Source organism: Teleopsis dalmanni, chromosome 1 (assembly GCF_002237135.1).
Source record: "Teleopsis dalmanni isolate 2A chromosome 1, ASM223713v2, whole genome shotgun sequence".
Classification (NCBI taxonomy): domain Eukaryota; kingdom Metazoa; phylum Arthropoda; class Insecta; order Diptera; family Diopsidae; genus Teleopsis; species Teleopsis dalmanni.
This window is the reverse complement of record NC_051846.1, coordinates 13,162,416-13,450,773: the sequence shown is the minus strand read 5'-3', so window position 1 is coordinate 13,450,773 and position 288,358 is coordinate 13,162,416. Positions and strand designations below refer to the sequence as shown.

Here is a 288,358-nt window from a genome sequence, read left to right as displayed (position 1 = left end):
GACTCTATTGAAAATATCTAAACTCCATATTGTGTTTTCCGTCATAGAACATTTACTATTACACGTTTTGTAAAAACCGAAATAGTAAAAAAATGAAACATTGAGTAGATGTCCAAGTACCTCAAATATCATCCATTTAATTCATATCGATAAGAAAGTGAAAACCGCACTCTTAAGCACTGTTTTCATCAGAATAAAACGTGAAATTATTTAAAATCGAAGAAACCTTAGTTGATTAAAGTTATTCTAACAGATGAAACCTCCTCTATTCGACTGAAAGACACTTCAATGCTTCAACAATCAAAAAAGTTGTGGTTGCCATGATTGTTTAGTTGGTTAGCTACAGTAGCTAATCGACAGATAGTGTTTAGCTGCATATAGCAATTAATTATTTGTCATTTTAATAACATATTTTTTTTAAGAAATTCATATATTCAAACTATATCAATTCAGTTGAGTTAGTGTAGTTAGCAGATCTTTAATTTTTACAAATGACCAGTCCAAAGCTATGCAGTAACAGACCGGTCCAAAGCTATCCTTCAACTTGCCGCAACTTTTACAATTTGTGGTGCGAAACTAATATTTTAAAACATTTATCTGGTCTGATCTTCTCCTAGCTAAAGCAGTGTACTGACACATTAAATGGAGCACGATCCTCATCTTCAGAGCTATATCCTCGACAAAAGTCATTGTAGGGGAGACCCAGTCTCATAGCATACCTTCCTATTTCGCAGTGGCCCGTCAGCACAGATCAGCCGTAGTGGCTATGTAATTAACTAAAGAATTGAAATCAGAGTATAGTTGTTATAATTCTATGAATAAGCTTAGATTAAAATATCTAATGTCTTGAAAGATGTAGTTTGTTAAATGTAGTACGCTTTGGAAATTTGAAAATTTGTTCCCTAAATTAAAACAAAGTCTAGGCTTATATATTTTTTTTCATTCAGATAACTAACAAAATTTTTCAATAAAATGAAAATTGATATTCAACGATTAAAAATTATGTAGAAAAAATTTAACTAAATAAAAAATAAATTTTCGATAACTAAACCTCAGATTCCAAATTAAATATATGGCTTATTTAGATAACTATGTAGATGATTTTTATATCCCGGTGAGTTGTCGATCGAAAAACTAACTATCAATTAATCCGTTTTTTTTTTACACAGAACTCTCCACCAAAAAGCATATCAGAAGATGAAGAAACTGCAAATGTAGCTGACCAGCAGTTTACAAGCCATGCTGTAGATTTTGATCCAACTCTCTTAAGCAATTATAATCCAAATGTTACTTCGGTTAGCTCATCAGACTTAATTAACTATTAAGTAGTTAATTATGTATTTACTCAATTTTTTAATTAATAATTCTTTCTTATTATATAAAGCACTCTACAGAAAATAGCATTTCGGAATATCGTGAACAGATGAATACTACCCTTACAGAGCTTACAAAACCTGACATTGCCAATAGCCCAACATCGCTTGAGATCAATGATTTATTGCAAAAGTACTCAAGTCCAAAGGAAGAATTTTTTGGTATATTCGAACCGCGTTTAAAAGTAAGTTTGATGTTCTTTATTTATCTATCATTAAGTGAAATGTTTTATATTGATTAAGAACTTAAATTTATATACTTGATTGACATTCATAACATTTAGGCAGTAGACGTTGACAAGTTAATGTCAAGCTACGGTAATCCTTCGAACTTGCCAACACCTAAAGAAAACTTAAAAAAATATCCCGAGATACCGAGAAAAAAAGAAAATACTGTAACATATGAAAAATTATGTGCATATATCAACCAACATGTTCATACCACTACGGACGGCCGTGGTACTAAACATGCATATCACTCCTTGAAAAATAAGCCAAATGTAGTCAACTCTATCAATTATGCAAAAGGAGTTCGACATCGTAACAATATTCCACCTCAAACAAATACTTTAAGCTATAACAATGCAGTTCCAACAAGGAAAGAATCCAAACACATGTATGGAGAATTAAGAGCAAACATTCATGAACGTGATGTTGGAGGAAAGGAGCATGAAAATAGAAATTCGTACAATTCATTAAAAAATAGACCAGTTGATACAAAATGTTTCACTTATGCAAAACAGGCAATATATCTAACAACATTTGATAACAACACTCCATCTCAATCTAATATGTTCAACTATAACAGTACAGTTCCGACCAGGAAAGAATCTAAACATATGTTTGGAAAATTCGGTCCAAATTTCAATCAACATGATGTTGAAGGAAACGAGCGTATTGATACAAATTCTTTCAATTACCCGAAAAAAATAGAACAGCATAACAACACTCCATCTCAATCGAATATGTTTAACTATAACAACACAAATCTGAGCAGGAAAGAATCTAAAGATATCTACGAAAAATTTGGTGCCTGTATTAATGAACTCAATTTTATACAAAAAACACGAGATACTACAAATTCTTTTCATTACCCTAAAAAACTGGAAAAATATAACAACAATCCACCTAAATTTAATATGTCTAAATGTAATAACAAAATTCTGAATAGAAAAGAATCTAACGATATTTACGAAAAATTTGGTGCCTGTATTAATGAACTCAATTTAAAACAAAACGCACGAGATACTACAAATTCTTTCCATTACCCAAAAAAATTCGAAAACTATAACTCTCCACCTAAATTTAATATGTTTGACCATGGGAATGTGAAACCGATCAAGAAAGAATATAAAGATACATATAGCAATGAACTTAATTATAAAGGAAATGAGTGCGATTCTACGAATTTTCACAACTCCTTCAATAACGGATATGACATAAAGAATCCGTTTAAACGTCATAAAGAACAAGAACAACTAACGAACGATCCATCAAGATTTGATGCTCTCGATTGCAATAATGCTAATCCAATGAAAAAAGAATCTGGAGATAAATATCAAGAGTTAAATGTCTTCACGAATCAACATAATAATGAAGGCAAAAATAACCTAAATACTACTTCAACCATTTCTTTGAGAAATATGAGGTTTATAAAAAATTCCTTCAAATATTTAAAACAATTTGAAGAGCAAAACAGCAATCTTTTTAAATCTCATACTCCGGATTACACTGATAGAGATATGAAGAACGAAGAACCTACGAAAATATACGATCAATTATGTACTTATAGTAATGAACGTATTGTTGGTGGAAAAGAACCGCATATTTCGATGTTGCATAACTCAAGAAATGATTGTCTCTACAATTATCTGAAAAAAATAGAGCAACTAAGCTATCAGGCAGTCAGCTTTGAAATGTTGGATTACTGTAGACGTTTTGTTGCGCCAAATATTTATGATCGTTTATTGATTAAATACAATCTGATGAAAATTTTTTCCAGGCATAGTTTAAAAAATTAGTTATGAAAGCATTAATCTAATGTTAGCCAATTTGAAAATTAAAAATATATCCTAAGTAACAACACTCCGAAAATATTACTATATGTTCAAATCATTAAATAAATCACTATTGTCATAATATATTATGTATATTGTCTTTATTCAAATTCCAATATATTTGCAGTTAAGAGAGTTAATAATGATTTTATAATAATTTAATAATGACAATAAAATAACTATAATATTACACATGATACTAAATCTATTTATCCAAACAAAATTGATCAAATAACTATTTGGAATTGGAATTAGCTCAAATCAAAATATATGAGAATATATTCGCTAAGCTAAGTTATCTATAAGTTTTGGCAAATAAAAAATAAAAGAAGCAAATGCACACATCTTGGTACTATTATTATTAAATATTAGATACGAGTATATAAAAGTATTAGGTTGCGAATGTTAGTGAAATACGGAAATAGTTTGAAACATTTAATGAAAGCTGAAATGAATGAATGCTTTACTAACGTAAAAATATTTTAGCAAGAGCATAAAAACCTTGAGAATCCATCAAGGCAGGAAAGCAATTAAATGTGATGGGCTTAACTCACATAAGCCTATGAGAACACCTCGGTATTTATTCGCTTGCATACTGAGTACAATAGGCATACATACTCGTGCATGCAAATAAGCCAGCATACGGGCATGTAGCATATGAACATTCGCCTGGAGAGTTCACTTCACAGGTATAATGAAACTAAAAAAAAAGATTTGAAAAATAAAAATAAAACCTGACTGACTGACAATAGTCAGTGTTTCTGTATCCTTGTTTACAAAAAGTCAGCAAAACAAATGCGGTTTTGTTACATGACTTGGAATATTTTTTTATTTTCCATTGAAACAATACAAAGAGCACACCACGTTAAAGCCTAAGAAAACAAGTATCTCATACACAACCCCTTCCATGCTTATTGTTTACTTGAATCGTCATGGAAATCAAAGAAAACTTTAACTTTTGTTGGCAACATTGTTGCGAAACTATTTCATAGCAACATTAGAGATTGTGTGAATGTTGTATATACAACCAGAAAGTGGTTTCATTTGCTGTTGGAATCTCTGCAAATTCTACAACAGAAACTGAATCAAAAGTTGGATTTTAATAAAAGTCAAAACTAATCTTTGTTGAAAAAGTTTCTATTATTGGTTTTCCTTTTATTATTTATTCAGGGCCACTTCCGTTGCTTGTATTTTGGCACAAAAGCGTCCCAATAAAGAATATCGAGTTTCTTAAGGTTATTTCTCTAAATCAATAAGATAAACATTTTGTATGTTACTAAAATTAATGATTTTGAGTCACCAAATAAAGGCATATACTATTAGAATAACTCTTAACAGAATAGACATTTATCTACAATATTCTGTAACGGATACAAATCCAAAAAACAAACACAAAATAAAACTTATCTGGGCGGATATACGCTGTTTGCATAAAACGCCTTCGGTCCGAAACAATTGTAGGTTCCTTTTGAGACGACAATTACTATGAAATGTCACGTTTATATTAAGAGCAATACGGACATAAACCTTTTAACGTTATTGATAACTCTGATATTTGACTAAAAACAGCGAAAAAATATGATAAGCAAAGATATTTTTAATTGCAACGACACAAGATACGTTTATACAAATAAGTACTATATACAAATATAAAATTTTTAGCTATGATTTGGGAAGAAAATTAACTATTTAACAAAATACATTTTAGTTATTAAGTTAATTGATTAGTTTATTGAAAGAATGAAAAATAATCAAAAATTTTGGTTTTTCAACAAAATTATATTGTGTGGAAATAAACTCTTCACAGAAGCAAGCGATCCTAAATCTGATATATCGTACATCCCTTTTTTATAATCAAAGCTAGTCATATAGTGACAAACTCAACTGCTAACAAAACTTAATCAGTATCCAATTTCATTGGCTTGAGTCCTAGCGCATCTCATTTATATCCACATTCTACAATCGTTCGGAGTCCTTCTTAGGTAGAACTACTATTGAGGATGTAAACCTTAAAATGGTGTAGGTTGATCACTAGCTAATATATACCTATTTCGAAAACTTACGCAATATTTTATTATACCAATAACAATTATAAGTTGTGACAAAAACAAAAACGAAATAGTCGAAAATCTTTTTCAAAAAAACTTCTTTTTCCAATTAAAGTTCAATAACCCAACAATTTTTCTATGCGAAATTCTCTTCGAAAATGAAAAAAAAATATCGTTTCATATCAAATGTGCAAATACAAATTCGAAATTAATTATATATCATCAGTTTCTTAATGGAACACGGCCTATGCTAAGCTTTGTGCGACCTCTTCTACTAAACATGCTCGACGAGAACTTAGCCTAATACAAAGCCGCTGATCAAAATTTCTACAGTTTTATTAACTCTCTTGACTAGATTTAAATCTATAATCTTTCAAATTAAAATCGCAGCATTAGTAAAATTCATGATCTCATGATCTTGAGAATTATTAATTACAAGTGTTGAGATGGTGATGATAAATTCTTTAATTTTTTTATCCTAGTAGTAGCAAATTTAAGTCTAACTTTCTTTAAATTAATATCCGATGATTAGTATGGGTGTCGGGTCACATTGGTAACGAAATTATAGTCAAACTTGCCAGGAAAGAAAACTTATGGAGCTGGACCACGTAGCTTGTAGGCTCAGAAGCGTTCTGTGGTTTAAGCTAGAAACCTTTTTTCCCCCATTTATAAAAAATAAGAGGAACGAAGAAAACTACACTGGGATCATCTGACAAAGCGATCATAATTGAAATCGCTTATGGATATTTTCAACCTAGAACGAATTAAAAACTATAAAGTCTAAGTAAGAAAAATTATTATTATTAGAATACTTTAAGAATTATTGAAGGATCATTACCTACAGCACACTATAAATTACTCTTCCACTTAATAAAATAATAAAACAGGGAACTTACTCTTATGGACTTGAGACCTCAACTCACACGGTGGAAATATTTCTGGCACTGACAGATAAATGAAAGAAGTGCCTAGAAGTGAAAATTGGATTTGGAAAAATACTCCAAGTTCATGAAGGGTGCATAATAGACGTCATATCCTAAACATAATAATTAGCAGTATTCTTAATCTGGAATAACCAGCTGTGATCTAGAACACACTAAATTGAATACTATTTTATTTATTTTAATTTTACCACTTTGTACTGTCACTACGTTATCAGGTTACCGAGATCTTTGCTCTATTTCACGAATATCACTATTGTTTTTTCTCACATGTAAATCTGTGATAAGAATTTCTCGAGCTCTGCAGTTAAGTAAAAAATTCATAAACAATTAAATATTACAGCTATGTAACATAATAAATATTCTTTTAACAAAATGCAGTGCAAAAGATTCAATATATTCCAAAAAACTCTAAAGGATTTTTTGATTCGTTATGATGAAAACTTGGAGTACCACATATAACTAAATTGAATAGATATAAATTAGTTCAAAAATGTTTCTTCTTTAGATGCATTTAAATTAAATAACCATACTTAAAATAAATTTAATCCTCAGTTGGTTGACCATTTAATCAACTGACGTCATGTAACCTTTCATCTTAATCCTTGTACAAAATATTATTAAAAGGTGTCTACCATGTTAACTTTTTTGTTGAAGTGTTATCCTTTAGCAGCATTAGTAAAAAACAGAGGAATCCAAAAAGGGTATTACATATATCAATGACAACAATTTAGCATTACAAATATACGAATTCCAAAATAGCAACCGTTCGAAAAAAATCTCTGCAAATGTTGGCAATGAAATGCTTGGAATTTTGTTATCTATTTCTGTAGAACTACCAGGAAAAATATCAAGAGGTAAGGCAACGAAAAAAACCTATCCCATTCTAATCCAGTAAATTGTATAAAAACACAATCAACAAAGCATAAAAATGATATGCTAATAAAAAAATAAGGAAGAAGAATAAAAATAAAAATAAAAATACCTGAAATCGCAGACATAACAGAAGTATTTGAACCTTAAATGTAGGTGGATGAGAAGATCCGTGTTGTGAAAGTGAAGCTTTTATTTGGAAAATATTTACACAAGCCAGCAAAGTAAAGCAATAAATTTATTTGACATTTTGCGATACAAATTGTAATAAATTATGTGAGTTGTTGGTTTTACGAGTATTATTCGAAGCTATTAGAATCGCAACTGAAATATTTATTAGCAATCATTACCAGAAGAAGAAGAATGAAATTGGTACCAATTCGTTTACGAGCTCCAATAAGCTCCAATAACCTGGCAAAGGAATTATATATGCACACGTAGTTACTTTATGAGATATCAATTTAATTTAACACAAATCAATTTTTGTTTGTCATAAAAATCAGTTATGTACACTTTTCACTCTATTAACATCCATTCTGATATCAAAGGAAGCCACAAACGTAATTTAAACATTTTTTTATGTGCTGTCAACCACAGACGCAAGTCAAAGGCATTTCTTCTGCAGCAAAGCAAGGAATGCAAAGTAACCGTACGAGCAACTAAGAAAGGCAGAAATGCCAACTAGCAAATGGCAAGTGAAGCCAACACGGAACCAAACATGGAACCCCACCAGAACAGACAGCAACAAATTTCCGTTGAAAAATGCAATAAGGAAGCATAGCAGCCACGACGTTTTGTCCTTCTTGCCTTCGCACATGTTTGTGTTGCTAAGAGGGCAAGGCATGCCAACCCATGAAATATTGCAGTGTCACCGAGGCGCATGCAGTGGAGCCAATTTCAGTGCGAAAAGTTTACATTATGTCAGCTTATGGCTCCTCGTTGTTCTTTTTGCGGGTGTCAGCGTCGTTTTAATGCATTTTTCATGTTGAAGTTGCTTTTTTTTCTATAAAATGGCTCGGAAATTGTGCTGAAGAAACTAACAGAAGTTGCTTAACATTTGTTTGGTATTGGCAACACTCCACGGTTTACTTTTATGGAAGCAAATATGCACAAGTCATAACCTATATAAGCTCTGTAAGTATATCTATGAGTTGGGATTTGCATGTGCAATTGACTCACAAATCCTGGTCAAACTGCGCACTTATGCACAACTTAGAATATTGAAATAAATGGCATTTGTTTATGGAATAGCTTCGACAACAAATCTGAAAGCAAATGCTATATCTATGTACACGACCAGTGTACCCATTGACAGAATTAGGGTAAGTATTATTTTTGTTTAAAATGTAGTAACTATACATATCATATACATATGTAGTTACATATCTCTGGAATTTCCTATAGCAATGAACATTTAATCTATACAAATAAATATATGGAGTGTAAACTTTTCTCTCTAAGTCAATGTATATATATCACCCTATATACCTATGTGTATCATTTAATATAATATATCATTTTCATAATCGTATCCTTCAGTGTGCTGCGATATTCACAGTAAAAACCTTAGTTGTGATTCTAATTAAATCTTGTTTGCTAAATTATTGATGTACTCTTATGACACTTAGGCAGTGTATCTTTATTTTATAGAAAATAAATATTTGGAATGTAAACAATGTCGATATATATCACCTGTTTTCACAATTATATCTTTAAGTGTTCTGCGAAACTCACAATAGAAAAATTAGTTAATAAAGTTTTTATCTTAAATTTTAGGTTTCTTACAAAAGAAGTTATACGCGGGATCATACATATCCTAAAAGATTGGAGTTAAAATGGTACAAAGTATTTTAAAGAGGCTAAGTAATGGTAGTTGTTTTGATTGGTTCGAAAATCACCAACAAAATTAGGTAGCTCTGTTTACAAATCATCGTATTAGTCGTAAAGAGTTAATTTAAGAAATAAATATGTTATTTAAGTGCAATCATAACATTATAATTGATTATGGGGTATGAAATTTATCACAACACTTCTATTAGTTGATTTGATTCTTTCAATGATTAAGAGCTTCAAATATATCAACAAACTTAGGTGGAACTAACCATAAAATTTCATATGAGTCTTAAATAGTTAGCTCAAGAGGTGAATAAGTCTTTTAAATATGGTATATTTATAACATTACGACTGATTTTTAAAAATTACTTATATCGCAGAACAACTGTTAGTTGCTATAACACGATTAAAGATTCGGAACGGCAAAAATATCAACATAATCAGATAGCAACTAATCTTATAAAATGATTGTACAAATCTTACATGGTTACTTGAAGATGAATTTTTAAACATGAAATGGATCACAGCACTACTGATGTCGAAAACAAATTGCTACAGACATCATTTTTAAAGTTTCTTTTGTCCCCACCTTCACGAAACATATTATAACTGATTTCACCTATAATTAATTTACGAGATCGACATATAATCAAGCCAGTGAGGAAAAACAAGAGAAAGACAGATAAAGCCCAAAAAATTGTATTGAAGTCCTTCGAAGACAAATCTGATACTAACGTACACCAGTGCGTCCGTATTGCTGCTGCGCACTCCGAGTGCCTTCTAGACAGACACTTAACAGATGTGATTGTTTAAACAAAGTATTCACCTAATACGACACTTTAAGAACTTATTTTATTTCCGAAACTAAAATTATAAGTTCGAGAAAAATATCTTTAAATTGTTAACGATCACAAACAAATTCTACTACGGAGTTGAGGGTTATGTCTCAATCAGACCAAAACAAACTACATAGATGTTGGGTCAAGATGTTTGGGATATAGTTTCGGTGAGGTCCATTTTCAAAGCAAAAAGAAATGTTTTGACTGATTAATAATGTTTTGTGGTTTATTTAATAATTGCGTATAATTTTTATACAGAAATTTTTCGGGACAGTGTTTCAATAAATCATATCGAATATCATATTAAGTTTGTCACTTTCTGTACAGTGTTTCAATATATCACATCGAGTATCATATTAAATTTGTCACAATTTCTTCAACACTCACTTTTTGATTTTGTTTTAGTCAGATACTGTTAATAATTTCAAATTCAATGTGGTCTATGAAATACATAAAGCCATAAATCAACTGACTTCATCAACATTATTATATTGAGTTTATATAAATAATTAGTATATATTTTGCGACATAACATACTTAATTTAAACAACAAAATTCTAATTTCCGTTTAAATTTCATTTTTCATTTATTTATTAATTATTTAAAGGAAGTTTAATTATTTTTTTTTTAATTTTCATATGAAAATGAGAATCAGAAAGGATGTGATATATATATGTAATTCATAAGAATTATAACTCCTATCGTGTCTTTTTTAATAGCGTTACCAAGATTTCATAAAAAATTTATCTAAATTTTTTTATCAAAATTTATTCGAAATTCCATAATTTTTTCCGAGAATGTCTTGTTTATATATGGCATATTATTTTAATTGGAAAAATGTTCAGCAGAAGCCACACCAATTGAAACTGTCAACCTGCCATTTATGTATCTTGTTTATGTATCTGTCGTTCAGCTTGTGAACATATTTGGACGTATTTATCTGCAACAGATGTGCAAAAATAAATTTATTTGCTTAAGATATTCTATTTATGCCAAAATCGAACAAACCAGTAGACATATTTATTAATTCCGAATTATATGGTTTGTTGTAAACAAATTTTGTAAACTGAAAATTCAACAAAAAATCATTAAATAATAATGAAATATATTTAGCTTAAAATTATTTTCATATTTCATATGTATCTATTCACTTACTAAACAAAATTAGTTGTTAAATATTTAGAAATATTTATTTATTAAAATAAATTATATATTTTCATTCAATTAAATATTATATTTGAACACCTCTATAATTACACATTAAAAGGATAGATATGATTAAAGGAAGAAAAAATCGTATCAATACTATTAACTAAAAGTTATTATAGATACTAAACTAAAAATATAATAATCCGAGAAAAGTAATTTGGATTATACAGACACAAATCAGGTATGGCTACTTTCCCTCTATGGGTTGTTGTGTACAATTGTCGCCGTTAATAATATACATTCCTTCCGAATTCGACAACACCCTTTGATATACACTACCTCGTATATTCTGTGTGTCATTTAACATTTCATTTGGAAGTCCTGCATCTCATTTTACATTTATTTTATATTTGCTTGTCATATCCTTTATGCTGAGTCAGCGATGTTTAATCTTTGATATCCACTGAGCGGAAATTGTTAATTAAAGCTTAAATAAAAATTTTATACGCTGAAGTGAAAACTTCATTCGTATTCTTGACATTTCTCTTATTAATATTACCAACAGATTTTTATATTAAAATATTCAAAAAAATATATATTTATATATATTGTATGATTTTCTTTTTTAAATCAATCTTTACTCACATTTCCTTCACATTTTTATTACTTTCTGATGAAAAGTATTATTAACTTCACCTTTGGGATGTTACTTCGACCTTATTTCGTCCTTCTAATTCGTATTAAATTACATATACTTTTTGCAATCGAGTCAATATAGATTTCATATCCCAGTTACATTAAAATTATTTTTTTTATTATTCATATTTTCCCTTCAAGGATTGTATTCATAAACTCAATTCTAGGATTTTTTTTTGTGGCTGCTTAATTTATTTTTTCACATACTCGCCCCACCTGCGAGTGATTATTGTCAGAATCCAATTTCCGAGTATTCATTTCGGTTTATTTTGGTTACGTAAAACTTGTAGAAATTTTTTGGTATCTTTATTTGGTAAAGTCATTGCAGTTGTTCTTAAAATATTTATATACATTAGGTCCTCGTTACTTTGAATTTCAAAAGAATTATTTAAACTTATGCTATATGTTTTTTATTTTCATAATTACGGCTTTATTTTAAAACATCTTATTACTTTTTTTACAAAAATATTTGAAAGAAATGATAATATATAGATCCATAACAAGTAAAGTCTAACAACTTACTTCTAACTGAATGGATTTTAAAATTATGTTAACACTTTTTAAGGTAGATTTTTTTTGTCTAATGTGACGCGTCTATGACAAAAAAGAAAACTAATAGGGTTCAAACAGTAATGAAGAAACAACAACTACAAAAACTTATTTAATTTATTAAAATTTGGCTGACCATATAACGCTAATTCGAGTATTGCCCAGTACTCATCATCAGTGATGTTAGGAAATATTCAAATTATTTATTTAATTAGTTTAAAGTTCGCTAATAATATATTAGACTGCAAGTGCCAGGCTTAGAACTCGTACTTGTTAAATTAGAAATGATGACTAATCGTGGTTTTCCACAAATAGCCAAAGCTGCACAATCTTTCAATACTTAAGTTCCAAGTTTTTTGTCACTTTTTATTTAATTTGTGACACTAACCAAAGATCTAGCCATGGACGAGCATATAAACTACAGCTTTATTTGGAAACACAACTACAACGAATTGAAGTTATTTTTTTTTCACTTTAACATTTTTTCGTTGCTGTTTGAAGAAGCTGTCGATAAGTCCAAATTTTCAAATAATTTACCCAAAGTTAGGAAGACACAATCCAATTGGAAGAAGTTGAAAGTTAATGTAAAGAATTTCATTATTTAATACATATTTAATTAACTTAATGTATATTTAAGATTTAATAAATTGTTGTAAATTTCCAATAGAATTATTAAATAAATTTATGTGATGTAATGAAAAATATATATATATTAATATATACAATAATATATTGATATAAGTGGTCTGCATACTAAATTTATACAGAGATGCATAAAATAATGATGCATTGAAAACAATTTTTCTTAGTTTTTCACATTTTTAATATAGTTTGTGAGAAATTCACATATTTTGCTTGTTTTTTACATTTTTGGTGCTTTAAGCAGGCACTTTGAATTTACTAAGCAGTGTTGACTTAATACAACTTTAGAGGTTGTTACTTAATGTTGATAGCTCACCAGAGGTGTCTAAAAGTGAGAATAATCGTCCCAAAGTATTACAAAGAAATTCTAACTTGCATGAGATTTGCTTTTCTAAGAAGTGCTATAACGTTGAATGCACGCGAGGTAAGTTGAGCATTGACTGCCTGCATGAATGGAGGCAGCAAGATTTATTAATTAATTAACTTCGATCATATGAATTAAAACAGTAAAACCTTTTCAATGTATAACATAATTAGTTAAGTAAGTAATGTTGTAGATAGTAAAGTAATAAAAGCTTATGAATTTAATATTAAAAATACAAGATATATATTTTATATATATAGTACCGCATTCTATATTTGTTTATAAAATATTGTAAAATGAAATACAATTTTTAAACTTAATTGCACTGTTCAAGTACAATATGTAATCGTAATCTGGCAAAAGGTATAACGACTATTAGAGATAAGAAGCAATATCAAACTATAAATCTTACATTAAAACTATAAGAAAAAATTTGATTGAAGAAGAGCAAAGGTTAACTACATTAAAAACTAATAATCAATCATAGTTTATAGTACAATTTTGTACCAGATGTTAATATAAAAATATGGAAAGTTTTTAAAAAAGATTAAAGTATATAAATAATTGATTAGCAGTTCATGATAATCACGTTTTCATCACACGGATGAATTACAAGTCACTCAGTACTATTTCTGAAATTTACTAAAATCACATGTCTAAGATTCATTTAAAATATTTGAAATATTTAATTTTGTTCTTTAACCTTTGATAAATGAGTAAATATTAATAAATATAAATTTCCATTTTGTTAAAATAAAGGTCTAGACATGGAAATTAATTGTAAAATAAACAACACATATATTTTAATTATTTTTGCGAAGATTACATTGTTGTATTGAAAATTATTTCAAAATTATTATTTTGTATTTAATTTATTTATATTAATTATTAGGTTTCCGCAGGTCACAATAAAATTTTTTCATGTAATAAAAAATTAAATAAAACAAAAATCAATAAATAATAAAAAATGCTGTTTAATAAGAACTTGTAATAATTCATATTTTTATTAAAAAATTATTATAAATGATCAAGCAACTGACATTCAGACTATTAGTCATTCTATCACTAACTTTAATATTTGAAAATGAGTGCGCTTTACCCTATACAATAAGTTAAATAAAATTATTAAGTATAGATTTTAAGAATATATTCTAGTTTAATAAAAGCATTAACTAGTTTCATATATGTAGGTCCTATATATTCTAGTTTAATAAAAGCATTAACTAGTTTCATATAACATATGTAGGTCCTAAGCATTTTCACAGAGAGGCAGACTTCTAGTCTATTTTTCACCATACTTGAAAATTAAGAATTCCTTCTATTCTTAAGTTATTATAATTTTCAGTTAACAATAGTAAACTTTTAACATATTCCAACCTGATTTTATATTATATATGTTTTGAAGCTATAATATAAAATATTAGGTTAGGACCAGAGTGTGCGTGGCAATAGAAGAAGTAGAAGTATAAACATTTGCACTTGGTACTATGTATTACTCATTATGACTCATTATACAAAATAAAATAATAATAATAAAAAATAAAAAATTTAATTTATTATATATACAAAATACTTATATATATATATGTAATTTAATCATTTTAAATAAAAAGTATTTACAATTAAAAATAATTATTTTGAAAAATTTTATTATAAAAGAAAACTAGAAAAAATAATTAAATAGATATAATTTAAAAGGTCTCAATAACTTTTTACTGACATTATTTATATTTTTATCCATATTTTGTTTTATTTTTTAAAATTTATAAAAATAATTATTTAGCTATTGTTTTTATTAAAGAGGTTCAATAACTGTTTATTAATATTGTTTATATTACTATTAACTTTTAATTTTTGTTTATTTTTATATAAATAAGATTTTCAGTACTTTTCTATAAAAATAAAAATTTCATTTTTATGATAATGATTTCTTCATTATTTTTATTATTCACTTTTTTTTTTTGTTTTTTTTTTTTGATTTTTATAAAAATAATGATTTTATTACTTTTATTATATTTATCATTATATTACTTTTACTTTATAGAAGGAGTAAAAACAACATAATTTATTATTAAGATTTTCTTATCATTTTACTAATAGTAATTATAATAAAATGTATAATAATAAAATATAGTAAAATAAAATAATAAATTATAATAAATGTATATATTTTATAATAGTAATAAAAAAATACATTATTTATTTTTATGGTTTTCTTATCATTTTACGAATATTAATTACTTCGTTATTAAATTTATAATAACATAAAATTTTTATAATAGCCAAATCCATGAAAATCCATATTCTATTTAACTGCAAAGTTAGAAATTAAATAAAAATGTTTCAATTGATATATATTTTAATTTCAGAATTTTAATTTAAACATATTTAATATCTAAAATATGCATGATTTCATTAGATAAAATGTCCATATAGGAGTGAAAAATCAGTTTTTAAAGAAAAATTAAATATTTTTCTTTGTTATTATAAGAAATTTAAAAAACCGTAGCAAATGCTTTAAATTTTTTTTATAAAATAATATTAAAGAAATTTAAAATTACTTACTTTATTTTATATTGTATTGCCTAATTTTCTGCTTATGTTTGCAAAAAATATTTTTTATTTAAAAATAATTTTTTATATAATATAAATTTGCATTTATTTGAAGAGTATTTGAAATATTTTTTTTTATTTTTTTTTTTTTATTGAATATTAATTTTCTACTTATTTTTTTTTTTGTTAACAGAAATTTTTTTTATTTTCTTAATAGAATTTAACAATATAAACTCTTATAATAAATGTGAATTTTGTAAAATCTTTTCAAATTGAATTAAATATTTCAATAATTTTAGTTTTTCTTAATTTTTTTTTTAATATTTCTACATTATTAATTTCTGTATAAGGACTGTTATTTAATTCACTTAAAAACTTATTAAAATTTTGTTCAATTTTATTCAATTCAATTAATTATCAAATCATTTTTTTTTAATTATAAACCACAACTTTCAGTAATTATTTAAAATACAAAAATTTAAAAATCACAGTAAAAATTATTTATTTTCTATATTTAATTTTTTTCACTTTTAATATTTTTTTTATTAAAATTCAATTTTTTTTTTATTACAAGTAAATATTTACTGACGAATACGTAAATGTTTTCGAATCAAAAATTTTTTTAATATCATTCACCGCTTCTACCGTGTGTACGCCGCCAAGTCACAAATTCAACTGCTCGACGCTCGATACACAACAAAAAGCGTCCCTAAGCGCCTGCAAAATTTTTAAAGTGAAATAAAAACAAGGAGCCACCAACAACAAACAAATGCAAAACAAAATATCAAAATTTCGTTGAAATATTTTTGTGTTTTGCACAATTTTACATATTTTCACGCGTACTTCCGCCCACAGAGCCTCCGTTTCCCATATCAAATCCAGAAAATTAACTCGGGTGTGTGAGTTTGTCGTAGCCAAACAACGAATGCATTCCACAAAAACAGCGCAAATCTCATACGAAGCAGCGTTGGCACTTGTTATCAAAAGTGGAATGTAAGAAAATCAAAACAAAACAAAATATTACTCACACACACTTACTCCATAGACCGACCAACCTATATTAGAATTTGTGCCAATATTTAACAACACCGGCTAGCAGCAAATATTGGCCAAAATAAAAACACATATGTTGCTTCCTTCCTTCAAAGTGAAACTGTCAACAAATTTTTGCAAAATTCTCTTAAGTTTACTCTTAACAAGTGGAGCGCATGTGCCGCTCTAAAATCTCTCGTTGGTGTTGATATGTGAATAATTTACTTTTTTATTTGTGGATTCTCAGTGCACAAAAAACACGTGCTTATTCTGAAACTGTTGATGTTGCTAGGTTTTTGGGTGTTGCGGAGTAGCGGAGTAGCGGAGTAGCAATTTGAAGTGTGTGGAGAAAGTCCTTTTTATGAATGAAAACCCATTTCCCTTTGTTCGATTGGCTGCCAAACAACAAATGCTGCCTTTTATCTTGAGTGTTTTCATTTATTTTTTTTTGGATTTTCACTTTTTATCTGCTGATGCTTGTTCTTGTTCTTGTTTTTGTTTTTGCGTGCGGGCGTAGTAGTTACATTATGTGCGGCCATTATTTCACAATAAAAAGGTAATGGCTTCATTCATCAGCTTTTATTAGAAATCATCAATTTGACATTGAAGCTGAAATAGATAAATCCTTTGGAGCATTGGCTGGATGGTTTAATATTAAGGAAAGACGAGCCAAAGTTCTTAGGATGTTTACTGTATGTAAATACAAATTATTAACTAACTTTTAATAGTAGTTATTCTCCAGTGAAAAAAATTGAAAATGAGTTCTTTGCCTGAAAATTTTCCGTTTAAATTAATTATTAAAGCAAAATCACATTACTAATCATAAAGCTCGGAAGTAAATCGGAAGTATCTGGATTAGTATCTTTCCTATCGGTGCACTGAACTATAGGACGCAGGGAGCCAGACCCGACCTGCCCTGCCCTGCCCTGCCGTATCTGTTGCAGTACACGGCTACCGGCACTCGAAGAAAGGCTATGTTGTGGCTATGTCTAGGTTTGTCTAGAACTAGGCTTAAGATATTGGACGCCATATTCTTTAACACACCTGTCGATATTTCCAACATTGGTATTGGCGAGATACTTACTTTCATCAATGCATTCGGCTTGTTCTAATATGCGAATTCTTTCACCAACTATTACGAGGAATGTGGCATCACATCGATTGTCTCAGCCAATTAAGGAGTATTTGTTTCACCTATATAATCTTGAAATTTGAAATATAGTTAGCAACCACACTCAAAGTAACTATTGAGACTAAATTATATCCGTACCCCAATTTTGGGTCACAACTACAATTCCTTATTTAGATAAATTCACATTCCAATTGGATATAACGTATGTACAATATTTGACTATTTAATATATATAATATTATAGAATGTAGAGCAACGATTTTGATTCACCTTAGAAATGAAGAATTTATAAAAGTTAAATATACGTGTTTTTAGTTAAGTCAGAAAAGATATTGTTGACCTATTAAGTATTTTTTCTTCCTAAAACTCAATTGGACAAGGTTATTGAGAACTGAATTACAATAAACAAACGATTTTGCAATGATGCATTAGTATGAAGAACTAAACACCCTTTCGGTAGTCTTTATCATAAATGGCTCATCATTTGAGGACGTATCGACATCGAAGTAACGACAAACGACAGATAAAGGACCTTAATGCACTATTTCAATATCTATTCGTGTGATAAGTGAAGATTAATTCCTTAACTACAACTGATTCTATTCCTTTGCCTGAAGTATCTCAGATTCTACATTTAGATAATAGATGTCAGTTTCTAATTAATTAATACTCCGGGTCAAATAAGACTAAAGTAATCTGTGAGAGGAAACCTGTGAGAGGTAACCTGTGAGTGCTTACCTGTGAGAGGTAACCTGTGAGAGGTAACCTGTGAGAGGTAACCTGTGAGTGCTTACCTGTAAGAGGTAGCCTGTGAGAGGTAACCTGTGAGTGCTTACCTGTGAGTGGTAACTTGCAAGATGCTACTTCCGTCAAAATAAATCCGAAGTATTAAATAATTCGAAACACACATCCATCACCTATATTGCTCCAGAATATTAATTATTAAGTCTATCATCTAGATGCGGAATTTAATACGGACTAATACAGGCGGGAGTTACTAATCTTTTTAAATTATGAGTTCACTTTACACAATGCATACTTTCACATATTTCTCATGTATATATAAAATAAGCTCAATTGTATCTATTTTTATCTGTTCACAACATAAATTATTAAATACCAAAAATTTGAATAAAATGAACATAAAAATGAAGCTGTAAGAAAGGAGGTTAATTTATTTTTGTCTGCAACATGGAAGCTATATTAAAATTTCGTCTTCCTAAATCAAGTAAATAATGAAGGACTAAATCCTTTTCAAATGAATTATAAGTTAAATAAATGCAACGGATTTTAAATGGAAGTTTTTGTATAAGAAGACTTTAAGATTTAAAATAGAAAATTAATGAAAATTGTTGTAAAATATATTATTCTAAAACACAGTATATATTTTATTTATTATAATTTCTTTTACTGAAAATTTTTGTTCATTCGTTTCTCAAATAGTAGAAGAATATATCAACTGATACAACGGATATAAACATCAAAACAGTTGGATGATCAGTTTGGGAAAATGTTTCCAGATACACACATCAAAGATCTCGCCGATTAGATATTTTGTTTGTCTCTTACAACAAACGTGTAATTTGCACTAATATCGTCTTAGGTTTAAACCCTCTGAATCAAAATATATGCTAATAACAACCGTTATATGATCTGTAGAATTGACGCTCGATCAATGAGATCCTGGTACAAATTGCCTACATTTCGTGAAAAAAAGAAACTTTATATAATACTAGAATATACCGTAGAGCAGTCGCTTATGCATCTTAAGATTGAAAGCATATTATTACCAACAACAGAAGCATAAAAGCATATTTCCGATTGCAACCTTTAAACACCCTTACGAATGGCCACACTATAAAAGTAGCAGTGGAGCAACATTTCTTGATCCCGATAAGACCTTATTTGCGGTGATCCTTTACACTATATTTCATTTCATTTTCATTTCAGATGTTCAATGTTATAAAAAAATCGAACTTTGTTCGTTTCGCAATTAAACATAAATAAATACGAAGGAATACATCAATAAAGCAGACACTAAGGGTCAGCTAATACATTTGATTTGTATGTATGTAGTAATGTAAAGTTATCAATTTGGCCCAAATTTCCTTGACGGCAATAAAATTCCACTATAGCGATCCTGTAGTGTGTTTTCTCCTTTTTATTCATCAGAAATATATAGCAGAATGCATATTGAATCTTTACTCCCTTAAACTCTTATATGTCTCTTATCTCTTATCAAACTTACCGCTTAAAACCACTGACTCGTATAGAATGTTAAATCGAATAATGTTTCCATTAGATGCTGGTGTATATCATTTTCATTGTTGACATTTCTTAACATTGTTGTTTCTTTCTCACGGAAGAAGAGATTATGTATAATATCACCACTGATGATACCAAACGTTAGAGCTTTAGCTTGTATGTGCGTCTAAGGATTAAAAAATACGAAATATATTTAAAAAACTAAATAATTCAGCATTATTTGTATTTCTACCTTTTGAATATACGTTCGCAAAGTACTTAAATTACGAGCATTTTTCCAATTATAACCTCTGAGTGTCCAAAATATTGGCCACACAAGGCAACTAGCCAGTAGCAATGGGGCAGCATTTTCTATTCTCTGTTCCCAAATACCTTTTGGCGGTGGTAGTTTATGTTCATTCGTGATTCCAGCTACTTCCACTAAAAATATAATTCTTTTAATTATAATTAGTTTACTTATATGGTTTTTTAATTAAACCTGTTTTCTCTTCAGCACCTCCCCACATTTTTTTGGACGCAGCTTTCACAAATGAAGTAACCGATTCCATTGATGTGGGATTTCTCTATAAAACTAATAGATTTAAAGGAAAAATTTTGGAGCGTCGAAATGTTAATGAAATAGAATTTATATCAACGTGAAGGTTTTGAAACTTTGACACAAAGTTGAATGATGCGGAAAAGTAAGTGAAAGGTTTACATTATTACAACAATTACAAACAAACTGTTGAGAAACGAACTACATTCTAAAATTATTTCATATGAGTTTAGTAAAAAATAACTTTGGAATATAAAGTATATGAATAAATTTATGATTACTACGATTATAAACTTATTCTGCATATAATACGTATATAATTAGTTAAAATAGACAGTAATTTCGTCTATTGTGCCTCTGAGATAGACAGTTTTCATTGAAAGTAGTTGATAACAGTAAAAGTAGGTTTGTAAGATATAAAAACTGGATTATCTTTCCTATATAGTAGACAACACATTGTACATACTATCAATTCTTAGGAAACCATCGTTTACAGATCTTAAAAAATGAAAGAAGTAAGAACAGAAAATGGTTACCAAGCTGTCTGAATTGATACGTAGACGTCAGGATCAACTTTTTTTTAAAATCTACACATCAAGGATATATTAATGTTGCAGAAATAAAGGATTTTATGGATAATATGCAGAGGTAATATCATTTCTACCAAGCATCAAGCGTATTGCCTCTAATAACACAATAAGGCATGAGGCAAATTTTGTATGTATTTATTTTGTATTTGTGTTCTTATAGAAAGAATAGAAATAATATTTATGATGATATTCTTAATTATTTTAAATAATTACCTTCAATAACATGAGTGACGGCATATATCCACATATTCACACTGCCAATTTCTCACATGCTGATATAAGCTGGTTCCTGTTTTTTGATATACGAAATTGTTTAGAAGTCCAAACGATAATATTAATACCTGTATTCCTTTAGCTTGTATATGTGTCTAAAAACATTACACCAGCGTTATTTATATTAAGTGTCAATAAGATACTTACTTTTTGAATATATAAACATAAGTCAACTTTATCACGATAATAACTCCAAAGAAAACCTTTAAATAACCAAAAAACTGGCCACGAGACTATAGCAGTTCCAAAATATGGTGCGGCGAATTCCCACTTATCATCGATTTCATCATTCTTCTCGATTTCGTTCTCCAACCTAGGAACTTTAATTATTAAAAATATTAAAAAACAAATTTTAAAAATATATTTTAAAAGAGTTATAGAAGTAATTAAATTAAATTACTGATTAAGATTAATTTATATTATTTCATTAAAATGAACCCACCAGACGATAAACCAATAGTCATAGATAGTTCTATGAATCTCATTAAAATAACCAAGAATATATTTATACATAAACATTTTGGATGATAAAAAATTTTCGTAATTTTTTATCACAAGATGGTATTAGTACCCATAAACCTGGCAAAAACAAATCCGATTATATTAAATAAGTTCTTTGCTATGAATGAACGCCAAACCTAAAAATAGCTTAGTCTATTCCGTACTAGAAATTTGGATGTCCAACATAAAAATCGGTCTTATTGGACACTAAAAAATCAATGAAATTTTGCGACTAGTGAAATAAGGTCATTGCAGACCACAAGCAGAGCGGAAATAACGGAATCCCTAAACATAAGCCACATGACAATTTGGAATCATTTAAGATTAATGTAACATAATCAAAGATGCTCTATGTTTGGGTACACTTCGAATCAATGGAAATAAATTTGATTGACAATATTACCGTCATAATAATTAAGAGTTATAAAAATGTATCACATGTGATCATTTTCAACAAAAACGATCGTGATCTCAAAATCTGGATTGATAACAAAAAAGGATGTATTACATTTTTGGCGGAATTGAAAGGGAGCGGTAAATTCAATCGAATCATCGTTGATGACTCGGTTGATAAATTGACTCATTTTGGTTTGTAAGTTCACATATATTAATAGACCGGCTCTCATCTGACTGTGATTTGTTTCGGTCTCTGCAAAGCTCATTCAAGAGAAAAAATCCATGACTGACAGTCAAAACTGCAAGTCTGCGCCTTTGAATGACACTCAACCAACATGTTGGCGTACTCACGAAAATTGGTTGGTGAGCACAACAATCAGCTTCTCGCCAACATGTTGTAAATAATAGTCCGTCACCCAAAAGCTTGCGTTCCTTCAATAGTATATTTTTGTGTGATTACACAAACACACTTATAACGTGCGCAAACACACTTATTCTTCAAAAATTTTGCTTGAATTACACATCTTTACTGTGAGCGCGTTCAAGTTCGATGACTAGAATAAATTTGAGCGAGAGATAGCGCAAAATTGGCCGACCGAATAGCCGCTAAACTCACTTGACCAAATTGTTCGCGAATAAATCACAGAAGTTCTACACTGATATATTTATGAAACTACCCGAAAAATGACATATATTGGTTATAAATAATATAGCCAATATATAATTAACAAAAATTGATATTCAATATATATTTAAGCAATTATATTCTTTATATATACGATCATCAATCCCTTTTCACTTCTTTTCGAGAATTTTATATATATATACATAATCTGTTCTGTCAAATGTTTTCTGTTCTGTTTTGAAAAATTACTTGATTCTTGTTCAATCTTATACTTCCATAAATTAATTGCATTATTCCATATTTTAGACCAAATAGATTCTGTCATTCTTATTCTTATTCTTATGGCACAGATTTTTGGTTATAATTTGGAAAACTACAGAACATTTAATATTAACATTGCACAATAAATTTATATAGGTAAAAATGATATATATATATATATATATATATACAACAACAAAAAAACTTTGTTAATTTATTTTATTTTTATAACATATTTGAATAAACTAACGGATTACTACTTTATTTTAAACAAGATTTTGTTTAATATAAAATTTTAGGAAAAAAACAAATACAATAGTTGTACAATAGCTCTAGCAAAATTAGAGCCTTCAAATAAGGGGAAACTTAAAAACCTGGTCACCATACATGACTCAAAACGTGGATTGATAACCAAAAAGGATATGTTAAATTTTTGGCGGAATTGAAAAGGGAGTGGTAAATTCAATCTTCTACTGCTCACAACTCAACTGCTTGAATAGAGCCTTCAAATAAGCGGAAACTTAAAAAGACTCCTCATGTAATAATATTTTCTTTATATAAATAATTTAAAAAACTATTATTAAATGTTTTCCAATTTATTTTTTTTATTAGGCGCATTGCTAAGTTTATCTTAGCAAACTTCCGTCGTCTTAGGGAGAAGAGGCAATACAAAGCGGAATGTTACATACCGAGAGGTAAAGGCGTCCTTAGTAGCAGTAGTAGAGAATGCCTCCAATTTTACATGTACGTTTAACTGTCAGAAAGATTTGTTCACGTTGGATTTAATCACTTTGGATTTAAGCAGGTGTTGATCGGTTCAAGAAGATGCTGAAAAAATACTACTGAGGTAACTCAAAACACGGCTACGACATTGTGACAAGTGACAAGTCATAAATTTGTGCATGTGAACCCTAATGATAACAGCAATCCACTGTTTGGGTCTTCCAAAGTGAAAAGAACCTGATAAAAGTTTTCCGCGGATGGAGCAAATTCAAGCAAGATGCCTGTTTTTTTAGAAAAACTGATTATGTCAGAACTGTACCACTTGAACAACGAAGAACGGTCAATTGTGAATGGTATATAACCATTTGTTTGCCCGAGGTCTCCGTAGAATGAAGGAAACCAACCGTCGAAAGAAGATCATCATTGAATTTTACGTTTTTGAATTTTAAAACGTCGAATTGATGTGTTATCCGACTTCTTCTTAAAGTCGGTTTTGTTTTTTCAGAATTTTAACTTTTATTTCGAAATTTATTTTTAATACATTTCTATACGTATTTTGGGAAATTCGCTTTTGTCTTCATCAGGAAAATTCCTAATATTCTTCTTGTTTCAAAATATTAAGAAAAAATGTGTGGCTAGCTTTACGCCCAAACAGGTGGTTAAGACATTCAAAACCCTGGTTTTGCAGATACCAACTTCAGAGTTGCAAAACTGAGAATATTTCGAAGAACAATAAAAGCATTTTCACTGGCTAACCACTGCATTTTCATTGTTAGGCGCAAGACTTAAAAGGCAGTCCTCGTATTCACATTATATATATTACAGAAATATACAAATAAAAAATTCACTAACGGGTCTATTACTTAATATAATATTGCGAATCTTTAGATTTAAATTAAGTTTGCTATTTATTATATATATACATATAATATTTGTTCTATCAAATACTTTAAAAACTTACGCGTACTCAAGTTTTATTTAATCAAGAAACGGGTATATGACATGTGTGGCGATTGACCCAAATCACATCGAAATTGACGTAATTCTGCAAATAAGGACATCAACAACATCAACAAGGAAAAAGGAAATACTAATAAAAAACAAACTTATTTGAAGTGTCAATCAGCAAATTCGACATCTTTTGTTGCAGTGCACAATTGCGATTTGTGCACTTTTGAATGCACATAAATACGATTTTGTGTTCAAATTTGTGTTCCTTCAGAAGCAAAATTAACTTTTATCTTTTGTGAAAATTGGCATGAAATGACATGAAGAAAAATTTCCTTCAAGTCAACGATTTGAGGCGCTTTAAAAAGCAATTTTTTAGAATTCACAGATGACAGCCCCAAGTAAAAGATATACAATCGATGTTTCGAATAGGAGAATGGAAGCGGTAGCCTTTGATAGCATGCGAGTATGCAAATTAGTTTTCTTCTATGAAAATTCAAAATTATTTGCATAAGATGTCCCTCTGGCTTTAAATTTATGAAGTAATTTTTCTTAATCGAATTATTTGTATGCAAACAAATTTCCATTGACTTCCTACATGGTAGACTTATTTAATTTACATATTCTTAATTTATATTTTAATAGGCAGAGAAATTTATTCTGAAATATTTATTATGTGCAAAAGGACTAAAGTGTCATCTTGTGATATCTGATGTTAAGTATGAGTGATAGATAGTTATAACTAAGAAGTGTTGAAATGTAACTAAAAGAAATTGCAAAAAAAAAACAATTTAAAATTCACTAAAAAAAATGCATTAAAATAATGAACCCATGATCACATGAAGCTGTAGAGAGAAAATCACTTTTTCAGATATTTTGCCAAAAATTCTTTGATCGTATTAACTAATTATAACTTTTTTGAAACATTTCTGAGATAAAAATAACCCTAAATAATATCTGCCAAACACCGAACACTCCGTAAGTGAGATGTTTTAAGACAAACTGTATTAGAACTGAGTTTAAATTTTGGGTTTGCAGATATCTGATTACAATTACATACTCCTACTCGATTAGAAGCCGAATACGCTGAATAAAAGCCTCCGAAAATACATAAAAATTTGAGATGAACATAATAGATAGAAGAAAGAAGAGGAATATTGATTTTAGATGACCCAATTTACGGGCCGCGTCCTGGTGGAAAACAGAGCAATGCGAACGAGGGACACACAGGTTGCTCATGGATGGATATCGTAACATATATTTATAACAGTCATATAGGACTACGAAACTACATACATGTTTGCATTAATTACTACCTAATACCCCGTCAACTTATTTAATCCGATATAACTAAAATAATCTGTATGCAATAAATAGTAATAAATTTAGTTTTGTTGTTATACTAGGACAAGCCGATTATCTAATGCAAGATGCACTATGGGTGTGTGATTTCATTAGACTAATGTTACTTTTTGTTCTGTAGAATCTTTCAGTTGCAAGTTTAAAGCAAATTGTACCACCTCATTTTATTTTTGTGGACTATATAATTAATGAATCTTTCTGTATTTTAAGAAACGGTGAGTAAGAAGTTTCTTGGAATTTTAAAATCAACTGAAACCGGAGCCGTATTGAATAATGTTCTTTCTATAATTCACCAATATTCACGCGGATATACATAATTGAATGAAAAAAATAAAATATGATCGTATATATAATATACCGTATCCACGGTATTATTTAGACTATAATTATGAGAGAAATGATATGAATAGTATATGCAACTGATCATTTTCAAGCATTTTAGAATATTATATAGATAATCGAAGAAGACTATAAGAAGTCTATATTGATATCTAACTATCTGTCTATTTATCTGTATTTTGGTAAATAAATGTTTTAGTTCTAAATCAATGTTGCATAGTGACTTATTCAGAATGTAGGTAGATCGAGTAAAAATACTGAACTATTTAAAGTAACAATTACAGAAAATAGTTGCCAAATTAAATATTAATTTTTGAATATGTACACAATTAGATATTAACTGAGAGATATTTTTACATTGTATTACAAAATAAATTCTGTGAGTGATTTAGAGTATTGTGTACACACAAAATTGCGTATTGTATCTGATAATGTCTGTACTGTAATCATCAACTTTTAATTAGAGATTTAACTAACTTTTCATCCAACCCGAAATAGTAAACATTTTCCAACAAAACAAATTTAAAGTCCATTCCCATACAAATTTTCAATCAAAAATTTATTTAACATCCTACTCCACATCCAATCCGAAGCCCACCAACTCCAGTAGGTGGGCTTCAGAGTGTTTGCGAAGTCCTGTTAGTATGCTTTTGTGCGTGCTCATACGATTTTGCATATTTTCTTTCAGTGCTTGACATATTTTGACATTTTCCAACTTGTTTATTTCTCCTTGAAGTCCTTTTAAGTCCTTAGGAATCGTTTTTTTTTTTGTTTTTTTTTTTGTGAATATGCATTGAAAGCATGTGTGTGCAAAAACAAAACGATAAACTGTGCTATTGACAACTCCTGTTTTCATGAAGTCCCTTTTTTATTCGTATTCCTTTATGTTCTTTTTTATTTTTGTTTATTTTGCTGTTTATTTTAAAGTCAACACAAAACAAACGACATGAGTTTCCATTCTGTACTTCCGGCGTCCGTAGGAAATATAGGGATATTATACTTAGAAATATTTTAACAAGCTTAGCTGCGTTTCACTTCCTTTGGAATCCTCGATTTTTTCCTCTTTTTTTATTTTTGATTGTGGTTAATGGACTTATCTTCCAACAAATGATAAAAGGCGAAGATTCGCAGAAAGAAGAAGGATTGCAAATGATTTGTTGAAATCCAAATGGAATGTGCCATCCACTTATGTCAAATTTTATTTACTTTTATCTAATTTAATGTTATATTCCTAAATTGTGCTTTAAACTAATTTATAAATTTGTTAAATCATTATTTTTTTATTTAAGTGAATTTTATTCAAATTCATTATTTTAAATACTATTTTTAACAAATTTTATTTAAATATCCATCTAAAACATCAATTAATGAAGAAAGTAGTCAATGGAACAAGAATTCTATTATTATATTAGCCTAAAGGTAGTATCTAATTCTAGAATCTTCATTGTTAGACTACCTTTTCGATTACAAACTGAACCATAAAGTGCATTTCATGGTTTGATAAAGTTTTTTTGATTAGTGGGAAGCGGCCATTTAATTATATGGGTTCATAATGGACCTTCTCACTATCTCAGTCGCATAACTTATTTCGTACAACCTAATTCAACAAAAATATCAATACAGTGTAATATGTAAAGAACATTTAAAAAGATTTATCAAATACTAAATATACATTTTTTATGCAATAAAGAAGTCACTGTATTTAGCGAAAATGTCTATATAGATCTACCCATGTCACCTTCAGAATGATTTTTTTTTGGCAGTAGGTAAGTGGAAGCATCGAAAGCCACCGTGTGAGATTTCAACCCACTAAAAAAAAATCTCGAATATAAATTTAACAATATAACGATTCCGTAATCAAAAACCGAAAAATACCTAGAATTGCATTTGGAGAGACGTCTTACATAGAAAATGCACATTTTTAACAAAAGATAATACATTAGGGACCAATGCTGTAACATGTTTAGCTTACTACACAAAAGATTTTTGATTTATTTATATCTCTCTATATATAAAAGTTGGCTAAAACCAATAGGTCCACATTATCTATGGCGTACAGCCAAAACATCCAGCATCAACATTTTTTAAAGATCTCAGTCTAAAATTCTACAAAAAATGTTAAACACTCTGTCGTGTGTAACGGAAATCTGTACGTGAAAGATGCAACTTATGTTATTATGCTAAAGATGCACTACTTCTTACAAGTATTTTCCCATGTTATTTATGGACATTAAACACTAGATCATATTGCTAGGTCAGCTGCAGCTTAACATATTTTGTGAACAGATCATATAACTATAGTGAAAAAACCACTAACAATAACAATAATTTTAACAACTCTCCCTAATTAAGTAATTAATGTAACACCCATGACGAATATCTTACTTGCGAAATGCCACCCTCAAAACTTCTCTCAATTCATTAATTAATTAATCTATCGTCTCATAAACAAACTCTTACTTGAGAAACCAAGACCCTTAACTTAATTCGTGATTTACAAGTCAACAAAGTTTCTATAGGGAAAGCTTCTGTACTTTCAGAACCACCATCAATTTAGTTTTTATTGTTAATTGTAGAAGAATTATTACTTCTGATATCACTACTCAGAACTGAATAAAAACCTGTACTATGCCATGTACACGCCTTCCATGAGTAGAGCTCACCACAGTTAAATTAGGAATGCGCCAAAAAGTATACTTACAATTTTTTTTAAAAATAAAGATTAACTATTCTTATGTGCTGGTATTCCCCCGACTTTTAATAAGTTTTATTATCTTCATTATTTTCAAAAGTCTCAACTCCTTGTGCACTGAACCTAACGTATGTCAACATTGTTGTATTTTAATGTCCTTAAACGAAGGAAGAAAAATTATTATTGCGGTCATAAAGGCTTTATTTTTTAACTTTTGCTTCGCCAAATGATTCCATTGAATGAATCATATGCAAATCAAAGAATAAAATCAATTTTTATTTAAATCTGTTGTAAAAAAGTTTCTTCACGAGCTGATTAACTTCTGAGACTTGAACTCAGATATTTTATTATATTCCAATAATGTTAATACTATTGGATACTGTCATAAAAGTTTATCAACTTTTATTATTAATATAAATCAGAAAGTATAATAAAGACATTTTTTCATTAATAATAGAATTTTACAAGGCCGGCAGAAAAGTTTTATACCCACTTCGATTTCTGTAGTAGTAGATTTTGTTAGCATTGACCTTGTAAAATTCATAAACAAAAATAAAAATGAAATAAAAAAAAATTGTATATTCAAAATATTTAAATGATTTCTAGTAAATATATTATAAATATTATTTGTCAATAAAAACACTGCTTGAGTATAAAAGAAAACATTTTGTTGATTAGGAATCGTAAAGTATAGTTTATAGATGACCGTCCGATGACCGTAGATGATGGTTAAAGGGACAGTCAACTCTTGTCATTGAGGTAACTAATCACATAAAATTATTATCATGCATATGCCGTTTTTCGCTTGGTAAATATATTAATAAACAAATTATTCACATGTCCTATAATAAAAACCTAAAAATACCTATCAAAAAAACCATTGCATCGACTAGAAATCGTTGTATGGATTGATATTTAGTCAAGAAGTGTGATAAGCCCGTAATTTTAAAAAATGTCTTAATTGTAACACAAACCGTTAACTCTACCCGTTACAATCGTCGTATTGCCATTCTTTTCTATAAGTTAAACTTATGACATGAATGCGGAATAGATGTGGTGTGTGTGAAGAGGATGGTACCACAATCCACACATTTTATTTCGACTTTATTATGGCAAAAATTTCATAGAAATTTCAGTTTTTTAAGAATATGGATTGGGTATAAAGATAATGCGACACATCACTAATAGTAAATCGGAGTATTCTCGAACTCTTAACACCTTAAAACATCTTGGTCAAAGCATTGTCATCTATGTAACGAATAGTCTTCGAACACTTTCTCAAAAGGATGCAGTACTGTTAGAACACTCCCGATGAGAACATTTGAATGATATTATATTTTACACCTAATGGCAAGGTGTATTTGAAATAATAAATAAAAGTTTGAATAAAATCTCTTGCATTTACTTTTGCAATCTCAAAATAAAGAACCCTGTATAAAATTATTATATTAGAAAAATATACCAACACCGATATTCTATGTTATATTTTTAAATTACCATAGAAAATTATAACATTACACTATTAATATTATAATTTATAATTTATGAATTATAATTTATAATATATTATCATCAAAATTTTTCAAACATTCAATTTTACGAGTAAATTTGAACACATCTGAAAACTAACATCTGAATCCATCGAGAGCTCAGAACACTTCCTGTGAAAATACAAACGATTACAAATTCATCCCAACAATATTATATCAAGCTTCATTTCGCCCTTTAAAAGTTTTCAAAGATTCAAATCTAAGCGTCTACAAGATGTGCAAAACGCTCTATGGTATGTAACTAACATCCAAATCCATCCTGACCTCAGGATGCTTCCGGTAAATATACAACCGAATACAGATTAATTCCAACAATATTGCATCGAGCTTAATGTCGCCCTCTAAAATTTTTCAAAGAGTTAGGTCTAAGCCTTTACTTGAAATGAAAAACGCTCTATGGTATGTAACTAACATCCAAATCCATCCTGACCTCAGGATGCTTCCGGTAAATATACAACCGAATACAGATTAATTCCAACAATATTGCATCGAGCTTAATGTCGCCCTCTAAAATTTTTCAAAGAGTTAGGTCTAAGCCTTTACTTGAAATGAAAAACGCTCTATGGTATGTAACTAACATCCAAATCCATCCTGACCTCAGGATGCTTCCGGTAAATATACAACCGAATACAGATTTATTCCAACAATATTGCATCGAGCTTAATGTCGTCCTCAAAAGGTTTTGCAAAGCTAAAAAAAATTGTCAAATTTCAAATTATAGAAATTTAAAGTCTGTTTTTATAAATTTCCTTAAATGTATTTATTTATTCATTTGTTTATTTTAATAATTATTCAAGAAATAATTCTGTTCTTCGTTTTTGTCGTCTCTTTTGCTATTTGCAAATATTTTAATGCATTTTTTTAGCTTAGAACAAATAAGCTTAGGTTGATTATTGTAAATAACTGTCAGTTAACAAAACGTGATCGAAAGTCCCTAAAAAATGAACATTAAAATATAAATCTCATAAAAGCTTCATGGCAGACATTATGAAGGCAAACCACTCAATCAAAAGTTTTTCCAAATCAAATAAATCCCTTCAAATATGCTTAACAATTTATGTGCCTTTTTGTGGAGAAGACAAGACAACAAAGACAAACTCAGCATAAGGAGTACGTTGAGCAGATTAGAACTCCTCAAAAAATATGCTGCCAAGCACTCCCATATATATAAAATGGTAAAATAATAAATATTTCAATGAAATATAAAATTATATCCTTTGACTATAGACATGCAAAGAGGACTGATAATAATGAGAAGAATGAAAACGAAAAATGAAATGAAAATAAGGACATTTCGTACAAAACACAGTAAAAAAAATTGATGATAATAATGAGATAAGTGAATGGCTTTCATTTTCGTCTTTATTAGTCGGTCGTATGACTTTAACCAACCATCTTAGTCCTACCCTTAAATGTATTTTGAAATCAATATTGATAATGTAAAAATTTGACAGTAATAATGTGTGATTTTATCGGGCCCATGGCTTGCATTTTGAAGTTAACAAATCAAAAAATTTTTATTCGCATACGTAAAAGAATTTTAACAATAAAATCATATTTCCCTTTATTCGTTTCCGTTTCCTTTGTTGGTTTTACACTAAAGCCGTTACAGTACTCCATACATGTGTGTATGGAGGCATATAGCCTCCTTTTTAACAATTTGAAACATTTTCGACTTATTTTTGGCATATGCTCGTTCACTCATAAGCATAAAAATACCAAAACAATTTGATTGGAGTAATAAATTTAAATCCCAACAGTTACTCCACACCACACAACAGGATGTGCCCATTTCCCATTTTCCACTTCCCAGTTCCCATTCCCATTCTCTTGACAATAAGTTTGGTGTGGTTTGGTGTGGTTTGGTGGGCAATTCATTTCAATACGAGTATGAAATGATTTTTCCTTTTTGCGATTTGCGCTTTGCGATTCTAAGTGTCACATTTATGCAAAATTTTGGAGTGCGCTTAACCTATATTTTCCAGATATTTGCATAAATTTACTATTGAATTGAAATTTTCAACATTTAATGCTTTTAGTAGTAGGCGTCCCTTTAAAAGTTTCAATATCTGAAGTCGATGCTCGCTTTTATTGTCATTGGTCACGGTTCCTTTCTGTTTATGAACAAAATAAATTGAAAATGTGTAAAAAATGGCAAAAAGGAAATGAATTTTTGAAGTTTTTAGCACGAAAACGCTGACATGACAGCGACTGTCATATGCAATATTACGGTAGCTATACAATCTGTACAAAACCATACAATGCCATTATTAAGCGCGCCTTCAGCCATACAAAAATATATTCAATGGCTTTCATTCATTCTCGTGCCGTTGTGCATACATTTCAGTTAATCCTTTCAAGAATTTATGCGTAATCCTGTAAACTAACTGAACACCGAAAGCGAATATTTATGTTACTCTTACAAGGTGTTTCACTGGAGTCTCAACCAACCGCAAAATGCTTCCAAGTAATGTTTACAAAGTTAGAGAATGTGAAGATGAAAAGCCTTACATTTCATAAAAAATATAGTGCATCTATAGTAGCTATCACCTACGCGCATTACTAGGTCTCACATAATGATTTCGTTTAAAAATTTATAAAACTTCTGTTCTTCCCATTCAAGACATAATATATAATATAGGTATATATAGGTAAATAGTGGAATTCCGTGATATCAAAACAACATCTCTTAACGATTCAGAAGATCGAGTCTATATATTTATCTATCTATTTATCTAAATATTTAAAATTCCTATTTCAATAATGGATTGCGCAGTTTACGTATATTAATATTTCGTAAAACAATGATTTGTAATCTCACCTTAATTGAAAATTTGTGCAACGACACTCCAGAAATATAAAAAAAAATTGTCAATCCTACTTTAAGTAAAAATTTGAAATATCTTATGAATCAATTGTATAATCTTCAATATCTAATTTAACCCCACTTTTCCTAGAAACTCCCACAGCAAAATATGGTGAAAACATCACCAGACGGATTCGGATCGTTTAGAGTGTATTGAACTATAAAATTTTTTGTGTGGTGACATTCTCAAATGACTATAAATAAAAATTACATATTTAGATTATATTACGTTCATTTATGTAGATATTACAAGCTACAAATCATGCAGATCGATTCATCAACTTAGGAAGAAACTCTATTAAAATAATTATTTTCTATGGTGGCAATCTTAAAAATGATCTCTAACTCTATGTTCTATGTTCTCTATGATCTCTAATTATCGCTATGTTTTATATATTGTATATTGAATAACATTTAAATATAAACGTTGAGATTACAAATGCAATACATATAAACTTTGCCTATAATGTATACCATATATGTGGTAGGTTATATGTAGCATTCACTTAGACAATAGAAATATAATTCTCAATATGTTTGTTTTGTTATTTCAATAATTATTGATTCCATCACATACAGTGTTTTAATTTGCATGTTAATATAATTTATAAAAAGTCCATAACATAATAAGATAATGTTTATACCAATTTTTGTTAAATTTTACCTAAATAAATATTTTTTTTTTTGTGTATAAATAATGAAGTTTGACATAATTGGAACTTGTATGCAACTATTTAAATGTTTGTATACATGTACAAGGATAACACCTGACCCATGCCACCATGTAAACTCTCAATGTTTACCTACCATACATGAAACCATTTAAAGCGTATCTTGTAATAAAACTTTCCTAATGTTTTATTTTAAAATGGCTGTAAATTCAAATTGCAAGATCTAACTGACATTATATGGATTTCTAAACATCAGCTGTACTACCGATTTAGCAGCTGAGTACCATTATTTCCTTACAGTCGATCAAAACCAACAGTGTTTATGATTCTGAATGCTTTCCAAATATATATACAAACTATATGGAACTATAGCCAAATCACATCTCCATCACTATACTCCAAAGATATTCAGCTGAGTATACCAGTTCAACAATTGATAAAAGTCCATCGAAGCGTCCAAAAATGCAACAGTCAACCGAAATGATTATAGTATATGTGTAGTGTTATAAGGTAGTGTATATAATCCTATATAGAAAAGTAATTTGAAAGATGATAGTGAAACATGTCATTTGCTAATAATAATGATATCCCAATTAAATGAATTGATTTAGCTAGCTCTACCACATAATGACGTCTTCAGATCAGATTTCAAAACAAAAATTCCAGAAAAAAGAATTTGATTCAAATGAGGTAGTCTACATCAAATGTACTACTAATTGTTTTAGAGAGAAGATGTAAACAGTTAAGAGGGGTCCAAATTAATGCAAAAAATTTGAGGAAGTATATATTGATCAATAACTTAGTAGTCTACTCAAAATAATGTGACTCAATATGTTTGCCATGAAGTAACATTTTTTTTTAAATTTATTCATTCAGCGCAACAGAAGTCTATTTCGGAGGACTTGACAAAATAGTTTATGGGAAAGGAGTAGGCATGTTAGGCATATTTGAGAAGAAAAGATTTTTGTAGAATAAATTAAATTTTTGCCTGAATTGTTGGGAAGTGTCAAAGTCTTTTAACAACGACATTATTGATGAAAAGTAGAGACGTTTATGTTTATGTTAATATCTAAATTCAAACTTAATAATGTGTTATAAAAACATTTTAATAAATTTATAAATTAAATGCATAGTAATTTACTGTAATTTGCAAAGTACATTTAATCAAAATTCGTTAAATACCGAATAAAAGCACATAAACTTTGTAAATATTTACATGACTAGGGAAGGAGCAGTCATTCGAATTGCTTTAATTTGTGAAGAATAAATTTTTAATGCAAAACTACTATATTAAGAGATTACAAATTTAATTTTCATTTTAAATTGATTTAACTAAAAAGTGAATTTATTTACATCTTTAATTTAAAGAGCTTCATACAACATAGTAATTAAATGAATAATGAAAACTTTAAGGATAAGTCTAATAATTGAACCAAATTAAATAAATTTAAAATCTTTTGCGGTACTACGAAAACAGTTTCCTAAGCTTAATTAAATTTAATTTATTTAATGACCACAATAATTCTTTTATCCTCTGCTAAGTAGTCAACCATTAAGCAATTCAGTATGAACTCGTACTCATTCGAAAGTAATTACAGTGTAGTAATTGATTCAATTAAATTCATTTGCCAACTAATTTAATAAAATATTTATATGACTTGAGGCAGACCTTTCCAAGTTTTTCTTGCTTGCATTGAAAGTTGAGCATTCGGTCTGAGATCAGAAAAGTTGACAAGTGTAATTGAGACAAAACGACCAAGTATGCATTATTCATACATAAAGTTTCTTAATGAGTTTTGCAATCAGTTTCGGGGCTCTTCCCAAAAATATCTTATGCACACATTAAATAGGAAAATCATTCATTCCTTCGCAGTTGAATGGTTGGCTCAGGACACAAAATTTCGCAGTGATTTACCTCTTCGGTTAGCTGAAAAAAACTTATGCAGAAGCTCGAGGCGTACTTAGTTTCTCGTTTAAGATTTTTTATTTAAAATTTCAAAATTTATCTTGGATTTCGTTTTTGTGCTTAAAAAATGTTAGCTTTTGACAGCAGAAAATCTCTGCAGAAGCCGCCATAAAAAGATTCGGTCGTAGCTCGAAGGAAACGCTTTGTCCAAGTGAAGTGAGTTAAGCCAACCATGGAACTAAAAAGAGTGCCACAGGGAATTTTTTCAATATCGCTTTGCACAATAACGTTATTTTTTTAAATTAAAAGAAAATATTATTTAATATATTTTTTGTATAAAATAAAATTATATAAAGTAGCAATCAAAGTAATATAACAGAGAATTCGAAATTTGATTAAAAAAAAAAACTTAATTGAAATCCAGAACTTTGTCATATTCATTTCGAAAATATAAAGAAAACAATGGATATTATATTGAACTCTTTGAAGAAGTTCTTTAATATGAAATTTTTTTTTAATATCTAAAATATTTTTAAAAATAATAGAAGGGTATATTTAGATTTCAAATTTAAAATGAAACAGAAAATATTTATAACCGTAAAAGTAATGTATACTATTACTACTTATGGTACCCATACTACTAACTTGTATATATGTCAACAAAATGTTTAAGTAATTAATGCAACTAAGAGGTTTTTCTAAAATCTAGAACCCAATTTCTTCAAAAGACTATTAACTTTGCCCGGAATAATAACTTCAGTAACCGCTAAAGCGATGCCTAGAGAATACTCCATACTAACTAAGCTACAAAATTTTGAGTTTCCATAATGTACAACAATATTTGGTGATTAACTTCAAGGAACCAGCAACACAACAACTACCCATGAAGTGAGAACTGCTTTTGCCAAAAAGGGAAAACTTAAGAGACTTGAAATAGACATGATGCCAATAAATATTTTCCATATACTGAACAAAAAATACATTATTTAGCTAACATCATTCATCAAAAAAATTGGTTAAAGAGAGTATCTCGAAGTGTAGCATGATTTCCTTCAGCAAAGGCAATGTTAGATTTTACAACAACTTGAAGATCTGGGTAATAGCACTTATTGGTTGCATTAGAAACCACCATCTTCCGTAAACAATTTGAATTTGTAGCCTGCGCATCAAATGTCTCATTTCAGAAACTCAGGTCATCGACATCTGTCATCAAGTCACTAAGCAAGTAATGTTTATGAGAGTATTGCCAGAACATATAAATATAAATATTGGATTCCATCACGGAATCCAATTTGATTCAAGTCGCTTGTAAAACGTATGGCCATACTATCGTAGAAGATTAGAAGACCATATGATGTAACAGTTACATATGAAAAAAAAAACAAAAGGACATGTGATACACGAGCTTAAACGATTACAAATCTTAGAATCATGCTTCCTAGATATACCTCACAGGGAGAACTGATATACGATAAAGCATGAAAGAATAGAAAAGAAGCCATCATATAACTTTCCAGGTACCTCAATTTGCGATTTTTCGCCGTTTTGCTGCCACATTCCTTGCTAGAATTCTTTAGATAGAAGTATAAACTAAATCCCTAAATCCATCCCATAAAATTTAAATAATTTAATAGGTCTCTCGTTTTTATCAATAATTACCCGATCTAATATCGTATACATTTCATCTCCAAAACTGTCTTCAGCAAATGTATACATCATAATGTGTGACTATTCTGTGTGTGTCAAACGAATGCTCGATTCTAGCACTATCGTTGTAACGGATAGTTTGTGGAGCTGTCATAGATTTGGTAACGGGTTCTAATCTACTAGTGGCACATACATACAAGGTACGAACTACTATTAGTGACATGCTATATGCAGGAAAGACAGAGTATTATAAACGAAGTAATCTGTGAAACATCTCTTACATGTATGTGTCGAATTAAAAATACTTAGGGACCTCACAGTTGGGAAAATTGTAAAACGTTTTATGAATTAAGATTCCTTAGATTCAGAAAAAACCTTGATGTGCTTTATAATGTTTACTACATATAACATTAATTTTGTATGGTATCGCTGGACACCAGTAGGTCTATGTGTGGCCTATGTCCAATCTGGTTAACTTTACCTAATCTAATGCGCCACTGAACAATCTATAAGTTTATTACTATGTGTACGTGAATATAATACTATTATATTAGTATATTCTAAGAAAGTTTGAATGCTTTTTAAAGATTTAAAAGTTATTAAATTTTTTCCAATTGATATTAAAAGTTATTTTTTAATGTTGATTTCAAATCAACATTAAATATTTTTTTTAATAATAACTTATTTTCACAAGAACAACACTAATACTTGAATAACTACCACTAAATTCTTCCGCTTCAACAAGGTTGAAGTAAATCTGTAAATCTATTGATGGTGCTACGCTTCCTTAATCCGGAAAGTGCAGAAAAGTAATAAATAATTTGAAATGCTTATAGAAGTGCAACGCCCAATCAACAAAACTTGCAACTGCAATAAAGCAGCACTTAACTTTTGCAACTGCAACTGAAAGATATAATGAACTGCAATCCTGCAGCTCTTTTGATAAAATATCTCAACGAACAATTTTTATTTAATTAATCCGTTATCCCGCGGCAATGCACTATGCACTCACTTCGAGTTGCACTTGAAATTCGAAAGCCGAGGAAGACGAAGCATGAAATTAAACTTACTTGGCTTCAAGTCATTTTTTTCCTAATAAAGTTTAAATGCGAGCTAATAAAACTTGTATCAAATAAAGTTGCTTGAGATTTTTATTCTCCTGCCATAAGGAGCAGGACCTTTCGTCAGAGAATATTCAAAGTTCAATGTCAGCAATAATATAAAAAAAACGTAAAATGTGTGCATGATTTCTGCTGGTGAGATTGTCAGGGAAATTGGTATAGTTTCCATAAATGTTAACAATTCATTTTAATAAACCCGAAATAGAATAGAAGCGCCCAGATAAAAATTTCACAAACGTCAAAGATTAGCGTGGCCGTCGTGGGACAATTCCGACCAGAAAAAATATGTTCAGGCAGATAACCGGCAAAAATGGGAAATTGTTATTATAAGTCAACTGTTGTAAATTATTTGTTTTCCCAAATATTTTCATTTTCACTTTCATTTCATCCAGAAGTTGATAATAGCCTGTCTCGTTGTTGTTGTAGTTATAACTCTTTTTACAGTGTACTATATTCGTATTCATATTCATATTCATATTTTTGGAAATTTTGCTTTTTGTTGCCAAAAATTACAAATTGCTCATAAATCATGTGGTATAAGTTTCTATCTTTTTATCGGATGTTCTCCACTTTGGTTTTAGTATTTTTATTAACACGTGCTGACACACTACACCATAGAAATGTGGGTGGGCGTAGGACACATTTTACTGCACAGTTGTAAAATTTTATATCGAATGATTGTTGCATCTGTGCCACAATTTTATTATTTTAGTTTGTTTCCAGAAATATGATTTATGCTTGGATCAATGCTATTCCAAGTTATAAAATTTTATTTAGAACTTTGTAAAATTCATAATGTATTTTTGAGTTTTTATGCTGTCTGCATTGGTTACGATATCATAAATTAATATGTTATACTACTGCATAATATTAGACTATCTTATGCTATATCACACAGAATTTTATAACTACGAACTGATTTATAAGGAATAATTACTCTAATAATAATCTTGAGTTGACCATGATTTTGGTTTTCCTAAAATCACAGATAAGGTGAGGGCACACTCTGAATAGAAAGCGTAAGGATTTATTCATTTCGTAGTCTTGATTAGGCAGCTCTTTCTTAGTAAAATATATCAAACAGAATCTATCATCCAATACAGCAAGTACTTAGTTTTGTGATGTTTAGCTTAACAATCAGAATGCAATCTCTAATTTTCCGGAAAACAAGAGACAGAGATTTTTTTAATAAGAAAATGTGCTTAATATTTTGCTATATTAACAAAATAGACTTGCAATTCAAACCGTAGTGTTATGATGTTACCTTTTGGTATAAAAGATAGCGTAATATTTACCACTTAGTTTCATTTTATAATATGAGAACTGTATGGAATTTATTTAGTGAGGAACCTCACATGATTCGTTTGTTGCATATGCCCACAGACATCATTAACACACGTTGAGCGTTTAATGCACATAAATTATTATCAAAAGATCACCGTCTTCATAAAAAGTCACTCTGAAGTGTGACTCTGAAGTGTGACTTTTCATCTGGAAGTGTAATAGACACGTACTTTTTAAACAAAAGAAGAAAGTTGCGCAAACGAACCATCATTTGATGGTTCAACTGGATTATACCTCAAGTATCACAGCAGCGTCCTGTTGTTTATATTTTGTTGAGGCAGAAATTTTCTAGACTTTTTAACGACATAATTTGATCATCCATATCATACATTTTTATGAGATTATTCAAAGGATATTTGACACATCAATTGAACTATGGTCGAGCTATTTACAGCTATGTAGCGATACCTAATCAAAAAATAGTTCAAAAGGATTTAATATTGTAAGACATCCCATGAATATTTTTTGAATAAGATCCAAGCTTATATAGCTTGTTTGTTTGAAATCTCAATAACAAGTGTGTTTTATAATAGGATAACCCTGTGTTTTACTATAAACAAGAGAGACCGTTTCAAAAACCAGTTTACATGTAAACCAGTCTATATATCTCACATTAAGGGGGAGGACTCCCCGTTTTTTCTGAAATATATGAGTATCATGGTCACACTAAGACAGTTTTATTATTTTTGAGTACTATTACCATTATATTGCTATAATAGTTTTGAGGTAAGTTATCGTCTTAGTAGCTATTAAAAAATCAATTTTTCTTAACATTGTAAAAACCTGGGTCTTGTTAGCCTCTTCGTGTCTGAAAAAAAATTTTTCCAGCACGCATTGCTTTCGTGTTTTGCTTTTGAAACATATAGTGAACATACTCCATAGATTGAAACATGGTTTCCATTTAAAATTGATGATTTCTATATCAATGGTGGTGAGCGCTCTGGTAGAGCACAAAAGTGCGAAGACAGGCAATTGCAGCAGGATGATGGCCAAACTATAACTCAGCATTAATTAGCAAAAGCACTAAATGTGTTACAAGAAACACATTTACGAGCAATGGGAATGACAAACTGGGTAAATGGGTCACGTATGGTTCAAATGAACGTCAAATGGGGAATCACACAATCACTTATAAAATGTTTCTGTAATGTCGCGAAAGAAAATCATTTTTGAATCGAATCGTGACGGATGATAAAAAATGGATTTATTTTGAAAACCCAAGCGAAAACTATTGAAGCAATCATCTGGCGAAGCCGGTCCTTCAACAGCAAGGCCGGATCGGTGTTGTTGCTTCGGTGATTTTGTCACACGACTACGCGCTGTTTCACAGAACAAAACCAGTAAAAGACACGATTTCAACAAGAATAGCTAGATGAGAGATAGAACAACTGGTTAAGCCGGTTCTTCAACACCAACGCCGAATCACAACCAGTAAAAGACACCTTGAAATCAAGCGATTTCATCATGAAAAGCTAGGTAAGGGATAGAAATGCTAATACATAGCAACAAAAGTATTTAAATTCTGTATATAATTTCTTCTACTCTTACCTTGTTTAATGAACGCAAGTAAGTGCCCAAAGCACATTTACTGAATAGTGTCTCTGACCACTTGGATGATCGACTACAATAAGAGGTCAATTAAATTCTGATATGAAGTCATTCAGTTGATTTTATTAAAGTATACTTCGAAGCCCAACATATCTTCCAGACAAAATATATATTGCATTTGGTTTGAGATAGTGCAATTCTAATTTAAAAAATCTAAATAAATTAAGCTTTTATAAAAAAAAAAATTATTTATTTTATCATTTTATTCAATTTATATATAAAATCAATTATAAATTATAGTAAAAAAATTAAATTTCATGAGTTTGTTCATAAATATCAAACTCGTTATAAATAAACTTAATAATATATTAGTAAAAAAAAGTATAAAATTTTATGAAATTTACAATTGAGTAAAGAATTGAGTTAAATTTCTTAAAATAGTTTCTGTGAGATGGTGGAAAAATTTGTTATTAAACTTAATTTGCCGACATGACCCAATTGTGTCATAACCACTTTCAAATTAAAGGAAAACACATTTTCATTTTAAACGAAATTGCAAAAGAACAGCGAAAACATTGTCAATACGGCGTCAATATCATATCAATTTGCCACCGTCGCTTCTCCTTACAGACCTAGAACTGCGTTCGCTGTAATTTACTGCATGCGTTCGGAGCGACGCGTTGGGAACTTAAATTGAAAATGGTTGAAGTGGTTCGCGCTTTGAGCAACTTTAAAAAAATTATAAAATAAATTACTGCAACGTCATGTTAACCTAGCGGAATTTGTGCCAAGTCCCCATTCGAGCTGTTCTACCAGCAACCCTGCATTACGGCTAACTGCTGTATGGCACCGCAGCCGACGCGGTTTTGCATAAAATCGGGAAAATTGCTCTGCAGTACGCGCATCGTGTTGCGTTTGTAGTCGGGCACGGCATGCGTTGCCAGTTGACACGTTGGGCTGCGATAGACCGGCTTGAAGTTAGTTTCTGTGAAGGTGGAATTGGTGTCCCAGCGAAATACTTCAGCGTCACCCTCGTTGCGGAAGAATATTGCTGAGCCATTGTCAGTGCCAATAATAACCATACGAGCGGGCTTTTTACCCAAATCTAAGCAGTAGAAAAGAAATTAGTTATTTTTTAATAAAATTTTGAAATTAAATTACTTAGAAATTAATTTTTAATTAAAATTGCTTTTTAGTTGTATATATGATACAATAGACAGCGAAAACTGATATAAAGTAGTATATTCCATATACACATACATATGTATGTACACATCTATAATGTTTTTAAATAAACATTTATAAGGTTAAAAAGTTCACTCTGAGTCCCTCCGATTCACTCATTGTCCCGTATAGCATATCACACACACAAAAGCATCGGAGATGTTCCTTGAAGAATCAATTAAGACAACTGGCACGAATAAAATATACCACTTTGTTGCCAGTGAAAAGTATTCCTCACGTAAAAATAAAAATAATAAACTCTAGACATTCCCATATATAATATTTGCTAACTAGATTTTAGTTAAACTTCACCATGAGTATACTACAGCCTATTTATAAATTGTACACAAAAAACGCAACTTACCCATAATACGTCCGTCAGCCACACCACTTCTTAAATCCTCAGAACGTATAGAGAATAGTTTATTTGTACTCAAGTAACTGAAGTATAGTTCCGTTGTACCACAATCACGTCTTATAAGCGCAATATAAAGTACGTCACGCGTACGACAGCCTGCTGTTATTGCCTTCGGCAATACAACACGGAAACCACGATCGGCTTGTAGGTTATATACGATTATAGCACGATTTGCTGCATCGCTTACATAAACAAAACAACTGCCATCTGGAGCGTAATCCACCACCAAATATTGCAAACGAGAACTGCTTGAAGTAAGTCCTTCCAGTGAAATAGTTTTCAACACCTTTCCAGTTTTCACAGACATAGCTACCACTTTAGGGGGACACTTACGTATAGGTGTCTCCAATGTGTTAACAATACCAGTATCCAACACCCATAGAACTTTATTTTGATCCACTACCAAGTCCACAACGGACTGTAATGCCTTGCATGTGCCTTCCTCCTGCATATCCCAACATGGATATGGTGTAAATGTGGTGGTACAAGTACCTGGTTGTACATTAGTTTTAACCAAAGTGGCAGGCACACCGTGTCTATAACGTGGCAAGCCCAGATAAAGCACATCACCCACAATTTGCGCACGTGTAGCTATAACATTTTTGGAAATAAATTTACCGGAACTTTTGAACAGCGATTTAGTGGATGAACATGGAAATTCAAATTGTCCTCCGGTCCATTGTACTATAGCTGTAGACTCACCGCAACTCTTTTCCGGTGGCCATAAACCATACTTGTTGTTTTGCCCACTTACTAATATCGATAGACTGCAAAGAATAAATAAGTTAACGAAAATTCGCATTTTGTTGCAAATTTTCAATGTCCGTCAGTATTTTTCGGATGTGCTTTTATTTTCTATTTGTTGGTAACTCGGAAATCTGCTGATTTCAACAGTTTGACGTGATCGATGCAGAATTATGCAAGCCGCTAATTTTGGGTCAGTGCTTTTATAACGTTCGATTCGTTTTGTTGAGCACATTCTTTGATGACGGCAACGTGCTTAATTCCGCTCCAAGTATAATTTCCCCACTTTCAAGGGCTAATACCGCTCGAGCTTACAAATTTTTTTGATCGCTGAACATGTGCTGTTTATGTCATTTACAGCTACCAACAACCTTGGCATTGTGTGTTAATAAGAAATTTCTGGTTTCGTAGTTCTTTTATGCTTTACCGCACTTTAATTGCCGGGGTTTTTTACTCACGATCGCAATTGAGTTCCACTAAGTTTCGTAAATCTTCGAATCAGCATTTTTGCAAGTAAGAAATTTGATTCATTTTATCGTCAAAGTTTTTTTCGATCAAGTATAAATAAATAAAAAAAATAAACATATTAATTATACGATTATTTATTATAAATCATTCATAATTTTCAAATCTCTGATATTTTGAGTTCTCATGTGATGAATAATGATACAGGGCTTTTATCATTACATATAATGGTTTGAAATTACAATTAAAGAATATAGTTCTTCCACAAAAAAGTACAAGTTTATAAAATGCAATTGTATTTGTAACTAATATATAAACCTAATGTACATAAAGTTATTTCTTTATCTAGATCTTCCGAAATATAGGTCTGCATGTGACGACTTCAGTAGACATAGCTTAATGGTGAGAGGAATAAAAATTTATTTTTTGACTGCCTCGTTTATATATAACCTAATACAAATTCTCAATTCTTTCCAGTTTTATGCATATACCATATTGTCTCTCTGTTCCTTAAGTTTTAAAGTAAACAAAAATGGAATGATTGATTTACGCTGACAATTTATTTCTTAGTCTGCAGATAACAATTTATTATGGCAAGAATATGAACCAAGATGGTTCGTAAGACCTCAAAAACCATCTTAAAGTTAGTACTCCTAAACATCTAGTGCACGGGAAGTATTCCGTATAGAATGCGCAACTCACCTATGGTATTTGAGTAAAGACGAACCTACCTTATATGTCTACAAACTTATCTATGTCCATGATTGTAAAGCATAACAACTTTACCAGATCAGTTTAGATCAGTCTGCTTTAATATAACCTTCACCAAAAACAATTGGAGGATAGGCTAAGTTTTCTAAATAATCAGTGACCTGTAAACATCAATACCACAGAGTTGATTTGGTTCGGCTTTAATTAAATAAGCTGAATGGTAGAAATTTCGTCTAATATCTGACAAGAACCTTCATATACTCTGGTTTTTCTTGGCAAACTCTACTTAGTACTTATGTTTAATTGTAAGAAGAATACAGACGTCAGGAAAGTGAATTTCAGGAAGTAGTGTGTCTGCTTTGGCAAGTTCATCTGCTTGCCCATTACAACTGAGTCCAAACACTCATGTGAGTTAGGCACTGATAAACTTAAACAATTCATTAAGAGAAGCAGGATTTCTTTGAATTGTAAGAGAAGGGACAGTAACACCTATTAAAGATTTAATTGAAGCTTGACCTTCCGAGAAAATTGCGACAAATTAAACACTTGCGTTGTTCCTACCAAGCGTTTAGCAAATATAAGAATGATTTTGTTTGATTGTTGTAAGTTGATAGAAACCTCATATGTTGCCAACATGCCTTTGAAAAGACTCTTACCACATAACTTGTGACATTAACTAAATGAACTTAATTTTGATGAAACATTATACTAGAATCATGCAATATCACAATGGGAAAATTTAATATAAGTACATCTTTATACAAATACTTACTTACTTATAATTCACTAATTGATTACTAATTGACTAATTGATTAATTGACTAATTGATTAATATAATTATTAATTGAGTGCAGTATGCCAGGTCTAGATTTAAATTTCTTTATTATTTCAACTAAAATAAAGCTTTAAAAAATCTCAAAAAAATGCTTAGTGACTCCAATTCAGAAAAGAGCCTTAAACATTCTTTAGTTTCACAAAAATGCTTATTATAAATCTACATAGATAATATCGGGTTTATACAAACGCGTAAACATAGTTATCAGGGCTGTCCAAAGTACGGTCGGCGGCTTTTGTTTGTGCGGCCCGTGACATATTTTTAATCTACTACAATAACGTAAATTTTCTTTTGGTGTACTCGTAAACCTACATTATTTTATTTTTATAGTATATGTAACAAATATATGAATTTAAATTGATAAATTAAAAATACTAAATTTAAAATTATAACTGTATTTTTATTTTTCTCGTAAACAACTATGAACGTATTTATTTCTGCGACCCTCCCATTTATACAGTGATTTATATTGGCCCACGATTGCATCTGGTCTGGACAGCACTGTTCTATATTAATCTAACCTAGATTGTAGTTAGTACATTAATGAAATAATAATTTCTGTTTAACTTTACTTAAATACAATAAATTATTTTTCATAATTTTACATTTAAATTTGTATTATTTCAACTAAATAAATAAACATAAAGATATTAAATATAATTCAATTGTATTATGTTTAATATGTATAAACAAAATTACCACGGTTGCAAATTACCACACATTAGTATAATAAATACGAATCAAATTTATGAATTAATTTCTCTTAATCAAACTAATAGCAATCAAATAATTATCACCGAATAATAAAACAATAAATCGCTGAATTATATTAATTTTATGTAGCCAAATATTATGCCAAGTTGTGCTTCAATAACTTTCACGCCGCATACAATCAGCGGGAATACGAGTTTTGTTTCTTATTACCATGACCAATTTACCTCATAAATAACACATTAAATAAATATAGAAGTTCACTATTTATAGATTACAATGACGTCGGATAGCATAGATATAACAGATATAAAACATAAACTGGCGCCCATTTTATGTATCCTGAGAACGCGCTATGCCAACAAGATGAAAAAGTCCATAATGCTTTTTCCATAAACACTCGTACCAGCGCAACAACAATGGACCACAGCAGCATGAATGGCTCTAAAAGTCGAAAACTGTGTTTTCAGATTTTCATAAATTAACGAAGGACAAATTTTGCTCATGTTGTGGCACAGCCAGAAGCAGTTTGTGCCCAAACAATATCAATAATAATAATAAACGTCAACCACTTGCTCAATACGTACAGGCCATAATAGGTACAGGGCTCCAGCTGTGCCATAAAGGAACCATTTTTGCTTTTTCACAACATTTTTGCTTCATGGAATTTTATGCTTTACCAGTGAAGTGCAGCTTTTATTCTGCAATGGATGTATAATTAAAATATAAGCTGTAAGCTGTGATTATTTTATCAAACATGAAATTGTTAAATCAATTTTTGCGGCAAGTATCTGACAGCATTTGTCATGTTCCTTAAATATTCATAAAAATGTTAAGTACAAGGACGTCGTTCATCAATAATACTATTAAATGGTTCTGAGCAGAGGAATTATTTAAACCAACAGAGTAGTGTCCTTATTATGAGGCACTACTCGTAGTTCTTTTATTGCGAAAAATATTAAAAATTTAAATTTAAATGACTTGCAACTCAGATACCCGAAAAAGAAAATAGTTTTCAAATTGGTAATATTCCAGACTGAATCCATGTAAATTTGATAGATTACTTATTACTGAAATTGTACACTTCTGCATTTTGAGTACGTAGTAAATTAATATTTTGTCCGAATTAACAATATCAAAGATCGACAAAACAGTAACAGTAAACATCACACTTCCAGGAGGAGTTTAAGTTCACAAACTCATTGACCCAACAAAGGAATTCTGCAAAACTGCCGAATATTGTTCCTGGCACTATAGGTGTGCCAACACGACCTTTATTGACTAAGTTATCAGCCAATTCTTTACCTGCGACACCATAGTGACCAGAACTTGATATTAGATATACTTCTTTACATTTCGCAATACTGTTTCTCTTTAACTTAACTTAACTTACTCACTGATCGTCTTTGAAGAACCTATGGGGGTTGACAAGAGTTTTAAGTGAAGCTATTCACAACTTTTCGCATTCGAACGAAAATATTCAACAAGACAATTTATTGAAAATAAAAAAGGGATATTTATTTGTATATTTTAACTTTTTACCTACTCTAACCTCCACGTGGTGTATCCTGGACCCCTCAGCAAACATGATAAATACACGGTAACCAACCGATGTGGGGTTCTTGGTCAGGGTCAACAAGAGAGAGATAGAGCTCTTTTAAGGTTATTCCAACATCTTTATTATAAGGGCTTAAAAGATTGCTTATGGAAAGGCGGAAGAGGTGGCACTTCACATGTATGTTGAGCAACGACGATTTATAAGCATTTGTAGCATCTGTTAGCGTCTAAATGGCTCGCTTTATAAACATGTCAAGCGTACTGTCCTTGGACTCATCACCCCCTGACAATAACACCCAACCGATATTCAAGCACGAAGATAAACGAATGGTTAATGGTATTTGGGGGTTTTTCGATTAGGCTAAGGCCTATGCGACCAGTTTAATCTATTGTACACCCCTTTCAAGATAAACGAAAATTGATGTACAACTACTCCAAGAGGTAATCGCTTCACTGTGAGAAATTCTCCTCCTGTAGCAGTTGGCACAAGGACTTTGGAGGTGCCAAATCCAAGCGAAAATGTCACGATGAATGAAACCAATATCGTTAGTGGTCCTACGCTCCACTAGAAGATGAGGATGAGAAAGGAAGATATATTGTTAACGAGATGCTAATTTGAGTACATTGAACGCATAGAAAGAATAAAAGTTTTTGAAGTCAATAGACCTATTTACACTATCATGAACGTGAGATGAACTTGACGACAATATGAACGGTCAGTTCAGTTTACACTATCATAAACTCTCATGAGCGTGAAATTTTGTTTGTGTGTAGTAGTGCAGAGCACAGGAATTGAGAGTATTCAGCATTAAAAGATAAACATAAACATAACATTGCATATGTATGCGTGTCAAGCTGAAGAAACGCAGCAAATTTCATTGCGTGAAATTCATGAACTCACATCACACTCTCTTCTTTCTCTCATCTATCGGTAACTGGTTTTCAAGTTCATGTTCATTTTACGTTCATGATAGTGTAATTAGGCCCAATAATAATAATATCTTTATTTAGGTATAGCTGAGTAAGGAAAAATAGTACTTCCGCATCTTAATGCTCCCACTTGACATGAACAAATAAAGTTTCAAATTTTTATTTTTTAACTAACGAACGTGGTTTCAGGATATTAAATATAATTGGTCTTCTTGAAGCCACTTCGGTTATAAAAAAACAAATTATTTATTTTTTTTTGATTTCAACTTATGTTATTTTAAGTTCTTGGAATTCCTTCATAAGTCACTGCACTCAACAAGCGGAAATAAAATCTTGAAGTCAAGTCAATCATACATCCTTTGCAGACACTTCTAGTTTACATTCAATCATCGCCACCGGAAGTTTTGATTTCATAAATTTTAATTTTTCCGGTAATACATTTTCTTTGTTTTTAAACAAAGAAGTGAAAACTTAAATTAAAAAAATAAATAAAATCAGTTTACCTTTCCGCCGAAAAGTAAAAAGTTCAGACCAAAATGAGAAATGAACGCAGTGATTCTCTTGAAATGGAAGTTTATTTATGAAAAAATAATACATTTTATGTACAAATTGAATCGAAAACAAATACATAAATTAAAAATAATATTTTGTAAAGTTGAAAAATTGGAGCCAACGGCAACAATGCAGAGGAAAAATGCGGAAAATTTAAATGAAAATTGAGTTCCTGATGAGCTCGTCATCGTGCAAGCGTCGTTAAGTAAATGCAAATAAAACTGTCAATTCCAGTTGATTTTATTTGGAAATTGGCTGATAGTGAAATTTTAATTGGATTTTATGTGAATTCCAAAAGGATGTAAGGATATTCAGCATAATACCGAGATGATTTATTGACATGGATATATCGAATTTCTAATTGTTAAGGAGTGAATGGACGATATGCTCAAAATTAATGCAGAAATTTTCAAGTGGTCATTAAATAAGGACTTGTTTTGCAAATAAATTGATATGTTAATGATATTAAGAATAATAATCACTGGTATGAAACACTAGCATGTGGATTAATGTTCACAATTTATTACATATAAACCTTTAAAAGTATTAATTTTTCTATTAAATTAATCATTCTTCATAGAAATATTAAATCTGAGAAATTTAGTAGAAGTATATTATGATTTGAGTTGAATTTCTAATGGTAACTACCACCCGCATAAATTAAACATCATTAAATCCAATGAATGCTGATATTGTTGTTCAAAGGAAGAAAATGTGGTTTTCTATATTGCCAAGTATTTAACCCAATACTGAGCTCGGCAATTGATAATTGAAAAATGAAAACTAATAGAAACGGACTTCAAATAAATTAAGTTCCAGAACCTAATCCATTTCCATAGTAAAGTAAAAGGTCAATAAACTTTACAAGAGCGCAATAAGCCCACTTGTGGACGCAGTTTACAAAGGTGTTTAAGATTTATTCCTTATTATAATCAGTTTTAAGAAAGTACAAAGGAATAACTTTAATCCAAAACGAAAAGGACAGAAAATATCAAAGGAAAGTACAAAGAATAGCTATAATTCAATACGAAAAGAGAACAGAAAATATCACTCTCTCTTTAACATGAAATAGACTGGGTGATTAAAAATTGTCTTAATACTGGTCTGAATATATATCAATGTTATGAAAAGATCGAAAAAGAATATTATGAACTAAACTATATACTAATTATAACTAATTATAAAATTATCTATCTTAACTAATTATAAAATACCAAAGGAAAGTACAAAGAATAGCTATAATTCAATACGAAAAGAGAACAGAAAATATCACTGTCTCTTCAACATGAAATAGACTGGGAGAGTAAAAATTGTCTTAATAATGGTCTTAATATATATCAATTATATTTTATATGTTATGAAAATATCAATAAAAAAATATTATGAACTAAACTATATACTAATTATAAAATTATCGAAAATATACTTAACATGCTAATATTATAGTTATAATACATGTGTTGTTATAAAGATTCAATTATAAAAAAACCAAAACATCAAAAATATTTTCCATTTTTGGTATATAATAGATATTATCTACTAAAATGTAAATTAAAATAAATATTTAAAACATATCAGAAACATCCAATCAGATTGCTTTGTATGCTTATAAATAACCAATAAGATATTTAATGTATGTTACAATATATTAAGATACAAATTTCTAGATATTCATATGCATAAAAATGTGAAAACTATTCAGTTGATATGTCATCATATTTCCTTTTCATTTCTAGCATACATTTTTCGGTCTACATGTATCTAATAGGATTACAAAGTCAAATATTGAGATAGGTAAAATATAAATACAAAGGAAATATGCTTAGATTTTGTCATTTTGTTGCTTTATAACGGGTGATTCGTTTCACCCAGTTGCATTTGTGAAAAAAAAATAATTAATATAAATAAATAATTTAGTTACATTTATTTATTACACATAGTAAGTAAGCATGTTAACAGAACCAGAAAGGCAGGCCACGATTATAACAGAGCACAATAAATCCAGTAAAATCAATCAGTCAGTCAGACCATTATTTCCGGCCTTAATAACGGAAGAAATTATAGGTAACATTAATCTTACTTTATTTTATTATATATAGTTTAAATAAATTACTTTATGATATGTAACATAATTATATATAATTAAATGCGTTATAAAAATAACATTCAGCTCTACAGCGTCTGAAGAAGAACAAGGTTTTTCCATAAATTGCTGTATATCCTACTTTAAAACAGATATAATTGACATCAGCTTAATGTAGTCAAGAAAAAATCAGTTTACAATAGTTATTTAGTGAGTTGAATTCCGAAGGGACTTTCGCAACATACAATATATATTTCCTGTAACATATAATATTTTTTATATAAAATTTTCGCGAACCCTTTTTTTGATAATATTTGTTTCACGATTCGAACACCCCAAAACAGTTAAGGATGAAGAAATGTTTATAAGTAAGGTGGAGTAAAGTAAATACTCATTAAGTAGCCAGAAAGAGGTTTGAGGTTGATTCTACATTTAGGTAAACTTTTGAAGTCGATTTGGATATCTTACAACCACCCGGGCACATTGATCAACACATATAATAGTGTTATTCCTATATTGTATACGTTGTAAAGTGAGTTGAACAAAATGCGTATATCTGGATCTAAAATAGCCTGAATAAAGACAAAACAAATATTCCAGGGTCTCTTCTTCATGCATTGGCAAACACTATTTACTATAGTCTTAAAAAGACTAGCACAACCCAGATCCATGTCATTCCATTGCCCATTGCCATATCCTGTGAGAAACGATATTATTTTACATACTACTACTTTGTTCTTATGAATTAAGCCAAGTATGTATTCTAAATGTAGACTATGTAGGCTAGGTCGGCTTTGTTCTGGACTCTATGGTAATTCTAAACCAATTTCAACTTTCCTATTGTAAGAAGCGATAAATTAATATTTTACGTTGTATAAATTAATAAAAAAAACCATTTTGAATTATAATGAAATATAATATTAATATAATGAAACATTTATTTATACTTTATTTAAATATGATCTGTCTTTTTACTTATGACGTTTTCGCTTGGTAAATCTGAAAAATCTAGATTTACTCTCGATCTTTAACATTCAAATATTTTCAGAGCAATCTAACATTTAGGTATTAGTGTTAGTAGACATTTATGTTTTCTATAAATACAAATATCAAATCAAATCACACTCTAACTGTCAAATCATATAAAACAGCTGTTAATTTGAGGGTGTTCTAACTACTCTGGCAAAATATCTAGAGTATAACACTCTATTAATCTCAAGTGTTATACATTTTGCACGAGATTTACCAGTGAAAAATCAAATTACACTAAAAGTGCATTAAAACAGCATCTTAATTGAAAAAATTACCCTAGATTTACTAATCGAAAAAACAACTAGAATAAACTATTACGCCTAAATCTTAAACGAGGTCTATTCAATGTCAATAACTCGAAGAGGAATTAATTTCTATAATATATTCCAATAACAACAATTACGCTTTTAATTAAAGAAATAATAATAGTTTGTTTGCATGGATATCCCTGTATATTTATATTTTTAACAATGGACTTTTGGCATTTCTTGCCTAAAGTCCTGTCGAATAACTTCCGGTTGTGATTTTTATTGCTGACCAAAGCACAAAATACCACAAATAAGCCTCCGTCAATTTGTGATTTTTCATTTCCATATTGTAACATTACCGCAGTTTAATTTAATTTTGCTTAAATTATTTTGTGACATTTAAGTTTATTTCAGTAAATATAATAAATAAAAATAAATATTTAAATGTCCTCAAATTTATACACATTCAGCATTACCACACCAAAACGAACGTTTATAAATTTTTATTTAATTTTTTAAAATTGTTTTTAGTTTATTTAGTGCTGTTAGCTGGTACTTTTTATTTTGTTCATGTTCTGAAGTAAACATACATATGTAAGCTAAGTTGAGTGCTTGCGCGGGTGGTGTGAAAGAGGTTTACTTACAAATTGATATGCATACAAATTAGGAAAGGAATTCATATGCAAAGTAATAATTTGAATACATGACTTTAGTAAGCTATATTGAGAATTTTTTATTTATTATAGCCTTAAACAGAAACAGATAAAATACTTAGAAAATATTGCTCCTTTAAGCAAATTTTTTGATTTTCCATTTGTTTATCATAGTGATAAATAACTTCTATGCTTTACAAATTGACTTCTTCCATTTGCTTTCCATATATGGTATATAAGGTGTAGAAGTATGCAAATATTATTTTGTGTATCTAAGTAAGTACTTTAAGCAACTCATCAAATGTTAAATAGTTCAAAATATTTTGAACAACAAACTCATTTCTTTTCCAATCCAATTTACATAAACGGAAATTAAAGAAAATAAATTGCATTTGACGCCAAATAACAAGCCCGAAACATTGATCAACATTGACATCAATAAATAATGTCTTGATAAAATAAATTTGAAAACTAAATTCGATTTATTTTCACTAAATTTATATACAATTTTGGTGCGATGCAGTGAAACTTTGCATTGACATCCTTTGCAATATGAACTTTACAGCAACAAGGACGTGACTTCAGTGGGTGACTCCGGTAAATTGGTCAATCCGAGTTAGAATTAAATGAACTTTAGAGTAAGTAATAAATTATATTTACAAACTAATAGTTGTTTGTGTCATATACATAACTAAATATATAAAAACTTTATATGTTTTATATACCCGTAATACTATGTTTGTATTTGATTAATAGCTGACATCAATTAGATAGAAATTGACAAGTGTTTACACTATCGCAATGCAATTAGCGAACAACGAAAGAAATTTTATATTAAGAAAAAAACTAAATATAGAAAAAATACAAATTTAAAATTAATTTAGTTAAATTGTTAAAATATTATCACAAAAAAAATTGTGTGCTATATAATTCGAAAATAATAAGTACTTGCATTCGAACATAAATATCTCGCCAAACACTATTCAGTGTAAATACTGAATTATGCACTTGACTGATTGTAAATTCTAATAAAGATTGAGAAAATTAATTTGTAATTTAACGTCAATTTTTCAGACGGATGTCATTATTATATTTAATAGAAAATATTGGTCTCAGTATTACGTTCCTAGATTAGATTCTATCCGTAAGAAAGAATATATAAATCATGCAATAAATGATGCCTCTACAAACAGAATAGTATTGAAATTTAATAATTAAAAATATAAAAATATAATTAATTAATTTAATTATTCTACAGCTGGTTTATGATTTCCTTCTTATATAAATATAGGAAGTGAATTTGTTAATAAAACTTTCATAGCAAATTAACAAAACTCCAGAAAAATGTGCGAACATAAAAAAGTCAAGTACGCCTTTGGGTCAGTTAGTTAAGTAGCGCTGACTCTGAGCTTCAAATTTGGTAGGGCACGAGCTCAATCACTGGTACTTGCAGTCTTAAAAAGATTATTTACGAATAATTAAATACAAGAATTATTTCCAAGACCACAGATGATGGGTATTTGGCAATACTCGAAGCAGCTGGTCAGCCAAAAAATTAATTAATTAAAATAATATAAAATAGAATTTTTGTTGTTATAGTTCATTACTTTTTGTAAAAAACTTTTTATGAAAAGTAATTTAGTTAAACCAAAGAACACTACATATATTATTTAATTTCGTTGAAAATGCCAATACTCTTTTACTTTACTAAAAGATTTTCCATTTCTGACTACATCACATATTAATAGTGATTAATTAGTGATTCGACATTCCATGAAAGTAAGATGCTAAGATATTTATGTGTCTTATATGCCGTTTGCATCTATAAAATTATTCAAGAAAGTCATTTTTCATTATGAGGCCAACATGAAATACACTTGTCATGAAATAAACACGACATCAAAATTATTGACATCATTTTCAAATATCGAAAATTTTGTATTATTTTAAAATATTCGTGTTATTGCTTAACGTTGCACAATTCCATTTTAAATTGGGTTTCAGTTTCTTTTTCTAACCCAACCCATCACTTTTCTGTTTTCATCGTTTATTGCAACCTCAAATTCATCAGTTCGAAATGCAGGTTATCGCCTTCTTCTTATCATTAAAACATAAAATTTCATTTATTTCTACTGGAAGTAACATTTTCTTAAAATGCTTTATTATGAAAATGTATTGTTTTGCATTTCTAATATCTAACACTAATGATTTTTTTGATGCTTTTGGCAGTGTCAAAAACCCTTTAAATATCTAGAATAGAATATGCCAGAATAACTAGAATCTATTTTTCGATCCTAATGCAAATATTATTAATCATATTCTGTAATGGAATAGATGGAGTTTTTCAAATAATATTATTTGGAAATTTTAAACTGAAGAATCAATCGGCCTAATAAGCGTCTTATACATTATTTATACTTTTATAAAAACTACGGTATAAACTCATAGTTTCTTAAATTTTATAAAACTGTTCTAACTTCAAAATACATATTGCTATGAAACTGGTTCATTATATTGAACAAACACCTATCCAGCGCAAGGAAGACGAAGCAATCAGATACTATTAATAACTGATGTAGTCTGAGCTCAAATTTTCAAAGACTGAGCCTGTCTTAAATAACTAATTGACATCGGTTATTCTCTATTATTCAGAGAAAAACATTTCAGAGAATCAGAAAAAGACATTTTATACCACAATATTTATATCTATCCAGTTTTATTCTGACGAGGGGGAAGGGTACTTTGAGAAGTGTTCTTGCCACACGCAATAACAAATCGACAACTTAATGCCTGTTATTTGGTTTTAAGTATATTTTAAACCTAAAAGATATGTCAGGATTCTAATATATCTATTTATATCCGTAACTCTTATTTATTTATTTATTTAATAAAATGTATAACAATATAGTAATGAATAGTGTAACATTTTCAATTTTCATTATTCGAACGTTAAAAAAAGTACACATAAGTCTCAACATTTTCCTTCTTCAAATATAGTAATTATCAGCACCCATAACTGAAGACGATTTTGTTAAATATTTAACGCTGTAACCCATTCATATAACGATATTATCACAAAATGGAGTAGGAACAATTAGGAACTCTAAAAAAATTTTATATAATCTTAATGAGCGATACACTATTTTTATTTCTGCCTCAGACTACTCGCACATACGCATACCATTGGTCTACTGCGTTCAAAGACCCATCACCATACGGCTTATTAACATTATAAATTATAACTTTGACAACGCTTACAGGATAAAGCATCGCCCCATATATCTCGTCTTGTCTAAGTTCATGGACCTACATAGACCAAAAAATGGTGAACAAGTTTATTATGCATTTGATAGAGCATAAAGACAGTTTAAATGAAGAATAAAGTGTTGATTTGAATTAAAAAGGCTTACCATTTAGAAAATCAAATCTATCAAAGACAAAGCACGGATGCGATGTTGATACCAGACCCAGGTGAAATATATACAAAGTAGTCTCGATTTTAATATACAAATACAATATTAAACCATTAAACCTAATTGCAATAAACACTTTGATAACTTGAACAATAGGTTTATGAAACTTTATTGCTAAATACTGCAAAATGTCTTCAAAAAATTTAAATAATATCTAAAAAATATATTAAATTTGACCTTGACTAGATTCAATACTATTAGTTCAAGAACATTCTCAATCAAGCATTCTCAAGTTCATCACCGAAAAACGCGTTACTCATAGTCTTTAACACTAACAAAAAAAATGGCGCATATCATGGAAAGAATGTGTTTGCCGTGCAAGATCACTCTTATAGTAAAAAACGTTAAGGTTCTAGATATATTGAGTAAGATGTTAAGATACAAATAATAATAGCTAATAGTTATAAATACATATGTTTATGTGTTTTAATATTACTTAATAGAGTTATTAGCTTGTACTTTTGTTATAGCTAAAGAATAGGAAACTTCATTCGACTTAGATCTGCGATAACAGATTTTTGTTTCTGTTTATTATTCATCGGATACAATTACAGAGTGTCCATAAATCTAATAACAATGCCATAGGTTTCAATTTATACCGTCGGACAATCAGGAAATGACTGAGACTAGAACCGGATAAGTTGTGCGCTCGACCTTACTTTACTTCAATGTTGTGACTGCAAAACTAGTGTCGAATTACATCAAAAAATGCACAAATTTGTTAACTCCGAAGATGCGTGATTTTGAAGTGAATATGTGAAAATCTCGTATGTGCCTAAATGAAGATAAAAATTAAAATTACAAAGAATTATAAAAAATTAAAGAATAAAAAGCTGCTGAAACAGAAGTCGCTGGAGCAAAAAATCAAATCTTATAAATAGAAATGCAAAAACTTTCAAAGCCATTTTGCGGTATCAACAGATAAAGTGTGCACGATTATACTGAATATATTTAAAAATATTTTCAAAATATATATATAATAATAAAGCTAATAAGATCATTATTAAAAGTGTTAATAAAAATGTATCGGTTTTTAATTGTTATATGCATTTTGCTGCATGCGAACCACAACTTCGGCGCTTACGTGTCGGAGCAAAAGATAAGCAAATGTGACAAGAATCCTTTGGTGGATTTGACATTCCAGTTGAGTGGCAGTAATTTACGCTGGCCTTGTGATTCTACTAAAAATATATTCGTGCAATCCGGGCGCTATGTGCCGCGTAATGTGATTGTGACACGGGCACAATTACTGAAGGATTCAGCTTTCGTAGCTGTGCCACGCTATAAACAAGGTGTACCCTTTACTTTGGGTAGAGTCAGCCTGAAGAAGGGACAATGCTTGACCAAAATTTCACCCTATCCCTGCTGGGCCATACAAGAAGAGGGCAACTGTCAAGCTTTACAATCAGTTGTGGATATTGCGGTTGATAAAAATGTAAGTAGTGGCGAACAAAAATACTGAACTAAAAATTTCAAGTTTTTAATTTTTATAATAACAATGATGTATCACACTTTGTTGTCTAAAAATTAAATAAAAAAATTCTTATAATTTAAACAAATTTCCATACATAAACCTACCAGTTAAGTCCACAACTTGTGACCTATAATTTCATATGTCAAAAGTGCCAATTAAGTTTAATAGTCAAGTAGCCAAGTTTCCATATGTAGGCGTACGTACATTTTTTGCAGTGTTTCGCTTGCATTTACTGTGTCGGTGCAGTACTGAACCAAAAATTAAGCAAAGCAAAAAAATACTGCATTTAATGTCTGTCTGAAAAATTGACCCAAAAAACATTTAATGAAGTATTGTGGTATTCAGCTCACATGGACTCGAAACCTAAATTTCAAACAAAGAAGTAATTATGCATTCTCATATGCACATTCTTTATTAAAATTTTGCTTACCAAAGGCAAAAGGCGAATCAAAAACTTTAGCAACTTTTTGCCATTATTTTTTCAATTTTTATATTAAATTACACCACAATTTTTATTTTGAATTACAAAATAAGCAATTCTTTTTACCACAAATTGACATAATTTAATATAATCTGTACTGTTTAATTCAATATTATATAATTTACTTATATGTCCAGTTTTGTATAAAAGTGAAGATACTTCAAGTAAACCGGTCAAAGTAGTCACATATTGTCTATAATATATGACTATTATAAATCTAAAACTTGGATCCATAAACCTTATTTTATTAACCTTTTATTCGATATATTTGTGACTCTTGGATTGTGTAGTTCTAAGCTAGTTGTCTTCATTAGTGGACATGTGCACGTGGAGTACTGGACATGTGACTCCATGTCCAGTACTCATATCATTTTTTTTCTATAGGTTTCTTTAATATGTAGACATTGATATTTGTATCATTCAGACATTTCCATACTACTAATTGTTTTATCTAAAAGTTCATCTAATGTAAAATGTAGTCCTGTAGTTAATACTTATTACCAACAATTAAGTTTATTTTACTTCAAATCAAAAGATTTATAATACATCAAAAAATATATATGCGAAACACAATAAAATATATAAATATTTCTGATTAGATTGGCAATATTATTTGATTTATCTATATCTACTGGTTTATCAATGCCTTATAGTTTTTAAAATGAACTTACGACTTTGATAAAAATTTTTTGGTTTTGAGTACTTGTCCTAATGACCAAATCTGTTTACTATATTTCGTATCTTATATTTTTCCTATATTAGCAATTAGCATTAGCAAACTATATTTGATATAGCCATTCCTATATTATTAATCAATTAATCCAGAAACAAGTCCTGCAATCAATAATTGCCTTCAACTATTGGACTTAGTTAAATAACGAAATCAAAAGGTTTATAATATTAAATTGATATATATGAAATAGTATAGAATACATACTTCTAATGAGATTGATGATGTCAATTAATTTATCTATATCTGTCAGTTTGTCAGGCATTAACATAGTGTTTAAAATAAAGTTTTTATTTTGATACAAGAGCTTTCTGCTTTTAGTTTTTGTGGTAATGATTAAAATCTATTGACTACATTTATATATATTATAGTAATAATTGTATAGTTGAGATATATTTCTTCCAAGCAGAAATATACTATTTCTTCGCTGTCCATTATTGTGTGTCTTGCAATTGTGCAAATAATAAACATGATTATATTATATCTACTCTCATAAGTTAAATTTAGGTGAACAAATCTCAGATATGGTGAGGTTTAGTCCTTTCCTTTTTGCATTACTTTACCTAAAAGGGAGTTTTCGACTGATCTTGTTGATCGATTACTAGTCAACTGTAGCTTGGCAATAAAAGTCATTGCTTCCTTTGTGACAAGTGGGTGAAGTAGTTGAAGTCCCAATGCAATCTCAAGGGCTACTGTCGAGGTGGTTCTCATCGCTTCACTTATCATTAAGCAGACTTTTCTCTACAGGTTTCTTAACTTATCTATCACAGTCTTTTGCTAATCGTTCTTATACTAAATGGATGATCTATAAGTAACAATTTTTAGTTATTACTGCTATAGCAATAGAAACAGATAATGCCCAGATTATGGGCATTAGTTGCGTTAGCATAATTTATTCCCCTGAAATAAGTTTATTTTATTTCTTTCTTCTTGTAGAGCAAAAGAAAAGCCAATGGTATGTGAATTCTGTTTAGAGTCCGACTTGCCAACATATGAGCTTGATTCTAGCAGTGTGTGATCAACCCAATGCTGTTTGACGAGACAAAATTTTTCTTTTTCACTTTCTTTCTCCGTGTAGAGTGACCAGCATAGAAAACTTCTCTTAGTAGTGTTCTGTCTGTTCTGAGCTGAAGAGCACTACCGTTCTTTATATAATACTCTGATGTAAGTTCGTGTTCAATTGTACTTGCTTATATTTTTGTTTGATTCACAAATAAACATTTGTTATGTGGACTCTGTTTGCCAATGTATGAGGTTGGTTCTAGCAGTATGAGATCAACCCAATGTCTTTTGCTCAAGTTAAGCTTCTTCTTGTCCTTTTTCTCCTGGTAGAGTAAATTGCAGTGTCGCCATAAAAAGTTCCTTTATACATATAGTGTTCTGTTCTGAGCTAAAGCGCAGTGTTGATCCACAGATTGAGAATTGTTATACAAATTCTGTTCAAGGACATACTTATATGATGAACTTAAGGCCGTTTGATTTCACAATTGTATTTATACTAAAATAATATTTGTACCTATTTATGCGATAGAACTATTTTCGAGAGTTGAATATAACGTCAGTTGGTTTCCTCTGTTTTCATTTCATTTTTTATTGCTGGATATAAATACATAGCAAAATATGTAGATTGTATTGATTTTAGACTGTCATTAAAAAATATTTTAAATATAGCAGCACCAAACAGAAACTTACAGTAATTGATTACCAAAACTACAGTATTTGAATAATAATGCAGATTTATGATAATTCAAAATCTAACTATCAGTCAATGGCAATAATGTAAATTCCTTTCAAGTACCTTCTTATATGTGACCAACACAATACCATTTGTAGTTTTGGTTTCAGAATCAAAACATAAATTTATGATAATTATTTATTTCTCCGTTTGCTTAAAATATTCGTCAAAAATTTAAAATTTATGTATATAATTAATTATTATGTACTATGTTGAAGCTGTTTTGAGCTAGTGCACTTAAGCACTTATACTCTACACCTTGACTAGATTATTGTTTATCACTTCATCAGACTAGGCAATAATTTACCTCAGATCTGCATACCTCCCCTAGGAGCCTGTAACCATTTTGAGATTTGATAACGCGGTGTTGGTAAGTCTGTTAGTTTTCGCAAATAATTTCATGGCTCTATCCTTTATATATTTTTGATGGGATCAATCTTGATGTCCCTGAGGATATCATTCGTCCTAATGTACCATGGAACTTTGAACAGTCTTCTCAGAGCCTGGCGTGTGCAATTTCTAGCTGGTGAATAGTAATGTTTGAAACTTTGCTAAACGCTACACAACCATATAGAAGTGACGGACTAATTATTTGGTTATATATCAGTTTCCGGTTCTTAGCATTGAGATTTTCATTTCTGAATAGTGGTTGGAGGTAATGAAGAATTTTGGCACAGCTAATTCTTTTCAGTTAAACATGTTTAAGCCGTGTGAATCGTTTGTCCAACGTGATGCCAAGATATTTAACGCTATCCTCCCAGTTTATCACCATATCAATATAATTAATATTATTCATAATAATAATTTAATTCATACTATAATAACTAGATACTTCTGCAGTGCAATTTGGTTAGTATTTTATCTATATTCTAAATTCTTATAATCATAAAAATTATATAAGAAATTCTTATATTCTTATAATCATAGAATGCGTAATTACTTTAGGAGTTGCTTCTTGTTTTTTAATAAAAACAAGTTTTATAAAAACGATTATTTTATTAAAAATAGGCTCCTTCTGATTCAAAACTGTGACTTCCATGATCTAAAACCTTAAACTTTTTATCCTCTATCGCCTGTGAAAATGTTCTCCCAAATGTTATTAAAACCCTTTTGTGTGGCTTCTGGATCTACGAAACACTTTCTTTTAACTGATAATAACATTTCTTAGAAAAGTTTAAAGTTGCAGATAGGTACAGTATATCGTTGTGAATTGATAGTGATGTTTAAAACAAGCAACGCATTTTTTCATCAATAGATGGCCTCACTGCAAACACCTCTGTTTAAAAACTGCTCTCGTGATATGAAATTTACTTTTTATTCACTGCTCATAATACTAGGTACTAAATTTAGTTTTTGATTAAAAAAAATGTTTATCTTTAGCGTATCGTGTAATGTTTTTTATGAAAACAGCGTTGATATGAATGAATATTCACTTATTATCTCTGCTAGACTATGGAACGTAAACACGTGTATATTTTCCATAACAAAAATCGTTTGCTTAACAAATTCTATAAAATGAAATCAAATATTTGTATTAATAATATATGAAGGCTCTTCATACATACATACTTGCCTCCACGAAATCCAGCTTAATGGCCATATACCAACATTTCCGTACAACCCAAATCATAATAACCAAAAATGTATGAATATTAAATCTATTTTCCGCCTCAAACGGAAATTCTCCTATAAATATTTTTATAAATTTTTACCAAATTTTGCCAAATTTATCTCTAACAACAACAATAACTACCAATCTGAAATTTTACATGCTAAGCAAGTTTGTTTAACAAAATATTTACGATAATTATTAGCGAAATAAATTATTTTGTTAATATGAGCATTTATTATGATAATTTTATATGTTAAATATTTACGCATGTGTGGGTCCATATATGGTACTCGTACTATCGTATATTCATATGTTGTACCAACCGTAATGTGCCCGACTCCAGTATCTATACGAGTAAATGTATCTAATGCCGTCATGTATCTTTTTAACTGCGAGCGTCAAAACTTTTGTCAAAGTTTATCGAACTGAACTGGAATTAAGCGCAAATATTTGTAGAATTTTTTAATAAATTTTAATTATTTGCTTTTTATATCAAGAATTTTTTTCAGTAATAAATTTCAATTAATGTTGTTTGCTTGCTTTCACTTGACGCAGGGTCTCCTTTGGGTTTTGGATGTGGGCATTGTTAATACTTTACAGCAGCCGATACGCCGTTGTGGACCGAAAATCGTTGCCATCAACACAGCCGATAACAAAGTGGTTAAAAGCATCGACATGAGTGATTTGGTAACAGCTGATTCCCGTCTGCAATTCATTGTCGTGGATTACTCAAAGGATGGAAAACCGTTTGTGTAAGTGATTAATTAAAAATCCATTATGATTTCAGTGAGTTCCTAGAAATAATTAAGGCAATACAAGAACTTACCTGTAGGATAAAATCAACTTAGAGAAGTTAATAATTAAATAAAATTATGTTTATAAAAGTATATAGTGTATTAAGTAAAATACTTTTAAGTAAGAGCATTCAAGTGCACTCCTTACTACAATACTACTTAAGATATTTTGCAATCAATGAAAAACTTCTGCGATTGACTTATACTCCACAAAAATTCATTATGTGTGGAATGGTTTAAGGTCATCCGTAATCGCTAAACTGAGACCTCTAACTTTTATTTTCCTTTTGAAAATAAAAAATCAACTCTTTTTATCCCAGACTTAATTTTGTTAAAATTTTGAGATTCACTTTAATATGTGTATTTGTTTGATTTTCTAAAACCCGACAGAAAAATCTTCTAATGTATCTCAAACAAATACAGATTGAAAACTTTGTGGTTGTTGTTTTTTTTTAAGTAATGAATTGGATTTAAATTTGATTGAGCAAAAGGGACTTTGACTAGAACACAAAACTCACTACGACACTATGACAACTTGAATACATTTGAGTGCAGAATTTTCCATGTAACGAAAATTAAGAGGAAAATTAAGAGGTAGATTTAAGATTTTCCAGGGAATAAGTATACCAATGTTAACTTAACAGCTGCTACATACGACTATAACAAAATTTATAACGAAAACAAGTATTCGTATATATACAATATATGAAAACAAGACAGACAAAAAATAAATAAAATACAAGTATCTGAAAACCTCAAACAGACGCCCCATGTGATGCCTCATGATGAAAATAAAAATAAGCCAGATTGTTGTTTCCCATGGAGTTTAAAGTTTTTCCAAACATTTCTATTTGATGTTTCATAAGCATGAATTTCCCATGGGAAACGGAAGCGTCAATAAACACAATATGATTGCCTCAATGGCACCAGCGCTAGCAGTGACATAGGCACAAGCACTCTTCCTGCTAGTCTGTGTTTTCCTACTGGCTATGAGAAATTGATTTCATATTGAAAATATTTTTGACATTGTAAAAGCATTCGATTTGGGAAATCATTAATGGACAGAAAACAAATAAGAAACATAATTCACTGTGCTATATAATATAAATAATAGAATAAATAAAAAATTGTTATTGCTTTAAGAAAATCTATAAAATACTTAAACATTTCACAACAGTTACGTAGCTGATGCCGGCGCACGTTCTATACTCGTCTATGATATTACCGGTTCTAAATCCTATCGTATTGTTTTACCCAAAGCAACAGCGCCAACACAAGATGTGCTCTACATGGCATTAACGGTTAGGCCCGACGATACTTCAACACTATTCTTCACCTACTTAAGCTCACCACGTTTATACTCAATCAAAGGTAAAGTTCAAGACACCAATATTTGCCTACAATGCAAATAACTTTTTGTTTAACGAATAATTATAGGTCATCATTTACGTGTTGGCCAAGGTGCTGGTGCTATTATTGATGTTGGTCCCAAGCCATTTGGGAAACAAATGGTTTTATTAGGTGCTGATGGTGGCACCTCATTATTCTTCCGTTATAAGGGCGAAAATGACATTTATATGTGGGACTCGGAAACATGCTTTAAAGTAGCCAACTTACAGGAAGTTCAACGCGGTGGTGACTGCCGTTTATCAACACAGGTAAATTTAAATATTAAATATTAAATATAATTTAAATTAACATCTCATATTTTACAGGTTTTACCAGGTTACAAGCGTTTCATGTGGGCCTTAGAAAGTAATTTCCACGATTTTATTTCGGAGCGCACTGGCTGTAATGGTGCCTCAATAGTACTACACCCGGTTGTGCGAGACTGTGATGACTGAATTTAGAATTGTAACTCTATTCTTAGTTATACTATAGTAGTATAATTAATATAATCTATCAAAAATACTAGGCATTGGTTACTCCTATCATTGTTAAAAACTTTAATTGCTTAATTATTGTCTTAATATTGTTGGACCGTTGAGACCTTCTCTATTTTAAAATATTTTAAATTTATTTGCGCATCACATGTATCTTAACATCTTATAGATTTATCTTTCCTTCTTTAATTAAAGATCTTAGAAACCCTACAATAGAGATAAAATCAAGCTCGTATATTTTTAAAAGAATATATCCTTTATAATACTCGCTTATTTAATCTAATTAACTTTAAATAAAATTTAATTGTGTTCTTCCTAATCCTATACTATCTATGTAAAAATTTTTTGTTGTTGTTAGAACAGAAAGATGTACTAAAATATAGATTTAAAATAATAAAATATTTATAAAATTTTAATTATTAATTCTTTTTTTATATATGCACACCCACTATAAAAATAAAAGCATTTCTTCAGAGTTTTAGAATAAGAGAGTTTCTTTAAAAATTCTCAACTATATCAATGAAGGTTTAGATATTCAACACTCCTTGTGTAAACATCGATATCATTATATCTATAATTTAAAATATTTAGTACCTATACTGAACATCGTTTGATAGATAGATACTACAGAAAGAAGCCTTGAGATCTGCTGGAATGGATCAAAAATGGGCAATAGGGTGCATAGGGTGAATAATAATATATGTAAGTACAGAAAGTACATATTGTATATTTTAGTTTAATTTAGTTAAGAAATAGTTTCATTCTTATTTAAGAAAGAGGCCATAACTAACCAGCAAGCTATAATGAATATGAACGCGGTAAATATTTCCTAGAGTATCATAATCATTTAATTGAAAAGTTTTCACATCAATTCCAGCAGATATATTCAGTAAACATCTGAGTTGATATAAACTATCGACGACATTTTTAACGACATGTCATCACAGTCAAAAAATTTTTCTATTTTCAGAGTTAACAAGCATAGAGACACCGGTATATTCATAAATCTGAGGATTGTAATATAACGTATGTTCTTTTAATTATAATATTGCCAATTTATTTCTAAAGACAAATCTATAGCTGAACAATTACATCATACTATGTAAGTTACTAAAAGAATTGTGCTATTTATATTATATATATAATATGATATCTCGTACAAATCTTATATAATAATAATGGAGAATACTCGTAATTCGTTCCATATTCTAAAATCCTTTCGGGTTAAACTTCCACTATTATCATTTTAATAATATTTTTCTGAATATAATCCATCAAATATATTTATTAATAATCCATTTAATATCGAACCCGACATTAGTCGAATTATTAGCGCAGTATATAAAATGAACTTAGTTGCTAAGAACTTCTATTTTATTGTTAGTAATTTAATAATTAGTAAATTGTAATACAAAAAATGTAAGTCCTAATGGAGTACTACAATTTTGTATAGTTTTCTGTAGCAACGCCGATTAACAATTACCCTTTACACATGTCAGTTTAGTGCTATCAAAATATGAACCATTGGGACAATCATATGGTTTAAGTTCTCCATTTTTGCAGGAATAATAACCATGACAATTTGTTGGATTCGCAATCAGCTGATTTGCAATGCAACTGGTGTTCACTGTGGTTTTTTCAGCCTGGGTTGGTGTTGTTACTTTAGACTCTGAAATTACACATTTGCCGTTTGTGAAAATATATCCATCATCACAACGATACAATAGTGGATATGTTAACTTTGTGTTCTTCAAATGTTTAGTAACACAAATGTAGTAAATATTTGGATCTTCGGGCCAGGCACCCATGTCTCCACTATGTTCACACTTAAACTGTATATTTTTGCAATCCTGTTGATTGGATCTAACAACACAAGATTTTGCAGTTACCGAGTAACCATAATTGTTGGGGCACACATGACGTATGTGTTCATTTGAAGTGTTGCATTCGTGGTAGTATTTACAGTTATATGGATCTGGATATAGGCCAGGATTTTGACATTGAAAAGAAGTAGTTGGCACTCCACATGTCTTCTGTCTAGTACAATGCCTTGCTTCTTCATCACAATAAAGCTGTCTGTCGCCGTCACATTGTTGAACTGTCATTGTATGCCACTGATCGTCTTCATGTAAGCACACCGCCAAAGTTTCACAATCAACACAGATGAACTGACCGTTTTTTATTTTAGCACAAGGATTATCGGCAAATGCCACTGCCAGCAGACCAACTGTACACAATAACTATTGAAAAAGTCTTTAGAGGCTCCCATATTAATTATATAAATATGTGTTTATACCTTTGTAAGGAGGTTTGAAACTCTCATGTTGATCATATAAACGCTTCTTCAATTAAACTGTCGCGAATTTTCGGTAATGAAGATTTTTATAGCTTCTTGAATTGTAATTTGTTTTTTAAATAGATGTACCTTAAACTTGTATTTTTACGTTAAGATAAGACAATCAAAATATTGTTCTTTTTATTACCGAAGAAACTAATTAAGATAATGAAGTTTTAAAGATACTGTGAGTATAACTAAAAATATTTCAAAAATACCAATGACATTATGCACAACTCTTAAAATATCGAGAGACAGAGACATTTTCCAGAACTTCTCTCAGTTTAATATACTACACATAAATAATAATTTTTTTGATTTTTTCTTTATTAACTTTTAACAATTATTTAAAAAATGAATGAGTTGTATCTTATGCTATTGACTAATACAATATACTAAGAATAAGATAATTGAAGAAGTCCTTATTTAGTACTGTAGTCAAGCATGTAAGCAAATCAAAGAAAAGAATTGTAATTAATGTTCTTTAAACATTTACATGAAGATTATATACCCCCACTTTTCGGGTTCTCTTGATAGCTTCTCTTGAGAATAGAAGTCTCTGCTGGAGCAACCAATTCAATCGCATATGTGATTATCAAATAATGATTGGATTTGTGGAATGTAAATAATGTTCTAAGTATGGTCAAGCCTGGTTCTAGACAAGCCTGGACATAGACATAGCCTGGTTTTACAATTGGAGTAAAGTGATCATGTAGTTCTTGACCTAACTACTTGAGAAGTATGAACCCACTTCCTATTTGCCTCTCGTAAAAAATTAACATAAATAAACTTTCGGCTGTAACTAGCAGAAGCAAAGACTGAAACAGGAGTTTTCATACAAGAAGCGCCCAGTCCAAATAGCTCATTTGCACATCCGTTACATTATATTGGAATGTCCTGGAGTATATAAACTTACAAACTAGAGTATATAAACTTCCTTTTTGTGGAAATCCATGTGGCAAAAATTTCTGCCTGAAATATTGTGATAAAGTAGGAGAGGAGGTACGATTTTAAAAAAATCTTTGTTCTTTTATAACAATTTTTTGGACAGCAACGATAAGTAGAAACGCCATTAAAAAACCTACTTAAAATAACTTTCAACTGCTGGCTTACACTTTACCGTGTGAAGAGAGTATAAGGCAGGCAGAAATTTATTGAAATTTATTTCTATTTATTTCATTTTACATTAACTTACTTTTTATAAAACTGAGACAAAAATAAATAAAAAATTATTTATATTTCAAAATTCCTTTTGTAATAGCTTTAAAAGGTTAAATTGATATGAAGTACCACAAAATCGGAATTGCAAACAAAATATCTTAATTCTGTTTGAAAATTGAAAATAAAAGCAATAATGATGACAAAATCAATTTAAGTTGTTTATTTAAAAAAAAAACTCGATATTTGGCAATAGAATACATTAAAAATACCTCTTTCTATTTATCAATATTTACTCAAAACTATTCCCACAATCTTCGAATGGTAAATACCCAAAGCTGTTATCTTGTATCGAAAATATCTTACATATATTACTTGTATCTAACAGTGGCAGATTCGATATGAAGTTTGGTAAAAATTTCAAAAAAATGGGTAATAATTTTAAACTTTTTTATTACTTGCATGTTTATGAAGATAATATAAGATAAAGATAAAAAAGACTTTAAGAATGACATTGATGAATGTCTGATGATTCATATGCCCATGCCATAACTTGCTTATTATAGCTATTTACATTGAAGGTATCTTAACTGAAAAGCAATCGTTTCATCCATTTCATGATACTGATTTGGTAGCACTGTTTTAGTGGCATGTATTTAACAGAACTATCATATTTCATTTAGGGATAGCCAATTTAGAGACAATCACAGATCCTGTTTAAACTGTAAGAACTTACTACAATATGTAGACGACTTTTTGTACCAAACGATTTAGCATCATCATCATCATCATTTTGGCATCACAGTTCAGGATGGAGCATTGCCTCCTCTACAATACGCCTCCATTCTTCTCTGATGTAGCATAATATCTAGAATTAAAATAGGTGTTTATTGAAAATAGACTGAGAAATAGCGCAAGTGTGACACAAACTCTCAATGCTGATCACTACAACCATGTGATTACCAATTTATATTTTTTTGGGCCGAAATTAAAGATGTGGATGTGGAAGATATGTGATTTCAACAGAATGATATTACAATCTATATAATATGGCCAATTTAGGTTCAGCAAATAGCAAATACCGAATAATTCTAATACATCTTCTTACCCATCATACTTTTCCGTCACAGCAGTTGCAATTACAGAGTGTATTAGTAACTCACCAGTAACGCATCCACAATATCCCCACCGCTCTTATTTACCTACCTTTTTTCTAAAGTATCGTCCTCACATTCTAATTTAGATCAACTCTAATTTATAAGAAGTAAGTTTATTTACCTCTACATAGTCCCTTGATTATTTCAATATTTCCTTGATTGATTTCTGTAGGTTAAGGTCTCACGAAGTGACTTTTGATGCTTTCCCTATACTCGAAAAAAAGCAAACACTCTCTTCTTTAACAACATCTGTTGTTAGTTTACTTGAACACGTTGTTAGACAAACATAGGTTTATATATATAAATATAAATAAAGGCGCGAGTATTTTTATTAATATAAGTTCTAAATAGTGTAAAATAAAAATAGTCTTTTGAAATATGAATAAAAAAAAATATATTTACACATATGTATTTTTTAGTGCTATTATGATCTGAATGCGATCAAAATAAAAAATCAATCTATATACGCCACTATGGTCCCACCAGGAACTGATTTCTGTGCATTCTTTGTGGATTAAAATGACTGAAATACCAAAAAATGGAAAGAATTGTCTCTATTATTGTTAGTTACAATAATATCTTCAACTTTTTCACAAGTAGCATTACTTCAGAGAGAATACAATAGAGTTTATAGAGCGTTGTGTATTACTGTACCATCCATAATAAAAATAATAAAATCTTTCAAGAATAGACCGTTAAACCTTTTCAGATACAAACTAATAATTGAAAGTATAAATAAATTGATTTCAATTGTTTATTTTTATTAATATATTTTGGACATTTTGTTTGTGGATTACATGAGCTCAACAATTTCCTATCGTACAAGAAACCAATTGCGGATTGTAATACGTGCCGCGTGGACATTCCATGTGCCGTTTCTCACCATTTACAGCAGAACAATAAAAATATTTATGACAATCATCTGGATCTGCAGTTAATCCAACATTTGTGCAGGTTCTAGGCAATGTACTTGGAGTTGTCACTGTGGTACTAACACCGCTAGTTGAAATAGTTGAAGTAGTTGTTGTAGTTGTTGTAGTTGTAGGTTCAATCGGTCGCATAACTCTACAGTAGTATCCATCAAATATTTCACCATCAGCACACCGATACAAAGTGGGATAAAATAGCTGTTCTGAGTTTTGGTTTGATGTGGCCTTACAAATATAAAAAATATTAGGATTACTTGGCCAGGCATGTGCGTCTCCTGACTTTTCACACTCAAATTGTTCCTTTTGACAAATTTCATCTTGAATTGTTAATGAGCACTGTCCAGTAGCAGCGTTGAAAGCTTTATCACCACCACATTCTACATTAGCGGCTACTAAAGCTGACTCCACGAAGTAACACATATGAAATTTTTGACAATCATACGGATCTGGGAATATACCTTGCGTTGTACAAGGGAAATTATTCTGAGAACCGAAAGGATGGCAAGGACCAGTAATATTGGAACACATTGAAAGTCGCGCATTGCAGTAGAAGCCATTCTGCGTGTCGCATGATTCGACAGGTATATTAACCCACCCACTCGAGTGATTGACGCAAGTAGACAATAACTCACAAGATTCGCATATCGGTCCAGGGGTTTGACGACTTTCACAGCTTTTCGTTTCACGTGTCGTGATGCGTTGAGAACTGGAAGAAAGCATACGTGCACTGAAAACTTGATTGCTGAATAGCTGCAATGAATATGCAAAAATTAAGATTATATTATAGTAAATGCTTTAAAATTGCTTTCGACGTTGAGGAATCTGTTAATTCTTATTCTATACCAAAAAGAAAACTTACCAAAGTTATCAAAAATAAACTCCACATTATTTTTTTTTTTTTTTGTTCAAAATTTCTTTATTTATTTGCAAAACTTTTTAAATAGACCAAGAAATAAATAAATTCCCAAACACTTCGTGTTACAGCTTCGAAAGGTTAGAGTGATCTGAAGTGCCACAACCGCTTAATTACAGACAAAACCTCTTCTTTCCAAAATGTTTGGTTGTTTTGGAAAACACAAAAATCCATAAGAATGACAAAATCAATTTGAGTTGTTTGCTCAGAAAAGAAATTTAATATTTGACAACGGAATACATCAGAGAGCCCCATTTACTATTTATCAATATTTACTTATACATATATATATGGGTATGTCCACAATCTTCAAATGGTAAATACTTACTGCTATCTTGTATCTTTTGAGTCTAAATACACAGTGGCGGATCTGCGCTGCAAACATTAAACATTTTAAAAAAAATATTGAATACAGTTAAAAGTGTGTTATTGTTAAAATATAAAGAAGTACCTTAGCACATACTTATAACACTATATGTTATGTATAATAAAATAAAATAATTTTATATTTTATATATGGTAAATGACATTACCTGCAACTTCAGATTGGATAATAGATTATTATGAACCACTCAAATCATCACTTTCTATTATCACTGCTCTTTATTTTTGAAGTACATTCTTCTGTCATTCCCCAACTCATCTCATTTTTTGCGACACTTTTGCGCGTTTCGTGAATCTCGCTTTTATAAGGTTAGTGAAAATAATCGAAAACCACCATGTGGAATTTAAATTCACAAGAATAATCTATGCTTCGGAACAGCAAAAAATTTCTGGAATTGAACTATTAAGATTTAGACCCTAAAAATCCCATTTCAATAGTCAAGTGTAAAATCTTGATGTTTAGAGGATTGAGATTTATACCACGTTTCCACTTGTCTCATTTAGACAGTTTTGCTCATTAAGACCGCTAATGTGAATGTATATAATATATATAATAAAGAACTTTTATATAAATGTACTCATTATAAATGAATAAACTGATTTAAAGCGAAAAAAATCAAATGCAACTTTTAAAAATAAATTTCCTACAAGGGAAATTAAAATGCAAACAAACAAGCTATTTTACATGCATAAATCTGCTTATACCAATGAAAGCGAATAAATCTTAATTTCATTAATATAAGTAGTTTTAACTGCAATGGAAATATGATGTTAGAATAAGAGTCTATATCAGACAGAGAGCCTAAATAATTGTAAAGTATGAAGCTGAAACTGTATAACGAAGCGAGATAGTAGAGAGTATCAAAACATGGGATAGTAGTAACGGGGAAAAGACTCAAAAGAAGTAAATATACTACCACATTCATTGAGAACTTTGTTGTCAATTGGAAGGAATTTTAACGGAACGTGTATAAAACAATATCAAAGAAGATTAACTGAGTAATTAGACTGATTATGACTAAGAAGAACATTTTTGGGTTCGATATCCCTGAGACTAGCATTATCAAAAGCATGTCAAATGTGGAGGTTTTTCTACCCAGATACACATTGTTTGGTGTTGTTTACGAGATATACTACCAGGCGTATCAAAATGAGCTTTGGAATACAAAAAGCCTATATAATCTTGTTCAATATTGCCACCAATTTTATTATATCGCATGCAGTCAGGAAAGATCAAGAGAGCAACCACAGCAAGGTCAGCAATTTTGACGGTACAGATGATATTGGATAACTTTAAGTGTAATAAAAATTCATATGCAAATTGTTGCTAAGTTATTGTTGTGCTGAAGTTTTTAATAAAAGATTGGAAGACTCAACGATATGAAGGCATCTGTATGCAAATTGATCAGGTTTTATTAAAAGGAAATTCATTACTTTTATTGAAATGCCCCGTAGAGATATCAGTCCTGTGGTGAGTTTACTCACTGGTCACAACAGATAAGGTAACCATAGTAGAATATTGAATCTTTCTTTCTATTATTTCTATTGCAGTTCTGGAAAGGACGATAAGAGTTTCCCCTATCAGTTTTTACCAAGTAGAGGCCTGATAGTAGAAATGCCTCATCTAAGTGTTTCAGGTAGGCTAACTAAGATCATTGGCAGCTTTCTGCATGAAAGGTCCTTTAGCACGAAAATCAACAGCGCTCTCTCGTCAGCTCGAACTATAAAACCAGCGGTTCCTCAGGGATCGCCACTTTCCCCCACTCTCTACAATATTTATGCGTCCGTTATCCCAATGTTAGGTCCCTCGACACTGGCGTTATACGCTGACGACACGTGTATGCTATACTCGAATAACCATGCTCTCAATATAATCAGTACACTTCAATAGCATTAAAACCTCATTCTGAAGTATTTCCAGAAATGGAAAATAAAAATCAATAATGAAAAAACGAAGAATCTGTTCATTATGCGTAGGAAGAAACAGAACCCATCGAGAGTGAGAGTGGGAGATATGGTGATTTGGGAGGATAGCATTACATATCTAAATATCACGGTGAACATGTTTAACTGAAAGAAATTAGCTGTGACAAAATTGTTCATCACCTTCAACCGCTATTCGAAAATGAAAATCTTAATGCTAGGAAGAGAAAGCTGATATATAACCAAATAATTCAACCATCACTTCTATATGGGTGTATAGCGCTCAGAAGGCCTCAAACAGTACTATTCGCCAGCTGGAAATCGCATAAAACCAGGTTCTGAGAAGACTTTTTAAGTTGCCATGGTACATTACGACAAATGCCATCCTCATGGACCTCAAGATTAGATTAGATTGAAGATTAGATTGATTAGAATGATAACAGTTATTGGTTAGTCTGATGAAGTGATAAATAATAATCCAGTCAAGGAGAGGGGCAATGAAGAAACCTCGCAGTTAATAGAGATTAAAAGTGCTCAAGTGCACTGACTCAACTAGCCTCAACATAATAATATATACATACATAATATATATAACAACAACTTTAAAATATAAATTTCTTAACATTAAAAATATATTTTAGCTAGTAAATAGTACAAAATAATACGTCTACAAAAATAAATGAGTTATTTTTGTTAATAAAAAAATGTTTCCGTTTCAAACTGAAAATTGAAAAAACCTATTAAATTCCAACTGATAAAATTATGAGCTACAAAAAAGTTTTGGCAAAGTTCTGTACTCGTTGAGAACAACTGTCTCTATTCACCATAGAAAGCAAAATCTAAATGAAAATACACTGTTTCGTATTTTCTATTTTAGTTTCTACTTTGATTTTGACAACAATTTATGCACGGTCGCATACATACTGCATGTACGGCAAAAACAAAGCGCGGCATATGTATTCGTATATATTCTTGTGTAGTATATCAAATAGTAAAATTAATACAAATTATTTCTGAATATACCTGCACTTTATAATACAGATTAAAAAAGTAATTTTTGATTAACTGCTTGATTTTACTGTTAGAATATTTTTTTCATAATTATTTGTTGGAAATAAAAATTACACGTAATTCCAAATTATTATAGCACTATCTGCTGTACTCCCCACCTGTATTTATTTGAACTATTGGTAACACTCCTTTGAGAAGAAGAAGCACGAAACATCTTTTGAATTCGTTGAAAATATTTATATGAAATGCTCAAATCAGCTGTGCTCTTGAAAATTTAGGAAGACTTTGTAGGGGATGATCGTTTTAAAAACTTGCAAATTACTTTTAAAACTAGAATTAAAGCAGTACCAAAGTTAAGCGAAATAAAATGGATTTTATTAACGAGGGAATCGCGCTTGGATTGGACTTATTAATACTCGGCTTATGTGCCAGAGAATATGTGGCCTACAAGCAAAATATTAAACTACTTAAGGTAATTGCATGAGTTATGTATTTTAGAAATATTTAACATATATACAATTTGTTCACAGAATGCTGAAACGGTCTCGATAAACAAAGATCTTAAGGACTATGTGGCAAAACAAGAGGACAAAAAAATTCCTTATGCTGTCATACGCGGCACTGTACGTCCACTTGGCGTGCCGCTACGAAGTGTTATGGCACCTGCAGTCACGGGTGTTGTACAAATTATGAAACTGAAGTAAAAATCTTATTACATAACACACTAACAATAGCTCAAGTGAATTTTTTTAAACAGTGAACATCGTGTAGCTCGTGGATTTGCTGGATTTTGGACCGAGCAAAGAAAATTAATACATGTTTCATCAAACGAAATGCCTTTCGAGCTTGTTAATAATGATGCAGCAGTTGAAGTAGTTGATGCACTTACAGCTCCAATATTGGATATGGATATTATTTATGATAATTACGAAGCATCAAAATTATCCTTTTTTGATCATATATTGGGCTTTTTTACTGGTGTACGGGAAAAGGGCATGCAAACAACTGAGGAAGTATTACGGGAGGGCAGCTTTATAACAGCAATTGGTGAAATGGAATTAGAAGGCAACACGTTGCGCATACAACCATCAAGCACAGGTCCACTATTGCTAACTACAGCTTCTAAGGGTACATTGATTAAAAAATTCGAAGATGCCAAGAATTCTGTTCTGTAGGTTTGAACATAAAATATTTTATCATTACATTGCCATTGTTTTGAGTCTATTTATTTATATTTAATTACAGAGTCAAAGTTATTATTTGTGGTACGATATCAGTAGTTTTGGTTGGTTATATGTTACGCAAATTTTATTTGAGAAAAAAACAGGAACGCGACGAGCGCAAAATTAGAGAACAACTTGAAAGTGAACGACGTCTACGCCGTGCGAAATATCGACCAACAGAAGTTGCCACTGATCAGTTATGTGTTGTATGCTCCATGAATCCAAAGGAGGTAAAATATTGTTAAATAGCTATAAACTAATTAATTTATATTTTTATATTTTGTTATAATTAGTATTTAATGGTGTGAAGAAATATTTACAGTGGGGTTTGAAAACCATCCACGGTTTTTTTGTTTCTTTAACAAATTACAAAAACAATATGTACCTGCCCACGAAATTTTATTTTATAAATCATTTTTAAAGTTAAACAAATTTACTAAATCAAACATTATTTAATTTGACAATTAAAAATACAAATGTAATTAATGCAATTATTCTACAGCTGGTTTATGATTTCGTATTAATATAACAGCAAGTACATTTGTTAATGAACTTTTACAACAGATTAGTTAAACTTCAAGTTCGAACATACAAGTCAAGTACGGCTTTGGGTCATTTGACTAATGAACGCTGACTCTGAGCTTCAATTTTGGCAGAGTACGAGTTCAATATTTGGTACTTGCTGTCTTAAAAAATTATTTACGAATAATTAAGTGTGTTTAATAAATACTTCCAAGACCACTGATGATGGCTATGTGGCAATTCTCGAAACAGCTGTATGGTCAGCCAAACAGTGAATAAAGTGAATTTTCAAGATACATAAATGTCCTGTCTATAATTAGCAATAATAAAATATAATATTATATATTATTAATAATATTATATATATAATATTAATAAAAATTAGCAAGGTATTAATATAATAATATTAAGAAAGTAATGTCAATATTAGGAGTCGCTTTCATTATTGTTCCAATTGCACCTACTTTTATATTTTTTCTTTTAATTTATAACGATTAAATCTTAATCAGTATCTTTGCATAAAAAACAAATTAAAAACACATTTAATCTCCACATAATTTTAAAAATACCTAAAGTAATTTATAAAAAATAAGTAGACATTAGAAAGATAATCTTATTTATACTACTTTTATTTAATTTTAACATTTAATTTTCAGATAATCATTCTACCGTGCGGCCATGTGTGCATTTGTGAAGATTGTTCGGAGAAAATTCGGGAAACTTGTCCTGTGTGCCGCTCCCAAATTGGCAGCAAATCTGCCGCATTTATAGTTTAAATGTTAAGTGTGAGTTTCAATTAACTTAAATTAACTTAAATTTTGTTTAAAATTGAAAAGAGTAAGAGTAGAACACAATTGTTATGTTTTGAAAATATTTTTATTGAAATTTTAAGTGTACTTTGTATCAATATACATCCGAGAGTAAATATATGGTGACTAAAAATGTGATCCAATAAAACGAAAATCTCAACCCATCATCAAGCTTTCATATTTTCTCTGATCCTTGACCATTTCTTTAAACACGGCATATTTACGATCGTGGTACTCGTATGTTAAACTATTAGAATCCGTTACTTGTCCAGAGCCGCCCATGAATTTCGATGCCTCCTACAACACATATTAGGAATGATTTTTCACATAATTGATTAATTAATTTTTTGGCTTACCTCTAAGTTGTTAAAAACCTTCGCTGCGCATGCGCCTAATATAGCAGTACCTACGAGCACCATTTCTTGCTCATATGGAATGACGATTGGCAGTTTGCATATATCGGCATGAGATTGCAAATAAACTAAATTCTTAGCTACGCCACCACAAAAAATCATTGAACTAAATTCGTGTCGACCATGGATTTCCATATGTTCAATAATGGCTCGTGTGCCATACTGTAGAAAAAACAAGAGCATGCATAAAGTCTAATAATAAAAAAATATGATTTTTTCAGACATACCGCAAGAGATTGAACAAATGCTAAATATAAAATTGCTAACGATTCCTCATCGCCATTTATATCCGCGCCAGATATCTACAATGGATATGATAAATATATACAATTCTGTTTTATTTTGTTTCAATACTAAAATATTTTATGTTGCCATACCATGCCTTTTAAATTAGGATCTGCAATTGGAGAACGATTTCCACGAAAATCAGGCCAAACATGCACATCCTTTGTCAAATAACATGGATCATCCATCCCACGGTTGAAGGCTGCTTTATCCAAAACATTATTAAGATATGTATATATATTCCTAAGAAAAAACTACATATAATACATAAATTGTAAAAAATTGATTTGCATACTCATTTTCATTTAATTTTCCATTTATAATTTCATATTGTGGATGTGATTTAATAATATAATCCAATAGCATTCCAGTCGCACTTTGTCCAGCTTCGGTTAAAAAATAACCAGGTATTATGACATTTTTATATGGGCCCCAAATTCCACGTGCTACACATGGCATGGCTGTGAGACTCATGTGACACGTAGAAGTACCACATATTATGGCTAATTTGTATTCTATATCACGCATCTGCGGGGAGCAATCATTTAACTCTGGATGACAACCGAACAAGCCCAAAGCTCCTGCGTGGGCATCTATTAATGGTGTAGCGACCACAGTTCCTATCTTTACACCCAATTCTGGAGCTGTTTCGCTTTTTACACCATTAGAAAGAGCTTGACCTGGTAAAAGGATATCCGTTCCTAATATATCTAAGTTTGCCGTTAGGTCATTTAATCCTATAGAATCTAAAAAATCTTCGCTCCAACGCATATTCATTGCATCATAATTCCATTTGCATGTAACAGAACATAAAGAACGTGACTCACAGCCAGTACAGCGCCATGTTAAATAATCTGCCAAGTCAAAAACACGCCATATTTTCGTCCATGTAGATAAGTATGCATTTTTCTTTAACCATAACAACTTAGGCATTTCCATCTCTACAGACACTTTACCTCCAGTAAAATTCAGCATACGATGATTTGTTTCATTTATGCTTTCTGCCTCTTTCTGTGCACGATGATCCATCCAAAGCATTACATTTTGCTCAGGATTCTGTGTTGTGCTCACAGATAGGGGCTTTCCATCTTCACCAAGTACGACTAGCGAGCACGTCGCGTCAAATGATATGGCAGCTATTTCATCAAAAAGTGTTCCTTTGACTACATTCTGCAGAAAAGTTTTATTTATATTATAAGTTATAACCAATTATAGTTTATTATAACTACGATAAATAATAATATAGGAGTATTTACTAATAATTATAATTATATTATTAAAATGGATAAAATAATATAATAAATACATATAAAATTGTACTCTTCTAAATTTCACTAATTCATTCCTCACGTTATCTTTATATTCTGTATTAAACCCTTATAGCTTACTGTTACTTACGCTTCACAGGAACGTGAAGATATAATACTAATATATATTATACGTATATTGTTCATATACTTTATACTAATAACCCTAATGCAGGTCGCATTTTTAGATTGATCTGAAGATAATTGTATAAAAATTTTCAATCTAATTACATTGTATGATAAGCTTAATATGCCAACAATGATGGTAATATCGAACAATTATGAGCACAGGCTGTTCTCAGTAACCCTTAAATGAATTCATTGAGGATGAGTAGATAATAATAATGTTAAATTTATATATAAACGAGAGTCTTCCATACTCGAATGAATATGATGGAGGATAACAACATTATGTAAACACTTTTTGTAGAATAATTGTTCTCATTGGGGAAGAGTAAGATTAAGTCTCTAAATATATAAAGACAATTTTTACTTTCACCTACACCTACTTAATTACATACATGTTCTATAACTTGTAAATAGAAATACTTCTAGCTACATTGTATCTGTATCCTGAGTGTCTGTAGTATAGTTTTTGTTAAGGTAATCTAAAGCAAGATTTTTCAACCACCGAACCGGACCAGCAATCATATTGTAATATTATACATCCGTCTTTAACGATATTAATTTTCGAGAAAATATTAGTACCTATCTTATCAAAATACCTTAGATATATTTCGCCTCCGCAACACGTTTTGGCTTGTCAAATAGTGGTTTAATGTTAATATTTCAGCATCTTGCTTACACATATTATATATATCTGCAAATTGCTACCAATAATCATTGGAATAAAAATATAGCTCTTTACGTACTGACTGATGAGCACTATCTTTAATTTCTAATCAATAAAATTATTTTCAGATAATTGAAGAAAACTACTGCTGAAGGTCAAATAGTGTATTCAGCTTATCAGCGTAATAATAGAATAATGCAATATAACGTTCTCACCTTTACACAATAGCAAACTGCCTCCCAAATGTTGTCTGTAGATTGCTCGTAATGATCCGGTAGAGGATTCCAGGTTTGAATTTCCTTCACCATTTGTTTAAGCACTCTGCCATCGGAAGTTACTAAGCCTGCTCGAACACTGCCAGTGCCCACGTCAACGGCAACAAAGTAAAGTCTTGGCATGATTTCAAAGTTTCTATGTTTCTACTGTGGAGGAATAATAATATAAATTTTTTATATACGAGTATTACGAATTGTTTTTAAATTTAAAAAAAATCGATTAAGTGAAAATCAAAGGTAACCTGAATGTCGGGTCAGCAAATAGCTCTTATCACGATCAATTTAGAACTGCAATAGTGAAATGCGCGCTTTCGATACAGACACGAACTGAATGAAGTTGAGTGACTCTTACAGAACTTGTGCTCATTAGTTACGTTATCTCTGACATGTACTCTTGTATCAACGAATCTAACAAATACAAGTAAAAAGCAAACTTTTAAAACAAATGCAGATCAGTAAGTCAATTAATTTCACATCTAAATATTGTCATATTTTATATGCTAATTCCAATGGAAACACATACTCGTATTAGACACTGTAAGAGGAGCTTGATTTACATAAAGGCAGTGATCACTCAAGCTCAGAGCAAGTATCGCATGCAGGTAAAGTCCAGCCAGCTTTTAATGTTGTTTACGTACGAGTCACAACATTTGGTAGTTGTGGAGGTGTGTCTGGTTTAAAAAAAACAAACAATTTGAACGTGGCACTATAATTCCAAGTAAACAATATAGAATATGCATGCTACAATCGGTATTAATACATGCAATAATATTACTCGTAAAGTACAAATCCTAGTCTATGTATGCTACTATGTAATATAAATACAATTTGTAAGGATTAATAATTTCAAAAAGTCCACCTATTATAATATATAATTATTATTATATACTCGTAAAATTTGGGTTCAAATGAAACACGATTTTTTTGATCGTATTCGATTAGCCAACCTGTTGGAGTAGAATTTTTATACTAACTTTCTTCAATACACCAGATCAACTATTAATTATTTTTTTTTAAATAAAGAAGAAGCATCGCCCTTATAGTATGGTCTTGATTTAAATCGCTAATGTAATATAAAAATATGTGTTGAAAAAATCATTAAAAAGTGGCATCGACTTAGTGACATCGGTTCTGAAACACAGTTTCACACACTACTTAGACTCGCAAAATGCTTCATCTGTTATTGTTAGGGAATCTATGCGTAGATTACAGTTATGTGTGACTTTACCCCATTAAAATCACCCCTTGAAATGATTGAAGAATATTTCAATCTTGTAGGAAACTACTTACCAGTAACTAGGGGGAGAGTTAAAATCAAGAGCTGAGACTTCTAAACTACATAGAAGTTACAGTTTATCTAAGCCAAAAAACATCTAGCCAAATTCATCTAATTTATTATTATTATTATTATTTAGAAAAGGGATAGTGCATTGCAACCTAAAAGATCAATTTTGACCCTTAGTCGGATTAGAGTATTTCTCCAAGTCCGATTTCTTTAATGAAAGACAGTAAAGACCCAATTTTTCCTAGTCGTGAATACTTATGATCCATAATATACCCACCTAAGTGTTTTTTCTGCTTGTGCATCAGTGCCGGGCACTCCCAAAGCACATGGTTTACAGTTTCTTTCTCTTCTCTACAGTATATGCAGTCTGAGTTGGATTGTTATTTTATTGTTAGGTCATTATTTTATCTAAACTGACCGTTCAATAATCCCGTAATAATTCTTAGGTTGTTTTTTATTGTACTCTGCAATCTTTGAAGCGTTTTAGCTTGTAAGTTTAGATTATAATAACCTTTCCCAATAGAGTTCTCTTTCATTTTCCTTTTGCGCTGTTCATTGGAATGGAAAGAGTTTCTTTGCCACAGAAAGGTTCTGGGCCTATCATCATTGAGGCCGCGCCTTTTCTTGCAAATTTGTCTGCCATATCATTGCCTTAGATACCAGCATGCTCTGGAATCCATATTAAGTGCAACTGATTCTAACAGCCGAGTATGTCAATGCATTCCCATACCAGTTTGGATATTACCTGCTGGGCTGTCAGTCAGTATTGTAATAATTTAACGTATACTAGAAATGAGGGGGTTAATTTTATATTTATGCACACTACTTACGGTACTGTTGGATTGAGCGATTAAAAATTGAACTACATTCATACAATGATTTTTTTTATGAAGAGAAGAGAAACCAATATGTATGTGACAGTTCTTAAATTTATTCTCAGTAAAATAGAAGAACTAAGAGGTATTACTTAATAACATTGTACAAAAAACCAAAAAATGTCCAAGACTCAATATCACAGTCGTAAATTAAGTCTTAAGTAATCAACTTTCCTGACTGAATTCATATTTAAATCAGTTTTGAGACTTAAGTTGCAATTGGAAAATCAGTCCTAAATGCTGAATTAGTTTCGTAGATGTAGTGTTTTTGAGAATACTTCAATATTTATTCCTCTGTGCTAAAGTGCGAATTAACACAATTTTTAAGAACAGCAAGAAAAAGCTTTTTTGCATTAGTGAAAAGCATTGAAAGCCACAGCGTAAAACTTGAACCCATTAATACCACCTCTTATGAATGAATAGAGAAAATTTCCACAGCAGTGTGGAAACTTCATTCCAGTAATCATGGTAGAGAGATGGAAGCAGATAAGCTTAATAACTAGTGGGTTAGGTTCATCTAAACCAGAAAGTAAGGACATAATTTAGGGAGATTGGCTGATAATAAAGGAAGTGGGGTTATAACGCAAGCGTAGGAATGAGAAAAATATATAGCAAGAAAAAGTTATATTAAAGAATAGCTTATAAATAAACTTGTAAATATAAGTTGTGAATATAAATTATAAATATTAAATGTAAATAGTAATTGTAAGTTATTTGTAAATAGTTCTTAAGATAGCAATAAGATAGGTATAAGATCAGCAAAAGATTAATGAAATATCGTTTAAAAACTTAAGCAAGTATATATTATAAAAGCTAACTTTGTATGAAGTAACAGTTATTTATTAAGAGACTCTTAAGAAAATACAGTTGTATGCTAGGAATGCTTTAAGTCATTAATTTATATTTTAAGAAAAAAACTTTGTGATCTGAGCTTCACATTTGGCAGGACCCGAGTTCGATTCCTGATACTTGCAGTCTCAAATATAATTATTTAAAAATAATTAAATACAAGAATTATTTCCAAGACCACTGATGATGGGTATTTCATAATACTCGAAACAGCTGTATGGTCAGCCAAAAATTCAATTAAGTAAAATAATATAAAAAATAAAATTTTTGTTGTTGTAGTTCACTACTGTTCGAAAAAACCTATTTAAGAAAAAAATTTTGTAATATCAATAAAAATAATACGCAAATAAACCAATTTTCTTAAAAAGCGCATGCGTCCTGATCTTTTTTTTTTACTACCATAAATTCAACCAATAAGCCGATTATTTTAGGAGTGCAATCAAATATATCCAAGAAATTCAAAATCTGTTAAAGCAGTTTATACAAGTTAATATTGTTTATAAAACTTTATATATACACTGCCTTCATGGATAGACTATTCCGCATATAAAAAAAAATGAAATAAATATAATAATGAATTATATAAAAATGAAATATATTTGGGGCAAAAAACTTAGATAAAGAAATTATGTCTGAATTCAAGTCAAAGCAGTTTTCTACCTCTGAACTGAAACCAGCTGATCACATAGAGCAGAATACTTATTAATAAGCGCTCCAATAACAACATATGTTTTAATTACTTGCTTTAATAAAACATTAATGACGAGTTTATAGTTAATATTGAAATCTTAGATGCTACGCAAACAGAGGTTATCTTTTCATTATTAAAACAATGCTTTACAGAAATTTCATTAATTTCTTGAACAGCAGTTACCTTTGATTTATAGCTATGAAAATAATTTCACAGGTTGGCGAGCTCTATTGTTGAAGCTGAAATTGAGCAAAAGTGTTTATTATATTGTTCAGAATCCGTAGTTCATAAAGAGATCGACTGTTAGTGCCTGAGATATAACTGATTCTTTAAAAATGTGTAATTTATGGATAATCTTTGTCAATGATCAGTAAAAGTGTGATTATGATTGATAAAGTGCAGTGGGCAATGATATTGACGTGTTTTTAATTTTGAGATCCACTGTGGCATCACTGTCTTTGTGAACAGCTGATGTTTGTTTACGCACGTGTCGCAACATAAACAATATCTGTTGGTTTTATTATTTTTGACTCTAACAAAATAAAATTTCAAATAAAGCACAAGAACTAATAATAATTTATACTAAATAGTAATAATCAATAATAAATAGAAAGACTTCTGTGCCTAAATATAAATAAAACCGTATTAAAAACATTAAGTAAATTGAATTAAAGATCCTGGTTTGAAAAATTAATAGAATAGAATTAAATAGAATTTTAATTTTGAAGTAAATAATAATGGTACGCACGAAGAACCGGTAAGTGTAGCAATTAATTAAATAATTTTTAACTGGTACTTAAATTAATATACTTCAGTTACATAGTTGTTCAGATACGACCTGCTACCGCAATGAAAGCCTTACACATGAAAGATCATGTGATTACCAAATGTGTTCTACATAATGTTAAAAAGTATTACGGTGATTATGGACTTGGCATAATAGAGAAGGGATTTCGAATAAAATATTGCAATGACAGTACAAAAATTGCTATTATTCGCTGTGCACATCGGTCACACAAATATGTACAGAGTACACTCCCTTTTATAACTATGGTATGGTTAATTGTAATATATGTATATCAGTGATATCAATTAGTAAATCTTTTCCATTACAGATCGGAGATGTACGTGCAAAGTTTTGTACAATATATACGGGAGCAACGATAATGCAATGTAACAAATTTATAATCAAACATCAACAACAGGTCCTTGATCGAATGGTAGGCAATATAGCCTCAGCCAAAGAGAGAAATGACTTTATAAAACGTGTTATGGAATTTGAAATAGAATAATCTTTTATTAAAGTAAACATAAAACATTTATTTATTTACATACATGATTTATTTAATTTTTTATATAGTTTCAATTTTTACCGTCATCCTCATCATAAGAAACTAAATCTAAAATTTAACATAATTATATTTCAGTATAGGTTTACTGAATGATTTAATACATTGCTTTAATATAATATTAATAACAATTAAATAAAATTCACTTGTCATGTCAATTTAAAAAAATTTGTACAATCTGATTTGAATGTGTTACGAATTTTGTTATTTTTTTACGACAAATTCTTGAAGCATTGCAAAGTTTGTCATTAACGCTAAAAAATAAAATTAAAGTTGATACATATAATCATACGTATATATATAACAAATATAGCTAATGGCTTAAGTAACTAAGCTATATGTATGTTTGTATGTTTAGTTACTTAAATATTCAATGCAATTGTAAGAAAATACTTTTATGTATATTGCATACGCATTTCGTGTCGATAACAAATGGTGAAAACCTTCAAGATCTCTTTACAATGTTGTTAATAGTATCTTACATACATATATTTGGTACGTGTGCCTGTTATTTGTGTATATTTTTAAAAACACTTAAATAAGAAGAAAAACTAAATTATATACTTTAAGGTTAATTTTTGTTGCCGATAATGGCGTGTCTTTTTGACGAAAGAAACTATTTAAACTAAGAAACTATTCGAATAGCAAAGAAAGGACAAAGACAACAATTTTTTTATTTAATTTATTGAAATTTGGCTGACCATACAAGACACGCCATTATCGGCAAAAAAATTTAACCTTAAAAATTAGAATTATTGGACATATGAACAATAATATTGTTCAGCTTTTCCTTAACGCGATTATCGAACTTGTAGAGAAACATTTGCATAGCTTCTTTGTAAAATTGCACCCAAAAAAGGGCTTTACATTTAGTAAGTTAAAAAATATGCATAACAGATGTCTCTACAAAAAGAATAGCTTTGAAACAAAAATAGGCAAGCTCAAAGATTAACTTTCAATTCGTTGAACTTGTGTTTCCAAATAAAGCTGTAGTTTATAAGCTCGTTCTAATTTAAAGCACGGCAAGTGCTTTGGTTGATGTCACTAATTAAATAAAAATAACTGACAAAACCTGGAATTTGAGCATTGAAAGTTTGTGCAGCCTTGGCTATTTGTGGATAAACACGATTAGTCATCGCTTCTAATTTGACAGGCACGAATTCTAAGCCTGGCACTTGCAGTTCAAACAAATTATATACGGACTATAAACTAATTAAATAAAAATTCGATTATTTCCAAAAACCACTGATAAAGAGTACTTGGCAATACTCGAAACAGCGTTGTATGATCAGCCAAATTTCAATAAATTAAATAAAAAATTTTTGTCTTTGTCCTTTCTTTGATATTCGAATCGGTCGAAATTATATACTATTTACTTTAAAGTAAAATCTATACTTCGACTAAAAATTTTCGATTTGCAGATTTTCCTACATTTTTGCACAAACACAAAACTCTTTTGCACATGTACACAACTTTTCTAGACCTGTGTTCTAACTCTTGGAAAGTCAATTTATTCTTTTTACTATATACATTTAAATATATACCAAACACTACTATCAGCCCAGCCCAAAGATACCTGTAAGGAATAATAAACGGACGATATAATTTTTGAACTTAAAATATTTAAAATAATCGATACTTACTGCATCGTAAATGGTTTGCTGAAAAATAAAAACGATATCAGAATGGTCACTGCTTTTCGCGCTGTTGTGACTGTAGCTGCCAATGGAGCACCAGACGACCGCACGAGTGCTAAAACGAATTGAATACCCAGGTAACCGGAAAGGCTAAATAAAAATCCATAACCAAATGTTTCACGCGGATGCTGAGTGATAAAAATTATATATTTAATAAAAAAAAAACCACCATCAATATTTTTATAACTTACTTCAAGGCAAAAATTTAAGCCATTGAAAAAATGTCCAGTTAATATCATAATCACAAATAAGTATACAAATCCCAGACCATACGAGTAAAGCACAACTTCACTACTTGGTGCACTGTGCTCTCGCATAGCCTTCTCCTGCACATTTCCTATTATTGCGTCACAAAGTAATGCTGTTGATATCATCGCCACTCCAACTGTATTAAAATTAGGAGATAACTGTGAGTCTGCTAATGTGAACCATGTTAAGCCAATGCACATGGAAATTGCAGCAAGAAAGTCAAGTGGTCCATAACGTTTCCCTTGTATTAAAATACTACCCAGAAGTACTGGTATAAGTTTACAGCACTTAAATATCACTTGCGTTGGATAATTTAGATAACCTAAACTAGAATTTGATAGTCCCATGGTACCAAGCGTCAATGCTGCTAACAAAAAATATGTTCTCATGGGTATGCACCGTGCAGTTGTTACATTTTCATGCCGACGTTCTTCAATTTTGCGTTCTATTAATCCAAAAACGATATAATATCCAAATTGTACTAACGTTAAAAACCATCCAAATGGCTTAAAACCATCTACTGTGAAAATAAGCTCTTGTAAATACCCATAAAGTAAATATAACACAAAAACCCCGGCACAACTTAACAGAAACTGTGAAGTTTTATTATAGTAACTTAAGTCAAAGCATAAAATCCGCACTTCCGGCACTGGCAATGAACTTCTGTGACTTGGACTGCTCATTTTCGCGGACACTTGATTACTTATTCATGACAAATGCACTTGTAATAGAAGTGCTTAGCAATTACACACATAGATTGTAAACGTAAACAAACATTCTCAGCAATGATAACGACTACTGAATGCTTACTCTTATTCACTGTTCATTCACAATATTCAGACGATTACGCAAATTTTCTGCTGAAATTATTCTGCTGAATAATTTGTCCTTGTAACTTTAATGATAACCTTCACTACAAGTTCATGTAAAAATTCTTGTATTAGTACCCAAATATAAGATATATCGAATTAACAAAAATTGTTAATAAATCAATATATCTCAATTTTTTATAAACCAGTTAGTTATGTTTAGCGATATATTTCATAAATAATATTGGAATTACAAAATGTCTGATTAAAAGGAGAAAAACTGCTAGTAATTAGTATTGTAAGTTTAACAATATTTAAGATATTGTCTGTCATTTATGAAAATTCTTATATATTGACAAAATATTAATTTTTAGACATAACAAATTAACTTGACCTTTTGCATATTAATTTGCTAAAATGTCAAATTTTGACGTTACACTTATTTTCCAACAATTTGCAAAAAATTTTATACTTTAACATAAGACCTATTTAATGCTCAATAAAAATAATACGAAGGTCTATGTTCTAATTTTTATATGTTTTGCTTTTATACCATGTTTCCACTGTCTCATATAGACAATTTTTCTCATTAAGGCCACTAATGAATATAATTAACAATATAAAAAGCTTTCATATAAATGAGCTCATTATAAATAAATCAACACCACTTAAGGCGAAAAATGTCGAATTCAATTATTAGAAATAAAGTTTAATTTTTTAAAATTAACAAAATTTACAAGATTTGTCAAATGTTTTATATGTAAAATGTAAACAAACAAACTATTTCGCATGCATAAATCAACCTAAGTGAATAGGAACGTCGAAAACCTAATTTCATTAACATAAGTAGTTTTAGCTGCAGTGGAAACATAATATTACATACAACTACAACAAATGTCATTATTCAAACAAAATCTACACAAAAATTTGCTTATGCAATTCGTTAATTGTAAGTTTAAATGGCATGTAAGGATTCAATTTATGCATACATCTTACACAAGGAAGTAAGAGCACCCTGTAAGTAGAGTATGTAGTAAAACTATTGTGATCTTCACTGCAATGACGTTAAACATATGTTTTAACCGGCAAACATATGATCTGATATGTATTTACATAAATACATTATATTGAACACATTATAAGACATTATCTTAATAACACATAAAAGTGAATAACGAATATGATTATAGTAAAGAAAATCATCAGAGATATTTTAAACAATAAACCATACAGAAACTTGACACATTTGCGGAACTTTTGTGCTGTTAAAGATCAATCCCTTGAGAGTAATCCACAGCCAGAACAAGACAATGACGAATCGAAACGAAATACACTTTTGAAGGAATTCGAAAATGAACTACCACGGCGTCCAGGCGTTGATCCGAAAGATACATCCATTATATTATTTCCTGGTCAAGGTACACAATATGTTGGCATGGGTAAAGAATTACTACGCTTTCCACGTGCACTCTCTCTTTTCAAATTTGCAAATGAGATATTGAAATATGATTTGTTAAAAATATGTCTGGAAGGGCCAGTTGAAAAATTAAATCGTACAGAATATGCACAGTTAGCCGTTATGGTTTCATCATTAGCAGCACTTGAACAACTTCGTGAAGAAAGGCCGCGTGCTATAGAAAACTGTGTAGCTACCGCGGGCTTCAGTCTTGGGGAAATCACAGCCCTAGTGTTTGCTGGTGCTTTACAGTTTGACAAAGCGTTAAAACTTGTACAAGTACGTGCTAATGCAATGCAAGCAGCATGTGATAAAGCATCCGGAGCAATGGCAATGGTAATCAGTTAATATTATTTAAAGCATTCAATTTTGATATATAACATATTTACTAAAGGTACTCTACGCCCCAGATGCACAGCTGGGAAAGGCATGCCTTCAAGCCAAACAATGGTGCATTGACCGTGGTGTAGAATCACCTTATTGTGGCATCGCAAATTACATGTATCCTCAGTGTAAAATTATAGCAGGAAATACAGAAGCAGTGGAATTTCTTGAAAAAAATGCCAAAGCACTTAAAATTAAGCGCATGAGAAGATTGCCAGTGAGTGGAGCTTTTCACACACCCCTTATGGAATCTGCTGTAGAACCATTCGCAAAAGCACTTAAAAGTATGTATATTGAAGAACCCGCCGTACGTGTGTATTCAAACATTGATGGTAAACCTTATAAAAACCACACACATATATTAAAATTATTACCAAAACAGGTAAGCTTCATCGTAACTACTAACCACTCGGTTTTGAGACAAATCTTTTACTTTACAGATTGTTAAGCCAGTCAAATGGGAACAGACACTTCTTTATTTGTATGACCGCAAACTGGGTACAAATTTCCCACGAACATTTGAATGCGGCCCTGGCAAAGGACTAGTACAAGTGTTAGAGAAAGTTAATGCTAAAGCGGCTGCAACAGCATTTAATATACCTGCGTAGCCACGTTTAAATTCTCTTAACATTTAATCAATTTTGTTTTCCACTTTCAGTTCTCTAATAAACAAACTTATTGGTACGCTTAATGTCCTGAACTTATGTTGAAGTTTCTTTAAAATTTGTTGTCAAACGCAATTTAAAACATGTTTGAATCATATTTTATTAATACCTATTAAATTTTGAATTCCACAATGTTTAACATATAAACTATTTAACTCTTATCATCTCGCGTACGCATACGATGTACAAAAGCAGCTCCTTTATTTTTTCGGAAATTTTCAAATGGATCATTCAAACTGACACCAAGTCCCTATAGAAGAAGATGCAAAGTATTAATGTATTAAAGTTGCTATATTATAACAAATATTTACTTTATACAAATCCTTCCGATCTCTAACTTCACCAGCAGATATCGGTTGTTCAATTCCTTGATTATTTGTTCCTAAACCTGTTCCCGCCCAACCCATTTTCATTAGCATTTGATGTCCCTTATTTGACTCTTCAATGAACTCATTTGATTTGGCGACACTGCTATTGGCACTAGAATTTTGAAATTGGTACATATATATTATATAACAACAGAATAAATACAAAACTTACAAGCTTGGAGGAGTGACCGATCTCTCTCGCTCTTTTCTAGTACTATTATTACGTTCACGCGACGTGGGTGATCGGCGTGGTGAGCGGTTTCTGTTGTAACGATTATTTCGATTTCCTGAACGACCTTCACGATCTCTGTCCCTCTCTCTTTCTCGATCTCTATCCCTGTCCCGCTCCCTATCTCTTTCTCTGTCTTTTTCTTTCTCCCGCTCTCTTTCTCTAAATCGAGCAGGAGGTGATTTAGAACGTGAAAGCGATCGAGATCGACTACGGCTCTTAGAACTAATAAATATAAAGAAAATAATAATAATATTAGGAATTTTTCTAATAAAGGCAAAAGCGAATTTGCCGAAATACGTATAGAAATATATAAAAAATCAACGCTCAAAATAAACGTTAACATAATATTCTTAAAAAAAAACCATTTTTAAAATAATTCCGACGTATGAGCTCAAAAATTAAAAACAAAATTTTATATTAAATTATATATTGTTAAAATTATAATTTAAGGCACACGCCTTAAATCATCACTTACCGATAGCAACGTTTATTAACTTTTTTGGGTTTCGGTCGTTCAATTAAAATGGGAGTGGGTGAACGAGATTTTTCACGTTGACCATTTTTAATTTCTTCTTCTTTTAGCTTTTTGGCTGCATTCTTAACTTTGTAATATTCGTAGAGGCCTAATTTTTCCCAACCTTCACTGTAATCAAATGTAATTTAAATTTAATAAAGACTGGAAATATTATAATTTTTTCTCTTACGTGTCTCTGGGTCGATCGTGCGTTGGGGGTGCATAAAACGCTGCCATGGCATTCAGTAGTCGTTCATTAGTTGGTTGTGGTGTTGGTACACGAATTTCAGATGGATCGAGAGATTTGTAATTATAATCCTCGAGCCGTATAAGTGGGACCAATAAGCCAGCTGGTAAATCATAATATGCGGCTGTAGGATTTTGACTATCTTCCATTGGTATTTGAGGTGGTGGTGGTGGTATGAGTTCATTGCCTATAAGGTCCTGATTATCATTGCTTACTATTTGGTCCTCTGATGATTGTTGATTCTGCAAGTGTTGTTGCTGTTGAACAATTTGTAGTGCTGCATTTAAAGTCATAATATCAATATTTAAATTCTGCGCCACCATTGAACCTTCATTCGAGCCAGAATTTAAATTTTCTGTACTTTGAGGAATGTTCGACATTTTTGCAAATTGTTGGAGAATCGGCGGCAGTGATCCACTTTTGCCTCCCATAAAACCAGGCGGCGGTTTTGATAGATCGGGAATGAAGAAATTGTTTGTTGCTTGTGGCATCGTTTCAGTATTAAAATTATTATTGTGCTGTCCAGTTGGCGTGGATTGCTGTTGCGAATTATGCATTTGTTGCTGAGGATAACAGTTATTTGTATTAAACATATTTTGTTGCTGTTGATGCGAAAACATTGAATTGTTCCCCATAAAATTATTCTCATCAACACCAGGTGGTTGCATATGGTCGGAATCATTTATATCGGGCATTGTAATTTTTTGCGACATCAGTGAAGGAATTTTACTGCTTTGTATTTGTTGCTGTTGTGGTGGTGGTGGTTGCTGTTGCTGCTGTTGTTGTTGTTGCTGTTGTTGTTGTTGTTGTTGTTGCTGCTGCTGTTGCTGCTGATGATGATGTTGGTGATTTTGTGGAATTTGACTTGGTTGTGGTGGTAATACCGATGTGTTCGGTAAAATATTTCCAGTTGGGTGCACAGAAGACAGCATTTGTTGCTCCAATTGTTGTTTCTGTTGCTCAAGTTGTGTTATTTGTTGTGTAGCATGCTGTATGAAAATTTGATGTTGTTGCTGATAGCTACAAATGAGAGATATGTTGTATATACTAATGTGCATAAACTGAAAAGGAGTGCTTGGAGAACATGTCCTCTCATAATTTTTTTATATTGATTTCATACTTATCAAGTGTAGATTTTGTTGTCTTTGTATATTTATACACTGTATCGTGATGTAAATTCTGTAGATTGGTCTTATATTCCTGCATAGATGAGTCCGGAGACTGCAGCTTAGATATTACGCATGCATCAAAGAATTTTGCTTTGGACTCCCAGAGTGATAGCAGTTTGGTTAGCTTTGAACGCTGCTCAGGACTTGCAACTAAATTGTATGGTAAAAAAAAAACAATGTTTAACAAAATTTCCTTACAAATTACAAATTAATTTCTACTTACTTAAATCAGCGCTACAAAACATTGGAATAACCACATTCTCCAGGCAATTCTTCAGGTCGTTTGCATTCTTTCTTACACTGAAAATATTTTTGTTAATTTCATTTTTTTTCACATTTTTTTTTTAAGAAATCTTTATAATATAAATTTATCTATATACAATCATATATGTGTGTTGGTTGGCTAAGATGTTGTTGTTTTGATTGATCGATTAAAGAAGCAATACTGATCATAATTTTTTAAAATTTTTCTACCTTAAAAATATTACTTTAGACCAGTGTTTCTTAAACAAAAACGTATTGTTCACCAATACGTTTATATTTGAAGTGTTTTTCTAAAATACGATTGAAATTTAATAATTAAGAAAAAATAACTACAAATAATTAATTTAATTATTCTATTGCTGGTTTATAATTTTGTTCTAATATAACAAAATTTAAATTAACAAAATTCCAAGTCAAGTACGGCTTTGAATCAGTTGGCTAATGAATTCTGACTCTGAGCTTCAAATTTGGCAGGGTACGCGATCAACCCTTAGTACTTGCAGTCTCAAAAAAATTATTTATGAATAATTAAACAGAAAAATTAATTCCAAGACCACTCACTGATGATGAGACCCCGGCTGGATATTTGAGAAACACTGCTCTACAGTTTTATTGAAAAGGATCTTTAGAAATTTAACTGTTCAATCATTTTTTTTCTAACTAAGAGATTATGTTTTAACTCTCTTCGCTCATCAGCCCAGTCAGTTCATAATCTCATGATTGTAATAAAAACAACAATTACAGTAATCCCTCCTATAACACGGTAGATTGGTTCCGCATTATAGGAAAACGCGTTATAAAGGTATTCCGTATACCCCGTATACACACGTGCAAAGGTACGCGAAGCTAATTATGAACTGTGCAAATCCCCGCGTTATATGGGAGATTCCCGGTGTTATACGGTGGATTGAAATCGTGTAATATGAAAACTCGTTATAAGGGTACTGCGTTATAGGGGGGATTACTGTACATCAATAAAAAATTTTTAAATGCAGTAATTTGTATATTTACTATATAATATAAATTTTATAATGGAATTTCCTTACTTACCAGTGATGTAAAATATCATTTATTAAATATATAAGGTGCAATTTTTGTTGAAACGTTGAACCATTAAGCAATGCCCTAAAAATAAATAACCAAACGATATTTGTTTTGTTTTGTTTTGATGTCCTTTGCGTATGGTCATAAACTTGATATGTTTTACTTATTTTTTTTTTAAATTATTTATATTAATTTAGTACATAAAATATATCAGCTCATGTTGGCTTATTTACTACCATCACGCACTGACAGTTTTCAAAAATTAGTCTATGGGTAAGGACAGAGTCAACCTTTAGTCAACACAACTTCTTTCTATGAACGACATTTAGTGTTTTCATCTCAGTGTCAGTGAAAGAGAAGCAAATTTGTTAATACATTTTACAAAAAAAAATTGTTTTATTTGTCAATAAAGAAATATTAGTTAACTCTCATACTTTTTTAAAAGATATTGTAAAACGACATTGTTTTTAGCGTTGTCGGATGAGTGCTGTAAAATCCAGTTTTTGCCTAAAATTGCAATACCAATACATTACTGTTTATATCTCTGAAGAGGGTATTAGTATTAAATCAAAAAATAAATTATAAGTAAATCATATTTAAAAAATTATTAATAAAGAAATAAAACTACGGTGTGTACACTTAACTTACATTTTAATCTTAATTGATAAACGATAATAAATGTTTATAGTAATTCTATTTTTATTTACCTGCTGAGATGCTATCCTTGGTGCAGGATTCGATGATTGGTTGAAGTATACTATCAAAATCTCGCAGAGAAATTCCGTTCTCATCAGCCTGCATTTCCAATTGAGTATTTTGTGCCGCCTCAATGGCTTCTTCAATTTGTTTTTTCTGTTGACTCATCAAAGCCTAAAATGTTCGATTATCGATGGAACAAGTGCAAATTGGTATCGTAACATAAGCAATGCGAAGTAGGAAATTTTTTGGATCAATCATATGTAGTTTTAAAAATATACAAGTAAAGCAAAAATTTATATGTAGACAAAAGAACACTTCATTTAATATCAATATAGTTATATAAAATTTTTTTAACAAATTATAAGAGTAAAATTGGTAAATAACTGTGGATTAGAGAGACTTAAAGAGAAAATATGGATGAATCAAAGAATATAACATACATTTAAGCGAAGTAGGCAGGTATATCAACTTAACAGAATTAAGAATATAAAAATTCATTATATTTCCCTTAGTATATTTACGCTTTTGAGTATACAAAATTTGATAGTCCAACCCTGCATAAATCTATGGATTATTTGATCCATTAGACTAGTAGACTAGTACGCATATTAGTTGTTACCAAGATTAATGAACTAGTTCACTTCACACCAGGTCACACACTAGTAACATGTAATGTACTATATAATTAGTTTACCCAGAACATACAGAACATACAGTTACTATAAGCACAGAAAGATAAAAATGGAATTGCATCATAAAGAATATAAAAAACACTTCATGGACTAGTCAAATGTAATGCAGTAGTGGATTAATTCATCCCCTTAAATGACGCAGCTGTGTAAATATAGCTACAAGCTTTACATAACTGGCGACTACACTCGATATAATGTAACACTGGTTCCATTAGAATCAGTTATTGGATTTATGCAGGAGCATTAACCATACGTTGTTTGAATTTTTTTAAACAACTCATTGTACACTCGAACAACAAAATGCTGAAACCATTTTCTTCTATTACTCATAAAACTTATATTAAACTCAACCATAAATGAATTTAATTTTAAAACATATAGATACAGCAGAAATACAGGACAGTGTTAGAGTGTGGAATATAGGAGTGATTTAAATATTATTAAATAATTCTTAAGTATGCCGCACAATGAATCACAACATTCATTGTGATTTTCTTGAAAAAACTAAATAATCACAAAACCCGTCGGTTCTAAGTTTAAGAACCACTTATCATTGATGAGCGCTCACAACTCCCGCCTGAGTTTAAACGTTCAAAATAGAGTGAACAGAAGAATCAGAGCAACTACCCGTTCTACAACAAACAACCATAAGAGAGAAAAAAAATAAATTAATGTTGCCATAAAAAATTTATTGCAATAAAACGAGTGTTTATAATTATGGCTCTATCAATAAAAATTTGTGAAAATAAAATTAAATTATGACTTAAAAATTCTAAAAGTAACAAACACGACCCAAAAGATATTATAATTAAAATGTATATATAGATTACAAATTCACAAATCAACCCATCGATGTCACTGATGATTAAAAAAACTGTACTTATACAATATTTTATACAATTTTTTATAATATTATTGGTAATATTGAAAATGTTTATACAAAATTTATCCACAAAAAATGTTTGTGGAATTTATTTTATATAATTTTCTACAGATTTATTTATTTATTTATTTTTTGATGCCGTTAACTAGCACTTTTCAGCGTTTTTTAATGTATAAATTTGGGTTCAGTTGTGTATAGACTGCGTGTTGGAGTGGATTAGAAGTATTTGCTACGTAATTGATATCAATTGAATTAACATGGCAGTTAATATGCAATGATACATTATTATTGTATGACTTAATTACTTTAATAAATAATTTTGAGGATTTTAATTGGATTTTTTTAAATAAGAGAGTGTCCGTGCAAACAAAAAACGCGATTAACAATGATATTTAATTACAGAGAAATAACAATTACACCAGCATTTTGTTCCACGCTTGGAAAGTCTATGATCCGACGTCGCTTGTCAATATCAATAAATAATAATTTACCATTTCCAAGAATTTGCTTTGTATCATAGAAACAAATAGTACGTAGCTGTAAAGGACGGTTTTTAAAGAGCTTCAAAAATCATTAAAAAGCACCGATATTTATAATTATTTTAGGGTATAATAGAAAACGTATTTTTGTATAATTTATTGAAACTTAATACGATTTAAGTATTGAAAAATATACCTTAATATACGTTAAGCACAATTTCAATTTTATAAAAGATCTATTACATCTTTATTAGAGGAACAAGAACTGTAAGTCAAATTGTTGAAGAATATTGTTTAATATCTCAAATTAAAAATTTAACATTCAGCATCGTTCCTTATCAATTTCAGGGAATTTCAATTTCAATTATGAATCTCTTTATTGCTGTATGAACGATAAATCTTAACATTGAAAGATTGTTTAATATAAGAAAACGCCGAAAAATATATAAATTTATTCAAATTTTAACGCAGCAGAAGAAAATCAATATGAATTAATCAGTGAAGTGAAAAAGTAAAACTTTCAAGCCAATAAATCAGAATTTAACATTCCAAAATCCATGTGCTAAAAAACCTTTCTTATAAAAATATTAAATAGAAACATACAAATTTATTTACATATATTAATTGAATGCAATTTACCGAATGTTGAGCTGATAGATTTGACTCCGATTGATGAATCTGATCGCGCAATGTACTTTGTTGCATATTTATTGACTCAATTTGTGATTGCAAACCCATTGCCATATTATTTCCATTCGACTGTGGTATTGTGGGATTATTGCCGGAATTATTCCATAAATGATTAGGCGGTGGTTGATTTATGTAAGAGTTGTCATGCAGGTTAGGAGCAGGTTGTTGTTGATGATGAACAGGGGGCGGACCTTGTGTAAAATGCATTGATGACTGTGCACTGGCGTGTTGTACCTGATTTGCAATACCTTGAGAATTTCCTCCTTGTTGTTTAAGATCTATAAGCAATAATTGATATATGTTTAACATATTAATGAAATTTATTGAAGAGCTATGTTGTAGCATCTTACAAGATTGTTCCGTGGCGACTCTGTACTGATAATAACCAGCAAATTCCCCACCATATAGAAATTCAAATTTTGGATTGTTTTGCTGTTTTTGTTTAGTAATCATTTCAAATTCTGGTCCATTTCGTGCAACGAACTCTGCTAGTTTATCTATTATATTTCGAAGACTTGCGTCTAAAATTAAAAATACAGTTTTCACAGCAGTTTTTCACATTGGATATGCAAGGTTTTGCAAATCTTCTTATATTGTAATTCATTGTTAGATTACCTCGAGGAGGCTGTGGGACATCCATTTTAAATATATTTTAACACTTAGTTTTGTTTTACAAATGCATAAAGAATTTTTTGGTATCACAATATAACTTAGCTGTCAATTAGAACCGACGCCATATTGCTTTTTGCGCCGGTCAACTTTAGTGTTGTGAACTTAGTTGCGATTTGTAATTATTTGCAAATAAATTTGCCAATGAAACGTCTTTTTAAATACCAAATGATAAATGACTGACTTATTAATAAATTTAAAAGAAAAATTATTCTTACCCGTATTCATAAAAAAAATTTATTAAATTTTTTCCTTAATTAATTCAATATATATTTTATGATATATGTTTTTCATGTTCAGTTTGTATTTCGTTTTACTGAAACTTAATTTCCCACAAGGGAAATTACCAAAGGCTAAAATATTTGACATATATTTCATATGTAAAGTGTAAACAAACAACAACTGAGCTATAAACAAAGGCACTGAGGAAGTAAGTATATAATAAAATCTTTATTTTTATTAATTAAATATGTAATTGATGTATAAAATGTTTTGATATATCAATTATATATATAATTTTTTTGTGTGATATATTATTAAGTGACGTTTAGAAAAGTTTTTAAAATTCTATCAGCTGCAGAAATAAGCTCATTATAATGCGAACGTTTCCTCGTTTATATAAATGCGCAAGTACCTAAATGAGACAATGTGGATGTACGATTACTCAGTAGTTTGTAAAAATATGTTGTTTATGGAATGCCTACACTTCATTTTTATTTTATGGGAGTCAGCATGGGAGAACTTTTACAACCGACTCAAGTTGTGCTGCAATCAACGATTTTGCTGTCATAATTCATACTTAAATGAGTTTTGACTTGTAAAATCTGACTTAAAAATAGAACTTTAAAGTGCACTACAGATTATCAAAATATTCAATCATACAAGAAAGAATACTGGATGTTTACGTACACATAAAGCATATCTAATTTTCATGCTTTCATTCGTTTGCGTTTTCTAAATTATCACTCGTGATAATTTGTGTGACTCTATTCACACAAATACTTGATTATGTTAATTAATTAATCTATTACTGCTTGCTTAAAGAAAAAAACTGTTTTGATTTGTCAGCCATTTCACACAAAGCCCTATTTCATGTACATAAATATTTAACTGATACACAAATAAATAAATAAAAATTTTGTTTATTATTGTATACTGGAGATGATCTATTTAATCTGAAGATGAATATTTAACATAAATTTAAAAGTATAATATTTTATTTTTATTTAAAAAATCATTTTAAATTATTATTTGTTAAATTGATGAGTTAAGTCCAGTAATAATAAAAAAACGTATTGAAAATTGGTTGTAATAACAATTTATTGTAAAAAAAAAAATAAATTTAAAATGCTTTAAAGTAAAAAATTAAAAACAGGTTATATTTGCGCTCAAATCTTTATGTTCAGATTTTATTTGAATTTAATAAATAAAATCGCAAACACATTCGTTTTTGTGTTTTTGTTTAAATTTTTTGGCTTTATTTTGATCTATAGCTTTATTTTTTAAGTTTTCTTTATGAAATCTTACTTTCATCTTCGTTTCAGCGAAATTAAATTATTTTTTCCATACAAAATTCAGTTTTAAGATTAGAACGAAATCAAGAAAAATGGCCTTAATTTCATTGTAACTTCGTTGTAAATCTGAAATTAAGGGAAATTTCAAATACAACTATGCGTAAGATAAGTTTTAAGCTAAAGATAAAGTTGGGATAACGAAAAATTGACATTTTTTTAAAATAAATGTCAGCGACAGTTGACTTTATAACCGGGAATAAAACCGGGAAAATATTTTGAAAGTAAAGCAAATTTTTAAACTTAAATATAGAGAAAAGACTGTAACTGTTATTAATTTAAAGTAGAATGAAAAATTATATATCACATATCTGAAATCCACTAAAGCTAATAAAACTACTTTTAAAATTACCCAGGTACAATTGGTGTTTGGAGCATGTAATTTTTAACATTCAAATTGTAAAGAAAAAACACATGATTTCCTTAATTTGGGACAGTATGAACGCTTTCGAAATTAACTTAATTTCATTTTTACGAAATTAAGCAAATTTGACTGTCTGAACATAGTATTACTTTACTTATCAACACAAATGTGAAATTGAATAAAATGCGCTGACGTTAATAAATTCGCATATAGTATAAAATTTAAACACATGTATTTACGTGTTATTCGCAAAGAGATTTTGCAGAGAAATTTAAAACTATTCTTTTCAATTTCCACAACAAACTATTACTAAACCAAGTCGCGCTAGTATGGTTTGAGACTTCAACTTAGTGTATCAGAATTAATGAACAAATATTTAGTTGCTTAGCAATAATAAAAAATTCGTTCACTGCGAATTTAAATAACTACGTAATCGCCATAAATAAACATAGAAAAATCAATTTGTATTATTTGTAATCTAGTAATTAAAGTATTTACATAACAAACGAAAATAATTCCTTAAACTAAGTGTCTTATTTAGGGCTGTGGTTATTATTTTAAAATACAAATTTAAAATAATAAAGTAACGTATCGAACTTCTACAAATTAAGTGATAACAAAGCAATTATTATTTGAAAATTTTTAAAGGAATAAATGCTACATCTATTTGAAGAATTGTGGGAATATCTATTGATATAAATTGTGTTGAAACACGGCAAAAACATTAAAAATGTAGGGTAATCATACTCATGTTGCTGGCGCCTAAACATTTTTCTGTCAACATTTCCAAACACGAACCGAGTTCGAATTGCGGTCCGAAAAGATTCGCATCAAGTATGGACGCATACACATATATGTAGGAACATTCAAAAAGGGAATTTACCGATATTTTGTCGTACTGCGTAATTTTAGTTTTTATTAATTTTATTTATTGTTAAGTTTTATTTGTCTTGTTTAAAATGTCCAGTGTTTGTACAGTTAAAGAATTGCAACAGGATTTTGCATTGAGCAGTGGCTTGAGATCTGAAATAATTTGGGACATGTAAGTAATATTGAAATATTTTCCCCAAGTAGTCTCTAGTATTTATTATTGCAGACTATCTCCTGATCAGGCTGTTATATTAAAACAGAAGTTAATCCAATTGTTTCCTGATGTTGATAATAAGAAATATGATAGACTACGTGAAACCGTATTTGCAAGTGTATGGCAACAGCGTGAGTATAATACAAAAATGTATTCCCCAAATGGTACAATGAGAGCAAACCTATACAATATTATATCAGTAAATGCTGTAAATATGTATGAATTTAAGAAACTAATGGTGACAACATAAAGAACGCTTCTTACTGGGAAAACCCGCTGTTGATATCAGCATCAACAAGCGCTTGCACTGGCATAAAGGCAGCTTGCTAAAACTATTAGTAGAATCAACCCAAGTTAACGCCGGATATGCAACTGCCGACACAATAGAAGCTAGCATATAAACAATCTTTGTGTTGGCACTTGCTAGCCGGCGCCGATAACAGGGTTTCTTTTAGTTTTCCCCCTTTTTGTAAGACTTATGATTAGATATGTTATTTTTGTAGTGGTGCGATTTCTGGTTCAATAAGTAAATAAAAACAAAGAAATATATTCTACTAATTAAAGTAAATATTCTATTATTTAAGGTAAATACACTAACATGAACTTGTTTTCTGCCATCATATACGTTTTGGTAACCAATGCAGTCGATAGTGATGCGTTGGTTTCAACAAAATACTCCATTCATCCAGTGCTTCGTACAAAAAAATGCATGGGTCTGTATTTGATAAATGTTTGCCTAATATAACAAAACACATAACTGTTTGCATAATTTTTTCAGGTAACGACAACAACAGCAGAAATTGTTGTATGATTTTTATCGATGAACATGGTCGTGTTTATCAAAACTGGAATCATTATTTGACACAGAATATGTTGCCAAGCGGCGTAATGGTAGCACCTGCAAAAGGAATATACTCTTTCAATAATAACGATGAAGTATAGAATTAAAAAAGAATAATATGTATATATAAATTATTGTGTTTTTTAAAAGGTTATACTTGAAAAACATTACACTCCTCTTTCCGCCACATCGTCAAAATTGGCACGCGCTGCTGATGTCGGCGCTACATTAATCGGAGTAGCTGCCGGTGTTCCGTTAGTGGCTTCAGCGGCAATAACAGTGGCAGGGCCCTTACTTGTTGCATCAACTGCTGCTACTATAGCAACTGCAGCTTATAGCTCGTTGCGCTCTCTAATGTCATTAAGAGATCGCAGTTACCATGAACAATCTATCGCAGTCACGGATCGAGATGCACGAAAGGAATGGCTGGGGGTAGCTGTTGGAGCAGTTGGAATAGGCGCGACTTGTTCAACACAAGTGTTAAGATTAGCATCTGTTAAAAAGAATGTGAATGTTGTAAGTTTCTTTACTTTCTTTCCGTTTAATATATGCATGTGGACTTATTAATTGGAGTTTTTGTTTATTTTTTTATAAAGGCAAAAACTATTGTAAATGGGATCAATATGACATCGGTCGTAGTATCAGGAACTGGAGCCGTATGCGGAGTATTTGATATTTTTACGGTAAATGAACGTAATTAGTATTTATTCTATAAATCGGTTAACATTGTTAATAGGGAGTATAACATACCAAAACATTATAGTTATGTTCATATGATTTTTTGCATGTTATAAAATCAACATACTAGAAGATTGCTAGTTCTTTCTTTCTTTATTGATTCAAATAAATATTACACTTATATTAAGTTAAAGAGTACAATTGACTTAGATATGAAAAACATGGCATTATGAAGATGACAGAGCTGTTATCCTCATAAGTTTATACTACCCAAGTTTATAGACTTGTCAGTCGTGCCTTTCGGCATTTGTCGTACGCTTTCCTTTTGTTAATTCGTATTGTCTTAAATGGCCATTATTTAATCTCTAGTGCACTTTGGGCAAAACGTCGGCACCCCAACTTAACCTAAACTAACGTTCCCAGAACGCCCGGATGCAGTCGTTAATTTTGACAACCAAGTGCCATTCAGCAGTTCCAAAAGGACTACATAGTCCCCGCGGGCTACAACAACAACAACCAATAATTAATATATTCTAAAAATCGTGTTTTATGTGAGCATACTTAATGCAGTAAGCTTGATTCTTCAATATAGGATTTTTCCAGTTAGTTATCTGACAAAAATTGACTTAAATTCTATTCTAAATTAACTTAGAAAGGATATTGATCTCTGAGAAGCTATTTGCATCTTGAATTGTCTATTGCCTTCCGTCAGGTAGATAATCTATGTGAACCACTCTACAAATAAACACGACATAAATAAATATTAAAATGATATCAAACCATGAAAAGCATCTTATTTAATATTAATGTATAAAAAACTTCACTTAGCTCTTCATTTTATTATTTATAAATTAATACAAATAAATTTGAAAAAACAAATTAAACTAAATATAAATCGAATATATTATATAATTAATATAATATTAATAATTAGTAATAGATTACGAAACTTATTACAAGATTTCCAAGCTTGCAATCTGACAGGCTTACCAACACCGCGTTATCCAATCTCAGAATTGCTACAAGCTCCTCGAGGAGGTGGTATGCAGATCTCTGAGGTCAGTTATTGCTTGGTCTGTGAAGTGATAAACAATAATCCAGTCAAGGTGTAGAGAGGTGTTATGAACAAACCTAGCAGTTAATAGAGAGTAAAAGTGTTCAAGTGCACTGACTCAACTAGCCTCAACATAATAATAATAAATCGAAAAAATAAATATTTAATTATAAAATAATTTATTTTTTAAGATTTTGATAAATTTGTGACTGAAAAAGTTATTCTCTTTTTTCGATTCATAGAAAATAAACGATAATGAAGAAATAACTTCTTTGGACCTACTTAATTTGAGCTCATCTTTACTTATATTTACTCATTCAGTTAATAATTTCAAACTTGTGTCCAAAATATCCACAGGGACAAGATCAACCATACGCAGATCCATAACTAAACAATTAAGGTATATTCATCTAAAATTTTATTACTGCAACGAGAAATTAAATAAATTAAGAAATATTAAATTAAGAAATAATTTATTTTTAGGCGAAATTACCAGCACATATCAAATGGACGCAATACTCGTTTGGATATCTTACGAATAGCTAATGAAATACCCGAAAGGGCTATACTTTTAAATTTACATGAATTATTCCCAAATCTTTCACTTCGATCAGCGATTAGCACTGCTGGTGCAATGCTATTGCATCGTTTGAATGCAGACGCAAAAGAATTAAATCTTTTGTTGATGGCAGAGGAATTTGGTAACAATTTTGTGCAACATATACATAGTTTCCTTAGTTTCGTAGATATTCTAAATGCTATAGGACAGTACTTTTGTGCACGCACTTGTCAGTTTCTAATGAATCTGGCTAAAACATTTATTGATGAACTTTCCAACAATATACAAATTATTCTAAACACCGTTATATCAACAGAGCATATTCTTTACAAAATAGTAATTCATTGCATCACCAACTTCCGTAATATCTCATATGAGTTTCTGGAAAAAAGAACGGCTGAAATATTAAACTATATTGAAAATTATTTCCGTTCGTACAATCCTGTTCATTTTAACGGTGCACGGCTCAAATGTAAGCAATGCACCGGACATTATTATATTACCAAATAACAGAATTTTATGGAAACTATTCAAAGGATATTTTTATATTAGTAATTAACTCGAATTTGTAGAAACTATAAAATACGAATATTTTTTTGTTACTTTTTACACAAAAACGTGCACAATTTTTTTTAATTATATTGATATTGTATGTTTGCTTTTCATTTGACTTATACTAGAAACTGAAAGCAGTTTAACTGACATTTTATTCTCTTTATATATCTTAATATTTTAATTGTTAATAAGACAAATAACATGTATTAACTTTTGTAAGCAAAGAAATGCGCACAAATATATTTTTAATATTGTTTTATATATTCCAAAAAAAGTTTTTTAATTAATTTTACAATTGCGATTTAAAGGCAGTCATAAATTATATAAAAAATGGTTTCTTTAAACCAATGAAATCTATTTAGTATATGCTAGAGATAGAAATAGAGATGGTACGCGAAAACCCAGTTTTCATTGATTTATTCAAATATACAACTACACCTGTTGTGCTCTTGAATCCCGTACAGATCGTTTTCGTACACGTTGCGTTGATTTTTCAAAGTCCATTTCATTGTACGTTTGTTCAGTGGCACGCCAAACCATTTCTTGCCTCTGCACTAACTCGGGATTGCGCTGTTCGAATTCTCTATCTGGCGGCAATAACAATTCCCATTTTTTGTGCGAATTTAAACGCGCTACTGACTTTAAGACTTCAAAAGCTTCGTCAGCAGGTAATTGAGTGGCAGAAATCACTTGCCGGCGATATATATAAGGTGTACGGGAAAACTGAAAAAGCTGTGAAAATAAAATTTTAAAATTACGTTACGTTGTCTTAACATGTTTAGCTACAATATCTTACAATATAATCTCTAGCACGTATCATAAGATCTGCAGTGACACCATTGGAATTTGAGAGACTTTCGGGCGGGTATAATATTTCAGATTGAGCCACCCAATTGCCATGTATTAATATGCCAACTTGTGGTAATGTGCGTAACACTTTATCAGCAGTTATAGTATTGTCAATATTCTCCTGCATAAAATTAACAACATCTGGATAAGACAACATTCTACCTGAAAATACAAAATAAGCATTTATTTGTATTTTATATTTACTCTTGAACTTACCATCTCTGAGCAAGATTCGAAGTTGTTCCACTAATGACATAGATTTCAATCTTGCCTTACTAACTATTCGATTTGGTAGTACGGCATCAATTCCTTGGTCTTGACCACTGCTCGATATAAGCTTTTTCATATATTTATAAGGTTCTTGTGTGAAGAATAGATTTGTTTGCTGATTAGTAGCGAAAAGCTTTTGTTTTTGTAATTCCGCTGTTGATGAAAGTCGCGGATGCCAAAATGTTTCACACCATGGTTCATCAGAGCTTTTTTTCACAAAATTGTCATAACCTGGCTTTTCCTTAACTTTTTTGCCACCAGTTCTTGCAAATTTAACAGTAACATGTTGCAACTCTTCCTCATCATCTTCTTCATTGAGTGCTTTTTGCTCAGCTTTTTTGCGTCTGTCTTCTTTATCGAAATGTGAAAACGCAGGACGAAGTTGCAGAATACTACTTAACGGTGAAATGTGAATTTCGTTGTCTGCATATATAGCTACTGTATATTTGCTTGGATCATCCAGTGGTCGTTGACTTAGGAATGTTTGTTTGTCCATCAAGCCACGCTTATACGTTGGTCGTTCGTTCTTTTGTTGTGTTTTGCCATCTGCAGATATTGCAAACTGTTCACCTTTGAATGAATCGTAAAATTTTGACTCTACGTTTAATGCAAAATCAACTTTTACTTCTTGATTAACAGGCTTAACGCAACAATTGATAACTTCTGCATTATCGAAATTGCCTATTTGCGACTTCGTTGGATATTGAAAAACAAATAAGCTATCCTCGAGATTCTTGGAGAGATAAACCGGTATCTATGAAATCACTTTAAATATAATATCAATATATTGTATTATTTACAGTAAATAACTACCTCTTCCACAATTTCATCATCGTCCACATCCATTACTTCTATTGACGCTGTTTCCAAAAAAACTAAGTGAATCTAAAAGTTGTTTATTAATTTTTACCTGAAGAAACGTCAAAAACATGTGAGAACATCGCGTCAAAGAATGCACATTCACAATAGTTCGCTAAAACTAAGTGCATACGAGGGTCGTACTAAAAGATTTTATTTAAATCATGTAATGATTAATAATTTCTTTTATATGCCTATTCACACAGCATAAGTTATTTTTGTTATAATAATTTAACTTTTAAGATTTACACTGTATACCAAGATCATGAACTGCACAAGTTTCTAAAGTGTTTCGGTATTTTGATTTATTCTATGGTTCAAAATTATCGTTAAATGGTTTATTTCTACATTAGCAACGCAAGGTAGAATTTACATGGATCAGTTTAATTGTACTAAAAAGTTATTGGTTCCTATTCAAATTCTTCTTTCAGTCTTAATATAAACAGCACAAATACAAAAATTTCTTGTTCATCAGTTATAATAAATTTTATACATATTACAGTTGATTGTAAGTATATCTAGCCACTTCTCCGAAATCATCTTAGGCTGTTTTCTAAAACTCTAAATAATCATATATGTTTTTAGTACATAATTATTTATTTAACATGTGATTAAAATAATGATTAACTTATTAAAACATATACTATGTTAAATAACCCTTTTACTGAGATATAACCCATATTTTTATTAAAATATGTCAAAATAAAATTCTTTAAAATAGTTATTTCGTTATATATATTATTATATCTCACATGGTGTAACGGTAACATAATTTTTGGTTAATAAAAAATGAGTTAAATAGAGAAAAGAGAAATGATAGTCGAGAATGTATTTTTAAAATTTAGTTATTAGGGTTTCATAATAAATCAATCAATATTTATAAATCAATATACAATTAGAATACTTGTTAGTAATAGATGTGCTTATGTTCAATATATCTGAACGCTGAATTTGTATTTCTTCTTAATAAACATTAAGTTGGGAGGTCTGAATAGAACTGAGTTCTAATCCATACTGTGTTTTAAAGACAACACTGCCTCAATATGAAAGGTTGTGAAGCATCGAGAAAGGTGTGATTGGTCTTCTTGTAGGAACGTTCTGATTGACGTTTCGCAGCTACTCGTCAAGATCGATGACAGATAGTGGCTTCACCACTTTTTTAAAGATTTAACATTTACGGTGGCGTAACTCTATTTTTTTATAATGAAACGTTACAAAAGGATCTGTGAATGTGATGTTTTTTTTTATATAGAGGTTTATCTTGAATAGTTATCAATATACGTATACTTGTCAGAAGACAAGTTTTCGACAAATCTATTACTTGCTATATTGGACAAATTATATATTTTTCTTATACTACATATGTATATATACATATTTACAAAACTGTTGGATTGTTTCCTGAAAATCCGGATATTTACTCACTCTAACGTGTGATTATTCTATACATGCTTACATAAAAAAGATATACTAACATTATAATAATAAATTCATAATTTATGATTATTTTTTTTCAACTTTATTTCTGTTGATATACACAACAATGTTAAAAAATAACATACATACATACAAATATATAAGTTTTAAAAAATGTTTGTAGTCTGAGTTTGGCAAATTCGTTAAAAATAATTTATGTTTTGTTAATAGATAAAATATATTACAAAAGCGATACAACGATTTAATATTAATGCAGTTAGTCACAAATTACAAAGTATATATATCTTAAATAAGTTTATTAGATTTAATTTTTAAAACGAAACCTAATTCTTTCCTTCACTACAACCAACTCCATTCTCCAAATGGTGTGCGCATCGTTACATCCTGAACATTAAAAAATAGATTAAAAGCAGTTACACTAGACATTGTTAGGCACATTGGCATTATCGATTCATTAATTAATTGTTTGGAAACATTAACTACGTTTAGTTTACGTATATTATTTTGTTTTATGTTAAAGGCAACGAACTATTCGATTTGTTTAGTCCAAATATCTGTACAGCATCGTTAGAAATGATTTGTTCTACAATAAACGTGTAATAATTAAATTTGTTGTGCTTAGCACTACTACTCCTTAAAACGTGTTATATTAACTGATTTACTGCTTCTGCTTCTGCTATGATCAAACCCAACCACCTGTCAGCTTATGGAACATTTCATCGTTAAGTGTTTGGTTGTTTTCCTTGGAACGCATAGACATAAAAATATAACCACCGATAAATTCATGCACCACTTTGCAATCAGCTGACTGGCACGAAAAAACGACATTCTCGTCGTGGAACTGAATCATCATGCATTTAATACCCCAATTGACATTCCACGCTTTCATTGTGTTATATCTCCATGTTTTTATGTGATCACCGGTATTCAGGTCCATACGCATAATGCGATTGTTTGCAACTCCAAGTAATTCTTCCTTTTTATGACCATCAAATTTAATGACGAAGAACGTTACACCAAAATCTGGCAACGATTGCCAAGCTTCAATGTATTTTAGTTTGGCTTCCATCAACGAAAGTTTTCGCACATTGGCATGAGCTTCCAGCATTCTTTGTACTGCTTTGCTTGACAATTTACGTAAGATTTTTGATGACAAATAATCGTTAGCATCCACCGAACGTGGATCAATATTCACAGAGGCACCTTGTGCTGGTTTTTGCATGTTGAGTAATGTTCGAATACTAGCTACTTCACTTTCATATGAACTGTCAGCTAGTGAGCGACCCTTAGCAGCTAATCGGCATGCGGCCATCCATTTTGCGTACTGTTCCTCATTGTCGCATCTAACCCATACTTCTGTGTTTGGACCACTTCTGCCATCTGGTGGTACCTCTAAACGTATTGCAAACTTAGATTGTGCCAAATTGACATCAGGTGTAACCTCACAACCTCTTAAATTTATTGTAAATGCTGGGGCTCCTCGACGTGACTCTTCAGCGCTTTTGTAAAGGTGCAAATGCAAATCACGGTAAGTGAAAAAGAAACGCTTGTAGCCTTTTAAAGTGAACTTGCGTGGTTTAAGGAAGCGTAAGTAATCTGACAACTCAGGTATTTTAGTAATATTTCCGCCATCACCAGCTGAATTTGGACCCTCAAGTGTAATTTGCAATTCATTGAGTGCAGAGTCTATATCGTCGTCAGTGCCATTACCAACATTGGAAGTATTAGCATCAGAAAATAGTGCTGGTGGGTTGATTTCAGTTTGACGGTTTACTTGAAACTGCAGTGCGCCGAACATTAACGATTCTTCTTCGGTACAATCTAATTCTTCGTTTAGTATTGACCACTTAGCCTGTTCGTATAATTGATTAATGCGGACTTGATCGTATTTTGGATTTAGATCGAAGAAGGTATAATATTTGAAACGTAAGCATAAGGTGTCATATTCACGGATACCTTGCTCCATAATTGACAACGAAGAATCAAGCCATCCCACATTCATACGTGCTTTTTCAAGAAGTGAGCGTGGGCGTACTAAGCGTGCGCGCACATCCGGACTTGGTGAACGTGGGGAGATAGCTAGATTTTCTTGGAAATCTCCTAAACTAGATGAAGAATCAAATGTTGCATATCCATTGCTGCTTTGCTTCCAAGTACCTGTAGGTGAGCCAATAGGAGTACCTGGGGCTGTACCATTTCCGGTGCGTCGGGGCGTTGTTGCATATGGTGAAACCGGCGCACATAGAAAATTGTCATTATGCGATTTATCTAAGCTTCCATTACTACCATTATATGCTGAATTGATTGGTATAAATGAATTTGTGTCAGGAGCAGGATGCAAGTATGTAGTTCCGTTCGGCTCAGCTATTGGGATTTTCTTTTGTGGATAATTCGAAAAATTCTTTTTAATGTGTTCTTGTTCAAGTGGCTTGCAAAGAGACATTTCTTCTGGATGACGAATATCTAAATTTTTACATAGATTAACAACAGCACCAAATGTTTTAATGGAGAAGTCGACACGGCAATCTAAATAGCGTAAATCTGGTAATTGCACACGTAAAACTTTGTGCATTGGCGTAAAGTGTAGCAAGCAGTCAGCGTGAACACCCACTTGATCCAGTGTTGAACGTGTGCGTGTAAGCCAAATGTTTTTAGCAGGCCACCAAAGGGCGTGGTCGGACCAATCTTTCGGATGTTCTGGATCAACGAGTTGAAGCATGATGCCACCTATGTGTTGATCGCCTCGCACCCTTAAGGTTTTCTCAACCTGCAGATCTGTTATAAAGATCCTTAGGTTCCAACTGTTCTCGCCTACGTGAATCATTTTTGTCTTCCACTATGTAATATTTTCCTCCACCTTAGAGAAACTATAAAATTGAAATGCAGATGTTTTTACGTCTTTAATGTTATATGATGACGTAATTTACTTACTGAAATTAGCTCCAATAATTCGCAGAAATTCTTTTCGCAATATTATACAGCGCTTATCTTTTTTAGGGCATATGTTTTTTTACTAACTTCACTTTTGATAGCAATTTAAAAATGTAAAAGAAAGAAATCATAAAATGGGTGCTCCAAATCAAATTTAACTAAACTGCAAATGAATGAGCGATGCTTTATTATTTTGTTCATAAAAAAAAAACACCAAGGTTACTCGCTTATTCACGAATGCGAAAAACAAACGCGAACGAAACAAGAGCACAAACAAACTAAAAACGAATTAATCTCGTTGCTTCTGTTTTCTAATATTTTATATTAATTATAATTACACGATGACGCAGCCATAGAAAATTTATAAAAATATTTGTTCTTATGTCTTCTGTGGTTTCTATTTTTAGAAGAGAAACTCCTAAAGAGAAAATGCTTGGCATAAGCAACACAAAGAGGAAACCGATTGACGATAACATAAATTTGTAAATTTTTACTATATTGTTTAATAACAAATTAAAGTATATAAATTGCAAAAGCTACACATAATAAAAATTTCATATTAACATTTTTTTATATTTTTCATAATTAAGTTCATTTATTTATTTAAATGGTACATTTTAATTAATAGATTTCTAAGTTCAAGAAATTAAATTCGTAAAAAACTGAACTGGCAATACTGTTACTCTCAATTGTCAAACACTGTAGCGTAAATTTTATTTATCAATGTTAATTTCAAAAACAGAACCACTAAATGGTGATCATTCAAATGATTCAAATAAATATATTTTATATGAATTCATATTTCCAATTAAAGTAAATTTTCTCTGCTAATACATAAATTTGTTTTATAAAGCAAATCAAAAACATTTGCTGCAAAGAAAGGTTTGTAATGGTTCGCGTGGGCGAAGCTGTTATGAATTTTTCGTTACTGATTTGGTGATCATATGTACTTTGGGTTATATGAATTAACTTACGTTAGCCAGATTATTACAATTTAGAAACATAAGTTCGAACTCCATACTCTCGTCAATTCTATGAAGAGTAATTAACTGGCTAATAACTAGAATAGATTATGTCTTCGATGAAGAGCAAACTTTTTCTGTATACTTCAGTTTTACTGCACACTGGAACTATATCTTAGCAATTTGTTAATATTCAATTAATTAGGTAATTCATTAGCACATTCTTATAAGTATTTTGCAAGAAAAATGGAAATGGAGTTATGATCAGGAATGAGGTTGCTGTGTTAAATGTTTATTTATTTTGAGAAATAAGTAGAACTATTTAGTTTTCACCAAGTAGTAGATTTTTGAATATATTACTGAATTCACACGAGAGTTTTGTTTGTAATTTTGACTGTCAATTGTTATTGCTTTCAATGCAAAATGAAAATTTTCGACAGCTAAAATTATAAACAAAACTCTGGTGTGACCCCGGTATATGACTTAAAAAATATCTTGTGAGAAGCCCTTATATGTTTATGAAAATCGTTTGTCTTTTAAGTAATAGATTTTCTTAAAATAAATTCCAAACTTATATCAGATATGAACTAAAATGGCTTATAATAGATTACGCTTTGTTATTAATAAGCGTTTATTTGTTCTGTAACATTTTGTAATCAAATCAACAGCTGACAAATATAATACATTTCCATTTCTTTTGATTTATGATCCATACTGTTTGAGCAAAGCAGATCCAAATCATTGTTTGACAATTCGTTGCTATCGTTTATTATAAGCTATTTCTTTGTTTATAAATGATTGCTTCCATGTGTGCTTATGAATCCATGTTTTCATTTATTGTCGCCATTTATTTCATATTTGCATTATCAATCGCATTGATAATGGCATTTTTCATAATTACATTTCACTTTTATTTTGCATTTATATTCACATTGAACCCAATCAATTGTTTGTTCATCGTAATTATCTACCTAATACACAATAAAGTTACAGTCGGAATAAAGTCGTATTCCATACAATTGAAATATACTGAGAGTCGTCAACTGCTTGCTACAACAAGAGAATATAGTTTAGTCGTGCATTAAGCATTATTATATCCTGGGTAAATTGATCAGACTATCGTTTGCTGAAACACAATTTTTGTTAATTAAAGATATTCCACTGCAAATATAGGTAGAGGGTTGCTGCGTTTATATGAGCGTGTTTCCAACAGTCACTATAGGATCATTTTCATTTACTATAATAAATTGTTTTCTTTCTTTCCCTTATTAAAAGATACTCCATCCAAACTCATGGCTCCTCTACACTACCCTAAGCCCTTAAATCGTGATACAGTCGCTATACTTTCATTTCACTTAAAACAATAAGTTTACATTTTTTCTATGATTCTACTCTAGAATTGACAACATTACGATATAGATCGTAGAGTCTATAAGATTTAGAATCTTATTACAGTTTTGAACCTACCCCAATCCCTTTACTAACTACAATCTTCTTATTTTTTTCTGGCAAATATTATTTCGTTTGCCCTTAATTATAGAAATAGGTTTCAGTTATTGTCCATTTTTATTGATTTAAATTAATTAAATGTAATTCTTAACTTTAAACAATTTTGTGATATTTGCTATTCTTTTTTATTTCTAGTTTCGCTTCATTATGAAGTGTAGACGTACTATAATTCTGCTGGTACTGTTCACAATAGACTGTCAAATACAACATCTGTGTGAATACATTGATCAGCTGCTGTAAAAACGTTTCTGCTCTTTAAACGACTTGTTTAACTTGTTTAACTGGAGTTATTTGCGAATTCAAATTGTTTTCATATTTTAAAATTGTTTATAGAAAATAATAATGTATTAATGATTAAGTGGTTTTAATATGTCATCGAAAAATAATGGAACTTTTAATAGGAAAATATTACCAAAGTCTTTCCAAGTATGTTTTTCATTCAACAAAAAAGTTTGTTAAATTCTTTTTCTTTTTTAAATTAGCGTAAACCTTGGCGTAAAAATTTATATGAGAATACGGACTATGAAGACAATTATACCGATCCTAGTTTTCTGAAGGATTTACGAACAAATTTAAATGTACGATTTTTTACATTTCAAGAAGCAATATGTGGAATAACAATAGTAAACAACCAAATTTCCTCCATAACTGGATTTCTTATAATATTTTATATACTAAACAATGACGCTGCTGCACCGACAACATTATTTGTACCAAGTGTCATAGCAACAACGATTGGATATTTGCTATACCGTGGTAAAACGCTCAGTGTAGATATGATTATTGAAGATTCAAAAACCCTATTAACTGTATTATTATTTGGTTATATTTTTGCACCCTTACTGCACACACTTACTGAAGCTATTAGTACCGATACTATTTTTATAACTACAACTTTTGTGATGATGTTAAATTTGGTATTTTACGATTATGGACTCTCTGTTGCGATGGTATCTAAAGCTATATCAGTGAATGCAGCAATATTTGGTGCAATCTGTTTAGCTTCTCGGCTGTCTACTTCATACCATGCATTTGTGTTATTAGTCGAAGCCGCAATTATATTCGTTTTATATCCTATGCTAACAACACGCTGCTGGCGTTGGTACTTTTTTCTGCCAATATTTCTTAATTGTTGTTACTTTCTGTATTATATTTCTAAAGTAATATTTTATACTTATCTAATAATAAGCTTATTTATTAATTTCATTTGTCCTTCGATATTTGTCACACTACAACGCTATAAAAATAATATACATGGACCTTGGGATGAAGCGATTGTGGAAGAAAATGTTGAGTGTACTATTGAACAAAGATTATAGTCTAACTATAAAATAATAATATTGTCGATAATTTTGTATTACTTTTTAAATATATTAAATTAGTTTTACTTTATTCCGTCAATATTTTGTTGTAAATTTTAAATAATTTTTTATTTGCAAATGAGATAGCAATTTGTACAATTTAGTGCGGTGAATGAGATAAAAAGTTTAAAATCGTAACTAAATAAGAGGAATATGTGTAGTAGTTTTATTCTTTAATTATGTTTTTAGTTATGATATAAAACAGTAAAAGTATTAAGATGACTATGATGATTTCGGCAGAAGGCACAAATTGCTTATGTCGTCAGTTTTTAGGTATATAAGTACAATGTATTAGGCGAAATAATTAATTAAATAAAGAAGTAACTGTTATTCCTTTATTATCTTCACTTTGAGTATAATAATATATTATTTTTTTTAAATACAAAACACAAAACGTGATTAAACAACACAACAAAGGCCAGTTAACACACACCATAAACAGTGCCAATTCATTTTAAATTAAAATATTCAGTTATTTAATGTGTGAAAAATGTTATAAAAATTTATTATATTTTAAATAAAATAACTAAATTAATAAAAATCTTACAGTGTACTTTTTTGCGATTTGCCTCAAGAGTTACAAGTATATAAAAGTTAGTTTGGTAACATCCCCTGGCAGCCATGAGTTATCCCAGTTATCAACGGGATGAATAGGTTCATTACAAGTAAAATGATCATTCCTCATATTCATGATAAGGATAATGATATTTATAAAATGATTTTGAATACTTTAGTGATATTAATGTAATGAGAAAATTCAATACTGTTACTAAAACTACTCGAGAAGTTTTATAAAATAATAAACAGTACATAATTTTGCTTAAGTAAACAATTTTATTTTATGTTTCATTTTAAGGTTAACAATGTATTTATGCTTTTTTTCGATTGCATTTCTATAAATTTGCTATATGAATATTATCTTTCATTTTATTCCATTTTTTTGGATAATGATAATGTATGAGGTATTTTATACAATTATATTAAAAAATTTATTTCTAAACTTAACGCTACTAAAGTAAATAAATTTTTTTAGACGTCTTTATTATTTAATCAAAATACTTATCTACATGTATACTTAAATACATTTGTATATATATATAAATTAAGCATTTGAATACAATATACAACATTTGCTAAACTTATTTTAAATTGATATTAAATATATTTCTTTTCTTCTACAATATAAAAGTTAAACAGTAAACTCTTATGAACTTAATTTAAGTTTTCATATATGAAAAATTACCATATCTTAAGTCACTAGTCTATTAATAAAGACATAAAAAATGCAATTAATTTGCATGAATACAAAATTTTTTATTTAATTTATTAAATTTTTACTAATTAAACTTTAATTCTATTATTTAAGTGGAATTTTTCAATTAATTTTTTCTATTTTATTTTTATATAATATACTTCATATATAACATATTTGGTCTTATACTCAAAACTTAACCAAAAATATAAAAAGAAATATTCCTTGTAATAAACATTTTTGATCATCATCGGTAACCGATACAAATATAGTTTGTATATAGCATTTCAAAGTCAATAGCTCTTTGTTCTCTTTAATTAATTTAAAAAAAATTAGTTAAATCAGTTAAATATGCTTTAAATGATGTACAATATTAAAATAAAATTTATTTACTAAAAAGCATTACATATTAAATTAAATGGGTTTTACTTATCAATTTCAATCTAACTTTAACATAAAACAACACAACAAGCGTAGTTAAAAACAATTTTAAAGCGCCACTTCATCACCATTTCGAGTACAATCATCCAACTCTACTTTATCTTGCGCTTGCTGTTCAGATAGTAATATATTACGCCTATGAGCAGTGATAGATAAATTTCTATTATCATTGGGTGAATCACATCTTGGAATCCGATTAAAATTAATTGGGCAGCTTGTAGCTATTTTAGAATTGTTATTTGTTACATTTGTTGCTGATTTCGTTGATTTTTGCTCATATATGTTGTTTGTTGATTTGGGTGAAAGTACTGCTCGTGGTGGGGAAAAATTTACTTTTTGTTCTTGATATTGGGTTGGTGTATCTGCCTGTTGTTGATATTGTACTTCTGTTGGATGTTGTCAGACTACTTCACTATTGGTATTCACAACTGACATGGTTGTAGCTGTATTATTACTAATCGAATTTGTTCCAGTAGTTACAGATTCCAACAGTGAGCCTTTAACAATTTTTCACAGATTAATGTAGTTCTATGAATTTATGGTTAATAATATTATTTGCTTACCAGCTTCTACATCATTTGCAGCGTTATTTCTAGTAGAGTTTCTTTGGCGACACATGTATGGTGAACTAGTTGGCGATGGCAATTGGTTCTATTAATCGTTAAATCAGATTAGTATATATAATCGTTTAAAAAGAAGAAGTTTTATTTATACTTACCAATTTATTATTGTTTTGACAACACGTAGCTTTTACGCAACCCTCTTCAGTAGTAGGGCAATCTAATGCACAACAATCGGAACCACTCATATTAAGACTCGATGTACCATCAGACATGTTACATCCTTCTATTTCAACAAACTCTGGCTGTATAGTAGTTGAATGTATCCCTTCATTATGGAAGAATTCTTTGACCTTTTCTGCAATTTTCATATATTCTGATAGGTTACGACATCTGAAAATAAAAAGGAATTCCATTATTTTTTTTAATAATAAATGTTATGAGAATTTTGCATGAGTCTATTTTCACCATTATATAAATTGAATCGATCTTATTTAAATAGGTAATTACAATACAATGCATTGCACTTTATTTATGTATGATTACAATCTAAATTTTACTCTCCACACTGTCTCCGTAATGCCACGTACTGAATAGTAAATTGCTTCCTATAAACCTATTTACCACAAATTTTTTAAAAAATTTCTGGTTTCACCAAATCAAAATATGATAATATCTACGCCTGAACTCAGCTTAGTTTTCAATTATATATCTACACCCTATATATCTACGCCTTTATGTATTGAGAAGTCCACACTAACTTCAGCCTAGTCGATATTTGGCTTCATCTAATAGATAAACTTTAAACTTTGTTTAAATATAGATGTTAAATTGCAAACTAATTGCACTAAAAAAGTGAAAAAAATATAAAAAATAGTAATAAAAAAGTGGTAGATAACTGCACTAAAAACACACATATATTATTATTTGCTGCAGAAAACTTTTATATACACATTTTAAATGTTAAAATAATAATTATTATAGTAGTTTTTACCTTATATGCGCAGAAGCAATGATACGATCACCGGCTAATTGCCACACATGAAATTCATGTACTGCCAAGACACCATCCACTTTTTCTAAGAGTCGTTTTTGGATGGCATCAACCTTGAAATTTGGGGTAGAAACAAACATTTATATATTTATACTAAAAAATCTATTGTAATAACGTACTTGTATATGTGTTGGCACCGTTTGTAATAGAATAAGAGCAGACTCACGTAAAAGTGGCCATACAGAATGTAAAATTAATGCAACTAATACAATTGATAAAGCTGGATCCATATAATAACGATATTTCCACTCTGTTTTCCACACAATCTATTTAAGAAAATGAATAGACATTTTTAATTGTTTTTATTCATTTATACTATAATTATAGAATGTTATAGAAAACATACCAAAGCGCTAATAACAACTATAATACTGCCTAAGGCATCACTTAAAACATGTAAAAAGGCTCCACGCATATTCATTTGGCCAGGGTCGTGACTATGCCCGTGTCCAGCTTTTTTCACTGGTTTCTCTTTCTGTTCACAACAAAAAAAAGAATAAAAAACAATTATATACATTTCAGTTTAATACAATTTTAGTATTAAACATCAAGCTTACTTGTTTCTCATACGCAAAATCTTTGTTCTCTCCATCATCGTCTTCAACATTGGCTAGTTCGGTAAGGCGACTGTGATTACGTGTAAGACCTCCACCATGTGAGTGTCCATGAGCACCACCATGTTCTATTGTAAATCAAAGCAATTAGAACGCACTATAGGTATATAGGTAAATAATATTATTAAATACATACCATAAAGTAAACACAATCCTATCACATTCACCAGCAACCCCAGCGTGCCAACTATAACAAGCAACTCAGGTTCATGTATAGTTTCTTCTTCTATAAATCTAAAATATTAATTAAAATAAATAAATAGAATAACTTAAATATAATATTTTGCAAGTACCTTTTACATGCTTCTATTGTTATGCTGAAGCACAAAGCCACTAAAAACACAGCGTTTACAAGTGCCCCCAATACTTCGGCTCGGGCCCAACCAAATGTGTTTTTTGACCATTTCTTTGGCGACATCTGGAATTTATTGCAAATAAAATGATAAATTTTGTTGCAAATGAAATTAAAAATATAATAAACAAATTTTTATTGTTCAATTCTACAATTTCGTTTTATTGATACTTAATTTAGTTATGCGCTTTTATTGCGCACATACCTTATAAATTATATATAAACTTCTCAAAAAAACACGTTAATTTTACTCCTTTTGTTATGATGACACACTTCAAAATGGAAGTGCTTTTAACCTTAATTTTTTTTAATAAATTATAGCTACAGTATCGACTGTATCGATTTTTTACCAATAGGGACGATGACTTCTATAAAAGAGTGGTATAATGGATCCTAAATCGGATCATTAAATAAATAAGCCTTTAGTTTTAGCAAAAAAAAATGGATTTCTTTTTACTACAGCTATTATGTCTAAACACACAATGTAATTATAATAACCCTTTAATGAGTTCATTCTACCGTTCGTTCGTTTTCTTTGTGCTTAAGCTTTGATCTATCGGGGATCTGGCATAAAGTACCCATTCTTTCATTTGTTTCAATATGATTAAATCTCTGCACACGATTTTGGGTAAATGCCTTATTAAGCCCGTCCAAATTGTGACAAAGAGATCAACCAAAAGACTACGAACTAATCACATGAAATCATTTGGTTTTTTAAAATTCGAAAAAAATTTATAGAAAAAATTAATAAAAAAATTAAAAAAAAATTTAATTTATAATAAAAACAGTCAAAAGGAGTGTTAAATTAAATGTTGATAACGGTGATAAAAAATATTAATAATTACAATAATTATTTTTTTTGTGACATGATTTTGATCCCCTTAAATATAACATAAATGCAGAGCTACTCACCTTAACTGATAAAAATGATATAACTAATGCTGCGATATCACCCAACATGTGAAAACTGTCAGCCACTAATGCCATGGAGTTAGTCACATACCCGACAACGATTTCCACAAAGAAGAAGAATGCCGTCAGCCACATCATCGAAAGTAGACGACATTTTTTACCGGAGTATTTTGACATTTTTGAAAATCTGTAATTTAAAGCGAAAATAAAATATATATTAAAAAAATATATTTCTATATATAATGTATAAAAAATATAAAGTGTAAGAGATAATACATACAACACAAATAGTCTACGATGTGTTAATATTTGCATTTGTAAAACATTCAAAAAAATGTGTATATATCGCGGATTATATTGACGGAAGATTAGGTTCGTTTCTGCGATAAATTACAATGAGATGCTGTTATCACCAGCAGCATTTAGCACAAGTACAAATGATAAGATAAAATTTAATTGTCCACACTCTGTTTATGTTTCTACACCAGATATATGCGCTATTAATTCGATGGCAGAGTGATAAACTGATAACAATTTCGAAAGCAAATTGGTTGGTGCACATGTTGCTTAGGTTATTTATGGATTTTATATTAGATATTGTATTGTAGTTTTGGTTTCTAGGCATTACATATTGCCAACAATTAATAACATAATTCTTTACTGTTTACTGTTGCTATTCAAACATTTATTTATTGTTTTTCAATAAATTGTAGGACCATACAGTGAAGCGTTGTTAACACAACTCTACCTATGATTTCGAATCATGACATTCTATAGTTTCCATGGGTTCTACATGGATAGTGCATTGGACTTTACTACTTGTTGTCTCTCTCTTGTTAGTTTCTTGATATCGAATTTATTCACAATATAAATTTATTTATAACAAGTCTTTATATAATTAAGAAAAAGTAAATACACATCTATCTTTTTAAAAGTAAAAAATCGCTAAGAACTTTAAAATACTTATAACCATTTGGAATTTTAATTCAATCAAGCAGGGTTTAGGGTTTAATATTTAAAACTTAAGTTCGTTTACATGATCTCAATTTAACGAAATTTGGCAATTAGATAATTGTACTGTAATTATCATTACAATACAGCAACTATAGCTAGAAGTATACTATAAGTCTAGAAGTATACTAACTATATATTATCGAGGTTGCGATGCCTATTTCACATGTTCTTTGTATATTGTAATCTCGTCATGAAAACTACAAAATTTAGAAGAGTTTATACCTCGTTACTGTTAAAAAGGATGAAGCGAAGCTATATTATCAAATACTATCCAGTTCTAAGCCAAACTTCATGATTTTCTATTTCTATTCTATTGTTATTGATTGACTGAAGTTTTTGTTCAAATCGCCACCAATTTAATCCATACTTTAGACAATTTCTTTTTTTTGTCTAACATACTTAATCTACATAGGACAATAACAAAGCAAATGTGAAACATTTTCGACATCTTCCTTACTGCTGTGGCAACAATCGTTGAAGAAAAGATCGCTAGACTGTTTCCTATTTTAGGGACCCATTCGCGCATTTATATCTGGAGATTTTTTATTCGTTATACAAATATATTTCTCTCTGGAACTTTTTTCTAAGTCTGCGAACAGGAAGTAGTCGTTAGTGCCTAAAATTGGCAACTACGATGGATTAGGGACATTTTTTCGCGATCTTGTCTTTTAGACATTCCAATAATTGTGTATACAAAATATTCGCGATTAACTTTTTCTCTTTTAAAGGTAGTCAATGAATATTATAGGACGTGATTCCCAAATTACGAATACCATAACCTTACCAGTCTGAAAACTAACGACTAATCGTTGCTTGGAATGGAGCACAGTTCGAAAGCATTAAACATTGGTTTGAAAAGAACCTTTTCCTGTTAAAGCAATACTAATTTAGTAAAGAAATCCTTTGAATCCATTGTTTTAAAAGTAAGAAAACCAAATCACTCTAATTATAAACTGAGAGATAAGTTGTAATAAACTTTTTAATGTGATTGTTTAAAGCTACATACTTTCTAAAGAAACATATGGTTTTTCGATAGAGGCGACTTCTATATGTTAACCTTCCGATTTGTCATTCGCTGTAGTATTCATCAATATTGCAATATCATAAGAGAATTGCTGTATGATTCTGCGAATAAGCTCAGCTTAAAGTTGAAACTTGAACTGATGTGATGTTAATGAGCATCAAATTGTGCTGCAATGTAAACACTATTGCTTCTAGAACTAATCAATTAACTATTTTGATTGCAAGTAATCTATGTGGAAAGTTGTGTTAACATACAACCTTGGGCTTTAGATTAAAGGTTATGAGAAAAGCATGCTTTGGTTTACATTTTAAAATGAAAATAACTTTCCAAATTCGAAATTTTTAAAAGTAATTGTCAACAAATAACTGCTATATTAGTTGTTCTTATATTTGTGAAGAAAATAATAGTTCACTTCTTAGAAAGTATTGAAATTATCTCTGTTTTTTATATAAAAGTCTTGTTCAAGTCGAGTTATCTGAAAATTTTAAAGTACGCTAAACAGAAGTAAGTAAGTATTTGGATAATTTAATTATATACATTCTGTTTTATATATATCTATATATGAAGGTTTTTAAAAAAGAAAGGAAGTAAAAATGTCTAATATATCCGAAAAATTTTGCCGAATTTGTTATGGTGGCAGCGAGTATGAGGAGTTGAGCATGCCATGCAAATGTTCGGGAACTATGAAATCCGTTCATGAGTACTGCCTAAAGAGTTGGTTGAAGAGTTCACGAAAATTATGTTGCGAGTTATGCAAGTACAACTACAAGATACGTCTGACTTTTCGGAAATTTTCCAGCCCACTTTTAATAGTGTGTGTTGCATTATTCCGTTTATTATGCTTGTTCTTAAGCAAGATTCAGTCTGCCATCTATATGATCAGCATAACTCTTATGCGGATTCTTTTATTAGCACAAACCTATCGCATATATGAATTGCTTTTTGAGAACATTTTTGTCAAAAAGCCACCGAGGGAAATCTGTATTGTGTTGGAAGCACTTTTTGGAATACCAATCACAATTATTGCGAGCATATTGATAATATTATTAATATATGCGACTATGGAAGCAATCGAAAAAATAGATGGACTTCCAGACAGGGAAATATTTCGGAGAAATATTTTACTCTTAAAACAGGAACATTCTAGTTCTGGAGAAACAAGCTTAATTTATTTTGCTGTCAACATATTTGTTATGAATTTACTTATTTGCTTTCCATTTCTAATCGGTTATATCATATTGAGTGGTGTCCATGTAGTGAACTTAGCCGAAGGAGCGAACATCCTTACAGCAATTATGATTACTTTATTTGGTTATTTCGTAATCATCTGCATACTTGAAATTCTACATCTGCTAAGCTTTGATTTGCTGAAATATACTCATTTAATCATCAAATCTCTTTTCTGCTATCTAATGGTGTTTTTTGCATTGCCGTTATCAATTGGCTTTTGGTTGGATGTGTGCAGCTTGCCGTTCTATAGTAAGAGTTTCGATGGTATCTATGCTTGGCACAACGCGAACCCAATACAATCTATAATTTTTTATTGGATTGTGGGAGCTGTTTTTGCATGTTTTTCTCATATCTTATTACTTCAACTAAGGCGCATCATTCATAATAGTTTACTGAAAAAACTAATATGGTTTGATGCTCGAAAGATGTCTTTTAAAAAGGTAAGAGTTTGATTTTATTTCTATTAATTCGAAATAAATATTATTTGAGTAACCGATTCTTACAGGATTTTGAAAGAGGCTCTATATTAAAGATCGCACTTCAATTTGTCCGTGTACTTTCGTTTAACTTCTTCCTTGGTGTTTTGCAATTTGGTGTGCCAGCGAAAGCATTGCTGATATTTTCAAGCGGCGACTTAGAGTGGTATAAAAAGGCGTCTTTGGTAAAAGTCTTAATTAATTATTATTTAAAAAATCTTATTAGAAATTAAATATTTCTATATACTAGATTCCGTTTATACACCAATTATTGGTCTCCTATGGGAGCCTAAGGTCAATGATGTACATATGGAGCAAATATTCTCTTAAACTCTTCGGTTTGCAGGACTACTTACTACCAAAATCGGTTAATGCGGATGTGGAGAATTTCTTGCATCACTTTTTTTTTGCTCAAGCTAGGATTAAAACACCAAAAAATGTACCCAATTGCGATAGCATTCCCTTTTTATATTGTCGAATATTTGGACTTTATCTAATAGCTGTAATCTCATTGTGTGGACCTTTTCTAATAGGAGGATTTATTGATATTATCGCCTTTTTTGTAAGTAGAATTTTGAAGAAGTATATATATGGTTTCATCATTGTACTGCTCGTGGGATATGAGAAGCTACAACTTTTGATCGAAATAACTCTGTTTGGACGAAATACTGCGTTTGATATTTTTATTGCTCTCCATTTCTGTACTACTGTCTTGACATTGTCCAGAGATTCAATAGCTGAGGTTTTTAATTTTTGGTACGATATTTTTATTGTGCCACTCAATGTAATACCGGAACCTTTAATATTTATATCTTGGAAGGTATTTATGACTGCTTTTACGCTCGTAGGAGTGGTTTCCATTTTTGAGGAGCATTATGAGCTCTTCTTTAGAAAAAGTTTCGTATTGTTGAGGCAACAATATTTAATTCTATGTGTCGTGCCGTACGTCATAGCGCATTCAATTGTACCACTACTGGTTCATGACTACAATCAAAGGACACACCTCTTACAAAATTTCTATATATTTTACATCGTCTTATATAAAATTTTACAATGTGTTTTTATGCTATGCTGTTTGAAAACTAAATTTAAGAAGTTTTGTGAAGAAGTCAAGATAGTAGATTTCTCTCAGGACATCCATTTTGACAATTATAATGAGGATGAAGAACTGGAAGATGCAGGCAAAGTTATGGTTTTGACAAATGCGCCAACTACATTAGTTCACAAATTCTTTAAGAATATAGTATAAAGTCATCTATACACTACTAAATTATTTACATGTGCTTAAATTAATTAATTCATCAATAAACAAATTATAAAAAAACTAACAATTTTGTTCTTTTTGTACTGTGAATTATTATAAAAATATTTAAATAATATTTAAGATTTATAATAACATATTTAAATTTTGGTAAAACTTAAGCAAAAGACTAATTTCCATATCGAGTGAATTATTTTAAAAGCATTTTCAGTGGCACTTAATAGTACTTAGAGTAAACAATGTTCACAAAATAATAGTTACTCTCAAATAAATTGAGGAACTTTGTATCCGCAACAAGGATACTTCGTAGAGTGTGCTTGGTTTAATTAATGCAATCATAGCTTTATTTAATAGAGTCTAGTGTTTTAATCGCATCTTAAATACCACATCTATATTTATTATTTGCATATCTATATTCTGCACTTTTTGAGTCTGAAAAAGGTCTGAGTAGGCACAACATCTCCAACAAATCGGTAATATTTTTATGGTCAAATGCTCAATTCTTCAATCAGCTATACATGATTGAAAATTTGTCAAAAAATTGCATTAAAAATACAGAATAACAGGTGTTTTTGTACAGTACTTGATTAGGATTAAAACAGATTTATTTAGCTAAACAAATCATACTGATATAAATTCTATATAAGACTATGAAAACACTGAATAAATGTTAATATTATTTTTACGTTATTTTATCAAAATTAAAACAAGAAATATTTATATATTAAATATAAGATACAATAGCAAATTTGCATAATATTTTTTTAAAAAATATTTTTGTAGGTATGAAAACAAAGATAACTCTTTTATATCTAATTAAAGCTGCAGTGAACGAAAAATATTTAATGATAAAAAATTTGCAACACCTACAAAGATTTTTAAGATATTTTTAAACTTTTAAGATTTAAATCAAATTTAAAATTTAGTTTCTCTTTACTATATTTTATTCAAATCGAAGATTATTGGACTACGTTTATTATCCGTCGACATTCTAGGGAAAAGTGATACAATCAGACGTTTCTAAAACTCATGGAACTTCAATCTTTATCTACATCACAGTATTAATGCTAATAATAATAACAGAGGATTTGTTATTTTTGTTTAGTAGCCATAAGAAATACAATCTCTTTTGTTTGCTACTCCCATTCTAGATATGACTGCTAGGTTTGCTTTTCTTATGAACGGTAAACTTTCGACGGGAATTGTCAGCGGCATACGTGGCCGTCGATAATAAGAGGCATCAATCAGCCGTTCCAGCAATCCGATATACACTGTGGAAGTTTTTACGCATATAGTATAATGAATTATTATATAGATATTGCTAATGTTTACAGTAGAACAAAAATGAAGGTAATATATGAAGTACTATATGAAAATAGTATAGAATACAATAGCATAGAATAGGATAGATATTAGCAAAACTTTGTGTTTATAATGCGACCATTGAATATAATATATAGCTGAACGGATAATGTTTAGCCTTTGGAATAGCTAAATTAGATGTCTTATTTCTTTCTAAGTATTTATAATTTACATGCACCTTAATATTTATTTTAATTGGGCAGTTATATTTATTAAGTTATTTTGACTCCACATCACCATCGATATTTACAGATTTTAGGTTATACCTTACAATAAACCAGCAATAATACCAGCCACAAGACTAAGCGAAGAATTAAATCAAAACTTGTCTTGTCGATTAAACTTGTCTTGTAAAATTTTACCGTTGCCAAATGATGTTACTACCGCAATCAAGAAAGCAAGTCTAAGTTGGTACTCAAAAACAACGCTATATAGGTCACTCATTTTACTCGATAAAGATCAACGACAAATGCTTTTGAAATTCTGTACAAAATCACTATTAGGCCTCTCTATATTAATGGAGAATAGCGTAACTTTATAGAAAGATGTGCTGTATGTGCTATATTAAGACATATTAATATAGTCAAATGCTTATAGATTAAACGTCTACACTGGCTAGAATTTGTTGTGCGAACGGAAGAAGGCATTTCAGTAAAAAAAAGTCAGAAAATCAGTAGGTTTCTCTATATTAATGGAGAATAGCGTAACTTTATAGAAAGATGTGCTGTATGTGCTATACTAAGACACAATAATATAGTCAAATGCTTATAGATTAAACGTCTACACTGGCTAGAATTTGTTGTGCGAACAGAAGAAGGCATTTCAGTAAAAAAAAATCAGCAACATTACCAACAAGTACTGTGTAACCTGTCTGGGCTTGATATATCTGACTGACATCGTCGTTTGAATCCTTAAGGCCATTGTTGAAGGACCGCAGAGAAAATTAATATACCTTCTGCTCAAAAGTATACGGATTTTGTTGTTTGTTAACTACTCCTTAAGTAATAGACACCCTTTCTTGACATATGGTACAAATTTGAGGACCATCTGTCAATTAGTTTGGTTACAGCAGCTGTTAATGTGAGACTACCTCAAGTGCATTTAGCGATTTTTACTATGGAAAATTCTTGTTGTACGCGATTTTTTGACCAAACACGGCACCACTGCCATCGCTCAGACACCATATTCGCCAGATCTGGCGCCGTGCGACTTCTTCCTGTTCCCGAAAATCAAATTGCCCCTTCTTGGTAAGCATTTTGAGTCGATTGAATCGGTAAAAGAGAATTCGCTGAAGGAACTAAAAGCCATACCTTCACGGGCTTACGAAAAGTGTATGGAAGATTGGGTTAAGAGTTGGCTTCAGAAGGAGATAAAATAAATTTGGAATAAAATTTAAATTTGTTTTATTTCCAAAATCCGGGTACTTTTTGAGCAGAAGGTACAAACGGTAATGCAATTAAGTAGTTATTTATTGTGAAAATAAATTAAAAACAAACCTTTTTATTTAATGTGCAACGAAGCGTACAACGCAATTCTATTGTGAAATAGTTATATATAAATGGTTAATAAATAAATATATTCTGCATTCATAATTAAGCTAATATTGTGTTTACATTATTAAGCACAAATTAAGAGAAGTTAAATGCAATTATTCATGACATTAAGAAAATTTCAAAGTCATATGAGAAATAATAACATTAAATTATTTTTATATTTTCTCGAGCACATTGAAGGCTATAAGCCATTTTCATTATGCCATTTTCATATGAAACAATGGCGAACTCATAATGTTGTGTAAAATATACCATAATTTTATGAGTATGAGGTGAATAAAGTCTTTATCAAAGGTTCGATATTGACGATGATGAGGACATAAACTTTGATTTATAATTTTTTAAGTATTGTGGTAATAGTACAATAAAGATTTAGCAATTTAAATTGCACACGGAAACATAAAAAAAAAATTACAAATAATAAATTTGAAAGTAGTTAAAGAAAGACATTATTTCACTCCACAGATAAATAAAAATAAAATTTATAAATACGTGCATGAGTAAGAGTTCAGAAAATCGAAAAGTTACTGAACTTTTTCCTCAGTTTAAACTCCTCTTCGTTTTATAATTCGAATCCAATATTGTCAGCAGCGACAAAAACAAAAACAAAAACAATACAAGAAAAAACCATAAATTGTTTAATAATGCGTGTCGAAAATGAAAAACAAAAGTTTTCCATCTTTTATCGTTGAAAGATGGATAAAATTATAAGCGAAATAAGACAAAATTTTTCTTTTAAAAATTTAACGACTTACGCAAACAACTCCATTGCCTTTTTTTTTTACTGACTTATTTTCACAAATGATGAATGTCAAAAAACTTTTCTTCACTACTTGAACTTCACAATATAAACGTCACTTTTTCACCAAGTTTACTACGAGTAAAAAAATATTGCTTCATCTATTCATCTATGCAGTTCTGCATTTGAACTTGAAATGTCCAGTGTTAGTCTTTTACATTTGAATATCGCGTAAGTACAGATTAGACGAAAGCGAGTGACTGACTTCGTTTTACCGAACAACTTTAAGGAGAGATCAACGTCGAAGAGCAACCGATTGTAAGACATAATATTAGGCCTAGCCACTATGCTCTATGCTATTGTCCAACAACAATGAATAGTTTATCCATAAAATAAATTATGTTTGCATACGAGACCAACCGATTGTAAGACATAATATGTTAGGCCTAGCCACTATGCTCTATGCTATTGTCCAGTAACAACGAATAATTTATCCATAAAATGAATTATGATTGCCTACGAGACCAAGCTCTACGAGGTTCTTCGTTTAATGCAAAATTTTTCGTTAAAAGTGGTAACTTTTTATAATTTCATTATCAGTTGTGATTATTCACTATATAACATATGGTTAAATTTTTTATAAAAATATATTGAAATGCGGTTTAAACTGATTAGGTATAAAATATAAAATAAACTTAATATTAAATAAGTAAAGAAGTTAGCTTTGGCTTTGGCGAAGCTTAGGTACTTTTATACAGAATTTTTAATCTACATTGAGGTTCCATTAGAATGATAGTAAATATATATATATATTATGTTATAATAACATATATAGAATATAATAAATAATATATTTAACAACACAATAACAATGAGGACAGCTATAAATGTTTTGTTCATACATAAGCTCATGGTAAGCTATTCATGTTAAAGGAGCTTTCGTTGAATTAAAAATTATATTCAGTTTAAATAGATTTTTCGATTGTTAATAAAATCGTTTAATAAAATATGCTTAAGTTTCAAGATTTAAGTACATACATTAGAAAATAAAAATGTTTTTTTTTTAACAAAACCTTTGTCTGACTCAGCAGTTTATATGGCAACTATATCTCAATCTGAACCGAAATCAATAAAATGTTGTCTATTCTCCCATTCTGAATCGCATTCATTTGAATATCTTAATTAAAAATAAAGAAAATTCATATCCGATTGTTCAGTTTATATAACAACTGTGAGATATAGAGTTTCGATTCTCGCCAGTCCGCCAAATGATCAGAGTCCGCTCTCAAAGTAAGTATGTGTACAAAGTTATATTTAAAAACTGAGAAATTAGTTTGTAACGAAATAGACAAACAGACTAATTGAACTTCGTCGACTTGATCAAGAATATATATAAAGATCTTGACAAATCTTATAAATCTGTTTTGAAAGAAAAATCTGCATACAATATAAAAAAAAATTGAATTTTTCATTTATTAAACATTTTTAAAATGGATTGCAATTAAAGGTGGTGATGTTATATGTTATTAGATATATGAAGGTATAAAATAATTATTGTGTTTAATATAGAATAAAGCTCTTCAAACGCTGACAAAGTCGGAATTGACGTTATAAGAACTCATGCTGTGTTTTGTTAGAAATATTCATTATGAGCTGCGACTGTTTAACAAAAAAAATTATTTGAAAATCCATTATCAACGATTATTGTAGTTTGGGTTATTGTTTCTAAACTTAGAAGGTTGTTAAATGATTTTTCAGTTTATTTAAGAAGTATCTTTTTCACATTGTTTTTGTGGTCCTTTAGGATGTCTTACATCTTGCGAGCCTAAAGTTGGCGCCGCTAAAGGAATATGATCATAGATTATGGTTAAAGTAAGATATTGAAAAAAGAGTTTGGAATTGATTAAGAAAAAAATTATTGTATTTGACTTCTCTTAATATGCACACTATGTTACATTTGCTCTGTTTGTTATAAACAAATTATCCCATCTTCTAATTAACTTAACTGCACTTATTTTGATAGTATTTTTATGTTGTTGATAACATGAATCATAATTTAGTCTGCTCGATCAAACTAACACTGTATATAATTATCTTGTAAATAATTGTCATAAACTTCTATTATTGTTTGAGGGTAGTCAATGGTTTGAATATTGTATTTGCCGGTTACTTTTTCGCTAATTATACCATATATTCAGATACCATAAAATGCTGATCCCGCCTTAACTTGCTTAGGTCGTACACACTTGGGTACACTATTTGTACGCTACATGGCTTAATTGCAAAGGTTTTACTATAGTTAATAATCAAAAATTATATATATGCTATATGCTATTATACACATAGTTGTAATAAACTCATTTCAAATAGAAACAATGTATAGTCTAAACAAAACACGCTTTCTTTTTTTTTCTTAAAAAAATTTTGGATTGGAGTATTGGGTTTTTAGAAGACAATAAAAAATTTTGTCTGTTTTTCGCAACACTTGGATGATCTAACAGGTCAATTGATTTTTTAAATTAATAATATATTTTTTTTTTAATTTAATAAAAAGGTTTTTTTCATTAAATAAATCGTTTTTACTTTTTACGCGACTCCAACAACACCTATCAGGTCTAAAATATAGCCTATGGATTACTGATAAGTAAATATATAAATAAATTTGACTAAGTCCCTAATATTGCAGGATCACAGTTCTATCAGTTTGGTTAGAAACGCAGATTACTGTTCCCCTTGAGAGCCACAACCAATACAAATATGATTATAGGGTACAGTATACCCTATGTGACTCGATAAATTTATAGTCCTTCTCTCACTTAGTGTATATGACTACAGTTCTAATGGAATATCCTCTGCTGAAAATATAATGAATAACATTACTTTGGGAGAAAATGAGAACATATCTGTTATAGATCAAAATTTTTGAAATAGTATGTAAAAATGTCCGGCCTTATCTAGAATACAAAAGAAATATTTTATACTTTTTACGTCACTCCAACATCACCAATCAGGTCTAAAATATAGCCTATGGTTTTTACCCATCATATAATAATATTCTATAAACATTCCTTCAAAGTCGATTAGCAGAAAGCTGATCTATAGCCAGATAATTAGATCAGCACTGCTTTATGGGTGTGTCGCGTATAGCAAAGCTGTTGATTCTACCATCCAAAAGCTACAAGTTGCTCAAAGTCAGGCTCTCCGAAGGCTCTTCAAAGGGCTCTTAGATCAATCATTGAATAATAACGAAGATTTTGAGGAATAATCAAATTAGTCAGTCAGATGGGTGGAACTCCGCAGAAGCCCCCCAGCTATCATAGAGTAAAAGTGCCCAGATGCACTAATTCGGAAAAGGCTCAACATAAGACAAAATCTAATTTATAAATATGTTTACATATATTAAATATGCATATTATAATTATATTATTATTGTATATATGTAGATAGCATTGGTGGCATTGCACACCGCAACCAACTTGAGAACAAATAATGGACACGGATAAAATTGTTGATTATACATTAGAGAGAACCACTAGAAATATATATGCAGATATAGTTATCGGTTTTGAATTTGATTCATGTTAATAATAATTAATAGGATTTTTTTTATAATTACGTTAATTATAATTACGTTAATTACGTTGATGCATTCATTTAATAAGCAAAATATTTTAAATTTTGCTTTGGATTGTTGTCAGAGCGTATGAGTAATTTTTTTATAGCGTTTTTGCAAACTGAAATTAATATAAATAATTTATAGATAATTTAATAAATGTTTTTAAATAATTTTTATTATCAATTTTACGTGAGTAAGAGAAGCCGATTTTAACTTGATTTGTTTATAGATTACAGTAATTCGCATAACAGCAATAAAATGAAATATTTTTTCACACAGTCCACAAAGTCGCAAATTATACCAGAATTACGTAGAAGAATCGTAAATAGCAATTTGTCAATTTGCTAATTAGTCTTCAATCAGACTGGCAGGGAGGCCAAACCCACTGCGCCGCTTCAACGATTTTATCAGAAAATTTTTCTAGTTTAAATATTTGTGACGCGCGCAAATTGCTTCGAAGTACACACAGTACCAATCCGAAAATTGAAGTGATAATGAGAAATATAAAAATATTAAAAAATTGATAAAAAAACTGTATTGCGTATAGTACAGATGTTGTATATTCATAAATATGTATTTATATGAATCAATTAAGAGATAAAGCGGCGCTATTATTAATACAGCAAACTTGCCAAATTGGTAGTGCTGTGCTAAAAATCTTTCCATAACTTGATATGAATCAGATATGACTTTTGAACGGAATTTTCTAGTTAATAAGTAAAATAGATCTATACAGCTATCTACGAAATAATTATTAATACAATATACTGATTACAAACATATTACACACTAAAATATACTTATATATAGAATAAATAGTTCAGGTTCAGATTTATACTTCCGCATATCACTCACAAATTCAACGTATAGACTTCAGATACTCACTGAGTTCTTAAAAGCTATCCTGCACAATATGCAATAAATTAAATACCAAACAAACTATTTTGTTATATTTATTTTATGTAGATGATAGCACAAGAAATAAATAAATGAGTTGAATACAGATGAATTAAAAAGAAAAACTTAACTGCGTATGAACATAAATTTGTATGCAGCAGAAGTGCATCTAAAATAAGCACGAATAACCAATTCAGTAGTGAGGGTTACCCGTCTGCTGGTATCATAGTGGGCGGGACTGGGATTACAAATGAGCACTACCAACCGTGTACATCGAAATCAAGGATAATAATTGTCAGGAATGGTGGAAAACTCATTATAAATAGAGTTGAGACAAATTGGCATAATGTACAGCAACTGGTTAAGATCTTCTTACTCGTATATATTAATCACGATGTTAGAGCTATGTATCTACATCATAAACTTGTACATGCTTTGTTACAGCAATTTTATTTAATAGTGCCCAGTAGAAAAAGTGGTCTTCGAAGACATTGTCTTCAAGACGGTCTTTGATACCGCGTCCGCATGTTCAAGCAAATTTGCAAAACAATTGCTCAAAACATTAATGTAAATACTCTTTCTTTGCTTTCTCTCTCATTTTTAGTGTTCATAGCAACGTATTTGAATTTTGCCTCAGATGACGCTATGTTTTATAAATGAAGTGACGCAATAATTTTGAAGTGTAGTGAATAAACATTTGTGAAATAAATATTAAAAAAATCAAAATAAATAAAGAAATAAAATCATTAATCTATGAAATATTAAAAAAAAAAGAAATTAAATCAAAACAAATTAAATAGTGACTTAGTTCCTGGAAAATATATTGATATTAATATTGAAGACAATAATTCCAGTGAAAGTTGTTTAAGAAACGAAACAAAGGATGTTGAAAATAAAAAACTAAAAACACTTGTGAAAAATTAACTGTTATATTTAAAAAACACAGGATTAACAGGCGTTGTGGTAATGATATTTTAGAACTCTTAAGATCAGAAGGTTTAATTGTACCAAAATCCTTTTCAACGCTTTTGAAAACATATAAAACTTCAACAATAGATGATAGCGAAATGCTATAAATTATTTTATATTAGTTTTAGTTAATTTTAGATATGTTAAGTTATATTAAGTTAATTATTTAAATTAATTTTCACTATGTTTACTAGTTTTTACTAGTTTATTTTTAATATCTTAATAAAATTTATAATAATTTATAATAAAATTTATAATTTACTTTTAAAACTTTTAATTTTGAATGTAATGTAAGTAATTATTATATAAAATAAATAAAAGTACAAAATACAACAATTTCTTTCTACTTATTTAAAGAGAAAATTGAAATTCATTTAAAATTTAAAGAGTGCAATAAAAGAGTAGAAATAAAAAAAAGGGTGAAAAAATTATATGAGCACTGCACTAAGAGCGCACAACTTTCTGTCGAATGCGTCCGTTATGCAAGACATGGTCTTCGAGACATGTACACAAAAATTCATTGAAGACATTTGGCTAATTTGTATGAAAGTGTCTTCGAAGACCGTCATACATTTGGATCGATCGGTCTTCATGTATGTATCCATGTCTTGAAGACGTCTTCGATGACGGATCGATCCGTTTTCTACTGGGTGAAGATACTTATATTTATGTGTGTTGACATGTGTGTTGACTTAACTACAAAATGTAGGGTGAGATTTTTGAATAAAGCACAATACAAATAAATAACTCAAGTAACATGAGAAGAATATATACTAAGAGTTTAAAATTATTTAATTATTTTTAAGCGTCTAGCAGAGCAATGAAAATAAATCTAATTTGTAAGAAATTCTAAAACCAACGATGTTTTAACAAATTAAAATATAGAGTATTAGAAATATAAATGTAATACTGTAATGAAGCTTGTAGGTTTTGGTAACACCAATAGGCATTAAGTGTCTAATATTGCAGGATCACAGTTCTATCAGTTTGCATATTTCTGTTCCTCTTCAGAGCCACAACCAATACAAATATGATTATAGGGTACTGTATACCCTATGTGACTCGTCAAATTAATAGTCCTTCTCTCGCTTAATGTATACGATTACAGTTCTTATGGAATATCCTCTGCTGAAAACATAATGGCCAACATTAGATCAAAATTTGTAAAATATTATGTAAAAATGTCCGACCTTATCTAGAATATAAAAGAAATATTTTATACTAGACCAGTACCACAAACTATAGTACGACATCAAACAATAGACAATCTGCTGTCTATTGCACAAAATTAGTTTGGACAAGGAAAAGGCTTGGGATATCTAATACATAAATGCCTAGCCTTATCTAGAATGCAAAATATAGAATATTTTATATTGGTCCAATACTACAAACTATAATATGAAGCCAAATAATAATTAATGTTAATATTCAGATGTGCAAGAAAACAGTGAATTTTTGAAAAAATAATAAAAACAAATAAAAAACGTGTTATAAATATATATATATGTATCCATATGTACATGGGCGTACAAATTGGGGGGACGCTGATATACTGATATGATATTATTATATATAATATCAAAAGCATCCCTCTTTAGTACTTTTTTCTTTTACTTTTTGGCTTATATTAGCTAGTATATTTCACCTAGTTCACTGAAAACTTGAAAATTAGATTTTGTTTACAAAAAAATTCAAAATAGGGACAGGGGGCCCTACCTGTGTACGCGCATGCATGGGTATATCTATATTTATAACTACATGTCTCCGAACTAACAACAAAAAACCAATATGAACAGTCAATGTTTTGAATGTTATCAATTCCCTTAAATTGTGAAGACGATCTCAGTCTATTCGTGGGACTAAGTCATTGTTGCTCTTTTTTAACTATGTCTCCACCAGATATAGCTTAAAACTGTAGCGCCCTTAGTGGGATGTTATTAATTTTATTTGATAGATAAATTAAGTTTTATTATTTTTATTCAGAGTACTTTAAACAGTGATTGTTTTATTACATTCAATTGCGAAATATTTCAGAGTATTAATCACCTCGCACTTATAAAACATCAATTGAAATTCTTCAACGATTCCCGCAGCTGTTTAAAATTACTTTATTTCAAAATTAAATACAATAAATTTTTATTAAGTGAAAAACAGTTTTATTTTTTTTTTAATATAGAAAAAAATACACATAATATTGTGGTTCTGCTATAAAGGATTTATTTATCGTCCTGCTACTTTAAAATCAGTTGAGTGTACTTCATTCACATGCAGATACATTTTACAATGGATTTGTTCCGCATAAAACGCAATATCGCAATATCGCTATATCGCTGCAATAAAATAACTTTTATTTTATAAATATATTATTTCCGAATGATTTCCTGTTTCCTCTCATACTGGAGTAGAACATATATTCCGTATTACAATCAGCACTTATGCATGCGTATGGATGCCTGCATATGACGTTAACGATACGAAAAATGCAAATGCAATGACATTTTGGAAAGGACTGAAGAGAAGAAAAAATTGGAGAAAATATATTTTATTGTATAATAAATATTGGCTAAAACAAGTGCAACGAATGTTAAAGTAACCCTCCCCCCATTCCCACCATGCCAAAGAAATGCAAGTGTGGGAAAGTTTGGTGGTTGGCACGCTGTGCTCTAACATATGACGACTCTGATTGGTGTCATAAGTTAACATATATTCGACAATCGTGGCCTATTACTGCGGACATGTATATAGGAGTACTTCAGTATATATGACATACCATAAATTATCACAAATCACTTGCCCACATTGCATTAAATGACTTCTGACGACACAAAAATTTCTGTCTGAAACGTGCCCGGAATATTGGCAGATTTTAAAATAAAATTTGTAAATTTTCATATCAATCGCTACCGTAAGCGAATTTGTATGCAATCATTGATTTCCAATGATGTTGGTTATTTTTACGACGACTTTCAATTTGAATTTATTTGAGAAATAAATTTCAAAATGATCAACTCATGTGTATAAAAATATATTGGAAATGCCTAACAATGCTAAATCAAATCAAATGTTAACAAAATTTGGCAAACCAGAATTGCAATGTGAATATAGTAATCGCCAGATACAAATATACTGACGATTTATTTCATTTTGGCTAATGAAATACATAGTTTTATTTACATTTGGTTTGAATCGACGTAAATAAGCAAATAAGCAAATAAGTTAAGTATTTTTATGAATTCTAAACAATTTCCTAAACCGGATATATTTTTTCAATTTTGGTTCATAATAAAAACAAAATTAATAGATTTCATTTATATGCGAGGAAAATAATAAGATACTCGTAACATTTTTAAAAAATCCGCTTTTCAGTTTTGAAACCCAGAGAAAACTTGGTTTCGTTTGGTTTGGTTCTTGTAAGTCCATTTCGTACTATCGCGCTTCGAAGAAAAGTACTTCTTTCTCGAATTGGAAGTAGCCAAATAATATATCGTTATCGTAGTTTTGTGGATCTAAGACTTAGCCCCGGCCGTTCCCAGAACCGTTCCTAACTGTAGCCTCATTTCTGGGGTCTAGTGAAAAACAAGAAACTAAAAAGTCTAACATACGAAGACAATGCTTGATTGCATTGTCGAAGTACTGTAGAATAGGAGTATTCTGGAGGAAAAAAAGTTACTTCCCTACAAGATCAAAGATATCTTTGCGGTGCAAGTAGGCAGTATACGGGGGGAAAATAAAAAAAATCGAACTATTTATATACCTTCAGCTCAAAAAGTATCCGTATTTATTAGTGTTTTGTTTATAAAAGTATTTTGTTGTTTGTTAACTACGCCTTAAGTAATAGACACCATTTCTTGACATATGGAATAAATTTGAGGACCATCTGTCAATTAGTTTGGTTACAGCAGCTGTTAATGTGAGACTAACTCAAGTGCATTTAGCGATTCTTGTTGTACGCGATTTTTTGACCAAACACGGCACCACTGTCATCGCTCAGGCACCATATTCGCCAGATCTGGCGCCGTGCGACTTTTTCCTGTTCCCGAAACTCAAATTGCCCCTTCATGGTAAGCGTTTTGAGTCGATTGAAGCGGTAAAAGAGAATTCGCTGAAGGAACCAAAAGCCATACCTTCACGGGCCTACGAAAAGTGTATGGAAGATTGGGTTAAGCGTTGGCATAAGTGTATCGCTTCAGAAGAAGCATATTTTGAAGGAGATAAAATAAATTTGGAAAAAAATTAAAATTTGTGTGTTTTATTTACAAAATCCGAGTACTTTTTGAGCAGGAGGTACCTATAACATTAAAATCGATAACAGATATGTTAAAAGATGTAATAACGCAGGTAAAAAAAATAGCTTCACTATACTCAGAGAAGAGAAAATAAACATATAGCACACTCTCTCTCTTCTAAAGAGGTAATATTTCGAAATAATTATTGAGCTATAAAGAGTAATCTCCGCTCGGAAATGAAATGTCGCCAAATTCCTGATTAGTGCCATGAATTTCTTCAAAGCAAATAATAAAATAATAGATATTGAATTGAATTCAAATTCATTGATCATTTCATTGGAATAATCCTTTTTAGTCCATGATATGTAACAATATTAGAAAAAAATTGTGGCAGATATAATGAATCATTGTATTATAATTATTGAAAAAAAAAATTAAATTAGCTATCATTTATCTGTTAAATTGTAACGTTAAATTAGTTTATTAGTACTTTATTCATTTTATATTAAATACCAAATTAAAAAACTAATGAACAAACAATCTGTAAGCTTAAAAATGGGGAATTTCTCTTTATAAAAACTGACGAGAAAAAAAATTCAAAATGTGACATATTTATTAGAGTTTCGCTCAATATCTATTCTTAATTATATCATATAATTATATATTCAAGATTTCATTGTCATACATTAGTTACCTACAATAACCTACAAATAAACAAGTCTCTATCTTCGCCTATTGTGTTGGAGGGGCGGTATATTCATATATATAGAACTTATATGAAATAATACTTCGGGAAGATAGAGACAACGGCTTTAACACATATGATACCTTGACTACACCCGTGCTGTTTATAACTTCCTATATTTAATAAACTAAAGGCAAATTTTCCTCTCTATATGCTCACCCATATTGTTTCGCATACAATCAGAAGAAATCGTAAATAAGTCAATAAATAATTATACTTTGAATAATTATACCAATTTTAAACAAATAACTACAAATAAGTACACTTAATATCTGCGTTAGCTTTAATTAGTATTATATAATACCAAGAGGGGAGACGTGTAAGTGTGAAAAATATACATAAATAATGCAATCAAGTGTACGAAGCGCTGATTTGATTGTTTGACAACCGCTAATTTGTATGCAAAACGTGCTTCGTCGTGTCAAAGAACTTCAACGTTTACAGTGCAGGCTGGGTTTCCATTAATGCTAATTAGATGCTTGGCTATTTCTGCTACGTTGTAAGGTTGCAACAAAAAGATAAAGTGTAATTTGATTAAATATTTTTTTATAGTTTTGTACTTAATTACTAACCCAGTAAATCTGACAATGAAAATTGACAGTCAAGGTGAAAACTCACATGTATGGATATAGTAATTTGAAGGAATTTGTCAAGAATTTAATATTCTAAGCAACTACATATATCAACAGATAAACTTGAAGGTAGCTATTGTGCAATATTTATATTTATTTTATTTAATTATATCTTTCTATTATTATTAATTATTTTAATATTTTTTACTGCTATATAAGGGCACCTTTTACTTGTACCGATTATAATGGAAACAATATACATTTTGCTAAAACACACAAATTTAAATTTTATTCCAAATTTATTTTATCTCCTTCAAAATATGCTTTTTCTGAAGCGATACACTTATGCCAACGCTTAACCCATCTTCCATACACTTTTCGTAGGCCCGTGAAGGTATGGCTTTTGGTTCCTTCGGCGAATTGTCTTTTATCGCTTCAATCGACTCAAAACGCTTACCACGAAGGGGCAATTTGAGTTTCAGGAACAGGAAAAAGTCGCACGGATCCAGATCTGGTGAATATGGTGCCTGAGCGATGACAGTGGTGCCGTGTTTGATCAAAAAATCGCGTACAAAAATTTTCATTAGTAAAAATCGCCAAATGCACTCACATGAACAGCTGCTGTAAACAAACTAATTCTCTGATGGCGCTCAAATTTGTACCATAGGTCGAGAAAAGGTGTCTATTACTTAAGGAGTAGTTAACAAACAACAAAATCCGGATACTAACTAAAATGAACACTTCAAATTTATTGAAACTTGGTTAGTTAATTGACGAATTCGTGTTACGGAAAGTGAAAACATTCATGTAACGTTTACTATACGTAAGGAGACGTGTCATCCACTTACCCTCAACGGTATCACTATTTCACTTCAAATAAATACAGTATCTTATCTGGATACTCATATTGATAGGAGATAAGGTTAGGTTAGGGAAGGTTGAGAAAGAGTGTAGTGATATAACTTTCAATACTTTCACTCTGAGACATTTATGGCCCATAGTGATGCTTTCAAAGTTGTTCGGAAGAGGCGAATTACACTAAACCTTGTCATCTTCTAGTCTTCTAGCCTTTTTAAACCATTTGGTCTTCCAGATAAAACTTAGTATGTCCGTCACTGACGACATTTCATTCAAATCCTCAATTTCACAGTCTTGGATTTGATTGACTTCCTGACTTTCTAAAAGACTCTGATATTCATAGGACAGATTGTACTAGCCTGTATATGAGTGGATGTATTTTCGATTGCGTGTGTCTCAGCTTAAAACATGCTGTAATTGTGGCAACCAGTACAATTTCCATATCTGCATATCTTTCGATAAACGGTAGAAGATAGACCAAATTCTAGTTTCAAAATCCAATATTGATGTTATAAAGGCAGTAGGTGATCCTAGAATAATCTTAATCAAACCACAACCCGTTTTAATTTCATTCAAAATTGTATAGTTTCCGTAGTTTTCTGCTTTTTAGTCCCTAGTTTTATATAGCTTAAGGGTACTTCTAGCGCCACATATATATGATTAAATCATATATTTAAGGTTTCTTGAATATTTTGTTTTTAATGAATTCATTTTGAGAGTTAAAAAGATATGCACAGCTTACGAACCCATCATCACTAAGATTTCCTTCATCAGAAAATCTTCACTTTGTTTCCGGTCTAAATGAACTCAAATGAAGTAAAGACATAAAAGATCCATTGGCTTTTAAACAAACCTCTAATTTGCATATAGACCACAAAGTGTTTACTCTCAAACAGTTCAGTTTAGTTTAGTGCATGTTCAATCTAGAATCGGTAAAATACACCCAGATCTAAAATGACTACTCAACAAGGATGACGCTATCATCATTTGGCAAAGCAATTACTACAAGCCTGACCATCATCAAGATTATGAAGAAAGGTTATATCCATCCATTCAGTTTTAAGATTTGATTTCTAAAGAGAGGAGATTCGGTTAAAAAAATATTAAAAATGTTCAATTTCAAAGCTTATTTACTGCTATTTAGTGAGGGAAGGTGAATACACATTTGCACAGATTATACTAAAATAAAAATAATTTTAAAATTATTGTGATTGCACATATGAATATCGTTCTTATTGAAATCAGGTCGTTTGGATGATTTTATGAATGAGTTTCAATCACGAGCAATCATCAAATCAATTGACGGCATATTGAGTTAAGTGAAACTTTTATTAGTTGAACAATTGATCAAATACGAGTAGCAAGCGGCAGCGGCAGAGGCAGAGGCAGCGCATTATTCCCTCCCTTGAACAGAATTATTGCTATGCTTTTTTATCTACAAGTGTGTTTCTCAATGAGGATTAAGTTTCTATTTATTGCCTTACTTTCATCAACTTAATTTAAAACTGCAAATTGAGCAACTTTTTGATTTTAGTTTTATTGCAGTTGCAACACGTGATGCCGCACGTCGCACATTGCACATCGCATATAGCACATCGCATATTACAAAGCTAATATACTACAAATCGCAGCTGGAAATGAAATCGTGAAAGGTACATATTTTACACGTGTAAACATTCATTACCTTCCGAATCGCTGGCAATGCAATTGTGCATAGAAAAACATGTTACGTGAATAAAGCTATTATAAATGCATTAAGAATTTATTACTAATATTTAATGAGACTCCCGGGCATTGCTTTTAAGTTGATTAAAAAACTTTAACCTTAAAATGAAATGAAAAACATTAATTGAGTAAACGCAATTGCGTTTTGCGCTTCTGTACGTTAAAATTCTATGACTTCGAAGAACTATTAATCGGGATATCACTAGTACACAGACTATGTTTATAAATATCAAAATATGTTTATTATTTCAATTCTTGCCATTTATACAGATACAAATACAGATATGTTAAGAAGTTGACTTAGGACTCTGAATTCTTTACTATATTCTTAGAGTCAAACGAGAGATCGAATTAATTGAAAATCTGCTGAGAACCGTATTTCGCCTTTGAAGCGAATTTATGACTACGCCAGATTAACAGATTGTATTTGAAGACAATTAAAGTTCATCACTTAAGTTCAGTTCATAGTCTAACAAGATAGGTTATAAATGCAAGTCTGCGACAAACTACATGTATATTCCCTGCGGATCCGTTGTGTTACCTTAGGGTTTTTGTCTTAAGATATTCCTTCTTTGAATGATTTGATTTTCTAGTATTTTTATATTACCTATATTATTACTTCCAGAGCTACTTGTAACAATTTAACTAAATTGTTTCCTCTTCCTGATACTGAGCTTCCGTATCAGTTTCAAATAGTTCTGCGGAAAAGGTTATTTAATGAAGCCTTTTCGTTGCTAAGGTTGTTCATCTGCACAACAGATTATCACTTATCGCTTCGCTATTTTATGACAATCCTTAACTAAAAATACGAATAAAGTGCTACATTATTATTAACTCGAAGCTTAGAAAACCTAAACACAGAGAAATTGAAAACTATTTGAATGTATAGTAACATATGTATATATATTTCTAAGATTTTTGTATTATAATGTTTTTTTTAAATTATTCTTTCATTTTTTTAGTGCTGTTAGCTGTACTTTGACTTTCCCCTTTCTTCTTTGTTTTTAATTGTTTTTAATTTTTTATTAATATTAAATTAATAATAAATTAAGTAATTCGTAACTGCTAAAAATTAAATAGTTATTAACTTAATATTATAAGGTTTTTTTTCCCATGATACTAGAAAAAGCAAGCACGTCCACTTTATAATGAGGACATTTTTAGAAGCTGTCTTAAACACTTTAATAGATGTATTGTTGAATGCTTTTGAATTTATATAGTATATTTCATATTAATAACAAACACCTAAGTCATCTATTGTATTAAAGTAATGTATATATATATCAAGCTTATATATAGGGTGTTAAACAAGAAGTGTCGAGCGGTTTCTTATATGCTTGAATTTGAAGTGCACAAAATTCAAAATAGTTGACTGGATATTTTAGTTAAAACTTTTATGTATTAATATGAGTTAAGTATTTGAGAAAATTCACAGCTTTATAAGAATCACGCAAACAATAGATTACACATACCTATCTTTCCAGCTCTAAGTCTCGAAAATGAGAGATACAAGTTTCATTTTGATCATTTGAATATGAAAATTCCTCCTCACTGTTTTCGACCAATTAACGAAAATGTTAATTATATGAATAACGTTAACGAAGATTAGCATGTGAATACTCATAACATCGCTGAAAAATTGAAGATCACCCACAATATTTTTACGTTTCCATAAAGGTCCATAAAGGAAAAAATTTAAATAAATAAGTTTCCATTGAAAATTCGTTTAGTGGCGATTCATAGCTCTAGAATACAGTAAGAGTACATAAATTTAAGATATTCCAAAATATTTAAGTCCTGTCCACTCTAGATTAAAAAAAGACTAAGAATAAAAATTCAGGCTACATTAAGACATCAACTAAATTTAAGTTCTGACCACTGTTCTGGAATAAAGGAAGACTAGGAATACAAATTCAGACCACATTAAAACCAAAGAAATTCAAGGTTTCTCTATAGTTTTAGAAATACGAATATGAGGCCACATTAATACTTTAACGATACTCCCGAAAGGACCCACAATTTTAGAATAAAGTTGTGTTAGCAATACAAATTCAAATCGTTTTGAGATATTGACGAAGTTGATAGTCCTGAGTAATTTTAGCTTCCAACGATTTTTTTCATGGCATTGAAGTGTTGAACGATTCACTTAATGTGACTCTTCTAAAATGAAGGTCGTAATTTTTTAAATATCATCTTTTTTCCTTTCCTTTCCTTCCTTTTAGTCATTATCAAAGTATATTAAGGCCAATAACTTTACTTTTGCGTTTTTCCTTTAGCAAATTCAATGAAAAATATTATTAGCATAAATTTTAAATGGAGAAAATAAAATAAAATAAAATTAATGGAGCATGTAAGTATAATGCACAGTATTCCATTGTTTCGATCTCTTCCCTTTAATGGCTTTGGTAACATAAATTATTTTATGCGGAAAACGTTGTACATTGTACAGAGGACTATAAAGCCCATAAAATTGGCTAAGAAAGTCAGATCGACTATTAATTTATGTAACTTCTTGCTCCAATTGCAATCTTTTGTGTGTCACGAAATTTTATATGAATTTGATTTTATTTCCCTTAGTTCTGTGTGTAGGCAGTGAAATCAGTGCAAAAAGTTTTTAATTGAGGAAAAACAACTGCTACCAAATTCAAGAACATTTTAACATGTAAAGAATGCAATGAATTTTTCCACTAAAAATAGAAAAATAGAGTAGAGTAGAAAATAGAGTGAAGGGGAAAGAAAGTGCATTTCACGCCCAAAGCTCCATTTTACCTATGAAAAGTGCTTTCCAAATTGCAGAACTGTGTACGGTAAAAATACTAAAATTATTGTTCTCAGATGCACAATAGAGTCAGAGTCACCTACTTTTTTGGAGAAAAAAATAAAAAGACAAAAAATATTACAGAATTTCCTGTACCATTTAAGTAGCTTCAGTTTTATGGTTTTTGTGTACTTCGGTTAGCACAGAAATCGGGTTAAAGTGAGCTGGCATTCGAAGAAACTGCCAGCAAATGCTCGCAAATACTCAAAATAATGACTAAATGGTTGCGGCACTTAAGAAGCAGTAAAAATTCACAAGAAATGCATTAAAGCACTTGTCCTCTAATAAAATGCTTAGAAGGCAGCAGTATAGGGCATGCAACTGAAGCTGAAAGGAATAATGGGCCAGAAAATGCAGTTGGATACTGCTGAGGGGCTAACGTATAAATGTTTAAACTAGGAGTACATAAAAAAGTATATGAGGATTCGACCATGAATTTAATATGTTATAAAATGTCTTAATAGAGGTTTCAGAATACACCTAAAGCTGGTATTTTAAAGCCCAAAAACGTTGTCTTTGGCATAGAGCAGAAAATTAATTAATTAATTTATTTATTTATACATTCAAAGTTCACCTGTAAGGAACGAGTTTTGTGCATAAGCAACGAGTCGCTGCTTATCGGAACATAATTTTGCATAACAATATGCATAAATTATGTTAATTTTATCCTTTTTATTGCTGAAGGATAGTGAGGACTTGTTGGCTCAGAAACATTTTCATACTCAGTACCTGTCAAATAATTTTGCTAATTTCTAAGGACTAAAAAATAAATAAACTAAAATGATAAAAACTTTTCATATTACGAGTAAGACGTGTTGAGTTAGGGCTTATATTGCACACCGGCGTGCTCCGTGCACACGAACACAAATATTCGCAGGTGCAGATACTTTTTCTCCCGTAGATACTATTCAGTTATTCGCATAGTTGGAGCTTCGAAATTTTAGTTCGAGGTAAAAACTTTAGAATTTTGTAGCCAAAACGTTTATAAAATTGTTAACGTGTTTGGTGAGTGGTTCACTTATTTAATTCTAGTTTCTATGTTGTTTATTTTAGTGTGCAGAGCACTTTGAAAAGTGAACAGCGCTTGAATATCAGTTGAAGGTAGCAAAACTTTTGGATTTGTTATGAAGTTTTTAGGGTTTAAAAACTTTTTGAAATTGTTACAAGGGACGCTTGAAAATTAATCTGTAGATTTTTCTAACCGTTAAACTAAATGCAGTTGGTCAAACATTTTATTTCATACAAAAAAAAGTACAATCACTGGTACCATAAACAAAAACTGTGCAATTACTTTGATATGCATTTTGTTTACTAAAATTTTTTGAATTAAATCTCACTGACAACTCGTAATCAGTAACTTGATACTACAGGGTTAGGCGATTCAAGCAACCCTATCTTTTTTGTGTGAAATTATTTATTATTGATTTGTGGAAATAATTAAAATTTCGGAATCCTTTCACTCTTGCTCGATGTGGCCACCTTTTGCCCTGACTGTGGCCTTCAAACGGTTACAAAATTAGTTGCACGCTTCACGATTATGATTTTCCGGTATTTTGGCTCATTCTTGAACAATGGCTTTCTTCAGCTCATCCATATTGGCATATTTTTCACTCTTCACATTGCTTTCCAAAAATGAACCAGATGAAATAGTCCATCAGATTTGCATCTGGCAATTTCAAAAGCAACTGTGTGGACGAAATTAATTGTGGAACATGATTTTTTAACCATTCTTGGTTCCCACAACCTTTATGAGACGGTGCTGAGTTCGCAGACTTTGACTATTCGCTAAACTCTTAGCACTCTTGACTGTTCGCTTAAAATTTAAGTCTAAACACCTTAACTATATTTAGTCAAAAATTGCAAGAAGATAAACTGAAGAATAAGCATGCTATAACTTAGTCTCTCCATACTGAGAATCTTCTAGAAATATTCAAGGAGGCAATATACATAGCCGTGGGTTGTGTGTACATTGCGCTCTTGACTATAAAGACATAAAAGGAAATAAGATCGTTTCGATATTGCTAGAATTGGTTATAAGCTTGTAGAGCATCAAATGAGTGCACTACTTCGGCCTCTGCGCGATATATACAGATAATGAATGGATGCAGAAAAGCACATATTAAAAAAAGCAAATAGCTGGTGGGAAACCGACAGATTATGTGCAAATATTGATATATATATATATTTTATGAAAAATACACCAAAACTGTGTTATCGTGATATTAAAAAAATTGAACAAAATTGCAGAATGGTAGCTGATGTTTTAATCGGGAATTGCCTAATTGCAACATATGCGTATAAAATGAATAACACTAGGAGTGACGAATGCTGGGAATGCCGGAATGCCAACATCTGACCCACTCTCTCAAAAACATGACTTAACTTCTTTGTAGCTACCAGTTTTAATGGACTGAACCTTATCCCTGACATTAGAATGAACTATCTCCCGAAAATGGCTGAGAACACATACATCTTAAGTAATATATACTGTCATTTTAATGAGATTAGTTTGGTGTTGCTACGGAATTATCAGCTATTTCCGATAATTATTCGTACATTTCTTTATATTAAAAAAGGAACTTTAAATGGTAAAATATATGTAAATAATAAAATCGTATTCAATTGAATTAAATTTATACGAAAATTTTGAACTTTGTTAAATGTTGGTTATGTTGGTTATAATGTTATAATGTTATCATTATGACACAAAAAAGTTTAAAAACGGTATATTAGGTTTTTTAACATTTTTGTAACACATTAACGGAAATATCTTAAACTCTAGACGAACAGACCCTTGTCTGTCTGTTTCATTCCAAATTAGTCCCTCAATTATTGAGCTATTCGAATTAAACTTCATGTACACACTTTTTGGGAGAGGACATTGATAATTAAATTTATATTTTAAATTTAATTATTATTAGAAAAAAAATTGTAATTTAATTGCTGATGAGATACACGTACGTTACTGCAAAACTAAAAAATATAAATTGCACTAAGAAAGAAACTAATTGCAAAGACCTACTTTCTGTGAAAATAGTAATAAAATAAAAGCCGATCTAAATTACTGCAGTAAACATGACCCACTTTTACTTAACAAGATTGTGAATCCGAGCACCTTTGAATAATGCAAAGAAGAGATTTTATAATTAGTCACAAATGGAATTTATTCACAGCAACATTTCTAACTATCTCACAATTACACTTGATTTGCACTTGATATTCAGATATTCAGTTGACACTTGAGATACAACTTCAAATTCATATGTACTTAGCAAAACTGTCAGAACGTATGCAAAATGATAGAAAAATCCTATTTATTAAAGTTCGTTTATGGCAGAAAGGAGATAACATTATTTTGCGAATTTCGTGATAAAATACTACATTTTTCTGAAGCTATCACTATGGCATTAAGTACTTATCTACTGAAATTATACTGTCAAAAATATTTTATTTATGTACATGAATTATTTGCTTTCATAGATATCAAGAATCGTATGGTAAGTAACATATGTAATCTTAACTAAAAACCGCAAGTTTTGAATAAATGCAACCACAAAAACTAAAGTCAATTTATAAATTTGAAAATGAAATTTGAAAACAAAAGATTTTATGGAGAAACTCAACTCAACAGTGAAAAGTAAAGTAAATGTAATTATTATTATCAGACAAAATAAATAATTTAGTAGAAAATGTACGTATGTATGTACTGGTATGAAATGCATCTGTTTGTGAAAAAAGTAAAAAGATAGAAAATTAGAAAATCAGAAAATTAGAAAAATAGAACAACAACAATGACTAGAGCTACTTAAATTTGGGTCAAAATGCAAACAGAAAGAGCTTTGAAAATGCAAGTATCGAGAACAAAAAATGAAAGACATTGGTTATAACATTATGTATATAAAAAATATATATATATGTATCCATATAAATGTACTAGATTCGGTAAGATTTGTAATGCATTTGTGGCAATAAACAATAAATGAATTATGTCAGTTTTTCAAGTGTTCAGTGAGAGCTCAATAAAGTTTAAGTACATAATTAATTTCTTCAAACTAATATCAAACTATACCAAACTAATGATTGATTATTTTAAAATGGCAATAAAATTGTTTTTATTCCATTAATGTATATTTAATATTTTGAAAAACAAAAAAAAAAACATTTATATACATTTATAGTTACTAAGAAAGTTATAGGTAACCTTCGATAAGGACTCCAATCATCTGATGTAGTTTAAATTTTTTTGACTGCAAGATTGTTAAGAATTTACATCTAAAGGATATTGAAAAGTATACAAATCAAAATCTTTAAAAAAAAAAAATAAAAGTTTTTTTAATACCAAACATCAATAAGATCGGCCAGTTCTATTATATGCTTGAGAAACCTATAAACTAAGTACAGAAAAGCCTACAAAACCCTAATAAAGCCTTTGTTTATGTAGTCAGTGGTATCGTGGCTATAATTTGTGCTCAAAATGACTTTGGTGTGTGAATCCTCCAATCCAAGCTAAACTAACCTTTATGTAGGTACATAAAGTAACAAGAAACTAAAAAGCAGTTTTGAAAGAAAAATCATGCAGAAAATGTATAGGTTAATAAAAAAAGATATAATATATACCATAATTGATTACATGAAGAAACAGAGATTAAAATAGGCTGGTCGTATTATAAAAGTATCGAAGATAGACCATATACTAAATATTTTACCAACAACTGATGATAGAACTAAGAAGAAAATAATCACGATAAGGTGTATAGGTTGAATGAAAAATGCCTTCGGAGAAAAAGTAACAGTGACTGGAATGGAAAAGCATTAAATTCGCAAAGTTCTACGAAAATTGTTATGTCAAGATTGAAGACGAAATTTTAAAAAAGATTTTTAATAAATTTTTTTTATTAGAAATATTTTTTATTTTTAAAATTGAAATGTTTTTTTAATAGAATAACAGCGACAGCCCAGAGAACCGAAATTATAACAAACACACTTATTCTACAATATAGCGACCCATTATAACTTATTTCTAAGTAGATTTTTTATTTTTTCGTAGCAAAAAACGATCATTTCAATTTTGTGACTTAGATCTAGATGTTTTTATTGTAAAAGAAATAATAATTTTTATCGAAGTACTTCAACAATTTCAAAGCTCAGTAGATGCATATAATTTATACTTAACTTTCACAGCAGATTAGTTTTTATCCGTGATGTATGGAACCAACTTAAGTTATTCATTATTAGTCGAGTTTCTCCATAAAATTATGGATACAATAGACTGTAATTATAAAATATGCTTTAGTTGTTATATTTTCTGGATAAGCATGAGGTCTGGATAAGCGGGAAATTATTGTTTAACTATTATTGTAGTTAAAATTCGAATAAGTACAAATAAATGACTGATAAGCGGATTGAAAAGTTACTTTCAAAAAATCATCTATACTAACATCTTAAAGGCTAATGTCTTTAGATCGAGTTCTAACTCTTTCTGGTTTATGGCTCATCAAAACACTACGACTATTTTTTTACTTAGTGAGAAAACTGTTAGTATTTTTAGTATAATTTTGGTTAGTTGGTTGGTTACAGTGGCAGGCCATTAGATAACTTTCATATACCTCTATTAGCGATTTTTCGCCATTTTACTACATATATTTAAATTTATATCTTTATTTTTACTTCATATTTAAAAAAATTCACATTAAGGGCTAATTTTACATTGTTCAATTCAGTTAAGAAACCTTTAAGTGTTTGATATTGGGTACTAAAGTCTCACTTAAAATAAATGTCTCTTTAGTGTCGAATCGATACTTAAGTGTGCATAATAAAATTGGCACAAAATATGGCAAAAACATTTTTCTGGCATAATAATATAAATGATTATCCCAATATTGATTTGTAATTTGTAGAAGATTATTAGAGAATTACTATAAAATTAGTTTAATCGGACATTATATAGATTACCATATAGATATTAAATATAGACGAGTAATGATATGCCAAACCACAAATTGTTTTTTTTTCTTTTCTGATGAAGCTTTTATATAGAAGTAAATGTATGTAAATAGAAAATATAAATGAAAATAACATTATGCATTGTTTGTTATAATTAGATTTGTGTAATATTAGCTTAATAAAATTAATTACTAATATTACATATTTATGAAGTTGCCATGACCGCACTGTTGCGCTTGTTTGCATAAATTATCAAGAATTTGAAGCCAATTTATTTACTTCTAGTAAATAATTTTATAGGTTGCTGCCATTATTTTACTGAAGCAACTAAATTGAAAATATTTTTCGCCTCCACACAGTAAATATAAATACAATATATTAATAATATAAAGTATATTCAACAAAAATGAAGATAACAATTTTCTCCCGTTGAGAACAATATTAATTTTTTTTTTTTAATATCCGTATTCTGGTTCATCAGGACTCATAGGGACTTTGAGAAAGCAGAGGCGTTTATTGATTTTTTTTTTATATTTTTTTAAAATAAATTTGAATTGTTACTTCACAAAAATTGAGTACTAATTCCCATCAATAGAGGTCAGCAGCAACAACAACAATGAACTGGTATTTCCAGTTAACAATGACAATGATTACGGCATTTGAGAGATGAGGGACGTGCACTTTATTGACCTTTTATATAATTGGCAAACAAGCTCCAACAGCGAAAATGGTTTCATGGAATTTCGCAGACATTTTCTCTTTGTGGTGTGCAGGAAAAAAGGATGAAAAATGGCCAGTAGAGCAGTGAATTATACTAAGTAATATAATATATAAAAGGAATATGCACACAATTTAATTACATAAAGTGATATGCGCTTTATAAACAATTATCATGTCAGTACATTATTATAGAATATAAATAGCTTCCATGTTCACGTTGACAATTGAATGATTTTTATTCACTGCAGGCGATAAGGGAGCAGATTGTAATGAATTTAATTAGGGAAACTTTATTTAAGGGCAGGTGATTGTCATTATAATTTAATTAAATATTTTACAAAATATGTTGAGTATATATACTCGTATACTTAAATTTTATACAATATAAAAGCATTTTCTGTAAATTAACCGCTCACTCACAAAAAACCATCTATACTCTTTAAGATCCCTTTCTCAAGTATCTGTTCAATACCACCATTGTATTCATAATTCTAGAACACTCCTTCTTCAAAAGCATATTCAATACAGCTACGAGTATCATATATATTTACGACATTGTATACCTCTCCACTCTATGATTTCCGTTCCTCGAATGTCTGTTTAATCCATCATTGTGTATGTCTTTAAAAGAATTTTGATAAAACTACACCGAGATATCCCAGTCAAAAATTATGGTTGATTCACTTATGAATCCATAAAGCAGCTAAAGTCACTTACAACTGAGTTTATCTACTTCTGAATATCTGAATGCAAATTCTCAGAGATACTTTCGTTAAGTAAAACTTGGTCTATTACCTAATGACTTTTGTCCGAATTGTGTCTCTGCGGATGAACAGAAAACTATAATCTACCTCATGTATCAATGACCATCATTAGCTAGGAGAAATATTTTTTAATCTTTCCCTTTTTAATCCCTTTTAACTTAAAAGACCTGTGATTGTTTAAAATTAAAGACATAGTTAAGTTGATAAACTTATCAGGCTACTTATGAATTCACCTTTAAGATTTTTGTTCAGGACTCGCGTATGAACGGTGTCTCAATAAAGGTATCAATATACCATTATTTTTGTTTAAGTGGGTTCTAGTCCACAAGGTTACCACTTCAAGTCTACCTAATCTATGGCTATATTATACAGTAATTTTATAACTTTAGTGTTAAAAAATTTGTTGTTGATAGAATAACCTTGGCCCTTTAGTGTTAAAAAATTAAATGCTGTGCAATGGAATAACCTTGAGTAGTATCCCACTAGTTTCAAGGAATTCAGCAAGAGAAACAACACTCTAACTATTACGTTAGTGGAGTGTTAATATGTAAATCACCATAAATGATGGAATTTCAAATCGAATGCACTTAAGGCAATGAATAACATGATCTTATTCAATTTAACTTTACTAAAATTTAGACGTACTGCTACCTCGATAAACTGAGTTACAATTGGGATACTTTTCGGTTTAATAATGTATATGTTATGTGACATATGCGCAAATGGAACTCGTCATGAGATCTAAATCCTCATAGACATATTTATATTTCATATGTAACTGTAATACATGGCCATACCTAGACTTAAACGGAGTTATCCTAAGTAGTGTTCTTTATACTTCAGAGATAATAGATGAAAGCGGTTTAAAAAATAGATTACTATGAGATCGGTAGAATTTGTGCTTCATTTCTTTTGTGTTTATGATAAGATGTTATGGATTGACGAATGTAACATGGTGATAGAACTTTAATAGTTGTGTAGTATGGATTTCCATCTATGTGAAATTCAAGAAGAAATTGCTTAAACAACACCTGATTGTGATTTTATACAAAAATCATATCAAATCATCTTAAACGCGGTAGAGGACGTCTGCATATTCGATGGAAGGACGCTCAACTGGCGACAGCAAGCAACTAGTCAGGCTGATTCGCGAAGGCTACTCAACGCGGGCAAGGATTACTCACGTCTGCAATGGCCAACTAAGTAAGTAAGTAAGAATGTTAGATATTGTGAGAGGAAAGACATAGTGTCACTCTTAATAAATTGAAGCTAATGAAAAGGTCGGGCTATTGAAGTAGTTAGATACTATCAAGCAATAAACAAATGAATTTCATACAAAGTAATCAAGAAATGTGCATATATTTTTATTGAACGATCAGATATATGTTTATAGTATGAAACATGTTACAGTTATCAACTGATAGCCACAGATATGAGTTACTACAATATTCCAAAAAACAAAACTAATATTTCACACTATTTTGTTATAATTTTGTTTATCTGTTAGCACTCAAGCTTAATAAGGCTTTACATGTCGTAAAATGTTCTAATGTCAATTTCTAATGGTAGCAGTTATCTTAAGCCTATTAAGAGCTTATCTTCTAATAATTCTAATATAATTGTGTTACCTACTTCCCAATCAACAATGATTAACATCACACAACAATAACAAAAACAACAAGAAGTAAATAATTACTGACAATTTTACTTATTTTGAATGCTGAGTAACGAGTCCCAGACACCAGTGTAAAGGCGGATTTTTTGCAGAATTGCTAACTGGTTTTTAATAGTATTTATTAACTGTCATCAATGGACATACACGCTTTCATCTTAAAAGCAAAGCATGAATCATTTTTGCTTGAAACGTCATTTAAAGATTATTTTTTCCGCTTCTAGACATGATGACAGTGTTTACAGAGGCCCGTAGAAAACTCGTTACTTTTGCCGGCTTTTTGTTACGAGTAGTAATTATGAGCAGTTAAGATTATGAATGTGAATATGAACAAGAATAAAAATACTTATTACGTTGATTATCTGCTTAACTGAAGAACTTTTACTATAAGTTGAAGAAAAAAGAAAATGAGACGATATACATTTCATATGAAAATTTCATTTCTGATTTGAACATTAATAAAAATCATTACTTATGCATCACGAGCGTTAAAAGATAAAGAATCTAAAGTTTTTTAAATTAAAATACAATGTTTACTGCAATCAAATAATGTAAACCCAAAGTCTTTTATCTAAGATACGAAAATTGGTATCTCACCTTTTATCAACCAATCTAATCTTCAAGGGCAAGCACCCATACGATAAGATATGTGTTTTATAGTACATAATATAATTTTTATTCAGCTAAATAATTGGAGTTAATTAGGGTAAGTATGTTAGAGGATTAAATAGAGATTAAAATAAGAAAAACGTTTTGGCTTAAACTCCCTTAACATAAATAGTTACTCTATAAATCAATTATTTTTAAAAAATTTAACAGATACTAATTCATTATTGTAAATATGGAATAATAATAAATATTTGATGTTGCTTTTATAAGGGAATTTCAGAGCTGCATATGGATTAGGTGCTTCCTTATATGAGTAGATAAAAACGCATACAATATTATATGTTAGCTAACAAAATAATTTCAGTTTAAATTACTTTAAAATAAACATTCTGTATTGCAAAATATTGTATATCACCATAAATCACATTTACAATTATAAACAAAGTTGTTTGAGTTGGAAGTATTCTTTATTCTTTTAAAAAAAAATATATTTTATATTCAATATTGTTAGTCACAGTTTCAATCGTAAATCGTAACCAGCATTTTGCATAGTAAACATTTTTTATCTAACAATACTTTATCTTCTCAAATGGCGCATTTAGAACGCATCGTTGTAATTTCTAATAAGCAAAGTTACGATTAAAAAGTGTATTTATCCATATTCATTAAAAAGGAATATTGCTACGGTGAGCATTTTTAATTAATTGAAATATTAATACGCGGGCGGTTTGATAAGTCAGTGACTTTTTGAATTTCCCGCGCAGTTACTCCAAATGCAACAGTGCTGCCGTCAGCTGTAATCTCTCAGTAGGCAACTTTCTAATTTTGAGCAAGCTACGTCGTTCAGTTGGTGTTTGATAGCCGTTCAAAGCAGACAACAATTTCGTGTGCTGATTAAGCATTACGATCCCAAATCTACGAATTGGGCTACCCCATCCAGCATATTCACCAGATTTAGCCCCCTGCGACTATTTTCGATTTCCAAACCTAAAGAAATGGCGAAATTTGCTTTTTTCCATTTTCGTAAAATTTCACGAGACTGTCTGCTTTAAACGACTATCAAACACCAACTGAACGAAGTAGCTTGCTCAAAATTAAGAAGTTGCCCACTGGTAGATTACAGCTGACGGCAGCACTGTTGCATTTGGAGTAACTGCGCGGAAAACTCAAAAAGTCACTGACTTATCAAACCACCCCCGTATTTCACTTTTGCATAACAAAAAATATATTAATAATTTTTCATAACAGTTAGCGACCCTTTTAATTCTTCTTTATTTTAATTATTGATCTATAGATCATCTTAACTATTTATAATTTAATAAATTTAATTTTTAGTCAATTTTGAATTTATTTACATTGATATCAACGCATACATACGTCTCTAGAAGTCTCTATGCTCGTAATAGTAATAATAACTTGGTGATCCATTTGAAATTTAAAATAAATAAAGGAAAGTAATCTTTCCTGTAGATATTAAAATACGTATATATGTATATTCGATAAACCCCACCCAATCCCAAATCCAATCTCACTTCCTAATAATGCCATTCCCTCCCACACAACCATTACCCATCAACATACTAACCCATCTATTCGACATGTAATTTCTATAATGTCATCTTGAAAGTCATGAAAGTGGTTTATTGAACTTGTATACAAAGTTAAGTTCCGTGTTATATGAGTGTCAAATATGTTTTTGCTATACTTGCATTATGATGACAAAAAATTTCATGTCATCATTATGTTAAGTAAGCAGAATATTTAAATAGTGTTTTAGTCTGATTACCTGACCACTATTTAACAATGTAGTCTGCATAAAGCCGTTTCAAAACCATTTACTCTTAAAATACACCGCTATTCTTAATATAATAATTACAATTAATTAATTAATTATTAAAGCTATGACAAGAATGGTACATATGTTTTGGTAAAAGTTTTGTGTTTGATGATAGAAACGGTTTTCATAGATACGCGGTTTTTTGTTGGGTGTTTCACATATCGTGTATGAAAATTCTGTTTCCTTGCAGATTTACATTTTTGCGTAGTTGTTTATATTCACGGTTGCCACTTATGGTACTTTAGTACCAAAATTGGTACTTTTTTTTTCCGTTTGGTACTCTGGTACTAATGTTCAAAAAATGGTACATTTTCGGCGACCCAACTTTATTGTGGATATTGTATTGTTTTATACTTTTTGTACATTTTATATAAATTGTATTTTCTTATAAAAAGACAATAGAAAAATTTTGGACCTTTTTTTACAGAACTGGTACCTTTTTAAACCAATTTTGGTACAGAAAAAAATTTTCAAGTGGCAACCGTGTTTATATTACCAAAATATGTACATAAACAATATTAACAGAAATTTAAAAATGTTTAAAATGTGTTTTAACGAAAGAAATTTTTGTTGTGAACCCTATTGACTTCAATAAAAATTGAACCCATTCCACAATCCCACTTCCAAACAATTATCTGCCCTTACACACAACCAATACCCATCTACATCCTAACCCATGTATTCGTCTTGTAATTCCTTTTATACTATCTGCTTGACTCTTCTAGGGACCTCCTTTTTGGGAATCTTGGTCTACTCCAAAACCCCCGATTAAGTATAATGGGAGCTTTGAGTTTTGTTAGAAGTTCAATATGGTTTTCGAACCTCTGAGTTTTCCCTTATATGGTAACACAATGGGCCAATAGGTCTAATCGCACTTTTTTGCGGATCTTAACCAATTCTAAGACCTCCAAATAAATAGCATTTTATTCTTTGTCAGAGGTTAAACCTCCAAGGTTTTCCTTTTAAGGTAACACCTTGAGTCAATAGACCTAAGTGGATCCTTTTAGATCATCGGTATAACTTAACCTAATCTATCTGCTTTACACACCCCTGCGGGATTACAACAACAGCAAACGGGTGCTTCTCTGAACAAAACTTAATACCAATTTAAAATATAGGGATGACAAGCAACTGCGAAACGAGTTTTGATGAAACTTCTTTATATGACTGAAAATATAAAAATTATTATTAAATATTATAACGATTAAACGTAATTAAACAATTTCCACAATAATCATTACGAAAGTTCAAGGGAAAACATAAATTAATGAACTTTTTGAAGTTTTTTTGAATAATAAAATGTGTTTTAATTAAAAATTTAATTTTAACTTTACAATTTCTTAATGTGGAATATTGAAGCTAATAATTCTTAATTTTAACGAAGTTTTAAATTAGAAATTAAAAAAAAATAGACCGTGTCGACCAATTTCGTAAGTTTAAACATCTGTTTTTAGGAAAATATTAAAAAAGTTCTTTTTAATTTTTATAATTACTGTTTTATTGTTATATTCACGGCTTGCCTACAGAATTCATCTCATAATTAAGTCGAAAATTAACATGCTCAGACTACACAAATTAACTATTAATTCTCATTTGACTTGTTTAGTCACGTGTTTTTGTGATCAGCCGTTGAATAATCACGAAGCTTATGAGGAATACACAAATCAGTCACTGAGATGGGTGGGACTTTGCAGAAACCCTTCAGCTATCAAAGAGTAAAAGTGCCCAGATGCACTAACAAGGAAAAGGCTCAACATATTAAACATTATTAGGGTTTTTTATGTGAACTTTGAAATAAAATTATTTTTTCAAGATCCAAGCTATTAAAGAATAGAAAACATGTGCACATAGGTTGCATTTGAACGCAGTAGTCGTCAGCGCTTGAATAATACCTGATAAAATAAGTTCTAATGATCCAATGATTATTGAATTTTAATGAAGATGTCATCATTACCGATTTCAATGTGATTAGTCACTCAATTATCACACTTTTGCAGACGTGCCCATAAAAAGAAGAAGAATTCTTCTAATGCAATGAAGAATAATACCTGATAAAGCATATAATAACACTATTAGCTTCAATCAAAATAAGTTCTAATGATCCACAGATTATTGAATTTTAATGAAGATGTCATCATTACCGATTTTAATGTGATTAGTCACTCCATTATCACACTTTTGCAGACGTGCCCATAAAAAGAAGAAGAATTCTTTTTATGCTATGAAGAGTAATACCTGATGAAGCATATAATAACACTATTAGCTTCAATCAAAATAAGTTCTAATGATCTACAGATTATTGAGTTTTAAAGAAGATGTCATCATTACCGATTTCAATGTGATTAGTCCTTCAATTATCACACTTTTGCAGATGTACCCATAAGAAGAAGAAGAATTCTTCTAATGCAATGAAGAATAATACCTGATAAAGCATATAATAAAGCTATTAGCTTCAATCAAAATAAGTTCTAATGATCCAGTGATTATTGAGTTTTAATGAAGATGTCATCATTACCGATTTGAATGTGATTAGTCACTCAATTATCACTCTTTTGCAGACGTGCCCATAAAATGAAGAAGAATTATTTTTATGCAATGAAGAATAATACCTGATAAAGCATATAATAACACTATTAGCTTCAATCAAAATAAGTTCTAATGATCCAGTGATTATTGAGTTTTAATGAAAATGTCATCATTACCGATTTCAATGTGATTAGTCACTCAATTATCACACTTTTGCAGACGTGCTCAGACAACAATTCTCAAACGGCAGATTCGCATTTTTATTTAAATTGAATTAAAATAGTTTGTCCCTTATTCTATTGTTTATATATTATTCGATATTTCACAACACTTACCAATTTTGTTATTTTCCCAATTTCCTCGAAGTGTTGCTTTTATTCGGAGTTGAATTTTAAGTGCACGTAAAATTTTGCCTTTAAATATTCACAAATAATAATTTTTCCGCTTCAGCTTGACGATCGCGTTAGCGTTAAGCTTTGTGGTGGTTTGCAAGACGAACGTGAAGTACACCGGTGGAATTTTAACGTGTTGACGGCAGAACTCTGACAAAACCCAAACAACGCAGCGTCGTTGAGGTTGAGGTTGAGGGGAGGGCAGGTTGTTTGAAAAGTTGATGTTTCTTTGGTTGCGAGTGCAAAATGTTAAAACAAAAAGAACACAAACTGATTCATCACCAACGAACGAAAAGATAAATATATTTAAAATTCATATGAAATCAGTAAGCAAAAATATATAAACAAATCAATTAAAGAGCTAAGTAATTATTAAGGAAATTGCTTAATATATAAAAGTTGTTTTTAATGCACACTCTGCGCTGCCACCTTACCGTTGGGGCAGTTTATCAGTTTTATCCTCCAAACGGAAATGTAAATAGAAAAAGAAGCCAAAACCAAATGCACACAAAATGGCTTTGTCAATAGGAATTCAAGACAAAGATGAACAAAAAATTTAAAATCGCTTTTTTTTCTTTGAACACAATATTTTTTTTATATTTACTTTATAATTTAATAAAAATTCACTTTTTAACCGTATACGGAAATTATACGTTATGAAACATACACATCACTTTTACGTAATATACATTTAATTATATTTCACAAAAATTTCGCTAAAATTTGTATATATTCCATATTATATTGTATTTACTAATTTTTAAATCAAAAACTCCCGTCCTTAGTTTCTCTTACCACGACTGCTTTCTGAATGAAAAATGAAAATTCTTTGGTTTGTATTTACACCTCATTTTTTGACAACGAATGTCAACTGTGACATATGGACTTTGGATTTTAGAGTGACCAGCATATGAAAAATACAAAAAAATTTTGGGTACTGTGTGCAATAATCGATAAATATTAAAAGAAATTATAATAGGTCTGTTCCACGAGCTATTTGTAGTAAAATTCAAGTAAAACACACGTAAAGTACAAACTGAGAGCGTAACACAAATTAAGTGCCAAATTACGCTCTTTACACAGATTTTCATGGAACAGCTTTGTGTAAAGACTGGTGAGAATACTAGTGCCGTGCAAATAAACGATACAAAAATTTATAATCAAACCAAAACAGCTGATTCGAGTAAAATATGTGCAGAATTTTCAAATTTCAACAAGGATGTTACGTTCTCTCAGATGCTCTCATTTACTCGAAAATTTGCTAGTGAAACGCACTTATATATACACAGTGTTACTCAAAGTGGAACATACCTAATTTCACATTATAATCGATGATAGAATCTAGAAGATATTAATAGTATAATATTATAATATTATTAAAATTTAATACTACGTTTCTTACTTACTTAGAAACATTGAGCTTTTTGTTGTTACTTAAGGAATGGAAAAGAGCTTTTATGTGTCAAAAATTTCTAGTTGAAGAGCTTTTCTTTGTTTACATTTTAATTGTGAACAGCTGACATTAAATTTTGTATTATCAGAAGAAAATAATTCAACATAAAACACGCATGTAAATAATTTGATGCATAATATATATTATATTGTTCATAACATGAATGGAACAGTTGTTGCATATAGAAAAGTACGTCCAATGATTTATAAAAAAATATGAATTATTTCATTTTTAGTAAGTTTTATTTGAACTAATAATAATAATAATACTAATAACTTATAAATTAAAAATAAAATTCACTACATTAATAAAAAAATAAATATATAAAAAAAATTAAAAATAAAATACTCTACAACAATATTGATAATAAACAAAAAATTAAAAATTTAAAAATATATTGACTCGTCACGTTCGTTGCGGCCCTTTCGTGTGAATATTCTCGTTCCATCTTCAAAATTGATTAGTAGTCTATCAACTCTCTCTACCATCTTTTCATAAACCCTGTTTTTTTCCATTTTTTTTTCTGTTTTTTTTGTCGCCGCCCTCAGTCCACATATTTCCAATTCTTTTGTTTTTCCCTAATACTAATAACATTTTATTTTATTACAAATTTTGTTATAATTTTGGTCGAATTTTGTTTACTATATTTTAAAGTAAGTGAAAAAAGCACGGAAATTCTTTGTATGGTCAATGACATTAACTTAGTAAGTTAAGCTTACTAAGCAAGCAGTGGAAACGTACTGTAATAAGATGTTTGCATACGAACTGTAGACTCCAAGCATTTGGAGTCCGTTTATATATGGTTAGTTAAAAGTTTTGGTATATTTGTTTACTTTGTAAACGAATGTCCCATCAAAAATTAACACAATATCTCATTTCGACATATTTAAACCCAATGCTTAACAATAATGCATTATTTTTACCGGCGTAGTTAAGAATACATCACTAACTATATTAAATGAAACTAACTTTTAATAAAAGTCAGACTTTTTGGTTGTGTCTATTTTTATATGACGAAGTCAGCTTTAGTAATTAGTTTTAAGCTCAAAGTTGACTTCAACCATTAAAGTTTGTAATGTAAACATGATATAAGTTTACATTAACGCATTTAACTTAAAAAATGTTCAGCATAAGTACAATATTGATCATCTACGTAATATGGTTTCTCTGCAGACAATCAAATAATCGTTGGTCATTATATTTGTTGCTGTTTTCAACTTTTTTGACTTACATTAAAAGCAATAATAAATGTTGTAATCGATGATAAATTGATCGTCTCCATAAGACCCAAGTCACGAGGTCGTATGGAGACCTTTAACTAAGAGGAGCACAGGGCAACAAGAGCAGAAGTAGTTATTACTAAAACATATTGTATAAGGGTAACACAATGGGCCACCAATCCTAAGTATATCTTAAAGACCATCTTAATAATTTTATCCAGTATCTTTAATACTGACATCTATTAACCATTCTTTAAAATATTATTCTTTACCAACAATAAACCATTATTTTTTTTAATTATCAATTTTAATATTATCTCATTTTTAAAAATATAAATATTCAACAATTGTATTATCATTTTACAACATTTTTCTATAACATAAATAAATATAACATAATATCAAGTACGACGTTTAACAATAACCGCGTTAGCTAATTGAACAATTTTGTTAAAGTTGCTATTTGAATGAGCCCGCCAATACTTGCAACGTCCCCAAATCACAGCTGGATAATTTGGACTAGCTATGCCATGAAATATGCGTGCAATGTTACGTCCACTAAAAGCATTATCCGGATACATATTGATAATCGCATTAATATCACCTATAATGTAATCATCGGGCTCAGAGTTTGGCTGTTTGAAAATAAAAAATTTTATTAAATAAAACAAACTTTTCTGAAGTAATAAAAAACCGACCTCTGTTTCTAATTTTAAATCTTTTGGATAATCATTGCGGAAATATTCGCGTATAATTGCCTTCAATTGATCCGAACGATCATGCTTAAAGTTCTCTGATGCGCAAGGTCCATAACTATTATAGGATACCGATGACAAGCCATGGAATACATATTGCAACTGTTGCGAAAAAGAGATATAAACAGCCAGATTAAAATGTAAGCTTCTTCAAATTATTATACTTGTATTAATTGTGTTTTCTCCTGTTGGACTGCACGATTATAAAGCGTATCCAAAGCGTCATCGATTTCTTCAGATGTAAAATCTCCTGGTGCTTTAATGCGAAATCCTAGATCGTAGAAACTTACACTAATGGAAGAACGCGTTGATCTGCCATTTACTAATAGTGAATATAATAAAAATACATAACTATTAATATAAAATTATTAATTATAGAACTGCTAAAGATAACCTTGTATCCATTCCAAGTTTTTCAGCTGATACTTCACGACACCGCTATTCCAACCAATAGCAGCAGCAATATCTACAACAGAAAAGTTAATTATGTTCTCATCTTCTTTGAAAGTTTTATTCTTTATCTTTAAAGCAATGGCCATTGCAAGTGGTGGGCATTCTTTAGCTGCATACCTATTAAAAAATAATTAATTACAGTCACTTTTTTTTGAGTAATCTAGTAAGTTTACTTTAAATATTTCGCGCCACCATAAGAAATTACTTTAGCCATAACATAAGCTGAGCTCAGCACATTTATATTCCATCTCGTATCCAATTCCAAATAACATAATAACGTAGATATGTTTTCTTCTGGTATATCTAACGTTTCAACTGTGCTCTCCGTAGCAAATCCAATTTCATGTCCCTGACAAATACGCTGGTCATTTGCCAAAGAAATCGATCTAGTCATATATAATAATTTAAGCGGAGAACAAAGATGATATGGTTTAAGCATACTTGCCTTTTATTATTTTTATCGCAAGCGCAAGGCACAAAAACTTTTTGCAATAATTTTCTTATAACATGACGATCTATGGAGTTTGCATATATATGGCGACGTAATTCATTTTGATCGTTACCCTTAGAATCCAGAAATAGGTGACAATGTGATATTTTACCATCGCGTCCAGCGCGACCAATTTCTTGAACGTAGCTTTCGAAATTTCTCGGCATATTGTAATGTATCACTGCACGAATATCGGGCTTATTAATACCCATTCCGAAAGCTATAGTAGCTACTACAATTCTAAGTTCATTGCTCATAAAAGCATTTTGTATAGTGCGACGCCTGGATGCTGGCATGCCAGCATGATACGGTTCAGCTTGCCAATTCACTCGTTTCCTCTTATTTTTACTTGTTTTTTCTGGTTCATCTTTACGGTCCTATAATTCAGAACAATAATGTTACAAATATAGTCAATGTCAGTAGGGGTTTAAAAATAGAGAGACAAACTAGAGGACGTCAGCCTCCAGAGTAGCCTAAATTCATTGTATGTAAATTCTTTATAAGCCTCCAGAGTAGCCTCAATTCATTGTATGTAAATTTTTTACAAGCCGGTCTAGAAATTAGTAAGCAAAAAGTATCTCTTTCCGTCATGCGACTAGACTAGAAACCGTTCTACGTCTTGGAGCGATTCGTTGAGTTCAGCAACCAAATGCCGTTTACCATATCCAAAGCAGACTGCACAAGCAGATCCATCTGCTTTATGACAACAACCACAATGCGTGCTAACAATAACATTCAAACAAAAGTGGTGTACAGAATGATGTGATTGTCAAAATCAATATGGCTGCAGGTGCTTTCATTTATTAAGATATGGAATTACGGTCATATATACAATTCTACAAAATATTGCATATTCTATATCAGCACAAAGGCAAATACTCTAGCTTTTATTTGCATTCTATTTTATGCAAATAAAACATGGAAAAGCACCACAGGAATATAGTTTATATCGATTTGTGGACTAAAACATACAAAAGCATTAGAAGAAATTCAGAAACGCAAACAGGTCACACTCTCAAAAGAACATAGCAGTTTTACTTAACAAAGACTAACGTGGCAATGGCATCATCTAAGCGACCCAGTGTACCGATTATGCCATGAAAGAGAACATTGAAAAGCTAATTAAAATATACAAATTATAAATAAACGGACATTGTTACATATTCCCTTTAGACATTTTGTATTAAATTAATAAAATAAGTTCTACATGGAAAGATAGAATCAATACATAAGATTACAACGTCATTCTGCAGACTTTATCAAAAACTTGCCAATGAAGTGATAACAATTAGTAAAATTATAAGCGAAAATTAGTATTAATTATTAAGATAGCATTAATCCTGGCACTTTTATTAAAATTTAGAAACTTGCCTGCATAACAGTTCTCAGAAATCCAGCAATACGTTCGCATTCATCACGTCTCGTACAGTAGATAATAATGGATTGACACTGATCAAATCTAAACAATAAATTATAAAATGGATTATCGAGAATATTAACCGGTCACAATCTAAACTCACCTTTTGCTATTCAATAAATAAAGTAATGCATTATCTTTGTTTTCATCTTTTGATGCAGATAACACTAAGTTATCTGGTAGTGGTATGTCACTTATGATACCAAACTCAGGATCCGGTATGCCCAAATGATCGATTATGCTCATGCGCGCCGTTTTGGTTGCAGTTGCAGTTAAGCCAAGCACTGTTTTAATACCCAAATTATTCTTTAGAACTTTACAAACCATTAAATAGCTTGGTCGAAAATTATGACTCCATTGCGAGACACAGTGAACTTCATCAATACATGCAAAAGCTATCGGAGGCAGTTGTCTTAAAATAGAGCCAAAACCAGTGGAACGTTCACCAGCAACAACTGCTTCTGGCGATACCAGCAATATATCAATTTCCCCATTGCTTATCATCTGCAATACCTTGAGACGTTGTTGCGGGGTTTGGTTGGTGTGAAGGCAATGAGCGCGTAAAAAATGTGGCACTCCTGTGACTTGATCTTCCATAAGCGATACCAAAGGTGATATAACCAAAGTAATAGATTTCTTTTGTCGACTATACAAATAAGCGGGCAGTTGATAACACAATGATTTTCCACTACCTGTACTGAGTGTAACCAGTGTAGAGAGTCCAGATAGAATACGCATAATTGCGCGATCCTGACCTACACAAAATTTTAATATAAACAATTTTAAAATGTATTTTACTAGCTGTGTTACTGATAAATGAGATCAAATTGGTTACCTTTTCGAAAATTAGTGTGTCCAAACAAATGTAAAGCTTCTATTACTTCAGGGGTTACGTCTTTTACAGTTCCATCTGAATTTAAGTCATATAAAGCACCTACAGAATTTGAACTTTCTGTATTTTTAATTAGTCCAGCTTTTTCAAGAAAATCTTCAGGAATTTTGTGTCCAACATACTTCTTAATTGGAGAAATTTGTTCTGGATTATTATGTTCTTTTTCGCTCGTACCAGCTAATATATCTTGTAAATCTAAACTCTCTAATTCTTCATCTGTTTCAATGCTATTTTCACACTCTTTGTTCGTATCACTTTCCGAAAAATCTTCAGCATTATTCTCCTCTTGATCTTCACTCTTATTTCGGTATATAGCGGCATTACTAGATGCAGGTAATTTTGATATATTTCTGCTATGTACGGATATAGCTTTTTGTGATGCCATATGTTCTACTTCCTCCATTGTCGGAAACGGGGAAGGATCTTCTTCTATTTGCGCTGACAATGGTAACAACCCGTCACACTTTATTTTACAATTCTGTGCAAAATGGCCAGTTTGTCCACAAGTAAAGCACGTAAGTACACCTCCATCACAACCACCCATATCCATATCTGGACCAGTTAGCGCAGAAATTCGTTTCTTATGCTTCCACATTTTCTTTTTATATTTCGAATAGTTTATATTTTTCTTGCCACGAACAAATGTTTTCTTTTGTATATTTATTGAAACGAAATTCTCATTAAGTTTTCCACTCGCAATTTTAGCTTCCAGCTTTTTACGTGCAGCCTCACGTTTCTCATCTACAATAGGTCTTTGTTCGGCTCTTGATGAACTCGCTATATGTTCAAAGGTATTTATATAATTTTGCGCTACGTTGTCCGCTGCATCCAATTCCGATATTTTAATGCGTGGCATAGATGTAATAGAACTATTTTCCAAAGCAAGTGCATATTTTAAGTCGTCAGGATTTAATGGTTGTTCCTCTTGTTCTTCCGTTTCGCGAGCTTCCAACTCATTTGTATTTGCTTTCATCGACTTACGGTCTCTTTTTACAGTTGTTTTTTCCTTTTTGTTTTTGGAAGCACGAATCTTTTTATCCTTTGGTTCAGTAGAATTTTTCGGTTTTTTGGTGCGTTTAGCTGCAATAGTTTTTCTATTGGCTTTTGGTGCTTGATAGTCAGCATCTTTGTCGTCATCTGTAAAATCGTACTCAGTGGAAGTGTTTAGTCGATTCTTATTCGCCTCAGTATCGGAATTATTTTGGACATTCTTAGTATATGTAGTCCCAGTAGTTGCTCTTTTTTTCCTTAGTACTTGCTGGTCTGTACTTATGTCATCGTTTGCTGATTCGTCATTTGTGGTTGATGTATTCAGTGAGCTGTTTCGCTGTGCATTTTTGTTAACTTTTTTTGCACGTTTTGTTGTTGCAATTCTACTTTTCATAGGTGCATCTTTATTATCATCTGCCGGAACATCACATTCAGTTAAATTATTTACTTTTTCTGTTGATTCAGCATTTTTATTTTTATTTGTTGATATGTTTGTTAGATTTTTAAAAGCTTTAATGTTCTGCTCTTGTGAAGGGTCTATTTTGCGACGTTTTACAATGTGTCTTATTTCTTGTGATACGGTTTCCTCTCCACTATCAGAAACTACAGAATCAGAATCGCTTTTAACTGTTGTTTTCATTTGTTTAACAATTTTAAATGCAGGTTCGACAGCAGTGCTTCCAATTTGTGAATCCTCTTTTTTCAAGTTTGAAATTTCTAAGGAATTTATGCTTTTATCGCTTTGGATAATATTTGAAACATTTATATTTGATAAACCATAATGACGTTTCTCCTTAGTTGTATTTAAAACTAAATCTTTTTGGTCAGTCTTTAAGTTAACATTTTCAGATTTGGTATTAATAAATGCTGAATTCCTCTGCAGCCAACCTTCGTCGACATGAGTCTTTATGGCGTCTTTCGATTTGGCAGCTATAAATGTTAGAAATATTATAAAATAACTTGGAATAATCGTTAATAGTTTAACTTACACAATAGTAATTGGTTACTGGAAACTACAGTTGCTTGTTGCTCGTGAGCCTTTTTCAGCAGTATAGTCTCCAAATCGGGCAAATCTATATGTTTGTGACCGCTAGGTGTACTAATATTGCTTTGAGTTGAACGTAGTGATGTATCCAAATTTGAACGATTGAGAGATTTGCGGGGGTTTCGTTTTGAAAAGGAACTTGAACTAAAAAGCTTCATATTCAAGTTTGGTTTAAAAGATTTACTTTCCGATTTGGTAGCAGTAGCATTTGGTGTAGAACTAACATTTCTTCCCCAAGCTTTTTTATTAATATCGAGCTCTTCAACAGCCTCAAAATTTTTAATAACATGATTCTCGTTTACATTAACTACATTCGATATGGCGTTTGGTGTTGGTAGCTCTTGTAAATTGGTAAAGGATGCAGTATCATTACCAATATTATCTACTAATTTACTTATACTCGCAGATAAATTTGGTGCGGTGTTTATAAATTCTTCGTCGTTAAAATCACCAAAACTATTTTCTTCTGTTTGCGATATTTCCAACACATCAAATCCATCCTCTGTGAATACATCACTAAGAGTGTCTTCAAGAAATGAAGTTTTCAGTTTATAGTACATTTTATAGGAATCTCGAATTTCTCTAGGTGCTTCTTGTATATCATACTACAAAAAAAAAATTTATATTATTTATAAATCGCTAAACCACATTACCACATACCTTCGATGGAATTCTGCCATGTTTTTTTCGAAAATCCTTTTCCCAAACTTTTACACGCATTTTATATTTTTGATATTTTTTCTTAAATTCAGGCTCATTCATATTTAAACTACTTATATAAAATATAAAACAAGAACTAAGTGCACCAAAAGTTGTGTCTAAAAACGATATTTTCAATAAAATGTAACGTCAAAAAATGCGCGCAAAAAATATTTGCGCCATCTTTAGGTAAAAAAAATGAATATAAACATAAACAAACAAAATAAGGGGACACTAATACGACTTTATTAGTCTCCTATATTCAAATTGCAAGAGCGTTGCAGATGTCTGGTATATGTTATTCATAATTTTCTATATTAAACTATTTTAACAAAAGATTAAAAAAACCATTCTTTTTATACGCAATATTGGTTGATAAATAATATGTTAAGTAGTTATATACAAATTGTTAGTAACTTATTTGGTGATATTCGAGAAAGTTCTTTGTGGATGCACTCATAAACTGCAATACAGTGCCAATGAACAATTTCAATTTAAATTCATCATTGATTCAATGTGGATGTCATTAACCTTAGGGTAGAGGCTAAAAAGAAAGGTCAACAAACAAAAATTTAATTTAAATATTATTCAGATTATAAAAATAGTTTATTTAAATAGTTTAACTTTTAAAGCTTTAAATTCATTAACTATCCTTTCATTTCACAGCTAATATATTTAGTGCTTTTATGTAATCAGACATTATAATGGACAGATATTCAAAGATAATGTTAACCAAAAAAGAATAATAAAAATTTTTCTTAAAATTTAAAAAAAAATTTATTTAAATATTTTAGTCCATTACCGACATTACAATTACAATTTTATTAAAACTAATATGTTTTTGTACTTAAATGCATTTAGAAATTTTGATGGTTCAATGTTAATTTATTATTGAATATTTTTATCATTTTTACGTATAAATCAATTTCTACCAAATTTGTTGTAAACTAATTTGTGGTTTATTTTCGTATATATATACTTTATCATCCTACAAATACTTTCTGCTAAAGTATTTTTCTTCTGTCATACATCGTTTTCCCTCAATCGTCCTTCAGAGGAAGATACAGTTTTACGGCAAATCTCCGAGGTTCAACGTAAAAGCGAGTGAGTCATTTTTTGTAATGAAAATGCTTGAAAAACTATCTACTACATATGAGTACCAATAAATAAATATCTAAGCATAAGTTGTATATTTTCAATTGCCTATTAATAGAAGTAATCGGAGAATGCTGACTTATTTTATTTAGCGAAACGATCAGAATTACCATGCCATGGTGTGTTTGTTTACTGTATATGTACATACATGAACCATTTATTTGGAATTTTAAACAAATATGACCTGTTATGACAATTTTATTACTATTATGATAGTTTTGTAGGAGCCATGAGCAAAAAATATAATTATTATATTTATAATGTCTGTTTTTCAGTCAGTACAGAGAGCTGTTCTCACTATAGTCAACAATATGTTGAGTAACGCTCAAAGATTATCTTTTTATTTTCTTGTTAAAAAGGCACGCCTTAAAATTAATCATACTTGGTGCATGTTATGTGATCTATAACAATTCTTTGCTATACATAAGTAAACAATAAAAACTAAACATTTTAAATGAAAATTACTTCTATAGTATTTGTAGTTATTAGCCATTTGTACCTTATTGTTGTTGTTGTAACGCTCTCAAGGATCTGTTTGTGTAGTCTTTTTTGAATTTGGTGTATGGCTCTTGGCCGACGAACTCTACGAGTGGTTCTGGGACTTGGATCCGGTTGATCTTGGAACCCTTTATTGTTTCCTGCCTTACAGGTTTCGTTTTCTAGTTAAGGCTACAATAACAACAAAACCCCATTGGTTTTTCACCATTTAAAAGAACTAAAGAAAGTGTATGAGAGGTGAAATGACACGAGTTCCAACAACAACCGAATCTTTTCCGTATTTAGAACTGTAATTTCATTAAAGCTGTTTTCCTAAGTAAATATATTTCAATTATAAATAGTAAGAGTAATGAATCAGCAATAAACGATTCAATATTTTTATTTACTTAATTTATAAAAATATTTAATGTTTTTCCAATTATATGACATCGTCCTTTCATTAGACGTATTGTAAATATTTAGTTCATATTAAATATGTATATTATTATTTTTATGGAACATTCTAAACAAAATAGAAATCGAAACCTTATGAAATCTTTATTTCTAAAACCTCTACAATCTGTAAAAACCTGTAAAAAAACAACTTTGAAGTATTTTAAATAGAAAGTTTTATTTATTATATATATAATAGAATTTAAAAAAACTATGCATATTCAACTTACAATTCTCGTATTACAGATTAAAAAAGTTATTTAAAGCATTTTATTTAAACGAATTAATTCATTTGCTTACTAAGAGGTACAACAAAATATGTGCTTGAATACGATTTAATAGCTTTCTACATCAAAATCAAAGCAATATCTTCTGGTTTCATTGCTGGACATCTCCAATTATACAAATAATATTGCAAGTTGCCATCACCGGTGCCAAACTTTAGTGGCGTTAAAAATAGCTTGTTTTCCATCAAATCTAATGCATTAAAAACATCCATACTTATACTTCGTGCAGATATCAAAGCATCATTCATAAGCTCCAACCAGGGAGTAGCAGTCGAAACATTATAAAAAGAATAAGCTGCTCTTATAGTCTTGTGCACTGGATGGTGCATTACAGATGAAGGCAGGCAATAATAGCTAGCCATATCAGTGATATCCCCGTTTTCATTTTCAACAATGAAACAGTCAATTATGCCATCTCTAGGTGTAAACCAATGACGAAACTCCTCTTTAGAAAATACAGGACATAATGAATACTTCTTAAGATACTCATTGAGCAGTTTGTGTGCTTTATCCATGTCTTTAGATTCGATACGACGATAACCTTTCGTTTTAGGTCTATCCGGTAATTTATAAAGTTTAATAGTTCGTTGCATAGTCATATTACGAGCCAAATGTGAAAATTTCACCTAAATGAAAATGTGTTTCGATTAGAAAAACAATGTTTTTTAGTATAGTAATAATAAATATACCTCAACTAGTTTTTTTGGGTTTAAGGAACGATGCCAATAACGACATGTAGATACTGGTTTTGGTAAAACTACACCTGCAGTGTAAGCAGCTTGAAAAATTCCAGTTAAATTAACACGACGAGTTATTTCACGAATTAGTACTGGAGCTACTCGTTTACTTCGTAGCTTTTTGTGCACACAAAGGAAATTTATTTCTACTATTTTTAGTATTTTTTCGTATGCACGTAATTTACTCGGTATTGCAGATATAAACCCAACTAAACGCCCCGATTTTACTACGCGTACGCCAACATGCCAGTCACGTTTCCAACCTGGAGGTTGTAACGACCACTTAAGAAATTCTGGCTGGTAATCAAAACGAAACATCGCATCATCATCTTCAACATAGTTCTCATTTAATAAAGTATATAACTCAATAAGATCCGCTGAGCTTGTCAAGTCCAATGTATCCCATTTAAAACCATCAGGGAGTGTGTATGGATCTGGCTTAATGTCTGAAATGTCTTTATCTGGTTCAATGCACTCATTTGTAGTTATGTCTTCATTTAGTTTTGGCACAGGCTGCGTGGACCAAAATGCAAACTGCTTGCTAACTCGATTGCCCGATACTGCTTCTGATACTGCTTGTAATAAATTTCTTCGGTTCAATAGATCTATAAACCACAAAATCAATATATATATGTTTGCACTTTCAATTTAAATAATTATAAAATCAATATTTATAAATTGTCTTTCATTTTTTATGAAAGTATGCATCGACAGTTTTGTAACAAAAAGTTTTTCGTTGTTCAAGGGATGGGAGTTTAGTAGTTACACCCACCCTTAAAGTCATATTAAAACTTTTTGACAAAGAACGGCACGCGAGCATAAAATGATGACCCAAGCTTTATACTAATGTTATGAAATTGTTTTTTAATATGAAGTAGATATGAAGTGAAGGATTTTATTTCCAAAAAATATGTTTTAGTTACTTAGAAAAACACAGATGTTTTTATAAAGCATCTAGTTCTACAATAACAACTTACTTAAATCTGACGCTAGTCCAGCAATAGTTCTTGCTTCCTCTTGTTTTTTCACATCATCGTCATCCACTTTTTCGTCTACATTATCGGCTGCTACCTGATTATCTTCAACCGGTGACAACTCCCCACCTTGCACGTCGTCTGAACTTCTATCGCAATTTTCTGATGTTTGCTTTGGCATTTTGATGGTAGAATACGTTTTATTTAATGCGTAGTTTACAATATAATTTTAATATATTATTTCATTTGTTTCAAAAATATTCTCACAATATTAATAAAATGTGCCACTCTTTCACTATCTGGAAAAATTTGCACTGGCTGTTACGCTGTCACAAAGCTGTCAAGCAATTATAACAAATCACCGCCCGACTAATATTTTACACGGTTGCATTCACGCTATTGAATTGAATGTGGTGAAGATTAAAATATACTTAGGTAAGTATGTTGTCTTTTGTAGCAACACAAATTTTGATTATAATATTAATGGTAAATAAATTGATTATACAATATATAAATTGAAAGTAGACATCACAAAAGAACATTAAAAATTTAGCTATTACTATGAATTTCAAGACTTTTTAAAGAAAATTAAATTTGTATGCCTAAAATATTTGCATAATGAATAAAATTATGAAATAGCAGTTAAAAAAGCAACAAATATTTTTTTCTTATTGAATGTCAATATCGTACATTTCAAAGAAATGCATTTAATGAACATATCTGTGAGCGAAAGCTATTTCACAAAAATAATACTTGTAATTATTGTTTTAAGGAGAGTTAAAGGCGTGACTTTAGTGGCTTAATAATGTGGCACAATATCATATGACCCACGGAAACAATATAATATAGTAATGTTTGTTCTCTATCGAAAAATGCAAATCACGCAATATCATAATTTTTTAAGATTTCATATTTTGTGTTGACAGCTATACTGACGTTTCTTGTTTTGCATTAACTTTCTATTCTTTTCTTTGTCATAATTAAAATGATTGCGGAGTACTCTCAAACTCAAACTATTTTATTCAAACTTCTGTTTTATATTTAGTGTATATATTCCATATTCAATTGCTTAAATTTTAAAAACAACAATAATAAGTAAGGGCCATGTTATGCAGAGTGTCTCGGGCACGGCAAATTACGCTCTTTCGGGCTATGCCGAAAATGCATGTTATGCAGAGTGTCACATCAGTATTGCCAATTTTGTATTTTTACTACTTCTTGGTTGTGCCTAAATTTAAAAGGGAATTTAGATATGCTCACTTTCAATTTGCCACCAAAAATAACTCGCATGAAAAAACTCATAGAGGCTGTAATAAAATGTTAATTTATTATTATATTATCTTATAATAATTGTTAATAGTACTTACGCGTTTCTTTAAAATCGGGAAATGTAATAATTATATTATTAGAGATTTATAAAAAAAATGCTGTGTTGCTTACCGCCATCTTTTCTCCAAAACGTACTAGAATTGTAGTAGTTTGCTCCTAAAAGGCGCAAATTTTGAAATTTATTACTAAACAACACTGTTTTGCCTTAGTGCCGGGGCACAAATACGCCGGCTCTCATGCCGGTGTTTGAACGGCCATATTGTTTTTTCTCTCATTCTCAAATTTAAAATTTGCATTGAAAACAACAACAATTGTACTCATGCCGTGCCCGAGACACTCTGCATAACATGGCCCTAAGGGCCATGTTATGCAGAGTGTCTCGGGCACGGCAAATTACGCTCTTTCGGGCTATGCCGAAAATGCATGTTATGCAGAGTGTCACATCAGTATTGCCAATTTTGTATTTTTACTACTTCTTGGTTGTGCCTAAATTTAAAAGGGAATTTAGATATGCTCACTTTCAATTTGCCACCAAAAATAACTCGCATGAAAAAACTCATAGAGGCTGTAATAAAATGTTAATTTATTATTATATTATCTTATAATAATTGTTAATAGTACTTACGCGTTTCTTTAAAATCGGGAAATGTAATAATTATATTATTAGAGATTTATAAAAAAAATGCTGTGTTGCTTACCGCCATCTTTTCTCCAAAACGTACTAGAATTGTAGTAGTTTGCTCCTAAAAGGCGCAAATTTTGAAATTTATTACTAAACAACACTGTTTTGCCTTAGTGCCGGGGCACAAATACGCCGGCTCTCATGCCGGTGTTTGAACGGCCATATTGTTTTTTCTCTCATTCTCAAATTTAAAATTTGCATTGAAAACAACAACAATTGTACTCATGCCGTGCCCGAGACACTCTGCATAACATGGCCCTAACAAGTAACATATAAAGTAAAGTAATAAGTAACATATAATCAACTTTCGTAAGATGTTAAAAATTTTAAATGCAACTGTATTCAAAGTTGACATCATTTCAATTACTTTATGAAGTATTTACATTATTAGTTATATGCAGAAGATAAATATTTCCTAAAAGTGTATGCAAAACTTTGAGTTTGTAACACATATTTAGTGAATATTCAGATTTTGTTAAATGTATCTGAAGATATTGATAATATACGAAGTATATTATTTTGTAGAAAAGTATTTTGGAGAAGCTTATAATATTGCTATAGATGATGACACTTATATTGCTGTTGATACGATTTAGTATTCGTATAATAGATAATACTCATAAGTGATATCAAATAATATATTTTTACTTCAAATTTAGCAGATCATAATTACTGATATTAATTTTAAGAGTAAAATATAATGAAATTAAATAAATAAAAGTTTTTTTATTATTATATAATACTATATACGATGTAATATTAAGTATATATTATTTTTGCACTATCTTTATTTTATATATTTTATCTCTTAAAATTTATTTTTGCTTAAAATTGTTCGTGATTTTTAACACTTGTAAATCTTGACTCTGTATTAGAATGTTTTAAGATATCATTCTCAATTAATGGATAATTATATGGTTTAAAATATGTCGAATATTTTTCAGGGGAAAAGCATTAATTGTTCACAGATTTAATCGAAAGAAACTTTGTATACGAGATTTTTAAAAATACCACTTAAAAAAAATTCGATATTGAATTAAATTACTTGATTTATCATGCAGTGTCAATATAAAATAATTGCATAAAATCAGTTCTTATAAAATTTTATACATAAATGTTTGAAAAAACTGATTTAAAAAATATAGCCGGTGAGTAACAAATAACATAAGTAATTTGCAACAAATTACTTACAAATTTACTTAATTTACTTACAAATTGAAACCTTAATGATCTTATAATTTTACTTAAATGATTTAAAGCCAAAAAATCAATTATTCTATTTATAGTTTTATATATCGTTTTAGTAATTTTTATATATATAGTTTATAATAGCATTATTCACCAAATGATTGATTTTTGTATATTATATTGTTTTTTCGTTTGCATGTAAACAAAAATCTTTCATAGCTGAAGATACGACGCCCATTTTCTTTGTAGATCGTAAACCAAAAACGAACTCAACACACCTGGTTCGCACTTATTTTTGCTAGCATTAGAAAATATTTGTGCCGCTACTGCCTTTTCAATCATCTGCTTTAAATCAGCTGTTTTATTATCAATTTTTATTTTTATATGTTTGTTTTTGTATCATCTTTTGGTTTGGTGTAAGTTGAAAATTTAATAGTTCAGTATTAACCGGCTTTTGACCCGTGAAGGGGAGATATTTTATCAACAATAACATTTCGTAATTCTGGTAAATAGTTGTGCATTAAAAAATATAAAATAAATCTAAACTATTTTGTTGGTTTTTCACTTTGTAGTACCTGCAGTGAACTATCTTATCATACCAAATGTTACGGGAAGCATTTTCATGATGACAACAGCACTTACCAAAAAAAGAATAAAGCTGTGTGTAATTGCTTTAGTAGTGCTATTAATACTTGTTTATTTTTATAAAACACTTGTGTTAACATCATCACTAGCGCAAACATTTCCACTTTCAGCGAGAAACAAAGAATACAATGACAATTATGAAGTTTCACAGCAACTTAATAGTCCCACCGATTTACAAAACGACTTACATGCGATATATGAAAATCAACAAAAATTACTACGTCAACAGCGTATCGAATTACAAAAAGCACAGGAACAGTTGTCAAGAATGGAAGAAAAAATACGCACCTTGGAGGCTACCTCACCACGAAAATATCAAAAAGTTAAATATTTGAATTATAAGAATCGTAAACGTATACTCATCACTGGGGGCGCGGGTTTTGTTGGCTCACATTTGGTAGACACGCTTATGATACAAGGCCACGAAGTTATTGTGGTGGATAATTTCTTCACTGGTCGTAAGCGAAATGTGGAACATTGGTTGGGTCATGAAAACTTTGAATTAATTCATCACGACATTGTTAATCCATTATTTATTGAAGTAGATGAAATTTATCACTTAGCCTCACCAGCTTCACCACCACACTACATGTACAATCCTGTGAAAACAATTAAAACAAATACGATGGGAACCATCAATGTGTTGGGATTAGCCAAGCGTGTTATGGCTAAAGTTTTAATAGCTAGTACTTCTGAAGTTTATGGTGATCCAACCGAACATCCTCAATCAGAAACTTATTGGGGTCATGTCAATCCAATTGGGCCACGTGCTTGCTATGATGAAGGCAAACGTGTATCTGAAACATTAAGTTACGCTTATGCAAAGCAGGTGAGTTAAAAGGATGCTACGTTAGAAGAAGTAATAGAATATGTGTTAGAATAATGAATACAACCAGTTGACATCAACAAGAGTTATTATTATTTTTATAAAGCTTTTAAATTGGTCAGTCTTCAGGTCAAATTAATCATTCATCTCCGTTTAATTGCAGCTATTCGGTGGTATATCACCCAAACAAATAACTCTGTAGCAAGGAGTATTGAATACCTGTGGTGTGCAGAGCCAATTGAATTAGGAGAGAATAATTATTTATCATTTAATTTTAAATTAATAGTGGAATTCTTCTATATATTCTATTTCACAAATATAATTTTTATTAATTAAATATATTATATATATACATTGAATCTTTTAACTTCTGCGAGAAGCATAGGACCGCAAATAGATTAACCCATATGAATTCCTTATGAATTTTCAAATGTTCATCTGGCAGGTTCGAGGATTAATTATTATTAAAATTAAAGTAAATCTAACAGCGTTTGTGACATCTTCTCTATATCTTTAATTAACAATTTTGATCGCATTTATTTATAGGCTAAGAACTTTTCGAATAAATTATTTGTCTCATATATGATTGATTGTTGATAAAAAAGAAGTTGTTCTTCTCCTTCGTCAATCGATAAAATTTTAAATTAAAAGGTTAATGATTTGTGTTCTGGAGATAAGATTAAAAGTGTAGCAGTAACATAATAAAAATTGGCAATCCACAGAATTTCTATTTACGGAAGTTATGATAAATTAGACGAGCCCAATTTTGTACTTTTGTTATTTTTTTTTTAACGACACAATTTTCTGTTGTCAACTGATGATTGATAATTTAACAAAAAATTTAAAATAAAAAAATAAAATAAAAAAAAAATGAATGAAAAACATATCAATTAACGATTTTAATCATTTAATTTTTTCTTTTTTGTATTTTTGATTTATTTAAAAAGGAAAAGGTACAAGTGCGCGTGGCGCGTATCTTCAACACATATGGACCACGTATGCATATGAATGATGGACGAGTGGTTTCCAATTTTATACTGCAAGCTTTGCGAAATGAAACAATTACAGTTTATGGCAATGGCAAGCAAACGCGATCATTTCAATATGTTACAGATTTGGTGGATGGCCTTATAGCACTGATGGCTTCCAATTATACACAGCCCATTAATTTGGGCAATCCTGTAGAACACACCATTGAAGAATTCGCTGTGATAATCAGGCAATTGGTTGGTGGAAAAAGTGAGATAAAACAATCTGAAGCAGTGGAAGATGATCCACAACGTCGTAAACCAGATATTACACGGGCCAAACGTTATCTGAACTGGGAACCGAAAGTACCATTGAAATCTGGACTGCTTAAAACTATAAATTATTTTCGAAACGAATTGGAGAGATCGGATCGATTTCAAGAGAATTCAAAGAAATATTTTGAATCACCAGATATATTACGTAGTCAGAGTAGATATATATTTAACCCTGGTAATGTTTAGAAGCAATCTACTTAGAAATTTTTTATACACAAAATTGGTTAGTAATTAGGAAATAATTTTTTTATACAAATTTATGTAGAAACTTATTAAAATTTATCTAGTCTGTAAATATTGTAATGTAATGTATATAGAAAATGATTTGAAAAACAATTACTTTTATTTTATTTCATTTTTTCTATTCTTCATATATGAATATAAAGTAATTAGATGTGCTAGTTTTACTTATGTAGTTTCGCTAGAGTTTAGAAGTATTGAATATAATAGTACGTGGATTGTACAGATAATTTATTTAAAACAGTAACTCATATTCTATCGCAGGAATATTTGTGATTTAATTTTTTTTTATAAAATAATTGCTTTAAAATTCATTAAATATTTTTATTTATTTTTTTATTTAAACCTATATCACCTAATCTATTGTTTTTCTGTTTTATTTCACAATGCTTATAGGCTAATTTTTATTGCATTGATAATTTGTACTTGAAGGAGGATTTTCTTTATGTTTTTATATAAATAAGTCTAAATCAATTGTTTTTATTATTTATTATAAAATTTACAAATTGAGCACTTCATTAGCGTTTAAGAAATATTTAACAGTTCGTTCTATGCTTTTTTCAATTCTATAAAACTATAAAAACGACATTGTAATCATAAGTTATTTCTCGCAAAAAAAAAAAATTTTTTAAAAATTTTGTAAATGTATTTAAATTTCTTAAAATAAAACAAAATTAAATTAATTTTTATTATAAGCTATAGTCTCTGTTTTGCTTTTAAAACTGCAATCGATGGTATTAATTTCACGGATAGTCTTATAAGAACCGCAACAGCAGTGCACCGAAGTCTTATTGTGGAATTACTTAGTTCATAATAAAGTTTTTGACTGATAAAGCGACTGACGGGATACTTCAAGTAACCGCCAGACTAAAGAGCCATAACTCTTTATAACTACAAAAAAAAAGTGGTTCCTAGGAATTTATAACAGAGCGGAAGTTGTTAGTAACTTAACGTGATAGATCTGTATGGGATGATATGCTTATAAACAGATGGCTTTTCAGTTACTGTTTGGACTGGATCCTCAACTCATGTCTGATATATTTAAATTTTCCCCGAAACACATTCTGAGCTTCTTTCATAAGGTTGAATATCTTCTGTTCGGTTACGGTCAGTTGTTACCGCAAAAGATCTATTCAAGTACTGCTAGAATATATCTAGACAAAGCTCAGAATCATTATTTGCTAATTTCAAAACAGAAATAATCATTTAATCAATTATAAAAGATAGTCTATAGATAGAGCTTCTTTCATAAGGTTGAATATCTTCTGTTCGGTTACGGCAAGTTGTTATCGCAAAAGATCTATTCAAGTACTGCTAGAATATATCTAGACAAAGCTCACACACACAGAATCATTATTTGCTAATTTCAAAACAGAAATAATCATTTAATCAATTATAAAAGATAAGTTCAAGGTGGATTAACAAATCATTAAATCAATTTAAACTAAACTTTGATCAACAATATATCTAAATTGTAAGGATGGGAGGGATATGTATGTATATATACATATATTATACCCAAACCATCTTTAAATATGATTATGACTCTATGCTCATGTAGAAACCTTTTGGAATCTTCTGTTTACTAGTGGTATAATCCTTTATGAGAATGATTATCTTCATTTAAGTTAGCTTCAATTAAAATCTCACTCATCCTTAATCCAGTTTCGTTTTTTAAACAATTCCTTTTCCTTTAACACTTCATTTACCCAACAATATTAAACCCATGTGTACTTCTGTGTAATACCTTTCTTGTTATCTGCTATGTATGTCTCCTCGGGTTATCACAACAACAACACAGTTTCCACTAATATTTCCTTTAACTGATGTTAAAGGAAACTCTTTTTGTATTATTGTTGTATTATCTTCGATTCAAAACTTCCTTCCTTCCTTCATCACATGTCATAGATAAATAATAGGCTCTCAATGAAATCTTAATAGGTCTTTTGTTCTACAAGAACCTGATGCAAATTCGCATTCAAATAGAGCATATGTATATGTGGATTTTTTAGTCATATGATTCAAGGAGAACAGAAGCTGACGCAATATATCTTTACAGGTGCCTCTGCTGCGTGCGTGCCTTCTCCAGTCTTCTCCTTCTCCAGTACATCAAGCCCGGTTAGTGCTCTCTCAACTTGATCACTCCACCGGATACACGGTTTATCTCTGCGCCAGCGAAACTGCTGGATGTTGATTCACAGAATTATATCAGACATATCAATGTCGTGATAAAGCTCGTACAGTTCGTGCTTCATTCACATGCGGTAGTCATCGCCAACTCGTAGAGGACCAAAGATCTTACGAAGAACTTTTCTCTCGAAAACTGTGATTATATTGATTTATTTAAATGTCTCACGTTGTATATATAGACATGTTCTATTTTAAAAATTAAATGAACCTTTAACCACAATCTAAATATTTATTTTCAATTTTCACGAATTTTATTACAAACAAACAGTGGTTCTCTAATATAATCTTAAATCTAATTTAAGTTACAGTAATGCTAATATATAAATGTTTAGGTCTTTGTTTAGTAACATGAATTTTTCGTCCTTTCCTAGGATGAGGTATTTTTAGTTTTGCCAATTCTAGCAAGTATTTTGAAGTAATTTTTACTGTCTACAATTATTTAATATTACAATATTTTATAATATATACGCATAAATATATTATACATTCTGTTGTTTTTAAAAGAAAATTAATCAATTAATCTTACAGTTTAAGAAGAAAGTGTTTGATGAAAAACAGTTACCAAAAGAAAAGCTAAAGGTAGTAAGTAGTACAATTTCACAATGTAAAAAAAGTTAAACAAATTAATTATCTTTTTTGTTCATTTGAAATGAGTATACATACGAGTATATAATGTATATAAGTATATGTATGAAGACTTATTAATCTTTGTTGAAGTAGTTTTCTGATACTGTACAAATATATATGATACTTCATTCTACACTTCTACACAGTGTGTTTTTGCTTAGAACCTTTCTCTATATTAATCTCGAGGTATGTTATATTATCGTTTAATATATTATTGTGTTACACCAAAACTCATAACATAAATACATAATAATTAACTTTGCACCTTAGTTTATAGACTAAATTAAAACTACAGTATTGCTTAACAGAAAGTACAGAAGTCAAGAAAGCAGAGACTTATTTGCTTTTTAATAAAATGCGTTCTCACCTCGAAACAGGTTCAAGCATTTCTTGAAAGAGCTTCTTGAGATTGATTGTGCCCTCATGGCTTACATTACGCCAGAATCGCCTTAAAATGCCGTCAGCCTGACGAAATGATGGCAATATTAGCAGTAATTGTTGTTGATGCGATACAGCAGCAGTGTGTCGTAAGAGAAATACTACATCATTCAGAGAACTCAAAATGGTGTCGCGAAATAAACGCAATGAGCTTTGGTCGTCAAGCAATATATCACAATTGGAAAGCAGTAACGCTTTCAGCAGGTAATATTCTTCTCTTCGAGGTGAAATACGTTCCAAACGTTGAGCGATTTGTACACAGTGATAATAAAATTCGGAATAGCCACATTCTTTAGCTAGCAGTTCATCCATCCAAACGTCTGTGGCGAAACAGAGTTTACCATTGAATGGCAATGAACGAAACGTAAGTTGCAACGTTAAAATTTCAGCCCAAGAAACTTGTAATAATTTCATTTGGTCGTTAAGTGGAAGATCTGTAAAACCAGGTAACTGCTTGGCCCAACCAATGACACCTACCAATTCTTTATCGTAAATATCACTGAGAACGCAGAGAATCTCTTGTGGGTCGTTATTGTTATTCTGAAAAATGCATGTGCCAATTGGAGGTGTGCTTGCTGTTGAGGCATTGCTGTTATTCAACTCTATTTTAATTTGTGAGCTGCTATTCTCATCGGAGGTTGTGGTATGCGGTTGTTGCTGCACTGTTAATGTATCAGGCTCATATGAATTCAACACTTCCAATATTTTAACGTCTTCTAATGAAGTAGTGCCCGATTGATATTGTAATTGCATGGTTTGATATGAATTCGAAACAGGATTGCGACGATATTTCTGTCTTCCACCGCGTACACGATCTAACCGTACTCCTTCCTGAAAAAAATAAACATTATAAGATTTCCAAGCTATGCCAAGCTATTCGAGTTACAATGCCCATGAGTACAAACCTTTAACATGCCCATGAGCAAACATTTCTGAAAACGACAGGCCTGGCATGCTTTACGGCGACGCTTATTTATTTCGCATTCATTGTTGGCAGGACAAGTATATTCAATATTGCCTTGTATGGTGCGTTTAAAAAAGGCTTTACACGCCTCACAACTGGCAACGCCATAATGAAAACCAGAGGCTACATCTCCACAAACCAAACACAAACGCCTCAGTTCATCTCTTATGGAACCACTGCTGTTGCCTCCGCCAGTTGTGCTACCGTTTGTATTGGCACTGTTTTCGTTCTTCAGGCAGACGTTGTGCAAATCATTGGTTAGTGTTGTTGTGGAACTACACATTTGTCGTTCTGGCGATACGGAAGGCGACGATTTACTAACACTGTTATAGCTTGTTGAGTTGGAAGTAGAAGTATTGCCCAAGCCCCCACAACTACTGCTGCTTGTGTTGGTACCATTCGAATATGAATTCGAGCGATTGACGCCAATGTTTGTTGAGGTTGTGGGACTGCAGCAATATGCCGTATTGCCAGATGTGGAAGATGTATCAACCTCCTGCTTTATTTGCAGCACACTTAAACCATCCGACATATTTAGTGATTTTTTCATTTATTGCAAATACGAACTCACAGACCTATAAGTATAAATATATTAATATATGGTTAATAATTTTATTGAAAGATAAGTAAAAATTATTTAAATATGTTAGAAGTGGACTCGAGCTATTAACTTGGAACCGATATAAAGAATTATTAATAATTTATGTTTTCAATACTGACTCTTAACTGAGCACAAAGTACGGGGGTTCTATATACACAAGGAACGGAATTATATTATTTTTGCAGTGTACACTACCAGTTATATAACACCGTATTCAAATTGAGCTTTTAAGTATTTGCACGTAATTCATTCCTCATTTAAAAACACTTAAACAGTTCAATCAAAGTATTCATTTATTTATATTAATTATATTAACAATTGTTATTGTTATTGTTATTGTTTATTGATATTTGTGGGAACACATTAACACTTCATATTTAATAATTTTTTGTAGTGTAGTGTAGTATTGTTGTTGTTATTTGCGTGTTGAAGAGTTAGTTCTTGCAGTTCTTGAGCTTAAGACTTGGCCATGGCCTTTTGACTTTGAAACATCTGATTTCCCTGTTGGAGAGCCAATAAAATCTGGATTAACAGCTGCTCTTCGTACGTCGCTCACGGAAACAACGTGATATGCAGTTTTTAAAGAACTCGAAATGCAACAATTACTGCAGTACACAAAACAAAAACTGAATAAAAGCTTTCGCATTGATTAGAATTAAGTAAACAAACGGTATAATAACATGGGAGGAAAATCCCCGAGGGGGAGGTGAGCCGTGAAAGCTTAGTACGCAAATAAGTTACGATCAATTTAATTATTAATAAAAGTTATAAAAGTACGAGTCGAGCAATGCATATTTGCACATAGCTAAACTTACAACAACAACAACTACAACAACACCAAAACCCAACAACAAGCTTTGAAAGTTTTCTTGTGCAATACAAAAACAACACATAATGTTTGACAAATTGCATGGAAATTTCAAAATGGAACGCATGATAAAGATTACATAGGCGAGAAGACCAAGTGCAATTATTGATAAGGAAAATAAAAGGGAATGAAAAAAAAATAGGTTTTATATTTTGTGAAAAGAACTTCAAAAAGCGAGTATTAAATAGTGTGGAAAAAATTATTTTAAAGACGGTAAAAAGTTCTCCAGATAATGTAAGTGCTTTGTTTCAAAATCACTGATTATACCAATCTTGACTGTGTGAGAGATTAAACTGTATTGGTAGAAGAGGATGGCAGAGGAGGATGACAACTGTTAACATGTGTTATGTGCCATACAAATTAATTACTTAACCACACTGAGCTACAAGGACAGTAAAGTTTTTTAAAACCAACTACTACGAACAAATTACATGTACGTCATAACAAAATCCGAAGTAATGCTCCGACAAAACCCTCCGACGTAGAGGAAATATAACATGAACATCGACTAACAAAAGATAACGTGATGGTTGAGTATAACAACATCCAAGATGAAATTTGAACTAACCGTTGCCGACAAAAGATAACGTGATGGTTTAGTATAACAACATCCGATATGAAACTTCGACTAACTTTGGTAGAGGAAGGATAATGTGAAGGTTTAGTATAACAACACCCAAGATAATTCTCCGGTTGACCCTTGCAAAGAAAGGATAATGTGAAGGCTTCGTAAAACAACACTCAGGATGATTCTGCGACTGACCCTTGCAAAGAAAACATAATTTGAAGGTTTAGCATAACAACATTGAAGATCACTCTCTGACTAACCCTTGTAGAAAAACGATAAAATGAAGGTTTAGTATAATAACATTGAAGATCAAACTTTGACTTCCACAAGTAGAAAAAAGATAACGTTAAATTCAAGTTTAACTGTATTCAAGATGTAACTTCGATGTAACCCTCGTAAAGGAAGAATAATGCAAAAGTTTAGTATAACAACATTCAAAGTGTAACTTCAACTAATCCTTTCAGTGGAAGAACGAAAGGTTTTTTATAAAAACATTGAAGATAAAACACCGACTAACCCTTGTAGAGTAAGGATAATATGAAGATTTATTCTCCAAGAACACTTTTGATTACTTCACAGATGGTTTCAAGATGGCAAATGGACTGATAACGGCATTTTCTACCAACGAATAAATATCATGTTTTTAAACCTACTTCCAGATTACTAGAGTATCTTTGAGGTGGAATTATTAGCTTAATTCTCATAGTAATAATTTAAATTATTAAACTTTCAGTATTTTAAAAATTAAAGTGAACAACTACAAAAAAATTAAACATTTGATAAAATTAAAATGATATTTATTGTTAACCCACTAACCGATATAAAATATCATATATTACAGTTTATGTATGTCAAGATAATAGAATAAAAATCAAAAATAATAAAAGTAAATAAAAATATCTTATCAATGTGTTGTCTATAAAATTCAAGTGCAGTCAGACCAACCTATCCGGTGTATCATAACAAATCGTTATTTGTGCTTATGTGGGCTTTGGGGTGTAGGTCGCCACTCCAACCTAATCTAGCCCACAAAGCAATAGATGGTTAACAACGTTTAACAATTTTTCAAAATGATTGCTGAAAAAGGTTTTTAGTGAAAAATATCTTTTATTACAAGACACGTCGAATTTATATATTGGAGTTACTATAGTCAATCACCGCTCGATTCCCTAATGAAATTCTAATGCCTGTGTAATTTCAATAAATATAAGATATAAAAAAGACCTGCATTTAATTAAGTACAGGCGAAAGATTAGAAAAAATATAAAAACATAAGGGTTGTCGGTTTCTATGGCGAAATGATTCAGTTAAAAGAGCACTAGTTACGCTTGATCTTTGTAAGTAAAGAAGGCGAGAAGTTTTTTGGCATACGGAAACTCAGCAAATGCTTTATAGAAAATGCTTTATAGGAGTAAGTTCAGGAGAAATATTAAATTATATCGAGGTAGGTTTTTACAGAGCTTTTCGACAGAGTGTTTTGAAAATTCTGTTGGCAGTTTTCATATTCAATGTTTGGGTGCTGTAAGCTGGCACTTATACGTTTGTTTATTTTAATGGATATACAATATTTCATTTAGTTTCATTTAGATAGTTAGCACTATCTATATGTGTGAGTAAAGTGAAGGCGTCTGCATCGTAATTGATACAAATTTATTATAGCACAATTCATACATATGAATATGTGACATATATATTTAATGTACGATTAAATTACTTTAGTAAATGATTAAGATAATGATAACTATAATTGGGTAATAAAATATATAATTTTCATATTAGTATAGTTTTATTAAGATAATATATATTGTTTTGTTATTAAGTCTTGGCATTATTATTTGTAAGCGTAGGTCTCTACATATGTCATATATAAATACTGGATCTAATGAAACTTTGATTTATTGGAAGATTTTTATGGGTCGATTTAAACTCTTTGCTTTCAATTTTATTCATTTAATATATATATACATATTTTTAAAAGAACTATATTAGCAAAAAAACTTTAAACATATCTATTTTCATAGCGTGATAATAAAGTTTATTCCAAATAACAGGGAAACATACGTAAGTTAATTTCACATTGAATGCAATTTATTACAATGCAAAAAATATATGTATAAACAAAAATTTATATATGTATAAACAAAAATATATTAACAATATAAAACAATCTTATACACATATACAATATTTTTATTGGAGAATTATGATGTACGGGATGGGGGTTATTGTTGTGGTATGTGTTGTGGCTTATGCTTATGTGGTTTTCTAAGCACGAAAAAATTCATATACTTACATAAAGTTTATAAATATTTTTATGGCAGCAATGTTAAAAAACTATTGCACATTAGACAAACACGCATCGAAGTATTAATAAGTAAATAATAAGAACTTTACTTTTAATTTGGCATTTTTATATTTGTTTTGCTCGCTCTTTTGTTGTCTGAATTATTTTCCCCAATATTAACCAGTTAAATATTAGAACTTCTTAGATATTATTAACAAATGCCGAATTGACTGCTTCATTTTGAACTTATAAAAGGTACACTATTAAAATGTACTGTTTTCTTTAAAATTTGTAGATTAATTATTGTTACAAAACAAAAATCTTCTCCATTTTAATAATAGTATTTAGACATCCAAAATATTTTTCGAACTTCTTTAGTATTATCTGTTTCACCTGTCGGTTTTTTCAATCAACTAAACATATTTTTAATAATTTAGCATCACATTATTTTTATAAAATATTATTTATTTCTTTTGGAAAAAAGGATTAGAACACGAAAATAACATAAAACGGAATTGTCAAAAAAGTTTATTTCTTTAATTGCTTTTATCTGTACATGTTGATAGCGCGAAGTAAGAGCTGTCAAAACGCTGTGCTTTTCAAAGTGTGTAAAGATAACTAATAGCTAAAAAATTGTAGTTTATAACATTGATAACACTACTAATAGTGTGTACACTGTATTGTGACATATGGTTTATTTGCAACAATCTATTACTGTAATTACAAGCAGTACTTATAAACTAATTTTAATGATGAAGCTAATAATAAGTATTAAGTTGTAAAAAAAGTAGGGTTTCCGTTACAATAAGTTATGCTTTGACATTAGATATAAAATAGTTATTTATATGAATATTTTGTATTTCTTAGGTGCCTGCATAAATAAACTAACAGTTCTTTTACAGTTGATGTTAACTATTTTTTTTTGTGTATTACTTAACAAAAATTTCATGATATATTAAGGAATAAAACTAAACAAGCAATTGAACCTTAAACCTTGACATAACCTGCAATTATTAGTAATTTACCACATTCAGATAAATAAGTTGTTTTGAATGTAAATAATAATCAAACCAAAAACTTCATTCTAAATTTTGCTAAAATTACCATTAATACAATTCTTCTCTGAACAGACCGGCCCCACTTTAGGTCTTTGAGTTTAAATCAACAAGATAAATTATGAACGGTAAAATGTGCCATACAAACAATGAAACCATCAATAAAACAACTCTGTTAAAACTTGTATTGATTTATGACAATTAATGAAACTATTAAAATTTTTCAAACTGGAAATTTTAATAAAATTATTTTTGTTGTTTTTGAATTTTATATAAATAAAACAATTACGCTTTTTTACATATTGCATTGCATTAATATACAGTCAGCGACAAAACTCTACATACACCCCCCATTTTTGCTAGCTCGTAAATCCAAGGACATAGTAGAAAAAAGTAATGATACAGTTTTGTTTAGAACTGTTTTTTATTAATAATAAACAAAAGAAAATCCATTCATCAATATAAATTAACAAAGTTATTCGAAAAAAACCTAAAAAAATCATTGACAAAAGTCTACATACACTTCATTGGTTGTTAGATATAGTCGACAGTAATTTAAATGTTAAACGGGAAAGTACCGTTTTTCATATTTCATGCTTGTGGCATGAGTCATACATTTATATAATGCACTTAGTTGTGCTTTGAGAGTGGTATTTAATTGACACGAGGGGTCCACGAAAAGAATTTCAAGTAATATGCGAAATTTGGTTATTAAACATAGAAATGAAAAAAAACCTTATGGTAAAAGTATCAAAATTAGTAAATTTGACTCGATCAACAATTCAGACGATAATAAAAAATTATAAAAATAGTGGTTCTATTGAAAATAAGCCTCGCAGTGGCCGCCCAAGGATACTCATACGTAGGGATGTCAGCTTGGTTTTAAAAGAAGTTAACAAAAATCCGAAAGTAAGTGCCTTAAAATTAGTCGAACACATTGCTAATGCAACTGGAAAGCATGTCAATCCACGTATAGTACAAAGAACGTTGAACAGCCACGGTTTTCATGATAAAATACCACGCAAAGAACCTTTAATTTCTGAAAAAAACCGAAAGCTGCGCTTGGAGTTTGCCAAACAATATAAAGAAAAGAATTTTGATTTCGGGGAGCAAGTTTTATTTACTGATGAATCCAAATTCAATATATTTGAAAGCGATGGGAAAGCTAAAGTTTGGAGGAAAGCGAAAACAGCACTGAACCCGAAACATATAATGCCAACTGTAAAGCATGGTGGTGGCAGTGCTATGGTTTGGGGAGCCGTAGCTGCAACTGAAGTAGGAAAAATAGCTTTGACGTGGATTGACATGCTTTCCAGTTGCATTAGCAATGTGTTCGACTAATTTTAAGGCACTTACTTTCGGATTTTTGTTAACTTCTTTTAAAACCAAGCTGACATCCCTACGTATGAGTATCCTTGAGCGGCCACTGCGAGGCTTATTTTCAATAGAACCACTATTTTTATAATTTTTTATTATCGTCTGAACTGTTGATCGAGTCAAATTTACTAATTTTGATACTTTTACCATAAGGTTTTTTTTCATTTCTATGTTTAATAACCAAATTTCGCATATTACTTGAAATTCTTTTCGTGGACCCCTCGTGTCAATTAAATACCACTCTCAAAGCACAACTAAGTGCATTATATAAATGTATGACTCATGCCACAAGCATGAAATATGAAAAACGGTACTTTCCCGTTTAACATTTAAATTACTGTCGACTATATCTAACAACCAATGAAGTGTATGTAGACTTTTGTCAATGATTTTTTTAGGTTTTTTTCGAATAACTTTGTTAATTTATATTGATGAATGGATTTTCTTTTGTTTATTATTAATAAAAAACAGTTCTAAACAAAACTGTATCATTACTTTTTTCTACTATGTCCTTGGATTTACGAGCTAGCAAAAATGGGGGGTGTATGTAGAGTTTTGTCGCTGACTGTATATTGCCATTTATTAAAATAAAAGCGTTAATTGCAAATAATTGTGTAGCTTGAACGAGATATTAGTATTCTTATTACCTGTCACTTATTTTTAGGTTATTTCGATGAGATATCAAAACATATGTAAGAGGGCAATGCATATGGGCCGTGCTCTAAATAATATGCCGTAATAAAAAGAACAGTCCATGGGATATTGGCTGCCTCTGAATAATAAATCAATAGCGAAGGAAAGACTATGTGTTTGTTCAAGCACTTTTTTGCATAATCTATTTGAATGGAATTATTTTTTTATAATAAATTATATAAAAGAGACTTCACTGATTCATTTATGTGAATAACGTCATTTTTATGAGTTGTATTTTTGCACGTTTATAAAAATAAATATGCACGAATTGTAAGATTAGGTGTAAAATACAATTAACTTAACAAAGATGCAACAATAAGTATTATTTTTTATCAAAATAGTATTTAAGTTTTTTATGCAATACTTAAAAGCGATGTTTTTTACTGAAATTTATTGTTAAACTGCTTTTAATAAACTTAAGGTGGTTTTATGCAGAATTCAAGGGTAAGGGTGAAATCATTTCTAAGTAAGTATAAATTTAAACTAATTTAAATTTTCTTACATGTCTAAAAAACATATTTAATTCAGATTTGAAATTCTTCATAAATAAAATCATTTGTTAAATATATTTCATATATTATAGTCAATTAGTTTGATTATATAAAATGGGAATACATGAAGAAGATATATAATGACTGATTGCGATATGCAATCACTTTCAAACTGTATTAATTACATTTGCAAATATTTTTAGCTGGCAACGTTTGCCCTATAAGCCAAAACTTGTTAAATTTTTTGGTTTAGTCGGCATTCTTTGTTTAAGAACTTTTTATAAATTTATTGTATTAAAATCACAGTAACAACAATTTGAAAATTATTTTGTTAGCAACATGTCAGACAAAAAGAAAGAAGCAACAGACGTCAATAATGAAGCTGTTACATTTGGTGCTCGAAATGATGTAAAGAATTCGCCGGAGCAGAAATCTGACTCATCTGATGATGAAAAACATCCAGGCTCAAAGAAACGAGATATGTGTCAAAAAGCAGCTGTGGTCTCCACAGAAGTTCAACACTTGCAGGAAAAAGTAGCATCTATTGAAGATGTGGTCCTTATTGATCCAGATACGTTGGAGCTAGATCTGAACCATCATCGCATCGAGAAACTCGAGAATTTCGAGCCTTTGAAGAGGATTGAAAGATTGTTTCTTCGTTGGAATCTTGTTAAAAAGATTGAAAATATAGAAATGTTAACAACGCTTGTTGAGATCGAATTTTATGATAACCAAATAACAAAAATCGAGAATCTAGATGCACTTACAAATTTGGAAATACTTGATTTGAGCTTTAACCGTTTAACTCAGATTGAAAACTTGGAAAAGTTGACCAAGTTAACTAAGTTGTATCTCTCGTCTAACAGGTTGAAACTCATTGAAAATGTTGGTATGTTAAGTAATTTAACAATGCTGGAGTTGGGCGATAATAAAATCCGTAAAATTGAAAACCTTGAAACTCTCGTCAATTTGCGTCAGTTATACCTTGGGAAAAATAAGATCACGAAAATTGAAAATCTCGAACAGTTGGTTAATTTGCAGAGTTTAAGCTTACCTGCAAATCGTATTACGAAAATAGAAAATCTTGATAAGCTGGTGAACTTGACAGAATTATACTTATCAGAGAATGGTATTGAAAAAATTGAAAATTTGGAACATAACATCCAATTGGATACATTAGACTTGGCCAAGAATCGCCTTAAGTCTGTGGACAACGTTGAAGGGTTGACAGTTCTGCAGGATTTATGGCTTAATGATAACAATATTGACCGTTGGCCAAATTTGGAAGTGCTTAAAGTGAACAAATCTCTTTCAACCCTTTACTTAGAGCGAAATCCAGTATCGAAGGATCCAATGTATCGATTGAAGTTAAAGAATATCTTGCCTTGGCTTGAACAAATTGATGCTACTCTATGCCGATAGATTTAAGTTTTTATAAATTTTTCTTTTGAACTTATTTTGTTAACGTTATAAACTATTAAGTGATTTGATCAAAGATACATTAATATCAATAAATTTACGTTTGGATTATTTCTTTTTCACGTGTACCAATGAAATAAGTATTAAATATATGAACAAAGGATGTAAAATGAATATTTAATTTAATTTGTTTCTATTCTGCAGAACGGAATTTCGGTTTTGTTTCTATAACTAGAGTTGCGGCAAGGTTTTGTTCATAGATGCCTTTAGATGCAGTCTATTTACATGGTACGGTAGGTTAGGTTGCACGGGTGGCCTTGTGCCCAAACCCCACTTGAACTTAAATAATAGTCCTTTATATAATAAAAGTACGTTAGGGGATATTGTTAAGATGGCAAGTTTTTTAAGAAAAATCTTCTTAATCATTTCATAGGTTGCATTTTTTGTGTGCTTGTCCATACTCCGGCGAAGTAAATAAGAGTTGATTAACAGGGCGAAGGACCTAATAGTCCAGTTCTTTATTCTTAGTTAACTTTAAATTTAATTTTAATGTTAACTCACAAATAAATAAATAAAATTAGAGTTGATTAATGACATTGTGATATTTAATCTTATTTTTTAAAATGCGATTGTTATTAAAAAACACTGATATGGAAGTATTGAGAAAGATCGAAGTCAATCAAGTTACTTAAAAGTTTTGGTGAACTATTTGCGTGATTCCACTTCATCACATTTTGCAAAAGTATTAATTTTAGATAAAAGTGAAATTTTAAATTAAAACTATAAAGCATACTTTTGTTAAGGTCGGGAAGTAAATGATATCTTATTAAGTTTATATTGAATTGCATAAAATTCTGATCCTCTTTGGTTGGTTTGTATGGTTTTTGTATGAAGGGCAAGCCTTATCAATTCATGGCTCTGCAAATACGACATACTTTGCTTAGCCTTACTTTTTTATGGATATCATTTTAGTTCTCCTATTTAACAATAGATTTTCAACAATTACCATATCCAATATTTTAGTGTCATTATACGGCTTAATAGCCATAATCTTCTATTATTTGTCTTTAATTTTTTATTATGTTTTAGCCAATAATAATAATTTAATAATAATAATAATAATAAGCAGATATACTGAGTTAGCAGTGGAAACTAAACGAAACTGGAACCTGAAGGTATAATTGACAAACATCTCTGTACAAATATGAGCTCCTTTGGACATCCGCAAAACCTCGTTGATACCGTGCAGAAGTCAGAGATCATCGATACCTGTCATATCACCTGTCATACATAGCTTTTTTGTTTCAAGCTAAGACTTCCAAAATGTATTTTTATACCCATTAAGGAGAAATAAATAAATAATAACAATAATAATACTAATAATTTTTGAAAGAACATTCAATCGAATATTTCGGTTCATAGTCAAGAAACGGACTTTAAAAACTTGGTTGCAAATTACAGGTTGCTTACACCACCAATCGAAGTAATATACTCCCAAAGACAACAAATACAGCTTTTTTTAGAAACTATAGAATCGTATAGGTGAAACAAGATCGGTATTCTTATAACTTATATTAACACAATCCTCTAATCTTTCATGCCAATAAAATTTAATTTGAGTTTTGAAAATGGATTTCTTCATCATTTAACACTTTTTAAAAATGGAAGTTATATATATAATTTATATTCTGTTAAGTCAATAGTATTTGAAAAAAATAAATCTTTTTTAATCACTAAATTTGAATAACGTAAATTAAAGGTGAGTTGACTTTTTGTGTTTACACACTGGTCCACGATTACACTTTCAATCCATAAATTATATACGGACAATAAAAAACCAACATATTTTCCTAAGACCACTGATCAATTTTTTCATTATTACCTTCCCTTTTCTATTCGAAATATATTTCTTCAGAAATTTTATTATTTTTTGTAAGAATACTAAAATAGATTTCCACAACTAATGGACAATAAACACGAAAAATAAACAGCATAAAACAGCTGTTTGTGAGTTTTATATAAAAAAAGTTTTCAAAGTTTGCATGTGTTGTTATAATAGCCCGTGGAAATCTATATGGCAGATATATGGAAGTGTCAAAGGGGAAAGGATTGTTTGGAAGCAATCACGTCGATTCTGTTGTGGCTCCAGAAGCTTAGCATGGCTTGGTGGCGGATCCGTTATGCTCGTCGATTTTCGTGTGGGATTTTTGGCAATTAGTTCCTATATATTACATCAAAAAAAAAAATTATGCTAATATATCTGCTAATACCTATATAAAGTTTTTAACCTTCCTACCTATTAGTATGGGCCAGTCGGTTGGTTTGAATACAACATCTCTATAATATCCTATCAGTTGTGATGTGGGCCAATATAAACTATTGTTATCACGATTTGCTTATCCGACATATTTCCTTTGTTGTCTTTAATCCACTCTGTATAATTTACTTCAGGTCAACTTATCATACCACAAGTACTCCCTTTGAGCTTTTTATTTTCTGAGCATTATTGCTGAGCCATCATCGCTTGATTAAGGATCGGTGAGATTTTAAGTGAAGCTAACCCGGATTAATAAAGTCGAAGAAAATTAGATTCAAATTGGTGTATGTATTAGGACATGAAATGGTTATAACATTTACAGAAATTTATAGAGATTGTATTTTCATTTGGGTCAAATTGATTTGTTTTCTTGGCTTTGTCTGGATTATTGAAATTATTATAAGGATATGGGTGGTGTTCAAATTACCACAACGTCCGAGTTATCGAGAGCATGCTGTATTATAATAATATTTGATCCCTGCTCTTCAATCACTCACACAAAATTGACAATAATCTTAATATTTATTATGTACAACGACAAATTCTTTGAACATGATTATAATAAGACAAATAAATTTAAATCAATTATAAATGAGTTTATTTTAAAAGGTTGAAATTCTCTTCGAATAGTTTTTAAAATGTACTATTATTTTTTCGCCTTTTATTTGCTTCCCGCGATTGAAAGGTTTGAAAATGTGCTACATGTTTTGCCGCCTTTAAAAAGTAGTGGAATGAGAGAAGTGCAAAGAACACTGTTCAATATTACCAACCGAAAGAAAAGCAGTGCAATTTTCGAGCTCGAAAAGTAAAGTAAGTCGTTGCTAGAAGTAAATAAATAAAAACAGAATTTGGTAATTGCAAATTTTATGCATTAAATTAAAATTATATTAAGAGTTTAAAAATTATAATTATTGTAAAAAATATGTAATTTCGTATGTTTATATGTTTTTTTTAACAACAATTGTATGTGAATATAAAATAAATATTATATTTTTACTAAAACGAAGTATAACTGCGCTATTAAAACTTTTTAAATATTTAAATAATTTAATATTGCAAAATAAACTTATATTGTTCTTATAGTTAAAGCAATTTTATATATTTTTCAGTGAACAATATAAATTAAGTTATCTTATATATAAGGAAAAAATACAAAAACAAAATAAATTGATAAAGACCACGATAAAGGAGAAAGCAACAAAACAAAGAAGAAGGATTTTCGCATAGGTGCGCGCTGGTAACAAAGAAAGGATCAAATTATTTGCAGCAAATTCAGACAATCTGTGAGTAATCCTAAATTATTTAGAAATTGGCATAATTATTTATTTCACATATGTTCAGAAATTTGCATTAGCAATTTTTCGTTTGTCAATGCTGAGTAGAAAACAACGTCATTGACGAAAGCTGAAAGTCTAAAACATCCACAATGCGTTAGTAGCGTTAAGGCACTGAGAATTAGTTGATTTACTGTTTTCGTCAGATTGTGCAAGAGATATTGCAATGCGTTTACTAAAAATAATCAGTGGAATAAATAAATAATTTCATTATAATATATTTATTTTTTTTACTGCGTAAATAAGTTGGTAAAACGACCCCTCGTTTGCGCTATCAAACGGGCAAGAGGAGAGCGTTTGATAATTTTCCACAGGTTAGTGACTTGATGGTCAGCAGAAGAAATTATAATATTTTGAATAAAAACTGCATTTATCTTGTTTCAATTACTTAATTAAAATATATTTGGAAGTTGATTTGAAATTTCATTATTAGAATAATTCTTAATCCCGTTATTATTATTTTTATGTTTTAAAATGAGGAAAAGTGTGAAGAGAAGGTAAAAATTATATGCGCCAGATAATTTCTTTTGATATCCATATTCAATTTGTGCCAATATGGAAACCAATGAATTAGCTTCAATAACTTGTAGATTAAAGATTAGACGTCTATAGTGTTTTAGATTTGAAGATGTTTTCTTATAATAACTTAAAAGACTTTTCTACCGAACATGAGACTGAGACTATTTTAAATAATTAATATAAATTTATGATATATTTATATTTTTTTGCAGAGATTTACTTGACCTTAACAGCCCCAACTCGAAAAAAAAGAAATAGATTTATAAAATTTATATTAAATAAATAACATACAATATGATGAACATTCTTGGGAGACCAGACATTGATGCTGGTGAAGTGTTTGTGAATTTCAATCAAAATGTAACGTAAGTAATTATTTATTATATTTATTTTATCATTTATCTCCAACGGTAAATTGTTAACAGTTTACAAAACATTACACCGCAAAAATAATCACAGTTCATTGAACCCAAGTATATATAGAAAGCTATTTGAATTATATATATCACCCATTTTGTATACAATGTATAATTGTAATTGGTATATGTAAATAACATAGTTTTCTATAATATTTTGGTTTTAATAAATATAACTATTAACTACACATTATTTTTATTACAGTTCTTTAGCAGTTGCCACCAAAGCTGGTTATAGTTTATATAGTTTAGGCTCAATCGATTCCACTTTGGATAAAATTTACAGTTGCCCTTCGGAGGAAATTTTCTTAATTGAACGACTCTTTGAGAGTTCGTTAGTAGCCATAGTTTCTCAAAAAGCACCAAGAAAATTAAGGGTAACATTTTTATTACTTTTATTATTACTTTTTCCATTAACTTATGTCATGATAAAACCGATATATTCATTTTAGGTTTGTCATTTTAAGAAACAGAGCGAAATATGTAACTATTCCTATTCGAATACAATTTTGGCTGTTAAATTGAATCGTGAACGTTTAATTGTATGTCTTGAAGAAAGTCTTTATATACATAATATACAGGATATGAAAGTTGTGCACACCATACGCGATACACCATGCAATCCAAATGGTTTGTGTGCTCTTTCATCATCCGAACAATGTTATTTGGCATATCCTGGTAGTACTACTTCGGGCGAAGTGCAAATATTTGATGCCATCAACTTACATGCTAAAACTATGATTCCTGCTCATGATACTCCACTTGCTGCTATAGCTTTTAGCCCATCTGGCACTGAAATAGCTACCGCCAGTGAGCGTGGCACTGTAATTCGCGTTTTCTCAACTTTAGATGGTGCTAAATTATTTGAACTGCGACGCGGTCTTAAACGTTGCGTATCCATAGCTTCCCTATCATTTAGCACATGTGCAGAATATTTAGTATCTAGTTCAAATACTGAAACTGTACACATATTCCGTTTGGATCGTAGTGCAGCAGAGAATGCTGAAACGAAACAATCATCCGATGATTGGATGGGGTAAGTGGTGTTGGTTTGAAATTTATTGTACAATTTTTTGAGTGTTGGTGTTGGTTCAATTTGTTTTGTGATACTCGTTGCATTAATTTTGAAAATGTTTTGTATGTTTTATTAATGTTTTTGTTTCTTTCTTTGCACAATGACATTTAGTTATACTAAACACGATCACCAACAGTTCTGAAACAATATGGACCATTGCTTTATAATGATTTGATTTCGAATCATCTTGCATTTATTCATTTCTAATTTTAATTTTCTTACACACACATTTTATCTATTTTTCTTTTTATCTTTCGCCGCAAACCTGTCTGCTTTCATACTTAAGTTACTCGTTTTTTAGATTCTTAAGTAAGACTGTAACCAGCGTCTTGCCATCCCAGGTAACTGATGTTTTTAGTCAGGGGCGTGCATTTGCCTCAGTTACGCTACCAGAAGCAGGCATCAGGCGCATGTGTGCGATTGCCACAATACACAAGCAACTGAGGTAAGCGTTGATTCCAAAATAAAGATACTTTGTATTAAATATAAGATACTTATATTTTCATATATGTATAAGACTATAATATGCCAAACTAATCCTAATATGTGTATTTTAGGTATAAGGATATTGATATTTTGCAAAAACAACTTTTTTTTTCTTAGAAATAGTGTAATTTACAATTACTATTTTACCTGTTAATGTTGCCAAGTTATTGTTAGATTTCATATATTCTACATGTGAACAGTTTAAGGATACAAAATAGATTTTTTTATCTATTTTTTTTAAATAAGAATCTGTTAAATAAATTTACGTTTTTGTCAGTATAGGTTTTAGTTTTAATTTTGTAATTCGTAGTTATTATATTTTAAAATGTTGTATATATTTTATTGTTCTTATCAAGCAATTGAATGCAAAATAAGGCAGTTGTCCTACTTTTAAAATAATAAGAAGATATAAAGATTATAGTTATATAGTTGCTATATTTAAACTATTAATATTCTTCATATACAACATTTTATAAAAAATGCAAAAAATATATAAATATATTTCATTTATAAATACTTTAAATAGTATTTATAACATTTAATCCTTTTAATACTTATAAAAAAAATAGGGCTATCGCAAATAATAATTTATTATTTTTAAAATTTTAAATAATATTTTAAATATTTAATATTTATTGTATATAATCAGTTAAGAAAGAAAGAAAAAAGTTAGGGCCATAAATTTTCATTGGACTATGAGGGTTGCCAATCCTTCTACTCCATTCTAGTTCTTTCCATAAAATCGTATCATTACTTAGAATACCTATTTTATTATGAAATAAATAACTCATAAATTATTAAATTTTATTATAACAAGTATTTTAATTATCTATACGGCACGGATTTTATCTGTAATACGGATCTATATATATATATATATATATATATATATATATATATTCAAAATTATCTTATAAAGTCGCAGTGCTGGTGCGATGTCTCTTCTATAATGAAAATCTCATAGGTTATTAAATATTAGTACAAATATTTTAAATATGTGTATATATACAGTATATATAGGCAAATATATGATTCGATTTGTGTCTTTCACTTTGAAACAAGCATTTTTATAGATATAAATTAGATTATTAGATTAGATTAGGTATAGATAAGATTAAATTTTAATATAACATTTATTTGAAATATATATATGGTACTACTATAATACCATAATATATATATTCAAGGCGCAGTTCTGATTCGATTTATCTCTTCCATTATGAAATACATTATTAAGTTTTAATAGAAACACTTTAATAAATATTTATAAAATTTAAATTCCTATATATTCCTACATATCTAATCATTTGCATAAAAATAGAATATTTTAGTTTTATACAATAATACAAATGTTTATTATCTAAATATATATATACATAATATTTATAAAAAAATTTAGTTTTGTTTATGCTATAGCTAATAAATATTGTTTTTAATCTTATTATAGACTCCTAGTTGCTTCACAAGATGGCTATCTATACGTTTATTCCATTCCATCTGTCGAGGGTGGTGAATGTCAACTGATAAAAAAACATGATTTGCGTTTAGATGATAGCTACGCAATGGATGTTAAAGGTGCACATTGATTGAGTAAAATATGACACGACTATTATTTATTTCTTTTTTATTTTTTTTTTTTTTACTTTTTTTTATTATAATATATATATATTTTAGTTGATTCACCACAACCTTTGGGTGGTGGCGGAGTTAACGATGATGCTAAATCTAGCCCCTCTGGACCAAGTTATGCTTCTGCTGTTAAGGGCGATGAAAATGCCTCAACTTAAGCATTCTTATTTTTGTTCAATGTTTTAATTTTTGAATACGTGATAAATTTTTTTATTAATTAATTAATTTCCATCTTGCGATTTTTCTAATCACGAAGTCCATTTCGCGAGGGCAATGAACTTGTTTATTTGAAGTTAACAAGAAACGAACGTTCAAGCTTAAAGTACTTTTAATAATTTTCTAAGATTGAGATTCTAAGATTAATAAATATTTTTGTTTCGGTTTGTGTTTATTGTACGATAATGTTTCGCTTCAAATTTGATTCAAGAAACTTATATATATATTCATTAATTAAATCATCATATGTTAATGTATAAGTTTTTGTGCAAGTTTCGTTTTAAGTTTAGTAATTAAAATTTCATATCCTTTTAGTGATTTCTAACAAATCTACAATAAATTTTTTATATTTAAATAAAAGTTGAATACATCAAACGTTTATTATTTTTATTTCAACTTATATTATTTTAATAGAATTCTAATCATATCCTACAAGTCTTGCAAGAACAAAACAAAACAGAACAGAACAACTATATATACATATATTTACCCACCCAATTCACAATATTTACTCATAAGAATGTGCACACTTCTAGCATTTACCATTAACTTTTTTTTAATTAATTATTTTTACTTTATTAATTAGTAGCTAAGGCATGCAAACTTTAAAAATGTCATATTTACGCATTCACATATATATATAAATTTAATCATTTTAATATATACTATATATAGGTATCGATATATGCATCTAATAGGGTTTACGCGTATTTCATTCTTCGTATTTTCACTCATCTAATAGAATAATTACAATTATAAAAATAAATCAATTTTATGATATATTTTTTGTACAAAATAAAATAACGAAATTATACATTATATTTATTATTTATTAACTAATATTAAATATATTTAAATACATATATGAATTGAAAAATAAAAAGTATATAGCGCAAATTGTTTTCATTATTTAATTAAAATATTTTATTATATTGTTAGTGAAGTCCCTTTTGCAAGGTGTTAAACGGTACTTGGTCGTCGTTGGCGATGAGTGGCTCCAGGACGTAGACCCTACCGTTCTTGGAACCTTACTATATTGTTCGTCTTCTTCACTGTCGCTACAACTAAACTGCAGCCATTATCTACCATGTAACATTTCTCTTGTCTTCACTGTCTTGTAATTGTTTTGTAGTGATTGACGCGTCAAGTTGTGTCAAATAATTTATCTTAATAAATCGGACACAATGATTAGGCAGTTTCACACACTACATGGATAACGTATCTGATTCTTAGGGACTTCATTTAAACTTCCAAACTCTCATCTTGTAATAAAACCTCACGCTTATTGCTTGTATTCAATATTGTACTATGTCCAATCTTATGGGACTAACATAATCGCTACCATGGTTTAATTTTGTTTATTGCTTTTTTTTATATACATATGTATATTCAAATCCGTTGATGCAACAACCATTGGCTGATGGCGGAGTTTTAAGATCAATACTCAAGATTTGATTTCAAAACAATCTTGGTTAGCAATGATACCTTCTCGTGAAAAACATCCTGTGTCTCATTAAACATGGTTTTAAATCCTTTAACTTTTATATCTCTTTCCATTTTCATGGGTAAGACACTTGATCCCTTATTATTATGCATGGAATGCTGAGTTCTTACTTAGCATAGTTACTATTGCAATCAAACCTAAGTTTTCGGCATTAGGCAACTGTTTCCATGACGGTTTTTATTGAGTTTCACTGCAACGTTACTGATCTGTCGGAATAATTTTTTAGAGTATGTTGTTCTTGCTGCAGATCGTAGAGAAATTGTGACCGTGAAGTAGATCCCTTAAAGCTTTTTACATTGTATTTTGGAGCATGCAAAGAGATTGTTGAGTAAAGAGTTCGCCTGTATTAATCCGGGCCTGGTATTTTACTTCCTACCTTTGGACACTTCTGTTGGAAACATGCAACTTCATACGGACAACGTCTAACTGATAGAGATGTGTTAGAAGCAGATATATGAAAGTAAAATTTAAGCTTTTTAAGTCTCTCCTTTAATAGATGAGATATAACAAATAACAATCGGTGTTAAGGTAACTAGATACTGATGATATACATTATGCAATAAAACTGAAATATTTTGTAGATGTGTTTAGGCTTATGAACTACTCGTGTGATATACATATGTCGTTCAGAATATCACATTCGGGTATTTTAACCTAAGAAATGAAATTTGTGGACATAATAAACTCAATGTCAAGATTAAAGTACTTTACTATATGAAACTGATCCACCCATTCTTAAGTTATGCCTTAAGTTCACCACAATCAGTTGAAATTGATGTTGGACTTTAGAAGAAGAGTTCTTCTGGATTGTATCAAATACAAGCGCTGGCAAATACTACTCTAACTTTTTTACAACTCTTTCAAAATATTTCACATTGATGATTACTTACTCTCTTTTTCTAGAAGATGCCCATGCTGATCCCTCCTGAGAATCTTCAGGTAGAACTAGATAGGGACGAGTTTGTACCTATCTCACTTCTGTAATAATCACAGTTTCATCCCAAACCGCGTATTCGCATCGCTAAAATCATTACTCAATATATAATATATATATCTATTTTTTGTTGCTGGATTTAAGTTTTATATAAGGGTACGATTTTTTCACCTATTGCAAATATACGCTATAGGTATTTTCTTGTTATAAAATTCATGCAATTTCTAAATGTCTCCCAATTTATTTTGTTTGCTATACATAATTACATATTGATTGAATTTCACCTTTTTAATAACTTCCTTTTCAAAATACCATCAATTTCTTTATACTGTGTGATCATTTGTATCTACTACGATATCGATGTGGTGGAATTTTTCATCATTGCATCAAAACTTTTAGTATCACATATCACAACACATGTGTTTAATAAAATAGGTCTGTTCCACAAACTTGTAGTCAAACTCAAGTAAAATACAAGTTCAGTACAAACTGAGAGCGTAACACAAATAAAGTATCAAATTTCGCTCTTTACACAGATTTTCATCGAATAGCTTTGTGTAGTCGGGTGAAAACACCAGTGCCAAGCAAATAAACAATACAAAAATTTAAATTCAAACCAAAACAGCTCATACACATATTAACACAAATTTTACTTGAAATAAAATGTTTGAGTAAAGTCTGTGTAACATTTTTTACAGAGATGTAACGCTCTCTCAGATGCTCTCATTTACACGAAAATTTGCTGGTGGAACGCACTTTTGTATACACAGAGTTACTCAAAGTTACTACAAGTAATCACACATGTAGTTAACATTTAGGTTATAAGCCATCCCGATTTTAATATTTGACAATTATATATATGTGAAAAATGATGAAGAAATAAGAGAGAGATATTACACAAAGTGGCAGAATTATTCAAAATTTCCTCTGTTTGTATTCTTTATCTTCTTTGTATATACGTTATGTCATTTGTACTTAAAAACGATATTCACCACAGGTAATTTCTTCTAAAATACTACAAATGAACGAGCACAAATATTTACATTGGTTTTTTTCGGCATTGCAACCCTGTTAATGCTACCTTTTGCCTTTTGTTGATATCCTCAAATTTACTTTAATTTGCTATTTCTTGAGTTCGATTTCGTGTGTTTGCGTGTGTGATGTTTAAAAGTTATTAAATTTATATATTATATTTATATTTATATTATTAAATATATATTAATCCATTATGATGAAGGAACATAAAATAGATTTGCCGAAAACCAGCAAAACAAGTATGCTAAATATGATGATTCTTCGTGCTTGGCGTTGCCGCTGGTCGGACCAGCAATGGAGCATCAACATAAAGAATGTGAGTAAAAAACAGTTTTGTAAAGTGCAATATTTTATTTAATTATACACTTTAACAACCAGGAAATATACATGTAATAAAGAGATCTGTATCACTTGCCAAAGGATCAATCTCGAATAGCTGTATAAAAGTGATAGTGTTGAAAGGGCAGAAGGATTCGACCACAAACGAGAGATGTTTACTTTATACAGCTGGGTCGAAATTCGGTTCTTCTGTTTTGGACAAAGCCAAAACAATCTGTCTCTGTTTCATGTTAATTGCCTTGGGAACACGAATTTTAATCAACACTACGTGATCTCCAACCGAATCTCGTTCTTTTATTCCTTTGCCCTTTAAAACGATTTTACTGTGGCTCTCAGTACCTGGTTCAATCTTAACTTCATTAGTTCCATAAATACCGCGCACTGTAACATTGCCACCGAGAATAGCCTGAGATATGTTGACATATTTTTCAGTGTGTATATCGTTTCCAATGCGCCTGAAATATTCACTTTCCTTAACTTGTATACGGTAATTGACACGCTGTTTAGTTTTGGGATTTTCGATTGGTAGCACATCACCTGTTTTCAATCCTGATGGTACAGGCACAACTACCCGCACAGATTCTACTATGTAGCCACGATTATCGCAAGTATCACATTTGTTGCGGTTGATGAAACGCCTTCCTTTACAAGCGTCACAGTCTGAGACCGTGGTGTAAGTAGAAGTCTTCTTACTGATCTGTCCGCTTCCTCCACACTTACGGCACGGTTCAGTACGGGTACGGTTCGCCAATTTTGGAGACTTGCCGTTGCATGTAAAACATTTTTTCAAAAAGCGCAAATCAACGTTTTTTGTGACACCATGAGCAGACTCGGTAAAAGAAAGTTCAAGCACTGGTTCCTGCTTGGCTAGTTGTAGTATCTCTAGCAGAAAACGACATTTGAAAAAAAATTAATTTAATTGAAAATTTCTTTCTTTTTATAAAAAAAGTAAAATTGTGCAACTTTTATAGAGAGGTACATCCTACGATATAATTAAATAGTATACTTTATTCTATTTCAACTTACCATCCTTATTGAGAGCCTGAGTTTGCAAATCTTGTTTTTTAGGCTTTGTAGAACTCGTTGTTAAATTAGCTTTTTGCAAAAACGATTGCTCATCCTTAACCATACCAAGTTGGTCATATTCCATGCGCTTTATCTCATCCGTCAATATATGGTAAGCGTTAGAAATTTCGGTAAAACGCTTCGACTGACTGCCTGAATCGGGGTGATAACGCTTAGCCATCGAATAGTATGCAGCCTTAATTTCAGGAGTAGAAGCATATTTAGTCACACCCAATATACGGTAGTAGTGGTCTTTCGGAAGCGCCTTCGGTTTTTGAGGTTCAGCTACCAATTGAGATTTTGCTTGTTCATTCATCCGCTTCATTTCCTCTTTTCTGTCAGGATAGTAATATGGTTTTTTAACTTTAAACTGGTACGCTACACTAGCCACGAGAAATTTATTGGGTGATATACAATTTAGAAGTATGCGTTTAGTCACGGAACGCAACATTATCGCAGTTTACTTATAAAAAGCTCCGAACGCCAAATTTTTCAAATTTTAAATAAATCAGGACAAAATATATGCAGAAGTCTAACTGTTGACTTATCTAATTTTATTTTGACTTTTTGGTAAACTAACCAAAAAAAAAAAAATTTAATATCAATAAATATTTTCTCTTTCAATTTATTTTTAATATCAAGTATTTCAAATTTTCAATGAATACTAAAAAATATATTTACAATATGTATATATAGTACAATATATATTAATTATAATAATGGTGATATATTTGGAAACTATAACACATTAACAGAATCTACTAAAAAACAAGTTGCGGCTATCTTAATTCTTCAGATAGCCTTGATAACTATATGGATTTGTATCAAACCCATATATCGTATGTAGTGATCTACCTTTCTGACAATCTTCGCTCTATGGTATCGTACCTAAATTAGCAGGATTACAATGTTATTAAGACGCATCATCTATAGTCGGGACGACGTTTGTGTTTTGGAATAGATAAACAGCACTTCGTCGTCTAAAAAGATGTTATCATCTTATCGAGTAGATAATAGGAAAGGAATTACAAATATGGATACATGGGTTAAGGTAAATATGCGTACATGATGATGGAAAGATAATGGTAGTGTGAGAGAGACAAAAGATAATGTTTGTTTAAGAGTAAAAATGAATGATGAATAGGAGTTTATCTTGTCTCTTTGCTTGAAGAAACGCGAGTTAGTGTCTAAAGCAATTTTACTTAATAGTTTCTGGGACCATTGGGTGATGCATTGTGACAGGTTTCAAAAATGGCCGGATTTATGCCTCGGTGCCGCTCGTCAACCACGATAAGCAAGTGCCTCACCATACTAAAAAGGGATTTTAGAAGCAGATCCCTGCGGGCTACCACAACAGCAACTGTAACAAGATTTCAGTTGAATTCTGATAATTAGTTATATAGGTGGACTTACAGAAGTATGCAGAAGTTTGAAGCCCAACATATATACCTGACGGAATATATATGTTGCATTTGATTTAGGAGAGTGGAATTCTGACCTAGTGTAAACGTCCACAGATTCAAACAATTGCAGCGCTCTGTTTTTGATAAATAACCGGTGCTTCACTTTCAAGTTTGTATTTGGTCTGCCAAGCTATAGAAAATTTGCATTTCAAGATGAAATTTAATGTGTACTTCGACCAATAGATTTATAAGCATTTTAACTTACTCTTCTTATTTATGGAACAATATTTTATAATAAATGTTTGTTCTCTTTCTTTTGTGTAATTTAGGTGCTGCCAAGAGGCGCTAGCGGAGATGTTTATAACTTAGCAGACTGTATATTTCAGCAAGCTGTGATAGGTTCGACTGTAAATCCGGTATGTAGAACATAATTTATTTTAGTTCTACAATTCGTAACAAATAATTTGATTTTTTAATTTTCTTAAGATGATTCTTAATTACTTAAGGCATTCACTCAATGCACATTTAGTCTCACATGCTGCTGTCCTAAGACGTATTTCCAAATATGAACATTTTTATAGGACATTTTGCGTTTGCTCACTATTGGATTTTCTGGATGAGATCATCGATGGAGTGACGTGTCGGTAAATAACACACAATAAAAATATTTGCCTTTTGTTATTTAAAATGTTTACTGTTTGCAGTAATAAAGCGGAGGAAGCTGTACTTCCCAGCGCTATCGTAGCTTTGGTTTATTGGTTGGTACAGATTTTCGCACATGCTTTAAAGGAACATAGCATAAAACCAGATGGAAAATCAGGTATTACTAGTGTTGTATGTGTTCTAGAATATATTTTATTAATATATTAATTTTTTTGTAGAAAATTCCTATGTTATTGATGTTAGTAGTGTGGTAATTGAAAAGTTGGCCAAAAATCAATTTCTGATGGGAATGTTATACATTGGCAGCAGGCAGGAAGATTCGGAATATTACATTAAAATACGCGACAAATATATTCAGATAAAATCTGCATTTGCAAATTCAAATTATTCTCCCCAAAATGCTATTACAGAAAAATATTTACAACAGTTGGCTTATATTGATTTAATTCATTTGGAGATGCCGCATTTAGAGTCGGGCGTAGTAGAATCAATAACATATTGTGTACAGCCGTTGCTAGCAGTTGAAGTGTTACTAAATCCTTGTAATGATACATCTTATTATGTAGCCGAATTGCAAATGATACAACGCCTTAAAGGACTATCAAACAGACGATTATTTTATGAAATTATACGTGCCGGATTTATTTCTTTAAGCAACGTTGGAGAAACCAGCCATGACACTATGTGGGGTTCATTCACTTTCTTCAAATTACCACATATTATAAAGCATTTGAGCGCTTTAACACGGTGTATGTATTAAATGCAACGAAAACATTCATTTTAAACATAAAGTTCAAATAATGATTGTCATATATGTCATAGAGTCACTTGTTTTTCTATATGACTAAGTGCCACGTGATCTTTTTAATAGGGACAAAAGTGTTGTTTGACCATCCTAACCTGGTACTGCCCAGAAGCAATTTTTCGTGGTAATCGTGGGTTATTTCGGGTTAACAGGCACAAAACCAGCATGTCTATCTGGACTATAATAATAACAACAATTAGTGGTCTTCTTCATTCTCGTCTCCTCATCTTTTATGAAAGTTTAGATATCTTTACATGTATTTACTTTCTATATTCGAATTGTATACTACAAGAACATCAATAGTGTGTGATATATGGATGTTGCGTGATTTCTTCAAATATTTGTCAGAACTGAATAACTCTATATTTTTATATAGAATTTAGTGGGTATGTTCACATGATCGTGTAGGCCGTAATTCGGAACGGTGATCATTGTCAAAGAGTTTCAAATCCAAACTGAACTGTCCTATACATATCTTCATAAAAGTTTTCACATTTTAAATAAGAAAGAGTCGCTATAAATATATGTTTATCTTTTAGTTAATTTTCGAACAAGTCACTGTTAACTACAAAATCATGCTAGCAGATTGATACATATATAAATATATATGTTAATTGACCTTCGAACGAGTCACTGTTGGCTACAACAACTTGCTAAGATATTAATTATTCCTGCTGGTAGACTCTCTTTTGGCAATCTCCACAGGTATTCACAACAACAGCATTGATTATCCTTTTCAATGACTCTGCACAACCTGCTTGGATCTTCCTTTGCATTTTATTAAATAAATATTTTCATAATTTTTTAATCTCCATTTTTTTCTTCCTCACTTCCTCAGCACCAGGTGAGCAAACACCATTGGATTTTATACCGGAAGTAGTCGAAGCTTTTGAAATGTTGCTTGAAGATAATTTGTTGTTAGATTTTATGGACACAAAATGTTCTTGCAACATTATTGAATATTTACTCAATGACTGGACCAAACAACATTTAGTGAATGACATGCATGTGAGGCATTTCTCATCCCAAAGGTATTTCCTTTTAAGTTTTAATATATTTCTATATATAAATATGTTCCCATTTCAGGGAAATGATGTTACAAAAACGGGAATCAGTTAACAAACCTCCATCAATAATAAATTTTATAATACGTGCCGAAGTACCACTATCGGGTATACTGAAAACCTTAAGTACTGACTACAATAAAGTACAAGAAGCAGTTTTAGGTGTACTTTGCCAGGTGTTAGTAGGTAATTGGTTTATAATTTATATCTCAATTATTTTATAAATAACGGTGCTTTCCCGAATGCAGGAAACAGTTTTGAGCTAATACTCTCCGTGGCAACAGTAGAAGGTCGTTTGAAATTATTCGTATCACGGCTAATACAATGCAATGAGAACTCCAAACAAGTACCTGGTGAAGTTGGGAAACCTTCGGTTATACGTTCAACATTATTCGATGTAACATTTTTGATGCTTACATTTATCGTGCAAACATATGGTTCCGATGTATGCACATATTTTTCAAAATAAATAATATTATATTTCCAGTTAAATTATATCTTAAAATTACAGGTGGTGCTCTCGGAAAATGGTGATTCATTTTTTGAAAAGTGGGTACGTGAGTGCATGGTGGAGCGCAACAAACCCAAAAATCCTAAAAATTTGGTTGCACTTGGCGATGATAGTATCATCGAGGAATTATTATTGAACTTACGTCAAAATGAATCGCAGTACAAACCAAGGTAACTTATAAATACATACGTTTATATTAAGTCTTAAAGCAGACTAATGTATGAGGTAATTAATTATTTTATATAGCAATTTAACTTGGCAAGATATATGCATGAATCTGCCAGCTGCACTGCATCATGTGCTTGTGGCATGGGAGAAAGAATCAATCTCATCTTCAGATGTAAAGAATATATTGGAAAATATAAAGCGTTCATTATTTTCCTTCTCTGTTTGTGCTACATCGTTTCTATGCGCCTATATGTATTCAGTTAGAGAAGTAAGTAATTTAATATATTTTAACAAACACACTCAAAATAGTACAGCAAACGTAAATTTACTTTCTAGACTGAATTTCTTAAACCGCTTAATATGATACAACAATTTCTGAATCCTAACAATGAGGAAATTTCTTCACAAGATACTGCGAAGGAACGTCTGGGTTTATCTTTTCAGATTATAAGAAAAATGCAACATGATGTACATCCATCAGGAAATCTTAAATCACGGAGCATATCATTAACTCATAGTTTAGTTTCACAAACGCCCTTGATAGATCAATTTAGAGAGGTCTGGGCTAGTGTAACAGAATGTGGTTGGTTGCCTGTGCGCGCTACACAAATTTTAGATTCGTTGTTGCAAGCTGGAGGACCCACTTGGATTGCAACAAAACTTGTGGAGGAGGTTCTGAAGTGCAAATATACAACGGTAAGCAAGAAATAAGAAATTTTTATCTATCACATATTACTACTTAAGTCTGGGAATACTGTTGTTATTACCGGGTGTCCGGATAATATATATTTTTGTCTATTTAGTTAGTTCTTAGTTTCAAAGTTTGAGCAAATATTTGCTTAATATAAACAGTAATTCACAACGCCTTCAACTTTTTACTATTCTAGAGTAGTTGTGAGTTCACTTTTTGAAATGTTTTTGTTTTTTGAAAAGGCTTATGTGCTTTATATAAACATCACCGATTTTTCAAGGTTTGTTTGTCTTTTTCTTCAGGGTGGAGTATTATTACAACTGCTCTTGGAATCTGTTTCAGTTGAAAATAATAAAAAAAAAATTAAATACTGTACAATATATAAACAATATACGAAAAACATACAATCAAGGTTATAGTAGTCACATACAGCTGTTGCTGATATTGTCACTACCCTATTTTCTATTCATGGTTTTTTCTATGTTTTTTTAGTATGTAGAGGCTCTACAAAAACAGAAATTTTTACTATTCTTTATGAATTTAAATGATACATATTTTAATCCTATACAAAATATGTCTTAATTTTAAATAATATAAAATATAAAAAGTACTACCTAGAATGATAAAGATATTATTAAAATATAAAAGATATTATATTCAATATTTAAATAGTATCTCTTATATATATTCACGGTATAAGTGCAAGAGTACTCCCTGGGTGTATCATAGGACAAGTACTATGCACGATATTTATATTGAATATGCAAAAATTAATTAAGAATGATGATCAACATAGATGACAGCACTTTAAATGGTACAAGTTAGTATACTCTCAATAAATTTTATGTGGAAAGTTAAAGCTAACATCAAAAAGTATGTGCCCGTCCAACATATACTGAAGAAAGATGGGTGAAGTACTTAGGGATTCACTTAAATAAATATTTAGCATAGAACTTAACACAAAAGTATTGCTACTAGAAACATATAAGAAAGGGTATTAAGTTATTTTCAATTTTTTTAAATTAAAAATTATAGACTTTGTCCCTAGATACTATCTTGATAGCAACTACAGTTTAATATTAAAATTAAGTAAATGGACTAGTGAATTTAGATCTAAACATTAGCATCGTCAAGTTACTCAAAGCAATATTAAAATTAATTTGTTCTTAACGATTAGAACTATTGAGATCGAGGAAAATTATTCGGATCTCGAATATAATTTATATATTCGCATATAATTTACAAATATGTACAATATCCTGAAAATGGACCCTTCAAAAAATATACATGCCATTTCTTCTACAAAAGAGATGGATTTATACCACTACGTGACTCCAGGCAATCCCTTCTGAAATCATAGAGAACTGTTGACTGTGTAAGATGTGTTAGAGGGCATTTCTAAGAAAGTTTTGAAAGAGAAAGAAATCTAAATTCATGCTGATAAAATATGAGCTTTTTATTCTGCGTCTACTCTGGTTACACTGGCCTGATTTTTGTTTAAAGTCTCACTAGTGTAGGCACCACCCAGTTGGTATATTCCAATTTTTTTTAACATTGATTGCTGTTGTTGTGTTAGCCCGCATGAATTCGAAAAACAGATAACATAAAAGAAATTACACGACAAATACGTGGGAGTTAGGATATGGAGGAAATCGTACAATTTTGTTCGTTTCAATTAAATTATATATATTTATATATATGGGTATATATTGGGAATTTATGATATATATTTTCATAAGTCACATAATTACTTATGATAAAAAATCACATTAACCACTTTTTCTTCTTATTTTTTTAGGATATGATGAAAACTATGGACATTGTATTTGCCACCTTCCACCTCGATATTGAATCTATTACAGACGCTCTATTTAAAAATGTTATACCAGCAATGATACTTACTCGTCAGGGGTACGTTAATCAAAAAGTTTTGTTTATAGTGTATATCTACATAGAATAGTTAATAAACTTATATATTTGTAACCTTAGTGACAGTATAAATGAGCCACAATCCTTTGTTTTGGCACGTCTTTGTGTCTACTGCGTTATTTCGACACTGGAGACACGTCAAATAAACGCAATTACACCGAAAAAACGTAGTCGTTCACATGATAGCGAGGAAACGGATATGGTAAACAACCCAAAAATGCGTAAAATTGCTACCGAAGGTTCTGATAATTCCTGTTCAAATGATTTTATAAACGATAATCATCTGCTTCTAAATGCGAGTGCCAATTTAAAAGAAAATTTGACCACCCTTAAAGAGCCATTAAATTCTAGTGTACAACACATATTCAAAGTATTCCAACAATTCGTTAGCAGTGAAGAAATTTCTCCAAAAACATACTTTGTTTATCAATTCCTTTCGTTGTTGGTTGAATGTGGAAGAGAACGTGTGCGTCCTGTATTGAAATTAATACCAGCGAATCTCATACAGAATTTATTGAAGGTTATGAAGACTGATGATTTAAGTGTTGGACTGATTACAAGGTACTTTACTATTATTTTTACTGGCTATTTTACACGGCTATTAGTAATTATTAGTAATGGAAATATTATATTTCAGATTGTATGATCTCCGCGTTAATACCGGTAGACAAGCGGCTGTGTCTGATTTATGTTTATGGCGTAATTTAAAAGCACAAAAATTAAACAGGCAATATGAGTATTAATTAATTTTTGAAATTATGATTTATTATAGAAATTGCAATGCTTTGCATATTCCATAAACAATAAAATACAAAATGTAAACACTGAGCAAAATGTTTTTTTTCATCTTATTTTAATCAAAGGGCTGCAGATTACTGCATCCCACCCTCTCTTCTAGTAGTGCCATTCGATTATTAACACACAATTTAAGTAAAAGCTATTATGATAAATATTATTTAATTAAATGAAAATTAAATAATTTTGTATTTGATTCAATTGTCTTAATATGTATATGTATCATATTTAAATTAATTTCCAAGATTCAACGACTTAATTTCCATCTCTTTACTCTTTATACATTATTATGAATAAATATAAGTATTGTATTTCGGTATGTCGGTATTTCAGTAATTCGGTTCAATGCAAACAAATTCATTTTGCTGGCATACAAAAAGAGAACGCAAAGTTAAATGGTTGTGTGGCTACTAAAATTTATATTGTTCAAAATGTTAATTAAAATATTAAAATTTTAAATATGGGGAGATGTTACATTTTGGCGTTGTGTTTTTTTTTTATGTTTAATTATTGTTGAAAATTAGATTAATGTAAAAGCGGCCACTAAGACCCAATATCAAGGCTAATAGATAGACGCCATTTCTAAGAGTAAAGACGTTTGCTTTTCTATATCACTTCAGGCAGCACTCGAAATATGTGTCACCAACATAGCTACCACGCATTGCCTTTGTTACATTCAATTCGAAGAGGCGGCGATTCGTTTGTAGAACATCTGCTGCTTCTTTGTTTAAAGGATCCTCCGGGTTAGGTTCCTAAGAGTACATTAATATATATAATAAATATCTAAAATGAAAAACATTTTGTACTTACTAGGAAAAGATACTGTAACCCGTAGACTATTGAGTTTATTGTGAGCACAGGGTTCCAGTCTTCTCTCAAGATATTCAAACAAACATTGCCCTCCAAATCTATATTTGGATGATACACTTGTGTCTCGCATTTTACTTTTGGTGGTTCATGCGGGTAGTTCGGTCCAACGCGGAAAGTAAAAACGAAACGCCCACCTTTGTAAAAACCTTCATCCGGACAAATAATTAGTTTGAAATTCAACAAGTCATCTGGTTCAGGAAATTCAACAGCGCATGTCTTAGGCAGATTCAATTCATTAATATCTGAGGAGAAAAGACAACAAGTTTAACAAAATTCAGTAATTAAAAACAAATATATTTTTTTGGAATTTATAATCGTTCATAGTTTTTAGGTGTTTTAACAGAATTAAAGATAATGTCTCTGAAACACAACTAAAATAATTTCTGGAAATCATAAGGGCAATCCTGCTGTTTGAGTCACTGTTGGAAGTGATTAGTTTTAGTTTTTGGTTAGTTTGTTGTTGATGTTGTACTTCAGTTGGGAGTGGTCGGCGGCGCTTAGTTCGAAATAGACGATTAGTTTCAGGACGTGGACCTAGAAGCGACTATAACCATTGACTAGTTTGATAACGGTAATTGTTTAGAATTTAAACACATGTGAATAATCAACATCAACTTAGTTGGAAAATGTTGCAATGTCATCGCGGGTGTTCAGATCAATGATATCAAAATCATCGATATACGCAAGCAGCATTACACTTTTGTAGAATATTACATTAGGTTAAAGTACGTGCAGATGTTTCTAGAATTCCTATAGGGGTGAAAAACGCAACTTGGTCGTAGTGGTTGACCAGTAGCTCCGGGATATAGACCTAGCCTTTCTTGAGAACTCGTGTTCGATAGCTCTTTTGTAAATCATGTATGTTGCAATGTGATACTGTGCTTTGTGGGTACCATTACAATGACCATCGTACAGGTATTGTTCGGTCCTTAGAGAATGTGAAGAATCCAACTCCTCAACCCATACAGAGTGCAAATAATAACATTATAAGCCAAAGAGATGTCTCATTACGGATTTTTATTTCAGCCAATTATCTCAGATTTTTTAAATTAAAGTAAAAGATATATTTAACATTAGGGGAATACAGTACAGAATATTGGCTGATATTCATGGGAATTATTCCCATTGAATGTTAACTTGACACCATGAATTGCTGTCCGTGCATAAACAAAAAATCGATAAAAATTGCATTTGCAATCTTTTTTCATTTGTTTATACCATTTTTAGCAATAAAAGTGATAGCAAAAGATTCAAATGTATTTCAATGCAATAATCGCGAATATTTACGCGACGATTGCTTATGTGTGCGTTATAAACAAAGCTGACTGCATGAAAGGGTGCTCCGTTGGACTTACCTTTTTGTATACGCAATTGTGCTGCTGAAGCTTTTTTCTGTTGTCCTGCCCGTGGATTTTGTTCACCATCTTTTTGCTGCTTTTTCAATGAGAATAACTTGATCATTGTGGCGAATATTTATTCCTGTTTGGTGGATGAAGGTTTCTATTTATTGCTGCTTGTTTTACCCTGAATATATCAGAATTCAGGGGTTGCGGACCGAGCAAGATTTATTTGCAATGTAAAACCAAAAAAACAATGGAATTTCTTTTTTAGAAATTTCATAGAATTTCGAACAAATATGTTCTAATATTTTTCACTAATATAAACTTAAATTTTAAAGTTTATATATCGACTTTACACCTCTCGCTCCAAATAAGTTTACACAGCAATGAATAACAAATTGACAAATAATTTTTTTGGGCTCCAGGTACCCAGGGTTGCACCTAAGGTAGTAGTACAGCCAGAATTTTTTCCGAATTAATTTCAGTAAACACTTAATTTGTTTTATTTCAATTTATAATAAATTTTTTATATGACGATAGTAAAATAATAGTAAAAAAAATAAAATGAATACTTGGTTAAAAAAACATTCAATTCAATAACAAAATATACATTATTTAATATGAAATAATTAAGTTGATGAGTGGTTATGTTTGAATGTTTAAAAAAAAAAGAATACTACCACAAACTGTTAATAAATAAAAACAAAAACAATACAAATAAGAACTAAAATTAATAAATAATAAAAAATATCAGTAACAACAACAATAATAACAGCAGCAGTGATGAAAGTACAAATGATATTATTTTTTAATTTGCAAAATGAAATTGTGCATGTGTTTACACTACAGGAACTTAATTTATAAATACAAAAAAATTCAAAAAGGTATGGTAATATCTCAATATTTGAATTAAATAATATTTAAAAAAATTGTTAAAAATTAAATAATGTATAAATTTTATAACCTAATTTCAACAATTTATATATTTTTATTTTTTAATGTCCTCAGGTTTTTTTTATAATTTTGTTTATAATTGTGATTTGCTAGCATATTAACCTTGCTTATCATCACTTACATGCGTGGCTGCTAATAACTCGGTGTTTATACTGGCCAGGCTTAGGCAAAATTCTTATGTTCATATCTAAATGCGCACTATTTTTGTTTCTTATTTAATAACAATTATTGATATATCTTAATAAAAACTTGTAAAATGTCACATTTTTTGATAGAATACATATTAAAATTAAAATGATAAAAAATAGTGAATTTGATAGTTACGTGGTAGCATTCTCTTAATTGAAGAGAATATATGGATAATTTGCTAGTCTGAAACTGCATTTATAGATATTCTACTAACATTTCACTTGGTGTAGTATATACGACGACAGTCACCGAAAGAAATTGAATATATGAAACAACTGCCGAAATTGTCAACATGAACTTTATTAGATTTTTTGACATATTATTATGATTTTTGAGTTCATCATATAATTGTGATCGAGGCATTTTTATTATTCAGGTTCTTGTTTGGGATATTTAAAGACAATTTCACAGTTATAACTTATAGTACATTCACACTGTTTCATTTATGCACTTGCTCATTTATATTAATGAGTGAACATTCACATTGTGTTGAGCTCATTTATTCAGCTGATAGAACTTTTATAAACTTCACTTAATAATATATCACACGAAAAAATTAAATATGTAAATCATATATTAAATTATTTATATACACTTTATATATTAATTATATATTAAATTAATAAAAACAAAGATTTTATTAAATACTTACTTCCTCAGTGGCTTTGTTCACAGCTTAGCTGTTGTTTGTTTATTTATACTTTACATGTAAAACATATGATTCATATATAGTAATTTCCTTTGTGGAAAATTCATTTTTAATGGTTGCATTTGACATTTTTCGCCTAAAATGAGCTGATTGCACTTTGTATAGTAAATCATCCTCATTAATGGCTATAATGAGCGAAACTGCTTGAATGAGATAGTCTGAATGTGCTATTAAGTTTAAATTCATATTTAAATCAGTTTTGAGACTTAAATTACGGCTGTGAAATCCGTCAGAGTAAATGAGTTATTAATTAATTAGTAATTTGTTAGTAATTAATGCAAATGTTTACGTGTCAGTATATGATGAAAGTAAAATGAATTGAAAATTATTTAAACTTATATTTAAATAGGCACTTCAAATGGTTGCAGATACGATAAAAGCCAGCATCTATTTATATATGTGTAAATAACATATAAGCAAATATTATTAACATATTGTTTGACCTTGAGCTATAAATATATACACGTAATTGTGCCCATATTAACATAACTGACACATATTTATTAATATATCATATATGCAATTGAAGAGCTCCCATAAACTCCTAAAGTATTTTCGAATGAAAAATGTATCAAATTTCGATATTCAGTTCGAAATTGCAAATACGCTCAGCAGCTGTGTGAGTTCGAACATGTTTCGAATTAAAAATCAAAACAAACAGCACATGTGTTGTTGCTCTGAATATAAATAACTAAAGTAAATATTTGGTAAAATGTCTGCGGAACCTGAAATTGCAAAAGATGCGGTATTAAAACGGAGTGAACGCATTGCTGAAGGAACACCGATAATTCAAGGATATGACTGGAACCAGGGTGTTAACTATGAAAAGCTTTTGTCTTCCTACGTTCATACTGGCTTTCAAGCCACGAATCTTGGTTTGGCTATCAATGAAATTAACAAAATGGTAATGTGTTGTGATTGTCGCGTTAATATACATTTCTCTTATGAATTTAATTTAAATTAGCTTGATTGTAGAGCGCAACAGTTGACTAGTGAGCAGTTGGATGTACATGAAACGGATGAATTTATAAAGCGGAAGCATAATTGTACAATTTTTTTGGGTTACACCTCGAATTTAGTTTCATCAGGCATGCGAGAGACTTTACGCTTTTTGGTAGAACATAAAATGGTAGATTGCATTGTCACCACCGCTGGTGGCGTCGAAGAAGATTTCATAAAGTGTTTGGCGCCCACATATTTAGGTATGCCACAATAGTTGTAAAAATGTTTCAGTTTAACTTAATTTTATAACTGATAATGTACTTTAGGTTCCTTTGAACTTTCTGGTCGAGACTTGCGCGAACGTGGTATCAATCGCATTGGTAATTTGTTAGTGCCAAATGATAATTACTGTAAATTTGAGGATTGGCTTATGCCCTTATTGGATGAAATGCTAAAGGAGCAACAGACATGTGGTACTGTGTGGTCACCATCTCGCATTATTAATCGATTGGGTGAACGAATTAATGATGAAAGTTCCATTTATTATTGGGCTGCTAAAAATAAGATACCAGTTTTTTGTCCAGCACTGACTGATGGTAGTTTGGGTGATATGATGTACTTCCATTCCTTTCGACAACCTGGCCTGATAGTTGATATACTCTCCGATTTGAGGCGCCTCAATACAATGGCAGTTAAGGCTGTTAACTCTGGTATGATTATTATTGGTGGTGGTGTAATTAAACACCACATATGCAATGCCAACTTAATGCGAAATGGTGCAGATTTTTCTGTGTTCATTAATACTGCTTCAGAGTTTGATGGCAGCGACAGTGGTGCGCGCCCAGATGAGGCTATTTCTTGGGGCAAAATACGTAAGGAAGCTACACCAGTGAAAGTGTATGCTGAGGCAAGTTTAGTGTTTCCACTGATTGTGGCAGAAACATTTGCTAAGCGACATTTCAATAAAAGTAAATAAAATATATTTCTTAATTGTTTATTTAATTCTTGTTCTTATTTCAGAGAATATAATATATAAAAAGTGAAAGTTTAATATTATTTATGCGATATGGTTTAAATTGAGTTTGTGTGAGAAAATATTAATTAGATCAACTATATTATGACGAACAAATCCCCACTAGCTTCTATAGTTTTTTAAAGGTTTATATGGCTACTGATTAAAAATATGCATTTTGTAAGACAACAGTTAGTTTTGGAATGCGGAATGTTCATTTATTGGAATATATTAAGTGTTGAAAAGACTACTTTTTACAAATATTTATACATGTTAACTGGTTAGTTAATGGTTCAATTATCATTGTTGAGGAGGACAAGGATTCTTATCTCGAAACAGTGAAGAATAATGTGCGCAATCGATGTCCTCACCGAACTACAGTAATGTATTCATGCTTTTATATTTAATGTCGTTCAAGGTTCCATATTTAAGTCAGTGTTATCTGTTGTTGTGGCAGATAATATGAAAATAGATTTCAGAAGGAACATCTAGTAGCTTCTCAAAATGAGAGCTTTACATATTTATCATGGAATAGCTGCATAATTTTTAGGTTATTAAATATATAAATACAAATTCATTGTTTGAAATAAACAGTTCTACACTATGAGAATTTCATTCCTCACTATAACCGAAGACCGTAATATTATTACTACGGGCTTTATTCACTATTTAATACATGAACCCACTAAAGACCGTTTTAGAAACCATAATGGAATAAAAACTTCCAATGCAATAATTTGGAGAAAATTCTTTGCTATAAAAATCAAATATAATTCTAGTTGTCGTAAACACTATAATATTATGGATTCATACGGTCTTTGTGTACACGGTTTTTGAAATTGTGAATTATAGTAAGAAGGATCAAATACTGCAGAACAGTTTGAATCATGTAAGATATTTTGTAGTGATCAATTAAGAAAAAGATATGTGAACTATATATCTATTAAAGTCCTTATTAGATCTGTATTGCAACTATAACACTTGTGTTCACATAAATTTTTGTCGGTATATATTTTCTTCAGTCGCCTCTGCTGCGTGCGCGCCTTCTCCAGTCTCATACAACAAGTCCGGTTCGCGCTACCTTAACGTGAACACTCCACCGGAGACACGGTCTACCTCTACGTCTTCTTTCTCTTCAAATACGTTTTTCTCTGGAGCATCTTCATCCATTCTCATGACATAACCAAGCCAGTAAAGCCGCTGAATGTTAATTCGCTGAATTATATCGATGTCGTGATAAAGCTCGTCAGCTCGTGGTTCATTTGTATGCGGTAGTCGTCACTAACTTGTAGAGAGCCAAAGATTTTACGAAAAACTTACTCTCGAATACTTCCAGTGCTGCTTCATCATTCTGTGGTAAAGTTCATGCTTCTGTGCCATACAGAAGCACAGGAAGTATAAGAGACCATAGAGCGTAATTCGAATACATAGTGAGGATATGGTTGAGTAAAGGAAGAGTGATGAGCAGTTAATTATTTGGGAACAAGAGTGGACTATGGATGGGTGAGTATATAGCAGATTTTATAGCTTTGTCGAGATGGTTTCTCCACTAGTTGCAAAGTGTTAAACATAATTCTTCAAGGCTGACTTTAAACAAGTGGTGTCCATAATTTTTTTGACACCTATCAATTACGATTGATAAAAATCGTTCAGGATTCTATATGGTGCCTCTTGACATATCTACCACATTGTGATATAGTAAATTAGCTTTTAGCAGCAATTTCGTAGAGTCGTATTATTTTAAGAAAAATGTTTTATAACTGTCTATATTAATGTGAAGAAGCTTTATAATATAGTTATAAACTTTTAACGACACTGATTTTTCGGTCTTATTTCCTGGGGTTTGTTTATTTGTTGTTGTTTTATTTAATAATTGTTGTAAATAAGAGTTTTAATTACCACCTACATACATATTTATTTGTCATAATCCTAAATCCTATATCAGCGTGCAAGGATACTTAATTCAATCAAAGCGTTCCATGCTTATTAAGAATAATTTTTTCTGCTCAAAGCACTATTCTTACTTAAATATATTAAAACTTACTTATATGTTTTTGCACATATATATATACATATACATAATTTGTTCTCACACGTGTATACGAAGGATATAGGTAAAAATATATACTCCTTTCGGCTATTGTAGTTGTAACCATTTTGTGTTTCCAATTAAAAATAAATGGAAGCACTTGTTAAAGAACACCTGAAGCACTTTAATTTAATTCTTTCTTCCTTTTAATGAAAATATCTACACATGTGTGTATATATTTTTCACAAACTTACACAAAAGTGTATCCTTTGGTAAGGATGGGGTAAGTGGGGGGACTCAGCGCGCATGTGTAAATGTAATAATTAATAATTCAATTACCAAATTGAAATTTAATTAAAACAATTAAATTTAAATCGATTTAATGGAATCGCATTACATGTAAATAACCTGTGGCAGCACTGCCAAGTATTTTGCCAATACAGGCAGGGATTCGGAGTTCATGTGTGTGGATAGTTACCAGGACGGAAGCAAATGTAAGTAAAATTAAATTCTTGGAAATTTGAAATAACCAAAATAATGCTTCAACACACATAATTGAAGTTGAGTTGAAATTCATTCGTAATAATAATTAAATAAATTAATTAATAAATAAATAATATTAAGTACAATCGCAGGAATACTAAAAAAATATTAAAATATTGAGAAAATTTATATTTTTTTTACAGTAGGTGGAAAGCATCGAAAACCGCAGTGTGAGTCTTGAGCCTACTAAAAGCATCTCCTAAGAACGGTTGTGGAAGATTGCAGCCGCATTCAGCGGATGCAATTCTCATTCCAGTAATCAGGGGGAACAATAATAGGAGCTTAGTATTTGTGGTTACGAAATCCAAGGACGCATGGGTGAGGCTAAGGGTGAGGACGCATGACTGTTGAAGTAATGGGAAGATGCGTAATTGATTAGGAATCTGCCTAGTAGGGAAGACCACAAATGGTATACTTTATGAAAAAAAAGTATGGAGTGGGAATGGATGGAGTGGGAAAAAATGTACATTTGTCAGTGTAATTGAATTGGAACTAAGAATGTAAAGCATATGAAAATTTTTTTAACCGCAAGACACAGTGAGAAGAGAAAGGCGTTGGGCAAATCTTTCTTTATTGACCATCATCCAGGTACCAACTGTATCAAAAGTTTCGAGAGATGTTGAAAATAAATTTAATTATTTTCTAATATTATAAAACATACATACAAACGTTACATTATCATTATCATTATCATTATCATTATCATTATCATTATCATTATCATTATCATTATCATTATCATTATCATTATCATTATCATTATCATTATCATTATCATTATCATTATCATTATCATTATCATTATCATTATCATTATCATTATCATTATTATCATTATCATTATCATTATCATTATCATTATCATTATCATTATCATTATCATTATCATTATCATTATCATTATCATTATCATTATCATTATCATTATCATTATCATTATCATTATCATTTATCATTATCATTATCATTATCATTTTCATTATCATTATCATTATCATTATCATTATCATTATCATATTTCATTTCATTATCATTATCATATCATTATCATTATCATTATCATTATCATTATCATTATCATTATCATTATCATTATCATTATCATTATCATTATCATTATCATTATCATTATCATTATCATTATCATTATTCATTATCATTATCATTATCATTATCATTATCATTATCATTATCATTATCATTATCATTATCATTATCATTATCATTATCATTATCATTATCATTCTATTTCATTATCATTATCATTATCATTATCATTATCATTATCATTATCATTATCATTATCATTATCATTATCATTATCATTATCATATCATTATCATTATCATTTCATTATCATTTATCATATTATCATTATCATTATCATTATCATTATCATTATCATTATCATTATCATTATCATTATCATTATCATTATCATTATCATTATCATTATCATTATCATGTATTGACCATTTCTTGCAAGTCAAAAAGTTTTGAGCGCTGGTTAATTTGCATTTTGGAACATTGTAGCATTTAAAGTTTATAATGAAATTTATTTCATCCTGAATTCGGTACTTCTGGCTTTGTATTTCCATGGCATGACGAAGAAAACTTTTTGTTTCAGTTTTTCAACTTTTGCAGTGGCTATCATAATCAATTATCGACACAATTTGTTGCTGTGCTGACAACGTATCCATTAGTTGCCTGCAAAAGTGTCGGTACTGCATGTAGCCACATTCAGCACCTAGTATTCTGACTTCATATCCTTCGTATTCCTTCGAAGACTGTAAACTTTTTAAGTTGAGCCAGCAGCTAACGGCATCGCGTTAAGGAAAGAAGTTCGCACAATTTTTAAATAAACAAAATTCAACAAATTTCAACAATTTTACTCGCAAGTTGCTGTCGTCTCAGATCTGCAATCCTTCGTGCAATGTTGGGGTAAGTTTTCAAGTCTGGAGATGCCATTGCCATATGCAGGAGCGCTGAAGTGTGTTGTGTTTTCGGTAAGCAGTCAGCAGCCAACAGCCAGCAAGTCCATTTAACTTGTGCATTTGGTAGTCAACGTTGCTGTTGTTAATAGTTGGACAATGACAGTAGCAGACTCGGCAACGGAGTCAGCAACAGCAACAGATATAAATACGACAACGTTTCAAAAAAACTGACGACGTCACCAAGTCTCGTTTAGTACGAGGACTTTGCCGCTTACTTGAGGCTATTAAGGAAGGCAGACGGAGACCGAAGGAGAAAAGTTTTAAAAAATTCTTGTTGCATACAAAAAGTTGTCGCCTTCAACAAAAATGAAAAATAGTTTTTAAAATTAAAAAAAGAATATATAAAAAAGAATTTATTTTGAAAGTACAGTTCATAAAAAGTATTCTGGAAGTAAAGTTGCTATGATTTTCTTTTAAAATTGCAGTTTGTAAGTTACAGAAACTAAAGAAGTTGTGACAAGTAAATTATAGATGAATTGGTAAATAGAACGTCCGACAGTTGGCTTGGTAGACAAACACATTCACGCACTGTCAGGCGGCAGTCCAAGAAGTCCACACACAGTCCACACACAGTCCAAGAGGGTTGGGCATATTTTGCAGGCGAGGCACTTATGTTTATGTCAATTGGACAGTTTGGAAAATGGACTTTGTGGTTGCAGCTGTGTTTGGTATTCTATCAAAATAATGCATAAAGTATGGAACTATAAACCACACTTTTGAATAGTGCAAATAGCACTCTTTGAGTTACAAATCCTATTAAATACAAGTTCAACATGAAGTGGTTAAGAATGGTGTTTTATAAAAACTAAAGTTAAATCATTAATTTCAAAATTGCAATTTTTTAGTTAGTTATTTTTTTTATAATTGTATAATATTTATTTATTTATTTATCTATTCTATTTATTGAATATTAGAGACCTGAAGAGGACTTCTACAGCAGGTCGAAACCCGTTTATGGTTTGTTGGTGTCCAAAATCAATTAGTAGTAGGGAATACTATTAGAATAAAACATGGAAACATCGATTCCAAAAGTTATGATAGGATTAGCAGTTGGAATATGTGACAGATAGGAGGGCGCCTTTATTCGTAGTATTATAGACACGATGCAAATAAGTTTTCTACATACAAAAGTACAAGTAGTTCCTCCTACGTTACGTATTAATTCCAGTGAAAAGTACAAAAGCATTCATTCTAAACTGTGATTTCACTATCTATCTTGGCAATAACTTTAGGTATTATCAAATTCTTAATCAAAGTAGTTCATATTTACAAAACTTCTCACATTCTTCTATGTCGTCATAAATTTTAAGCTCGGTTAATGGGTTTATAAAATCCATCAACACTGACTCGTAATTTTAATCGTTTCTACAGGACTAAGTATCGGAATATTAAAAAAAGATGTTCGCCAGAAAAAGTCCTGAAATACACATAAATGAGGCCAAGATATTGATACAAATTTAGATATGTGAACTGTTTAGGGGTTTAGAGGAATTCACCATAGCGGTGACAAATAACTTATGGACTAATTGCAAGCACTGTGAGATTTCGTGGACCTTATGGCGTAGATTAAATAGAAAAATAATGAAAAGCGCTTTGGGATTCTGCAAATCTTCACTTCCTGTACATGATCGCGTACTAACAGTGTACAGTACCATTGCAGGGAGAGGCCTAATGCTACTCAAGTAGATAAAGGAGCCAACAACAACCATTGCAATGATGCTTCAATGATGGCGTGTCCCGACAAAGTGCACTGTGCAGAAGTTGCTACAATAAAAATGATATACAATCCATTATTCACTTTCTCTATATTCGGCTGGATCTACAGATGAAGCGATATCAGTATTTAAGAAACTGTTTTTTCTCTGGCCTGATACCAATAACGAAAGTAGATTTATCGGATATATTCAGCTTTATCTGGAAGACCAAATAGTTTAACAAAGATAATACCTGGAAGATGCAATCCGCGAACCAAACGAAATAAAAACTGTTGTGAAGAGGGCGAAGATTCTTGCTGGATTATAGTGCCAAAGATGAAGAAAAATTTATTGTTATAGAGAGATAGGAAAACTGCTCTATTATGCATGCTAAAGGTGATATAACTTTTTAAATTGTTATACTTTCTTGCATTAATTTAACTTTTTATATGATTATGAGGTTCTGAAGATGGGTATTTACTCGTATCTTAACGAAATAGAAAGAAAGAAAAGAAATAAGAAAAATAAACTCAACATAACATTTCTATTCTTTGGTGGATTTTGTAGTTGTTTAATTGATTTCCCAGATTTAGTATATAGTACGTGGTTTGCAAATAAGTAACTTTTGATTTGCTATATCATCTGGCAACTTGAGAGCTTAATGGTACTATTGACTCACATATTTTATTATAGATTTTTCTTAAAGTGTGTCCCAAGTAGTTGAATATTTATTTTTCCATGTTAACCCTGATCTTCTCTAAACTTCTAAGTCATACGAATAAGCGTATTTCACTCTGATGTACAGCAAGAGATAAATCAGAACAAATGGATTGCAATGAGCAGGTTTAATGAAATGACATCCTCGTCCGTTTTTGATTTGTTGATTGTGCTAATTTAAGAGTAGATGACGACGGAAAATCATCCAATGATAGAATAGTGGCACTTACATACATACAAGATTATCGAAGTATCCTCGCTATATTCAACATGTGAATCAAATGTGTAATTTAATTAGAGTGTGTGTTATTATAAAAATATTTTCTTCTTCAAATACACATGGAAGAGCAGAAAGTTGAAGGATTTTTTAATTAATACTTAAAAGTTTATTCCGAACCAATTCAACGCAGTGCTTATCTTGATGATTTTCGCTAAAACTTCGACTTATTACGACCAAATTAAAAATACATTAAAACTTTTGCGTTTATTATCGGGACAGCGACGCCGGAGCAGATGTGCTGACCAAGCAACGACAAATGCATGGATGAAGGGAGGAACGGACACTAACTTGGCACATAAGGATGTGAAAAAGATTTTAGCAAAACTCTTGGCTGTACTTCAAAACACATTAACGCATTCAACTATATAAACTTTATTCCAACTCAAACTCAAGAACAGTGAAGTAGTAATAAAGTTTTTGAAGAGGATATATAAAAATATGGTTTCGCTTTTATGTTTAAAAGTAAGTAGGACCTTTATGCGACTAATGCGATGTTTGAGACCAATCGTCCCAATTCCTATGACCAACAAATTTTGACGACAACCTTCCAAACAAAACCACAACTCATATGTTATGAAATACCAGACCACATATTTGTGTAAGTGTGTGTATGCGTGTATGCGTGTGTATGTAGGCTTTTAAGTATCCTTGCATCTATAAATTATGTCTTTGTACTTATTCGGTTGTTTGCAGCAAATTTGCGGTTAAAAGTTTACTTCGCAACCAATTTGCGGGGAAGATTCTTATCTTTACTGAAAGCCTTCTAAGTTGAAAACATTTTTTAATAGACGTAAGCACCACGCCCACTTCGGTGACAAATTCACTGGTAAATACATACTCCATAATTCGCTCGACTTTGTGTGATAAATGTGAGAACGAACATTTTTATTTAGATTTTGGCTGAAGTTTTTATGCTTCATAAAAGTGTTTGTATGACTTTTCAGTTATTTGCTCGAGTATGCAAGTAACTAAACAAGAATTTCCATAAATATTTTGGTCTTCCTTTGCTATTTCGGAGTGGTTTTTAGTATCCTTGTTGGCTGTCAGTGGCTGGTGGTGTGTGGTTTGATCGTTGTATTTGCACGAATGGGTTAAATGCCAACTTTTACCAAAGTAATAAAAAAATTTGTCTTCAGATACTTTGTGTGGAGGAAAATGGCTTTCGAATGGTGCTCATTGATTATTTGGTGAGTGGGAGCGCTCGGCAGAGAGGGAAGTATAAACATGCAAGGATAACAAATATAAAAACCATTAGGGACATTTTTCAATTGCTATTAGAAAGCTGAAAGAGTGTCGTAAAGATGGTACATTAAGTGCTGTGCAGGAATATATTTTTACATATTTAAAGTGATTTTTAAAAGTTACGAAAATATACATTAAAATCATTTTAATGTACGAGTATATTTGGTACTAAAGAACTTTATCATTGCTCAAAATGGGAGTCACTCTGCTGTACACATATTTTTCATATGGCAAATAAAGTAAGATAAACGTAAATCTACATGAAAAGTGTTCTTCAGTTTATGTAAAAGGTGTAAATTAATGATAGCCTGAAATGTAGTTCATACCATTAGAGTAACTTAGATGTTCTATAATATTTGACATAGCTCCATATATTCTGGGTTCCTGAACATGAAAGGGTGGACATTGATATAGCGGTAGCTACATTGAAAAGATCTGAACAAAACGATCTATAGACTTCAATATGTCATTAAAATAAATATATAACGATTGAAAATCTGCTTCAACCAAAAAACACTAAGAACTGGCAGCAAGAATGTTGACCAATACAAAGTAGCCAAAGTGAATTTATGAAATTGCTAAATGTCTTCAGTAAACTTATGTGTAAATAAAAAAAAAAATAGAATATTAAGTCTTCAGTTAGACAAACAACATGCCATTGCCATCTGGAAGGGCATAAATTTTGCAAACAGTTCTTATAAGTTATAAAACTTTTATTGGTAGGATGATATTCCTGCTGTCATTTAGTCGGACTATTGCAGATATATCTACATGTCAGTAAAACTTCTATAACATAATTACTGATAGCTAAACTTATGCACTCCGATATTACTGCGACATTTTGCTCATCTAACTAATCGCAGTTATTCTCTAAGCACTTACATATCAATCAATATCTATAAATCTGTTACAAATATTTCTCTTCCCAGACTAAACTGGCGTTTATAAATCCATTTATAACCAGAAAACTAATTAACTTGAACCCTTGACTAGTTAACTTGAAATCGGTTATATTAAATTCCTTGGAACAGGTCGTTGCTTAGTAGGCAGATCTGTCAAGAAGAAGGAACTCTCATTTATTGTGCCAAGACGTCAAGCTTTGTCAAAGAACAGTGTTGCAATTCTTGGACAACTCTTTTTCGCGAACCCCAAAGAACTATCCGAAACTGATATTGAAAATCTCATGAAGTTCTTAAAGAAAATAAATATCTTTAAATGATACCGGACGTTTTCAAATCAGATATGTACGTATCATAAAAAACCCTATATTCTTAGCAAGAAAGGATGTGTAAAAATGGAAATTTATTTATTGCGACGAATTTGGTGAGACTGAAGATACCCAGCGATCGAAACCAGTAAATTGGGCACGGATTTCGGGGGCTGAAAATTACAATGTCTTACACGTTATGAGCATATTTACCTGGTAGATTTTTTAATGATAAGGTAGTCTCAAGTCATATAAAACCGATCAAATACAAACTAAGTCAGTTACTGCAGAAAAATTTTTTAACAACAGTGGTTTCTGATGTTTGGATCAAAATGTTACTTACATCCATCAATGCAAGCGCTATTTATAATGAATATACCCTCAACTTTAAGTTAATTGTCTAGGCCAATAGATGAAGTAGGAAACCGCATAAAACATCAAAAGTGTGGATAAAATTTAAAAGTACTTACTTTTCAAAATATTATATTAAAAATGTAAACTTACGTTGGTTCGCATCGTTTTCATATAAAATACATTCCAAAGAACATGAGAATTATAATTATTTTCATATTTAACTTGCCGTATTGTTCTAATTTAATACTTTATTTATTTAGGGGATATGGCATTGCGACCGTCGGGTCTATTGTCTCCTTTCTGGGTTTAGAGTAAGTCTTTAAGCCCTGTAGCATCAATAAAAAGTATTAAAGTAGTAAAGTAGTACTTTACTGAGTTTTATTGCCTCTTCTGTAAGAATATGTATTCCTAGGAGCCTATTCCGTATGTGCATTAGCGCAAGGCATTCTAACTGCACATGTATGGCCGACTTTACATTCTCTTCACAGAATCTACAGTTTGCATCCGTAAGTATATCCAGTGTTGTAAGGTGGTATTTAGTGCCCTGTTAGAATTCCTGTGATGATTTTAAGTTTTTCTTTTGATAAATTTATACAATCCTGGTATCTCTTATTGTTATAGGTACCAACAAGTGATTTGGATTGTGTCAATCCTCGTATATTATCGTAGAAATCTTTTTTATTCTAGTTCTCCTTTCTTTTTATGAGAGAAAGGAGCGTACTATATCCTAGTCCACAAAAAGATTGGGCCGGAAATCATCGGTCTGGCTGTTCCTTTCCTGGGTAGTTTGTCCGCATATTCGTTTTCGTGTACGCAAGTATGTCACGCATGCATATTTAGCTTATCAAGGCAGTCTAGCACCAGTCTTGAAATCACCTGATGCGAGTTTAGTGCTTTGATCGCCGCTTGGCTGTCTGTCAGTATTGCGATATTTTTACCCTGGTAATTCCGTTCAATATTGATTAGTACGCATTTTAAAATTACGTAAATTTCCGCTTGGAAGATGTAATTTAATACCTTTAAGTATTGAATTATTACAATGTTAGCAGGATTTAAAAATTGTGTTAAGAAAATACATTAATTGAACTTCCAAAAATAAAAATAAATACAACTTTATTAATTAATATCTTTTTAATGGTATATTTGATTGGATTCACAAAGAAATTTGTTGCTGTTTAGTTTTGAGTAATAAAGCAATGGTTTAGGTTTCAGGGCGTTTATTTCTTAGCAAGAAATTCAATCGTTCAGTCCATATAAACTTAGGTCGATTTTTGAAACGTTATCGAATGAATTCCTAAAAATCAGATATTTCGATTAGAAACGTTTGAGATATAAACATTTTTAAATTTAGTGAAATTTGCTCCGCTGACTTTATCTATAATATTCTTGCACTAATTCAGCAGTCGGCAGGTTATAGTTGGTGATGCCTCTATCACAGCACCTCCTCCGACCGATGGAAAAAGGTCGATACCGCGATAGGTATTTGGCGAAGTTCCGAACTTCTTTAACTTGCATAATGATTTCAGATTTTGAAGAAGGTACTGTACGCTACACTTTACTAAGTCATAAGTTTGTAGAAAACGTATGGCTTTACTTATTATGCTTAAAATATCCGCATGATCTTCCTCTGTTATGACACATCCTATATAGTTGAGTTGTTCAATTTCTTTCAACGTTGGGTGTCTTCTTTCATTTTTTACCTTTTGATCAATGTACTTGTTATTTGTACAAGCGTAACATAAGTCAGATTTCTGTAAAGTTGATTTTTAACTTGATTCTTTTGATGTTGCTTAAAAGGGAGCTGAGCGAGCATTACCTTCGAAGCTGTGAGTGAGCAGACAATTATCGTTTATATAGTATAACAAATGTAATTATTTAATTAACTGTAATATAATAATTTTACACATTTGATTTCAGCAGGAATAAGGACATTAGTACTCAAGGAAATACTGAAACAATGTTGTTTAACCTAAAGTTTTAAAGACATAGACAGTAATTCAAAAATATCTTATGAAAGGGACTATGAAAAAGATAAAGAAAATTCATCAATTTTTTTTTGTAAAATCTCAATTAATCTGCAGGACTTCTAAGTTTTAAGTTTGCTAACAACACTCACAGGTGTACTTATCAACAAACCTTCAACATGTAATTCATAGCCATATGCTTTTGACACAAATACAGTGGGTAAGACCCAAAGCGGGAAGGAAGCAGTACATGCTGCAACGGCGCTTATTACTTCTCAAAAGCATCCTCTACCTCTCTCATAACCATATCTCAAAATAGTTAAGTATTTTTGGTATTTCTTCCTTTTTTCCTTCATAAATTGTGCATATTCTTCCTTGACTTGATGCAAAAAATAAATAATAGGGAGGAAAAGAAAGAATCACAAAAGTAAAGAAAAAATCAGTAGGAAAATGAAAAAGGACTACTCTGTAAATGTCCTCAATGTGAATGGTTATTAACGTATAAATCAAATACGAGCAACTCAGTAGAGCATGGCGCTGTGCTCCTACCGTTCCATGCTGGTCAGTGTATTTACGGACTTGCTATATGTAGAAAATCGTACGCAATTAGTAGCATAAGCAGCTCTTAGTTAAGAATATTATGTGCAAGGATCCACTGAAGCAGGTCAAAGGGAATATTAAATATGAATGAAAAAAAAGAATTATTAAAGTAGAAGGAGGATTAAAGTGGCAGGCGAAATGAATGGAGGTTCCTTGATAAATGTGGTTTAATATGTTTTCATTTTTCATGCAATTAATACGCTTGCCAGATACAAAGTAATTTGCAGCACATTAAGATTGTCATAACGTCTTTTACTTTATATCTTTATTATATGAGGAAGGATATTTTCAATATTTGCTATACGCCAGTTATTGCTTTTAATAAATCACAAAGAAAAATGTGCATTTTTTATGAATCATTTTATTAAAACTTATGTCCTTAAGTGTATATATATAGGAGTGCATTATATTACAGTTTTTAAACTCGTTGACAACTTGTACAGAAAGTAAATAATGTGTACATATGTACTTCAAAGTATATACCATATGTTAATGCCATATTTCAAAGTTGATAACAAATTTTCCACAAAAATTATATCGTAATTCGAAAATTATCAAATACAAGTTTAAAGCTTTTTAAATGTAGCCTTAACTCTTATTAAGTTCTTCATAAAAACTTTTGTTAGGAGAAACGATATTTTTTCAATACTTTCAACACTAAATCGCAGACTAATACCACATTAATATGGCTAAATTCTTAATTTATTATGAAGCATTATAAGATAATTAATGGTATTCAAAAACCTGTCATGTATTCATATACCAAAACGATAGTCTAAAAAAGGATTACATATACTCTTAGTATTTTAGAAGAGATTTACAATAAAACAATTATAAATAAACATTTATAAACAATTTTAAATTAGTATAATTTTTAGAGACGAAATAATTTTCTCCTTGACAGAATATGATTTTTAGAAATATCAATTAGGTATTTGGTTATGTTGGCAGATCAAAAAGGCCTCGCGTAGACCATTAAGGTCCATTGCGATACCAGATCAGAGTCATAATATGCATCGCTTAGGATACGGGTGCTATTAGCGAATTTTATTAGGATTTCAACAGAAACCTCAGGTATGTGCTTCAGTTCGGTAAAACTGACAGCCGCCAAGTATTTTTGTCGAGTTCTCGAGAGAGCCGGACTTTTACATAGTGCTCCTGAGTTTTCTTTGCATCCGGCTCCTTGCATTTTCTACAAGTGTCGCTATTTGTAGCAATACTATTTGTAGATTTTATAAAGGTACCCTCTTAACAAAAGAGATCCAAAAAAAAATTTATATTAATGTAGTTAAGTCAGATATTAAAAGTACATATCACATATTTAAAAACATCAATTACATGCAATTTAAAAAATTAAAGGAAGTTTGATCGCAAAAAAATGCTCCCTAACTTTACCAAAAGCATTGAATACATATTTGAACAATTTATCCAGCAAACCTTTGTGCGAATACCTTCGGACTGCTATAGTATTCAGGACTGAAATAATGTTTCTAAAATCCTGATTCTTTCACAGAATACAATTTTCAGCAATATTGAATTATATGAATAGATATTATACTAGTACACTTTAATTTAATCAAGAATTATCTAACAAAGCAACTAAATCATATATTGAAAAAACATATTAAATATTTAATTGAAATATATTTTGAATTAGGTAAATGTCATCTTCGGATCTTTCATAGATTTTGTCAGACGCAAGCATCCTTAAATAACATTGATAAATGATATACTGAGCGAAGACGGCCTTGAAACATCCAACATTTTAAACTAGACGCTCTTGATGTAGTTCGGTGGGAATGATTTGTTATGGGTCTACATATAGTTCAAGGGGAATAATTTGATATATAGGGGAATCTAGATATAGTTCAATGGGAATGATTTTTTGATTCTCTAAATATAGTTCATTGAGAATAACTTATTATTATAGCTTCAAATTTCTTGTAGTTTGAAGAAATTTAAAGGATTAAATACATAGACATAAATGTATATACATAAGTGTAAATAAATTGTTGGCTTTATTTCAGTTGACAAACAAATTGTTCGATTTTAGTGCTGTGAAACAACTTATATATATTTTATATATATATATTATATGAGCATATTATAATATATTATATATATTACATTATATTGTATATATTATATTAAATATATTATATTATATTTTATATATTATATATACTTATATATTGTTAGATTTAGGGGTTATCTTTAGAGTGTTAAATATTCTTTTAAGTAATTAATTTACATATGAGCTGTAATGTTTTCTGCTGCAGTAATTGTTTATTTATTTGTACTTCAAAATAATTCTTTGGTTAACAATTCATTATATAAACTCAAGAAATTTTATGTAATTTAATTTGCTTTCTGTTGAAATATCCAATGTAAAACTTTAGATACACGCAAGTAAAATATGTAATACAATTGCATGCTATTAAGAAAGTATGGGAGATTATTATAATACATTCAGGTAATGAAAGTGTATATATGTTATGTTTAAATATATTTTATTTAATAACACCAGGTTAATATCCTGAGTATGCAGGTCCTTCAGTACGTGCAGTACGTTCAGTACTTGAATAACTTCCCCTATGCTCCTTTCAACAAGATTTTGATAAGAAACGAACAGTTTGCGGATGTGTTTTTACGCTTATCATATTTTGTCATCTTCATTGCACAAGAACAAGCAAAATTCCATTCAGAATATGTACATTCAGTTGAATATGTACATTTAATTTCTAGAAAGTTATGCCAGTATTTATACACCAAATACTGCAGTGTAGATAAAATAAAACATCCACAGGATTGCAATTAAATGCAGGAAATGATGTTTCACGATACCAAAACCCACATGGAATCGCTGTAACCAAAACTACACAAACATTATTCCGTGTTTGAACGAGTTTGGGAACGAGTGCAAATGTTGTTGCATTTCGTGTTGAATCCATCTTCATCTTCCTCTACATTTAGTGCAACTGCTCCAATATGCACCTTTGATATTGAGACCGCACAATGGCCTCGAGTTGCATATTGAACATTTCAAATGGAACAATGAAGCACAATGACCACAAAATTCAGTAAAAGTAAGACTGAAATGAATTAAATTCCCCAAAACAAAAGGTATTTGGAATCTTATCGGAGTGTTTGTATTAATGCTTGTTTTATCTTTTGCTGGAAAGAGTTTTGAGGTTGAATGCTTCAAATGAGTTAAATAATTTTTAGAATGTACAGTTCAGGATTTGACATTTGATAGCTTTATTAAGAAAACCTGTTTTTAATTAATGAAATTTAAAATTAAGAGTTGTTCATAAAGTTTCTGTATGAATAAGACTTCATATATACTATAGTATATATACTCAATAATGACGTCTTCAGTACACAATTTCGTAAAACGCTTGTATTATTCCAATTAAGAGTTAATAAAAAATATAAAACAAAAAAATATAAAAAATATTCATTCCTATATTTCATTCATTACTAACAGGATGTAGATATCTTTCATTCATTAGTTTTGTTGGTACTAAAAAAATAAACTGATACTTTGGTTATACTCTTTAATGATCGGACGTTGTAAATTCAGTAGCTGGTTTGGAAGTGGAACATTTGAAAACAAACTTTAATACGTTTTTTAGTGACTATTTCTGAATTCTAAATGCAGACAATTATTGTACTAATGCTTTGTTTTGGGTGAAATTATTTCTAACTTGATTTAGTAACCAAATTGTTTCTGTTTCGCATATAATTATGATTGTTGACATATGATTTGGATTACATTTAAATAATACTAGTAAGACTAGTACTTAGAAAGACACAATCCGGCTGTTTGCCTAATGGAAGCTATAATATGCTAAACTAATGCTAAAGACTTAAAACAGTGTAAATAGTTTAGTTATTCTAATTTTATAAGCCAGTTACTTAGTTTAAATACAAAGCGTACTTGAGTTCAAATAATGGCTCTTTGCGATACCACGGATTAGCGTGGACTCAGCCATTTAAATAAAATTAAACTAATCTAACAAGTCTATAAACTTGATCAAGTTCCTAATTTTTTGGATGATAACTCTGTCAGATCAGTAAAAGATTTTATATCTTCTACTAACCAATGATGGACCCTGACACATTAAGTGAAGTACAGTTAACACTCATAATTAATGCCCTTTATAACTATTACCGCTAAAATATGAAAATATAAAATAACGACAAATGAAGATTTTTTTTATAAAACGTAGTGATACACTATAGTTTTCTTACAGTTTTGCGTCAGTATCTCTAAACTGATATATATCTCTCAACATCATCTTGGTATTAAAGTTCCTGGTGCAACATTACATTAGCATGTTTTTGCTTCTTTGTTTATTCATTGCCTTTTTTCTATAATCGCTTTTTCTCATTGTTTTTATAACCTTTTTCAATATTTTCTTATCATCTGCTTTGTGATTTAAACAACATCCAGAGAGAGTAGTTTAGAATTAGAACACACGCTCTTGGGGGCTATATAATAGGGTCTTTTTTTTGATGATTATATCAATATCAGCCTCTTTCTCTTATAAGTAGAAATTTGTTTAAGGTATATCTCAATATCATCTTTGCATTAAAGTTAATGGCGAACCATTGTTTCACTAGCAATCTTCATTAATTTTTGTTTATATTTTGCATTATTCTCTAATTGCTTATTCTCATTTTTTATGAGATTTTCAATATTTTCTTATTATCTGCTTCGCAATTCACCTTCACAGAGAATAGTCTAGCAATAGATCATACGATCTTAGGAGCTGTGAAATAGATTTTTTTGAAAATTATATCAATATCAACTTCTTTTATTTATAAGTAGATGGGTATTTTACTTATACGATGAGTGCTATTATACTGTTGACAATATTTATATTCTTTTGAAAACAAGAGTCCTTTTATAAAGCTCGATATATCTAGGACACTAGCATTTTTTCCTTACAGCACAATGCTGCTAATAATCCATGAATCGCACCAAACGCTGTATTTTGATTATAGATAAAATCACTGCAGTAAGTGCCAGACAACGGCACCAAAAAACTAAAAAAACATACAAAAAAATTATTACTGTCGAAAAAGTCTGTAGAAAATGTGTTATAAAAATAATTAATATTAAAATCTATTATAAAAGTTGATCTAATTCGTTTTTTTTGGAATTAGTTAAAGTTGAAAGTATTTTTTATGGGTTCTTAAAACTTAATATTTTGAATCCTCTTTAAGCGTGACTGGGCGCCACTGCATTAGACCACATCAAACGAATAACTTCTTTTGGCACGCAAAATATTTTAGTAAGGAAGTAATAATGTATGAAACGTGCCTATAATGAAACTGTCCGTCAATTTGTGAGTATATTTGTGTAATGAGAACTACTACATCTTCGTTGCTTCATGACTTGCCCGTAACTTCAGTTTTCATTTAATGAAATTTTTACTACTGCACAATACAAGAATGCTATATCTATATAGAGAAGTACAATATTTAGTAGAGATGAATTAAACTTATGCTACGTATCGGTACAAATAAAATGAGAGAAGGAAAAATTCATTTTATTTCATTTCGCTTACAATTTCTAGGAATATTTTTAGTTTAAGCAAAAATGTTGTTGTTGCTGTTGATAGCATGAACCTAACCGTACCTAACCGTAGTAATAGTGCATGAAGAAATTTGTATGAACACAACAACAACGATTGTACGATAGCAACAACAATTGTTACAGACGATACCAACAAACGAACTGAAATACGAAGTGGAATGAATTGAAATGGAATTTTATGTTCAATAAATGGAAAATAATAAATTCCATGCGATTGACTTCTGACAATTTTATTGATTGATCTTTGTACGTAGTTGTTGTTGTTGATGTTGTTATTGTTGTTGTATAGTGCAAGGAATTCGTGTACGTGGAACTCCTAATGTGTAAGCGTGTGTACTTGTATTGAGTAGAGTAGTTGCCATATTTAAGTTGTTTGTGTGACGTTGTGTTGTAGTGACGTTTGGTTTCTTTTTTGTGTTTGTAATTTCTATGCTGTCATTTTATGGTGGCACTAAGTCATGACATTTCCATTTGTATGTAAGTCACGGATGTACGGAGTAGAGCCGTGAAGCTGTGCGATTGCATTTTAAAGGTTGTAGTTGTGTCTAAAATATTGTGTGTACGCTCCTTATCAATATCAGTAGTTCGATTGAAGCGCAATACATGTGTTTGTGCAATGTTTGTATGTGTGCAACACAACACGCATCGCTGTTACGTTCGCTCATTGCTTATTGCTAATGGGCAATGCAGGATATGTGCAATAAATAAAATTAATAGAAGAACGAATTCATTTGTTATATTGTTAAGATATGTATTTCTATTTATTTGTAGTTGAGAGATTTGTTTTCTATAAATATAAAAAACTGCTTAAGTATCTGCGCTGTTAAAAAATTGAAATAATAATAAATAATATAGTTCCTTCAATAAAATTGTATTATATCAATTTTTGTAGAAAATTTTGTAATAAAGGCTTATTAAAATTAAAGTACATATTGAAGTAGGGAAAGAAAGGGCTAAGAGAATATTAGTTAAACGATTGCTTTGGTTTAAACACATTTTGCAACTATATTTCATTGTGGCGCATTGTGAGATTATACCAATTTTATATCTCGCAATAAACTATAACTATATATTTCATGATAACTATCATGAAACATATATTGTAGCGTATGTGCCTAAATAAACACTAATTACAATGAAATAATAATCATAATGCAACATTTGTTGCGTCGCATGTGTCTAAATTAACACTAATTACAGGAATTACAGAGCAGACGAGCATGCCAAGGTAAGCACTCTGCTCTACAACATTCATTCTCAGATATTTGTGTACCACAAGCAAGGACTAATCAAAGTAATCAAAGAAAAATATCAAAACAAAGCTAAACAAATTGGGTACATAAACTCTTCTGATAGATCTTAAGATCGCCCTGTTCCAAATTGGATAAGAAATGTATGTCAGCGTAAATTAACGCGATACCTAAAGTATCAGTGCTGCTGGGTCTCTGTATATCAAAACGAAACGCCATGAGCTCCACTTTTACTTGAATGGGGAAGTCACTGTTCGTACGTCTTTACTTGTATTCAAAGTATTGTAAAGGGTTTTACAACGGTTTAGGTCTATTAGTCCATTGTGTTTGAATAAAGACATAATGGTGCTGCAATAAATTTTTTTTGGTAATCTTAAAAATTTACACAAATTTTAAATTCAAAAACCAAAGAGAAAATATGACAATGTCTAAATTTTATTATATATTTATATATATTTCTTTAAAGTACATATGTTAAAGATACTAAAGTACTTTTATGTAAATAAAGTAAACTTTGTTAAAGGTTTTCATTCTTAAGAGCATTTAAAATTCCATTAGAGAAATATAATGCATGTGGTTGAAGTGACAAGCGACAAAGCACACCATTTTACCATCTAAAATGTATAGAGAGGAAGTACTGCAAGTGATATTTAATAAGACTTTCACTAAAAAACTGTATAAAAGCACGAGCTACTAAATGCTCTTAATGGAACTATCAGACTTTTTGAATTTACGGAAAATGACCGGAAGAAATAATTATAAAAGTGGAATTATAAATAGATGCAATATAGCAACAAATTTAGTTTAATAGTAAGTAATTAAGTAAATAATATTAACAAAACTTTAATATAATTACTTATAAAATATTTAACAAATATGAATATGAAAAAGACACCAAAGAGAATGTTACACATACGTCATGTAGTGCCAAAAATATTCGTTATTCAATTGCATGTTCAGTGTCTCAAAAAAAGTGTACTATATAATTTTTTTTTTTATTTTCACATAAAATTAAATCAAAAATTCTATACAAATTAAAACAAACAAGTATCCAATAAATTTTTGAACTTCTAAGAACCCTCGCGTCTGTATGAAAAATATTTATAACAATTTTCCAAAAGCGCAAAAGTTTTTCACATTGAACTTATCGCCTCGCCTTCATCTGAAGTTATTTAATATATCCTGTTCCGCAGCTGCTAGGGTCCAAGTGTGAGGATGCTGTGTTGCTTAATAAATTAATTTTTGGTTTTCAACCACTTTTGCCACTCGTGATAAAATTAAAATTTACGCAGCGCCAGAAATTGTTAGACAAATTTTTTCACTTTATCTTGAGGTTGGCATCTAGGCAGCAGGATACCAGCAACGGCTTTCAGCTGGTCTCCGAAGTCACCTACAAAATGTAATTGCTGTTGTTTTTGCCTTGTTACTGTGAGTACAAAATTGAAAATCGTATTTGTGGCAAGAAGTTCTTTAAGCTGTTAATTTTTATTTTCTTCAAAACATTTTTTTTATTTTTTACTTAAGAAGGAGACTTCATCCTACACAATAACTGAGGTTGTTTGAATTTTTAATGAGTTCTGCTTTGTTTACGTTCTGTGCTCCTTGGCGTTTCATGAGAAATTGTCCCATTAAATAAGTCATCATGAAAAATTAATGAAAAATATTAAGTTTGTTCTTTTTGTTTTTCGTTAATGGAAATATAGTAAAATGTTTTTTTATTATGTCGTTTTTATTTAATAATTTTTTATGCAAATTCGCGCGTAGGCGAAAGTAAGCCACTTAACCAACTGTCCACTTTGTATTAAAGAAGCAATTTTATTCTAAAGTGAATAGCGGGTGATTATTGAAGAGGAATAGGACTATATAAATTTTACGTCAAAGTCGAACACTCAAATATTGATATTATATATTTATAAAAGGGGTGTATATTTGCAATCAAAATGGAAAGAATCATCAGTAAATTCTACATATTCTTTGGTGTGTATATAAGTCACTGATGGTTTATTGAAACAGTATTGTTAAGCCAGCATGTGAAGAATTCCATTATAAATACAATAACATATCAACATATAAAACAATTTCTACTTCCAACAAATACAAAAATGATTCTGAATACGGTTCGTCGGTAAAATACGACGAACTATATGGCGAAATAGTCGACTTTGTATAAAAAATAATGAAAAAAAATGACATTTCCATTAAGGATATCTTTAAAATATATAACAAGCATATTAAAAGTAGATATATTGAATATTGAGTCTTTTCAGGTCACTTCGAAACTGTAGACCAGAGACTACGTAGTCTATATATTCCATGAAAAAACCACTATTTCTGAGCTGCACACTCTTAAACTGAGTCATTCTTAAGATTATAAACCTGTTTGCAGGCAATATGTTAGAGCTAAGAACTCAGATAAGAATCGTTGATATGCTAAGCATGGAGATATGCTTAGCATATCAACGATTCATGGAGAGAACAAGTTCCCAGATATTGTTTAGCATTATATTTCATATACAGAGAGCCACTACTGCTATCTATTATCGCCACAAATTATTTGGTATGTGTTTTTAGTTCATCCTTCCTAACTTAGATTTTTTCTATTTGGAATTCTTATAACTACTAGTCATTTGGATCATGTTTGTCTATAAAGCTTAGTGCTTGGCTTATTAAAGAGCCGAGCGTATCTCGACATTTACCGCTTTTTATGACAACAATCTCATCTGCATATGCAGTGAGTTTCACCGTTTTGCCTTAAAGAACTTCAATATGAGGTCTACCTCTATGGTCCTTAGCTATGACAATACCATTCCATCCTGCGGTTCCCTTTTGCCAAATCGTTTCATCACATTGATTGCTCTCCATTTAGCGAAAACTGTCCCGCAGGTTAAAATACTATCTAACTTATGTTAATACTTTCAATACAAACTCATTGTTTGCGGTACTTTCATCTGGCTTATATCGGTACATAAGCTGTATCGACAGATCAACCTTTAGCATACGCGTTGAGCAATTTGGAAAATATATTTGCGTCTAGATTTGCTCTAATATTGGTATCCTTTAGACGTTTTAGAGTACATGTGGTAGACTTGAATGGTCTTACCTCCGCAGAATTCCCTTCACATGTTCCTCCTTGTAGAGCGAAACTATCATTTTTATATATTAAGGTTATTATTATGGTTCTCCCAATCGTTGTTCAATTTAGCAGATTTGGTGAATTTAAACCGTGCTCTGAATCCGTTTTTCCCCACTTTCTACTATACTTCTTAAAGGTGCTTTTATTTTGGGGTTTGTGAAGACATGACTCGTTAAAGGAACCTATTAATATATTTCAAGTCGCTGACGTCTTTTTGTAAAGCTCATAGTCGGTCAGTTTGGGATTTCTGAATCTGAGGGCGCTGATCTCTGTTTATCAGTACGAGTATAATATTATATCACGTACATTTTTAGAAGTATCTTTTTTTATGTAGGTGAATATATCATTTTATTGGCCCAGATTTCCAATAATGCATGATGTGCGTTTGCTTCAAAACTTATAAAAATCGATTGTCCCTCGTGCCATTCTTCGGCTAGTAGTTTCACGGTGGAACCTCTTTATTATATGTCATATAGTACATGTAGCTATAATCCAAGGAGAAGAGGTACTTTAGTCTCTTTTATAATCACTGTTACTAAATAATTAGTGCTAAATATACCAAAACCAATGATTTAATGATTGGTTTTTTCTTACTAATACTTGAGATCCTGCTTTACTTATAAGTTTGGTATGAAAAATATTGAACTATTGTGATGCTAGTCTGGATACCACTCTTCTAATGAGAACCATCTTCCCATTCGTGTCGCCACACGTCCGGTTTCCTTCTTGTTTTTTGAAATTCCTTATTGTCTGTTTCTTTTAAATGCAATTGTAGTATTTGGAATTCTTTGTTGCGTATTTCGAGGTCGATTCAAAGATCTTGCGACTTCTTGAAATTATCGCATAAGTCCATTTCAACATTTTCTTTTCATTTCTTTAAAGATCTGCCAATGCTCTTAGTCGTTATTCAATACTGAGATTTGTTTGTTCTGTGATAAGACTTTATTGTGTTCTTTATTTCGCATTCTATCGGTTGGTTTTCATTGTATTTTCGATGGGCTGAAGCTAGAAAGTCATTTATTTCGGGAAAACTCATCGTTTTCGTTTATATTTTCAATGTCCGAATCCGTTTCGTTGACAACTCTAAGGCGATAGTTTTTTGGCTTGAAATTTTTCTTCTTTTTTCCTGTTCATCGGTATTTTTTGTGTTTGTATTAATCCTATGAAAAACTATTTGATAAGCTCAGTGATCTATCAACAATAAGGGGAAACCAATGGGCTGTCGAACCAGTGCCCCATAGCGCGGTAATGGCACAGTTATTTCTTGAGGTGGGTTGGTATCAGAAAGATGCCGCTATAATATAGACAGAATATCAACCCCCTGTATACAATAATACATAGTACATTATATATACTTTTGATTTATGCAGGCTTTATAATAGTTTACTACAGTTAAATTGTTTCATTTTATTTACTTGTCTACACTTTACTTGCTAATTTACATATTCTATATATATTTTTTAATATGATTTCAAATTTAAATTTTTGGTTTTCTTTCTTTGCTATTCTCTTATATCAATAAATAATTTTGTAACTTTTTTGACTCCATAAAATATTTATGATTCGATTTATCTACAATCTATCCAAACAGTTCATAAAAGCTACCGTAATGCCACTTCACCAAATATTTTTAAATAAATTTACGTATGAAAACACTTCATAATTTTTAACAGTTTTGGTGAAAAATTCATATTTTATAGTCCTTTGAGTTAAGCGACAAGCATAAAAATAAAGTCCTTTAGGTATTATTAAAATATTTGTTTTTTTACGTGCTTCATAGGTACTCTGCCGCCAACTCCTGCAAACGTGTCCCAAATTCTGGGTACTTTGTGTAATTCCCAAATGTCTACTCGATCTCTTGTGTTGTGTGTAAAATAGAATGTAGAGGACACGAGTGGTTTACAGTTTTATTTTTTTTTTCGCTTTGTCATTTTTCTGGTGTGCATGTATTAAAATATGTTCATGTATGCGAGCATGCACAAATGCGGTTGTATGGGAGCTTGTGTTGCACATTAAATGAATTTAGTATTACATCTATTGTTCATGTTATTGTTTTGTTGTTGTTTTTATTTGTACATGTTTTTGTTTTTGTTATTGTTATTGTTGTACTTGCTATTAATATTATTGTTGTTTCTTTATATTTTCTGATATCATTTTACAACCGGAGTCGAGGGTATTTGTCAGTATGTCTGTATGTGTGTATGTGTGTATGTCAGTCCATGTTTATTACTTAATGCTTATGCTGTTGATTGGTGTATATGTGTACATGTGTGTCTGTGTAAGTTTTATGTTAGCAATAAAATAACATTTTACACTCACTTATTTGGAACTCCAGCAACTTCAATTCTAGAAGAGGAGTTTTTAATGAAAAAAATTTTTATACTTTTGTTCATTTTGAATTTTGTAAACATTTTTGTGTATAATTTGTTGTTGTTTTTATAGTAATTGTTGTTGTTGCTGTTGTTATATATAAAGCTAGATTGTTTTAAGTTTTATGACCTATGCAAATTAGTTTAATTTGGTTTCAGTTTTGGTACTTTGTTATGTCATAAAATAGTGCATTTCGTCAACATGGCGCGTCATTAAAATCTAAAATTTTAAACTCCCCAATTATGTCAATTAATTTCCCATTCTAACTCAACGCATTGCTCCTTAGTAACACTGACATATTTGCCTTTCAATTTTAATGTTTTTTTTTAACGTTTTTCGTTGTGAACGTACCTACTTTACCCTTTCAGAGTACTGAACTTAATTAAGAGTTTTCCCAATTAATTTTTATGCCATGCGAAGTTGGCATTAAAAAAAGTTTTATTTCTTTGCCCAACTACTTCGTCTTTCTCTGCCTCTTCACGCCTCACTCCCGTTTTAAAAACATTAAAACTTTGCGCCAACTTTCCACAATGTCAGCAGTTGTGAATTGCTTGTGCAATTCATCGCTTAATGTGGAAGGAAAGAGAGCTGGAAACAATTGAAGTTGGCAGCACTGACTTCTATTATATGAAATTATGAAGTTGACTTTCATAATTTCAAATTGATTACCTTCAGCTGAAGTTAAATGCACTCCACTTAAGAAGGTAGGAACTACATTTATTGTTCGCTGCTGTAAAGTTGAAAAACGATTCGTAATTATCACTAATGAGTACGGAATAAGTGTCAAGTAGCAAAAATCTAATTGGAAGTTTATGTGGTCATTAAAAATTATGAAAATAAATCAATGAACAAGTGTTTGGGTCATTAAAAGCACTAGAAATTTTCAGATAAAATCAATATGGCAAAAGAAAATCATTGTACAAATATAGTACACAATTACTTAAATTTATTAAAATTGAATTTAATAAAACACACTTTAAATCTTAAAATAACTGAATTGCAACAATTATCCAACAATAATTACTGAATTCAATATTGGTTAATCTAACATTCTTAAATAGTGGTCTTGCTTTTAGCATAAATTTCTGCTATCCATCTCGATGTTAAATGATTGCACCCATACCAAATATATTAGCAAAAAGGTAAGGTACGATTATGCCGGCGATACTAAGGGTACATTTCGGTCTATTGACCTATTATGTTATCGTATAAGGAATTCTGAGGTTTAAACATCACCTTGACCCTTTGACAAAGCTTGAAGCGGTTCTTAAAGAAAGGTCTTCCTGTTGGCTAAGACCCTCAAAAAGAGAGACACTAGGCAGTAACAAAGCATATCTGACTCGTATTCAATGTCTTCTCCACAACTTCGACAGGAATGATTTAAAAGGAGATTCAGTCTTATCGCATGGTTCCCTTTTCGGTTGTGATCCGTGAGCAAACCTACCGCAAGACTAATATCTTTACAATGCATCTTAATGAAAGTACTTAATTTATTCTCAAAATAACGCGGCCAACTTGCGTACAGATGCCTACACATCGTTGAGTACTTCTTTTTTTTATTAAAAAGTTCAGCATAGAAAGAACTCAACAAATCTTAGCATAATGACAACAATATTTCAAAATTTTCTTTTCTTCAAAAAAAAAAGTCAATGCAATCCAAACATTGGTTTGGACTATCAAAATGCGTGGATGGGAGTGAGTTCTTGAAAGAGCTTGAACTAAAAAAGTATTATTCCGAATAGTGAATAATTGCAGCGTTCTCTGAGATATACATAGAGAGGAGTTTTACGTATAAATAAGGTATGTCAGCGGGCTGTTAAGAACACTTAATTTAGTAAGTACAATATATACCGTAAAGATATGTTAATTAAAATCTTATTTCTTAGTCAGTTAACCCGATTAGTGCCTTGCTGTTACCAGCTAATAGTACCGAGAAATTTTGTGGTATCAATAATGCTTTCTAGCTAATTGAGAAAGCTCTACCTACGTCTACTTTACTTATCTTATCAGTAACTAAACTATAATCTCCAATCAGTCAATTGTTAATAATCATTTATATGTGCACTTTTATATGATTTGATATACACATAACAATAAATTAATTTTATTTATTTGCTCAACATTAAAAACTACATAAAGAGCACACAAGTACTTAGAATGAGTTTCTATTAGTGTTTTTCTTTATAATTTATTGAAATAAATTTCATATTATTGAATATCCTTGGTAACAATGCAATTGATGAAACTACAATGAAATCAGCAAATGCTTCAATGACTCGAGAAGCTTTTACGCGCTCCTAGCAACTGACATTACCTTCACAACATCCTGACGTGAAATGCTTACATGCAGCACCATAAGTAATTGTCTACGAAGTTGAATTCTTAGGGCGTGGTGATGCCAGATTATTTTGCTCTTTATTTTGTTTTTGTTTACAAATGGCAGCATTGTTTAGTTGAGTGAAGTGAAGGTGCTTAGGTCTTTTCACTCATATGACAGCATAAAAAATTAATAGAAATTATGTATTGAAGGAGTGCTCAACTGCCGACACTTCATGGCGCAGAAGGACGATGTGAACTGAGTTTGAGTTTTTCACCTGCAAATACCTAACATTGTTCGGAAAGTAGAAGGAATTCAATTAAAAATTCCTTGGCAATGATATATATAAGTATTTATGCCTTCGGTATTTTTGTGCTTTCCATTATTTCTATTTCAGCATACTTGACAAATTTGTTCGTTCCTTATTGTGGGGCGAATATTTTAATAGATTTTTTTTTGCATTTGATATCAATTATTTGTATTGTATAGGTGCAATGAACTTTATTTGAAAATTTTTTACTTAATGGCAACAAATTTTCTAATTTTTAACCAGAACTAATAGGAGTTTTTGATAATAATGCATTGGACCGTTGAAGATAAATACTCAATGATATTTTTATTGTTTTCACTATATTTGTTGCATATTGCAAGAATCAAAAATGTATTCTATATAAATTAGTTTCACTCTTTAGCCTTCAATAAGGGCTTTCAATAAGGGACAATAAAGCAGAAAAAATGGTCTTTATCACAACAAAATATTTACACAATTCAATAAAAGTTAAACTTAGCCAAATTAATGCAGAATGAAAAATATATTCTATCAATATTAGATCAAGTGTTGCTTGAGAATAAAGACACTTTCTGCGTAAAGATACTCAACGCTCCTAGGCTCTTCAACACAAAAATTAATTAAATATAAAAACAATATCTATACTGATTACCAAAGAATAATACAACCATCTTTTCAATCGTTAAAGAAAGCAGTCAAAGACCCATTGAATTTCGGATATAACGAACATAAAGATCTATTAGGTGATAAAGTAAAAAAATATACAAACGGCATAGCGATGATTCTTTATGATAAGATAGGTGAACACTAATACTGAGAGCGTGTACAAAAAAATAGAGAAATCTATTATTCTAAAACAAAGAGTTGCACAGACCGATGGCAGAGACCGAGTCAAAGAACGATGGAATATTGGATATAATTTACATGCTTATAAGTTATTTCAATTGAAATAAAGAAGAACAAAAAATCAATGAGTATTTTAAATAATAATAATAATAATACGCTCTCAATATAAGAAACTAGTAAAATTCTAACATTTCAAATCAAAGACTTAAAGAGAGTAGTTAAAGACAAATGGTATATCAGATATAACAGATATTGCAAGCTGATATAGTTTAAAAATAGAAGAAAGACAAAGCAATTAACACTAATGCGATCATAATATAAAAAAATAAAGAAATACCAACGAACTGTCAATCAAATGTTTACATTTTAGGACAAGGATATTCATAGGCTTATGAGCTAATTCAGTTAAAATATAGAAGACCGACAAAGCGATGAATTTTTTCGATAAGATAGGGGAACGCTAAGAGGCTTGCAATATAAAAAAATAGAGAAAATTTTTTGAAAAAGGAACATATGTCAACATCTGGTGACATATATAAACAAAATATACAGTATCATGACACATCAAAAACCATCAGAGTATGATATCGAAAACTATACACATTAATGAAACTCTATTTAGTTTTTTGATATCCCGAGATACCAGATCTATTAGTAAATAGATCTTTTAAATAGAGCTTTTAACGGATATCAACTCTTTATAACCAATCAATATAATTAGTTATTACCAATTTAGTCTAAAAGTGTAAAATGATGAAACATCAAAGAATACAATTGTCTGGTATCAAAATTAAGTAAATCTTCAATTGGAGATAATTGGAATAAATAAGGATCTAGAGGGTATCAACGATTAATAACCACTCAACATATTACAATTACGTATTTACAATTTAGTTCAAATGTTAATTGGTCCCCTTTTTGTTGTTAATAAGCCTCGCCCATATATTATGAATTCTTAAAAATAATTTCGATATTTCCGAAAATTTTAATATTGCCCTTATCCATACTAAAGGGACGTCAATAATGCAGCATTACGGAATAAATTACCAATGAATTTCACATTAATGTTCTCGAACATATCAATATGAAATATTCCAATAATGTTTTGTTATTGCATTCACTGCAATACGAAAGGCAAACCGTATGGTAGAGTGATCCACATTAATGACAACAAAGCATTTATGGATGTTTTGCTACTATTAGGGGTGCCCTGTAAACACATACGCGTAACTACTTCATATCCTTGTTGCATTATAAACACTCACTTATACATACATACATACTCCAATTCAATATCCTTGCTAATAAAAATGGTTGTAGGTATGCGTTTACATGTGCAGCAGAAACTAAGGTAACATTTTGATAAGGCGTGTTTATATTGCAGTAATGAAGCATATCTAAGCAAATATTAGTGCTGGACTTGGGTAAGCAAGAGCAAAAATGGGTTAGCATTGCAATCTCACTAAGCACCATGTCATGTTCTATCTATGAGTGCAAAATGTATAGGTAGGTTGGTGTATCTGTGTGTATGTTTCATATTTAAATAACCCACTAGATATGTATGCCAGTAATATTGATATGAGAAGCTTTAAAAAGTTAGTAGGTCATTTAAGTATTAAACTTCAAATAATAACTTAAAGGACTGAACCATTTGCTGTAAGAAGTACTCTAAAACTAGTAATGTTAAAGGAAAAATTAATCCTTTCGCTTGGAATATACGGACAGAATGTTTATTGATTTTGGATTTTATTAAATTATAATTCATTTAATTAAATAAATGCATTATTTAATTTTATCTCAGTATGTTAAAAAGTTAATTGGTGAGATCAATTAGTAATATGATTTTTAATATAAAAGGATGAAGCTGGTGCTGCATAATATATCGATATATTTATTAAGTTTTTATGTAAACTGCATTAAATAAATAAATAAAAAGGATTACTATTGCAAATGCTTAATTCCTTTTTAAAAAAAGTATAAAGTTATTGTACTACTGCAGAAAATCGGTGAAGATAACTGCAATTTATTTATTTTACATTTTATATAATAATATTCGAAATTTAAGACTTTAGACCTTATTCAGTGCTATGAATGCCAGATGCAATTTACGAAAAATGCTGTACACAAGAAAATAATTAGGCGGATGGGTTACTTCAGTCCCATCTTTAAGTCTGTTAAGTCTTTAAGAACGTGGTCAGTCAAGAAATTAATGATTAACCTGGAGTTCCAATTCATTCGAACGGATGTATCTATCTGTACCTTGGTTGATGATCTGAATGGGGTGTCTGGATTTTCTTTCTGGGATCGGACTTTGATTTTGTAATAAGTTTATTTTCAATATTTTAATTACTGAAGTTGTTAGATTAGAGAACGTGTCGCAGATTCGTATAGATATAATAAATATATTTTTACAATACTTTGTCAGTTCAATTTACATAAAGAATAAACTACTTAGAAGATTTCTTCTTTAAGAAATTAGCAAAGCTGCATTGAAATTAAATAGTTCAGTGGAAATAATTAAGAAATTGAATTAAATTTCTTGTGATTACTATGTTCAGGACTACATACATATAATAAATAAATTAATATTAATTATTTTCGTAAAATTATAATATTAATTTTTCTGTATTATAATGCCATAACTATTTAAATAATATAAAAAAATAATGGTAATAATGGTAATGGTAATTTCAAATAAAATTATAGATTATTTTTTTTAGCACTGAAGAAGGAGCACTCTTTGAAGTATTTAGAAATATTTTTTATAAATAACGAAGAACATAAATAAGTAACAAATATTTGTTATAAATAACAAATATATGTAAACATAATTTTAATTTACATATAATTTTTTTTTTCATATAAATTTGAGTGTTATAAAACAAAAGCATTACCTAAAGCTCGGCAAAATAACATATATATTGAGGTCGATACCAATATTTATAAAAAATAAAACAAAATTATTACATTTGTTGTATAATTTAGTAGTATAATTACAACTCTGTAATTATTAGTTGTAATACATATTATATATTGAAAAATAGAGCGTCAGTCGAAGTCAGCCTGTCATAAGTAAAAGACATATCGTTTACTTATATATATAAATATATTACTCAGTTGGTTGTATAAAATATAACAACATTGAAGAAAAAAAAAACTTCAATCAAATTAGCCTCTAAATTAGCTTCCTTCGAGTGAAATACAACTGATACCAGCGGGACATATTACAATGTCCCATTATAGCTTAACATTTTAATTGTCTTATGATTGAATTAAAGTAATCTGAAGCCGATTAATTTATTTAAATGAAAGAAATTAGCTTTATAATTAGAGATATGTATGTACTTCAATTTTTCATGCAATTTTTCTTGAATGGTCATAATCAGACCGGGCGTCACATGGGATTATGTCCGGTGAGTATGTTACAAGGTCGATCACATTCTTTAAAAACCATTCTAAATTTTAATATATTTAGTGTCATTTTTTTAGTTAAACATTCCAATTTGTACATTTAATTAATATATGAAATGATTAAAAAGTGCAAATGGAGTTATTAACGATGGAAGCGAAAAATAATAATTGGTTTAAACATTTTTTAGGAACTTTTGCCTTTGGAGCTCAACTATGTCGTTACTCTTTTACATAAAATATTGTCAGTGATTGTTAAGTTATGAATCAGTGATTGTACTAGTCACTTCTATTAAGTTTTGTATAAAAAATTTCTTTTATTTATATTTATTCATTGATTGAAAAAGTTGAGTTATTATATTGAATGGTTCTGCCATCAGGAAGGAGAAAAACCAACTGCATTAAAATTATTATATCAGGTGGAAAGTTGCGATACTTTATTTTAAGCAAACACAATTCATTGGGTAAAATATTCTAAATTTTTAACAGATTCTCTCAAATTAATATTGCATTCCGTTACTGGGAGCCTTTCAATTTGAACAATTGTTCCAGCTTACAAATTTTTTCTGTAACCAAATATTTTGCTAAAATGACACTGCAGTCAAGTTGTGGGATAATAAAAATTGTGAAAAATTTGCTCAATGGATAAAAAATAAAACTGCACTAACAAGAATATGGATAGGTTTCACGTTATGTTTCATCCAGTACATCCAGCGCTCGTACATAGTTCTACGAGTATACAGAGTTTTTCCTGTAGAATTTTGATGTAGAGTCCAGTTGCGCTTCCAGCTCGAATTGCTTTTAAATTTATTACAACTGCAAACAAAATGCAAAATATTTTTATTTTAAAACATTTTTGCGTTTTGTTGTTTTAGAAAATTGTCTCTTCTGTCCAATAAAAACGGTAAAAGGAATAAAACGAGAATTGATGAGAAAACGTTGGTTGGCAGTTGGTTTCCCAGAGCAAAAAAAAAAAATTGTTGCCCATAGTTTTCTGTTTGGCATCCTTTAACTAAGACTGGCTTCTGTATTGGTCTAAATGGTAGTTTATTAAAACACAAAACAAACAGAAAAAATAAATTTAAGTAACGACATTAAAAGCAATAATCACAAATAGTATGGAAAGCATAGCTTTGAGTAACCAAAATATTTCATTGCTTTTAAAACTGCAAAGCATGATTATTTAAGAGAACTCTTCTTCAATTATTTTATTTTCGTGTTTTTATGAATATTGCAATATTCTTCAATACAACAGAGCTTCTGTTTTACAAGGAATTCTTGACAGAAACTGAATTTTTTGAAGCAATAGTTATTCTTTGTTTTTACTTCATGCATTGTCATTGGATGTTTTCATGTCGGAGTTCTCAATAAAATATGCTTTGGCTTATATATAGATCTTTAACTTACTAAAGGTATAGCTGAGTAATATAATTTATGAATACGAGAAAATTATTGAAAAAATATTACTTGCGTAATATTTTTTTAAATTTGCTTGCAGTTCGGGTCCACATTGCGTATGAGTGTCCCTTTATGTCTTCAGTCGAAGTGCATACAAGGGGATACGCATAAAATATTCTGTTTTATTTTCTCTTTTTAACAAAATAAACTGCAAATTATTAAGCAAATATCTATAATATAAATAATATTTGACATTATTCAGTTCTTGCAGCAACAAAAATAAACTGAAATCTAAATAAATTGAAGTCAGTTTTGTTAAGTGCGCATAAATGAAGTTGTTTGATTGATTTTATGGTTTCAGTTATTGTATTTTTACCCAGTGCACACCTGAGTAACTGGAAAGTAAGAGTTATTGGAGCGCGGATTTAGCTAAGCTGGAGAAATGAACGTTGTTTTTTATTACCGACTTTGTTGTGACACCATCGACGCTTGGGATTCATGCATCAAAAATGAACTTTTGTCATAAACAACTTCTTTCGCTTACTCTAATCCGTACTAATTGGTGTTCTCACACTTCCTAAAACCGTTCTCGCATTGTATTGCATATTCATATGTGCTTACGAGTGCACTTCCATATGCACGCCCACAACTTCCTCATCCAACATAAATATTATATTTTGCGTTTTGTAAGCTTAAGTGTCGCCACTCTTGTGTACTGCACAAAGGCACTGCATATGAAATTTTAATAGCAATTTTAGCAAGTGAAGTTGAGGGAAGTAGAGCGTTGCAGCGCGAATTGCCACCAAAGCTTGAATTAACAAATTAATGCAAATCCTTTACAGAAACAGTGACTATAGATACACAATACGAAATTTAAATATAGCTATATAAATATATTGTGTAAAACATATTTACACCAAGCAATATTTTTGTTCTATTGTTACAAATGTGACAGTGGTTCAAATGTGATAGCAGGGAAGTTAAGAAGGATATAAAACGAATTCACTTCTTTATGATCTGATACCCTTATTATCAACAGATAACCCTTAAATATTCTTTAAGTTTTGAAATAAAACTTAATTAAGAAATAGAATATCAAACATCACTAAAAAATTTCAGATACTTTGGTATAATTACAATTCAAGCTATTTAATCTATGATCCAGCACCGTTCTTACTGAAAAAGTAGAAAAAAATAATAAAATAGTCTGGATGTAAAATAATATCATGTTCGATAATGTGAAGCAGAAGCATAGGAAACCTAAAGCAAAGATGATTAAGCGGAAATGATCACGACACAGTAAAATTGGAAATAAAATATTAGTAAATACAAGTTCGATATTATGTCGGATGGAGTGCTTGTATAGACAATGATGAACATTGTCAATTTTTGCCCAACAGACATCAGAGGATACATCTACTAAGTTTATACGTGTAAACTAGAACTGCGTTTTATGTATTGAATGATTAGTTTTAACCAACGAAAATTTAAAATTAATAGATCTTCATAATAAAGAACGCAGTGAGAAAAACGCCCTAAGGCTGGCTATAATATCATAACTAGAGTCCAAAATTTGTTAACTTGATTACCTGCCTTGTAGACTTAACACCAAGGTGCTTTTAACACAGGTATTCTGAATTCTGTAGTAACCATTTGAAGTTATGCGGTTGGATATGGTTTTCTTCCTTCTAATCACAGTCACCGCAATACTTCAATAAAACGGGCCAACTTCTACCTTCGTGGTACTAGTTTTACACTTCCGATCTGGTACCGCAAGTGAAATTCTCTCGCTACCATTTACAATCTTAATAGTATTGAGTGGTGTTATTGGATATTTTCCACCTCTTACGACAGACATTCATTACCTCGGGAATATTCTACCCCTTTCCCAATAGGGACATAGCTAGAGAAGAATTAAACAAATCATGACAGATTTGGCATTCCTTATAAATTGAAATTAGCGCTAGCTTTTAATCAAACACCATGTTCAATGAAATCCTATAACGGAATAGTGTGCTGTGTCTTATAAGTAGCGTAAAGTTGAAAAGGCCACTACGACACTCTGACCTTTTAATAAGAGTTCCAATCGTCATCAAGGTCAGCCCAATTTATGACATATGATATATATGATGTATATATGATATATTACAGATAAAACTGGGGCACTCAAAAAGGGGGCTGCACATTAACGAAAGCAAGACAAAGTACATGGTGCTCTTATCTGTAATGAGTATATATAAATTAGGTCAAATAAATAGTGCAATTTTTAACCTACCTTTGTTAAATTGTAGTTACTGATAATAATATGAATGAAAAAATATGTGGGCGGCCGAAGAAATCTATCAAAGCCTGTTAAAATCAATTAAGACTTTTTAAATTTTGGAAGCTCTCAAAAACGTCCAAGAAAATGCTGTATAAGACAATTGTGCTGTCAGTACTTACATATGGTTCCAAACCACTAGTGCTTTGTACCGGTACTCTGATCTATTAATTGCGTTGGAGAAAATAGTTCTATAGAAGTAATTAGCCATATATTTCAGAAAGGGAGATCCCAACACTCTTCAACCACGAATCATACTTAAAGTAGTTGTAATAATAAAAAAAAAAATTTGATATATTTCGGTAGGTGAATCCCGTGGAGACACAATTGGATAACATCGGCTTACTAAGAAATATGTTGAGTTGTAAACAATACAACTCCAATCAGTTGTAGTGCTGATGACGATAATAAAAATTGCTTCAAATGACCAAAAAATATACTAAGATGCACTTAAGTGAAAGAGGTAGTATAGTAGAGTATCATTAATATCTTTCACAATATCTGTGTGAACGAGGTTATGAATTTCAGTTTGATGTATTGAGACCACTGTAAAGCAAACAGATACAATTACTTTATTTTGCACTTAATTTTGGTTTGTTGCACTTCAGAGTACAAATGCGAAATGAAGTTTTATACCCATAAGAATTCATGCGAGCACTCCTATCCCGGCACTGAATTACACACTTGAGTTCCCTTGTTTTTTGTATTTCATTTTTCTTCTTTACTTGCTAAATTAATATTTATTAACTTATAAAATATTTTTAAGTGGCGTTGCAAATTAAGCAACTGTAAAGAATTGCCCTTGTAAAGCTTTAAGCATTCTCAAAAAATGTGTATGAGTACTTAAATTACATATTGTTTTTTTTTAATAAAAACACTTAAATTTTTTCATTGTATGTTGAATAAATAATTTTAAATAAATTGATGAAATTACAATATTTGATAACGATTTTATTTCATTTAATTTCTGATATTAAATTATCTTTTAAAGCTTAAAAATGTTTTGCATAGTTTTCGTGAAGTTATTCTAATATATTTTTTAGTGCTATTTGCTGGCACTTTGTGAAATTTATATCCTGCTTTTAACGCAGACAGCTGACATTTTAAATACCTATGTGGTTTTTTATTATATTTTTTTTGGCAGATTTTTGGTTGTTTTTTATTTCGATAACAATTTACTAATATTAAGCACGACATTAAAATTTTTCACATACTTTATTTGGATTGGCAAAAATTTATCGTTTTTGTAGTTCTAATTTTAAGGCACTGTTTTTGAAACATCTATTAAACTCAACTATCACATAACACCTCATGTGTTTAGTTTTGGGCTTACCATTTAAACACCCGCTGATGTTTTTAAATTATCACAAAATGCAATAAGAATATTAACGTTCGATTTTTGTCCTGAAATTCTTTCTTGATAAATAGATCATTTCACAAAATTGTCTCATTAGAAAATCTGCAAGAAATTATTGAAGAACTAATTTATCTACAAGAAGTTACTCTATGCTATGGCATTTATGGTTTTTGAGTGGAGGTGTGTACTTTTTTGATATAAGAAGATATGTCATGTAGCATGACTTGTAATCGCTTTAGGCACATAACTCTATTTTCTTCGCGCGAAATTGAAGATATAGATGCGAAAAGAATGGGGTGCTAAAAGCCAAAAATTTCCGAGAGAAATTTCTTGGATAAGATCCACTAAGATCATGTGATTTATTATTACTGAGTTTTTATTTTTTGCAGTGTTAAGTGATAGATGGTGTTGGGTTGACATTTATAAGCTCATCAAATATAGTTATTGTTATAAAAATAATCTTAATTAAGCTATATAAGCTTTTCATGATTCTTTGTTGTAAAATAATTTCAATTGCGTATTTAAAAAATTATGCAATTATATAGTTTATCAAATTTGGTTGTCTTAATTTTTTTTAAAGCACATTGTTTCTTCAGATCAGGGAAAAGCCTGTGGTTATACAGATAGTTAAGGATTTATGGTGGTAATATTGAATCTTTTGTTGCTTAGCAATACCTTTGTAAATATCTCGTAAGTTATGGTCGATCTATTGCCTGCTATTTATCAACAAGTTGTAAAAATTTACTTTAAGGGTATTCAGTACCGTAAGATATCCCATGGAAGATACCATATTTAAATGATATTGTATTTCCTTCTTTTTCTTATTCGGAAGTGTATTTTCTTTAATTTTACTTATGGTACCATAATAGATCACATACTGTAAATACTATACGATATAGTATTTCCTACTTAAACTCAATACTGCAATAAAACTTTGATTGATCACTTATAAGTATATTTTTTTTAATTTATTTCCGGATTAATGAACTAAATTTTGACATATTCTTTATTGATGTTTGTCACTTTGAAAATAAATTGAATTTTCTTAAGAGTAATCTATATATCATATTATATATCATACTTCCCACCTAACCATCTTACTTGATTTGTATGAATTCCAAATTATTTGCTGAAAAAGTCCATCTGAATAGATATATTTGCTAACTAGCAGAATCTTTTGTATCAGAAGGTAAACAAAGTATAGTGCAGTGATTGGTTTTAGTTTATTTAATGAATATTGCAGTATTTCACACAAAAAGAAAAACAAAATGATTGCATTTTCTTTAAATAATTTGTATTTTCGCATAAATTCGATTTTATTTTCTGCATTTAATGTATTTTCACAAAATTCTTATCTCTACCATTATTTCCGGCTCCGAACCTGATAATCCTGGAGTCGAATAAATTGCGATTTGATATCAGTTCTTGCAGTTTATCTCTCATTCCTTCAGTTGTTCAACTCCTTTTTATTATTCCATATTGTTGTCATTTGAATTTTGTTAAGCAAAATGCTTTGGTTTTGTTTTAGGATTAAAAAGTATGAATGGGTAGCTTCCTGTTTAAGTTTATAAGGATGCGCCTCGTACAGACATTATTCGTAATTTAATTGCTTGTACATGAAAACTCATATGAAGCACAATTGTGGAATTAAATTGACAATCAAATTGAAATGCAGCAAGGAAGCGAGTAAAAACAATGCAGATTACACGTGTGCATATGTGAGAAGCTTCAAATTGCAAGGAAGCGGAGAAAGTAGTAGTAGTAGTAGCAGTAGTAGAAGAAAGTAGTAGTCGAAGCGGAAGTGGTAGAGTGGTATTTGAAATGTAGAATGTGAAATGAATAGTAATAAACGGGGTGTTCCATGGCACAATATCGCGTTAAAAATAAGCTATTCGCTGCATTATTTTATGAGAAATGAGCTTTCGACAATGCCAAGATGTGCTTCAATTGTTTTTTGTAAAATAAAAAGTGAAAAAATCGAATGAGGTTAATATTTCTGTGCGAATTTTATGCTCAAGCACATACATTATAGTAAATTTTTGCTTCAATTTGGTTTAGTACACATAAGCGGCGGTAGAGTATGTAAGAATGCAAGAAACGCAGCCATATTCTTAAGACCGTCAAGTGATGCCAGCTCACAATAATTCCGTTCATTGCACTTGCCTTCATTTTGCTTCCCTACTGACTTTCCAACATTCAAGAACTTGAGGTTGTAGTTGCGCAAACAGATTTCTATTATATCGCGGACTATTGGTGCCAGCTGCAACATAAGTAGTTTTTCTTTTTGTAGTCCTTAAACGCTTTACTGCAGCACAATTCATACATTTAATTGCATTCGCATAATTTTCTTCCACATAAACCTGCAAATATGCAATAGAATTGAAATCTTAGGAGAGAAATTAAAGTGTTGAAAACCACACAGTATTGCGGTGCGATTTGAAAGCGATTTTCTGCAGTTGACATTACGGTATGGCATTGTGCCGGGCATATAATTGTTGTGGCTTTCTACATAAACCTGAAGTAAGATATTATATTATTATGCTTTCCATGGTATATTACTCATGCTGAAATATAGTCGTATTTAATTCCTATCTGACTTTTTTTTGTTTTCTTACATGAGTTAAACCGGCGTCTCTAACCACGTCTAGTCGGTCGCACACATTACTATTAATTTGCATATCAAAGGAAAAAACTGCAATGCACACGGTAGTAGGAAACCACATTTAACATTTCAAGAAACTGTCAACAGTGCCACTCGCAACATCGCCGAGTCGCCCTTCTCACTTTACCATTCTACCATTCTACCATTGTAATGGAGTCAAGAGTGTAAACGCCTTAGACGCCATAGAAGTGCTTGGGGCTGCTGATTAAATTTACGCTGGCACAAATATGCGGGATTTGAATGTGAGTGCGATGGCTCATTATGCGTTCCCGCATAAAATATGCCTAAGAGCTTAAAAATTTACTACAATTTATGCTGTGCTCACCCTGTTTCGTCCTGTTTCATCCTGTTTCCTCAGATACTTACGTTTAAGTCAAACACACCAAGGAGATTGTCTGCTCAGCATCCGCAGCCGTATTTTGCCGTTCTCACATTTTTATTTACGTGTTGTTGATGTTTGCATAAATCTTTTGTTATTTAAATTTTATTTTTTGTTTAATATTAAAATTCAATTTAAATGAAATTTTCCGACATTTTGTTGTACTCCTCGTATTTATTGTAGTTAAATTCGAGCACATTAAGACGAACATATTTCTCCATAAATGTGCTTGTTTACAAAGTTTTTATTTTGGCTTCCAGCTATTTTGGTATGTAAATAGAATCAAGTAAGTATCCAACAAAGCTTGCATTTATTTTATTAAAATTTTTAAATAAATTAAATTAAAATTTATGGTTGGCTTAGAGGTATAGTTACTTCTTACATGCAGTATCAAAAACTATATATTTTTTTCTTGTTTTTATGAACCTCTAATCAGCAAATATTTAGCACACTTTCTAGAAATTTAAGCTCATTGACCGAAGCGGTAGTAGTTACTGCCTCTGTAGATGAGTCTTATAACTACAAATTGTTCTAGTAAAAACCTTTTTGTTGGAAACTCATTAATAGTCGGGGTTTCTAAAAGTATTCAAAGTGGTTATACCATTAAGATACTTTAAGTAACTCTTGGCATACTACTGAATTTCTTATAGAGCAGTGTGTAACTCGGGCAATAGTTGGGCAGACGAACTTGCAGAGATATTACTCTGCTCTCTGACGGTCACTTTCCATATACTAGCGTCCCACTTGTAACAGTTAAACAGGCAATCAAACAAAAGTTTTAGGGCATGGCCAAGTAAAACTACCTAGATGAATCTTGTTGTCAGATATCTAGGTGGATTTGGTATAAAATAAGTTGTAACCTGCTCAGCATAATGGCATCAGTGTTGACGACTCACTGCATAATAGGTAGGCATGCTATGAAGCAGTGCTTACCCTATAATGATTTATATCGTGGTTGTGGCTTTGAATATAAGGAGGAAACTGTGCACCATCTCGTGTGTCAGTGCCCGTGTCTAGCTAGGAGAAGATCTTCGGGGCATTTATTGTCCTACTTAGACATGTTTATAGAATTGTCAGTCTCTATTATTTACCTAATGGGGGAATCGTAGCCTTTCGGCATTGCTTATATGCTTTCCTTTTGTCTTTCCTCTTGTCAACGCCAATCCTGTGGTACTACAACTGGCTATTAATTGAACTCAATTGGGCTTGAGGTACAAGGCCGCCACACCAACCTTACCTGATATAGATTTAATCACATGTCTAGAGCTCTTCGAAATATCGACATATTAGTGACAAAAACTACATGTTATGGATATGACTATGGTTAACAGTTAAATGCAATAGAACAATATACCTATAAACAATCAGTAGATAATTTCCGACGCTCTCCACAAAGATTAATACAGAATATTGCAATAAATAAATATAATAAAAAATAATATATATAAAAAAGAAGTGTGTTATTGATTCTGGTCTGTAACCGAACTCTTCACATCTCGGAAATCGTGTTAACTCAATAGCTAAACTTTCAAAAAGGTAACTAGTTAGACATTTTAGACATTTTAGACATTTCGACATATATGAGTGTCCGTTGAATATCTAAATTCCCTGAAGGGTAACTACTTATCCATATTCGACGTATCAATATATTCTAAATCATGGGACATATAGTGATTTGGCGCAATCCTAGGATAGCGCAGTAGAAATATAAACAGAAAAAAAAATTTTAGTGGTCAACTGTGGTCTGCAGAACTCCAGGAAGTTTATCAGAAAAGGTGTAGACGTTAAACAGCAAATAAATCTCCTTGCCTACCGGATTAAGCGTACTAGTAATATAACACAAATACGAGAGATATCCGTTCATTGAAGAATGAGTTTAGTGAAGCCTTTAATATAATATTTACTGCTTTTTAAATATTTCCTATATGATTGCTGACTTATAATAATTAGGATGAAATGAACCAACCTGACTATAATTTTTTTTTCGTTGCGTGAACGAAGAGAGCTTCAGCTTCTAACTTGAAGAAGCTGTCTCTTTTGAAATAATACAATTCGATGCACTCACCTTTTCCCAACACGTTTTCTTTCATTTCCTAAATCAAGGGCTCTTAATTTATGTAACCTGTATATCTAAACTTTAAAAAGCTGTATCTCGGAAATATTGAAACCGGATCCACTTACCTTCCCTCCATATGTTTTTTTTCGTTTCTTGGATCAAAGTATTATTTCTTAATTTAAATAGAATTTTTATTTTGTTTCTTTGATCAAATCGTCATCTCTTAAATTAAAAAAGCTGTATCTCAAAAAACTGTGACAATGGATCTATTCACTTTCTTCCCATATGACTTCTCCGGATTCTTTCATAAAGGCATCATCTTTTAACTTCACAGAATGTGTCCTGAAAACACCCTGTATGCATTTATATAAAATAATATAAATAGCTTTAGTTATTTAAAATAAAAAATGTGGGTTTGTGAAGAGTAGATCTTACTTCTTCTTTGTCAGTGTCGTCAAATAAACTTGTACGGAAACAGCGTTTTTGTAGAAATACTCACACATATATAGTATTTGAGTTCATATTAAAATGTATTTATTAAGAACTTAAATAAAAATGTTGACAAAAATAGTAAAATAAATTAAAATGAAAAAGGAATTCAAATAAAAGTCATATCTGAAATAATTTACATCATGAGAAGTAAAACAACATGTTTTTCTTCTTTTCCAACACGGCACTTAAAGTTAATGTTATTTCACCTGAAAGGATGCTTCATATTTCATTCTCAATCATACAATCCGACAGCGTGAAGATACAAACTGGCAAAGAAGGCAGTGTTTTGGTTTTCACTTTTGGTTTCTTTGGTAAATTTGAGTTACGTCTCCATTAAATTTTCCTAATTTATGCGCACTTCAGAGATGAAAATGCATCACTGCTTCGGATGACAGTCAGCAACTCGCAACTTGCAACTCACAACGTTTTGTGGTATTGTCAACAGTGTCAAAAGGTGTTGTTCGGTTGTTGTTGTTATTGTTGTTGTCGTTGCTGCTCTTACTGCTCTTACTGCTCTTATTGCTTCCATTGTAGCTGTTGATGGCTGGCGGTGGCGGAGCTGTTGAGTTTGTTTTGTAGCTGTCAGCACGTTGGAACTTTTAAGTACAATATTTCAACTGCAGGATTGGGTACTAGGCACCTACTCTTCCTTGTTTTATATATTAAAATAGTTGTTGTTGCAAATGTGATTTCAACTGCGGTTAGCTGTGGAAAAAAGCGTGAAGAGCAAAAAACAACTCCTTCAGAATATACCAGTTTACATAAAAGCCGCAGTCAAGGTATGTGGTGAAACTAAAAGTTCTGCGTTGATATATAATAAAATTTCACTCAAGTTTTTATGGTTTTATGTTGCACCTATTATGCTTGCGGTATTTGCAACTTGCAACAAAAACTTCACAGTCTGAAATAAAAATATAAAATTGTTGAAAAACTTACGAGTTTACGTTTGAAAATAACTTGGAAGTCAATTTAACAACTTCTGCTTAATTATGTTTGTATCCTTTAATGTAGTCACCAACTGCAAGTGGAAACGTACTCAATAAAGTTGACAGTCATTAACTGGGTGTGGTAGCTTTCCTGCTTTTAGTCAATGTTCTTTTAGCATTCAAATTCTACAATTCTCTTTTATACAGTATGTGGCAGAAGCAGGTATAGCATGTTTCTAGCAAACTATTGACATACAAAATTGGGCAGCTGAACCCTACTGCTTAATCTTAAGATTGACCTGGTCCAAAGTGGACAAGAAAAGTACCAGTCAGCTGCTTTAACTAAGGCATAACCTGCTCAACACTATGTTATTTTGCTGCTGATGGGTCAGTGCGTACTAAGAAGACATGCTGTGAGTTTGAATCTATCCCATAATGTTTTTTATTGTGGGTGTGAATCTGCAGATGAGGAGAAAACTGTAGTTCATCTCATGTGCCAATGCCCATCATTGGATAGAGAGAGATTTAAAATGTTTGAAGTGATTTTTTCCCATCTGACAGAGCTGTTATACTGCAAAATAATATGAAAAAATATCATATTAAAATATTAGAATTGGAGATTAGTGAATATTTAGAAATTCTATTCAAAAGTATGAAAAGATTACTTGCTGTGATTGACTGTATTTTTTTTTTTTTGTAAAATATTTATGATAGCAATTTAGACATCTATATTTCATTTGATAACTTAGTGATTTCACTGTCATCAGCAAATGTAAGCAATGTTCACTCAAATTATATAATTAATTTTTTTTTTTATAAAACTAAAATACTGTCGACGACAGTTGATAGTTTTAAGAGTATAATGAACCTTGCTAAAAACTTCCAATTTCAGTCAAAGAAAAGGCTTGCAAACAAAAACTCAACTGAAAAAGGAAAAGTTTTTAATTAGTGCGGTAGAGTTTCTAATTTTTGAATTCTAAAGAAAGTAATTTTAAATTAAAATCAAAGCAAGACTGCGTCTGAACACAAAGGACGTGCTTATAAGCTGACTGCACATTGTGGATGCCAGATTACTAAATCCTGAAAAATGGTGGGCTCGGTAAGAATGCAAATTATTAAACGATAAATAGCATAAAAAAACGAAAATATTACTGTCGAGTAAGCAAAACCTCCGCCAGGAGTTGTGGAAGAAGCAATAGAGTTGCAAAATGGCTGCATGAAAGGAGTTACAACAATTCTGTAGTCGCTTAGTTCAGGATCCTTTTTGTTTTGAATTTTGCTTATTTTTGGTTGGACGAAATTAAAAGAGGAGCTAAGAAATTATTTAGGAAAATATTTTCACCTCTAAAGCAGTAATTAATTGCCAAATTATGGCTCGTCTACGCAACAATGATAAAGAGTATTAAATGCTTAACTTCCTATAAAATTAAGAAAATAAGTATTTCAAATACTGGAAAACATTCTAAGTTAAAACAACGAAATAGAGGTGCTTCAGTTAAACAAATTGGTAACCTATAGTTGCATTTCCCGCTTCAAAGAAGTATTTAAATTTTAGATTAGCAATTCTTTAATAGCTCTACTTCATATTAAGTCTTTTTCGAGTTAGTGCATCTGTGCACTTTAACTTCTGTAGAGTCCCACCCATCTCACTGATTACTTTGTGTATTCTTCATAAGTTTCGTGACTATTCAACGACTGATCTAAGATCTGCGTACCTTCTCATGCGGCTAGAGATTATTCTGAGATTAGATAGTGCTAAGTAGCGTAGTCGATCGGTTTTCAGGAATAGCTTCAAGGCTCTATCCGTTATGTATTTTTCGACCGGGTTTATGCTAAGGTCTCTTAGCATGTTATCTGTGTGGATGTACCAAAGCACTTTGAATAGTCTTCGGAGAGCCTGAGTTACTACAACTTGCAACTTCTGGATAGTAGTGATGGTAACTCTGTTATACGCGACACACATATAGAGTAGTGGTGATTATCTGGCTGTAGATCAGCTTTCTGTTCTTCACACTAAGGTTATTGTGTTTGAAAAGTGGATGTAAGCAGTGCTAACATATTTCGGTTGTATGGCTTAAGCCTGCACAATGATGCTGTAGAGTTTATAGATGAGGTAGTACTGTATTGTGATATATACTATAATTTATTATTTTGTCAATAATTTTGAGCGCGAGCCACTATTACGAGCATTAGTGCTAGCTGTCATTTATACTGAAAAGATTGACATTTTTGCCTACAACCCAGTTCAGATCGTTTTAGTATATAAATGTGGAGCTTCAAGAGGCGTGTATAAGTTTGTGAGAGATAGCAAACTATGAATTTATGAGGACCTGAAATAAAGGAGTATTCGACGGTGTGGGCGTTTTATTAAGAACCAAAACCAACACAAATCGTTCGCACTTGAAGCCTTTTGTTTAAAAAGTGTGTTTTGAGAACTATCCACAAATCAACAGTGCCATTAAAATAACCTTACACGTCAATTTTGATTAATATACTTCCATTTGCTACAAGTTTGCACACATTGGTTCAAATAAGCTACTTTTTACATGCTCAAAACATCGAATTATTGAGTTATGGGTAGTACGTTAACGATTTGGTACCCGATGACTGTTATTCTTCGATTGTCATTGTCAATGCCAAACTGTCATTTTCATCATTATAAGCAGATTGATGATAATTGTAATTATAATAAAAAACTATAAATGGATGTTTTAGGCAGAATGGAAGAATCGCTGTGGAAAATGGTTGGAACTTATGTTAAAGTGTTATGAACTCATAACATATTTTTAAAAAATATATTTAAAAATATATAATATTATTATTACAAACTACTATTTTTTATTATTTTTAGGATCCCAAAATAAATAAAGATCGTTGTTTTTATGATTAATGTTAAACATATGATCCTAACACTGTTTATTGTCGATCAGAGTCGGTATGTTGTCCCCTTTATAGCCTTTTTAATTACGGTGATGTTCATCATGGATTTAATAAATAGTTATGTATATTTTAATAAAGCAAAAATTTAAGCAAAAATGAACTTATTATGTGTGGCAAAGAAGTTAAGCTTATAGGAAACTGATAGGAATTACAAATAACTGGTCATGTAGACAGACGTCTAGAAGAAAAAAGTTTGTTATAAATATATGTTATATTAAACATTTTTTTTTCTATTTAATAAACTCAATGAAAACTTTCCTTCATTATATGGTATTTAATTTATATGGTATTCTTAACTTATACAGTCTCCTACTGTTTATAACTCATAGTTTGTCAACTTCCATAGTTTTTCTTTTTTGTAACTAAAAGCAATATATATTTTCACTAAAATTAAATTCAAAATCTTTAGTCAAACACGTGGTTATGACTTTTTTGATTTTAGGCTTCATTAGGAACAGTAAGTTAACCACCAATGCTTACCACCGCCTGCTGTAAAAAGTATTTTAATTTAGTGCTGATAACACGTAACGAGACACGCTAAATCCTAAACAAACATTTAAACCACATGCAAAGCTAAGATCAAACGATATTAAAACAACCACAGCAACGACTGAATGTATAATTTCCGAAAACAATTTAAACCGCACCATACCGAATCCAAACCTCAACCTCAACCGCAACCTTCCGAACCGTATTTGACTAGGGCAAACCTTTGTTCAACGCCCCTACGTGTGCAGTAAAAGAGCATAATTAACGCGTACTCTATGCAGAAACCGCGTAAAGTGGAAACACCCTCACCACCGCCCACCCACATGCTCGAATGCATACATAATAATCCACATGTGAAAGGCTCTGCAACCCCTTTAAGGGTTGCATTAATTAATTACGTCTTCAAAGGAGATTAATAAATTGTTACTTATGTGCATGTGACAAATTTGCGGTGCAATGGGCACTGACAAAAGATTTCAGTATTTCAGTACTTCAGTACTTCAGTATTTCAGAGATTCGCTAAGGAGTTCTGAGTACAACTGAAGCATATGAAATGGAAGAGTTTTTAATTAACTTGGATTATTGTGCTAAGCCACTTATTAGTAAATGCAACATTGACGAATTTAATAACCTATTAATTGTGTTTAAAACCTTTTTAAAATTTAATTAAATTTCAAATGCAACATTCCTTTAAAATTTCATTTAATTGATAATTAAAGCAGTAGAAAGGAATTGAAATTTATAAATTAAGTCACAAATATCATAATAGAAATTTTCTAATTAAATTAACTTACCAACGTCGTTTTAATGGAAAGAGAGAAAGAGAAATTCACATATGAGGGGATATATTTAAGGATTGCATTAATCTAGTACATTTTCAAACGGGATTAATAAATTGAAATTTACAATTTAAGTTACAAATAATAGAAATCTTCTAATTAAATTGATAAAATTGTGTTGCAGTGCATTAAAGCATAGTTTAATAAAATTTGTCAGATTAAAGGCGTCAAGATTTGTCAATAGCAGAATAGAAGATTTAAGCTAAAGACATCAACATTTGGTAGCATTACCCAATTGAGTTCTCTCTCTTTTTTTTCTGCGGTATTGATAATAATGGATAGAGCTCCTTTGCCTAGACCACAGAATGGTTCTGGCCCTATCATTCTTGATGCCGCGCCTCTTCTCGCAAGTTTGTCTGCCATTTCATTACCTTGGGTACCAGTATGTCCCGGAATCCATAAAAGGTGCACCTAATTGATCCCACCGAGTGTGTTCAGCTTGTCAATGCATTCCCATACCAGTTTGGATGTTACCTGGTAATGACTTTAATAAAACCGGTAAAAAATTTTTAAAGTAGTGCAAATTTTTAAATGTGAGTACAGAAAAAAAAACTGTAACTGTTATTAATTTAAAATGGAGTGAAAAATAATAATCCGTTACCTGAAATCCACTAAAGCTAATAAAGGAACTGAATTTAAAATTTTGCAAATACAACTGGTGTTTTGAGCACTTAATTTTCAACATTCGATCTGGGGCAGTATGAACACTTCAAGAATTAACTTAATTACATTTCAACGAAATTAAGAAAATTTAGCTGCCTGAACATCGTAAGTATTTTCTCTTTATCTCATTCTTAATTTTTAAATTTATATTGCAATTTTAAATTTCACATATGACGTGAACATTGTCTATTTAATATGTCCTTAAACATTCTTATTGATGAAGTTTATTGAAGTGACTTAACCCTAGAAAGGATTTTTGGTTTCAGACTTCTGCATTCCAGACACAGAGGAAGACTAAAGGAACAGAAAATTGTATTGATATTCAGCATATTTAGAAGTATGGATTTTCAATATCTCTATAAAAGAAATTTTTTTTCCTTATGTGTGAAAAAATAAGATGTGATAGTGACAACGATATATGTAAGTTTAATCGGTATAGACTTGGTATATTTGGAAGTATAGGCTTCCTACAGTTTTTGAAAGTTGCATCTTCATATAGGGGTGAGGATTGTGGATGAACGGAAAAATATTAAAAGATATGTATCAGATAATTTAGAATTTGAGAAACGTGTGCTGTTATTTAGTAAGTTTTGGTTTAAAAAAATTATTGGTTAATGTTATTATCAGAAAATTTCCAACACAAAGTATGGACCACATACGACAACAAATATTTAACATATTATCTTCAGCAAATTTTTTTCTGTTCTATCTTATATAAAAATGAATATATAGAATTATAATAGGTCATTAAGTATATTTCACATTAGAAGCATAAACTTTTGTGGTAAAGTTTTTCTCTTAGAGTCAAGACAAAATGGGCTAATTACCATTTAGAGAAATTGATTTCCAGTTGACGAAAGTTTTTGTGATTCGAATAATTTCCATTTTCAACAAAGTTATCAAAAATTCCTTTGATATATGCCATTCGCAAGCCTGTGTAAGTAATTGACAGGGCACATAATCAACACTGGACGACATCCTTAAAATGATCTAATTGGCAAAGTTTCTGAGTTTAGATTTTGATTCTATGCATTTTTGCCTTATTTTTTTTTCCGAGTTTTCGATTTATTTTGTTAAAAATTTTACAAAAGCAAAACTTTTGAAAGTTTCTTAAGCATAAAATGCAGTAGTAAACCTGAAGGATGCTTAGCTGAATATAGATTGACAAAAACTTTTGCAATTCAGTTACTTTTGCATGAGTGGAACGGATATGCTCATCCGTAATGATATGCCCATACGTCGCAGTTGTGTAGAATGGAAAAGTTTGTCGCTTTAAAATTGCCAGTTAAGTTCAGTAGATAAAATATAAGAGTTCATAAAATTAAAGCTAACATGTGTAATAATAGTTTTGGATGATTTCATCCAAAAATATTTTTTTTTTGCCTATAAATTGGCACCAAACATAAACGATAGATATTTGCCATGTTGAACGATAGTACATCGTTCAGTACGTGAAATGGACATTGTCAATCATTTGTTTCTGTTGTCCATGAGTAACCATGAGGAACTGACATGAAGAAAGGTCTAGGACAGTTAAAAATAAACACCAACACGGCACCGTAATTTTATCGGCAAATTGTGCATTTAATGTATCATTAATCATAGTAGATCGATCCGAAATTGGTAGTTACAGGTGTCATTTTGAGTACAATTTCAATTTGAATTGATATTGGTAACAAGATTAATTGACCTTGTCGTTCTTGTTGTGGAAAGAGTAAAAGAACCGGTAGAGTAATAAGAAAACTGTTAAGAGATATCATAAACCACTAAACATCTACTACATGATAGCTCGGATTTATTTACAAAGCACAGGCTACAAATATGGAGCATTTGGGTACCACATAGGAATATCTATGTTCAAAAGCTCAGCCTGTTACGATGGTTAATTTGATCCTCAACTCGAGGTGTTAAATGGAACAATTAAGAAAGTGCGATTAGAGTAGGCAAACAGAAAAGGATTTTTCTTTCAACATGATATTTTTGTTGTGCTAGACCATAACCAAATCTTTGATGATTCCAAACACACTAAACTTATTTAGTTGGGAAGTTTTGCTACATTCACCTTATAGCACAGACTTTGTACCGTCTGCCTCCCAATTGTTAAAATCTTTACAAAACTACCTTTAGGTAAAATATTTGTCAATCGTTGAGCTGTTGATAATCAGTTGGATTTGTTATTCGCATATATAAATAATAATTCTTCTGTCATACTCATCTTCCAGTGGAGCATAGGAATAGGAATAACCGGGGTACTAAATCCCAACGGAGCGGAGCACTGCGACCTTGTTTAATCTTTTGTGCTGCAACAGACCTTTACCGTACAAAAAACATTGCGTCCTCCGAAATGCTTCCAGTAGAGCATAGATCCTCAAAAAATAGTAGTAATGGTCGATATATACTTGATTTAAAATAATTTTCAATAAACAAAATTTTTATTCAAAAATGTTTAAAAAAAAGAATACTACTCATATCACCCATATCATATCTTATCATATTACAGACGCTACACCTTATTATTGATAACATGTAAAATTTTGACGCTCATTTCTCAAGAAGTATTAAAAATTCCACTTTAAATTTATTTGAACCTTAAGTCCACTCTTAAAAACTTGCAGAAAATCAAGATGAAGGAGGCTTGCTTCATTATTGATTTGCCTAAACTTCTGAGGTTCATGAATAATTCGTTGGAATCACTTAAACTCGCAGAAGTTACTCGTACTGGAACTTCACTGAACAACGCCATTTTCTCGCTTTTATTCCTTTGCAAATTGGCGGGAGTTGGCAGCACTTCATTCATAATATTTGCGTACTTAAGCGTTGCTGCATTAACGCGTACGCACAGATGGTGCGCGACTTTATGGCATAAGAGTGTAAAAGTTCGTGTAAACTTTTGTGTAATTCTGGATTTGAATGCGTTTGTGTGCTTCACTCTTCTGTTAAGTATTCATTGTGTTTTTGTTGTTTCGTTGTTTTTTTTGTTTTTTGTTTTTTTTTTGAGAGTTAAATACTAAAAGTGCCTTCGTTTGCGTTCATTAAATTTTAAAATGTGCAAATTTTGTAAATTTTAATGCCACAAAATAATTTTCTACTTTGGAGTTGCTTTGCCTTTATGTGTTTTTAAGGATTTTCTCTCATTACTTTGCAGATTAAATTTCGTATGTTGCAACATAAAGGATAACGACTTCACTACAAGTGCTTTATTTATTTATTTAAGGAACTGCTAATTGCGTACTCCCATTATCAGCAAATCCAGTCGAGTTATTTGCTCCTTTTAGCAATTAAAAGCACTGCTCTTTTTTAATTCATTTAATATAATTTTTTATTTTTTATTTTATATATCATATTTTGCATTTTGCATTTTGAGTTTGCTTTTATGAAACCAATTTTGTATTTATTGAAGCGACAGAACACACAACACAGAAAGCAGTAAATAGAAAACGTAAAAATCATTTGAGCAAACACAATAGAAAATTGCTCAATAAAAGTGAGGTTAGAGTCTGGCGCTTGTGTAGTTGGTGTGTATTATTGCATCACAGGCAGGACACACAATTAATGCATGAACACTCTTTGCAGAAAGGATTAGCACAACGACTACAGCATAAAAGCTATTCTAAATTAAGCTAGCTTGATCGAACGATGATGGGATGACGCAAGGATTTTGCTTGGAATGATGTTATATTGTCACATTTCCACATCCAGGCGGGCTCAAAAAAATTTTAAAAATGGTACGCAATTTGCATTGCGAGAAGTAAAAATAAAATCGAAAAAGCTTTTACGTGGATTTCCGTTGGGAGATTTGTAGAGGGGGGAGCAAAAAAATTATGGTGGCAATAAGAATTATAAGAATAAATTACACCCAACAAATAAAGTTGATTAAAAGATTTTAAAGACTGGAAAGTTGTCATCTAGAGGAATCGAGACTACTCGTTAAAAGTGGACATTTTATAATTCCTTAAATAAATATAATAAATGAGAAATAAATTTATTTTCTAGTTCAAATTGATTTTATTTATTTCAAGAGATATGGAGAAGCAGCGAGTGGCGCAGCGGCAAGTGGTGCAGCGAATGGAGAAGCGGCAAATGGAGCAGCGAATGGTGTAGCCAAAGGTGCAGCAGCTAAACGAGCAGCAACTGGTGCGGCAAATGGAGTAGCAGCAACAGCAGGAGCAGCTACAACAGGTGCAGCAGAATAAGCAGCTGGAAACGCAGCAGAATGAGCTACGTTGCTTGCAATGTAACTGGAAGCATATGGAGCAACATAAGCAGCACTACCAACAACTGGTGCAGCGAGTGGAGCAGCTACTGGTGCGGCAAGTGGTGCAGCAAATTGTGCAGCAAGTGGTGCAGAGTATGCTAGTGGTGAACTGTAAGCCGCGCTATATGCCAATGGTGCAGCAGCAAGTGGAGCTGCAAGTGGAGCGCCTAGTAAACCTGGTTTTGCTGCAGCCAAAGCGATGACAGCGAAGAAGCAAACTGCGATCTGTAAATATGCAAATATGTTTTATATTCTATCCATAAATTATATTTATTGTTATTTTTTGATTTGAAATATAATTTTTCAAACTTTTATATATTTTTTACTTTGTTTCAACTTACGAATTTGAACATTTTGTTTGTTTTAAATTTGAAGTTGTTTTCTCTTTGAATGATGAGTTAACTTTGATATCGATTTGTGGCCATTAGTTCGCTTTTATACTCAAAATGGGTCTTGACAATGCATTGGTTGAGTTTCGTTTTGCAGAAGTGACCATCAAATTTGACTTAAAATGCAAGAAACGTTGGCATGAGCAAATTTCTTGAAGTCTTGGTTGGGTAAGTGAGTATTTAATTGATTGGCGTTAAAACTATGAAGTCTATTACTAAATAGATTTTATATAATTATTTTAAAAATTGTTTTATATTAAATGGGTAATATAAATAAAATAAATTAATTTAGCTAACTTGAAAAAATTGCATAGATTAAAAAATTAGAAATGTAATATATTAAATGTAATATAAAATTTGTTTTTATTCGATTAGATTATTATTCATTGATTAATATTAATATATTAAAAAATTCTTATTATTTTCCAGCACTGATCTGCTGTAATCTGATCAGCCTTAATTAGTGGTGCTGAAAAGCATTGATAACTTCCTTAACATATTTAAAGCATCCGCGGATTTTTGGCACAATTTTGAGCAAAAATTTTCTTTATTGAAAATCAATTAAATTTAATGTATATTGGCCATTACAATTCATGATCCCTTGTCAGTTTTATAATTCCGTCTGTATAGAACTTTTATGGTTAATCGACGAAAAACTTTTCAAACTTTACATTTTCTTGAATATTTCATTAAAGAGGTTAAGTTGAAGCGACATAGATAACTGCCTTTCAATTCCATAAACGACTCAATAAAGTGTTTACCGTCAATCCACATTTTGAAGTCGTTTAAGAAGGGTCATTGGTCTATGATCATTATCGCATGCATAGAATATTCTAGTATTTGATATATGTTTCATCGCACGTAATGATTCGCTTCAAAATTGGTTCAATTTTTTTGCGTATCAGTAGCGAGTCTTAATGTATAATAGTGCTTCCGCTATATTTTTAGAGCCTGCATATCGGTCCTGTTCTACCAGTTATAAAATTTTATCGATTTTGACATCGTTGACATCGAAATTTATGGAATGAAATCGAGCACACCATTCCTGGATAACTACTCCAGGAGATACAAGATATTAACTCGCATTTCATCAAGCAAAGAAATGAAAAGATAAATCGGTAATATTTGTAAATTTGTCAAAAATAAAATGAATAACGATGTTGAGTTTTATAGATATGTGGAAATGATAAATGGATTTTTTCATATCCAATAATACAGGATCTCAAACAATATCAAGAATTTCTCTACATTACAGGTTTGTTACGGGCTTAAACTCTCCGGAACTTATATAGAAACAAAAAGAATCAACAGACCAAACTAGACCCCAGGTATTGCAGTAATTACCTAATTAATCAAACCGACGTAATTACACATATTTTAAAGAATTGAAAAATTATCTTAGGATAAGACAATTATTTTTATATATTTGATAGAAGAAGAGATCTTCAAGAATTTTTCCACCCGGAAAGTAAGTAAGTCTATGCAAGTTTTTGGCCTTTATAGTTCCATAATTTATTTATTTATCCTAATGTTTAAGATTGTTATATCTCACTTCTATTAATATTTTTCTCTGTGAGTGTTTCTTAGTTGCTATCAATTACATGAATATGATGTGGCCATAAGTAAGGTTAAACATAAGTGTCATTTGTCCCGTACTTGGCAATGAAAATCAGCACAATTCCATATGAGTATTAGTCCTTCGAGTACCACGCCCCGAATGCCACTTAAACGTATTTTTAAATGCAGGAGCATGAACATAAATAATAAGGTGAAAACATGATGAAACAAAAACATTTGACAACGTGTCGAAATACTCCATTTTTAAAGGCGTTCGAGTTTGTTCAGCCTTAACGAGCAAACAAACGCTTTAAAGTCTCTGAACTGGCGAGAAGTACCATTTCTGTACAGCTTTCTCCATCCAGTCCTGAACACGCCACCCTCTGCGGCATTCGATTTGAAATGAGCACATAATATCCTTTTCAGACAGCATCAACCAACAGACCGAGACGCAAACATAGCCACAGACAAAAGTGCAGCAGCAAAGGCAACAGCCAAATGACAACTTTGCATGTCAACATGCTGCATTGAGTGGCACTGCATTTCCGCTGCAGCATTTCGAATGCAGCAAAAGCAGCACACAGACAATGCCACATGCACAAAGTGCAATCTAATTTCCTATGCGTTCACTTTTTGCTGATGCAATTTTTCAATTATTTGAGGTTTTTTTCTTCTGCAATTTTATTAATAAAATAATTTAATATTTTGCTGGTGTTGCATCAAATTTGAAATAAGTTTTTTCTTAATTGGGATTTTTAGAAAAAGATTTACGCATCAACACTCTCTCCAGTTTGAAGTATCATTATGTGCATTCGTGTGTAGTTGGCCATAGTGTGTGTAGGGTGTGTGGTTTGCGGTGTGCGGTGTGCGTATTCTCATATATTTAATATGACATACTCGATATTTTCTAATTAGTGTTGTTGGTGCCTTGCAATTACAGTTCAAGTGGTTAAATGAGTGTCTTGCATGTTCTTTTTTTGCGCTATCCAGAAATAATAGGGCGTTTTGGTTCTCCAAATAAGCATAAAAACTTTTCAATACGTATTAGTAAGGTATTAAATGTGTAGGTTTTAAATGTAATAAAAATGTTTTGAAAAACAACATAGAATTATATTAATTGTGTTTAACCTTACCGACTTTACCGTAACTGTACCTTACACTATGTAGTAATCCGATATTTTCTGTGATATTTCGATGAGAGCAAAAAGTATCTTTTATATCCAAATTTCCATAAAGACAGCAAATACACCATTTCCTTAAGTGTATTCCATTAGAGTGCCTTTGATGAAAACGGAACCACACAAATCATTACATATCTTTGAAGCATTTTTTCTTTATAGTAATTAGCAAATTCAATCGTGTTCTCACGTATCAGTGCCTGCAGTTACTTTAAATATGAAGATGAAATTGATATCATCCAATGTCTAATATCATCCAAAAGCAAAGATATAACTAACCATTTGAGGAGATCAGAATGGGTAAAAGATATGCCCAATGGAAGAGTTGCTAGTTTTCTAGCTATCATAACCAATAACCTAACCATTTCAAACTTAAACTGAAGTGAATAAAAAAACGCCTAATGTTTTGAAGTCAATTTAATATAAATATTCAATATATTAATAATTGCTCTGAAGTAACTTATAAAAAAACAATAGTTAGTATAGCTCGCCTCCTTCTTGCAAATACTAACTTTTCTCGCTTTATACTAACTTTTGAAAGAAGTAATAACTTGGTATAGCACTACTCCTACTGGTAATTTTAAGGGCTTTACAATAGTCATCCAGTATGAGGGTGTTGTTTGCACCAATGCGTGCCTTTTAAGCCTAATCGAATATTTATAAAAGGTTTATGATTAGTAAACCACACAATACCATCACAACAATTAAAATAATTATAAGAAAATATTTACAACTCGTAGTTATTTCATATAGTTTCATCTCATTTTGTGTTGATAGTACGATTCTACAGTGGCGATTGAAGCAAACTTTATATAAGTGTTACTTATGTGACATTTACATAAGATCTAACGTTTAATATAATTTTTTTATTAAACATACTAAATGGTTTATATAATCAACTATATTGGCTGAAGTTATACTTTATGATAGATTTAAGTAGTATAAGTACGGCTTAAGTATATGTATAAGAGCGTATATGTGGCTAGAGATGTACTTAAGACTTAAGTTACTGCTATATAATCAACTCGAAGGTTTCCAGTTTTATTTAAAGTTTATAAGTTCAATGCTTTTATTTAAATATTAATACAACACAAACATATTGGAACTCAAAACACCGAGTGTAAGGTATACACATAGTCTGAAAAAGTTGTCTTCTGCACTTGTGGTGTGTGGTGTCAACACTGCAATCTTAAATGAAATTTAATTAATTCTGATTGAAGTCATTTGCTGAGAGTACAAGACTCAAGAGATTTTGCTAATTACGCATATTTGAGGCGTAACAAATGCTACAAATTGTGGATATTCAACACTAAGGCAAAGTATCTTAAATTATAAAAATATCTGTATTAAAATCATAGACCAAGTTTTTGAAATATTAAATTGCTTATATTTAATAAAATAAAAACTGAGTTAAAATTTGAAATATTAAGAAAATCTTCATTTGCAGAATATACATCAGAGCTTTTGGAGTTAAAAAATGTTGTGCAAGGTCAGGGCTATTGGACAGTCCATAAATTGACTAACTGTATTTGATATGCTAACAACGATTGCCGACTTAAGTGTTACCAAATGCGTAAGTGAATAGCGTTACCCGCAGCATAATTAAAATTCCCAATTTATTTTATTTATTTTCATACGAAATTAGTGGGTACATTTGTCGTGCATGTGTCTTGCATATTTAATGCATTTGAGTTACACAAATTAGCCATGAAATACTTTTTGTATTGAAATCAGTTATATTATTGATCTACCAGAAATGGTATAAAAGTGCAGTTGAAACCGTTGAACTGGTATCAAACACACTTTGTAGTTTTTCATAAAACAACCTAAACAAACTCAAACCAAACAAAATGTTCAAATTTGTAAGTTCTGTTAAAGGATACTTTATAAGAAATTATTATTAAATAAATATAAATTCCATTATAGATCGCAGTTTGCTTCTTCGCTGTCATCGCTTTGGCTGCAGCTAAACCAGGTTTACTAGGCGCTCCACTTGCAGCTCCACTTGCTGCAGCACCATTGGCATATAGCGCGGCTTACAGTTCACCACTAGCTTACTCTGCACCACTTGCTGCACCATTTGCTGCACCACTTGCCGCACAAGTAGCTGCTCCACTCGCTGCACCAGTTGTTGGTAGTGCTGCTTATGTTGCTCCATATGCTTCCAGTTACATTGCAAGCAACGTAGCTCATTCTGCTGCGTTTCCAGCTGCTTATTCTGCTGCACCTGTTGTAGCTGCTCCTGCTGTTGCTGCTACCCAATTTGCCGCACCAGTTACTGCTCGTCTAGCTGCTGCACCTTTGGCTACACCATTCGCTGCTCCACTTGCCGCTGCTCCATTCGCTGCACCAGCTCCTTTACTCTTCAAGTAAGGACTTTCTATGTAGACTTGGCAAACTGTGATTGAAAATTGACTTTTTAGTTATGTAAAAATGTTAAAAATTACAAATAAATAATAATTTCGAAAAATATTTTGTATCCATTAAAACATTATTATTTGTTTATCATATAAAATCAGTTGATCCCCGAATTTATCTTTAATCGACAAAACTCATTTTGCTTTGAAAAAGTTTAGTTTTTGATGGGTTGACTTCTGTATTTTGTTGTATCGTCAAAGAAATTTTTTATTATTATGTCCTTTTGGATTGCAAGTATCAGGTTCTTACATTATACTTAATAAAGAGTGGGTATGCATGTATGTAAATTTATGACTGGCTTCCACATTTTAAAAGCATTTCCTGATATTTCGATAAACGTTCGTTCCGCTTCAGATTTTTTACATGAAACGAAATTAGGATTCTATATTTTCGTCCTTGTGAATATTTTATTAATATTTGTTAAGGTTTTAAAAAAGAGAAACAAGTTTAAAGTTAGTTGGTATATCAATATTTTGTTTAAGTAGTTCAGAGAAAAATGGAAGAAATATTTATAGAAATGATCAACAATACCTTTTGCAGTGAGCTATTTATATATTTATTTAATAATATAAATAAATAATTAATATATTTATGTATCCTGACAGACGACTGAAGCTATGTCCGTACATTTCAAAAATAACTATTTTCTTTAATTTAAATTATATTATTCTTAATTAATTTAAGAATAATTAAATTATTCTTTAATTTAATTTATAAAGTTTAGTTTAATATAACACAAATAATATAATTAATTACAAATAATATATTATAATACAAATAATATGATATAATATATATGTATCTAAATAAATAAAGAAATAATTAACTAATTAACTAGCAATTTAAATATTTAATAAATTTACAGTAACTTTGAATATATATAAGATCTTATTTAAAGATTAATTAAACCCAGTTGTCAATCTATTTTTTTCTCCATCTCCTTCAACAATCTATCATCTACCATCCATCCCAACAATACTTATCGTATGTACTTAGTACAATATCACTAGAATTAAGTTCAAAAAAATAATGTAGGTATATACAATAAATAAATTCATGTAATTGTCTTTTAAAGTTGCTTTATTGAAAATATCCTAGTTAGGTTAGATTAGGTTGTACCGGCGTTCAATTAGACCTATTAGATGTTGTGTTGCCGTATGGGAACTCACAGGTCTAAAATCATCTTGAACCTGCGGCATAGTCTTAAATGCTTTTTAAAGAAGACATCTGGAACTCGAAAGATACTCGAAAAAGTTAATCCCTAGCATAATCAATCGACGCAGTGTTTTACAGTAATAAGATTAGATTAGGTTCGGAAAGCGGGTGCTGACTCGGAGGCCACTTGGAGGCATATATTGCTCATTTTGATGCCCTCAGAAAAATTTTGCCGGGAGAGACGAGTTGCTAACCTTAGTAAACCTTGTTAAACCATTTGGTTTTTCAGATGAAGTTAAGGAGGTCCAATAAGTTTGCAGGTTTGCTAAAGTCTAAAAGGCTTTTCGTTTTATTTTTGTCCAATCTAGGCCATGAGGTTCTAGCGACCTCACAGTCTTCGCAGTTAGCCCATAAATTGTTGGTCACCGTCTTGGTTATTTCCCCTATTATCCTTAACAGTTCACATATCGGTATATGAACCTCTTCTGACCATCTCATCTACTAGTTCATTCCTTTCAATATTGCTACGTCCAGGAACCCAACAAAGAGAGACCTTGTGATGTTTGATGCTCATCAGTGAGCGACATTTCAATACAATCTTGGATTTACAGTAATAAAGGAGAGATATCTTTATCGTTCGTCTCATAATTGCAATAGGAATAATTAAACAGGAAATTAAATCTCCTAGTAGAGTTTCTAGAATCTTAATGAGATTGCTAAATTTTTTCTTGATAGAACGTGGCCAAATTGCATTCAGATGTTTGTATATCGTTGAGTCTTCCCAACTTATGTTGAATTGCTATTTAATTCAATTTAAATTTAAAATTTCAATAACTGTTTACATGATGCCCACGGTATGCCCAGATCCTTCAAATGTTCGAAATGATTACCTAAAGTACTCTTTTTAGCCAGATCTACAATAGTTTGTATATAATTTTTTATATTATAATAAAAATAATTTGTAATATTTTTAAGCTCCTTGATGATAATTATTTAAGGAATAAAGTTTTTGATAAATTTAAAATTTACCACTTTTAAATTCGCATTCCAAGCATTTCATCTGAGATTTAATTCAATAGGTCGAATTAAATATGAAAGAATATGAAATTATTCCCAAGTTACTCCAAAGTTATTCCAAAGAAGTTTTGAACTTTTTTTGAATAATTCAAAATATTTAAATAATTTTTTATTAACTTTAAATAATTTTGTAAGTAATTAAATATTAATGTTTACTTGTTGAGTATCAAGAAATCAAATAAAAATCAATTTGGTCCGCTTGAAGTATTGAATTTTGGTTTGTATTTTTGTTTTTTGAATACAAAATTTTTTAAATTAAAATTTGAATAGCCTTTGTCTATGCATATTTACTTCAAACAATTCATGAAATCCAATTCTAACACTTCAGGGGTTTAGCATTCAAAGCAATCAGAGGAGCTGCGGAGGAAGCAACAGATTCGATAATAAGAAAATACAAAATTCAAGTTTTCAAATTGAATCCAAATTTGATTTGATGGGAATACGAATAAGAAAGAGATTACTTTGTGCACTACCAATAGGTTACTTGCACCCTACAGACAATATATAGAATCATTTGATACCATTGAATTGATATTGTTACAAATTACTAATGAGATACAAAGTTTATGGGTATCTTACCTTTCAGAGATGGATATATAAATAAGGTAAATGGAATACTTTAAAGCCAAGACATTGTATTAACTTTTGCTTTGATATTAACTCGATAAAGGTCATATTGGTATATTTTGTGGAACATAATAACAGAATAATCTTTTATAATCATAGCTTGACTTTATAGCACAGTTTAAATGTGAAGTATTTTAATATAGCACTTCATAGGTGTATTAATTATAAAACACACATTCCAGGAGAGACCTTTAACAATAAACTGGTGGAAATAAACCTTCTGGTAACAGAATCAAATTAAGTTTCCTATCTGATATTTATATCTAATCCTTAATATTGCATTCGGTTATATTTGAAAATGAGATTGGTTTTTTTGTACGGTTGTCCACCATGATTTACTATTAAAATATTACTAGAATAATTCGGGTATCTGAGGAGGTTTTTGAATACTGAATTGAATACCAATTTCTGACATTGTTTGGAATGAATAGATGAGGCTATTCAACAAGAACTAAAACTACTTTAACAATATTGTTTTAGTTACTTTAATAGTTCGTCAAGGAGCAGAATATACAGAAACCAGTTATAGTGTTATGAATTCATCTTAATATATTGCTTTACAGTCTCTTGGGTCATGTGGTAAAATATCTTTCTTTGTGTTTGACTTACAAAAAGACTTTTTTTACTTTTTTTGTAGTATTTAATATTTTTTAAATAAAAATCTCTATCATTGCGAGTTAAAAGTACGAGATGTTCGGTTATAAAGAAATATAAAACGTTAAAGCAGCAGATCAACTAATTAAGAAAGGAGTTGTATTAGAAAATTCACTTATGGCAGACGTTTCCAGAAATTTATAATCCAACATAATACAAATATCGGTTTATGTATAGGCAAGCAAATAGAGTATAATTGCAAATACTAAATTGCCAAGTTAAGGTAGGTAATACTACATAAAATTTGTAAAATACTTATTTTTACTGTCAGGATTAAAAATGGGTTTGATCTATAGTGATATATACAGAAGCTGTAGCATACCGAATTAATATGAAACTATGTAGCTTATTATTTAACAATGTCAAGCATCGATGAAACTGACATAAAAATATCTAGACGATCCATGGTCCATGAGTCATGTTAAATGGAGTTGTAGACTGCTGCTATTGGTTAAGAACTTGCCAGTCTTCTTTGAATGAGTAATGTCGCTATTTACGTAAATAATTTTTTTTTCTTATTATTAATAACATTAAAAATCTAGTTAACCTGTGTGAGACTCTTTCGAGTCAGCCAGTCAAATCTAGTCGAACTTAGCTTTATATCAGTTATGCTACTAGTCTAAAGGCAGATCTCTTCAGTACACTAAAATCTTATTTAATATTTAGTATGTAGCAACAGCGATGTACCTTAGTTTTCATGGTGGAATCGTGGTGAATATGTGACGTTTCTACTAGTTTTTTTAAACTTATAGCGTAACAGATTTGGAGCACTCTCTTCATCTGCTTTCACGGGTCTTTATTTTTTAGATGCTTTTTTAGATTATTTTTGATCATTATGATGTTTTGGCTGGTTGGTTTTAGTGGCAGTGGAGCTTCTTCTTGTGGTTAAAAATCTCAGTTTTAAAACTAGTTTTCGCGGTTGATAAAATTAGTTAGTTTTTGAAAATTTATGTTTGGGATCTTCTCTTTAATAACAATTTCTTTAATAACAATTATAGTTTTGACAATTATTTTCTTTTCTTTAATATCAAGTATATGACTGACAATTCTTCTGTTCTGTTCAATATCAATTATAGTTCTGACAATTTTTCTCTTTTCTTCAATATCAATTATAGTTCTGACAATTCTTTTCTTCCCTTTATAATCAAGTATAGTTCTGACAATTTTTCTCTTCTCTTCAATATCAATTATAGTTCTGACAATTCTTTTAGAGTATGTACGTGAAACTAACAATCCTTATCAGAAAGTATAAGAAACGAAGTCACATGAACTGAGGCAATTGCTTTATATGCAGACATATTTTCCCTATCTATTTCTCTATCGAATTCTGCACATATCTACTGTTTCAGTGTAGGGTACATAATATAAAATTTTGAATGAAATGAATAAAAATTGAATTTACTTTCAGCACAATTTTACGATTTTTTAACACAACAACATGAAGACCTCTTACATACCAACAAACGCCAAGGAACCGCTTACGAAATAATCGTAAACGAACATTAAAACGTGTGCAAAATACAATTGATGAATAAAAGATTTATAAGTTTATAAATTTATTCCATGGCTAGTAGATATCCGTAAATAGAAGAGCAGTACACACCATCACGTTGCGTACCTCTGGTGGATACTCACCCGCCGCACAGTGTGACAAAACACAAAATTAGGCGGTCATAATTCGATATTTTCGGAACCAGTAGAGATATTGATATGAAATTTTCCTAAAATTTTCTTTTAAATCTAATTTGAGCCCAATCGGCCTACCGGAACTACCCGAAATTTTTGTCCAAACATGGGGATTTTACCGTGGTCCCAAGATTACTTAAAAACTATGATAGGTAGAAAGCTGAATTTTGGTGTCCGGAAAACTTACATTATTATCTATATTCAAAACATTTTTTATGGTTTTCCGCCCACTGCCACACCCACTCCCCATACAAAATTTTCATATTAAATCGTTTATTATGGTTCAAAAAACTTTTTGCACTTATTGGACTATATATATACCTGACGTACATAGCAACACAACTTCATGCAAAAAATGGGCGTGATCCGCCCATTAGTTCCTAAGTTATTTGCAGTTTTATGCAATTTTAGCGAAATTACGATTTCTCAAAAATTGAACCAACTTTAAACCTTTATAGCTTTTTTACTATTTATTCAAAAATGATCATTTTTGATTTTTTTTGAAGCTTAGGATATTGTTATTCATTACGTGTAAAAAATATTTCAATTTTAATTATCAAAAAAATTTTATTAGCGAAATTGCACAAAAAGTCAGCATTTTTTTCATGGCCATTTTCACTTCTATCTGCGATACCCAAAAAATGTATCCGAGTTTTTTCATGAAATTTTTCCTACTAATAGCCAAATAGTTACACTTTACAACAAATAAAAAATTGGCCTGCGCACTCTATGTTTTACACCTATTTCAGGCCTCAGAATCCAGCGAAAAATTACGAAAAATATTACCTTCAATAAACCCCATTTATTTCAACAAAAAATTCAATAAGTAATAACAAAAAGACATTTAAAATTTTATAAATATTTAATTTATTTATATTTCAAATTTCAACTAAATCGATTGAAAAATAACGAAGTTATAACACATTATGTTCAGACGCCTGACCGGAAGTATGATCACAGTATTTAACCTTGAATGTACAGTTATTCAATTTTACACAAGCAAGTAATGCGTATTTGAAATATGAACACTTCCGGTCAGGCGTCTGAACATAATGTGTTATAACTTCGTTATTCTTCAACCGATTTAGTTGAAATTTGAAATATAAATAAATTAAATATTTATAAAATTTTAAATGTCTTTTTGTTATTACTTATTGAATTTTTTGTTGAAATAAATGGGGTTTATTGAAGGTAATATTTTTCGTAATTTTTCGCTGGATTCTGAGGCCTGAAATAGGTGTAAAACATAGAGTGTGCAGGCCAATTTTTTATTTGTTGTAAAGTGTAACTATTTGGCTATTAGTAGGAAAAATTTCATGAAAAAACTCGGATACATTTTTTGGGTATCGCAGATAGAAGTGAAAATGGCCATGAAAAAAATGCTGACTTTTTGTGCAATTTCGCTAATAAAATTTTTTTGATAATTAAAATTGAAATATTTTTTACACGTAATGAATAACAATATCCTAAGCTTCAAAAAAAATCAAAAATGATCATTTTTGAATAAATAGTAAAAAAGCTATAAAGGTTTAAAGTTGGTTCAATTTTTGAGAAATCGTAATTTCGCTAAAATTGCATAAAACTGCAAATAACTTAGGAACTAATGGGCGGATCACGCCCATTTTTTGCATGAAGTTGTATTGCTATGTACGTCAGGTATATATATAGTCCAATAAGTGCAAAAAGTTTTTTGAACCATAATAAACGATTTAATATGAAAATTTTGTATTGGGAGTGGGTGTGGCAGTGGGCGGAAAACCATAAAAAATGTTTTGAATATAGATAATAATGTAAGTTTTCCGGACACCAAAATTCAGCTTTCTACCTATCATAGTTTTTAAGTAATCTTGGGACCACGGTAAAATCTCCATGTTTGGGCAAAAATTTCGGGTAGTTCCAGTAGGCCGATTGGGCTCAAATTAGATTTAAAAGAAAGATCAACTCAAAAACTATATTTTAGGAAAATTTCATATCAATATCTCTACTGGTTCCGAAAATATCGAATTATGACCGCCTAATTTTGTGTTTTGTCACACTGTGCGCCGGCTTGTGGATGTGTTTCTTTCAAGATTCGGCGACAAACGCATTCTTCTCGTTTCTTTTGAAAATATGGTATGTGCTTTTAGTATTTTGAACTGTATCGAGGCACTTTGATTGTCTACTTCGATTTTTTTCTCTTTCATACAGAAACCGTCTGTTTTCTATTTACTTGGAGAGCACTCAAATCCATCCATTGTATGTTTCTATTTGCTGTCGAGCATTGGGATGACGAGGGCTATGTGAGTGATTGTGTGCTCCCATCCGATAGGTTACCATTGTTACGGTTGTTTATTTCATATTTTATATCGTTTGCTTTATTAAATTTTTAATGTGTTGCTTTTGTTATTCTGGCAAATAAATAATAAAAGAAAAACAAAAATAATAAAAAAAATAATAAAAAAAATAATAAAAAAACAATTGTACTTAAAATGCAAGTAAAAGTAAATTCTTAAAAAAAAAGGTAAGAAAATCTTCTCTGATGTATCTGTGTGTATTTCACTTGAGGCTAACAGATAAAAACACTTTTATACAAAGTGAAATACACATAGATACATATATCTATAGTAGATAGTAGATATATGTTTAACGAAATAAATATATCTTTTTATGAGCTTTTGTGATTATTATACAATTTTATGGATTTTGTGGTGAATTTTGAAATATCCTTGTGATATCCTTAAACATAAGTAATCAAATTGTCTGTTTATTAATGTTGTTAAGGACTTATGAGATTACATTTTAATTTTTCAAATTTAATACACATGGAAAAGTTTGAAATGTGCACAAAAGGAAAACTTTATCTATGAAATCAAAACATATGTAAAAGGAGTTGAAGTTTGTAGTTTAGTCTGTAAACA

The 288,358-nt window shown here is 30.5% G+C and overlaps 30 protein-coding genes across 48 annotated transcripts; 14 read left to right on the top strand and 16 right to left on the bottom strand.

Moving 5' to 3' along the window:
• Nucleotides 1–1,003: 1,003 nt before the first annotated feature.
• LOC119672818 (probable serine/threonine-protein kinase clkA) lies at nucleotides 1,004–3,490 on the top strand. Of its 3 annotated transcripts, XM_038083960.1 has the most exons (4): nucleotides 1,004–1,114; nucleotides 1,170–1,295; nucleotides 1,385–1,558; nucleotides 1,658–3,490. In XM_038083960.1, the coding sequence occupies exons 1-4, from the start codon at nucleotides 1,073–1,075 to the stop codon at nucleotides 3,392–3,394; spliced, it is 2,079 nt and encodes a 692-aa protein (XP_037939888.1). In that variant the 5' UTR covers nucleotides 1,004–1,072; the 3' UTR covers nucleotides 3,395–3,490. The 3 variants fall into 3 exon arrangements, with proteins under 3 accessions (XP_037939888.1, XP_037939889.1, XP_037939890.1); XM_038083961.1 differs by lacking the exon at nucleotides 1,004–1,114 and having other exon boundaries at nucleotides 1,202–1,295; nucleotides 1,395–1,558; XM_038083962.1 differs by lacking the exons at nucleotides 1,004–1,114; nucleotides 1,170–1,295 and adding an exon at nucleotides 1,320–1,337 and having other exon boundaries at nucleotides 1,395–1,558.
• Nucleotides 3,491–19,475: 15,985 nt separating this feature from the next.
• LOC119672336 lies at nucleotides 19,476–23,685 on the bottom strand. Of its 6 annotated transcripts, XR_005251886.1 has the most exons (7): nucleotides 23,516–23,677; nucleotides 21,892–22,064; nucleotides 21,685–21,839; nucleotides 20,825–20,909; nucleotides 20,579–20,766; nucleotides 19,872–20,512; nucleotides 19,476–19,778 (listed from the first exon to the last, which is right to left on the bottom strand). XR_005251886.1 is itself a non-coding variant. In XM_038083355.1 (6 exons), the coding sequence occupies exons 3-6, from the start codon at nucleotides 21,706–21,708 to the stop codon at nucleotides 20,333–20,335; spliced, it is 477 nt and encodes a 158-aa protein (XP_037939283.1). In that variant the 5' UTR covers nucleotides 21,709–21,839; nucleotides 21,892–22,064; nucleotides 23,516–23,677; the 3' UTR covers nucleotides 19,476–20,332. The 6 variants fall into 6 exon arrangements, 4 of the variants coding, with proteins under 4 accessions (XP_037939283.1, XP_037939284.1, XP_037939285.1 ...); XM_038083355.1 differs by having other exon boundaries at nucleotides 19,476–20,512; XM_038083356.1 differs by having other exon boundaries at nucleotides 19,476–20,512; nucleotides 21,685–21,826.
• A 19,014-nt stretch (nucleotides 23,686–42,699) lies between these two features.
• On the bottom strand, nucleotides 42,700–44,798 carry LOC119672200 (protein yellow). Its single transcript, XM_038083196.1, has 2 exons — nucleotides 43,833–44,798; nucleotides 42,700–43,349 (listed from the first exon to the last, which is right to left on the bottom strand). The coding sequence occupies exons 1-2, from the start codon at nucleotides 44,686–44,688 to the stop codon at nucleotides 43,054–43,056; spliced, it is 1,152 nt and encodes a 383-aa protein (XP_037939124.1). The 5' UTR covers nucleotides 44,689–44,798; the 3' UTR covers nucleotides 42,700–43,053.
• A 14,104-nt stretch (nucleotides 44,799–58,902) lies between these two features.
• Nucleotides 58,903–66,598, top strand: LOC119677544 (major royal jelly protein 1). Its single transcript, XM_038088929.1, has 5 exons — nucleotides 58,903–59,316; nucleotides 64,469–64,665; nucleotides 65,885–66,078; nucleotides 66,145–66,365; nucleotides 66,423–66,598. The coding sequence occupies exons 1-5, from the start codon at nucleotides 58,903–58,905 to the stop codon at nucleotides 66,549–66,551; spliced, it is 1,155 nt and encodes a 384-aa protein (XP_037944857.1). The 3' UTR covers nucleotides 66,552–66,598.
• A 1,344-nt stretch (nucleotides 66,599–67,942) lies between these two features.
• LOC119672848 (low-density lipoprotein receptor-related protein) lies at nucleotides 67,943–68,975 on the bottom strand. Its single transcript, XM_038083997.1, has 2 exons — nucleotides 68,887–68,975; nucleotides 67,943–68,830 (listed from the first exon to the last, which is right to left on the bottom strand). Exons 1-2 carry the CDS (start codon nucleotides 68,920–68,922, stop codon nucleotides 68,063–68,065), a joined length of 804 nt encoding a protein of 267 aa, XP_037939925.1. The 5' UTR covers nucleotides 68,923–68,975; the 3' UTR covers nucleotides 67,943–68,062.
• Nucleotides 68,976–72,020: 3,045 nt separating this feature from the next.
• On the bottom strand, nucleotides 72,021–73,058 carry LOC119672810. The gene is made up of 2 exons (XM_038083951.1): nucleotides 73,029–73,058; nucleotides 72,021–72,919 (listed from the first exon to the last, which is right to left on the bottom strand). The coding sequence occupies exons 1-2, from the start codon at nucleotides 73,053–73,055 to the stop codon at nucleotides 72,044–72,046; spliced, it is 903 nt and encodes a 300-aa protein (XP_037939879.1). The 5' UTR covers nucleotides 73,056–73,058; the 3' UTR covers nucleotides 72,021–72,043.
• Nucleotides 73,059–76,476: 3,418 nt separating this feature from the next.
• On the top strand, nucleotides 76,477–79,126 carry LOC119668309 (mitochondrial E3 ubiquitin protein ligase 1). Its single transcript, XM_038077776.1, has 5 exons — nucleotides 76,477–76,872; nucleotides 76,931–77,100; nucleotides 77,158–77,571; nucleotides 77,646–77,853; nucleotides 78,802–79,126. The coding sequence occupies exons 1-5, from the start codon at nucleotides 76,768–76,770 to the stop codon at nucleotides 78,919–78,921; spliced, it is 1,017 nt and encodes a 338-aa protein (XP_037933704.1). The 5' UTR covers nucleotides 76,477–76,767; the 3' UTR covers nucleotides 78,922–79,126.
• On the bottom strand, nucleotides 79,003–82,384 carry LOC119668294 (FGGY carbohydrate kinase domain-containing protein). 2 transcript variants are annotated; one of them, XM_038077758.1, is made up of 7 exons: nucleotides 82,270–82,384; nucleotides 81,968–82,174; nucleotides 79,948–80,822; nucleotides 79,745–79,895; nucleotides 79,595–79,669; nucleotides 79,311–79,529; nucleotides 79,003–79,251 (listed from the first exon to the last, which is right to left on the bottom strand). In XM_038077758.1, the coding sequence occupies exons 2-7, from the start codon at nucleotides 82,148–82,150 to the stop codon at nucleotides 79,111–79,113; spliced, it is 1,644 nt and encodes a 547-aa protein (XP_037933686.1). In that variant the 5' UTR covers nucleotides 82,151–82,174; nucleotides 82,270–82,384; the 3' UTR covers nucleotides 79,003–79,110. The 2 variants fall into 2 exon arrangements, with proteins under 2 accessions (XP_037933686.1, XP_037933692.1); XM_038077764.1 differs by having other exon boundaries at nucleotides 81,968–82,171.
• Nucleotides 82,385–86,412: 4,028 nt separating this feature from the next.
• LOC119672229 (ribonuclease P/MRP protein subunit POP5) lies at nucleotides 86,413–87,194 on the top strand. Of its 2 annotated transcripts, none has more exons than XM_038083230.1 (3): nucleotides 86,413–86,484; nucleotides 86,543–86,780; nucleotides 86,843–87,194. In XM_038083230.1, the coding sequence occupies exons 1-3, from the start codon at nucleotides 86,465–86,467 to the stop codon at nucleotides 87,017–87,019; spliced, it is 435 nt and encodes a 144-aa protein (XP_037939158.1). In that variant the 5' UTR covers nucleotides 86,413–86,464; the 3' UTR covers nucleotides 87,020–87,194. The 2 variants fall into 2 exon arrangements, with proteins under 2 accessions (XP_037939158.1, XP_037939159.1); XM_038083231.1 differs by having other exon boundaries at nucleotides 86,443–86,484; nucleotides 86,551–86,780.
• Nucleotides 87,195–88,403: 1,209 nt separating this feature from the next.
• LOC119668880 (adenosine 3'-phospho 5'-phosphosulfate transporter 2) lies at nucleotides 88,404–89,871 on the bottom strand. The gene is made up of 3 exons (XM_038078554.1): nucleotides 88,965–89,871; nucleotides 88,720–88,901; nucleotides 88,404–88,652 (listed from the first exon to the last, which is right to left on the bottom strand). The coding sequence occupies exons 1-3, from the start codon at nucleotides 89,703–89,705 to the stop codon at nucleotides 88,466–88,468; spliced, it is 1,110 nt and encodes a 369-aa protein (XP_037934482.1). The 5' UTR covers nucleotides 89,706–89,871; the 3' UTR covers nucleotides 88,404–88,465.
• Nucleotides 89,872–90,935: 1,064 nt separating this feature from the next.
• LOC119661850 (probable malonyl-CoA-acyl carrier protein transacylase, mitochondrial) lies at nucleotides 90,936–92,365 on the top strand. Its single transcript, XM_038071387.1, has 3 exons — nucleotides 90,936–91,623; nucleotides 91,682–92,053; nucleotides 92,112–92,365. The coding sequence occupies exons 1-3, from the start codon at nucleotides 91,012–91,014 to the stop codon at nucleotides 92,277–92,279; spliced, it is 1,152 nt and encodes a 383-aa protein (XP_037927315.1). The 5' UTR covers nucleotides 90,936–91,011; the 3' UTR covers nucleotides 92,280–92,365.
• Nucleotides 92,366–92,406: 41 nt separating this feature from the next.
• Nucleotides 92,407–100,481, bottom strand: LOC119690257 (calcium homeostasis endoplasmic reticulum protein). The gene is made up of 13 exons (XM_038071282.1): nucleotides 100,233–100,481; nucleotides 99,968–100,138; nucleotides 99,567–99,895; nucleotides 96,882–97,044; nucleotides 96,609–96,681; nucleotides 96,181–96,255; nucleotides 95,090–95,166; nucleotides 94,818–95,016; nucleotides 93,641–94,717; nucleotides 93,412–93,579; nucleotides 92,877–93,158; nucleotides 92,648–92,816; nucleotides 92,407–92,586 (listed from the first exon to the last, which is right to left on the bottom strand). The coding sequence occupies exons 1-13, from the start codon at nucleotides 100,255–100,257 to the stop codon at nucleotides 92,488–92,490; spliced, it is 2,907 nt and encodes a 968-aa protein (XP_037927210.1). The 5' UTR covers nucleotides 100,258–100,481; the 3' UTR covers nucleotides 92,407–92,487.
• A 2,345-nt stretch (nucleotides 100,482–102,826) lies between these two features.
• Nucleotides 102,827–106,947, top strand: LOC119677535. The gene is made up of 8 exons (XM_038088917.1): nucleotides 102,827–103,263; nucleotides 103,318–103,436; nucleotides 103,890–104,018; nucleotides 104,084–104,241; nucleotides 104,297–104,662; nucleotides 104,743–104,829; nucleotides 106,121–106,278; nucleotides 106,362–106,947. Exons 1-8 carry the CDS (start codon nucleotides 103,181–103,183, stop codon nucleotides 106,945–106,947), a joined length of 1,686 nt encoding a protein of 561 aa, XP_037944845.1. The 5' UTR covers nucleotides 102,827–103,180.
• A 358-nt stretch (nucleotides 106,948–107,305) lies between these two features.
• Nucleotides 107,306–109,061, bottom strand: LOC119672310 (DNA-directed RNA polymerase III subunit RPC5). Its single transcript, XM_038083331.1, has 4 exons — nucleotides 108,925–109,061; nucleotides 108,058–108,865; nucleotides 107,789–108,003; nucleotides 107,306–107,724 (listed from the first exon to the last, which is right to left on the bottom strand). Exons 1-4 carry the CDS (start codon nucleotides 108,955–108,957, stop codon nucleotides 107,425–107,427), a joined length of 1,356 nt encoding a protein of 451 aa, XP_037939259.1. The 5' UTR covers nucleotides 108,958–109,061; the 3' UTR covers nucleotides 107,306–107,424.
• Nucleotides 109,062–110,584: 1,523 nt separating this feature from the next.
• On the bottom strand, nucleotides 110,585–113,806 carry LOC119670124 (unc-112-related protein-like). Its single transcript, XM_038080262.1, has 2 exons — nucleotides 113,338–113,806; nucleotides 110,585–113,273 (listed from the first exon to the last, which is right to left on the bottom strand). Exon 2 carries the CDS (start codon nucleotides 113,228–113,230, stop codon nucleotides 111,089–111,091), a length of 2,142 nt encoding a protein of 713 aa, XP_037936190.1. The 5' UTR covers nucleotides 113,231–113,273; nucleotides 113,338–113,806; the 3' UTR covers nucleotides 110,585–111,088.
• Nucleotides 113,807–116,066: 2,260 nt separating this feature from the next.
• Nucleotides 116,067–117,630, top strand: LOC119668801 (phosphatidylinositol N-acetylglucosaminyltransferase subunit C). Its single transcript, XM_038078442.1, has 2 exons — nucleotides 116,067–116,234; nucleotides 116,291–117,630. Exons 1-2 carry the CDS (start codon nucleotides 116,178–116,180, stop codon nucleotides 117,125–117,127), a joined length of 894 nt encoding a protein of 297 aa, XP_037934370.1. The 5' UTR covers nucleotides 116,067–116,177; the 3' UTR covers nucleotides 117,128–117,630.
• Nucleotides 117,631–118,684: 1,054 nt separating this feature from the next.
• On the bottom strand, nucleotides 118,685–162,672 carry LOC119667020 (zinc transporter 1). Of its 4 annotated transcripts, none has more exons than XM_038076316.1 (12): nucleotides 162,657–162,672; nucleotides 161,846–162,172; nucleotides 122,355–122,541; nucleotides 121,384–121,508; nucleotides 121,227–121,324; nucleotides 121,034–121,158; nucleotides 120,823–120,951; nucleotides 120,596–120,742; nucleotides 120,417–120,529; nucleotides 119,581–119,815; nucleotides 119,426–119,513; nucleotides 118,685–119,359 (listed from the first exon to the last, which is right to left on the bottom strand). In XM_038076316.1, exons 3-12 carry the CDS (start codon nucleotides 122,529–122,531, stop codon nucleotides 119,262–119,264), a joined length of 1,335 nt encoding a protein of 444 aa, XP_037932244.1. In that variant the 5' UTR covers nucleotides 122,532–122,541; nucleotides 161,846–162,172; nucleotides 162,657–162,672; the 3' UTR covers nucleotides 118,685–119,261. The 4 variants fall into 4 exon arrangements, with proteins under 4 accessions (XP_037932244.1, XP_037932237.1, XP_037932249.1 ...); XM_038076309.1 differs by lacking the exon at nucleotides 162,657–162,672 and adding an exon at nucleotides 162,337–162,513; XM_038076321.1 differs by lacking the exon at nucleotides 162,657–162,672 and adding an exon at nucleotides 162,337–162,513 and having other exon boundaries at nucleotides 161,846–162,129.
• On the top strand, nucleotides 124,757–127,395 carry LOC119667003. 2 transcript variants are annotated; one of them, XM_038076292.1, is made up of 4 exons: nucleotides 124,757–124,896; nucleotides 124,960–126,062; nucleotides 126,128–126,283; nucleotides 126,349–127,395. In XM_038076292.1, the coding sequence occupies exons 2-4, from the start codon at nucleotides 124,986–124,988 to the stop codon at nucleotides 127,345–127,347; spliced, it is 2,232 nt and encodes a 743-aa protein (XP_037932220.1). In that variant the 5' UTR covers nucleotides 124,757–124,896; nucleotides 124,960–124,985; the 3' UTR covers nucleotides 127,348–127,395. The 2 variants fall into 2 exon arrangements, with proteins under 2 accessions (XP_037932220.1, XP_037932213.1); XM_038076285.1 differs by having other exon boundaries at nucleotides 124,757–124,900.
• Nucleotides 162,673–164,938: 2,266 nt separating the features above from the next.
• On the bottom strand, nucleotides 164,939–171,454 carry LOC119674573. Its single transcript, XM_038085720.1, is given in 11 exon segments — nucleotides 164,939–165,210; nucleotides 165,274–165,432; nucleotides 165,495–165,652; nucleotides 165,725–165,900; nucleotides 165,957–166,200; nucleotides 166,203–166,650; nucleotides 167,645–167,732; nucleotides 167,794–168,445; nucleotides 168,526–170,502; nucleotides 170,562–171,222; nucleotides 171,278–171,454. Coding segments are annotated over 11 exon segments (4,899 nt in total). The 5' UTR covers nucleotides 171,380–171,454; the 3' UTR covers nucleotides 164,939–164,976.
• Nucleotides 171,455–173,657: 2,203 nt separating this feature from the next.
• On the bottom strand, nucleotides 173,658–175,870 carry LOC119669369 (glycylpeptide N-tetradecanoyltransferase). The gene is made up of 3 exons (XM_038079226.1): nucleotides 175,403–175,870; nucleotides 174,378–175,030; nucleotides 173,658–174,314 (listed from the first exon to the last, which is right to left on the bottom strand). The coding sequence occupies exons 1-3, from the start codon at nucleotides 175,578–175,580 to the stop codon at nucleotides 173,748–173,750; spliced, it is 1,398 nt and encodes a 465-aa protein (XP_037935154.1). The 5' UTR covers nucleotides 175,581–175,870; the 3' UTR covers nucleotides 173,658–173,747.
• Nucleotides 175,871–178,847: 2,977 nt separating this feature from the next.
• On the top strand, nucleotides 178,848–181,606 carry LOC119672493 (UDP-glucuronic acid decarboxylase 1). Its single transcript, XM_038083551.1, has 3 exons — nucleotides 178,848–179,103; nucleotides 179,171–180,072; nucleotides 181,017–181,606. The coding sequence occupies exons 2-3, from the start codon at nucleotides 179,221–179,223 to the stop codon at nucleotides 181,557–181,559; spliced, it is 1,395 nt and encodes a 464-aa protein (XP_037939479.1). The 5' UTR covers nucleotides 178,848–179,103; nucleotides 179,171–179,220; the 3' UTR covers nucleotides 181,560–181,606.
• A 2,959-nt stretch (nucleotides 181,607–184,565) lies between these two features.
• Nucleotides 184,566–190,472, bottom strand: LOC119665513 (steroid hormone receptor ERR2). Of its 2 annotated transcripts, none has more exons than XM_038074736.1 (3): nucleotides 190,163–190,472; nucleotides 185,774–186,407; nucleotides 184,566–185,699 (listed from the first exon to the last, which is right to left on the bottom strand). In XM_038074736.1, exons 2-3 carry the CDS (start codon nucleotides 186,380–186,382, stop codon nucleotides 184,794–184,796), a joined length of 1,515 nt encoding a protein of 504 aa, XP_037930664.1. In that variant the 5' UTR covers nucleotides 186,383–186,407; nucleotides 190,163–190,472; the 3' UTR covers nucleotides 184,566–184,793. The 2 variants fall into 2 exon arrangements, with proteins under 2 accessions (XP_037930664.1, XP_037930665.1); XM_038074737.1 differs by lacking the exon at nucleotides 190,163–190,472 and adding an exon at nucleotides 186,629–186,719.
• A 3,380-nt stretch (nucleotides 190,473–193,852) lies between these two features.
• Nucleotides 193,853–195,331, top strand: LOC119670100 (protein phosphatase 1 regulatory subunit 7). Its single transcript, XM_038080217.1, has one exon. It carries the CDS (start codon nucleotides 194,109–194,111, stop codon nucleotides 195,189–195,191), a length of 1,083 nt encoding a protein of 360 aa, XP_037936145.1. The 5' UTR covers nucleotides 193,853–194,108; the 3' UTR covers nucleotides 195,192–195,331.
• Nucleotides 195,332–198,240: 2,909 nt separating this feature from the next.
• On the top strand, nucleotides 198,241–203,795 carry LOC119668823 (WD repeat domain phosphoinositide-interacting protein 2). 4 transcript variants are annotated; one of them, XM_038078469.1, is made up of 8 exons: nucleotides 198,241–198,315; nucleotides 198,615–198,788; nucleotides 199,571–199,723; nucleotides 199,980–200,151; nucleotides 200,227–200,810; nucleotides 201,136–201,294; nucleotides 202,783–202,910; nucleotides 203,010–203,795. In XM_038078469.1, the coding sequence occupies exons 3-8, from the start codon at nucleotides 199,653–199,655 to the stop codon at nucleotides 203,120–203,122; spliced, it is 1,227 nt and encodes a 408-aa protein (XP_037934397.1). In that variant the 5' UTR covers nucleotides 198,241–198,315; nucleotides 198,615–198,788; nucleotides 199,571–199,652; the 3' UTR covers nucleotides 203,123–203,795. The 4 variants fall into 4 exon arrangements, with proteins under 4 accessions (XP_037934397.1, XP_037934396.1, XP_037934399.1 ...); XM_038078468.1 differs by having other exon boundaries at nucleotides 198,263–198,356; XM_038078471.1 differs by having other exon boundaries at nucleotides 198,264–198,356; nucleotides 201,151–201,294; nucleotides 203,010–203,794.
• Nucleotides 203,796–206,750: 2,955 nt separating this feature from the next.
• Nucleotides 206,751–216,599, top strand: LOC119673407 (mediator of RNA polymerase II transcription subunit 24). 2 transcript variants are annotated; one of them, XM_038084678.1, is made up of 14 exons: nucleotides 206,751–206,969; nucleotides 209,790–209,876; nucleotides 209,947–210,104; nucleotides 210,165–210,280; nucleotides 210,342–210,872; nucleotides 211,767–211,959; nucleotides 212,015–212,178; nucleotides 212,241–212,437; nucleotides 212,504–212,673; nucleotides 212,750–212,939; nucleotides 213,008–213,367; nucleotides 215,161–215,273; nucleotides 215,352–215,852; nucleotides 215,929–216,599. In XM_038084678.1, the coding sequence occupies exons 1-14, from the start codon at nucleotides 206,847–206,849 to the stop codon at nucleotides 216,032–216,034; spliced, it is 3,009 nt and encodes a 1,002-aa protein (XP_037940606.1). In that variant the 5' UTR covers nucleotides 206,751–206,846; the 3' UTR covers nucleotides 216,035–216,599. The 2 variants fall into 2 exon arrangements, with proteins under 2 accessions (XP_037940606.1, XP_037940607.1); XM_038084679.1 differs by lacking the exon at nucleotides 206,751–206,969 and adding an exon at nucleotides 208,816–209,108.
• LOC119673408 (dnaJ homolog subfamily A member 3, mitochondrial) lies at nucleotides 207,032–208,640 on the bottom strand. The gene is made up of 2 exons (XM_038084680.1): nucleotides 208,019–208,640; nucleotides 207,032–207,874 (listed from the first exon to the last, which is right to left on the bottom strand). Exons 1-2 carry the CDS (start codon nucleotides 208,506–208,508, stop codon nucleotides 207,153–207,155), a joined length of 1,212 nt encoding a protein of 403 aa, XP_037940608.1. The 5' UTR covers nucleotides 208,509–208,640; the 3' UTR covers nucleotides 207,032–207,152.
• Nucleotides 216,483–218,802, bottom strand: LOC119673409 (nedd8-conjugating enzyme UbcE2M). The gene is made up of 3 exons (XM_038084681.1): nucleotides 218,312–218,802; nucleotides 216,897–217,198; nucleotides 216,483–216,838 (listed from the first exon to the last, which is right to left on the bottom strand). Exons 1-3 carry the CDS (start codon nucleotides 218,415–218,417, stop codon nucleotides 216,698–216,700), a joined length of 549 nt encoding a protein of 182 aa, XP_037940609.1. The 5' UTR covers nucleotides 218,418–218,802; the 3' UTR covers nucleotides 216,483–216,697.
• Nucleotides 218,803–220,768: 1,966 nt separating this feature from the next.
• On the top strand, nucleotides 220,769–222,119 carry LOC119677526 (probable deoxyhypusine synthase). Its single transcript, XM_038088904.1, is given in 4 exon segments — nucleotides 220,769–221,052; nucleotides 221,113–221,350; nucleotides 221,417–222,066; nucleotides 222,111–222,119. Coding segments are annotated over 4 exon segments (1,089 nt in total). The 5' UTR covers nucleotides 220,769–220,860.
• Nucleotides 222,120–274,474: 52,355 nt separating this feature from the next.
• On the bottom strand, nucleotides 274,475–275,073 carry LOC119677516 (larval cuticle protein F1-like). Its single transcript, XM_038088896.1, has 3 exons — nucleotides 275,062–275,073; nucleotides 274,735–274,945; nucleotides 274,475–274,662 (listed from the first exon to the last, which is right to left on the bottom strand). Exons 1-3 carry the CDS (start codon nucleotides 275,071–275,073, stop codon nucleotides 274,475–274,477), a joined length of 411 nt encoding a protein of 136 aa, XP_037944824.1.
• A 4,621-nt stretch (nucleotides 275,074–279,694) lies between these two features.
• On the top strand, nucleotides 279,695–280,217 carry LOC119677506 (larval cuticle protein F1-like). Its single transcript, XM_038088884.1, has 3 exons — nucleotides 279,695–279,706; nucleotides 279,771–280,011; nucleotides 280,054–280,217. The coding sequence occupies exons 1-3, from the start codon at nucleotides 279,695–279,697 to the stop codon at nucleotides 280,215–280,217; spliced, it is 417 nt and encodes a 138-aa protein (XP_037944812.1).
• Nucleotides 280,218–288,358: the final 8,141 nt, after the last annotated feature.

Coding starts and splice junctions, on each gene's coding strand:
- LOC119677544 (XM_038088929.1), top strand. CDS start 58,903: ATGTATCGGTTTTTAATTGTTATATGCATTTTGCTGCATGCGAACCAC. Junction 59,317..64,468: donor ATATTGCGGTTGATAAAAAT/GTAAGTAGTGGC, acceptor CACTTGACGCAG/GGTCTCCTTTGGGTTTTGGA. Junction 66,366..66,422: donor ACTGCCGTTTATCAACACAG/GTAAATTTAAAT, acceptor CATATTTTACAG/GTTTTACCAGGTTACAAGCG.
- LOC119672848 (XM_038083997.1), bottom strand. CDS start 68,922: ATGATCAACATGAGAGTTTCAAACCTCCTTACAAAG. Junction 68,831..68,886: donor TTTCAAACCTCCTTACAAAG/GTATAAACACAT, acceptor CTTTTTCAATAG/TTATTGTGTACAGTTGGTCT.
- LOC119673409 (XM_038084681.1), bottom strand. CDS start 218,417: ATGATCAAGTTATTCTCATTGAAAAAGCAGCAAAAAGATGGTGAACAA. Junction 217,199..218,311: donor ACAATTGCGTATACAAAAAG/GTAAGTCCAACG, acceptor TTTTCTCCTCAG/ATATTAATGAATTGAATCTG. Junction 216,839..216,896: donor GGTTACAGTATCTTTTCCTA/GTAAGTACAAAA, acceptor ATGTACTCTTAG/GAACCTAACCCGGAGGATCC.
- LOC119672493 (XM_038083551.1), top strand. CDS start 179,221: ATGATGACAACAGCACTTACCAAAAAAAGAATAAAGCTGTGTGTAATT. Junction 180,073..181,016: donor GTTACGCTTATGCAAAGCAG/GTGAGTTAAAAG, acceptor TTATTTAAAAAG/GAAAAGGTACAAGTGCGCGT.
- LOC119661850 (XM_038071387.1), top strand. CDS start 91,012: ATGATTATAGTAAAGAAAATCATCAGAGATATTTTAAACAATAAACCA. Junction 91,624..91,681: donor CATCCGGAGCAATGGCAATG/GTAATCAGTTAA, acceptor TATTTACTAAAG/GTACTCTACGCCCCAGATGC. Junction 92,054..92,111: donor TAAAATTATTACCAAAACAG/GTAAGCTTCATC, acceptor TTTACTTTACAG/ATTGTTAAGCCAGTCAAATG.
- LOC119690257 (XM_038071282.1), bottom strand. CDS start 100,257: ATGGATGTCCCACAGCCTCCTCGAG. Junction 99,896..99,967: donor AGTCGCCACGGAACAATCTT/GTAAGATGCTAC, acceptor TATTGCTTATAG/ATCTTAAACAACAAGGAGGA. Junction 95,167..96,180: donor AATGATATTTTACATCACTG/GTAAGTAAGGAA, acceptor AAATATTTTCAG/TGTAAGAAAGAATGCAAACG.
- LOC119668801 (XM_038078442.1), top strand. CDS start 116,178: ATGTCATCGAAAAATAATGGAACTTTTAATAGGAAAATATTACCAAAG. Junction 116,235..116,290: donor TATTACCAAAGTCTTTCCAA/GTATGTTTTTCA, acceptor TTTTTAAATTAG/CGTAAACCTTGGCGTAAAAA.
- LOC119670124 (XM_038080262.1), bottom strand. CDS start 113,230: ATGATTCACGTAGGCGAGAACAGTTGGAACCTAAGGATCTTTATAACA.
- LOC119667020 (XM_038076303.1), bottom strand. Junction 119,816..120,416: donor ATTGCTTCTGCGCATATAAG/GTAAAAACTACT, acceptor TTTTATTTTCAG/ATGTCGTAACCTATCAGAAT. Junction 119,514..119,580: donor GTCAAAACAATAATAAATTG/GTAAGTATAAAT, acceptor AACGATTAATAG/AACCAATTGCCATCGCCAAC.
- LOC119668309 (XM_038077776.1), top strand. CDS start 76,768: ATGGATTTTATTAACGAGGGAATCGCGCTTGGATTGGACTTATTAATA. Junction 77,101..77,157: donor GTACAAATTATGAAACTGAA/GTAAAAATCTTA, acceptor TTTTTTAAACAG/TGAACATCGTGTAGCTCGTG. Junction 77,854..78,801: donor GCTCCATGAATCCAAAGGAG/GTAAAATATTGT, acceptor TTTAATTTTCAG/ATAATCATTCTACCGTGCGG.
- LOC119665513 (XM_038074736.1), bottom strand. CDS start 186,382: ATGAAAAAATCACTAAATATGTCGGATGGTTTAAGTGTGCTGCAAATA. Junction 185,700..185,773: donor TGCTCATGGGCATGTTAAAG/GTTTGTACTCAT, acceptor TATTTTTTTCAG/GAAGGAGTACGGTTAGATCG.
- LOC119673408 (XM_038084680.1), bottom strand. CDS start 208,508: ATGTTGCGTTCCGTGACTAAACGCATACTTCTAAATTGTATATCACCC. Junction 207,875..208,018: donor TCAGGCTCTCAATAAGGATG/GTAAGTTGAAAT, acceptor GTTTTCTGCTAG/AGATACTACAACTAGCCAAG.
- LOC119672336 (XM_038083355.1), bottom strand. CDS start 21,708: ATGCCGTCACTCATGTTATTGAAG. Junction 20,910..21,684: donor CGTCACTCATGTTATTGAAG/GTAATTATTTAA, acceptor TTAGTTTTATAG/AGAAATCCCACATCAATGGA. Junction 20,513..20,578: donor TGCGAACGTATATTCAAAAG/GTAGAAATACAA, acceptor TTTAATCCTTAG/ACGCACATACAAGCTAAAGC.
- LOC119672200 (XM_038083196.1), bottom strand. CDS start 44,688: ATGCGAATTTTCGTTAACTTATTTATTCTTTGCAGTCTATCGATATTA. Junction 43,350..43,832: donor GGCTGACGGACGTATTATGG/GTAAGTTGCGTT, acceptor TCTACTGCTTAG/ATTTGGGTAAAAAGCCCGCT.
- LOC119672229 (XM_038083230.1), top strand. CDS start 86,465: ATGGTACGCACGAAGAACCG. Junction 86,485..86,542: donor ATGGTACGCACGAAGAACCG/GTAAGTGTAGCA, acceptor AATATACTTCAG/TTACATAGTTGTTCAGATAC. Junction 86,781..86,842: donor CACTCCCTTTTATAACTATG/GTATGGTTAATT, acceptor TTTCCATTACAG/ATCGGAGATGTACGTGCAAA.
- LOC119673407 (XM_038084678.1), top strand. CDS start 206,847: ATGATGAAGGAACATAAAATAGATTTGCCGAAAACCAGCAAAACAAGT. Junction 212,674..212,749: donor GAATCGCAGTACAAACCAAG/GTAACTTATAAA, acceptor TATTTTATATAG/CAATTTAACTTGGCAAGATA. Junction 213,368..215,160: donor TGAAGTGCAAATATACAACG/GTAAGCAAGAAA, acceptor TTATTTTTTTAG/GATATGATGAAAACTATGGA.
- LOC119667003 (XM_038076292.1), top strand. CDS start 124,986: ATGTCTAATATATCCGAAAAATTTTGCCGAATTTGTTATGGTGGCAGC. Junction 126,063..126,127: donor GAAAGATGTCTTTTAAAAAG/GTAAGAGTTTGA, acceptor CGATTCTTACAG/GATTTTGAAAGAGGCTCTAT. Junction 126,284..126,348: donor GGTATAAAAAGGCGTCTTTG/GTAAAAGTCTTA, acceptor TCTATATACTAG/ATTCCGTTTATACACCAATT.
- LOC119668294 (XM_038077758.1), bottom strand. CDS start 82,150: ATGCCAAGACTTTACTTTGTTGCCGTTGACGTGGGCACTGGCAGTGTT. Junction 79,896..79,947: donor GGAAAATTAAATGAAAATGA/GTATGCAAATCA, acceptor GTTTTTTCTTAG/GAATATATATACATATCTTA. Junction 79,530..79,594: donor CATTTGTTCAATCTCTTGCG/GTATGTCTGAAA, acceptor TTTTTTCTACAG/TATGGCACACGAGCCATTAT.
- LOC119672810 (XM_038083951.1), bottom strand. CDS start 73,055: ATGTGGAGTTTATTTTTGATAACTTTG. Junction 72,920..73,028: donor GTTTATTTTTGATAACTTTG/GTAAGTTTTCTT, acceptor TATTCATTGCAG/CTATTCAGCAATCAAGTTTT.
- LOC119677535 (XM_038088917.1), top strand. CDS start 103,181: ATGTCCAGTGTTTGTACAGTTAAAGAATTGCAACAGGATTTTGCATTG. Junction 104,019..104,083: donor TCGTACAAAAAAATGCATGG/GTCTGTATTTGA, acceptor TAATTTTTTCAG/GTAACGACAACAACAGCAGA. Junction 106,279..106,361: donor TCCATAACTAAACAATTAAG/GTATATTCATCT, acceptor ATTTATTTTTAG/GCGAAATTACCAGCACATAT.
- LOC119677506 (XM_038088884.1), top strand. Junction 280,012..280,053: donor TGTTGCTCCATATGCTTCCA/GTTACATTGCAA, acceptor CTGCGTTTCCAG/CTGCTTATTCTGCTGCACCT.
- LOC119668880 (XM_038078554.1), bottom strand. CDS start 89,705: ATGAGCAGTCCAAGTCACAGAAGTTCATTGCCAGTGCCGGAAGTGCGG. Junction 88,902..88,964: donor GCTTAAATTTTTGCCTTGAA/GTAAGTTATAAA, acceptor TTTATCACTCAG/CATCCGCGTGAAACATTTGG. Junction 88,653..88,719: donor AGCAAACCATTTACGATGCA/GTAAGTATCGAT, acceptor TATTCCTTACAG/GTATCTTTGGGCTGGGCTGA.
- LOC119672310 (XM_038083331.1), bottom strand. CDS start 108,957: ATGGATGTGGACGATGATGAAATTGTGGAAGAG. Junction 108,004..108,057: donor TCGAATCTTGCTCAGAGATG/GTAAGTTCAAGA, acceptor TTGTATTTTCAG/GTAGAATGTTGTCTTATCCA. Junction 107,725..107,788: donor TACGTGCTAGAGATTATATT/GTAAGATATTGT, acceptor TTATTTTCACAG/CTTTTTCAGTTTTCCCGTAC.
- LOC119668823 (XM_038078469.1), top strand. CDS start 199,653: ATGATGAACATTCTTGGGAGACCAGACATTGATGCTGGTGAAGTGTTT. Junction 199,724..199,979: donor AATTTCAATCAAAATGTAAC/GTAAGTAATTAT, acceptor TTTTTATTACAG/TTCTTTAGCAGTTGCCACCA. Junction 202,911..203,009: donor CTACGCAATGGATGTTAAAG/GTGCACATTGAT, acceptor TATATATTTTAG/TTGATTCACCACAACCTTTG.
- LOC119669369 (XM_038079226.1), bottom strand. CDS start 175,580: ATGCCAAAGCAAACATCAGAAAATTGCGATAGAAGTTCAGACGACGTG. Junction 175,031..175,402: donor TGGACTAGCGTCAGATTTAA/GTAAGTTGTTAT, acceptor TGTGGTTTATAG/ATCTATTGAACCGAAGAAAT. Junction 174,315..174,377: donor ACCCAAAAAAACTAGTTGAG/GTATATTTATTA, acceptor ATTTTCATTTAG/GTGAAATTTTCACATTTGGC.
- LOC119672818 (XM_038083960.1), top strand. CDS start 1,073: ATGGCTTATTTAGATAACTATGTAGATGATTTTTATATCCCG. Junction 1,115..1,169: donor TAGATGATTTTTATATCCCG/GTGAGTTGTCGA, acceptor TTTTTTACACAG/AACTCTCCACCAAAAAGCAT. Junction 1,296..1,384: donor ATAATCCAAATGTTACTTCG/GTTAGCTCATCA, acceptor TATTATATAAAG/CACTCTACAGAAAATAGCAT.
- LOC119677516 (XM_038088896.1), bottom strand. Junction 274,663..274,734: donor CGCTGCACCAGTTGTTGGTA/GTGCTGCTTATG, acceptor CTGCGTTTCCAG/CTGCTTATTCTGCTGCACCT.
- LOC119670100 (XM_038080217.1), top strand. CDS start 194,109: ATGTCAGACAAAAAGAAAGAAGCAACAGACGTCAATAATGAAGCTGTT.